A 243,160-nucleotide genomic window follows, 5' to 3' on the forward strand; every position below is an offset into this window, starting at 1 on the left:
GTGTGCACAAGTGGGTGCATGTGTGTATATATCATGTAGCTTATCTAACAGTACACAGGAGGGCAAAACTTGTAAACCAAAGAGACATTCATTGTAAGTACAAGATTTATGAAGAATTGGAATTTTATTTTTGGACAACGAAAGGGTTATTAAGATATACTGCAAAATTGTCAGCAATATGTAAGGGATGTCGAGTGGTAGTTCTCTTAGCAACAGTAGTGCATCAAAGAACAGTGAGTTGACAGAGCTTCTCATAAGAATTGACTCATTTTAAATTTTGTCAGTGTTCTTTGGCGCCAACTCCTATATTTTGTGCATGTCTGTGTATTTATCAGACTGTCTTAAATATGGATAGGAACTGTGATTGCTGTGTTCAGATGCGAGCTGAGCAGGCAGTGTTGCTTCAGTCAAGGAGTTGAAGCTGTTGCCAATGGGCATCACTGTGTGAGACCGGACAGGGAGATCCAAGGAACGTCCAGCATAACCCAGATGTCCACTACTGAGGCAACCCTGGAAACTGCCTGCACTGAGGTTGACCCCTCACCCATGGCCGAGTGGGTGGTCATTCTAAGGTATGACTGGTAGCGAAAGAAATTCTGGCAGACCAGTTGGAGGGCCTCCCTTGTTCATTTGACAAACAGTTTTCAGGTGAAGTCCCTGAGCCAGATTAAGTCGCTTGTCCTGTTCCAGAGGAAGCCACTCAACCTGTAAGGTCTGGGCATTCACAGAGGCTAGGTTTATTAGTAGTTGGGAGCTCCAATGTTAGGTACATAATGTGGCCTTTTAGGTATATGACTGTGAAGAAGGAAAGGGAATCCGGTGTGCACTGTGTGTGCATAACAGGAAAAGTCATTCCAAATGTGGAACTGCAGGTGATGACTCATGTTGGTACTAACGATGTGTGTCACTTGGATCAGAAGAGATTCTCTCTGGTTTCAGGCAGTTAGCTGAAGTAGTAAGGACTGCCACTCTTGCTCGCGAGATGGAGGCAGAGCTCAACATCTGTCGCATCATTGCAGAACCGACTGTGGTGCTTCAGTACAGAGCTGAGTGGAGGGTCTGAATCAGAGGCTCAGATGGTTCTGCAACTGTGTACACTCCTGGAAATTGAAATAAGAACACCGTGAATTCATTGTCCCAGGAAGGGGAAACTTTATTGACACATTCCTGGGGTCAGATACATCACATGATCACACTGACAGAACCACAGGCACATAGACACAGGCAACAGAGCATGCACAATGTCGGCACTAGTACAGTGTATATCCACCTTTCGCAGCAATGCAGGCTGCTATTCTCTCATGGAGACGATCGTAGAGATGCTGGATGTAGTCCTGTGGAACGGCTTGCCATGCCATTTCCACCTGGCGCCTCAGTTGGACCAGTGTTCGTGCTGGACGTGCAGACCGCGTGAGACGACGCTTCATCCAGTCCCAAACATGCTCAATGGGGGACAGATCCGGAGATCTTGCTGGCCAGGGTAGTTGACTTACACCTTCTAGAGCACGTTGGGTGGCACGGGATACATGCGGACGTGCATTGTCTTGTTGGAACAGCAAGTTCCCTTGCCGGTCTAGGAATGGTAGAACGATGGGTTCGATGACGGTTTGGATGTACCGTGCACTATTCAGTGTCCCCTCGACGATCACCAGTGGTGTACGGCCAGTGTAGGAGATCGCTCCCCACACCATGATGCCGGGTGTTGGCCCTGTGTGCCTCGGTCGTATGCAGTCCTGATTGTGGCGCTCACCTGCACGGCGCCAAACACGCATACGACCATCATCGGCACCAAGGCAGAAGCGACTCTCATCGCTGAAGACGACACGTCTCCATTCGTCCCTCCATTCACGCCTGTCGCGACACCACTGGAGGCGGGCTGCACGATGTTGGGGCGTGAGCGGAAGACGGCCTAACGGTGTGCGGGACCGTAGCCCAGCTTCATGGAGACGGTTGCGAATGGTCCTCGCCGATACCCCAGGAGCAACAGTGTCCCTAATTTGCTGGGAAGTGGCGGTGCGGTCCTCTTCGGCACTGCGTAGGATCCTACGGTCTTGGCGTGCATCCGTGCGTGGCTGCGGTCCGGTCCCAGGTCGACGGGCACGTGCACCTTCCGCCGACCACTGGCGACAACATCGATGTACTGTGGAGACTTCACGCCCCACGTGTTGAGCAATTCGGCGGTACGTCCACCCGGCCTCCCGCATGCCCACTATACGCCCTCGCTCAAAGTCCGTCAACTGCACATACGGTTCAAGTCCACGCTGTCGCGGCATGCTACCAGTGTTAAAGACTGCGATGGAGCTCCGTATGCCACGGCAAACTGGCTGACACTGACGGCGGCGGTGCACAAATGCTGCGCAGCTAGCGCCATTCGACGGCCAACACCGCGGTTCCTGGTGTGTCCGCTGTGCCGTGCGTGTGATCATTGCTTGTACAGCCCTCTCGCAGTGTCCGGAGCAAGTATGGTGGGTCTGACACACCGGTGTCAATGTGTTCTTTTTTCCATTTCCAGGAGTGTATAATACCATACGACATAAGCGAATATAAACACAGTAGACTAATTTTCGTGTCAAATGATCACTCACTTCAGATACCGTTCAAATAGTAAAAATGGCAGTATTAACTCTTTGAACAAGACCGTGAACGTGGGCTTTCCATGACAGCTTACTATCCATCTGAACACCTAGAAATTTGAACTGTTCAGTTTCACTAATCATATGCTCAGTCTGTGAAATTAAAACTTCAGGTCTTGTTGAATTGTATGTTAGAAACTGTAAAAACTGAGTCTTATTTTGATTTAGCGTGACTTTATTTTCTACAAGCCATGAACTTAGGTCATGTACTGCACTATTAGAAACCATGCCAATGCTGCACCCTACATACTTTACTATCAAGCTAGTGTCATCAGCAAACAGAAATATTTTAGAGTTACCCACACTACTAGAGGGCATATAATTTATACAAATAAGGAACAGGAATGCCCCCAACACTGATAACTGGGGCAGCCCCCACTTGACTTTACCCCACTCAGACCCCACATCACAACCATTATCAAAATTATGAATAATGACAGTTTGCTGTCTGTTGCTCAAGTAAGAGTGAACCAATTGTGAGCTACTCCCTGTATTCCATAATCGTCCAACGTCTGGAGCGATATTTTGTGATCAACACAATCAGATGCCTTAGTTAAATCAAAAAGTATGCGATGCGTTCGAAATCTTTTATTTAACCCATCCTGTACCTCACAGAGAAAAGAGAATATAGCATTTTTAGTTGTTAAACGACTTCTTAAGCCAAACTGTACGTTTGATAGCAAATCGTGTGATATAAAATGAGCAATTATCCTTACATACACAGCCTTTTCAATAACTTTTGCAAACACTATTGGATAGAAATAAGTCTAAAATTATCTACATCATCCATTTCTCCCTTTTTATAAAGCGGCTTTACTACTGAGTACTTTAATCATTCAGGAAACCGACCATTCCTAAAGGATAAATTACAAATATGGCTAAATACAGAGCTAACATGTGTAGCACAGTACTTTAATATTCTGCTAGACACTCCAGAATATCCATGAGAGGCCTTAGTCTTCAGTGATTTAGTTATTGTCTCAATCTCCCTCTTGTCTGTATCACAGAGGAGTATTTCAGACAACAATCTCAGAAAGGCATTTGTCAAAAAAGTTATATGATTCCCTGTAGAAAATAAAATTTTATTTAATTCACCAGCAATGCTCAGAAATTGATTGTTAAATACTGTGCATAAATCTGATTTATCAGTAACTGAAAAATTTCTATTGCGAACTGACTTTATGTCGTCAACCTTGTGCTGCTGACCATACACTTCCTTCACAACTGACCATATGGTTTTAATTTTATCCTGTGAATTAGTTATTCTATTTGCACACCACATACTCTTTGCCTTCCTAATAACATTTTTAAGCACCTTACAATACTGTTTGTAATGGACTACTGTAGCTTGATTGTGACTACTTCTAACATTTTGATATAATTCCTGCTTTGTTCTACAAGATATCCTTATCCCACTAGTCAGCCACCCGGGCTGTCTATTACTGCTAGTACCCCGTTTAGAACGTTCTAATGGAAAGCAACTCTCAAAGAGCATGGCAAATGTGTTAAGGAAAGCATTATACCCTCCTGGAAATGGAAAAAAGAACACATTGACACCGGTGTGTCAGACCCACCATACTTGCTCCGGACACTGCGAGAGGGCTGTACAAGCAATGATCACACGCACGGCACAGCGGACACACCAGGAACCGCGGTGTTGGCCGTCGAATGGCGCTAGCTGCGCAGCACTTGTGCACCGCCGCCGTCAGTGTCAGCCAGTTTGCCGTGGCATACGGAGCTCCATCGCAGTCTTTAACACTGGTAGCATGCCGCGACAGCGTGGACGTGAACCGTATGTGCAGTTGACGGACTTTGAGCGAGGGCGTATAGTGGGCATGCGGGAGGCCGGGTGGACGTACCGCCGAATTGCTCAACACGTGGGGCGTGAAGTCTCCACAGTACATCGATGTTGTCGCCAGTGGTCGGCGGAAGGTGCACGTGCCCGTCGACCTGGGACCGGACCGCAGCGACGCACGGATGCACGCCAAGACCGTAGGATCCTACGCAGTGCCGTAGGGGACCGCACCGCCACTTCCCAGCAAATTAGGGACACTGTTGCTCCTGGGGTATCGGCGAGGACCATTCGCAACCGTCTCCATGAAGCTGGGCTACGGTCCCGCACACCGTTAGGCCGTCTTCCGCTCACGCCCCAACATCGTGCAGCCCGCCTCCAGTGGTGTCGCGACAGGTGTGAATGGAGGGACGAATGGAGACGTGTCGTCTTCAGCGATGAGAGTCGCTTCTGCCTTGGTGCCAATGATGGTCGTATGCGTGTTTGGCGCCGTGCAGGTGAGCGCCACAATCAGGACTGCATACGACTGAGGCACACAGGGCCAACACCCGGCTTCATGGTGTGGGGAACGATCTCCTACACTGGCCGTACACCACTGGTGATCGTCGAGGGGACACTGAATAGTGCATGGTACATCCAAACTGTCATCGAACCCATCGTTCTACCATTCCTAGACCGGCAAGGGAACTTGCTGTTCCAACAGGACAATGCACGTCCGCATGTATCCCGTGCCACCCAACGTGCTCTAGAAGGTGTAAGTCAACTACCCTGGCCAGCAAGATCTCCGGATCTGTCCCACATTGAGCATGTTTGGGACAGGATGAAGCGTCGTCTCACGTGGACTGCACGTCCAGCACGAACGCTGGTCCAACTGAGGCGCCAGGTGGAAATGGCATGGCAAGCCGTTCCACAGGACTACATCCAGCATCTCTACGATCGTCTCCATGGGAGAATAGCAGCCTGCATTGCTGCGAAAGGTGGATATACACTGTACTAGTGCCGACATTGTGCATGCTCTGTTGCCTGTGTCTATGTGCCTATGGTTCTGTCAGTGTGATCATGTGATGTATCTGACCCCAGGAATGTGTCAATAAAGTTTCCCCTTCCTGGGACAATGAATTCACGGTGTTCTTATTTCAATTTCCAGGAGTGTATTTTGGGATAACTCTTCCCATTCTACCCATTCTAAAGGGCAACGGCCTTGCCGCAGTGGATACACCGGTTCCCGTGAGATCACCGAAGTTAAGCGCTGTCGAGCGTGGCCGGTACTTGTATGGGTGACCATCCAGCCGCCACGCGCTGTTTGCCATTTTTCGGGGTGTACTCAGCCTCGTGATGCCAATTGAGGAGCTACTCGACCGAATAGTAGCGGCTCCGGTCAAAGAAAACCATCATAAGGACTGGGAGAGCGGTGTGCTGGCCACATGCCCCTCCTATCCGCATCCTCGAGTGAGGATGACACGGCGGTCGGATGGTCCCGATGGGCCACTTGTGGCCTGCAGGCGGAGTGCTTTTTGCTTCTCATTCTAAAAGGATATTTTTGACTCAGAAACGGGCGGTTCGGGAAATACTCGGTTAATACTCGGCAGAAATCAAACCTGCTTTTGGATCGGACTTCCTTAACTCTTGTGCAGAAAGATGCGCAGTATACTGCTGCATCCATTTTCAATGAACTACCACTCGAATTCAAAAATCTTAGCAGTAATCCATGCGCTTTCAAATCGAAACTGAAGAGTTTCCTCATGGGCCACTCCTTCTATTCCGTCGAGATGTTCATTGAAAACTTAAGCCTATACTTGTTGTATTGTTCATTCCGTTTACTTAAACTTATGGACTGACTTTTTTCGGGTTCATAACCATTTATTTTTATCTGTCATTACTTTTATGTTGTAATTTCATGTACTGACACGTTCCATGACCTTGGAGATTTGCTCCTCAATTTGGTCCTACGGAACTTGACGTGTAAATAAAATAAAATAAAATAAAATCGTCATAACTTCTGAATGGTTTGCGTTAAGACTATCAAACTGCACTGCTAGCCGCGGGACATGATGGGAATTAGTATGGTTTGGTTTAGCAACGAAGCCCACTTTCATTTGGATGGGTTCGTCAATAAGAAAAATTGGCGCATTTGGGGATTTTAAAAAAATGGTTCAAATGGCTCTAAGCACTATGGGACTTAAAAGGGGATTTTAAAGACAAGGTGTACGGCAATAACCCTAAAATCATTGCTGACCAGAAAACAGCCATTCAGGAGGTCATCGACAGCATCGATGTTCCGAAACTTCACCGGGTCATGCAGAATTTCGCTATTCGTCTGCGCCACATCACCGCCAATGATGGCAAGCATATCGAACACGTCATAACCTAAATCCAAATATCTGTAGTGACGTTTACATGTCGAATAAAGTGCGTGCACGCCGTAGTTTGTAAGTAATTTACATTTTTTTCTCGTAGTTCAATAATTGTCACCCTCTATGTAATTGGCATGGAAGTTAAACCTCACGAAATTTTTTGCTATATCACATATCCCTCTGGCCAAGCGGCCTGCGGTACGTGAAGAAATCAAGTAAATGCTTAAGTGGAACATCATAGAGCCAACAATATCTCCTACTTGCGGTCCATTATTAACTGTAATCAAACCAAACGGAAATATACGCTTAGTTCTGGATGCGCGTGCGATCAAAAAAATCGAGCCAATTCACACGAAACCAGAAATTCTGAAAGAACAATTGCTGAAATTTTTAGGGGTAAAGTACCTATCAATAATGAATTTAAAAAATTAGTTTTGGCAAGTACCATTAAGCAAAGAGTCAAGAAAATATACTGCGTTTATTTTTGGTGGCCGCAGTACCATTGCGTACTACCATTCTGACTTGATGTGAGTTCAGGTGTTTTCATTATTGTTCTAGATTAGTTCTAGGAACAGAATTACTGGAAATGGCAACGTTGTATGTTGATGACATCCTTATAGGCACACAGACATGGGAAGATCACATACGCATTTTAGAAAAGACATTATGTAAATTCGCAAAGCTGGTGTTGCAGCATATCTATAGAGCTCAAAATTTGCGCTATATTAGATTAAGTACTTAGGAAGGCATTAGACCAGATCCTAGTAAACTGGACGAAATTAAGAATTTTCCTTACCCACATGCAAGAAAACAAATAAAATCTTTCCTGGGTTTAGCCTTTTTTTTTTTTTTACACTCTTCGTGCCAAATCAATTACTCAACAGCAAACACTTCCTGGCACTTTTAAAGAAGAATCATGCTTGAGTTTAGACGAAACAATACACATGAGATTTTAACAGAATAAAGGAAGCATTGGTAAACTTAAATAGTTTGTGTCATCCTGATCTTAATGAAGATTTCTGTATTGCAATGATGCAGCATATACAGGGCTTAAATCATGGTCTTTTTCAGGTAACAGGGACTGGAGACACCTAAGAGGTAAAAATTATTGGTTTTGCTAATCGAACGCACGTATTCAGCCACAGAGTTGGCAAATTTGGGAATTATATGGGCTGTGAAAAAATCGAATCATCATATTTTTGAAAGAAATATGAAGGTATAAAGGTATACACTGACCACCGGGCGCTAATCTTTTTAAAGACATGCAAACTCGTACATCCGCTATTATCGCGATGGGCAATAACCTTGCAGAACTACTCGTTCGAAATAAATTAAAGGTGAAGACAACATAACTGCAGACGAATTATCACATCTACCTCAGAGACTGTCCAATGAAACAGACGATTTGGAACATCTGACGCTCCGATCCGTAGAACGCCAGTTTTCATTCTCTTGATAACGACGTCCTCTTGAGTAGTCCCCGCCCAGAGATCCAAATGGGGGACTAATTTACCTCCGGAATGTTTTACCCAAGAGGACGCCATCATCATTTAATCATACAGTAAAGCTGCATGTCCTCGGGAAAAATTACGGCTGTAGTTTCCCCTTGCTTTCAGCCGTTCGCAGTACCACAACAGGAAGGCCGTTTTGGTTAGTGTGACAGGGCCAGATCAGTCAATCATCCAGACTGTTGCCCTTAAACTAGTGAAAAGGCTGCTTCCCCTCTTCAGGAAGCACACGTTTGTCTGGCCTCTCGAGAGATACCCCTCCGTTGAAGTTGCACCTACGGTACCGCTATCTGTATCATTGAGGCACGCAAGCCTTCCCACCAACGGCAAGGTCCATGGTTCATGGGGGGGGGGGGGTTAGGCAAGTAGCAAAAACAAATATAGACGAGTGAATACTGTGGGTGGGTGTGAGAAGTAGTGTGGAATTTAGAGGGCGATATGTTTCGTAAACGCGACGACAACCCACCTGCCAAGTACTGAATCCAAAACAGGCTGTCTACGCAGAAATTCTATCACTCTTCCAATTGACTCCGCGAAGAACGATTGTTATGACGCTTACTCCGAAATGAATCGCCATCACAGAGACCACCATATGGATATAGCTATGATAGTGTCTTATTCTGCAAACAAAGAGAATTGTAAAAGAAACAGACATTGTATGTAAAGCATGGAAAGGACATGGATTATGAGAAAAGACTGTCTCAACAATGACGTCGAATAAATAGTTAACTTAAAAAACGCTAACCTTAGAACGATTTTATGTTTGTCTTGGGGCTTAGCAAACACTGCATATGATGGACAATCTGCAACGACATTAAAACTCATTAAATGGATGACATCAGTATATATATTGTAAATAAAAGCAACATGTATTTTATGTGTAAAAACGAATTGTAAATATTCTACTATCTGTTGTATATTTACCTTGTTATTTCTATATTAAAACGTATGCTTCCTCTTCTATTAATGATCTTGATGTAACAAGCCAAATATTTAACAACATGCGACAAAGTATTAAACCGTTACGTGTGAACTGTGGAAATGTTGGCATACAGCGAGCTACTGTGCGTATCAGAGACTGTTGAAATATGAACGTTGGCTGTGGCGTATTTGCTAATTCTGAAGGACTTTCCATCATTCCATCCACAACTTTGATTCCTATGCTACCATACTTACGTCAGCCTTTTCCAATTTATTATTTTATAACATGCCACACTACTTTGCTTTTATTTTCTGCAAAATACTGTGACTAATAATAAAGTATATATTGAAATGAACTTAATTCTTGTTTTTTTGGGCGTTGTGTATGTAAAATTGCAGATGTTGATGTTCGTTAAATGCTTGATTTATAGCTTGTAACAGATCTTTTAAGGGGAAAGAAAAATTCTGTATGAATTAAATTTGCCAATTAGTGGCAAAGATTTAATTTATGTACCTATGACAGGCGTAAGAGATATCTCAGATAATTTTTATTTCTAAAACAAAAGACAAAAACGTATTATTCTTTTGTTTGGTCTGTTAGAGTTTTGAGAGGAACGTCTTAGCGTAATCTACCAGATGCTGTACAGTTGCTTAGTGGATAAAGTAAGTAATCAAAAGTGTCGGTACTTTATTTAAAATGACAGTATAACGAACCTAACTGCTTATGTCATAAACAATTTGTATTTGTGTAGTAATGTTTCGCAGCAATCAGCGCGAAGATAACTAACGAAGGAAAATGGCCGTTAACTAACATTTTATTAGCGGTCTCGTATTATAATATGTGTCCATTCAGACAAGCAAACTGAATTTTTTAAACATCGAAGTCGGATGTTTCCTTGTCTGACGACCGACCGTAAGTTAACAAAATAACATTTTAATTGCGAGATCCATTATTCTCTCGAGGCTTTGCAAAAATCACTAAGAAGAAAGTCACCATAACAGTCAAGCAAGGTTACATTAATATTAAAGCTGAAATTCTATTTTAGAGACCGCAACTCAAACGTATAATCCGAATATTTATCTCATTCCATGAACAAGTCAACCTTTAGGCTTCTCTTCCATACTTAGTAAATTAAAGGGCTTTTGTAGTGATCAACCTACTTTATTCATTTTAAAATCACTGAAGAATACTCGAGTTTTAAGCAACAGCTACTGAATACAGATCACTACAGAGAGTTGGTCCCATTTCTTGTTGATGAATAGCAGTAGTTGTGGGGGCTTGGAGGTGTTGGAATGTAAGACTTAACTGCATCACTTTGGTTGTCTGTCAACAACATGCAGCTGACTACATAGCTAACTCATTTAAATAGTGGAGTTTTTGTTGGTACTTCGCTACAATTTTGTGGATCTCAAATGTTGGCTACTACACCTTGGAGCAAATAATATGCTGTTAAACCGTAGGCTTCTTATTTTGGGCGGTTTCAGCCCACTGGGGCCTGGAGTGAAAGTGTTTAAGCTAGACTACGTCAGTATAACTGGTGGAAAAAAATAGTGCATCCTTTCAGAGGTTTTCCCAGTTCACCCAAGATTTATTGTTGCAACAGTGCATATGAAGTAGGCTACATGAAATGATTACATTTACAGTTCAATAGCACAAGTGGTTCTGAGGTACCAGGCATGGACCCATGCTGAAACATCCGGTAATTTCCAAGAACGATTGCCTATCGAGGTCGCTGGACCGAAACGATACATATCGAACGAGTGATCGTAAATTGATCATGCAACTCTGGTGGCGGGCGTTATGAGTATGTTTACGATGCTCACTACAGCAACGACAAAGGAAGAGCGTTACAAAAATACTTGCAATTGCAAAGCAGACGTTTTACCTTACTCGTCGTCGGTGTTGTCATTTTCCAGTCCATTACAGTGGTGTGGATGGATAATATGGAAGAGTCGAAACATGTATTCTTCCTGATACTCGTTCGTTTCCCACACTGTCCGCAATGAAATTGTAATAGTATTTCAGCTTTGAAACTGTTCTTACGAAGTTTTAGACACTTCGCAGCGCCACACTCTACACAGTCCCTTCTTCCCTCGTCTGGTAGTACTACATATTCGCGACAAAAAGTCAAACAATTTTCTACGCTGGATAAACATGGAATTAGATTTTTCCATGGGAGAGAACCCGCCAAAGAAACATCAAGAATGCCAGACATCCCACTCACGACATAAATCGTCTGGGTTTCACTAGCAGCTCACAAATAATTCGCGGAGGTATGTCATTCAGAGCACCTACGGGAACAACAGGAAACATAAAAATGACGAAAGCAAATAAATGACCACAACGCGAGCCACAGGAATCGCATGTTCGATTTACGATCGCACGCTCGATGTATATCGTTTCGACCAAGCGACTTCGATAGGCAATCATTCTTGGAAATTACCAAACATCCATACTAGTATGTGCTGTAGCCTCCACAGGTAGCAATGCAGGCGCAGACTTTGGCATCCAGTCGATCATTGAGATAGCGAATACTGTCCTGGGATATGTTTTTCCACACCTGCTTGACCTGTTCGTGTATTCCTGCAAGAGTTGTTGGCTGACAAGCTGCATGAGTCACTTCTCATCCTGTAGTATCCAAAATGGGCTCGATTAAAGTCCGGAGTTCATGCTGGCCAGGGAAGTTGTTGCACATCTTGCAGAGCATTTTGAGTTTCATTGTCAAGCATTATCCTGCTGGAACAACACAGCACTTTCCTGTTGCAAGAACAGTAAAAGAATGAGTCTAACAACATTCTGCACATACCGAGTGCTGGTTAGCGCCCCCTCAAGAAAAACAAAGGTGAATGAGAGTTGTAGCATATCGTACCACAGACTATTAGGATTGAGGTGGGGCCAGTGTCTCTTGGACGAATGCACTCCAAGAGGCAGGGCTCACCAGGTCTATGTCGTACACGCAAATAATCATTACTTGTGTCCAGGCAGAATCTGTTTTCACCGCTGAAGACCACAGCACACCATTCCATCTTCAAACTGATCCTCTGACAGCACCAGTTGGGCTGTGCACGTCGATGCTGTGGCGTTAGCGGCAGTCAGACTAGAGTTGTCCACGCCTGTTTTGCAACAGTTCATATAGGCACATCTGGGCTCACAAGCACTCTTATCTGTGCTGTGGTAGCTGCATAGTCTTCCACTGCTGCCCTTACAAAATGACAATCCAGGAAGACATCTGTGCTGCATGGGCATCCAGAACCTCATCAGTGGGTGTGAGAATGTTGATATGACCATTGATACCAGCGTTGTTGCACAACTGATGCAGCACATCCAAATTGTATGGCAATTCTGGGAAAGGACCATACCACCTCTTAGAAGGCCACAATTTGACCCCTTTCAAACTCGCTCAATTGGCTGAAGAAAGCACGAGCGCCTCTCTGTGATATGGTTGCCTGCTTCGCTCAATTGGCTGAAGAAAGCACGAGCGCCTCTCTGTGATATGGTTGCCTGCTTCGCTCAATTGGCTGAAGAAAGCACGAGCGCCTCTCTGTGATATTGTTGCCTGCTTGCTTCTCACATTTGCACCACACTGAGCCTTCTGGCTATGAGCATTCCCCCTTTTAAAGGGTAGAGACAGATGGCGCTCTGGTAGCTATGCCACTATACAATTTGTTGACAGATGACGTTGAAACCATTATCAGCACATTTACTATCCCTCAGGTGGCATATGCCATCATCAGATCAAAATCGACGTCTTCTTTCCAGGTTTACTAATTTTTTTCTGGCAGGTATTTGATATAATAACAAGTGAAATGGGAAACAGATCTAACATATAAAACATAATTTCGTCTAACTTTAATTTCCTGCTAGGAAAGTGTTCAGTAAGAGCTCTGTATCCTATTTTGAAAAATATACAGCAGATTTAGGTGCCACATATAACAGAAATGTCGATACAGCAGAGGTAGTTAACGAAACATTTGCTTTAAAAATTCCAGTCGAAAGAGCTGATACGGGGCACTAATACACATTTCCTTTCAGATATTTTGAATTTTTTGTTTTCAGTGTGTGGGTTACGAGATGCTTATCCAAACATCGAAATAACTTTGATGTCATTTATGACAATTTTAATGCAGTATCAGCAAATTAAATATACGTACAACAAGACAAAGACTCTGTTTTACTTTCAGTTCTCTTAGAAAATCTGTCAATTTGTAATTTGTTGACTACAGTGATACATTGAATTTGTTGTGCGCGATATTTATCGTCTGTACAGTCACTTGAGCAATATTGTTTCAATAATGCTTCAGGATCACCTCGGCACGGCTCTGGCTATGGGCCCTAGCTGCCTGGCCCCAGACATTGTGTAAACCAGTGGTGAGGAGGGTAAGGAGAGGAGACAGACAGCAGGATTCGCTGTGCTTTGGGGAAAGGGAGCTTTGTGTGAGCTTGTCCGTCCAGCAGGCTCTCCCGAGCTGCCCTTATGCTAAGCTATAGTGAGTGAGGGGCGGAGTGGAGAATGGGAAACTGCTTGGTAACGTCACTGACTGCAGTTTTACAAGCTGAGGATGAGGAAGGAGTATAGGCCTCCTGACGCTGGTCGAATGGCCCACCTGCCAACAGCTCAGGGTAACAGCGTGTCCCTGCAACGGAGCAGTGGAACCTGGGCCTGATTACCTCTGATTCCTGTCACTCATAATACGTCAAAATCATGTCATACTCAAACTGTTTGATATATTCATCAAATAAAACCGCGTCACAAAATTTCTGGTGGGGCCATGCCCCTCTGGCCCATAAGAATGAGTTGCCTCTGAAGGACTTTTTAATACCTGCAGTTTCCTTAGCTGTTTCTATAGACATGGCTACTTTTGAAAATATCGCCTTAAAAGTTACTTTAAAAATGTACAGAATGTAAAGAACTTAGCATCTACATTGATTTTCATATACACCTCATCCCAGATTTGATTAGTCGATTCTCTAGAAAAAAGTATGTACCTTATGTTCTGAGTAGATTCTTTTGTAGGGCTGCAGTTTTTCAGGATTTACCAAGTCTGACTTTAGCTCCATTATCTGACAGTCATGATCCCAAAGGCCAAGGTATCTTACAGATATTTTACAATTTTCTCTGTCAATATCCATAAGTGTGTGATCTGAAAATGATGGTGAAATTTTTTATACCCTCAGGGTAGTGGTTACCATGTGTACCAGACTGAAGAAGCTCAATATGTTTAGGAAGTTATTATTAATTTCACAGTCAACACCTCTGTTAATTTTCATATCTTCCGATATTATTATGTTAAATTTTGAGGACCAAGACTCTTTCCTGCACTTCCGTGAATTTATTAAAGAAAGTGACCATATTATCACTAGAGGAGCGGTACACACATAGAATGTTTATCTTCTGATACACGCTTAGCTTTGCTAGTTCAATGGCTTGCAATTCAAAATGTTTATCTTCACTAATGGTGATCAGATCTTTGCCTATAAATGTACGCCATCTCTGGTATAAATTTAAGATCTCCCACCCTTTAAAGTAGTTGTACAGTAACAACTTGCACATTCGTATGATGCTAGTACGATGAGGTCCGTTCAAAAAATTTCGGAACTTTTTGCACAAAATTTTTCTGCTCTTACCTTTTACTTATTGTGCATAGTCTCCTTCGAAATACTCTCCCCCACAACTGATACATCATTCCCATCGCCATTTCCATTTCTGGAAGCAGTCTCGGTACGCCTCTTGCTAGATCACGGGAAGTGCCGTATGCTAATTTCCTTTTATCTCGTCTATTGTTGCAAATATTCATCCTTTCAATGGGGTTTTCAACTTAAGAAACAAAAAAACTCCACAGGGGCGAGAATTTGAGGGTATGGGGGATGTAGCAGCACAGTTTTGTTCTTTGTACAATAGTTATCCTCCAACAGGGATGAATGGTTGGCTGGTTGCTTGATTTGTGGGTGGGGGTGGGAGGGGGGAGGGGTAGCCATGCCCTTCCAAGGGAACCATCCTGGCATTTACCTGAAGCAGTTCAAGGAAATCACAGAAAATCTAAATCAAGATGGCCAGACACGGTTTGAACCATTGTCCTCTCGAATGTAAGTCCAGTATGCTAATCACTGTGGCACCTCACTTGATAGGTATGAATGTGCGGGTGTGTTACTGTGATGCAAGAGCGACGAATTGTCCCACCACACTTCAGGCCGTTTCCTTCTCACATTTTCTCGCAGGCGTTGCAACATGCCCATATGATACCATCGATCAACAGTTTGTCCCAGTGGCATGAATTCATGATGAACTAGACCTTCAAAGTCAAAGAAATCTATCAGCATTGCGTTGATGTATGACCTGACTTCATTAGCTATTTTGGTCTTGGAGAACCTTTCTCGACCCATTGTGGACCTTGGTTTCTACGCCATAACCGTAGGCCCACATCTCATCACCAGTTATGATTAACTTAAGAAGCATCTCGTTCTCATTTGTGCAATCCAAAAGCTCTTCACAGATTGCAAGGTGAAGGTCTTTCTGGTCTTGACTTATAAGCCATGGGACGAACTTGGCGGCATCATGATGCATTCCAAGATGCTGTGGCAGGATTTCAAGACATGATCCAACTGAAATGCTACATTCTTCTGCAGTCTCTTGGACAGTCAGTCTTCGATTGGCGCACACAATTTCGTTAACGTCAGTAGACATCCAAGGATGTCCTGAGTGAGGGTCATCTGTAACTTCAGTGTGGCCATTTTTAAACCATGTGAACTATTTGAAACACTGAGTGCGGCTTAAGCACTCATCACCATAGGCTTCCTGCATCATTTGGCGTGTCTCTGTAAAGGATTTCTTGAGTTTCACTCAAAATTTTATGCAGACGCATTGCTCCTCTAACTCAGCCATCTCGAAATTCGCAAACTGTGCGCCACAGCACTCTACTCAATAGAGCACTGCACAATAACTAATAGGCACACAACAATGAAACTTACGGCAGTTACACAGTAGACATATGTGTGTGCTTGGGTGCCAACCGCATTTCGCTCCAACACACCCATTGGTCAAAATTACTAATGTTCTGGAATTTTTTGAAGAGAGCTCGTATATGCTGGTATTCATCATCTCTACATCAGTACTCCGTAATACATACTACTATACTGTTCAAAGACTGTAATTCAATTTCAAGCTGGTGTGCCTTATTTTTTGTGGAATAATTATTTTGATGAATAATAGACAACTTGGTGTCCTTGCACCCTAGTGTGGTACATTGTATTCTCTGCATACAAAGTGAATAAATCTCTAAGCTGGTTGAGAAACCCATTATCACTGCTTATACTAAAATAACTCTCTTTTCCTACCCAAGACAACAGGTACTTGACCATGTGTGGCCCTGTACTCTCACTAATCAACTCCAACAGCCTCCCTTTCCCAGTCCTAATGAAGTACAGACCGTGCCTAATGTAGCCCCATTTCCTGACAGTCGCCACCAGCACCAGTGTAATGTCCATCCAGTAAGCAGTCAACAGCACCATCTGCAGCTCTGCACCGACTCACCATACAGCACTGCTTAGATGAGGCCAATCATGTTGATGGAGCAGCTTCATCATGCTGACATTGGTAAAACCCAGTAAGGGAAGCTATCTTACTCTTGTCACTGCGAAAAAACCAAGCTGTTTCCTGCCTCACCCACTATCACTGCCTGATCATCTTTTGTGCAATCTCTGCGCAAAGGCCCTCAATCACCTGATTTAGCCCAGCATTCAGCTTAAAAATGCTGGTGACCTGATACTCCTCCCCTAAATTTTCTTGTAGTTGTGGCCCCATAGCTCTGCTCTGACTGCTACCTAAAAAGGCATTATCTTCTTCTAATCATTTGTGCTGTTCCTATCCTTCCTGCTCACAGGCAGAGTCTGCTGCTGGTCCCCTAATTCTACATCATCTTGAGGCTCCTCTCCCTTCAACTTTGGCAGCTTGAACCCTATTGCTGGTAGGCACAACAAAACTCTCAGATCATGTTCTCCTCCTGTGAGCCCTCCTACCAACTTCCAGTTCCCAACCAAGCCTCTCACCACTGACTTCCCTTGCCTTCACAAGCTTTCTGCTAGCTTGATCCAGGTGTGCTTGAAGAGCACAGATCTTCCTATTCTGTTCCTCTATCAACCTATTTCTGCTGTGTAATTTGCAGTTCCAGGAGAGGGCCTCAGCAACATCCCCAGAATTCTCCCCACCACATTACCCCACAGTGAAACCATTTACTACAGTTCTCACGATGCATCACACTACCTATTTCCTCATGACAGCTCCCAAAATTTCCACCCATGGTCAAATAACATCCATAGGAAAGAAAAAACTTAAATATGTAATACTAAAGGAATATTATGAGATGTTTTAAGTTTATTTCACTATAAAAAGAATATAACCGCCGATAACGTGTTAAGTTCGTTACTAGCATGAGTTCAGTAATGAGACGTATGTAAACAAACATTAGACAGAAGGTGCACTAACAGAAGTTAAAAATAACTTGAGTTATTTCCTAAACCTAAACGAGAGATTGTAACGTATCGTAACATGATAGTTTGAGGACTGACTGAAATCTGGAGATGCAACGGCTTGTATCTGGTTTTCGGCAGAAATCGATCAAGTGACGTCTCTCCATTCAGCTGAACTCGGATATCAGTCACAGAAAGTCGCTTTCCCAGCGAGCTTGCGGTATTCCAGAGGCTATATTGCGTAAATAATTCAAAGGTCGATCCACAGTGTTTGACTGTGGGGCAATTGTTTTGTAATACTACTAGTTTGTTAATTAAAATCATAAAAGAACTGGGCAACCATTTTGCATTCCCGTTCTGTTCTTGTCTTTGACCGATATGGTTCCGTTAAAAGGTGTCTGTATTGTTTTATACTAATAAAACCGGTAATTATTTGAAATACTTAATTCTTCACTAATTACTGATAAAAAATCCTTTCACTAAAAGTCATTATTTACATATTTAATTGACTTTGAGATAAAAGTCTGAAAATATATATGTTAGTATTTGTAATTTGTAATGTGTGGGGAGTTTCCATGGTCGGCAACTGTCGGACCGCTGCCCGTTTCTGGACCGCGAAATTTCAAAAGCTGGATCGCCAAAGTTGAAGGTATATGCATTTTAAGACAGTCAGTCCATGATTCACCTGGCAGCCCTTTGCGGAAAACTTGGTGCCACTCTGTAAGAGGTGATGGATATTAGTCGAGCAAATTATTTAAAAAATATTGTTCTGTAGATAACAATAAGATTGAGCGCCACCCTTATCACTTGCACAGTATTTTACATGTAGTTCCGTGACTGATTTGAGTTCTTAATGGTAAGTAGTTAGATAAAATAAACTGTTTCTATGCTGTGTAGAACAGGAGAGTGCACTGGAGAAGGGGGCCGGTATGGGGCAAGCTGACTGGCGGCCACAGAGTGTTATATTGATCGACATAAAAGCTATGTACACGCGACAGCAACACAAATTTATTTAATGAAATGGGAAATTTTACAAACTGATCTGACCCTGACATCCTATGAAGTCTCTTTTAATCAGAGCAGGCGTATGCATTTTAAGACAGTTTTTGTACTCGTAACTATAACGGAAGCTTAACGCCACTTCATGAAACTTTGACGTGAAATGAAAGTTTTATCTTGCAGGTGGGTGTATACGGTGGCGGCGACGACCTTCTGTGGTCCGTCTGCACGTGCGTGGTGCCGGACGGCGGTATTTTTATAAATAACGAATCTAAATCTAATATAGACATATTTTATCATCACTTCGTCAGCAGTTGCGTTCTCGTGCGGAGCCGTTCTTAATTTGTTTTGTTATTGTCGAGGCTACTAACGTTTTTGCATCGATATGGATCCTAAAGGGGAAAGTTGATAGTGACAGTAGGAAATTTTTGACTGAGTGGACTGAGCAGCGTCATTTACGCTGCCTGGTAGGCCTGGAGTTGGTACAATTTGCCTTTTATGCAACAAAACTGTCGATCTTGTTAAATGTGAGAACAACTCATTAGCAGTTTCATAAAGATTTTCCCCTGGGTAGTGAAACTCCTCAAGAGAAACTCCTGGCTTCTTACAAAAAAGGCATGGCGCTTTCAAATCGCGCTATGAACGGGCAAGAAAAATCAGCCAAAAAACTTATGTTGGAAGTGGTCGGGCACTTTTTGAAGAGAAAAAAGATGTTGCCGCAATTCAAGGTATTCCACTGTCGGAAAGATGCAATATAAGAAGAACGGAAGTTTTGGCTGCTGATTATAAAAGTAATTTGCTCGAAGTTTTGCACAAGACGCCTTGCTACACCCAGGCACTTGATGAATCATGTGGAATAGTTGATGATGAAGTAATGTCTACTTTCGTGCGTTTTTTGGATATTGAAAATAAAGCATTTCGGGAAGAACTACTAGCAAACATTGCTGTTTAAAGACAAGACTCTCGGAGAAGATTTATTCAAGACTTTTGATGGCTTTATGAAAAATCAAACATTAATTATGATAAAATGGTGTCGTTCAATACCACAGCGAAGATCGGCAAAGAAAAGGGACTAGTAAAGAGAATCAAGGCTAATATCGCTTAGCTACTATTCTGTCAGTCCGTAATTCACCAGGCAGCCCTTTGTGGAAAACTTTAGTGCCCTCTGAAGGATGTGATGAACATCTAATCATAGACACTGTAGTATTTTCAAATTTTATACCTCAACTTTGGAATATGCAGCAAGATTTCACAGAGAGAGAGAGAGAGAGAGAGAAAAGTTGACGCGATTCTTAAAATTGCAATTGCCTTTTAAGCTTTTCTGGCAGTGGAATTGACTGATGAGGCTGCGAAGATTTTCCAGCTTTCAAAGCGTTTACTCCAAATAAAGATAAAATACTTGCAGAAAGACGTTTCCTTGCAAACATATGAAACTGCATTTGCTGAAGAATTTTGAAGTAAGTATGTGCCAGAAAACTATGGAAACCGAAAAAAAAAAAAAAAATAGCCATTTACCTAGCTACAATATTTGGCCCCACATATGTTTGAGAAACTTCATTTTCAAAAACTAATTTTTGAAGAACCAATATCGCTCAAGATTAACAGCCATCCACCTTGAAGACACACTACGCATAAGCTTCTCACTGTGTGAACCTGACTTTCAAAAACTGACTGAACACCGTAAATGCAATTTCTACCTCTCCATTTTTATAAATTGTGTTTATCTATTGTATTTTATATTATTTTGTGAATGAAAATTAAAATAAAAATTGGAAATTGATGAGGAATATGAGTTCGTTTTTCGGACCTCGATAAAAATTTCCAAAAGTATCAGTACCCCACCTAAAATCACTTGCTGACCTCTGCTCTAGACGATACAATAGTGAATTATTACCAACTACACTGTGTTCTGTACACACAGTTTTATTTCCACTTAGTACAATACATAGCGTCCGTTCGATATATAAGCAAATATCATACTGATTACGGCTCCAGAAGGGAGCTTATACATAGTCCGTTGATCAGAGTTCGTCCAAAGCTTCTCAGGAAGACCAGTGCCCTGTGGATAGTCTGCTGTCATACGCAAGCTGTCAATGCTACACATGTCACATAATGTTTCAAACAGCAAGCCCTCAAACTATCGTCCTTGGTCCATCATTATCATGAATGGGCAGCCGAATTAAGCAATCCATGTATGCACAAACACCGAAGCTGTGGCTCCCGCCGTCGTGTCGGTCATCATTGTCACCCCAACTCATTGTGTCACATGATCAATGATGGAAAGAATGTAAATTTGTCCTGACAGTTCCAGTAAAGAGCCAATGAGGTCCAAATGAAGTGACAAAACTGTCCCCTGGAAACTGTGAAGTGACCTAGTGACGGCTGCGCATGACGGCCAACTTTGTTTTGTTTACAGGCAGTGCACATGTGTGTCTGTACTCTGCAGTCCCTTTTAAAGTTTGGGTATACAAAGCAATCAGCGACAAGCTTCCTGGATGAGAGAGATTGTGCAAAGACACTGAAACCAAAAGCTTTTGTTTTCAAGTGAGGTATCACAGAGTAGAGCTGCATTTGTCTCTGGTAGGTGACGTTGTACAGCACTCAGACTGGTTGCCAGGCCAGAAGTGAGCACTATAATAGACTGACCCACTGTCTGCTCCTGTGCTATTTGGAGATAGTCCAGTTGACCTGTGAAAGGTAGTCCACCACAATGTTATCTGCTCCCTGTGAGTAGTGGATATCCATAGTAAATTGAGAAATATAGTCCTAGTGTCTAAATTGTCTTGGAGTAAATCAAGTGAACAAATGTTGAATCACTTCCAAGATCAGTTTATGGTCTGTATAAATCACAACTGCTCACCCATCTATATCTTTACTGAAATAGTGGATGGATTTATAGATTGCTAAAAGTTCTCGGTCAAATGTGAAATATTTCATTTGGACTTTAGAGAGCTTTCTGGAGAAAAACCAGAGCAGTTGCACTTGCTTGTCGATGGTTGATTGAAGTATTGCCCCTATTGCTACTTTGCTGGTGTCAGTAGTGATTGTAAGAAGCGCACCCGGCACCAGGTGGGCTAAAGCCACTGCTGAAACCAAGCTGTCGACCAACGTGCGAAAGCCACTTGCATGTCTCTGGTCCATGTGAGATGGCAATGTCTGTGGGTGTTTGGCCCTTTTTAATGCATCAGGGAGGAAGCCTGAACGTCTGCTGCATGTGGGATGTTTCTCCAGTAAAAATTTAAGATGCCGAGATACTACTGAAGGTCATGGAATGTTTGTTGTAGTGGTAGATTTTGTACAAGTGCCTAACAGTCATCTGTCAGACGTATTCCTAAAGTGGAGATGGTGTAGCCTAGAAATATGACTTGTTTCTGGCGAAGCGGTAGTTTGTCATTGTTGATGTCACCCCCTTACATCAAAGGCACTGAGAACTTGTTTGAGATGCCTGTCAAGCGCTTCATTGTCATTGGAGAACACTAATATATCATATATATAGGCGCAGAAATTGGGGAAATCAAAAAGCACACTGTCAATGAAACACTGTCATATTTGCATGAGTTCTGAGTCTGTATGCCGTTACCAACAGCTCGAATAAACCAATAGATGTGATGGTGGCAGTTTTTGAATATCATGTGGGGGCGTGGGAATCTAGTAGTATGATTTCTTGCAACCAGTGATGGGTAACACAGTAGCCCTGCTAGTTTGTGGGTCAAGTCTTGAATGTTCGGTACTGGGTAGGAATCTACCACAGTTTGAGCATTCAGTGTACAATGATCACCACACACATGGACCGATCTGTCTTTCTTTGGAACTACTTTTATTTTCAAGGCCTACGGGCTGTCAGATTGTCGAAGCACACCATAAAACATCATATGGTAGACTGATTCTTTTGCAGTGTTGAGTTTTTGAGGCTCTAGACTACACACCTCTTGTTGTATCGCAGTTTCCAGTATAGTGATAATACTATTGACAGTTCTGTTCTGTATGGCACATGAATACTCTGCTGACAGGACAATGGTGCATTCTGGAGAGGCAGCCAAGGCAAAACTCAAATTATGTACCTGTATTGACTTGTCTGCCCATGTTGGCTGTGGATATGGTTCTGGACCAGCCAACAAGGAGGCTATGGGTCCTAAAAATATGCATGAGCATTGCTGTGTTAATGCATTGATAGTAGTACAGGCCTTGTTGAGATTCTGTGTAAGTGGCTGTAGTCGTAGGTGCAATGAGTGGGTTTCTTCGCACACATCCAGGAACTGTAAGTGGTTAGTAGTCTGCTTGTCCAGTGCAGCAGAGGTCTGTTCCATTAAGTGGCATTGATTTGGGGGATAAACCGGTGGACCATCAGCGGTGCATACCGATGTAGTAGTATCACTAGGTGTGGCCCCCATTATGGTGTGTGTGTGTGTGTGTGTGTGTGTGTGTGTGTGTGTGTGTGTGTGTGTGTGTGTGTGTGTCATAGTGGTACAATGCAGACCATTGCAAGTCAGGGGAAAGTTTGAAGTATTGCAAGAAGTCCACGCTGAGAACTGGTTGTGTAGCATTGGCTACGTAGAAAATCCACATGCATTATACTCCATCAGCAAAAGTCATTGTTCTGGTCATGGTGCCACATACACTTACAGAAATGTCATTGGCAGCCAGAAGGTGCAGAGCTTCCGAGGTGGATCAAGCGAAGGTGAGCTGCTGCAGGCATATATTGGTGTTGGACCTTGTATCAGTCAGGAAGTGATGAAAACGCATCCACCTCCTGTTGGTTTAATCATGGCCAGAAGGCAAGTTGTAGCGTGGCGGATGAGTGCCCCTATTCCTGTCTGCTGGCACAGAAATTGGTATTTTTGTGCCTTATCATCGAATCTTTGAGGGTACCAGCACATAGCATCAGTGTTGTCCATTTCAGCCGTGGTTCTTCATTGCAATGGCTGAATGTTGATTGTGCAGGGGTGGTTCAGACATCATACCGTAGTGGTTGTGAACCGACATTTCAGTGTAGCATGTTGTTGTGGGGTTGTCCATCTGGGCAGCAGTTGTCACAGCACGCGAGGGCGTATATTCTGTTGGCCAGTGTGAATGTGACTTCCATCGGCTGCTGCTTGTGGGGTATTAGTGCTGTCTGAACCATGGTCAGCTACTTTGCAAGCCAGATAGTCCACAACATATGTTTGTTGATGATCTCTATGTCAGTCAAGTACCAGAGGTGGGACCACAGTTGTGACTGAGTACCATTGCTGAGGCATGTTTTGTACAGCTCTTCATGTATTTAATGTTCTAGCAAGTGTGCAAGTCTTCTATGAATTGCTCATTTCACGATCTCATATTTATTAGAGGCTGGTGGTGACAGGACGACATTGTGTGGCCTGCATAGCCAATGAGGTGATCAGTCAAGGTGCAGTTTGTCACATGAAATTGTCTGTACAATGAGGGCACTGTGTTGGTGCATACTTGAAGCACTGATGTAGTGTTAATGGGCCTGTAGAGTACCTATTGTTACAAGTTGCACATCAACTTGCATGCACATTGCATGTTGTGGCTGTGCTGTCTGCCAGATGGCGACTATGGTGGCGGTGACACTGTGATTGTTTGCCAGTAGCTGTTGTTCTGTCTAGATACAGAATGCTGCCTGAGGGACTGCGTGGAAGCTTGAAATGCAGGATAATCACCATGGTTGACTGGTGAAATTATATCATTGAGTTCGGTGCTAGTGGCGGGCACCATCAGAAGGAGGCTAGTTGAGAATGTGGGGGCAGCAGCCCATTGTTGCTGGCATGTGGCCTGCATTGGCAATGTGGTAGTCAAATGAGATGCAGTTTGCCACATGAAATTGTCTATACAGTGAGGACACTGCGTTGATGCATATGTGAAGCACTGATGTAGTGCTACTATTGTCAGATCTATGGAGTGACTATTGTTGCAAGTCATCATCATCAACACACAAGATACACTAGTAATAAGGGGCTGATCAAAATTTTCACTCTGTTCACTATGTTAGTAGTCAGTGTAGTCACTGTCACTTCTCACATCAACGACACTCACAACGGTGTATGTTGAATGTTTGGTGAGATGACACTGTAAGCACGGTGCGGACACGAGCGATCACGATCACGAATCATGTATTCATGACTTGGGGTCACCAATGTGGAGGGTTTACATGGTCTAGTCAATACGATTGTGAATTATTACTAACTGTGCTGCATTCTGTACACACCATTTTATTTCCACTTAGTACAATACATAGCATCAATTTGATACGAAACCACACAGTGTACTAACAACAGCTCCACAAGAGAGCATGTACATCATTCGTCGGCAATATTATTGGTTCAAGTGGCTCTGAGCACTATAGGACTTAACTTCTGAGGTCATCAGTCCCCTAGAACTTAGAACTACTTAAACCTAACTAGCCTAAGGACATCACACACATCCATGCCCGAGGCAGGATTCGAACCTGCGACTGTAGCGATCGCGCGGTTCCAGACTGTAATGCCTAGAACCACTCGGCCACTCCGGCTGGCCAGCAATATTATTGTTCAGAGTCCCCACAAATGTATTCATGATCTTATCTGTAGTGGCTCTTAATTGAGACGGCAAGTACTCATACTTATTTCTGTGATATATCGAGCCTGCAAATTTCTGACATTTTCCAAAGAGTAAATTACACAATAAATTCAAATAAAGTTATTTTTATTCACATCAAGCTGCCAGATACAATAACAGATGTAACACATTTGTTTCTGCTTGCAAATACACAGCTCATTATAAGTTGTCAAATCTTCTCCTGACTGCCAAGAAAAAGAGACACTAGGGAAGACATTTTTAAAAAATACATGAGAATATACACAGTTAGTTGTAAGGATTGAGTTCATTAGGTAAACAAAAATCAAACCTAGGAAATGACTATCGGGTAATCAATGAACAGGCGAACCTAAGGGCTTCTTTCTACAATATAATAACCACTAAATATACTGCTAAAGATTATGTAAAACAGATAGAAAATTACAAAAATACAATAAAAATATGATCAATATTTTTCTGATGAGCACTATTATCATGAATGTCCATCAGCTTCTATAAATACAGGAACAAACAAAACTGACATTAAGCTTTATAAGACCATGCTGTAAATTAAACAAGCATATCATTTTCTCAGTAGAATACAGTTGTGTAGCACTGAGCAGTTCCATTACAATCTGGGGAATGACGCTGGCACTGATGTGGCTCACCACTGCTGATGTTATTGTAGATGGAATCGTACATGCCATAGATGAATTGAGGACCCCGCCTGAGGTGACATGATGTCCCACATGAATGGTGCCTGAGAACTGAGTGCTGCAATATCTTCTTCCATCATAAATAATCTCTGGGCTATCTGAATTACTTCCAACAGAGGAGGATCCAACTTAGTATATGAATCTTCATATCTGAGTAAGGGGTGTGATGCAGTATAACATCCTCGATTAGAGAGTCACAGGAGTTCTGCTCACGCAAACATTCAAAATTATAATTTCCACTTAATCAGTATTGGTTGGTCTGCACAATATTGACTTAGCAACTTTTTTTGCTTCTAAATTTTTAACCTAGCTGCAATAACAGTTTTTTCCATCACAAAACGTTCTTGTAATGAAGAGAATATGTTAAGTAACTCAAGTTCCATTGGATGCAGATCAGGATTCTTCGACATGAACATAGCGATTTTTCCTTTCATGTTGGAAATTTGGCAGGCCATAAAATGTAACAGCAACCATCAGAGATAAGTGTGCAGTTTGTTTGATAAAGGGTGGAAAAACCACAAACCTGAGTGGCACTGAAAACGTTCTGTTGAATTCGTTAATGCTTGCACTGCCAGTAATGTTGCTGCCATTAGCTTTTCATAACACCCTGTTTTCAGGGCCACACCCTTGCCTGATCACAAAATGTTCAAATTCAGATTTGCATGCACCACAGGTCCCATCCTTGTCATCACTTATGTACAGGCAGTCTACACTTATAGTTAATGGAGATTAGCCATGATGTATTCAACAAATGGAGATATGTAACAGGATGCTCACAACAGCAGTGCAAGCTATCTTTAAGTAAGCAAGCCCACTAAAGTCCAGGTCACACAATCTCAGAGTCCAGTCAGCTACCAACAGTGCCTGATAAGTAAACACACATAAATCAAGTTCCACATAAATCAAGTTCATAGTGAAAACCAAACTATTAGACCAACTGACATTGAATCCCACTGTATCAGTACTGCTATTAAGTTACAAGTGGTGCAGATGGACCCTGGGCTGGCTTACATGAAAGATTTGGCATGGCCTCATCAGAGGGTGCTGCTGGTGACAAGTGCAATTTGGGTAGTGGTGCCACATTGGCTGACAGTAATGTTGCACTAGCTACTCAGCTTCCATAGAAATGTCAGCTGGCATCACTAGATGAAGAATTCACCAAATTTACTAGCCAATGACCTTGAATTCATATTTAGTATCTCTTTTCTACTGACTCTGAAAGTTAAATACCAATTTCCTTGCATGAGTTAATTCGTTTCATTCCTTAGAATGTTTCAAATTGTCCTTGCCTTGTTTTTGAAATTTATAATTTTTTGTGCATACTACGAAGTTTTCATTTTTTAGAATTTTACAGTACTCCTTGTAGTGCACTATTAAGTCTTGATTAGAGCTAGTTGTTTGCATTAAATAAAGCTTTCTGTTCTTAGCAGAAGATATTTTGATCCCAGATGTTAGTACCCTTTCTCTGTTTCAACTGTAAATGTCAATGACCTGTTCTAAAGGAATATTGTATTCATAATATCGCAAGAATACATTTAGGAGATAATTAAATTTATCATTTACTGTATGTCCTTGGTAAACTTATTTCCATTTTTCATCCAGTAAATTCTTTCTGAATAGTGTAACTGAGGCAGCATTTACAATTCTATGAAATTTTCCTTGTTCCTTTCTTAGTTAAACTTGACTGAAGCAGCTGCTTCATTGCTGCCATTTGAACATCACGGTCAGATAAACCATTTATGATGTGGCTCACATCAATTTCATTAAAGAAGTTGAACTTAGATATAAATTATCAGCTGCTGTTGCAATTTGTTCTTCAATTCTCATTGGGATTATAATTTTGGGGTCAAACCAAAACTGCAAATCAGTAGTTCTAGGTGCCCTGAATCAGAACTAAGGTGTGCCTGTGATGAAGTCTATACATAAATCACCTACCAGTTATTTCTCTTAAGTCTTGTTAGTCCCCTCTAATTAGTTAATGAAGTTTAAACATATCCTCTTGGAGGTCTTTAGGCTTTCCGAACTGCTACCTTGTATGTTTTCAAATCTATTACTGAAGTACAGCACTCAAGTAGGTGTTTGCTGCAGTATTCACTGAGGTGTATGGCCTGGGCTGTCATTGCGTTGTCTGTGTATATGGCCTCTTGCCCACTCCTCATTTTATCTTACAGTTTGCAAACAAGTAGTAGAAATACAATTTCAAGAAGATAATAAATCAACCACACACTATTCTGATTGCAAATAAGTAAAGTATGGTGTACCATAGTGCCAGGTACTGGGTCCCATCCCATTTTTGATATACAGGGTGATTAAGAAAAACGTTTACAAACTGACATGGCACACTGGGCATACCATAAGGATCAGTAATCACATAGGAACTAGAGATTGCAAGGGCTATAAGGGACTGTAGTTATTTAGTCACATGCTACAAATGGACACCCACTACAGGAGATGGTCAAAGTTTTGTCCAGATGCACTGAGACATGCTTGACATCAATGCTGCATTGAATGGCGCACCTTCTCAAGGATACCTGGTGTACCTCGAAGACATACTACTACTGCAACAATCCTGCCCACTAGGACCTCCAGCAATGTAACAGGTGTTTCATACAAAAGACCCTTCAGATATTCCCACAGGAAAAAGTTGATTGAGGGCAGATTGGGTGAGTGTGGTGGCCATTGTGACCAATCCAGTGGCCGGGAAAGGTTGCCTGCAGATGTGCCCTTACTTGTCCTCTGAAATGCACAGGGGTTCTGTCATGCTGAAATCAAATGTGGCAGCAAACGAATAGGCATTGGCACATGATTCAGCACGTCTGGCAGAACCTCTCGCAGGAATACAAGATATGTCTGACCATCAAGTTGGTCCAGGAGAATGCACGACCTAATTAAAAAAAATATCTCATGATGCCAGCCCACATGTTAAGGGAAAATCTGTGTTGTGAGGCATGTGTATGTGTAGCATGTGGGTTCACATCCACATAAGTATGCAGGTTGTGACTTCATCATACCCTCGAGTGACAACACAGCCTCATAGGTGAAGAGGACACTTGTTGTGAAGCTTCGGTCTGGAGCAGATTTCTGCAGAAACCACCGCACAAATTCCATGGCTTGTTGTTAGTGATAACCAAACAGTGTCATAGCACTATCCACTTTGCAGATGACACAAGCAATTCAGTTAGTGGCAAGACAGCAGAAATGTTACAGACAACACTATCTTATGTAATTGGATAGATAATAAATCTACTCACCAACATGCAGCAGAACACACACATAAAAGACTGTTGTAATTGGCAAGCTTTTGGAGCCAGTGGCTCCTTCTTCAGGCAGAAGGGTTGAAGAGGAAGAAAGAAGGGTGAACAAAAAAGACTGGAAGGTCTAGGAAAAGGGGTAGATTTGGAGAAAGAACACTATCTGACACATTAAGTAGTGTTGTAATCTGGTTCAGCCAAAACAATCTAATAATAAATAAAAGGAAAACAGTAGCATTAATTTTCATAATTTTAAGAGAAACAGTCATGAGGATATAAAAATTCAGATGTCAGACACAGATATTGCACGTGTAGCTAATACAAAATTTCCAAGATAATCTTAGATGGGCTACTCACACTGATAGCATATTTAAGAGACTAAGTACCATGTGTTATTTAATGTGAGTGCTTGAAAACTGTTGTCATAACCACATTTATAATGCTATAATACATTCTGCCCTAAAGTATGGGATCACTTTCTGGGGTAACTTAACCATACTGCCTAAAACTCTTCAGAATGTAAGAAAGAATAGTGAGAACCACGGTTCGAATAAAAAGAAACAAAACATGCAGACTACTGTTTAGAAAGATAGGGATTCTTTTGCTTCCGTGTAGTTACACTTTTGAAAGTGCAATGATTATTAAGAAATATGCAATAACAAATCCTAGTGTCCTCGACAAAAATGAAAATGTGTGTCATCACAACACAAGAGAGAAAACTGACTTTCGCATGCTCTAAATAAAAGTTAATTTGTGCCAAAAAGGAACAATACATCATGGTAACATTGCATCTATAGCCTGAATGAGTTCCTCCAAAATCTTTGAGAGCCTACGAGAGTTAACGTTAAGTATGTACGCGACATTCCTTATCACTTACAAAAATATTGTCTAAATATGACTATCTACGTGTGGGGACTATGAATAATAGTATTACTGACAGATGATGTACACCCTCTCTTCTGGAGCCATAGTCAGTATACGCTGCACTTTCGTATCGAATGGATGCTATGTATTACGCTAAGCGGAAATAAAATGGTGTGCACAGAATGCAGCACAGTTGGTAATAATTCACTATTGTATTACCTAGACTGTGAAAACTCAGCACACTGGTGACCCCAAGTCATGAATATGCGATATATGTTCATGACTATGATCACCCACACCCGTGCCACACTTTCTACAATGTCAAATCTCCAAACATTCGATGCAGACCGGTGCCAGCACCATGAGTGAATGAAGTGACAGTGACTATTGACATAGTGAACCGAGTGAAAATTTTGATCAACCTTAAATTACTAGTGTATTTTGTGTGTTGACAATGACAAATTGCAATGATAGTTACTCTACAGGTCTGACAATGGGAACACTATATCAGTGCTCCACATATGCATCAACACAGTGCTCTCACTGAGTAGAAAATTTCATGTGGCAAACTGGATGTCAACTGACCACAACATCAGCAATGCAGGTCACATACAAACAACAAAGGGCTTCCACCCCTACATTGGCCTCCTTCCAACGGTGACTGCCACTAGCGCCAACTTTTATAGCACAAATTTACCAGTCAACTGTGGCAATTATCCTGCATTTCAAGCTTCCATGGACTTGCTCAGGCAGCATTCTGTACCAAGACAGAACAACAGCAACTAGTAATCAATCACGGTGCCATGCTGACACCGCTACCATAGTTGCCATCCAGCAGACAGTACACAAGCTCTCAGCATACCATGCCCCCTTGATAGACCAAACATTAACCTTGTGCCATTCTTTGCAGATGACATGATGTTATGGTTTGCTATAGCTGAATGCTTATATCCACACCGAGACTTTATGGACAATTCAGAAAAATTTGTTGCTCCACTATGTCACTTAGACGAGCATGCTGAACTAGTGAGTGACATCATCCTGTCACCATCACCCTCCAATAAATGTGAGTTGAGAAATTCTGAGAAGACTCGTGCACCCACCAGAACAACCACCACGTCAAGTGCTGTACGAAGCATGTGTTGATGACGGCACTCCATCACAGCTGTGGTGCCGCATCCAGCACTCAACTGACATAGAGGTAATCAACAATCACATGTTGTGGACTATCTGGCTCGCAAAGTTGCCAACTGCAGTCCAGACAGCACTGATAGCCAATGACCAGTAACCAATGGAAGACAGAGTCCCACTGGCCAAAAGAATATACGCCCTTGTCAGTCGGGACAAGTGCTGCCCAGACAGACTGCCCCACAACAGCACACTACACTGAATGTTGGTTCACCACAATTCACTATGGTACAATGTCTGAATCACTTCTGCACTATCGATGTTCAGCCATCACAACGAACAACTATGGCCGAATTGGACAACACTGATGCTGCATGCTGATACCGCTGTACATGCAGTGATAAGGCACAAAAATACCAATCTCTGTGCTGGCACCCAACCGCAGGCAGCGGGCAGGAATAGGTGCATTTGGCCGCCACACTACAACAACTTGCCTTCTGGCCACTATCAGCCCCACATGAAGTGGATGCATTTTCATCACAGACATCATAGCAACACCAGCTTCCTGGCTGACATAGGTTCTGACATCAGTACACGCCCGCAACACCTTGCCTTTTCATGATCCACTACAAAGCTCTGCACCTCCTGGCTGTCAATGACATTCCTATACATGTGTGCAGCACCACAACCAGAACGTTGACTTTCACTGATGGAGTACAGTGTGTGTGGATTTTCTATGTAGCCGATATTACATAACCAGTTCTCAGTGTGGACTTGTTGTGGCACTTCAAACTTTCCCTTGTCTTGCAATGGTCTGCACTGTACCATCATGACACAAACACCATCATTGGGGCTGCACCTACTGATACTACAACAATGGAATGCACTGGTCCATCTCCCTCCTCAACGCCACTTAATACAACAAACCTTTGCTGCATTGGACAAGCTGACTTCTAACCACTTACAGCTGGATGCATGCGAAGAAAACCACTCATTGCACCTTTAACTTCAGTCACTAACACAGGAGCTCAACATGGCCCATGCAACAATCAATGCATTAAAACAGTATCGCACATGCCAATCTATGGGACCCACAGCCACCTCATCAGCTGTGCCAGAACCACATTCACAGCCAACCTGGTCAGACAACTAGACACAGGTATGAACTCTGCAGTCTGCCTCACCTGCTACCCTGGTCCCCGCCATTGTCCCCTCAATGGTGTACCCATGTACCATACAGAATGGAATGGTGCATAGGACTACGACTACACTGGGACCTGTGGTACGACACAAGGTGCATAGACTAGATCCTCAGAAACTCAAAGCTCCAAAAGAAGCAATTGATCACACGATGTGCATGGTATGCTTCAACAATTTGACAGCCCATGGGTCTTGCAAATAGAGGTGGTTTCGAAGAAAGAAGGACCGGTTCATGTGTGGAGTGATTATCATACACTGAATGTTCTAACTGTGCATGACTCCTACCCAGTACCAACCATTCAAGACTTTACCCGCAAACTGGCAGGACTTAATGAGTTATCTGTCACTGATTGCAAGAAAAAAATACTACCACCCAGGCGATATTAAAAACTGACATCATCACACCTTTAGGTTTATTCAAGATGTCGATAATGCCACACAGGCTCAAAGCCTCTTGCAGACGTGACAGCGTTTCATTGACAGTTCTGACGCTTTATACAACCTGTAGTGTGGTGCGAAATTGTACTACCTGCAAAATTCACACCTCTCTCACACCAGTTGACTTACGTGGTTTGCACAGCCAATCTTCAAAAAACTTCTTCTTCGAAGAATACAGCTGGTTAATGGAATTTATCAGACTCTCTCGCCCTCTCTCTACTCATGAAATAAGTGGATACTCACAGAATACTTTTAGTTTAGTCTTAACATATTTCAACTTCCACAAAGAACAAATTCACCACTTCTCACATAAATATTCGAGTGTTTGCAAGTCAACTGATTTGTCTAGCATTAGACTCAATTAAATACATTTACAATGGCGTAGTTTTTACAACCATATAATTTATGAGCATGTCTTGCTTCTAGCAAGTCCAACACAAGAAGTATAATTAACAATTTTTCAACGGTCCTTCTTCTTTATAGTTACAATAATCAAAAATATAAAGCACCATAAGATACATAAACACTGCTTGTTCTTCCAATACGACTTCCGTGGAGCGAGCGGCAAACACTTGAAAATGCTGTTCGACCGTCGCGTGTACCTTGTGCTCGTGACTCCTTTCCAGCCTGCATACACAAACGTGTTGCACAGTATGGACGTTATCTCACACTTATTTTTAAAATATTGTGTGTTCGAGACGGTAGAAGGGCAAGTGGTTCTAGAATTTACACGGAAATTCTCGAAGCACTACACGGTGTGCTTTTTAATCTCTCCAATTGCTGTATCTCTCCAATCTCTCCAATTGATGTATTATTAGTGCTCTGCAATGAAAATGAAGTGCTTTACAGACACCTCAAACAAGTTCTCAGTGCCTTTGATGAAGAGGGAGTGACATCAACAAGGACAAACTACCGCTTCGCCAGAAACAAGTCACATTTCTAGGCTACACCATCTCCACTTCAGGAATATGTCCGACAGATGACTGGTTGACACTCATACAAAATATTCCACAACCACAAACATTCCATGACCTCCAGCAGTATCTCAGCATAGTAAATTTTTACTGGAGAAACATCCTGCATGCAGTGGATGTTTACGCTCTCCTCCCTGATGCATTGAAAGGACCAAACACCCATGACCATAGCCAGCTCACATGGACCGAAGACATGCAAGAGGCTTTCGCGCAGTCAGTCAACAGTTTGGTTTCAGCGGTGGCTTTAGCCCACCCAGTGCTGGGCATGCCTCTTACAATCACTACCATCGCCCGCTAGGTAGCAATAGGGGTGGTACTCCAACAAATCATCGACTAGCATGTACAACTGCACCAGTTTTTCTCCAAAAAGCTCTCAAATCCCAAACACAGTATTCTGCATTTGACCAAGAACTGTTACCAATCTATGTAGCTGTCCACTATTTCAAAGAAGCTATTGACAGGTGAGCAGTTGTGATTTATATAGACCATAAACTGGTCATGAATGTGATTCAACTTCTGTCGGCATGAGTTACTCTGACAGAATTTAAATACTTTGACTATATTTCTCAATTTACTACAGATGTAGTACTTATGGGAAGTGGACTACCTTTCAAGAGTCAATACCATATCGTTTCAACTGGGCTATCTCCAAATGGCATGGGAACAGACACTGGATCGATCAATTACAGCACTCGCTTCTGTCCTGGTGACCAGTTTCAAGATTAAACATTGTGGGGTACCAGAGACAGATGCAGTTCTACTCTGGGCCACTAGTTACAGCAGCAACCTTTCACAAAGCCATGTGCAGTCTCTCCCATCCAGGAATACAGCCACAATGAAGCTTCATATGGCCAAATGTTGAAAGGGACTGCACAGTATGGACACATGTGTACACTGCCTCTCAACAAAGCAAAGTCGGCCTGTCAAGTGCAACCACCACTAGGCCACAGTTCCGCAACGACAATTTTTTCACATACATTTGGACACTGTTGTCCTTTTGCTGAAATAATTAGGACAAAAATACATCATCTCCGCAATTAATCAGGTGACATGATGGCGGAAGCCATAGCTACGGCGTTTGTGCATACATGGATTGCCAGGTTTGGCTGTCCACTCATGATGATAATGGACCAAGGATGACAGTTTGAGGCCTCTCTGTTTGAAGCATTATGCAGCATGTACAGCATCAACTGCTGGCATGCGACAGTGTACCACCCATAGTGTAATGGTCTTATTGAGAGGTGGCACAGAACAATGAAAGCAGCACTCATGTGTTGCGGTGGTGAATGGGCAGAAGCGCTCCATTGGGTCTTGCTAAGGGTGTGCACCACCAGGCGTCGCTTGCTGAATTGCTATATGGACAGGCATAGTAACTACTGGCCGACCTTTCCACGCCAGCTACAGATGGGAGCCCACAACCATTACTGGAACTAGTACAAGCAGTACAGAGAAGAATTCAGTGCATTGACATCCCATTGCCACAGCCCCACATGGCACCACCTACGTTAATACACAAGGCACTGGCCATGACCCAACTCGTCACACTGTGTGATGAATAGTTTGACATGCACTCATGTGCCCCTACAAGGGCCAATACCAAGTCATCAGCCACAGCAAAAATACCTGCTGAATTGAGATTAATGACAAACTGACAATGCCGGCCATTAATCATTCGAAGTCAGTGTGGGCCCTGGATGACCTCTCCACTGACTCCACACTCCTTTCGCCGTGTTGCCCTTGTTGATGGAATGTGAATGAGTGGTGTCATCCACACAGTGGGTGACAAAAGTACCTCAGCACATCAGAAGAATTCGCAGTTGCGAATAATGACTGCTATAAGCTGTAGAATGGAATGACGACAATGAAACTTTGTGCCGGATCGGTACTCGAACGCAGATTTCCCACTTATCGCGAGCAGTCGCCTTACCATGTGGCTATCCATGCACGACCAACTGCCAGGCCCAAGCTTCCATATTTTGTCAACCATACGTCTACGATCTGTACTCACACACCCACTGTGTGTATTCCCGTACAGATCAGAGACTGTGCTTCAAAGCCATGTTCCCGGTACCAACAGATAAATACGATGTTGCTGTGCCAGTGTTATTCTGATGACAAAGCACTGCGGCAACCACAGTCGTTACTAAATACATCAGATGAATTCACAGTTGCGAATAATGAGTACCATCAGCTGTAGAACGAAATGACAACAATGAAAATCTGTGCTGGACTGGGACTCGAAACTGGATTTCCCACTTATCCTGAGCAGTCGTCTTACCATTTGGCTATCCGTGCACAACTCACGGCCAGACCCAAACTTCCGTATGCCATCAACCATACCTCTGGCACAAATTTTCATTGTCATTCCATTCTACAGTTGATGATAGTCATTATTTGCAACTGCGAATTCATCTGATGTGTTTAGTAAAGGCTGTGGTCACCACAGTGCATTGTCATCAGAATAACAGTGACACAGCAATATCGTATTTATCTGCCGTTACCAGGCATGATACTTTGAAGCACAGCGTCTGATCTCCACGAGAATACACACAGTGGATGTGCAAAGACAGATCGTAGACGTATGGTTTACAAACTTTGGAAGTTTGGGCCTGGCTGTGTGTCAAGCATGCATAGCCAAATGGTATGACAACTGCCTGCGACAACCGGAAATCTGGGTTTGAGTCCAGGTCCGGCACTAATTTTCGTTGTCGTCATTCCATTCTATAGCTGATGGTAGTCATTATTTGCAACTGCAAATTCATATGATGTGTTTGGTAATGGATGTGGTTGCCGCAGTGCATCATCAGAATAACACCGGCACAGCAATATTGAAAGTACCTCAGTGTTTGGCCAACCAAGGCACCTCCTGGAACACCTCAGGGGTTAAAACCTCACATAAGTGGTGACAGTCATTCATCACAATGATAGCACCTCCACCTGTGCTCTACACTGTACAGGGGGCTCTGTGGGGACTTTGAATAATAATATTGCTATTGGACAATATATAAACTCTCTTCTGGAGCCATACCCAGTATGCTCTGTGCTTTTGTATCAAATGGACACTATGTATTGTACTACATGGAAATAAATTGGTGTGTACAGAACACAGTGTATTTGGTAATAATTCACTATTGTACCACCTACACTGTGAAAACTCATCACAAACACTATGTGATCAAAAGTATCTGGACACCGCAAAAACATACGTTTTTCATATTAAGTACATTGTGCTGCCACCTACTGCCAGATACTCCATATCAGCGATGTCAGTAGTCGTTAGAAATAGTGAGAGAGCAGAATGGGGTGCTCCGCGGAACTCATGGACTTCGAACTTAGTCAGGTGATTGGGTGTCACTTGTGTGATACGTCTATATGCAAGATTTCCACACTCCTAAACATCCATAGGTCCAATGTTTCTGATGTGGCAGTGAAGTGGAAATGTGAAGGGACACACATAGCACAAAAGCATACAGGCCGACCTCGTCTGTTGACAGAGAGAGACCGCCGACAGTTGAAGGGGTTCGTAATCTGTAATAGGCAGACATCTATCCAGACCATCACACAGGAATTCCAAATTGCATCAGAATCCACTGCAAGTACTATGACAGTTAGGTGGGAGGTGAGAAAACTTGGATTTCACAGTTGAGCGGCTGCTCATAAGCCACACATTATGCCGGTAAATGCCAAACAACGCCTTGCTTGGTGTAAGGAGTGTAATCATTAGATGATTGAACAGTGAAAAACTGTTGTGTGGAGTGACAAATCATGGTACACAATGTGGCGATCTGATGGCAGGGTGTGGGTGTGGTGATTGCCCGGTGAACATCATCTGCCAGTGTGTGTAGTGCCAACAGTAAAATTCATAGGTAGTGGTGTTATGGTGTAGTTATGTTTTACATGGAGGGGGCTTGAACCCTTTGTTGTTTTGTGTGACACTATCACAGCACAGGCCTACATTTGTGTTTTAAGCACCTTCTTGCTTTCCACTGTTGAAGAGCAATTCAGGGATTGCGATTGCATCTTTCAACACAATTTAGCACCTGTTCATAACGCACAGCCTGTGGCGGAGTGGTTACGTGACAATAACATCCCTGTAATGGACTGGCCTGCACAGAGTCCTGACCTGAATCCTATAGAACACCTTTGGGATGTTTTGGAATGCCGATTTTGTGCCAGGCCTCACCGACCGACATCGATACCTCTCCTCAGTGCAGCATTCCGTGAAGACTGGGCTTCCATTTCCCAAGAAACCTTCCAACACCTGATTGAACATATGCCTGTGAGAGTGGAAGCTGTCATCAAGACTAAGGTTGAGCCAACACCATATTGAATTCCAGCATTACCGATGGAGGCCACAAACTTGGAAGGCATTTTCAGCCAGATGTCTGGATACTTTTGACCACATAGTGTACTTGTATCATGAACAGTCTGTAATTATTAATATTAGTTTGTTCACATTATTATTTGTTATTTTCTAGCCACAATGGTTTAATTATAAGTGAGAACGAAAAAAAATGTATTCATTAACACACAGAAAACATCCTTTAAGCATTACTATATTTTTGCATTCACCATCCAGTATCTCAGGTGCTGTACTGCACGTGTAAGATTTACTGGACCAAATAAATACAAATACAGATATATCTACAGTAATGTGACACTAACTTGTATACATCTAGGTGCACCTGTTCAAACCTCCAGTGACTTCCAGAAGATGATGATTTGCAGTTTGTTTGTTAGTTTCACATTCCATGGATCATTTTGCAGAATCTTATGCTGTGGCGTGACTCATTATACATTCACACTGCAAATTAATTTCTACATAAGGTTACAGGCTGAATATTTCAAAGCTTTTTTTTTTTCTTTGTAAACCAAGATAAAAAACGATATACAGATGTTAATTAGTAGTTCCTACCTAACACATTTTACACATTACGATAACTGGAGGAACTTTCTCAGTTTGTTTTCCAATTTTACTTTGCTGTCTGTCAGACATTGTATATCACTGGGTATGTGGTCAAAAATTTTTGTTGCAGTTTTGTGAACTCCTTTTTGTGCTAAAGACAACCTTAATGTGATGTAATAAATACAGTGGCATTTTTTCTTCTGGTATTCTAATTATGTGCATCACTGTTCCTTTTGAACTGTAGTAGATTATTTGCAACAAACTTCATGAAGCAACAAATATACTGTGAGCGGTAGTCAGAATGCTCTACTCCTTAAACAGATGTCTATCAGATAATCATGGGTGAGCATCACATATTATTCTTACAGCACATTTATGAACAACAAAGCCTTCCTTTATTAAAGATGGGTTACTACAAAACACAAGATGGGTTACTACAAAACACAATTACATATGATATTATTGAATGAAAACATGCAAAATATGTCAGTTTACTGATTTTAAGTGCAAACGTGACTGAACTAAGTTGTTTTAGCAGTTCCAAAATGTGCTTCCCCCCCATGAACCATGGACCTTGCTGTTGGTGGGGAGGCTTGCGTGCCTCAGCGATACAGATGGCCGTACCGTAGGTGCAACCACAACGGAAGGGTACCTGTTGAGAGGCCAGACAAACATGTGGTTTCTGAAGAGGGGCAGCAGCCTTTTCAGTAGCTGCAGGGGCAACAGTCTGGATGATTGACTGATCTGGCCTTGTAACATTAACCAAAACGGCCTTGCTGTGCTGGTACTGCGAACAGCTGAAAGCAAGGGGAAACTACAGCCGTAAATTTTCCCGAGGACATGCAGCTTTACTGTATGATTATATGATGATGGCGTCCTCTCGGGTAAAATATTCCGGAGGTAAAATAGTCCCCCATTCGGATCTCCGGGCGGGGACTACTCAAGAGGATGTCGTTATCAGGAGAAAGAAAACTGGCGTTCTACGGATCGGAGCGTGGAATGTCAGATCCCTTAATCGGGCAGGTAGGTTCGAAAATTTAAAAAGGGAAATGGATAGGTTAAAGTTAGATATAGTGGGAATTAGTGAAGTTCGGTGGCAGGAGGAACAAGACTTTTGGTCAGGTGATTACAGGGTTATAAATACAAAATCAAATAGGGGTAATGCAGGAGTCGCTTTAATAATGAATAAAAAAATAGGAGTGCGGGTTAGCTACTACAAACGGCATAGTGAATGCATTATTGTGGCCAAGATAGACACAAAGCCCATGCCTACTACAGTAGTACAAGTTTATATGCCAACTAGCTCTGCAGATGGATGAAATGAATGACGAGATAAAAGAAATTATTCAGGTAGTGAAGGGAGACGAAAATTTAATAGTCATGGGTGACTGGAATTCGTCAGTAGGAAAAGGGAGAGAAGGAAACATAGTAGGTGATTATGGATTGGGGGGAAGAAATGAAAGAGGAAGCCGCCTTGTAGAATTTTGCACAGAGCATAACTTAATCATAGCTAACACTTGGTTCAAGAATCATAAAAGAAGGTTGTATACCTGGAAGAATCCTGGAGATACTAAAAGGTATCAGATAGATTATATAATGGTAAGACAGAGATTTAGGAACCAGGTTTTAAATTGTAAGACATTTCCAGGGGCAGATGTGGATTCTGACCACAATCTATTGGTTATGAACTGCAGATTGAAACTGAAGAAACTGCAAAAAGGTGGGAATTTAAGGAGATGGGACCTGGATAAACTGAAAGAACCAGAGGTTGTAGAGAGTTTCAGGGAGAGCATAAGGGAACAATTGACAGGAATGGGGGAAAGAAATACAGTAGAAGAAGAATGGGTAGCTCTGAGGGATGAAGTAGTGAAGGCAGCAGAGGATCAAGTAGGTAAAAAGACGAGGGCTAATAGAAATCCTTGGGTAACAGAAGAAATATTGAATTTAATTGATGAAAGGAGAAAATATAAAAATGCAGTAAGTGAAGCAGGCAAACGTCTCAAAAATGAGATCGACAGGAAGTGCAAAATGGCTAAGCAGCGATGGCTAGAGGACAAATGTAAGGATGTAGAAGCTTGTCTCACTAGGGGTAAGATAGATACTGCCTACAGGAAAATTAAAGAGACCTTTGGAGAGAAGAGAACCACTTGTATGAATATCAAGAGCTCAGATGGCAACCCAGTTCTAAGCACAGAAGGGAAGGCAGAAAGGTGGAAGGAGTATATAGAGGGTTTATACAAGAGCGATGTACTTGAGGACAATATTATGGAAATGGAAGAGGATGTAGATGAAGATGAAATGGGAGATAAGATACTGCGTGAAGAGTTTGACAGAGCACTGAAAGACCTGAGTCGAAACAAGGCCCCGGGAGTAGACAACATTCCATTAGAACTACTGATGGCCTTGGGAGAGCCAGTCATGACAAAACTCTACCATCTGGTGAGGAAGATGTATGAGACAGGCGAAATACCCACAGACTTCAAGAAGAATATAATAATTCCAATCCCAAAGAAAGCAGGTGTTGACAGATGTGAAAATTATCGAACTATCAGTTTAATAAGTCACAGCTGCAAAATACTAATGCGAATTCTTTACAGACGAATGGAAAAACTGGTAGAAGTGGACCTCGGGGAAGATCAGTTTGGATTCTGTAGAAATGTTGGAACACGTGAGGCAATACTAACCTTACGACTTATCTTAGAAGAAAGATTAAGAAAAGGCAAACCTACGTTTCTAGCATTTGTAGACTTAGAGAAAGCTTTTGACAACGGTAACTGGAATACTCTCTTTCAAATTCTGAAGGTGGCAGGGGTAAAATACAGGGAGCGAAAGGCTATTTACAATTTGTACAGAAACCAGATGGCAGTTATAAGAGTCGAGGGGCATGAAAGGGAAGCAGTGGTTGGGAAAGGAGTGAGACAGGGTTGTAGCCTCTCCCCGATGTTATTCAATTTGTATATTGAGCAAGCAGTAAAAGAAACAAACGAAAAATTCGGAGTAGGTATTAAAATTCATGGAGAAGAAGTAAAAACTTTGAGGTTCGCCGATGACATTGTAATTCTGTCAGAGACAGCAAAGGACTTGGAAGAGCAGTTGAACGGAATGGACAGTGTCTTGAAAGGAGGATATAAGATGAACATCTACAAAAGCAAAACGAGGATAATGGAATGTAGTCAAATTAAATCGGGTGATGCTGAGGGGATTAGATTAGGAAATGAGACACTTAAAGTAGTAAAGGAGTTTTGCTATTTAGGGAGTAAAATAACTGATGATGGTCGAAGTAGAGAGGATATAAAATGTAGACTGGCAATGGCAAGGAAATCGTTTCTGAAGAAGAGAAATTTGTTAGCATCAAGTATAGATTTAAGTGTCAGGAAGTCGTTTCTGAAAGTATTTGTATGGAGTGTAGCCATGTATGGAAGTGAAACATGGACGATGAATAGTTTGGACAAGAAGAGAATAGAAGCTTTGGAAATGTGGTGCTATAGAAGAATGCTGAAGATTATATGGGTAGATCACATGACTAATGAGGAGGTATTGAATAGGATTGGGGAGAAGAGAAGTTTGTGGCACAACTTGACTAGAAGAAGGGATCGGTTGGTAGGACATGTTTTGAGGCATCAAGGGATCACAAATTTAGCATTGGAGGGCAGCGTGGAGGGTAAAAATCGTAGAGGGAGACCAAGAGATGAATACACTAAGCATATTCAGAAGGATGTAGGTTGCAGTAGGTACTGGGAGATGAAGAAGCTTGCACAGGATAGAGTAGCATGGAGAGCTGCATCAAACCAGTCTCAGGACTGAAGACCACAACAACAACAACAACAACAACAACAACATCACTCAATGGGTAACACAATCTTCACATTTGTGTGAGGAGCATTACCATTGATATGTCTGATGCCACCCTGAAATGCGTAATTAATGTTACGATTCAAACTTTTTCCAGCATCACGAATATGTAGCCACCATCTCCCTACGTGATCATCTAACGAAATACAGGGGTTGGATGGCAAGATTAAAGTTGCAAACCACAATGCTTTACCAAGGAATCAAGTTATATAATAAACTGCCAAAAGGTATAAAAGACAAAGCAATTGTGTAAATTTAAAACATCCTTGAAATATATTTACTGAACAATAGTTTTTACTCATTTAAACAGTTCCTGCAGTAAAAACTATTGGAGGAATATCACATTTCATTTCATTATGTGAATCATGTTCTTTCTGTTTCTTTAATCTTACCTTATTTAATTTGGTGAGAAGTTGTGCACATATGTCTGTATCATGAATTTGTTATGTATACCCTATTTGTTACCATTTCCTATCTTATGTGCCTCAGCTACAAAATAATGCCCAGACATATGTATAATGATGATAGCCACAAAAACAAATTTGTCTACGGCAAGAAAAAAAAAAAAAAAAAAAAAAAAAAAAGAGGGCTGTGGTGCAGTGGCCTTGTAATGTAAGGTGGTTGACCCTGTCACACTTGCCTCTCACATTCAAGTGAGATTTATGTAACGAAACTGGTGTGGCCGTGCGGTTAAAGGCGCTTCAGTCTGGAACCGCGTGACCACTACGGTCGCAGGTTTGAATCCTGCCTCGGGCATGGATGTGTGTGATGTCCTTAGGTTAGTTAGGTTTAATTAGTTCTAAGTTCTAGGCGACTGATGACCTCAGAAGTTAAGTCGCATAGTGCTCAGAGCCATATGTAACGAAACTGTTTTGTAAATAGTTCTTCATTATGGCCCTGTACATTATTTGTTACATAAATTTGACAGCTAATGTATGGTTAACTCCTAGTGGTGTTCTATATCTACATAGATAATTTGCAAGCCATTGTATGGTGCATGGCAAAGGGTACATTATACCACTACTTGTCATTTCCTTTCTTGTTCCACTTGAAAATAGACTAAAGGAAAACAACTACCTATATTCCTCCATATAAGCCCTAATTTCTCTTATCTTCTCTTTACGGGAACTGTATGTTGGTGGCAATAGAATATTTTTGCAGTCAGCTTCAAATGATGGTTCTCTAAACATTCTGAACCGTATTTCTCAAAAAGAATATTGCCTTCCTGATTCTCATTTGAGTTCCTGAAGCATATCTGTAACAAACCTAGCAGACTACCTCTGAATTGCTTTGATGTCTTCCTTTAATCCAACCTGGTGTGGATCGCATACACTTGAGAAGTACTCATGGCTGGGTCACACTAGAGCTTTATATGTGGTCCCCTTTACAGATGACCCATACTTTTCTGTATTCTTCCAGTTCATATCACTTTTCAATGTTAGATATTTAATCAGTGTGACTATGGCAAGCAGCATATTTCAATACTTTATTTGAACATTATGAAATTGTTTTTCCTACTCCTCTGCATTAACTTACATTTTCCTACATTTAGAGCTAACTACCGTTCATAATATCAACTAGAAATTTTGTTTAAGTCCTCTTGTACCCTACAACAGTCACTCAGTGATGAAAAAAATGGTTCAAATGGCTCTGAGCACTATGGGACTTAACATCTGTGGTCATCAGTCCCCTAGAACTTAGAACTACTTAAACCTAACTAACCTATGGACATCACACACATCCATGCCTGAGGCAGGATTCGAACCTGCGACCGTAGCAGTCGCGCAGTTCCAGACTGAAGCGCCTAGACTCAACAATGACACCTTCCCATACACATCATCTGGAGAAAGCCGCAGATGCTGCTCATCCTGTTCGTCAGATCATTTATGTATGTAGAGAATAATAGTGATCCTGTCACATTTCCCTGGGGCACACCTGACAGTATCCTTGTCCTGACGAACACTCACTGTTTGGGTACAGTAGTGGATTCTATTACTTACAAAACCTTTGAGCTACTCCCATATTTGTAACTTATCCTGAATGCTCATACCTTCATGAACAGCCTGCAGTGGGGCACCGTATCAGACGTTTTTTGGAAATATAGAAATATGGAATCCACCTGTTGCCCTTCACCCATGGTTTGTAGGATGTCATACAAGAAAAAGAAAAGCTAAATTTTGCATGACTTTGTTTTCTAAATCCATGCTGATTTGTTGACAATAGCTTTCCTACCTCAAAGAAATTTATTATATTCAAACTGAGAATATGTCAAGAATTCTGTGAATTCATCCTTTTACCTTTCTTATATATAGGAGTCAACTGTGCTTTTTTCCAGTCACTTCGGAGTTTGTGCTGGATGATAGATATGAAATAAATGCAAGCTAAGTGAGAGGCCAATGGTGTTGAATACTCTTTGCGAAAGTGAATTTTGATTCCATCCTGATCTGGTGACATATTTGTTTTCATCTCCAGCGAAGTTAAAAATCACACAATTTACTTTCCACACAGTACAAACAAATGGTAACCTGACAGTAAACACACAGAATAGCAAACTATGCTATTATGTTCTTTGTGTATTTTTTAAATAACTTTTACATTGCTTTTGTTTCAGATATTGTACTGATAGATACACAAGAAGCTGCAGAAGTATATCAATTTATATGTTTATATTATACCTGTATATTCTAGCTACAGCAGTTAGTATTTGTTTGCAAATCTTCAAGCTTGACTTTTTACTCATCAACACGTGCTTGTTTACGTGCAGGAAATTTATTGTATGTATGTATGTAGAACTAAATGAACAAGGGTTTGAAGTATGCTTTAATTAGAATACCCTTTCCGGGTGTAAAAATTTCTGTAAATGACAATCAGTAAAAAAAAAGTGCACCGTAAATTCGAAGGGGGCTGAAATACAAAATGTGTGTAATTCGGGTACCTTCTGCCGTTCAGAAGTTAAAGTAATTCTCAAAACAAATCAGGTTTAGTCCGTAAGAATTCTGTTGGGTGCTCTTCATTGTCATCCACATGCATCCCGAATAACGTACTGTTGCGAGTTAAGCCGAGTCTATAACGCTTCTATGAAGTCTGTGGCTTCCTTACTCAAATGTTCTGCGAGTGTCACAAGTCACCAATCATAATTAATCACTCACTAATTACATCACGCTGTCTGCATCCTTTAAACATGAATCTTGTTCGCGGTAGATCAAATGTGTGTGTGTGTGTGTGTGTGTGTGTGTGTGTGTAGTATTATGGTTGGTGGAAGATACTCCTAAGTTTTATGTCAGCAAATTTGCTCGTTGTCCTAGCTTTCTATTTGGGTTTTAGGATATTACCACTATGTAAATTCTCGTACTTTCATATCCCAGATTTGCCTTCTTCTTGTACGACGGTCTTTTTATTTACTGACAAGTTTTTATACAAGACTGAGTATTACAAAGGTACGTAACTTTATTCTGAAAACAAATCCACACAAAACTAGGTAAATTAAAAACTTTTTTCCGCTGTAACAAGTTTCTTTTCAATATTCGAGTTTCAGAAACTATGCGGCATGCGCACTTACATTGCTACCAATCTCGACATGGAAATGTAACATCACCGCTTGGAAACGAAATTATACAAGGATTTCATCAATCGGTGAATTTTTTTGAGGAATAGCTCTGATCGTCTGTACAAGCACAGTTAAAATTTTTACACTAGCCCGTATTATACGGACAACGAACACTCTTGCTTCTCCCATATTACCTGCTGATAGTCAAATGTCATTAATCGTCAGCTGTGATAGGGGAGCATAGCGATGTCGATCTTTGGTGGGGGTTGTGTCAGTTCGATGATGCAGTTCATTGTTCTCAGAAATAAATGATTTATAACGCCAGAATTTTGAAAACTGTTTTAGGTCATTCAGCGCTTAACGTTTGACATTTTTATGTGATATTTTTAATGAGGGTAAACGAGTTATTAATTTGCCATGATCGGCGAGTGACTTTGTAGATATAGAGGAACGCCAGGAGTTTCATCACAACAACCACGCAGTACTTTAGGTATGGATACTTAACGCGGGCCGCATTGTTTTGTAAAGGCATAGCTGTAAATATAGGGATATACCAAGTTTGTCAGTGGCATTTTCCGTGAAATTAAACCATGTAAAATATGTCTAGCAATTACTATAATTTTCTCATTATTAACGCATTAAATTGCAGTGAAATGTTCGTTCTTTCTTGCTGTATAAGTTTTTAATACGCAGATTACACCTGTGTTTCATCACTGAAATTCTGTAAACTCACAGCTTCACATACTTCGTTTCTCAAGCACTGCAGTGTCTCAGGTTAGGAGTTTAAGATCCTCCTTGGTGAACCTATCCACTCATTTCCCCTTTACCTCTGAGCAGAATTTACATACTGACCACTTCATTGCGACATTTATTTTATGAACATGGTCTTGTCTTTGGCTTCCCATTTCTCAAGTTTCAACTTATACATAGCTATGGCTTTTAGTTGTTAATACCAACCCAAGCGTGTAACAAGCAAGAGTTGCGTTAGTGTATCGTATCCAAAGAATTATCTTCATAATTTCTAATGAGTCTGATTTAAAGTCCTTTATTGTTGCACTGAGACCACTATAGTGCTAGACAATTTTTGCTGTTGTACTCCCACAAATTCTGAAATCAAATGTGACTGGTATGTGTCTCACACACTTTGGCTTGCATACTAAACCTTGAAAATGCAGTTTGCTACCAAATGTGGACTCAAAACTTAAAATTAATTTCTTCAAAGTCTCTTGCATTGGATATTCTGAAATGAAACTGAACAACAGATTCCTGTTTACGTGTGTGTGTGTGTGTGTGTGTGTGTGTGTGTGTGTGTGCAGCAAATATTTGATGTAAAAATGGATGTTTAGTAACTGCAGTGGAATTAAATTTAACTGTGTGTGTGTGTGTGTGTGTGTGTGTGTGTGTGTGTGTGTGTGTGTGTGTGTATCTGGGAATTCATATTCACAGCTTTTCCTGCTTGCTGTTAGGCAATTAACATGTACACATTACCATTATGAAGTTATAGTTCAGTACATATTACATATTAATCTAACTATGAAATCAGTTTAAAATGATTTAAAGCAATTAGATTATATAAGAATGTATGATGTACGATAATGTTTATGGTGCTCCAGAAACTCAGTTGGAACACAGTCAACCAAGTACTGCCTCAACATGTATAAATTTGGTATCTGTCTTGTATAGGTTGGCATATAGTTATATGGCATAGTACCAGTATGATATACTGGTGGTGTCATCTTTTTCTTGTCAGTTGTAACTGGATCTGTCTCCCTTTCCACAAGAGATGGAATACTGTTATTTCCTTTTCTGTTTGTAATTATGGAAGTGTATCGTCTCTTTCCCATGTATTGTGTGTTTCTGGATCCACCTGTCCCCTCACCATTTAATGTGCAACTTGAAATGATATTATGAGCCCTCTAGTATTTATTTATCTATGTACAGCAATTAGAAGTTCCCTTGTTATTTGTCTGAAGTATTAAAAGTTACCAACCTCTTCTCTATGGTCAGTTTCAATATTTTGTTTTATATTTTCATTTTGATATATTTTTTTATACTGGTTCTGTCTTGCTCTTTACTTTTCTGTTTATAACCACTATTTCTTTCCTTATTAATCAATTCCCTAAACTTTCTCCCCTCATCTGTTATTACATCAGTTTGTATCCAGCTACACAGATCTCTGCCTGAAATGATTATATATACTAAGCTGGCAGGTCGACAGACACACAAACGGTACACAAACACACACACAAAATTCAAGCTTTCGCAACAAACTGTTGCCTCATCAGGAAAGAGGGAAGGAGAGGGAAAGACGAAAGGATGTGGGTTTTAAGGGAGAAGGTAAGGAGTCATTCCAATCCCGGGAGCGGAAAGACTTACCTTAGGGGGAAAAAAGGACGGGTATACACTCGCGCGCGCACACACACACACATATCCATCCACACATATACAGGCACAAGCAGACATCTCACAAGCATATATATATATATATATATATATATATATATATATATATATATATATATATATATGTGTGTGTGTATACCTGTCCTTTTTTCCCCCTCAGGTAAGTCTTTCCGCTCCCGGGATTGGAATGACTCCTTACCCTCTCCCTTAAAACCCACATCCTTTCGTCTTTCCCTCTCCTTCCCTCTTTTCCTGATGAGGCAACAGTTTGTTGCAAAAGCTTGAATTTCATGTTTGTGTTTGTGTGTCTATCGACCTGCCAGCACTTTCGTTTGGTAAGTCATCTGTGTTTTTTTATATATAAATAATAGTTCAGGTTGGTAAAACTCTTTAATAGGGAATACTTAAGTTGGATGCAATCCATGTTCACATAAAAGACAATAAATTTTTAGTGCTGTTACAGAACACAGTTGTTTATTACTTTGAATAGTACTGAATGACAGTCAGATATAACATTCATCTAACTATAAACTTTGGTACACAGTTCCGACTAATAATACTGGCTCGCTGCCAGGATCGGAACTGCGATGATACTGCTGACTTGGCTATCAAAGAGTGGGATGATCAGTGGTGTTGTACAGAACATCTTGATGTCATGTTTCATTTGTGGCTCTGTCTGGTGGTGACTGCCTTCAGCGTGTGGTTCCTTCGTGAGGTACCAACTTCTCTCTTCAGACGACACGTTCCTCCCTCCCAAACTTCCAAACCATTGTCGTGTAGTGCTGGGTCAAGTATGTGACGACAGCGGTTGGGGGGCTGGGGGGTAGAGGAGATTGGATGTGGACATAAATGAGGAGATAGGGACTCTAGTGACAGCCATTGGTAGTTCCCTGCCTGCAGACCAGTATCCACCTTGCAAGCGAGTGGGAACACTAGCTGATAAACCGGCCACAGAGTGCTCCCCCCACAATAAGGGATACAGACGCATGGTTGGGAGGACAACATGTGGAACTTAAGGGGCTTCATGATGACTGTCTGGAGGTGGCACCTCCACAGACAATGGCTCAGACGGCTGGACCAGCATTGTATCAGTAGTACAATGTAGATTTCCATTGACACCACTCTATATGGTGTTGACCTCAACAGGCGGAGAATTGGGGATGATTGCTGTTGTGGACTGTAGCGATATCTTGGGTCTGTGGGCAAAAATTCTGCACCAGAATGACTGATATAAGAGGGCGGCAGCTTCTTCTGGTGATGTAGGTGCAGCCTAAAGGAACTTAAAATGATGTAAGTTGAATGACCCACTACTCGTGTGAAGACACCATGCCCCCAATGCTATTTCTTGTGAGAAACTTTGAAGAATTCTTTGTCCAGCAGTTGAAACTGTGTTTGAGGCAGTGGAATGAATTGTTTGTGTGGTGACCATAGAGGATTCAACAGGATACAATGACGACGACTGTGTAATAATTCTGCCGGCCTCAACCTGTCATGTAGCAAGGAGTGGTAGGAGGAAAGAAAAATCTTTAATACTTGCTCCCTTGTGTGGGAGGAATGAAGTTTTGCTACGTGACTTTTGTTTGTTCAAACAAAACGTTCAGCTTCACCATTAGATCGAGGTGAAAAGGAGCAAAAGTTACAGGGTGTATGCTGTAATCATCACAACACTGTTGAAATTTACCTGATGTGAACCAAGGTCCATTGTCTGAGACAAGGACCTTGGGAAGACTTAGCGACAAAAAATTGTGGACAAAGCTGATACAGTACTAGCAGCAGTGGTGGGTGTCATAGGATAATAAATGAAAATTTACTGTACATATTTATAACCTATGACCATGTTTTCTAGAATGGAGCCATGAAATCAGTGTGTCTGTGTTACTGCAGTCCGGACGGATGTGGCTACTGAAAGAAACTTGCAGCAGAGTGGAATGATGCTGCATGCAAGTAGTGTGATAAGAGCTGATTTGCTGAATTTGGGTGTCCATGCCCTGCCAAAGGCAATGTCAGATGAGTAACTACACAACATTGACCTTGGTGCAACAAAAATGAGACTTCCCACTGGAGGGAATGGGGAATCACGACCTGTACATCTTCATTACCTGTATGTAGCAACAGAACACCTGAACACACGTACTTCGTGTGACAATGCAAAAATTAGCGGTACACCTCTGGGTGGGAAATTTTTTTCAAACTATGTGGCCACCACAGAACAGAAATAGGCTTCTGCGTCTGAGGGCTACCAGTCATGTCATAGGTGTCTTTATTGATTAGGGAAACACACTTGTGTCTGATTGAAATTTTATTGTGTTATTAGTGACTTTTAATGGGACAAAATGTTTGTTCTGACTGTGGACTACAGCAGAAGGTTACTGCAAAGCACAAAGGTGAGACGTGATTGTGATGGCTGTGCTGGCTCAGCCAACACAATGTCCACTTGCTAAGAATTACACTATAGCTAAGCACTAGACTGGTGCTGTGACTGGCAGCATTGTAAACAGATGGTCTGGATATGACGTTGCTCACCATACTTCAAACACTGCTTTACGACGACGACAAGCTTTTCTATTATGATTAGAAAAACACTGAGTGCAAGACTTCTTCGCCGTGATGAAAAGTGCATTTTGTGTTACAATGTGACTGAAAGTTTGTACTTTTAATGTGGGCACTGTTTTTATTCTCCTTATTGGCTGGAGACTGAGTGCTTATTGCACAATGAACAAGAGAAATGGATGGAGTCTCAAAATCAATTAAGTTGAATCACAATACTTTGAGACTCCACTATCGACAAAACTGTTTTCAGATCTGTTGTTGTTGTTGTTGTTGTTGTTGTGGTCTTCAGTCCTGAGACTCGTTTGATTCAGCTCTCCACGCTACTCTATCCTGTGCAAGCTTCTTCATCTCCCAGTACGTACTGCAGCCTACATCCCTCTGAATCTGCTTAGTGTATTCATCTCTTGGTCTCCCTCTATGATTTTTACCCTCCACACTGCCCTCCAATACTAAATGGGTGATCCCTTAATGCCGCAGAACATGTCCTACCAACCGATCCCTTCTTCTAGTCAAGTTGTGCCACAAACTCCTCTTCTCCCCAATCCTATTCAGTACCTCCTCATTAGTTATGTGATCTACCCATCTAATCTTCAGCATTCTTCTATAGCACCACATTTCGAAAGCTTCTATTCTCTTCTTGTCCAAACTAGTTATTGTCCATGTTTCACTTCCATAAATATACTTTCAGAAACGACTTCCTCACACTTAAATCTATTCTCGGTGTTAAAAAATTTCTCTTCTTCAGAAACGCTTTCCTTGCCATTGCCAGTCTACTTTTTATATTCTCTCTACTTCGACCATCATCAGTTATTTTGCTCCCCAAATAGCAAAAGTCCTTTACTACTTTAAGTGTCTCATTTCCTAATCTAATTCCCTCAGCATCACCAGACTTAATTCGACTTCGTTCCATTATCCTCGTTTTGCTTTTGTTGATGTTCATCATACATCCTCCTTTCAAGACACTGTCCCCTCCGTTCAACTGCTCTTCCAAGTCCTTTGCTGTCTCTGACAGTATTACAATGTCATCGGCGAACCTCAAAGTTTTTATTTCTTCTCCATGGATTTTAATACCTACTCCGAACTTTTCTTTTGTTTTCTGTCAACGCCTGCTTTCTTTGGGATTGGAATTATTATATTCTTCTTGAAGTCTGAGGTATTTCGCCTGTCTCATACATCTTCCTCACCAGATGGTAGAGTTTTGTCAGGACTGGCTATCCCGAGGCTGTCAGTAGTTCTGATGGAATGTTGTCTACTCCCGGGGCCTTGTTTCGACTTTGGTGTTTCAGTGCTCTGTCAAACTCTTCACGCAGTATCATATCTCCCATTTCATCTTCATCTACATCCTCTTTCATTTCTATAACATTGCCCCCAAGTACATCGCCCTTGTATAGACCCTCTATATACTCCTTCCACCTTTCTGCTTTCCTTTCTTTGCTTAGAACTGGGTTCCCATCTGAGCTCTTGATATTCATACAAGTTGTTCTCTTTTCTCCAAAGGTCTCTTTAATTTTCCTGTAGGCAGTATCTATCTTACCCCTAGTGAGATAAGCCTCTACATCCTTACATTTGTCCTCTAGCCATCGCTGCTTAGCCATTTTGCACTTCCTGTCGATCTCATTTTTGAGACGTTTGTATTCCTTTTTGCCTGCTTCATTTACTGCAATTTTATATTTTCTCCTTGTGTCAATTAAATTCAATATTTCTTCTGTCACCCAAGGATTTCTACTAGCCCTCGTCCTTTTACCTACTTGATCCTCTGCTCCCTTCACGGAAATACGGAAGCGTCCGATCCCGCCCGTCTGCTTTGACCCATGACGTCACAAATATGGCGGAAACAAAATCAAACACACACACTTTCCACAAGAATCCTAATGACACTAACGGGACAAGTGCGGGAAATGGGTATTCTTCCCTCATTCGAAGCTTGTGCTCTATCTCTTAATGATATCGTCACTGACGGGGCGGATCCAAATTTTCCTCAAAAGCACTGACTTTCTGCTGCTGCTCACATTACAGACAACAGTACCACATTTTAATCGCAGTTTTTTTGGGTGGGGGGCAAACTAAATATAAACAAATTTAGACGCCTTACGTAGCTACAACGTGTAAGTGAAGACAGCCATGCATGAATACCCACCCACCTCCCCAGGGGTAGTAACCCCTGCAACCCATAGAAGATAAAGATGCTTCAGTAGCTGATTAGTGTTATTTGTCTTTTTTGAAAAAAATATCTCACGGGATAGAACGAACAGATCAGAAAGATAAATATAATAATCTAAAACAGAAACTGGAGGAAACAGATAATTAAAATAAGTAATAAGTGTTTTTAAATTTAAAAAAAAAAAAATTCTCACGAGATAGAACGAACAGATCAGAAAAGTAAATAAAATAAGATAAAACAGAACTGGAGACAGCCACACTCAAACCAAACTCCGCGCCGTCATGACGTCACACACGACAACACCCGCCTTCACTACTTCATTCCTCAAAGCTACCCATTCTTCTTCTACTGCATTTCTTCCCCCCACTCCTGTCAATTATTCCCTTATGCTCTCCCTGAAACTCTGTACAACCTCTGGTTTAGTCAGTTTATCCAGGTCCCATCTCCTTAAATTCCCACCTTTTTGCAGTTTCTCCAGTTTTAATCTTTTAGATTAGATTAGTTTACTTTCCATAGATCCGTGCTGAGGAGATCCTCGTGGATGTGGAACATGTCAATTTTTTTTTAAAGCTGAAATAACAATACTAATAGTATGAATATATACAATACATCATTTGTTTCTATTAAAAAATTCGTCAGTGGAGTAGAAGGCGTTGGCCACTAGTAAGTCTTTCAGGCTCCTTTTAAACTGATCTTTATTTGTAACTAAATTTTTTATGTTTACTGGCAAATTATTGAAAATGAGTGTTCCTGAGTAGTGGACCCCTTTTTGAACTGAAGTAAGTGCTTTTAAGTCCTTGTGCAGATCATTTTGGTTCCTGGTATTGTATGTATGAACTGAGCTGTTTGTTGGAAAAAGAGATATATTATTTAGGACAAATTTCATTAATGAGTAAATATACTGAGAGGCAGTAGTTAGTATACCCAGTTCTTTGAAGAGGTTTCTACAGGACGTCCGTGAATTTACTCCACAAATAATACGTATTACACACTTTTGGACTCTGAAAACTTTTGTTTGACTTGAAGAGTTACCCCAAAATATTATACCATATGACATTATGGAATGAAAGTAGGCAAAGTATGCAAGCTTTTTCATTTTTATGTCGCCTATGTCTGCTAACACTCGAATTGCAAATACAGATTTGTTAAGGCGTTTCTGCAGTTCTGTGGTGTGCTCTTCCCAACTGAATTTATTATCAAGTTGTAATCCCAGGAATTTAAGACTGTCAACCTCTTCTATCTGCTCTTCTTCATATTTTATGCATATGCTGGGTGGAAACCTCTTACAGGTTCTAAATTGCATATAGTGAGTATTTTCGAAGTTTAATGTCAGTGAGTTGGCTTTAAACCATTTATTAATATCCATGAAAATATCATTAGCAGTTCTTTCTAGAACTACACTTGACATACTATTTATTGCAATACTTGTGTCATCTGCAAACAAAACGAACTCTGCTTCTGGCAGTGTAACTGACGAGAGATCATTAATGTACACAAGAAAAAGCAATGGCCCTAAGATGGATCCTTGTGGGACACCACATGTAATTTCTTCCCATTCTGATGACTTAATTCACTAGTCCCTTTCACTGATACCCTTTGTTTCCTGTTAGTGAGGTATGACTTGTTATGCTCTGTGCAAAATTCTACCGGGCGGCTTCCTCTTTCATTTCTTCCCCCCAATCCATATTCACCTATTCACGTACTATGTTTCCTTCTCTCCCTTTTCCTACTACCGAATTCCAGTCACTCATGACTATTAAATTTTCGTCTCCCGTCACTATCTGAATAATTTCTTTTATTTCATCATACATTTCTGCACAAAATTCACTAGATGATGAACAATGCTGCAGAGCTAGTTGGCATATAGACTTGTACTACTGTCGTAGGCGTGTGCTTCTTGTCTATCTTGGCCACAACAATGCGTTCGCTGTGCTGTTTGTAGTAGCTTACCCGCATTCCTATTGTTTTATTCATTATTAAACCTACTCCTGCGTTACCCCTATTTGATTTTGTATTTATAACCCTGTATTCACCTGACGAGAAGTCTTGTTCCTCCTACCACCGAACTTCACTAATTCCTACTATATCCAACTTTAACCTATCCATTTCCCTTTTTAAATTTTCTAACCTACCTGCCCGATTAAGGGATCTGACATTCCATGCTCCAATCCGTAGAACACCAGTTTTCTTTCTCCTGATAACAACGTCCTTCAGATCTGGATGTGCAATTTTAGGATAGCAGCATGCAGGCGTGTACCTGACTCATTTTGCGTGATTGCATCACATAGTATAACATAACTATAATTTTGTCTGCAAGAACACTTAAATCTGCAATGACTGTTCTGGGTGCTTCTCAAGATGAAAAAATTTAAACCTCAGCTCAGTGACATGAATCCATGTGTCTTACTGTGCGTAAATTTTCCAAAAGAGTTCCTCATGATCAGCATCTGGATGAGAGTCAGGAAACAACTTGAGACACAGCCGATAGGTGTCAGCATCGACAAGGGCAGAAAGAATGCACTACATGCCATACCTTTGATGCTGTATACAGTGAAGTGTGCTTGTGTTGGGGCATGATATCCTGACCAGGCCTCTTCCTTGCAGTTAAACGGCAAAACTTGGGTCTAGCAACTGCCTGTGGTGCTGCTTCTTGCAACATTGTTCATCATCTAGTGAATTTTGTGCAGCATTTGGTCAGTCTGTTGTGCTTGAAACTGATCAACTTTGTTTAGTGAATTCATGTTGGGCTTAGACACCATCAACACTTTATATTAGTAAAACTCTTTAATTGGGAATACTTGGATGAAATCCATGTCCACATGAATGACAGTTATTTCAATATCGTCGTAGAATGCAATGACTGTTTATGACTTTGAATAGTACTGAATGACAGTTAAATGTCACATTCATTTAAGTATAAATTTTGGTATACAGTTCTGACTAATGATGCTAGTTTGCTGCCTGGATCTGAACTGCGATGCTGCTGCTATCAGACTTGGTTATCAAAAAGTGGGGTGAGCTGTGCAGCTCTCTGAGTTAAATAGGTTTCTAGCAGAGGTGGCGTGTGGAACATTGGAACCTCTTGAGGGTATGTCTTTGCTGATTTCTCTGTCATGGATCTGTCTGACAGCGACGACTGTCTTTAGCTTGTGGTTCTGTTGTGAGGTACCAACTGCACTATGGGACCTCATGAACTTCTATTGCCAACGTCAAGCAATAATGATAATTCTGTTGCCCCCATTCTAACTGTCCTGAGTAAATTGATGTTACACATTTTTTCTATTCTCTAATGCAAGCCATGCTGTCTCAATGAACTGTTCTTCCCTTATTGTTTGTGTCGCCACTTTCTTGGTATCCACATGCCATACAACCCTTGTTTGCTGCCTACTAACTTTTAGTGCCTGCCACACCATCTCTCTAACAGTTCGCTTCAGGCAGGGTTAGGTCTCCTGCTATAAATATTATCATGCGTGTGCACCCACCTGCCCGTACACAAGTGTGTGTGTGTGTGTGTGTGTGTGTGTGTGTGTGTGTGTGTCTACTTCCACCAGTTTCAGTAGATTTTCTGCATACATGTATCATACCAAAATTATAATTCCAACCATCCTGACTTCTTAAATTTTGTTCCCCAGATGTCAACTTACTGACTTTCCTCTTTGAATTAGTTCTCCAGACGTGCTTCTCAAGCAATTTCAGAAGGTTACCAAGACAATACAAGCCTCTTCTGTTGAGCTGGATTCCATCCTTACTGATGTCACTTCTTCTAATTCACAGATTTGTTACTGTGAATAGCATATTTAAGTCCCAATGCAAATGTCAAGTTTGTAGTTTATAGCTTTATCAATCGCTCATCCTCGTTCTGTCTCCTTATAATGTGACAGATACATCATTTAGTGTTCTTAAGTTTTTTGCAAATATCTAGCGTTCAGTTCCCAATACCACCATCACCTTTTCTGGGGAGTGTCATTGTATCCAGAAAATACCAATTCTCTCTTCATGTATGTTGCCACACATTTTTCCATTGAGTCTCCATCCACAGGTGCATCTACTTAAAGCCCTACTATAGATTTTGTGCCTAGTGCAGGGTCCCCTCTGGCTCTTAATCTTTAGGCAATATATTCCTCACATCTTACACCATGATATTCTGACTAGAAGTCACTGTCTTTGTTAATTTTTTTTTCTCTTTGCACCCATGATGCAAAATGTATTTACTGCTTTCTAATATATGTAAACCTGGTAGTGAATTGAGAATATTATCTATTGAGATGTACTGTTAGTGCATTACGCTCATACTGTGAGCGTGTTATGCTCAAATGCCTCAAACTCCAAATAGTGTATTGGAAATGGTATTCATTGTTACAAATAGTGCTACCTCGCCGCTTTTGTAGAAAGTGTGTGTAGCCTGAGGTTTCGAGGCAGAATTATTTACTTTCAGCAAATCCAGAAGTATTGTGTTGTAACTAAACGGGTAATTGCAACATTATTTTATAATAATTTCAGTTGAGTTACCTTATGCAATATTTTTGGGGTTCTTGTATTGGCAAAATGCTTCAGTTGTTGCTCTAGCACTAAGATTCGCTTTTTTGTGAGGGCGACGAAAATTAATATTTGTGATGGTTCTGATCAATCTGATATTCAGTTATTATAGATATTTGTATGTGGGTCACTAAATGAAATTAGTTACATGGTTTCATAGTGCACCCTCTATTCAATTCTCAGAAATATTTGAATGGTCTTTCTTGTTTGATATAATCAACATGAAAGTTTACTTTGAAATAGTACAACTTCGTAGGAGGTCATTTCTTCTGCTTCTTGCACATGGAAGTAAAATAGGACGTCAATAACACAATTATCTCAATTTATTTCTCCAGCTATAATTTTGTTGTAGATGTTATAAGGGAGACCCTCCAGGAATAGGGAAAAAATCAAAAACATAAGGTGAAAAGTTTCTACATTTACACCATTCAGTTACTTGTCTTATGCTACTGCTTGCCTCACAGTCACATTATGTAAGTAGTGAATATACACTGATAATGCTCAGTTGCATGTCAGTAGGTATGCTGTAGGAATGGAGGCTTGTAGGAAGCAGTGTCATCTTTCATGTGACGGTAATGATTTGTGATATGTAAATGTAGGTGGTTGTTAAGTTTGTGCACTCATCATATAGGTTATTACTGTGTGTAAGTGTAATCATGCAGTTTGTAACTAAAAAGGTGTATAGTAGAGATTTCTTTCAAATATATAATGCTTCCTTGCAAAGGATTTATAATACTTAGACTGTAAAATATGCATGTAGGCCTTAATAAACAAGAACAGAAATTCATCCTTTCACCCGCATTATGATGTAGTTAACTTTTATAACAAGTGACTGTAAGAGTACTGAGTGCTGGAATTACACTGAAGTGCCAAAGAAACTGGTATAGGCCTGACTATTTAAATACAGAGATATTTAAGCTGGCAGAATATGGTGGTGCGGTCAGCAACACCTTCATAAGACAAGATCAGTTACTGCTACTACAGTGGCTGGTTATCAAGAGTTAAGCGAGTTTGAAAGTGGTGTTACAGTCGATGCATGAGTGATGCGACACAGCATCTCCGAGGTAGCAATGAAGTGGGGATTTTTCCGTATGACCATTTCACAAGTGTACCATGAATATCAGGAATCCAGTAAAACATCAAATCATCTATATCATTGCGGCTGGATAAAGATCCTGCAGAACAGGACCAACGATGACTGGAGAGAATTGTTTAATGTGACAGAAGTGCAACCCTTCCGCAAATTGCTGCAGATTTCAATGCTGGACCATCAACAAGTGTCAGCGTGCGAATCATTCAATGAAACATCACTGATAAGGGCTTTTGGAGCCGAAGGCCCTCTCTTTTACCCTTGATGACTTCACAACACAAAGCTTTATGCCTCGTCTGGGCCCATCAACACCAACATTGGTCTGTTGATGACTGGAAATATGTTTCATAATCGGACAAGTCTCATTTCAAATTGTATCGAGTGGATGGACATGTACAGCTATGGAGACAAACTCATGAATCAAAGGATTCTGAATGTCAGCAGGGGACTGTTCAAGCTGATGGAGCCTCAGTAATCATGTGGGGTGTGTGCAGTGGGAGTGATACAGAACCCCTGACATCTTTAGATAAAACTCTGACAGGTGACGTGTATGTAAGCATCCTGTCTGATCACCTCCATCCATTCATGTCCAGTGTGCATTCCGACGGACTTTGCAATACCAGCAGGACAATGCGACACCTCACACATCCAGAATTTAGCTGTCTTTTCTTACGTCGATTGGCACTGATGTGCAGTCATTTTTTAACTGCTCTATCTTTGTGTTCCATAGTTTTGACTTGCGCGTGTATGACCCCAGTCAGTTTTGCACCCTAACACAAAACAAATATGTCCAGAATTGCTACAGAGTGGCTCAAGGAAAACTCTTCGTAGTTTAAACATTTCCACTGCCCACCAGACTCGTCAGACATGAATGTTATTGAGCAATGTGCTGTTCAGAAGAGATCTCTACCCCCTCGTACTCTTATGGATTTATGGACAGCCCTGCAGGATTCATGGTGTCAGTTCCCTCCAGCACTACTTCAGACATTTGTTGAGTCCATGTTGTGGCACTTCTGCATTCTTGTGGGGGCCGTACACGATGTTAGGCTGGTGTACCAGTTTCCGTGGCTCTTCAGTGTAGTAATTTATTGGTCCAATGCATACTTCACAATGATACAGGATTTCTCAACTTCATACAAGGGAAACACGTGTTGCATACATAGACAAATGTATGATGAGAAGAGGACAGGACATGTGGTCAATGTGGCCTTATTGAATGATCCATCCTGGCATTTGCCTGAAGTGATTAATAGGAAAGCTACAAAAAAACCTAAATCTGGATGGTCAGACTGAACATGAGCCTCCATCGTTTTGAATGTGTATCCATCATCACAGGAAATGCACTACATTATTTTCTATCTTATTTGGTTATACCTAACACACAGTTCTCTTACATTTGTGTTTACTTGAAACAGGCTAGTTTAATTACATAAAAAAGTTCACTGTTTATTTAGACTCTTTTATGTTTTTCACTACCTGCGACAACTATACACTCGCAGGTGACTTTAAAAACATAGCCATGCTGCCAGGCCTTTGTTACATCTCTAGGGTCCATTTTGTTCATCCAAAATTCTTGAGTCAACATCTCTTGATGAGTAAGATGTTGCACTTAGAAAAATATTGTGACATTGATGTTATGTACTAGCAATCTTTTTTTTAATAGTAATGTCGTACTCTGAGTTCTCAATATAATCTTTAATTGTGTATTATGTAACATTTAAGAGATAGGTTTCAATTGCCATTTAATTATATGTATTTTAGTTATAAACATGATCAGGACAGTTACAGTCGAATGTAAATTTTTTAGGACTAAAATAAAGCACTCACCAAATAATAGATGTTTTGAGCCATTGACAGGCACACAAAGAAGAATTAAATCTAGGGTCTAATAGATTTTCTGTTGCCCTAATCCCATGACACACAAAAAAGAATGAAAACTTGGTCTTACAGATTTTCTATTACTCTACTCCCATCTTTGATTTGTATCTACATCTACTTACCTACTTGTCAAGCCACCGTATGATGTATGACTGAGGGTGCCATATACCATGCTAATAATTTCCTTTCCTATTCCACTCACAAATGGAGTGAGGAGAAACAACTGTCTATATACCAAGCCATTCTTCTGAATCTGCTTAGTGTTTCCATCTCTTTGTCTCCCTCTAAGATTTTTACCCTCCACACTTCCCTTCAGTACTAAATTGGTGATCCCTTGATGCCTCAGAACGTGTCCTACCAACTGATCCCTCCTCCTAGTCAAGTTGTGCCACAAATTCCTCTTTTCCCCAATTATATTCAGTACCTCCTCATTAGTTATGTGATCTATCCATCTAATCTTCAGCATTCTTCTGTAGCACCACATTTCCAAAGCTTCTATTCTCTTTTTGTCTAAACTAATTATCGTCCACGTTTCACTTCGATACATGACTACACTCCATACAAATACTTCCAGAAACGACTTTCTGACACTTACATCTATACTCGATGTTAACAAATTTCTCTTCTTCATAAACGCTTTCCTTGCCATTGCCAGTCTTCATTTTATATCCTCTCTACTTCGACCATCATCAGTTATTTTGCTCCCCAAATAGCAAAGCTCATCTACTACTTTAAGTGTCTCGTTTCCTAGTCTAATTCCCTCAGCATCACCTGATTTAATTCGACTACATTCCATTATCCTCGTTTTGCTTTTGTTGATGTTCACCTTACATCCTCCTTTCAAGACACTGTCCATCCCGTTCAGCTGCTCTTCCAGGTCCTCTGCTGTCTCTGACAGAATTGTCTAAGGAGATTTGATTATGCTGTTTTCCTTTAATCCCTTGCCTGTTAATGTGCCTTTTATAGTGTTGTCCCTTTTAGTTGCTGTTTTAACCTTGTGCGTCGCAGTGCATTCATAACCTAGTCTGGGCGCTAATGACCACGCTGTAGCTGTGCGCCCTAAAACCACAAAAAAAGTTGTTGGCAGACCTCAAAGTTTTTATTTCTTCTCTGTGGATTTTAATTCTGACTCCAAATTTTTCTTTTGTTTCCTTTACTGCTTGCTCAAGATTGAATAACATCAGGGATAGGGTACAACTGTCTCACTCCCTTCCCAACCAGTGCTTCCCTTTCATGCCCCCTCGAATCTTACAACTACCATCTGGTTTCAGTACAAGTTGTAAATAGCCTTTCACTCCCTGTATTTTACACCTGCCGTATTCAGAATTTCAAAAGAGTATTCCAGTCAACATTGTCAATAGTTTTCTCTAAGTCTACAAATGCTAGAAATGTAGATTTGCATTTCTGGAACCTATCTTTTAAGGTAAGTGGTAGGGTCAGTACTGCCTCGCATGTTCCAACATTTCTACAGAATCCAAACTGATCTTCCCCGAGGTCGGCTTCTACCAGTTTTTCCATTTGTCTGTAAAGAATCCATGTTAGTATTTTGGAACTGCGATTTATTAAACTGATAGTTTGGTAATTTTCACACCTGTCAACACCTACTTTCTTTGGGATTGGAATTATTATATTCTTCTTGAAGTCTGAGGGTATTTCGCATGTCTCGTATACCTTCTTCACCAATGAAAGAGTTTTGTCATGGCTGGCTCTCCTAAGGGTATCAGTAGTACTAACGGAATAATGTCTACTCCCAGGGCCTTGTTTTGACTTAGGTCTTTCAGTGCTCTGTCAAATTTTTCCTGCAGTATCACATCTCCCATTTCATCTTCATCCACATTCTCTTCGATTTCCGTAATATTTCCCCCAAGTATATCACCCTTGTAGAGCCCCTGTATATACTCCTTCCACCTTTCTGCTTTCCCTTCTTTGCATAGGATTGGTTTTTCCATCTGAGCTCTTGATATTCATACACCTGGTTCTGTTGTCTCCGAATATCTCTCTGATTTTCCTGTAGGCAGTATCTGTCTTACCCTTAGTGCTATATGCTTCTACTTCCTTACAATTGTCCTCTTGCCATCCCTGTTTAGCCATTTTGCACTTCCTGTCGATCTCATTTTTGTGACGTTTGTGTTCCTTTCACCTGCTTCATTTACTAATTTTTGTTTTTTCTCCTTTCATGAATTAAATTCGATCTCTCTTCTCTTACCCAACGATTTCTACTAGCCCTTGTCTTGATCCTCTGCTGCCTACACTATTTCATCTCTCAAACCTACCCATTCTTCTTTCATTGTATTTCTTTCCCCTGCTCTTGTCTGTCGTTCCCTAACGCTCTCTCTGAAACTCTCTACAACCTCTGGTTCTTTCATTTTATCCAGGTCCCATCTCCCTAAATTCCTACCATTTCGCAGTTTCTTTAGTTTTACACAACAGTTCATAACCAATAAATTGTGGTCAAAGTCTTCATCTGCCCCTGGAAATGTCTTACAATTTGAAACCTGGTTCCTAAATCTCTCCCTTACCATTATATAAATCTATCTGAAACCTTCCAGTGTCTCCAGGCCTCTTCAACATATACAACCTTCTTTCATGATTCTTAATCCAAGTGTTAGCTATGCTTAAGTTGTGCTCTGTGCAAAAATTCTTCCAGGTGGTTTTCTCTTTCATTTGTTACTCCCAGTCCATATGCACCTAATACTTTTTCTTCTCTTTGTTTTCCTACTGTTGAATTCCAGTCCCCCATGACTATTAAATTTTCGTGTCCCCTGACTATCTGAATAATTTCTTGTATTGCATCGCACATTTCTTCAATCGCTTCATCTGCGGAACTAGTTGGCATATAAACTTGTACTACTGTGGTAGGTGTGGGCTTTGCGTCCATCTTGGCTTCAGTAATGCAATCACTATGCTGTTCATAGTAGCTTGCCCGGTTCCTACGTTTTTACTCATTATTAGACCAACTCCTGCATTACCCATATTTGATTTTGTATTTATAACCTTGTATTCACCTGTTCCTCCTTCCACCGAACTTCAGTAATTCCCAATATATCTAACTTTAACCTACCCATTTCCCTTTTTAAATTTTCTAACCTACCTGCCTGATTAAGGGATCTGACACTTCACTCTCCGACCCGTAGAACACCAGTTTGGTTTCTCCTGATATACTCATCTGTTAGAGCCCTAATTTCTCTTATCATGTTTTCATGCTTCTTATAAGAAATGTTTGTTGGTGGCAGTAGAATAGTTCTGCACTCAGCTGCAAAAGCTGATTCCCTAAAATTTCTCAACATCTTTTGTGAAAAGAAAATCATCTTACCTCCAGGGGCCTGCATTTGTGTTCCTGAAGCATCTACGTAACACTAGAGTTTTGATTGAACCTACTACTAGTGAATCTAGCTGCACATCTCTGAATTTTTTAAATGTTTCCTTTAATCGTTCCTAGTGGGTATCGCAAATACATTTTTCAAGCATGAATCACAATGGGTCACACAAGTGTTCTGTACATTGTCTCATCTACAGATGAACCACATTTTTCCTAAAATTCTCCCAATATATTGAAGTTCACCATTCCCCTTCCCTACAACCATCCTTACATGTTTTCTACATTTCAAATCACTTTGCAACATTACGCTTAAATGTTTTATCAGTGCGACTGTCAAGTTGCACACTACTAATACTGTATTCAAACACTCCAATATTATTTTTCCTAATCATCTGCATTAACTCACATTATTCTCCATTTAGAACAAGATAGTGTGTTTCTTGTTTATGATGTCCCAGAATACTTGACTTTTATTTATTTTTTTCCTTTTCATCATTTTATCATTAAATGATTTTTTTTCAGGCGGTACTCGCTGGTATATCTTTTATAAACATGATGATAAATTAGAAACATTGTGTTAAAGAACTGAAATCTTTGAGAGACTAAAAGAACTTGCGAATATCTGCAGTTATCCGTTTGATTTCCTTAGCAATGCTGCTGAATGACCACTTTTTGAAATATCTTGTCAAAAATTGATTTGTACAGTGTGCCAAATTTAAAGAATTTTGCAAGTACATTGTTTTCTGTGTACCCTTCATCACAGGTTTAGTTTGACAGTTCTCCCAAAAAATATTTATTTTGGGCTTAGAGGAGATTCTTTTCACAAGCTTGCAGTTTTGTGGGATTTTTAAACCTGCCTAAAGCTTCATCATCTGGCTGTAATGGTCTGAGAGGTGAAGATCTTTTATACATACACTGCTGATATCTGCAGATACACAGCATAACACTAGTGCTGTGTTTTTGGTTACTCCCATAGCAATATTTACCATTGGTGCCATGCCAAAAGTATTAAAAATGTGTAGGAAGTTGCTACTAGCTTCATTCCTAACACTTGTGTTAATGTTCATATCTTCCTCTGTGACTTCCCCTTGTTCTCTCCACTACATTCTCACTGTAAAAACGTTTACTACACTCCTCACTTTCCTACATCTCCCAGGATTGTCAAATCACAGCAAAAGAATTGGTACACTAGACCTTACATCATTTTAATAAAGGCCTTTTTCATTGCTCTGTTTGTGGAAAAGGATAATGAAAAAGGACGCCTAACTTTCTGCAGGGAAAATTTTCATGTTTGCGAAAGTTATTGATTTTTATACATATGTTATAACAATGTTTGGTGCCTAATTTCTCATGATGGACGTGTGTGTAAATATCTGGATCTTTAAGCAGGAAAAATATCATCTCCACACAGAAACAATAGGCATTTATTGTATTAGGAACTCTATTCTTAACTGTTCTAATGTGGGTCTGAAAGTCTAAATTTTTACAGATAATGTGTTAAATGTGACTAAATCAAGTGTGGATCCTGAAGCTATATCTCCTTAGTCTGCTCATATTATTTGTGCACTATTTTTATTGCTTGATTTTTTTATTTTATTTATTTATTTTTTGTGTGCAAATTCTTCGTTTCTGCTGTATTACTACAGAAGAATATCCCATGAAATCATCTGCATTAACTCACATTATTCTCCATTTAGAACAAGATAATATGTTTCTTGTTTATGATGTCCCAGAATACTTGACTTTTATTTATTTTTTTCCTTTTCATCATTTTATCATTAAATGATTTTTTTCAGGCGGTACTCTCTGGTGTATCTTTTATAAACATGATGATAAATTAGAAACATTGTGTTAAAGAACTGAAATCTTTGAGAGACTAAAAGAACTTGCGAATATCTGCAGTTATACAGAATACAAAATGGTAGTGTGAAAAGTATGCAAGCAATTTGGTCTGTAGGTGTGAGTATAAAATAAAGTGTAATTAGTGTCTCAGTTTTATAACATTGTGTACTGCAACTGACACGGTAGGAGCATCACAGCTAGCCTTAAACAAATAAAAATCAGTTTTTAAATGAGCAACCTTGAAGAGAGCTGCTGACCTTGCCAAGAATGTTGCTTGTAGCAGAGCTGCAAGACTAGTCAAGCAACTTACTGTTGGAGATCTCCTGCATAAATTGGCATTATTTCTCCCAACTGATTGATTGTGAATGTAGCCAGCAGAGGAACAGTCTTCCAGTAGTCAGTCTTGAATTGTAAAAAAAGCAAGTAACAAATTTGCTTTTAAATATTAACTAATGTTGTCAAGGGTAGTAAACCTACTTTGATTTTAGCTAACTTATTTGCTGTTTTCACCTTTTTTTAAATTTTTGGGGCAAAGATCTTGTGAAACTTGTATGTTAACAATATATTTCACAGGATTTTTAGCTAATTTTATCTTCTTTTTGCGTTGTTTCTGGAACAAAGGGAAAGGACTTCACTGTCTGCAGTTGTAAGACCAATGCGTCACCATAAATCAGTATTTTATGTTAAAGATAAATATATCAAATCTTAATAGGCACAAAGCGAGTAGTCTCATTATTGCTGTGCTAATTACCTAGTGAGCTGTTGCAGTTTGCGCTTACACGCTGGTAGAAATGTCTCTTTGTAATATTTAATCTACTAAAATCTCTATGTACTTCTAAGTTAACATTACATAAAAAATATCTTCTTGTTCATACTAAAAATGTTTTTACTTGCCATTCAGGGCTCAAAACCTCCACAGTTAATTAATATATGACCAGTGAATAATGACAAATGCATTAGTGTTTGTTGTTTGATAATGCCTTTTATGCAAGACGTTATATTCCTCAATGAGCTAATGGTTAAACATTTAAAGCTTCTTGCATGTTCATTCCTCTTGAGGTCTCATTTTTGCCTGACGCTACTACCAAACATGAGTTGTCTAATGTCTCTTTATAAGTGTGATCCGCTATGAAGGAAATTAATGCTGCTGCCTAAAAAATGGTGACAGTAATGTGGTATTTCATGGCTTGCAATTATGTTTGTGTTGTTGTACAACAAATTGTTTTGAGGTTTTCTCCATATCTAATTTATTTCATCATTTGCAAAATTAATATTTTATGTTGTAGCTTATTTGACCCATTACATTTTGCTCTTTTCTTTAATCATTATCAGATTCCATGACTTACTATTCCTGCGAATCTTCTATAATCACATTTGACTATCTAGTCTATGGCAAGCAAAAATACATCAGACAGCTCCTCTATAAGATGCAACATACATTCCCTATCTACTGATTAATTGTGTGGAATTAGCTCCCTCTGTAACTTGTGCAAATGTCAAGACTGTGGATAGACCAGCCTAAGTTAATTGTGTTTATTTACATCTGATGATATTTAAACATATTTGGTACTGCTGCCTTAAAAAACTCAGTAGAGTGGATGTGAGGAGATGACACTGCTGCCTTAAAAAACTCAGTAGAGTGGATGCAAGGATATGAAATGTGGAGGAGGGTAGATAGTGGGAAGGGCAGGTTGTTGACGGCTGGAAAGGAGAGGCCCTAGTGCACAGGATAGGGTTGTGGCACTAGTGACTGCACCACGGCAGAGGCAAGGGGAGTTTCGTGTGACACACTGACACAGAGCAGTGGCCTCAGGGGCAGGGATACAACAGAGGAGGGTGACTGTGTAACATACGTGAACACAGGGGTGGAGATGAGTGTGGGATGGGCTACTAGAGATTGTGGCAAGGGGGATTGTGAGATATATTGTAAGGACAATTTTTGTTTATGTAGTTGAAAGAGGCTGACATTGGATTGGCAGCAGGGGAAAGGGGGGGGGGGGGCGCAAGATTGAGATGTCAGGGTTGTGTAGAAACCATTGAAGTGTAGTTGGGGTGAGAGGCTAAGGTAGAATTGAGCACACACAAATGCGTGGTAGGACCTTTACTTCAATATGTCCTCCACCAGTGACAAGTAATATCACATCGAGATTTGAATCCCTCCCATACACACATAAGCATGTCCTTTTGTCATTGATGTTACGGTAGTACAGATCCAGTGCAACTCTTCTAGGTTTCTTTGGTAGTGTTGGTGCATAAATGTTGTCCTTAATGAAAACCTTCAGGAAGAAGTCACAGGGAGTCAAATCCAGAAACTATGGAGGCCAGATGAGATCTGCTAGTCATCAGCTGTTTGATGACCATTCCAATGACTTGGTAGAGTTTCGTTCAGTTATTCACGCACTTGGCGACTCCAGTGAGGGGGTGCCTCATCTTGTTGTAAAACGTTGTTCTCATTCAGGCTCAGAAACAACCAATTTTGAACATAGTAAGATACTGCTGATCATTTAGTGTTTGCATCATAGAGAAACTGACCATAAAGAGATGAGTGGGATAGCACAAAAAACACATTGACTTTGGCTGAATCTTGTTTAGTGTTTGCTTGTTGGTTTTGTAGGCTCCATATTTGAACATTCTGTTTGTTTACTTTCCTACTAATCAGGAAAGTCACTTCACTGAAGATGATGCGTTGTGGGGAAGTATCGTTATTGTCAGTAGCACTCTGAAGCTCATCAGGAAATGTCACATGTTTGTGTTCGTCGTCATTATGTTGAGCCTATAACAGCTGTAATTTGTGTGGCTTCATAGCCAACTGACATCTCAAAACATGAAGAATTGTTGGTGTAGTCAGTTGTAACTCTCAACTGGCATGATGAGATGACTTTGTAAGACAGTGTAGGAAAGCAGTTTGAATTCATGTGACAATTATCCTCAGAAACATTAGGGCAGCCAGGACTTGTTCCTTTAAATGCACATCTTGTGCATACAAATTGTTGATGCTATCTCTGAATATTCCATCCATTCAGAGGATCCGTTTGATACCTCAATCTTGAACCTCTTTGCACTGTAACCATAGAATTAAACTTTGCAAATTCAGTAGCACAAACTCATTTCTGCTTTGGAATAGCCTTTTTGCAACATGTGATGGTAACCAAGCAAGCAGAAGAAAACTGACATGTATATAAACTAAACGATGTATTCGTTCCTCCAGTAACCTAGCTGTGGTGCAGCTATCAACATTTTTGACGACATGATACTTTGTAATATGTATATTCTTTTTGAAACATCCTGTGTATAAGACCCTATTTTCTGTTCTAACTCCCTCTACATCTGTAGCCTGAAAGCACTGAAGTGCATGGGAGAGGGATACCTCCCATCTTACTAGATTTAGAATTTTTCCCTTTTCTGTTCAAGTATGGAGAGCAGAAATAATGATTTTAAATGGCTCTATACATGCCAATCTTCTCCTCACAATCCATACAAGAGTGATACAAAGGGGTTGTAATATTCCTAGAGCCATTATTTGAAGTCTATTCTTGAAAGTTCGTAACTAGGTTTACTCAGAATAATTTACATCTATCTTTTGGTATCTACCAGTTCAGTCTTTAGCATTGCTGTCACACTCTCCCATGGACCAAACAAATCTGGACCATTTCTGCTGCCCTTATCTGTACACATTCAATATCCTCTGGTAGCCCTGTTTGGCATGACTCCCACACACTTCAGCATATCCTGGGATGGTTCACACAAGTGATTTGTAAGCAATTGCCTTTGTAGACTGGTTTCATCTTCCTAGGATTCTGCCAATAAACTGAAGTCTACCACCTGCTTTGCCCACAACTGCACCTATGCGATCATTCCATTTCATATCGCTACAAAGGTATTTGTATTAGTTGATCAGTTACAACTGCGACTCATTAACATTATAGTCACAAGATATGATGTTTCCTCATTTTGTGAAGTGCGTAAGTTTATGAACATGTAAACCGAGTTGCCAATCTGTGCATCACTGTGAAATCTTAAGATGATGTGACTCAATATTCGTGGAGCTTCTATCAGACAATTCTTCATTATAGATAACTGCATCATCAGTGGAAAGCCTAAGGTTGCTATTAATATTGTCCACATGGTCATTAATATGAAACATGAACAACAAGGGTCCCAACACACTTCTGTGGGCACACCCAAAGTGACTTCACCTGTCAGTGACTCTGCACACAAGGTAACTTGCTGCATCCTTCTTACTGAAAAGTCCTCAACCCAGTCACAAATCTTCCTTGACCTCATTTGATAGAACTTTTGATAAAAAGTATAGATGAAGAGCTGAGTCAAATGCTTTTTGGAAATGGAGAAATAATGGATATATCTAACTGCTGCGATCCACAGATTTCAGTATGTTGTGTGAGAAAAGTGCAAGTTCAGTTCCATATGTTCGATGTTTTCAAAATCCATGCTGGTTGACATTGACATCATTCTGTTAAAGATACCTAATTATATTTGAGCTCATTGTATTCTCTAAGATTGTGCAACAAATCAGTGTCAATGATGTTGGATGGTAATTCTGTGGTCTTTCGTGACGTGCTTTTTCCAATGACTGGGAGAATGGTCTTTTGTTTGAGAGATCTACTATAGTTTACAGGTAAAAGATGGACTAACTCGGCCTCAAATCGAGTGTAGGCTCTGACATGGATTCCATCAGGTCCTGGAGCTTTGTTCAATTTTAACAGTTTCAGTTGTTTCTCAACCCCACTGTCACTGACACCTGTATCACTCATCTTTTCATTGGTACGAAGATTAATTAGGGCAGCTCTCCTGCGTTTACCTTTGTAAAGGAACATTTGAACATTGAGTTAAGCATCTCTGCTTTCGCTTTGCTACCCTCAATTTCAGTTCCTGTCTCATTTACGAGTGCATCAATGCTAACTTTAATGCCTGTACATATGAGCAGAATTTGAGTTTTAAGAAAGATCATTTGACAATAGAGCTCCTCCGTAGCTGGAAATTAAAACAAATGTAAATATTACAAAGGATTCATGTATGGAGACTACATATAGATGAGTGGACTATTTTTCAACATAATCCTCATGGTAGTTGTTATATTTAGCTTAATGGGTACATCTACAACTTCTGCACCCATACTCTGCAAACCGCACGAAGTGCATGGCAAAGGGCACGTCCCATTGTACCAGTTATTAAGGTTTCTTCCTGTTCCTTTCACAAATGGAGCATGGGAAGAATGATTGTTTGAATGTCTCCATGTGTGCTGTAATTTTTATAATATTATTCTCACGACCCGTATGTGAGTGATACATAGGGGGTTGCAATATAGTCCTAGACTCATAATTTAAAGCCAGTTCTTGAAACTTTGCTAGTAGACATTCAGGACAGTTTAAGCCTATCTTCGAGTCCATCATTTCAATTTTTTCAGCATCACTGTAACACACTTTCACAGTTCGAACAAACTTGTAAACATTCGTGCTGCCCTTCTATGTAAACATTCAATATCCCCTGTTAGTCCTATTTGATAGGGACCCTATGTACTTGAGCAATATTGTAAAATGTGTCACTAAAGTGCTTTGTAAGCAATCTCCTTTGTATACTGATTGCAATTCCCCAGTATTCTAATAAACTGAAGTTTACCACCTGCTTTACCCACAACTGAACCTATGTGATCATTTCATTTCATATTCCTACAAAGTATTACACCCAGGAATTAATATGAGGTGGTTGTGACTCCAACTGTGACTCATTGATATTGTAGTCATAGGAAATTACATTTTTCATTTTCTGAAGTGCACTATTTTACGTTTCTGAACATCACCAAGGCAAGAATGTCTGTGAAGTTTGGTCCCTTCCCCCCCCCCCCCCCCCCCCCCTCTTTTAAACCAACCAACCAACCAAACAACCAAGAATGTCTGCCATCTGTCTGTCAAAGCAAGTTGTTATGGTAGTGTGTAGTGTCTCACTCAAGGAAGCCACAAGAGTTTATGCCACCAGGTACAATTTGTGTCATTGCATATTGAGAGAAATTGCAAAGTCTTTGCATAGCCTTTCAAGATAAACCAATACACTGGTTGTTGTTTCATAAAATAGTTCAGCAATAGTTCAGTTCAGCAGCGCTTTGTGATATGCAGGCCATTGCTAATAACCATTGACAGTATCTTTGGAGGAAGGTGTTATATCAGAGGAATATGAACTAAAGAAAATACTATACAATTGAGTAGAGAATGTGTAAGACACACAAAGCACCTCAGAAAATTGTTTTCTTTTTGTTACAGTGACAAAAATTTGAGGTGTCAAACAGTTTGCTGCGGTAATGTGGATCACGTTCTTCATTTTCATTTCCTTTCTGTTATTTTCATGGATGCTAAAATCTTATGACAGTATCCTGGCCTAAACTTGCACATGAACTGTGCCACTTTTTATAGATCAGGAAAGGTTTTTTGCTCTGATGAAGGACGTAACTGTGAAAAATTCAAAATGTTAAGATAAATTCTGCACATCAGCCTGCGTTGCCCTCTGATGATTATGGTACATGAATGGGCAAAACAAAAAAAAAAAAAAGTCTTATTTTTTTTCCATTGACATACATTATTAGTTCTTTCAGTTTTCTTTGGAAAGAATTATTGAGCTTTTTTATCTTAGCTTGATAATAACCAAAAGTAGTACTTTCAGATAATCGTAAACAAACTGGACATTGAAAGAATGTTACATTTCTACTGGCTTTCTGTAGACACCTTGAATCTGTCTTCCATATCAACTATTAACTGCTATTTGCATTGTGTTGCATATTGTAGTTGTTCATATTTATTGATGTATCTGCTAGGAATATTGAATATCTACATTAGTGAAATGATGATGGCAACCTCACAGGTAAAATAGCCCCTCATTTGGGTCGCTGGGTGGCCACTACTCATGATTAGGAAAAACAAAACTGGCAGTCTGTGGATGGGAGTGTGGAATGTTAAATCTCTTAATTGGACTGGTAACTTAGAAAATTTAAAAAGGGACTTGGATAGATGAAGTTAGATAAAGTGGGGTTAGTGAAATTCAGTGAGAGGATGAATGGGACTTTTGATCAAGTGGGTACATTGTTAAAATCACAAAATGAAATGGAGGCCATGTAAGACGAGGTCTAAAAATGTGTAAGAAAATAGTAATATGGGTAATGTTCTATATGCGCCATAATGAACACATTACCGTAGCCAAAATAAACAAACAAGCAACAGCCACCACAGTAGTACTGGGGTATATGCCAACTAGCTCCACAGGAAATGCAGAGATTGAAAGAATATGTGGTGAGATAAAAGAAATTATTCGGCTAATTAAGGCGGAGGAAAATTTGTGACTGATGACTGAAGAAGAGGAGTAAGGAGGGAAGGGGGAAGTAGAAAGAGGGAGAGAAGGAAAAATAGGAGAACATGGACTGGGGGAAGGAAATGAGAGCAAGCCTAGTGGTAGAATTTTGCACAGAGTGTAATTTAATCATCGCTAACACTTGGTTTAAGAATCGCGAAAGAAGGGAGAGCATGTGGGAGGGACTGAGGGACCTGGAGACATCAGGTTTAAGATTGATTACATAATGGAAAAAGAGCTTTTGTAACCATTAAGCTGTAACATATTTCCAGGAGCAGATATGGGCCCTGAACATAATTTATTGGTCATGAACTGTAGATTAAAACTGAAGAATTTGGAAAAAGGTAGGAAATTAAGGTGATGGGTCCTGGATAACTTCAAAGAACCAAAGGTTGTCAAGAGTTTCAAAAGTAGCATTAGGAGACATTTGACTGAAACTGGGAAAGGAATACAGAAGGCGGCAAATGGGTAACTTTGACAAATGAAATAGTAAAGGCAGCAGAGGATCAAATAGGAAAAAGAAAGACAAGGCCTAGTAAAGATCTTTCAATATCACAGAAGACACTGAACTTAATTGATGAAATGAGAAAATATAAAATTGCAAGAAATGGAGCTGGTCAAAGGGAGTACATATGCATTAAAAATGAGATTGACAGAAAGTGCAAAGTGGCCAAACAGGAATGGCTAGAGGACAAATGTTAAGACTATAGAAGCATGTATAACTAGTGTGAAGATATACTGCATACTGGAAAATTAGAGGCCTTTGGAGAAATGAGAAGCAGCAGTATTATTAAGAGCTCAGATGGAAAGCTGATACTAAGCAAAGAAGGGAAAGGTGAAGGAATATATAAAGGCATTATTAGAGAAAGAGAAGAGAAAGATAAAATTCTCTTGTAACTGCTGAACTCCTTGTGAGAGCCAACCAGGTGGAACAAATCCACCTTGTGTGCAAGGTATGAGGCAGGGAAAATACTCTGACTTCAGAAGTAACTAATAACTTCAAATACAAAGGAATTAAGTGCCAAAAAGTTTGAAGATTACTGAACTAACAGTTTAATCATTACACAGAGGAAATGCTGTAACAAATAGCTCGGAAAAGACTGTGCAGAAGGGTCTTGGTGCTTGCTTCCTATTTGAGCTATCAACATTGGGTAAAAAGTTTTTGGTTTATTGTGGACCAGTGGCCATTTGTATAGCCATTTGAATATTGCTCTTACTGTAGTTATGTTACAAAGGAAAATCCAGGACGGAACATTGTCTCTCTGCAACTCAGCTTCTCTGCTGTGGTAAGTAGCAAAATTCATAATATTGTAGTTTTAATCAGTATATTATCATGGTTTGGATGATGAACCAGAGCTGTTGCTCAAGCAACATTAATTAAGCTGAAGTTAATGCTCAGTTAATGCCACCATTTGGAGTTTATGTGCAAAAACATGCAAAAAATATGTTCTTCTGGGAGGTTAGTGAAGTGCACCACTTGCATACATTAAACTTGTATGATGATGTATGGAAAGGTCTAGTTGAGAATTACAAATTAATTATTAATAAAGGACACTCACCAAAAGGCACAAGCACTGCATCATCAATAGGTAAATAAACAAAAGGTTGGCCAGCTATCAGAATGCACTTCCTTTTACAAGCTTTTAGGAAAAACATACCCACAAACACACACAGACACACACTCACCCATGTACAATAGCTTGGAAAAGGCTGTGCACAGGGGTCTTGGTGCTTGGTTCCTATTTGAGCACAATTTAGGGAGACATACGCCTATCTCCCTACATTGTGCTCAGTCGACTGCCAGCTCTTTCCAATGAGTGTAATGGGGTGAGGTAAGGGTGTGGGGCAGGGTGAGGTGGTGTGAGGAATGGAGAAAGGTGGGAGGCAGGGAGGGGGTTACGGGAAGTGTGTAGTGGCTCTTTGGAGAGTGGGGAGCTGTCTGTGGGCTAGCTAGGATTGTAGGTAGAGGAGGCAGGTGGCAGATGGCTGGGCACGTGATTTCGTAGACTAGGGCCTAAGATAGCACACAGCTACCTGTTTTGAGGACACAAACTGGGTAGGGGTACTAGGGCAGGGGACTGTACACACACACGCACACTCTTTTGTGGGGGTTGGGGAGATGGTGAGTTACCTTAGGTTAAGACCAAGGAGGTCACAGGAAAGGAGGATAAGGCGTAAGTATAGCTCCCATCTGTGCAACTCAGAAAAATTGGTGGTGGTGGGGAGGATCCAGATGGCATGGGTTGTGAAGCAGCTATTGAAATTTCACATGTTGTGCACTGCTGCATATTCTGCCCCTGTATAGTCCACTTTGTTTTTGGCAACAGTTTCATGGTGGCCATTCATTCTAGTTGACAGCTTGTTGGTTGTCATACCAGTGCAAAACACTATGCAGTGGTTGCAGCAGAGCAGATAATTAACATGGCTGATTGCACAGGTGGCCCGGCCTATGATTGGGATAAGATAAGCTTGTGAACAGGACTGGAGTAGCTGGTGCTGGGTGAGTGGACTGGCCTTTCCGCAGGGTATGACACCTGTCGCAGGGGATTGGGGGTGGGAATGGCATAGGGATGGACTATGCTGTTGTGGAGGTTGGGTGGGTGACTAAGCGTCACTTTGGGATGCTTCGGAAATATCTTGAGTAGGATGTCCCTCAATCCAGGGCATGATGATTTTTACCAAAGTCCTGACGAAGGATGTGGTTCAGGTGTTCCGGGGTGGTATTGGGTGACAAGGGGGCCGCTTCTTTGTGGTTGGTACTTGGAATGCTTGTGAGGATATGGCATGGGAAATATGTTTGTAAATTAGGTCTGGAGAGTATTGCCTGTCTGCGAAGGCCTTTGTGAGGTGAGGGAGTTCTTGTCACTACAGATGTGTCTACCGCTGGCCAGACTGCATGGGAGGGATTTTTTGGTGTGGAAGCTGTCAAAGTGCAGGTGCTATTGGTGAGTTTGATGTGGACCGAGGTGTGTAGGAAGCCATGTGAGAGGAGGAGATCGACATCTAGGAAGGTGGCACAATGGGTAGAGGAGGACTGGGTGAAGTGGATGGGAGAGAAGGTATTGAGGTTGTGGGCGAATGAGGATAAGGTGTCCTGGCCTTGGGTCCAGATTATAAGGATGTCATCAGTAAACATGAACCAGACCAGGGATTTGGGAAGCTAGCAATGTTTGCTCTATGTGGCCCATGAAGAGGTTGGCATAGGAGGATCTGGGTGCCCATGGTTGTGCCAAGTATTTGCTGGTTCAGGTTTATTGATGATATCTTTATGATTTGGACCCTAGGCCAGGACACCTTATCCTCATTCCTCCACAACCTCAGTACCCTCTCTCCCATCCACTTCACCCAGTCCTTTTCCACCCATCATGCCACCTTTCTAGAGATTGGCCCCCTCCTGTCAGATACCTCCATCCAAGTCTCGGTCCACATCAAACCCACAAAAAACAAGGTGGACCACCCAATGCAGCAGAGCACAACATGAGAGATTTCAATGCCCATCTAATTGTGTGTGTGTGTGTGTGTGTGTGTGTGTGTGTGTGTGTGGGAGGGCGGGGGGAATTTGTGTTCTCCCAGCAGCTAGTTGTCTGCTGTTATCTCATGCTGTAGTCTATGAAATCACGTGCACAGCTATCTGCCACATGCCCCCTCTACCTGCACCGCCACCTAGCTCACGGGTGGCCCCCCACTCTCCAGAGTTACTAGACGCTTTCCCCCAACCCCCTCCCTGCCTCCTGCCTCTCTCCATGCCTCACCCCACCCCACCCCAAATTATGCATTATTTGGAGGTTGTCAATGATCAGTATGTGTAAAAGAACTACTGTTAATGAGATAGTAATATAAAAACACAATACCTTGTACCATACTAAGTGAATGAAAATGGAAGGTATAAGAGTTTATCACTTTGCAAAGCTGTGCATAAGTCATATCTACAAAAATTTTACAGGAAATTTTGGACTCAAGAAATCTTTCATATCAGTGGATGCCATATTGATAGAACATTTGAACAAAATATGGTTGATACTGTTTAGTCTTATTTAAATGAAATTACATAGTTTCCCTGCTGTTTCACATTATATAAAATGTTGTTGATACCAGAGATGAAAGGGCTGTTGAAACTGTTTTGCAAGAAGTGAAAATGCGCTTGAGAAACCGAAAGTGGTTTCATTACTAAGTAGACTGCATAGTGCCAGCAACAGGCCTATTAGCAAAATTCTTTTATCGTAGCTTTTTAGGCTTGGGTCACACAAATGGCATCATAACTGGTTTTGACTTTCAAGGAAGTCATCACAAGATGATTTGACTGTGATATGCAGTAACTTATCATACTGCAACTCCAACAATTGTATAATCTGCAATGAAAGTCACAGCTATGGTTTTCTTAGATTTTAAGGTATACTCACATGCTGTCTCAACAAAGGTAGAACCATCACCATAGAGTACTCTGCTTCACTAGCATACTAAATAAACTTACTGATTGTGATTCAAGCTATACATCCACATAATAAAGCACACTCATGCATATCTTGCATCATTGCTGCAAAACTGCATATTCTCCGAAACTGCTGCATTTGGCTTAAAAGAATCTGTCTTCATTCTTAAGAACTGAAAAAAAAACCACAGTTGATGGAGTTAAAGCTGTGGCATACATTTTTCCATGCAGTTAGTTAAATTTTGTTTTGCCGGGTATATAAAAAAGTTGTAAAGTCATTGAACTCAACATATTGATTTTAAAAGGTGGCTATTTCGGAAAAATAAAGTGTTTTGGTCACCAGTCCCCGGCTGGATTGTTATATCCAACTGCTACTTGCCTCCCTGATACAATGTCTTCATCACAAAGTAGCACTTACACACATCCTAAATTGTGGGATATGTTTGAATAGATGACACCTCCTCAGTTGTGGGATATTTTTGAATAGATGCATTTGTATACAGTTTTTACTGCCTACAGAACTTTCAAGTAAATTTTACATTATTGCCTGATGTTTTAACCCATGTTCTAGCATCCTGTCTGATTTTTCAATTACTGTTTCAAAGCACTCTCTCCTTTTTTATCATTCCAGTTACTTTTCTGCACTCGTCTGTACTGTCATATGTCAAATGCTTTGGTTCTGTATGTCATAAGCTTTGGTTCTCTTCTTGTCTGGTTTCCCACTGTTCATGTTTCATTTCCATACAAAGCTGCTTTCCGGACATTATTCTGAAAAAGTTATTCCTCAAATTGAGGCCTGTGTTTGCTATTGCGAGGTGCTGGGGAAGATGTTCATCTTATTTCATAGAAATCTGTATCAAGACAAGCACACACTATCCCCCACCCCAACCCTTTGGACTGCCACTTTTGCTATCATGCATTTGACAATAATTAATGCTATAAGAAACTATTTGGGCCTGTAAGTGCACAGTCCAAGAGTCGACATGTGCATTAATTTTTTGTAATGATAATTTGATTAATTCTTCTTCTTCATGTGCCGTCTCCTCTAAGAAGGTTGGCTGTCATCATGGCAATTTCTGATCTTGATTTGGCCGATCTAAGGAGTTCTGACGTTGAACAGTTGTACCAATTTTTTAGATTGTCAATCCAGGATGTCCGTCTTCTACCCCTCGTTCTCTTCCCACAAATTTTCCCTTCTAGTATTATTCGCAATATTTTGTAATTTACTCCCCTAATAACATGGCCTAAATATTGTAGCTTCCTTACTTTAATAGTTTTAATTAATTCTTTTTCCTTTCCCATTCTTCTTAGGACATCTTGATTAGTAATCCTCGACACCCAACTAATTCTAAGTATTCTTCTATATGCCCACAGTTCAAAAGCTTCTAAACTGTTCATGTCCTTCTTTTTCAATGTCCACGCTTCCATTCCGTATAATAATTTTGAGAATACATAGCATCTTAGCAACCTCATTTTTGTGTTTAAACAAATGTCTCTCGAACAGAATGCATTTTTCATCTTATTAAAGATACTTCTGGCCTGTCCTATTCTCGATTTAATTTCTTCTGAGCTTTCAATCTCCTCATTTACAATTGTTCCGAGATATTTAAATTTACGTACTTGATCGACTCTTTCCCTATTGCTTGTAAGATTTTCTTGTTGGTGTGTTTTAGATATCACCATGAACTTAGTCTTGCTTACGTTAAGAGTCAAGCCAAATTCTTCACTTTTTTCTGCGACTTTGTCAAGAAGTAATTGTAGATCTTTGAGGTTTCCAGCTAGTAGTTGATTAATTAATACCACCCAAAAATGTAGGATACAGGGAGAGGATATTAAACATGTTTCCTTAATCCTTGAAATCATAAGCATAGTGGATATCACTATGAGATTCATTATCCCAGGACACAGAGATAATTCAGTATAGAATGTAATGATTCTGTAATATGATTGATTGATAAAAGAAGGTATCGGAGAATGAACTGTTGGAAATTTCAAAAGGGGCGTACTAAGTAAATACAGTTCCCTACATCCTATTGTAAGCAGGATGAAATTTCAAATGGACTAAAAACTTGACTATGCTCTGGAGCAGTGATTAAGATTATTCATCTATAAATTCACACCTGCAAATAATCCCTGTTGTGGCCACAGTGCAATGATGAATGAAACAGAGTGTCAGGAGGAATAAAAAAAAAGTTTTTACTTTGCTGGTGCTTTGAATTCAGCTCGTGGGTAGACACCTATCAGCACTGGGTTGCTCCGCAGGCTGCAAACAGGATTGCCGACCTCCGTTACAAGCTTTTACAATGGATAATTTCTCAACCAGTCATGGATTCAGAAAATAACTTATTCTGACTACAATTTCATATGGGGTCTGCAAAACGCTGTCCAGGCTACCATAACGGTAATCACTCGTATGTCAACTAAGAATTTGGTCATCCACTCTTCAGTGAAACACTCTCTCTGGTGGGCCAGAAGAGATGCCACGACCTCTCTCTCTCTCTCTGATGGTCCAGATGAGACTCCCCATACTGATACAAAGGCTACCACAGACTGTTCCGCAGGGGTTGCCTATATCAGCACCACAATAATGTCAGTGACTGACTGCCTTCCAGGAACCCTCTGGCCCAACCATATGTAATTCTCACAAGTGCTCCACTCCCCACAGAGCAGCCACACTCACCAACAGCCAATGTAATCAGAGCAAATCAAGTTACAGCACTCAGTACCTGATCACATGTTATGCCATAAACTTAATCGGCCCACTCCACTTTGAATATTTCAAGTGAGTGATAAAAATGGTGACAAAAAAATGGAAGAGGACAAGCCAACAAGGGCTTTTCACTACCAGTAACTTCTTTGCCTGTGCCAGGCTGCTTTTCTTATGCTCATCATATTGTGTATTATTTTGCTTCTGAGGTAGAATAATTTCTTCACTTTATCTACTATATGGTCCCCAGTTTTGGTTTTACGGTTACTGCTAATTTCACTAGTGCTTCTTATCAGTACTTTCATCTTTCTTTGGTTTTGGTCTTACAAATTGACAGGCTGTGCTCATCAGACTTCATTCTGTTAAATAGGTCTTGCAGTTCATCCTTAAGATTCACTGAGAATAGCACTGTCATAAACGAATATTATTGTTTTATGTTTTCCCATCAATATGTAGCCCACTTGTAAACCTTTCTTTTATTTTTGTCAATTCCTCTTTGATGCACAGTTTGAACAGATGGGGGAGAAACACAGCATCATTGCCTTAAAACGTTTTTAATATGAGCCCCTCTTTCTTCTTTTTCTATTCTTATAGATCCCTCTTGGGTGTTGTACATTTTGTATAGTATTGTTCTGTATAGTGCAAACATTTTTTTCCTGAGAATTTTGGTCTTGCGCCGTTTCATGTTGTCAGATGATTTTTATAAGCCAACAAACCCTATATGAAAGTTTCTTGGTTTTTATTTATATATCTTACATTTTTGTGTTTTGCCTTGTCAGGTTGAAAACATTTCGAATGTCCCTTGTATTTGCACATCTATCATAACTATTCAAGCATTTCACATATTTTAAAAGAATGTTCCTTTAGACGGAGTACATACCAACTGTTTTTATAATTTTCATTTAAGTTTATATCTTTATGCGGATTGTCCTTTATGATACTATAAATTAAGTTCTGACAGGTGAAAAAGAGATTCTAGCCTGTTCGTATTTTTATGCTATTGTGAAAGCCCTCTCTCTCTCTCTCTCTCTCTCTCTCTCTCTCTCTCTCTCTGTGTGTGTGTGTGTGTGTGTGTGTGTGTGTGTGTGTGTGTGTTACATCAATGAAACATAATGGGTTTAGATTTCAAGGTGTTCACATGGAGAACAGATAGATTGAAATAAGTGCATTGGAAACACTAGACCACAAAAAAGTCACTTCAGTTTGCTTTCAGTACAGCTTACTTTGTATTTATGACCATTCCCAAAATGTCAAAAATGTTGTAGTATACGATCAAAAACTGAATAATGTATCAATAAAGTAGCTTCACTGAAGTTTAAATGCTAATTATGTGAAATGTTAATTTGGAGAATTTTCATTTAATTTCAGTTGCACTTGAGAAGTAACATAAGCAGTCCATCTTCAGTGATGGATAGTTGTTAAAGTAACCTACATAATCAGTTTGGCGTAGCTGCATTTCTGGGATAAATATTCTGACCATTCACACACATGACTTTATTCAAAGGGTCTTTGGAATGTGGTGAATGGTGGCTTCGGAAACAGGTTATCGGCTTAGAAGACAACTTATTTCCTTTTGTGTGAACATCAAGAATGTTATGGTGGGATTATTTGAAAATATTGCAGCTGTTTTTAGTGTACATGGTGTGATAGGATGTGTCGTGTTGATGTTTCTGTGAACGTCTTTTTTTATAATATAAAACAGTAATTTACTTCTAAATGGCGGCGGGCTCTTTGTGGCCCAGGCGAACGCTCAGTCGCTAACGGCTCACTTCGACGAGTTCTGTGACCTGTTCTGCCAATCGCTGTTCCATATTATCCTCGTCTCTGAAACTTGGTTGAAACCAAACATTTCTTCCGACGCTATCCGAATCACTGGTTACTCTCTCCTAAGGGCAGATCGTGAAACACGACGTGGGGGTGGTGTGGGTGCCTATGTTCGCTCTGATCTGAGACTTATACTATGCACATCGGATGCAAAGGGCGAAGGAGAAGCAGAGTTCTTGTTTTTCGAAATAAATACATCAAATCAGAAACTGCTAATTAGAGTAATCTATAAACCTCCAAACGTCGGTGCTATGTCCTCCTTTCAGCCTGCCCTGTCCTTGCTCGTGACACTGTATGAACCCATAATCATTATGGGTGACACAAACATCGACTTACAGTTAAAATCTCCCTCTGCAGAAAAACTAAGGAGACTGTTCCACTCCAATGATATGAGTTTAACACTGCTGGACCCAACTCATCACACGCCACACAGCCATACACTCATAGATATAATAGCAACAAAGCGACCAGATAAAATAATTCGCGCCAATCAGACCTCTGCTCCGGGACACTCTGCTCATGACGTGATATTCTTAAATTACTCAGTGCATACTACCAAAGAAAAATCTCACCTGGTAACCTACAGAAACCTAAAAAATGTTAACCATGACGCTCTTCAAAAGGATTGCTCAGACATCCCTTGGCATGATATAAGCAATGAACCGACTTTAGACGGAAAAATTCAGGAATTATGTCGCAAAATTATTGCACTGTATGATAAACATGCTCCTCAACGCACTGTCAAGGTAAAGAGAGCTCCCACTCCGTGGCTCACCACTGCATTATGCCAGTTAATGAATAAACGTGATGCTGCACATAGGGCCTTCAAGCGTAACCCAACACCCGAGGCGTACGAAGCTTATAGGAAACTCCGAAATAGAACCAAGCAAAGCGTGAGGAATGTCAAAATCAGACGTGCCCGCTCTGTCGTATGCGGCGTATCAAAACCTGCTGCACTGTGGAAAAAGCTGCGCAGTTTCGGTATAGGGAAGCGAAGATCTGACGCCGTTTATCAAGCGTCTGCAGAAGAATTAAACGATTTCTTCTCAACAGCTGTAAACTGCCACGCAGCGACAAATTACCAGCCCCAAGATATCAATCTCTCGAGAGACAAGTTTTTCCTAAAACATGTCACTACAGGCACAGTACACAAGGCAATTATGAGAATCTCTTCAAAGGCAGTAGGAAATGATGGAGTGAGCATTGGCATGATTAAGAACGCCGTAGACACTATTACTCCAGTTATCACAGACATCTTCAACCTGTCTCTTGTCAGTAGTACATATCCTACTGAGTGGAAGCAAAGTTTAATTCAACCTATACCCAAGACTGACAACCCTAAGTCGCCAGGTGACTACAGGCCGATCAGCATACTACCTGCAATATCTAAAGCCCTAGAATACATCGTCCATCAACAGCTGACGGATTACCTCAAAACTCATAACATCCACGACAAATATCAGTCAGGCTTTCGAAAGCACCATAGTACAGCAACTGCATTAATCAAAGTAACTGATGACATTAAACATGCTATGGACAGACGTGAAGCTACCATCTTAACACTGCTTGACTTTAGCAAGGCTTTTGATACAGTTGACTTTGATATATTACTAATTAAAATGAAGCAGCTGAATTTCTCAAACAGCGCAATACACTGGTTCGACAGCTACCTCAAAAACAGAAGTCAACAAGTCATTTTTGGGTCGGAAAAGTCATCATGGAAAAACGTGCGCTCTGGAGTTCCCCAAGGCTCCGTCCTTGGTCCATTACTCTTCTCACTGTACATTAATGATATTTCTTCAGTGATTCACTCCTGCAACTACCATCTATATGCCGACAACATCAAACTGTACATAAGTGCAAGCCCCAAGAACATTGCTGACACAGTAGCGAGTATGAACGCAGATCTTTGCTCTGTTTCTCGTTGGGCACAGAACCTAGGTCTGAAACTAAACCCCAAGAAATCCCAGGTCATACTTGTATCTCATCCAAAGTTAATCAGCCGGTACTTTTGCGAAACAGTCCCTCAAATACTCCTCAGTGGCACCCAACTACCTTACCAAAAAACAGTAAAAGACCTTGGAATAATCTTGGATGAACACCCAAACTGGGAAGAACAAACAGTCACAGCTTGCCGGAAATCGCTCTCCTCCCTACATGCAATTCAAAAATTTAGAAAAATATTTCCAACCCATGTTAAACAAAAATTAGTCCAAACACTAGTCTTGCCTAATCTTTACTACTGTGATGTAGTTCAACACGGCACAAATAGTGAAAATTCAAGATGCCTCGAGCTAGTGATGAATGCTTGCGTTAGATACGTATGCAATATACGGTTGTATGATCATATCAGTCCTTCATACTCCCAGCTAGGTTGGATACGCCCACATAAGGCACGCGATCTCCACACGATGTGCTTACTTCATCGATTTCTTAGCCACTGGTGCCCCCAATACTTATCTTCTCACATTAAACACCTATCATCATTCCACAACCGCAATACCAGATCGGATACGTCTAGCATCTTGGCTGTACCTTTACATAACACAAAATCTTTCTCCGTGTCATTCTCCATCTCAGCCATATGACTATGGAACGCGCTCCCCTGTGATCTGCGTCTTATCCAGAACCACTAAACATTCAAGAGGGAACTCAAGACTTGCATATTAGGGACGGTATAGCCACCATTGTTGTGCCCCTCTCATCTCTTTCTTTCTCCTCTCCATCATAGCTTCGAATTTTACCATTCTATTTCTCTTCCTCTAACCTATCTACCTCTTCTATATCTCTTTCACCCCATTCTATCGTCTTATGTCTCTGCTTGATGAGAATAACTCACAAGCTGCAAGAATATAACGAGAAAATTCCCAACTAGCAATAGGGCTGACATTCATAAAAGAAAAGTATGTTTACTTTCATATACATAGTCATTACTATTATTATTATTCTTGATTGTTATAATTATTTTTTGATTGTTATAATTATCATTGTACTACTTTTATAATCTCTATTTTTTGTCTTTAACATTAATACTGTATAACATTTTATATGTCCGTAATGTTCTGTAGAAACTGAAATTTGTTGAATCTGAGTATGCCTGGTTAGGTGTAAGAGAGGGCCTGAAGGCCCTAATCTTGCCAGGTAAATAAATGCATAAATAAATGAAACCCACAGTTTAAAAGCTAATGGTGCAGATAAATTGTTCCTTTTTGAAACGAAGGACTTTTTTTGGTTAGAATTGCAGGCAGAATGGGAGGGTTACTACATGTGTTCATGGAATTCTGCAGGATACGTATGCAGTTGCCTGTTAAATCAGAAAAATGATGACAACCATCAACGATTTGTAAGAATATGAAATGGCGCAGTCACATAGCCTCAGCTGTAGGTATAAAACATATTAGACTCTCACTCATTGTTAGTATACTAGTGAAATAAAACCACTGTACATAGCAGACTACTTAAAATCACTCATATAGTCCATCCTAGAATATAGCTGAAGCGTCCATGTAGGACTAAAGGAGGGTGTGGATATTAAACGTACAGAAAGAAGGGCAGAATGAATGGTCACAGGTTTGTTTCACACATATGAGGTGTCACAGGGATGCTAAAAAAACTTAACTGTCATATACAAACAACTGTAAGTTTGTGTTCTTATGTAGCGAATGCAGTGCAAGGAAACAAACTGCTGTGTGCAATGCGCATCCTGAATGTTTTTAAGAAACTCGTAGTATTGTAAAACGTCGTGCTTTGGTTTTATTTATTTCTATTAATTTAATAAAATTAATTAGAGGAGGCTAGAATTGAAGCGTGTGGTAAAATGGGACACAGAGGTGTCCTCTTTTGTTAACTCTTCTAATTTTTAAAATTTTTATTTACTGATTTACTTGTTTGTATTTTTCCAGGTGATTGGTGGGATGATACCTCATGCAGGACCATGTTGACACCTCTCCACCCATTGTTAGTATTGTAATAATTGTTCATAACATATCGTAATAGAATGTGTCACTAATAACAGGTTGTCTGTACTGTAAAAGTTTTATGCCAGTTGTATTTCACAAATTCGAAGAAAGTTGTTGAAGAGACAGAAGTATAGTGAGATAGTGAGAAGTCAATGGTTGTAACATTAACCGACTTTTATGTCGGTGCTTGGCAGAACATGTTGATAATATTAAAAAGGGAAACTTGCTAATTTTCGTGCTGAACATTAGGAAGTGTTTTGCTATTTAATGTCAATGATTATATTTATTTATAATAAAACACACAATAAAGGAGTTTTCATACACAGCTAAGAGTTTTGACATTCATGATCCCTTATCAACTGGCTGCGTTTATTTAAATCATCATTTGGCAATAATTGCATATAGAAGTTGTAGTCATAAAATGAAGTAATTTGGACCAAAAGTCCTTGTCTTATTTGAAAATTGCTAACTTGAGCTCCACTGTTGTATCCCATCATGCTAATGCTTGTATACCAGAGTGCCTCCTCTTCAGCTGTGTCTCTGATGGTGTCCAGTTATCATACTAGCTGGATGTTGTCAATGTTATTATTTCTGTGCTAAGTAGTCTGTTAATGTCATTTACAAGTTTTTGGGTCATCTTTACTTCTGGCCAGTACAGTCATGTTGTATCCATTGCGTACTGTTACCTCTATACTTCTATACCTATTCTTAATATTTCTATCATTTTCTAAACACTGCATGTACACACTTGAGCAAAAGTTGTGATGAGCTGCAGTTCTTGTGTAATAAACTATTTTTAGTGCCCTTTGACTTGTGTTATCATGCTGCCTTGTTTTTGGCAAATATTAAATACTTACATGTCCTTGTACGCCTCTCTTCCGCTTACAAAGTTGAAGATCTAATGTCACAAATGAGCGACTGGTGTAGTGACTAATGTTATTTCTCCTATTTCTTCTATCATATAAAACTCAACAGGATCATCCTACAAGTGTCAAAAGATATTGAAGACTCATGACATTGTCATTTTTAAAAGTGGTTACATTTGTGGAGTGATCTTACATTTGCATAATATTCATGGTGAATAAAAGTTTGTCTACCATTCTGTAATTCCCTTACAGTTGTCATGTTTAAAAGTTGACTCCAATTATGTACACAAAGTAAGTATTGCTAGATTTTATTGTAATATCTTCCGTGATACAGTGGTTCTCTGTAATACTGCTTGTAAAGAGCATCAGCTCCATTATATATGGATTACATTGGAAAATGATTCTTAATAGTACAATCAGCAAAGAACTTGGTCTCATCATGTTGGTAAGAAGAATGTCAGAAAAATGGCTCCACTGGCTTGTTTCCAGCTCTGAATGACAGTCTTTTACAGATTTGTGGTTTTTATTGTCATTACTTTATTTATGGTTATTATTTTATAATAACAAGTGAAACAAATCCGCAGTAGGTTCCCTGTAATGCTGTGACATGTTGCAGCTTAAGAGTTGTACATTGTACCTAATTCTCACAGAATTTATTTGTACGCTTTGTTGAATGATAGGAGAGCTGGAATGATGTGGGGGCTGATTCTGTTTAACAGTTGCAGTTAGTTTTAACATAACAAAATCACCACAGAATCCTAAAGGATGAAAACTGGCTTTCACAGTGTTGCATAGCTGAAAACATTATACCAAGAAGCTGTATATTGTTTATTTTTTCCTGTTGTGGTGGTCACTGTGGAACATCAGAAAGTTCTTTCTCTATGTTCCATACTGGCTTAGTATCAAAGTACTCACAACTTCCCAGAGATAAGCTTGCACCATATCTCATCTGATATACACAGTATTTGTTAGAGAGCTGATAAAAGTTTGAGGCGCAATTCTTGGGAGTGTAATCAGTTGTTTATTGAGTAAATAACCTCTTTCTCATAGCACTTCAGACATTGTCGTTATGTGGTCTCATACAGTTTTGAATCCTTTGCAATTGATGGACCATCAAATTTCAGTTTATAACAAAGACAGTAAGTGTTCACCCACTTTGTTTGAATCATATAGAGGTTTACTAAACTTTGAGACATCTATAATAGCACATTCCCTAAAGAGACAAATAACTATTGCTAGAAACTTACAGGAAAAATGAATGATACTTCCAGTATTGGTGACACTTGAGATATTTTTACACTGTCTAAATTAAATTTCATTCAGAGTTTATAAAGCTAAAATAAAATAAATTACAAGTTGTAGAGCAGGCTTTCGTTCAAACTTCTGTCCTTGCGTAGAGAGAGTTTACCTTGTGCAGTAAAAATTAAACGCCATGCAGTCTCTGTGACACACATACAGATATTTTGCATTTTAGGTGTTGCTGTTGCTGTTGTTGTTATTGTTATTTTCTTTGTCATTGTCTTTAGTCTTCAAGCTTGCTTGCTAGTGCTCTATCCTGTGCAAGCTTCTTTATCTTTGCATAACAACTGAGACCCATATCCATTGAATCAGCTTGCTGTTAGTTTCATTTTCTATGGATCATTTGCATGGTAAATCATAATGCTGTGGAACAAGTCATTTTATGTTCACATTATAAATTACTTTGTAAATATGGTTAACGCGTATCATTTACTATTACACTAATAATTTACTATTACACTAATAGAAATTCTTCTATGGAATTGAAGGAATTGTCAAGCAGAAACATTTTCTTTTTTTTTTTTTCACCTGGATAAGTGTTTAAAAAAGTTTGATTGCAGGAGTGTGCACCCCTTTTTTGGGCTAAAGACAACCTTATGTTGCGTGATGTGTCAAACCTTGGTCTTTCTCAAAATTTTTTAACCTCCATGCTTCTCTCCATTAAGTAACCATCTTTTTTAAAGTTTTATGTCTTCTAAGAAGGAATTGTTACTTTTCAAGACATGAATGTAGTGTAAGATCATGGAATATCTTTTATTTGATAAATGTCCTTGCTTAAGTTTGTGTGTACAGTCTAGAAAATGAATACATAGTTCCAGCTTTCCTAAGGAGTGCAATAGAATTGCAAAGATGTTCCCCATTATGCAAGTTGAGATTGTAACGTACCAAGGTATATTTTTTTTCCCCCTGTCATTGACTGATGAATAAACTGAAATTATCGTTCCTGGAAAAGGCAAGTTGGAATTTGTGATCAGTTCAGGAGAAATTTAAAATTAAAAGATGTGTCAAGAAAAGAATTTCCATGTCACTAAAATTCTTCTTGGCAATGATAGAGGAATTTTTCACATCCTTGACAGAAAAAATGGAGCAGGATAATGTGTTGAAACATAACAGGTTCACATTAATTTTACTTATGACATAGACTTGACAATTAATGAAGGAACTTAGTACACCGAATTTGATATCAGGTTTTAAAACCAATTGAAATAAGACTAAAATAATATACAGGGTGAGTCAGGAGGAAAGATACATGCTTTGAGACATGATAGTATTAGTGATTCTGAGCAAAAAACTTCATATGGACATGTGCCTTATTGTGAATGCTTTCCGAGATAGAACACATTCAATATCATTTCTGTACGTTTTTTCTTTAATAACACGAAAATAATTCCAATCCCAAAGAAAGCAGGCGTTGACAGATGTGAAAATTACCGAACTATCAGTTTAATAAGTCACAGCTGCAAAATACTAACGCGAATTCTTTACTGACAAATGGAAAAACTGGTAGAAGCCGACCTCGGGGAAGATCAGTTTGGATTCCTTAGAAATGTGGGAACACGTGAGGCAATACTGACCCTATGACTTATTTTAGAAGCTAGATTAAGAAAAGGCAAACCTATGTTTCTAGCATTTATAGCCTTAGAGAAAGCTTTTGACAATGTTGACTGGAATACTCTCTTTCAAATTCTGGAGGGGGCAGGGGTAAAATTACAGGGAGCGAAAGGCTATTTACAATTTGTACAGAAACCAGATGGCAGTTATAAGAGTCGAGGGACATGAAAGGGAAGCAGTGGTTGGGAAGGGAGTGAGACAGGGTTGTAGTCTCTCCCCGATGTTATTCAATCTCTATATTGAGCAAGCAGTAAAGGAAACCAAAGAAAAATTCGGAGTAGGTATTAAAATCCTTGGAGAAGAAATAAAAACTTTGAGGTTCGCCGATGACATTGTAATTCTGTCAGAGACAGCAAAGGACTTGGAAGAGCAGTTGAACGGAATGGACAGTGTCTTGAAAGGAGGATATAAGATGAACATCAACAAAAACAAAATGAGGATAATGGAATGTAGTCGAACTAAGTCGGGTGATGCTGAGGGAATTAGATTGGGAAATGAGACACCTAAAGTAGTAAAGGAGTTTTGCTATTTGGGGAGCAAAATAACTGATGATGATCGAAGTAGAGAGAATATAAAAAGTAGACTGGCAATGGCAAGGAAAGCGTTTCTGAAGAAGAGCAATTTTTTAACATCGAGTATTGATTTAAGTGTCAGGAAGTCGTTTCTGAAAGTATTTGTATGGAGTGTAGCCATGTATGGAAGTGAAACATGGACGATGAATAGTTTGGACAAGAAGAGAATAGAAGCTTTGGAAATGTGGTGCTACAGAAGAATGCTGAAGATTATATGGGTAGATCACATGACTAATGAGGAGGTATTGAATAGGATTGGGGAGAAGAGAAGTTTGTGGCACAACTTGACTAGAAGAAGGGATCGGTTGGTAGGACATGTTTTGAGGCATCAAGGGATCACAAATTTAGCATTGGAGGGCAGCGTGGAGGGTAAAAATCGTAGAGGGAGACCAAGAGATGAATACACTAAGCATATTCAGAAGGATGTAGGCTGCAGTACGTACTGGGAGATGAAGAAGCTTGCACAGGATAGAGTAGCATGGGGAGCTGCATCAAACCAGTCTCAGGACTGAAGACCACAACAACAACAACAACAACAACAACAACAACACGAAAACTGCACACTCCAACAAAAACTGTGTTAGTACACAATTCAACTAAATTAAATTTGCTACAAAAAAGGGCCCTATTTATTTTTTTGTCTAGGACTAACAGTTTCCTGTGCAAAGAGATCACGAGAATATTGAAACTATCACGTGACTTGCATGTGCTGTAGCTTAGGTACTTTTTTAGACCAGTTTGAGGAAGTTTTCTGACTTTATAGACCTCAAGCATACTGTATCAAAATGTTCATCTCAGCTTTCTCTATATTACTGTGGTACGTTGTAAACTATGACAATGAATAATACAGAAAATAAATAGAAATGTACATTAAAAGTGTTCTATCTCAGAAACAATTTGGAATAGGGCATATGTCCACATAAAGTTCTTTTGTTCAGAATCAGTAATGCTATCACCTGTCAAAACACGTACCTTTCCTCCTGACTTGCCCTGTATAAAGTCTGGTTCCTCCAACCACCACAAACCAACCAATCACCTTGTATAAAAACATATTTAAAAAATGTACACATTAATGTAAAACCATTTGATAAGGTTTGTTTGTATTTACATCAGTTGTACATGGCCGAATGGACAGGAAAAGCAATAAACAAAGGAGTAAAAATAATATAGAAGCTTTGTCTGGACTTCTCATAATTTCTTCGTAGTTTGATACCTTATTACCTGCACCAGTTGTTCTGTTATGTTCTTTGTTTCCCTCTTTCGTTTTTCCACTAGAATCTTCCTTTCTTCCCAAGATCGTTGCCTTCAAGGACTCATTTAAGGCAACTATTAAGACTTACAATTTTTCTGAAGAATGAAGAGTTTCTACAGATCGCTTTGAGGGCATTCTTATGTTTACTTTTACTGGTAAAATAAATGTGGTCTTTATGTCTGAAAAGGAAGGTCTAAAATTAGTTTGTTACCAGTCTTGACTCCTCGTGGTTATACATAAAGATCAAATACGAAAAACATTAAAACCTGGAAATCATTCCTTGAACAGTAGAGATATGTATGTTGGGGAGTAAAAATACAGCAAACACACATATTGATCAGAGAGTGGCAGATTGTAGTAGAATATGTTGGTATGTCAACAATGAAAATGAAATGAGGGTTGACATTACATGAATGGTAGATGGTAGATGTCCCTAGGGAGTAATCTCCCAGATTCAGAGAAATAAGAACACACACTGGCAATGATCAAATAGAAGGTGGGTAGATGATCTTAAAAAAAAAAAAAAAAAAAAAAATAATGCAGAAGCAACATGAATACCCACTGCTGAGACTGCAATGCGTGGAAAAATCTGGAGAAGTCTCTTTCCAGCATTGGACATCAAATGGCTGATGATGACAGTTACACTAGTTTAACATTCAAATCACAAGTGAATATGATTTATGATTATTTCTCTTAATCTTACATTTGATCTATGTATGGCAAAAAATCAGATGCAGCATCTTTTGAAGCACTTTGGATTTATGATCAAATATCCATGCACCTTTATGAGCAAGTTGTGCTCTTACAAGTGAGAGTCATTTGACAGTACTTCACTATACTAATGCCTCATGACACATACTGCATAAGATTTCAAGTAGAAATGAGCATTTTTTCAGATGCTTACCCATGGAAAGATGATGCTCCTGTAATAATACATGTTTCAACATTGCTAATATATTGCTAAGCAACTATCCTGGATCCCGTTTCCTGGTGACAGCCTTTGTCAGAAAAAGAAACACACACACACACACACACACACACACACACAGAGAGAGAGAGAGAGAGAGAGAGAGAGAGAGAGAGAGAGAGGGGGGGGGGGGCAAGGGAGAGGGATGTGCGGGTTGCCTAGTGAATGGCTGTGGAATTACTGACAGAGTTTAAAAATTTTAAATACTGTCATAATATACTCATTAAGTGGTATATTCTTATATTAGAAGTTTAACACAATAAAACAAGTATTACAATTAGAAATGGTGTATTTGTCTTGAAGAAGCATGACTGATGGCACACATATATACGTGGACTTCATTCATCAATTTTTTGAGAGTGGGAGCACTTAGCCACTTCCAGTGAACTGTACACATAGCCTTGAACTTTTACAAAACTTTTTTCTCTGGTACCCCAGACAAAATGATGAAAGGGACTAAGTTTGTTTACTAAATTTTCTCTGTCCCAGTAAACCTTCAGAATCTGGTATCAAATTTTATTACTTCTTCACTGCCGATTATTTGCAACACAGTTCGCACACACTATTCACATATATCACTGAATGTAACAGCAAAATTATTTCATTGTAGGGCAGAGAGTTTGGGAGATATGACATCATAGAGATGCTTAAAGAACTTGCTTTTGCTTAAAGTAGAGTGCAAACTTCCCAGACTATATTCGTGCAGTGTTTCGTAATGAGTGCACTTAGTGACTTCCAACAAACTTGCAGCATAATTTCAAAGCTTTTCTAAACTTTTTCTTGTTTGTTCATTGTTAAATATTTAACTGATTAAACAATGGAATGTCCAGGTGGGAATATCAACAGTGTAAGGAAAAGATAGATTGCTACTTATGTAAAGATGACACACCAAGTTGGGGACAGGCACACATATTCACAAATAAGCTTTCGGCCACAGCCTTTACTAGAAAAAGAGAGAAAAACACACACACGCGCACACACACACGCGCGCACATGCGCGCGCGCGCACACACACACACACACACACACACACACACACACCTCCCTTTCATGTCACTGTCTCTTGTAACTGGAGTGTGGATTCTATAAGTTGTGCATAGCCTTTCACTCCCTGTGTTTTAACTTTGAAACCTTCTTTCTTTTTTGTGGCCTAATCCTGTATCTTCACAGGGTTGGCATGCTAATCTCGATTTGGCTCTGTTATTGGTACAGAATGGGCTGATAACCCATCCTGAATCCACCTGTGCACCCTTCCCTTTAATAAGGTAACACACTTAAAACTCAGCATGGTAACCATCCTGTTGGGGGGGGGGGGGGGGGTGTTCATCAAGTACCTGCACAGTGATAGCCCCCTTACTATACGAGGATACTACTGTTGATGCCTGAGCTGAAAATTCCCCGTGTATGCCAAAGAGTATGTGTCTGTTGTGACGGGCACAGGGATTCAAGAAATGGATTACTAGCCAGGTGGCCATTGCTGAGACTAGGTGGTGCCTGTGGGGGAGCCAGTGTTCAGAGTGGGTGGCAACATAGGGGATGAGCTGTAAATGAAGCGGATCACGTTATCTTCCTCTGCTGGCCATACGGCCCCAGCAGTCTCTGCGAGAGGACAGTCCTCTTTCAATGCAGAAAGATATGATCCTAAAATGTTCCCTTCCCTGGCTAGGCCATGGGAGGAATGTAGGGCTAAGTGGCAAACAGAGCAGTACTCCCTGCGATACTTGGTTTGTACAAGGACTGATGGTGATTGCTTCTTGGCCACAAAGCCCATATTCTGTGTGGAGAATGTAGAAGACAAGTTTGGGAAGTGCCAACCATCTGTAAAATGAAAATTGGGTCAATTTTGATCAAAACAGCATCCCCTGCCTAGTCATGGGCATTGGTTGTAACAAGGTAGGTGACATGCGTGACTGTCACTCCTCATAATAGTCTAAATTTGGATCAGGGTGTTATTTTCCTCAGAGACTTGTTCTTACAATCTGGTGATGTGCTATGTGCCAACTTGGAGCAATGAGGTGCACACTTTGCATTTCGTGTACATATGGGGACAAAGGACAATAGGGTTGCTACTGGTGCCTGCATCTTGGGCTTTGAGGGTGATTCATTGTCCGAAAAGGTCAAGGTGATGGTACACTGACACAATGTGAAACCCAATGTCCCCCCCAACTTCCCCCCCCCCCCCCTCCTCCTCCCCCAATGCAGTGCTTCCAGTGTCTGAAATTCAGGCACACATCTTTGCATTGCAACACTAGCCCCATATATCAAAACTTGATGAGTGCTGCATTTGAATGCTCCTTGTGCTCCTCCCCCCATCCATGTCAGCTGTGGAAAGTGCATTTCTCCCTCCCTGCTCACCAGAGATCACTGTTTTCCAGAGATATGTATATAATAGAGGGAAACATTCCACATGGGAAACATATATCTAAAAACAAAGATGATGTGACTTACCAAACGAAAGCACTGGCAGGTTGATACACACACAAACAAACACAAACGTACACACAAAATTCAAGCTTTCTCAAACAACTCAGGAGATGGGAACTTGCCCTTCAGTATATCCTCTCTTCTCGTTACCCGCCAGGCCTCAACAACCGCTAATTTAAAGTTGCCACCGTTCATACCTCACCTGACATTCAACACCATCTTTGCCTCTGTACTTCCGCCTCGACTGACCTCTTTGCCTTTACAAATGTCTGCTTGTGTCTCTATATGTGCGGATGGATATGTGTGTATGTGCGAGTGTATACCTGTCCTTTTTTTTCCCCCTAAGGTAAGTCTTTCCGCTCCCGGGATTGGAATGACTCCTTACCATCTCCCCTAAAACCCTATCCTTTCGTCTTTCCCTCTCCTTCCCTCTTTCCTGATGAGGCAACAGTTTGTTGCGAAAGCTTGAATTTTGTGTGTGTGTTTGTGTTTGTTTGTGTGTCTATCGACCTGCCAGCGCTTTCGTTTGGTAAGTCACATCATCTTTGTTTTTATATATATATATATATATATATATATATATATATATATATATATATATATATATAGTAGAGGGAAACATTCCACGTAGGAAAAATATATCTAAAAACAAAGATGATGTGACTTACCAAATGAAAGTCCTGGCAGGTCGACAGACACACAAACATCCAAACACAAAATTCAAGCTTTCGCAACCAACTGTTGCCTCATCAGGAAAGAGGGAAGGAGAGGGAAAGACGAAAGGATGTGGGTTTTAAGGGAGAGGGTAAGGAGTCATTCCAATCCCGGGAGCGGAAAGACTTACCTTAGGGGGAAAAAAGGACGGGTATACACTCGCGCACACACACACACATATCCATCCACACATATACAGACACAAGCAGACATATTTAAAGACAAAGAGTTTGGGCAGGAATGTCAGTCGAGGCGGAAGTGCAGAGGCAAAGATGTTGTTGAATGACAGGTGAGGTATGAGTGGCGGCAACTTGAAATTAGCGGAGATTGAGGCCTGGTGGGTGACGGGAAGAGAGGATATATAGAAGAGCAAGTTCCCATCTCCGGAGTTCGGATAGGTTGGTGTTGGTGGGAAGTATCCAGATAACCCGGACGGTGTAACACTGTGCCAAGATGTGCTGGCCGTGCACCAAGGCATGTTTAGCCACAGGGTGATCCTCATTACCAACAAACACTGTCTGCCTGTGTCCATTCATGCGAATGGACAGTTTGTTGCTGGTCATTCCCACATAGAATGCATCACAGTGTAGGCAGGTCAGTTGGTAAATCACGTGGGTGCTTTCACACGTGTCTCTGCCTTTGATCGTGTACACCTTCCGGGTTACAGGACTGGAGTAGGTGGTGGTGGGAGGGTGCATGGGACAGGCTTTTCACCGGGGGCGGTTACAAGGATAGGAGCCAGAGGGTAGGGAAGGTGGTTTGGGGATTTCATAGGGATGAACTAACAGGTTACGAAGGTTAGGTGGATGGCGGAAAGACACTCTTGGTGGAGTGGGGAGGATTTCATGAAGGATGGATCTCATTTCAGGGCAGGATTTAAGGAAGTCGTATCCCTGCTGGAGAGCCACATTCAGAGCCTGGTCCAGTCCCAGAAAGTATCCTGTCACAAGTGGGGCACTTTTGTGGTTCTTCTGTGGGGCATTCTGGGTTCGAGGGGATGAGGAAGTGGCTCTGGTTATTTGCTTCTGTACCAGGTCGGGAGGGTAGTTACGGGATGCGAAAGCTGTCCCATTCCTGATGTCCAGGGGGAGCTGCAAGGAATCCTCAGAACCTTAGGCCCCCTACAAAACCTTTCACCTGACTCCATCAACCTCCTGACCACACCGACACCCCGCACCCGTACCTTCTACCTTCTTCCCAAAATTCATAAACCCAACCATCCCGCCCGCCCCATTGTAGCTGGTTACCAAGCCTCCACAGAGCGTATCTCTGCCTACGTAGATCAACACCTTCAACCCATTACATGCAGTCTCCCATCCTTCATCAAAGACTTTCTCGAACGCCTGGAATCCTTACCCAATCTGTTACTCCCGAAAACCATCCTTGTAACCATTGATGCCACTTCCTTATACCCTAATATTCCGCACGTCCAGGGCCTCGCTGTGATGGAGCACTTCCTTTCACGCCGATCACCTGCCACCCTACCTAAAACCTCTTTCCTCATTACCTTAGCCAGCTTCATCCTGACCCACAACTTCTTCACTTTCGAAGGCCAGACAATTAAAGGGAACAGCCATGGGTACCAGGATGGCCCCCTCGTACGCCAACCTATTCATGGGTCGCTTAGAGGAAGCCTTCTTGGTTACCCAGGCCTGCCAACCCAATGTTTGGTACAGATTTATTGATGACATCTTCATGATCTGAACTCACAGTGAAGAAGAACTCCAGAATTTCCTCTCCAACCTCAACTCCTTTGGTTCCATCAGATTCACCTGGTCCTACTCCAAATCTCATGCCACTTTTCTTGACGTTGACCTCCATCTGTCCAATGGCCAGCTTCACACGTCCGTCCACATCAAACCCACCAACAAGCAACAGTACCTGCATTATGACAGCTGCCACCCATTCCACATCAAACGGTCCCTTCCCTACAGCCTAGGTCTTCGTGGCAAACGAATCTGCTCCAGTCCGGAATCCCTGAACCATTACACCAACAACCTGACAACAGCTTTCGCATCCCGTAACTACCCTCCCGACCTGGTACAGAAGCAAATAACCAGAGCCACTTCCTCATCCCCTCGAACCCAGAATGCCCCACAGAAGAACCACAAAAGTGCCCCACTTGTGACAGGATACTTTCTGGGACTGGACCAGACTCTGAATGTGGCTCTCCAGCAGGGATACGAATTCCTCAAATCCTGCCCTGAAATGAGATCCATCCTTCATGAAATCCTCCCCACTCCACCATGAGTGTCTTTCCGCCATCCACCTAACTTTCGTAACCTGTTAGTTCATCCCTATGAAATCCCCAAACCACCTTCCCTACCCTCTGGCTCCTATCCTTGTAACCGCCCCCGGTGTAAAACCTGTCCCATGCACCCTCCCACCACCACCTACTCCAGTCCTGTAACCTGGAAGGTGTACACGATCCAAGGCAGAGCCACGTGTGAAAGCACCCACGTGATTTACCAACTGACCTGCCTACACTGGGATGCATTCTATGTGGGAATGACCAGAAACAAACTGTCCATTCGCATGAATGGACACAGGCAGACAGTGTTTGTTGGTAATGAGGATCACCCTGTGGCTAAACATGCCTTGGTGCACGGCCAGCACATCTTGGCACAGTGTTACACCGTCCGGGTTATCTGGATACTTCCCACCAACACCAACCTATCCGAACTCCGGAGATGGGAACTTACTCTTCAATATATCCTCTCTTCCCGTCACCCACCAGGCCTCAATCTCCGCTAATTTCAAGTTGCCGCCACTCATAACTGTCATTCAACAACATCTTTGCCTCTGCACTTCCGCCTCGATTGACATCTCTGCCCAAACTCTTTGTCTTTAAATATGTCTGCTTGTGTCTGTATATGTGTGGATGGATATGTGTGTGTGTGTGCGCGAGTGTATACCCGTCCTTTTTTTCCCCCTAAGGTAAGTCTTTCCGCTCCCGGGATTGGAATGACTCCTTACCCTCTCTTAAAACCCACATCCTTTCGTCTTTCCATCTCCTTCCCTCTTTCCTGATGAGGCAACAGTTGGTTGCGAAAGCTTGAATTTTGTGTGTGTGTTTGTGTTTGTTTGTGTGTCTATCGACCTGCCAGCGCTTTCGTTCGGTAAGTCACATCATCTTTGTTTTTAGATATATTTTTCCCATGTGGAATGTTTCCCTTCTTCCAAGGTTTCCTCTGATCTACAGTTAGACACCAGCCAGTGACTGGAGTCGTCACAGGCTGCTGATCGCAGGGCATCGCTATCATCATCATCATCATCATCTTTACGTGAAACTGATTCAGTGAAGCCCTCACCATCATTGAAATCCTAGAGGGAGAGAAAGACAAGAAAAAGTCCAAGGAGGACAACATTCCATTGGCCACTATGCCATTGATCCTGCCCTTTTCACTCCTGTCGCTGAGGCAGAGATTCCGGCAGCACCCGAGGCCCCGATTTGCATCACACATCAGAACCCGGAACATATGTATGTTTATGCCATAACCCCTCAGCCAGTGGCAGCAGAAGACCCTAAGGCATAACCTGCCCCCTTGGTACCTTCACGACCTTACTGTACATTGACAACATTATTCTCCAGTGGAATTGTAGCAGTTTTTTCCACCACCTGGTGAGCTATGTCATTTTTAAACCGTTCCCCTGTCTTCTGCATTGCCTTTCAGGAGACTTGGTTTGCAGCAACTCTGACTCCAGCCCTTCATGGATACGGGTGCTACTATAAGAATTGTGCTACCTATGACAGGGTAGACACATACGTGCTAGACAGTCTGTATAGCGAATAAGTGCCTATTGATACTCCTTTGGAGGCTGTGGCTGTTTGAGTAAGGGTATTAGTGGATATTACCATCTTCAAGGTTTACCTCCTTCCCAATGGTGAAGTGTCTCAGAACGTATTGTGTGCATTGGTTTCTCAGTTGTTCCCACCTTTCCTAATCTTGGATGAGTTCAATTCCCATAACCCTTTGTGGTGTGGGACCAAGGAATACTGGCAGTGGTAAAGGCCCTGAAAATTTAGTGGCATAACTTGACCCTTGTCACACACTTCAGTGTGGGTCATGGAAATTTCTCAGCTATTGACCTTTCCATTTGCAGCCCTTGTCTTCTCCCATCCATCCACCGGAGGGTCCACAGTGACCTTTGTGGTAAAGACCATTTCTCCTGAAGTTCCTGTCCCTCCCTCAGCATCACTGCCCTGGACATCTGCCCAGGTGGACCCTCAACGGTGTTGACTGGGGTGCTTTAGCCTCTGCTGTGTACCTTGGCTCCTCGCTGCATGTAGATATTGATCGGGCAGTCGTGAATACAACTACAGCCATTCTTTCAGCAGCTGATTTAGCAATCCCCTGTTCCTTGGACCTGCCACGACAGAAGACAGTACTGTGGTGGTCATCAGAAATAAGAGAGGCCATTAGAGATCACAGGCAGGTTCTCCAATGCCACAAGCAGCACCCACCAACGGAGCACTTAATTGCCTTTAAGCAGTTCCATGCCCAGGTCCACCACCCTATATAAAGAAGAGAATGCCTTCGCAGGTTTTGGCTAAGGTCCGACATCTCTGTTGATACCAGACATCTGCAGTTGTACCTAGTATTACTGTGAATTGTACTGTCTATGCTGACCCATATGCTGTCACCGAACATTTTGTTCTGCCCTATGCTCACTTTTCAGCATCTGAGAATTTTCAACCTGCCTTTCATGTTCTAAAACGGCAGGTGAAGTGAAAATAATTTTCTTTTACTACACACCACCTGGAGCCATATAATGCTCCATTCAGTGAGTGGGAATTCATCAGTGTCCTAGTCCACTGGTCTGGTAGAGCCCCAGGGCTGAACACATCCATAACCAAATCAAGCACCTCCTGGTGAATTGTCAGTGTCATATTGTTGCATCTTTAACTGCATCTGGAATGAGGGTGAGTTTTCATTGCAATAGCTTGATTATGGAAGTCTGGCATATGGTTCGGCATTGCCTTCAGCATTGCAGATACTGGATCCGATAGACCACTGTGAGATTCAATTTGCGACAGGAGCCTTTCGAACTAGCCTTTTGAACAGCTCACTCGTGGAGGCTGGGATCCTTCCATTGTTGATCAGACACCAATGACAGCTTATCAATTATGCTTCTTCTGTTTCAACTCCCCTAAACATCCAAACTACTGTCTCCTCTTTCCAAACATGGTAATCCACCTCCGCAAAGGCAGCCCAGATCAAGGATTATGATTGCAATCGCATCCAGTCTATCCTCTCTGAAGTTGAGTCATTTCCTCTTTCACCTCTTCTCTGGACCCACTCCTGCACACCTTTCTGGTGCATCCCTCGGCTACAGCTTTCTCTTGACCTATCACGAGGTGTGAAAGACTGTTCATCCTAAGACCCTCGTCAGCAATTTTTCTCCAACCTTGGTGCATCCCGGTGTTCAGAAGTAGTCTACACTGATGGCTCAATGATTGCTGGTCTTGTAGGCTTTGCGTATACTCACATGGGACATATTGAACTGTGATCCTTGCTGAATGGCTGTAGTGTTTTCACTGAGGAGTTGGTAACCGTTTCTCATGCTCATGAGTGTATCTGTTCCTGTACTGGTGGGATCCTTTCTCATCTGCAGCGACTCCTTGATCAGTTTGCAAGCTCTCAACCCGTGCTACCCTCGCCATCCCTTGGTCATTGCCATCTAGGATTCCCTGTATGCCTTGAACAGTGTGGATGCTCAGTGACCTTTGTCTGGACACCGGGCCACATCAGGATCCCGGGGAATGAACTCGCTGATAGTCTGGTGAAACTGACTAGCAGTAAACCAACTCTTAAGATCGTTATTGTGGAAACGGACCTCTGTTCAGTATTACGCCAAGTTTTAGGTGCCTGGCCAATGGAGTGGCTCACTCTGACTGACCAAAAAAGCTACAGGTGATTAAGGAGATCACAAATCTGTGGAGGTCCTCCATGCAAGGACTCTACTGTCCTTTGCTGGCTCTGCATCGGCCATACTTGGCTGACTTCGGTTATCTCCTCCATAGGGAGGACCCACCCCATTGTCGTTGCGGCTCCCATTTGATGGGGTCAACATTTTACTGGACTGTCCCAATGTAGCTGCCCTGCGGCGGACTCGTAATCTCCCTAACTCGCTACCCCTGGTATTAGGAGATGATGCCTCAGTGGCTGTCTTGGTCTCACATTTCATTCGTGAAGTGGGCTTTCACCACTCTTAATTTAAGGGAGGGCTGCTGAACCTTATCAGCCCATTTAGGAGTTGGTGGAACACTGTTGCCTCCTCTGCCCAGACTGGAGTGCAGCTGTCGGGGCTTGTTGGTCGATGCTGATCCTCACCCTTCCTGCTCCTTTACTCTTCTTCCCCCCTCTTGCGTGGTCTGTTAGACTTGTTCATCTTTTATCTGTCTGTGCTTCTCTTGCCTTGCTTGTGTTGCTAGTCTCCCAAGGCAATTTCTGAGTGGAGTGCCTCTGGGAAGTGGTGGGGGCTGGGGGATGTATTTGCCCTCATGGCACTCTGCTTTCAGGGGCACCCAGCTGCTCTGTAGAATGAGCATCTTGCCTGCCTCTCTTCCTCTGAAATGATGACCTAATAGTCTGGTCTGTTCAATCATCCAACCAACCTGCTCTTACCCCTATTGTGCAACTACCCCAGCTCTGTGCATCTACCCCAGCTCATGATTGCAAAAGATAGGGTGTGCTTTTATTTATTTTTGTGTTGTATCAGATTACTGGGGGTAAAAACTGACTACACTGTGAGAGGCATAATACATATCATAAAACCTTTTGTAGCTCAGATTGTAGCATACACAATACGTTGATGTCAAAGGGAGTTTGATGTGTCTAGAATGGCCATCAGTATCTTATTTTCATACCCTCTCTTTTTTTAATGGGACTCCAAGGTCATTTATAGCAGGTACTATTCACATTTTGTGTGCTTGCAAATCCTTTGAGAATTATTTTAGGCTATGTTAGGATGTAAAATATGTATGAGGTACTCATAGGATGTGATGGGAAGTACTGTATTAGAATTTGAAAGAAATGTGTTCACTTCATTTCACATTTATGTGAAATATTTAATATGCCTTAATTAATGGACATAATTGTGGGAAGAAAAAGTGAAATACAAATATGAAACACAGATAACTTTAGAGGTGGTATACAGGTACATGTTTATTCCTAATGAAAAGGATAATAAGGAAAACTAATTAACGTAACAAGATAGAACTTGGCATTAGTTTAGTTCCATGGGCCAGTAGCCTGTTGCTGCAATGGTACAGAATGGGCCGATTTATTGGCTGTTTAACATAATTCATGTTGTAATGTGGCTTCTTGCTGAACAGTTATGGGTTAGTTTACTTAACAGTAAAAACGAAAGAGAAAAGCTTCGCCCAGAGTTAGATTTTCAGTAGTTTTCCTAAATCACTTTGTGGAAATGCTAGGATGATTCCTTTGGCAAGAGCTCTGCAATTTCCTTCCCCATCCATTCCCAATTTGAGCTTGTGGTCCATCTCCAGTGACAAAATTGGCAATGTGAATTTAAGGCCTAATTTTCTTCGCTTTTCCCCTGCCTAAATTACTTTCTCCATTCTAAGGCCTCCACCACCACCACTCACTTGCCTTTTGTAACAGTATTACTCAGAAATCCAATACCTGTGGAAAACAGAGATGTTCTTTCTCATTTATTCTTTTTGTTCACAGACTACCTCCGTTTTGAACGTATTGATCCAGTCATCCATTATATATGAGCAATATAAGTTTGACATGACCAGTGGTGTCAATATGTACTCTTTTCCTATTACCTACACAGTTAAGTTTCTTAATGGTGGAACTGTTCATTCCTACCACCCATTACACTCACAGTTTTAATACCATAAACATTGGTGTCAAACAGTTATCTCTGGTATTTCAGAAACTTTCTTTACCACTTATGACAAGTTTTTTATCTTTGAAGATAGAGGCATGGAGCAATTCTGAAAGTGAGTGTTCCAATTTCTGTGTCCTCCATGGACAGTATGTGTTAACCTTGGATTCTTAAGTTTCTGTAACTGGTTCTTGTTGTATGTCATGCATTTCTTTCTCTTCAGAGAGGTTTATATTTGTCTGTCCTGTCAGCCGCTTACTAGCAGGTGTTGTTCTTGTTGTGGTCTTCAGTCCAGAGACTGGTTTGATGCAGGTGTATTGTGTGCATATTCTGCCTCTCCTTCCTAGATGTCAGAAACACATCCCCTAGCCTCCTTCCCATTCTCCATCCTCTTTCTCCCCTTGCCTCCTCCCCATTCTCCATCCTCTTTTTCCCCTTGCCTACTCCAACCAAACTATCACTCCAGTTGAGCTGCAGTGCTGGCACAGTGTTGTCAACTGGGACATGGTAGCCATACAGATGTGCATGTGTGTACTGTAGCCTGATTGTGGATTCATATAAAAGATAGAAAAAAAGTTCATAGTCTTACGTGTTTATCAATGACTCGGAGCACCCACTGTTCCGAGAGTTATTACCTGTACTTCTTAAATTGTTTGTTTTTGAGAAATGAGTCTTAAAAATACTTGCTACATCTGAGTCCTCTTATCATGTCCTTAGGTACTGTGTGGAAATGGAGTTCAAACTGCAGCATGGATAGCCTGCAAGTGTCCCAGAGCCAGCCACAGCCACAGTCCCAGCAGGGGGGCAGGGCGACGACTACCAGCAGCCGGAGTGCGTCGCCCTCTCTAGCCCGGGTCCTGCAGCAGCAACATGCATCCATTGGGTGAGTGTTTTGTAGTAAATGTTTAATGTATGTGCTCTTCCATTGTTCAGAGACTCTTCTAAACAATGAATGATTTTTTTGTCATTTAAATTTACAACTCAATCCTTCCCTTAGCTTCACTGGAGGACTCAGTATGTTGGTTTTCCATCTTGTATTTGTGGCTCTCTCTATTATTCTTAAATATAAAGAACAAATTATGTTAAAATGTAAGTACTTTAAAGTTACTTCTAATATTATCAATAATCAAACTGGTGGGTCACTCTCATCCTGGTATCAACTTGTGTAGATCACAACTCTTTCTTTTTTTTCACATATTTCTTCTGTTTTTATCTGCAGATGAAATCTAATAAATTTTGTTTGAGGTGCTCATCTGTTTCTGGAAATGTATTTAAGTTTTATCCTCTGCCCTCCTGTCCCCCCCCCCCACCCACCCCCACCCTTGCGTCTCCCCCCCCCCCCCCCAATCATGTGGCCCGTCATTCCGGAACACAATTTTTGTAATTCTTCTATATTCAAATAAGTTCTCAACTCACAACAACAGATAATAAACAAAATTTTTCAGACAACCTGTTCATATATAACCTTTTGGTGCTTGACCAAAATGATAAGTTTGTACTTAACTTGAGATAGCATAGTACAGAGTCTCTGTAACAACAATACCCCCCCCCCACCCCCGACCATAGTCATCAGTCCCCCCCCCCCTCCCTCCCTCTTTCTTCCTTGGAAACTACTGCACCCCCAAAGCGCAACTGAACTGCAAAGTGCAAGTGGCCTCTCTCTCACTGGATGGTCCAAATTCACACCTGTTGTCACTTTCTGTGCTGTGCCCACATTTTTCTTTCTAATATCTGCACACCAATTCCAACAGATCAGGGCATAGTAGATTCTCTTTACACTACTACTAATCAAAGTCACATTTTTTCTCACGTACATTTTCCATCCCTCTAGTAAAAGGAAAGTGAGGTGTGTTGCTGTGCTTTATAGCAACAAGTACCACTACAGATACCCCCAATAAGATGAAAAATGTTGTGCGGTATAACTTGCATAGCTAAAGAGAGTGAGGCTTATGTTGAAAGCAATTCATAAATTAATTTCACTTTTTTATTAAGGTCTCATGTGGCCTAAATTCAATGCATTTCTTTCAATGTCAAATTGATGCATACAATCGCCATCAATTTTCCTACATTAGTCACCATGGCTTAAAGATCCATTTGGTTACTTTAATAACATGGCTTCTTTAGTTACCATAACATGTTAAATTTAGCTTGCCATTTAACTTATTTAAATGGTTGAGTTTCTGCCTTAGATCCACCTGACCTCGTTTATAAGTTCCTTTTTCCATAGATAAATTTACCCTCTCGTTCCTATAAACTCGATTCATGTCCTTCCTGCTATGGATTCAACTGACCTCAGGCATAGGTTCCCTTTTTCCTAGGTAAACCTACCCTTTCATCCTCCTCTCTCAACAGATCTGGACACATTCCACCTTCATGCTCACAGTCAGATGCATAGTCTCTGACAATACAGCTTTTACCATTTCTAATATTGAAGATTTCTCCACAGTGTAGGGATCTTACCCAAAATCTATAAATATTTGTTTCTTACTTCCTTCTTTTCTCTTATCACTCCTATTTCTCAATCTAACAGAATTAGTTAACTGTATAGATAAAAAAGGGTTATTCCATGTCAAATCACCCAGAAATTGTAGGAAATGACACCCATCATCATGCAACTACTTGAAATTTTGGGTAGTGGAAGTTTACCTAGGTATATTCACATTTCCAAAATGTAAATGTTGCAGGTCAATTACTGTTGTACTTATGATAAAAAGAAGTTGTATAGATTCAGAAATTCAGGCTTTCATAGACGAGCTCTTTTATATATGATAATGCAGGCTTTCTCAGTGAATCTCGATGATAAAATCTTCTTGAGTTAACAGCCGAGTCAATGTGTTGTTCTCCAGCAACGTTTCAGCAAGTTTCTTACTTGCCATCTTCGACCCAAGAAGATTTTATCATGGAGCTCCTTTATAATTTAAAAATGCATTAGTTCCTACAATTTTTGCAGTGGAAGCTTGAATTTTTTTTTTTTTTGTTAAAGAGGAAGGTTTATATTTTTATAGTCGTGCTTCTTTTAGTGAATATCCATCATCTACATCTCAGAAAAAATTGTAAATATTTGCCTTTACAAATGTCTGCTTAGTCTGTGCGGATGGATATGTGTGTGTGTGCGAGTGTATACCTGTCCTTTTTTCCCCCTAAGGTAAGTCTTTCCGCTCCCGGGATTGGAATGACTTCTTACCCTTTCCCTTAAAATCCACATCCTTTCGTCTTTCCCTCTTTCCTGATGAGGCAACAGTTTGTTGTGAAAGCTTGAATTTTGTGTGTTTGTTTGTGTGTCTGTCGACCTGCCAGCGCTTTCGTTTGGAGATGATGCGACTTACCAAACGAAAGCGCTGGCACGTCGATAGACACACAAAATTCAAGCCTTCGCAACAAACTGTTGCCTCATCAGGAAAGAGGGAAGGAGAGGGAAAGACGAAAGGATGTGGGTTTTAAGGGAGAGGGTAAGGAGTCATTCCAATCCCGGGAGCGGAAAGACTTACCTTAGGGGGAAAAAAGGACAGGTATACACTCGCGCGCACACACACACATATCCATCCACACATATACAGACACAAGCAGACATATTGAAAGACAAAGAGTTTGGGCAGAGATGTCAGTCGAGGCGGAAGTGAAGAGGCAAAGATGATGTTGAATGACAGGTGAGGTATGAGTGGCGGCACCTTGAAATTAGCGGAGATTGAGGCCTGGTGGGTAACGGGAAGAGAGGATATATAGAAGAGCAAGTTCCCATCTCCGGAGTTCGGATAGGTTGGTGTTGGTGGGAAGTATCCAGATAACCTGGACGGTGTAACACTGTGCCAAGATGTGCTGGCCATGCACCAAGGCATGTTTAGCCACAGGGTGATCCTCATTACCAACAAACACTGTCTGCCTGTGTCCATTCATGCGAATGGACAGTTTGTTTCTGGTCATTCCCACATAGAATGCATCACAGTGTAGGCAGGTCAGTTGGTAAACCACGTGGGTGCTTTCACACGTGTCTCTGCCTTTGATCGTGTACACCTTCCGGGTTACAGGACTGGAGTAGGTGGTGGTGGGAGGGTGCATGGGACAGGCTTTTCACTGGGGGCGGTTACAAGGATAGGAGCCAGAGGGTAGGGAAGGTGGTTTGGGGATTTCATAGGGATGAACTAACAGGTTACGAAAGTTAGGTGGATGGCGGAAAGACACTCATGGTGGAGTGGGGAGGATTTCATGAAGGATGGATCTCATTTCAGGGCAGGATTTGAGGAATTCGTATCCCTGCTGGAGAGCCACATTCAGAGTCTGGTCCAGTCCCAGAAAGTATCCTGTCACAAGTGGGGCACTTTTGTGGTTCTTCTGTGGGGCATTCTGGGTTCGAGGGGATGAGGAAGTGGCTCTGGTTATTTGCTTCTGTACCAGGTCGGGAGGGTAGTTACGGGATGCGAAAGCTGTTGTCAGGTTGTTGGTGTAATGGTTCAGGGATTCCGGACTGGAGCAGATTCGTTTGCCACGAAGACCTAGGCTGTAGGGAAGGGACCGTTTGATGTGGAATGGGTGGCAGCTGTCATAATGCAGGTACTGTTGCTTGTTGGTGGGTTTGATGTGGACGGACGTGTGAAGCTGGCCATTGGACAGATGGAGGTCAACGTCAAGAAAAGTGGCATGAGATTTGGAGTAGGACCAGGTGAATCTGATGGAACCAAAGGAGTTGAGGTTGGAGAGGAAATTCTGGAGTTCTTCTTCACTGTGAGTTCAGATCATGAAGATGTCATCAATAAATCTGTACCAAACTTTGGGTTGGCAGGCCTGGGTAACCAAGAAGGCTTCCTCTAAGCGACCCATGAATAGGTTGGCGTACGAGGGGGCCATCCTGGTACCCATGGCTGTTCCCTTTAATTGTCTGGCCTTCGAAAGTGAAGAAGTTGTGGGTCAGGATGAAGCTGGCTAAGGTAATGAGGAAAGAGGTTTTAGGTAGGGTGGCAGGTGATCGGTGCGAAAGGAAGTGCTCCATCGCAGCGAGGCCCTGGACGTGCGGAATATTTGTGTATAAGGAAGTGGCATCAGTGGTTACAAGGATGGTTTCCGGGGGTAACAGATTGGGTAAGGATTCCAGGCGTTCGAGAAAGTGGTTGGTGTCTTTGATGAAGGATGGGAGACTGCATGTAATGGGTTGAAGGTGTTGATCTACGTAGGCAGAGATACGAGAGCGGATCAAATATAAACAGTATTTTATTTTTTATTTAAATTCATTTATTGAGAAACTCAAAACAATTATAATTTATTTTTCCACATAGTCTCCTCTTTTGGAAATGCATTTGTCCCAGTGTATGGGCAGCTTTTTGATGCCCTCATCATAAAAAGAACTGGGTTGTGTCACCAGCCAGTTGCCCACGAAGTCTTCCACACTCTTGTCATCAAATTGTCATCCTCGTAGAGCTTCTTTAAGCGGACTGAATAAATGGAAATCGCAGGACTGTAAGGAGGATGATAAAGTGTAATCCAGTGCATTTCCTGTAGCTTGGAGACAGAGCTGCACTCCCTATGGGGTTGCGCATTGTCTTGGAGGTGGATGACCTGTTGAATCGATTGGTCTCGTCTTTTGCGGCGATATGCAACTCTCGCCTTGTTCAACAGTTCGCAGTAGTAAGCTGCATTCCTCCGCCACCCCTTACTGGCTTGTTTGGATTCTGGAATGTGATGGTGAACTCATGTTTCGTCATAGGTGATGAGCCAACTCAGAAATACATCACCTTCTTCCACAAACGATGATGTAAGCCTCTGACAGACCTCCAAATGTCTCAACTTCAGATTTTCGGTCAAAAGTTTAGTGACCCATCTGGAACACACTTTACTGAACTGTAGATCATTTGCGATGATTACTTGGCAGTTCCCATAACTGATTCCAACTTTTTGTGCAATTTCTGATACTCACGACCGTTGATCGTCATCAATAATGTCTTTAACTGCAATAATGTTTTTGTCTGTAATGCTGGTCTGAGGAGGGCGATTGTGTTGCTGATGCCCCACACGTTCTTGTTCTTCCTTGAACTTTTTATGCCAGGCAAACACACGCGTCCTTGATAATGTTTTATCACCAAACTCTGCAGGCAATCTTTGGCAAATTTCTGCCACTGTAACTCCTTCATGAGCAAGAAATTTGATATTATGTATTGTGGAATGGAGGGGTGCACCTGTTGCTCAGACACCATGAGTGTTACTGACGAAACGGTGGGAAATATCTAACAGCACACTCTCATCACTTCTATAGGTCCCGCCTAAGCATAGCAGAAGTGTGTGGCCAGTCCTACCAACTGTTGATGTTCCGGATCAAAAATCCCTTTATATTTGATCCACCTCATATTACAGAATGCTTCAGATGCTCCTTCATCCCATGTCCATTTTGTTCTTTGTTTCAGTAATTACCACAACTTATGATCGTTCATGGGTTGGCCTTGTATATAGTGATGATAGAATCCATCCAAGCCCAGAAATAGGCATGATTGTTTTACATTTCATGGTTCTGGACAGCCTTTGATGGTCTCTCTTGTTTTGAGATCTAGTCTTATTCCCTTCACCCCTCCTAAATGTCATAGAAATTTCTGCTCTTCCTTCTGAAATGTGGTTTTCCTAAGTTGATTGCGATACCCTTTTCCTGATTTTGGTTAATAATACATAGTGTTCTTCCCACATCCTAGATACTATTAATAGATTGTCTACATAAACACTTAATTCTTGTAGCAGTTCTTTACCTAGTACCTCATTTAGTCCACTTATGAATGCTGATACTGAAATATTTAACCCAAAGGGTAACACTTTGAATTGATAAGACATTCCATCAAAAAGGAACACAGTATATTTTCGTGTATTTTCATATAATTCAACCTGCCAATACCTGGCATTCAAATTAAATGATCTAAATTATCTTCCTTGTTCAGATTTTGTTAACAAATTATCAACAGATACAGGTCTGTCTCTGTATGTTTGTTTAAAGTCTGTGCATCTAACACCAATTGCACTACTCCTGTTGGTTTCTTTACTACAACTAAAGGATTGTTATATGCACTTCAGTTTCTATCACCTTGTTTTCTACCATTTTCTATATTTCCTCAAGTACTGCTGGTCTTAAACTTAGGGTACTCGGTAAGGTTTTCAAAGAATTGAATTCTTGTTTTTGATCTTAAATCGACAAGCATAATAGCCAATCACTCGTAGTTCTTCAGAAAATTCAGTGTCATATTACATTAAGATTGCATACAAATCGTGTTATTGCTCTTCAGTTAATAGGTTAGATTCTTGAGATTTAATCTCCATTTGTTGTTGACACCCTTCCAGATTTTTCGTTTCTTCTTAATCATTCAGTAACTGAATAGTGTTAGTTAATAACTTATTTATTTTAAGCTGAGTAATATGATTTAGAGCCTTCCTTGGTCCAGTATAACACTTAATCATCAAAGTCAAGTTTTACTTTACATTTTAGTAATCAATCTAGCCTAACAATATCTGCAAATTCACTAATAATATAGTTTGCATAAATTCAACATCACATGTCTCTAAAGGCATCAGACTTTTCTCGTTAATTTTCTTGCCTTTACTACCCGCTAATCCTACGATATATACTCCTGTCGCTGGTATGGGACATTTATTCTTATTTCTAAGAGTTTGCAGGTATTTTTGGGAAATTAATTAAATTTTGCTTGCCAAGCCTTTTCCCCTGAGTATTTGTTTTAATTACTCTTCCTCGTCTGTATTATCTTGTTGTAATAGCTATTCTCTTGTAAGTATCACATGAGTGAATGCAGTTAAATTTTCAGTGTATGGGCCTACGATAGTTTTGTTACATCCTAGATCTTGGCCCAAGTGCCAGGATGTTGCCTATTTTCTGGTACTGTTGTTGGATAATTTTTTGTATTTGTATTTTGTTCGACATAGCATGCACTATGTTTTACTACAGTGTCAGTGCTGCTTGGGGCACTGGTTACAAAAACTTGTGAATTAGTCTTTTCGCTATTATTTATCTTTCTATTGTGAGCATTATTTGGTCTCCTATTTATGAACAAAAATATTCAAATTTTCTGCATGATTAAAATTACCTCTTTCTTTATTCACATTATCCAAACCTTCTGCAAATGTCAGTAATTTTTCTGTGTTAGACGGCCTGCTACATAATATGTATTTACCTGCCAAATACGGCAATCTCATTACCAGCGCTCTGAACCGAATGTTTGTCATCTGGTGGGTTACCTAAATACTTAAACTGAGTTAGATACCACTCAATATACTTCTTATATGTACCCCATGAACTACTATATTACTTAGTATCTGATAACTCTAGTGTCAGTTTTTCTTGTGAAATTTTGAACCAATATTTTCTCTTAAATTTTTTCTGAGTATCTTCCCATGATTTAAATTCCTCTGAATGAGCTGTCTAATTATGGGGGTTGGAACTTTCCTGTGTAGAACCCGTTGCCAGAGATGTGAAAGGCGTAGTATACTGTTAACAGAGCCTGTTCTGTTGATGGTGCAAATGGAGTGGTCTACTGCCTGTAGAATCTCTGGAACAGTTCTGAAGCGAATGCCGTGAAGTGATTCCTTTTGGAATCAAATCAAAGTCACAAGGAGTTAAGTTCGGGGAGTATGGTGGATGGTGCAGTACTTCCCAGTTCCATCGACCGAACAGAGCAGCCACAGCTTGCGCTGTATGCGCCTGCGCATTGTCATGCCAAATGATGGGTGGGTTGCACAGAAAGTGTTGCCGCTTCTTTCACAAAGCTGGTCGCAGTTGATGCTCCACAAACGAACAGTAATACTGTGCATTGAAGGTCTGCCGTGGAGGAACATAATGCATTGGATAACACCATCACAGTCGTACATGAGAATCACAGTAAGTTTAAACCGCTCCATTCGCACCATTAACAGAGCAGGCTCTGCTAACGGCATAGTAAACCTTCCACATCGCTGGCAACGGGTTCTACACAATGCTGGCGACTACTTTGAAGGACAGTAACAGGTGCAAACATGTAACTCTTTTGTATCGGTTGTGAATAAATAATTGCCACTATTTAAGTTCCAACCCTTCTATATTATAATGCTCAACTATTTTTGTTTCGAACTCCATTGGTAAATTAGCTTAGGTGTCCTCTAATGTGGATATCTTCTATATTTTTGTGGCTAAATCGTCTTAATTTTTTTATTATTTTGAGATTGTCCGTGTAGTTTATCTGCTTAACTTTTTTTGTTTTGAAATAGTTCATTCACTGAATTGCTCCATTTTATGAGACATCTCATCTAGTTTATTTGCTTGTTCATCTATTTTTCTTTTATAATGCTTTGAGTTTATCTAGAATTTTTTCTAAGACCATACTGCCCATACTTCTGGTTGTGATAGGCATGTAATCTAAATTACTGTACAACTTAAAGCTTGTGTCACACTAAAAACCTTTGTTGTTTATCAATGTATCTACACTATCACCCAATGCTGTTCAACGTCGTTCAGTCAGTTATTTGAGATTAAATAACTACACACAAATTCTAGATGGTACACTGTACAGTTCAACTAATTTGTCACACCAGCTGCTGAAGTGCCCTGCTGATACTGCTGTGTGCGTAGTGCAGTCTCGGAAAGTCACTATACACAGCACACTACTGTAATCAGCTGCACTGTCACAAACTGTGAAGCGATGGGGTGTTGCCATTGGAAGCCAACACAGCACTCGTTGTTGTTGAAACCACTCGCTAAAAATCTGCTCTGTAGTTGGCTTATCTTCTCATGATTTGTGTGTCAAGAATGTACTCCAACACGAGAATGATATTCATTGTTGGTCTGATTGCTATGGCCAACTGGCATTCCTTGTATTGAAGATTGCATAAATATAAATTAAACTCGCAATCCATTTAGTTTGAATAATGTTACTGTAGTTTGTACTGCTACTTGTATTGATGGCTTGTTTACTTCTGTTGCCCTAGGCAGTGATGTACAGCTTTCCATTTTTCGTGATATTTTAGTTTTAATTTCTTGTTATAGCTATCTCATCCATATCCTTCACTGAGGGCACCACTTGAGGTGTTTTTCTTGTTGTGTGTTGATTTTAAATGATCAGTATATTGCAAGATGCCAAGTCTTTACTTGATTGCAGAGGGATGAGTGCTATAAGAGAGCTACTACATTTAAACAGCTCACTAAGAAATCACAAAACACAGTTACCGTAATTCTTCTATATTCAAATAAGTTCTCAACTAATAATTAACCAAGCTTTCCAGACGTATTCATATATGATGCTTCAGTGCTTGACTAAACCATAAGTTTGAACTTGAGATAGCATAGCATAGATCTGTACAACAACATTCATTTTTCTTTAGTGCTCGATCATTTGTCATCAGGCCTCTTTCTTCTTTGTAGTCCACAGCAGCCCCAAAGCACAAGTGGCCCCTCGCTGGCCAGTCCAAATTGCACATCCGTTGTCACTTTCTGTGCTGTGCCCCCATTTCTCTTTCTCATATTTGCACATAATTCTAACAAACTTATGCTACTACTAATTAAAGTCATGTTTTTTTCACACACATTTTTCATTTCACTAGTAAAAGGAAAGTGAGGTGTGTTGCTATGCTTTATAGCAACATGTGTGGCTGCAGGACTTAGGTGTATCTTGGCTATGATAATTTACTCACTATTTCGTTCATAGGTCAACCCATTCATATTTTCTGTATTCTGTACTTGATTTTGTATAGATAATGCTGTGTTCACATGATTGGAAATCCTTTTCTTCCTGTCCTTCCAGAGAAGTGACAGAGTTGGCACAGTGACTAAGCAGAACTCATATTCAGCAGGATGGCAGGGCATATCCCTATCCAGAGTTGGGTTCCTCAGGATTTCTTTGAGTTGCTTTATGTGACAATAATTTGGGCCTTTAAAAGGGCAAAGTTGATTTTATTTCATATCACTTCCCAAACCAAGCTTGTTTCAAATGACGTCTTTCGTGACCCCATTCTTCTTTGCCTGAGAAATGAGTTGAGATATTCAGTGAAAATTATTTCAGTATTCATGAAGAAACCTTCTATAGTGTTAGTCTTTCAACTGTTATGCACCGTATCATACAATAAATTTTTTCTAATCTCTGAGGAGAACTGATTAACACCACTTCCTGTTGATACATTCCCTGTTGGATTTTGTCGTGGGAATTTCTAGCTGTTTGTTTATAGACTCTGAGAAAAAAGCTATCAGGCAATATGTCAACAAGTAACCATGAAAACGTCAACAATTCTGTATACTTTCTTGTATTTCTACACATTTTACTTGTAGTAACTTTCGTTTCCTCTCCCACACCTCGTCCCACAACAGCTGTAAAGGTTTCTGCACTTGGACAGTGGAAATACGTCTACTAAAATATTGCAGTTGTGCTTTGCCTTCTGTACTCATTCACTGATGAGAAATTTCACTAGTGTGGTACACATACTATGGGGGTGGTCCATTGATCGTGAGCGGGCCAAATATCTCACGAAATAAGCGTCAAACGGAAAACTACAAAGAACGAAACTTGTCTAGCTTGAAGGGGGAAACCAGATGGCGCTATGGTTGGCCTGCTAGATGGCGCTGCCATAGGTCAAATGGATACTAACTGCATTTTTAAAAATAGGAACCTTCATTTTTTATTACATATTCGTGTAGTTCGTAAAGAAATATGAATGTTTTAGTTGGACCACTTTTTCCGCTTTGTGATAGATGGCGCTGTAATAGTCACAAACCTATGGCTCACAATTTTAGACGAACAGTTGGTAACAGGTAGGTTTTTTAAATTAAAATACAGAACGTAGGTACGTTTGAACATTTTATTTCGGTTGTTCCAGTGTGATACATGCACCTTTTTGAACTTATCATTTCTGAGAAATACCTGTAAATACCACATTAATGCAATAAATGCTCAAACTGACGTCCGTCAACCTCAATGCGTTTGGCAATACATATAACGACATTCCTCTCAACAGCGAGTAGTCTTCCGTAATGTTCGCACATCCATTGACAATGCGCTGACGCATGTTTTCAGGCATTGTCGGTGGATCATGATAGCAAATATCCTTCAACTTTCCCCACAGAAAGAAATCTGGGGACATCAGATCCGGTGAACGTGCAGGCCATGGTATGGTGCTTCGACGACCAATCCACCTGTCATGAAATATGCTATTCAATACTGCTTCAACCGCATGCGAGCTATGTGCCGGACATCCATCATGTTGGAAGTACATCACCATTCTGTTATGCAGTGAAACATCTTGTAGTAACATTGGTCGAACATTAAGTAGGATATCAGCATACATTGCACCATTTCGATTGCCATCGATAAAATGGGGGCCAATTGTCCTTCCTCCCATAATGCTGCACCATGCATTAACCCGCCAAGGTTGCTGATGATGTTCCACTTGTCGCAGCCATCGTGGATTTTCCGTTGCCCAGTAGTGCATATTATGCCGGTTTACGCTACTGCTGTTGGTGAATGACACTTAATCACTAAATAGAACGCGTGCAAAAAAACTGTCATCGTCCCGTAATTTCTCTTGTACCCAGTTGCAGAATTGTACATGACGTTCAAAGTGGTCGCCATGCAATTCCTGGTGCATAGAAATATCGTACGGGTGCAATCGATGTTGATGCAGCATTCTCAACACTGACGTTTTTGAGATTCCCGATTCTTGCGCAATTTGTCTGCTACTGATATGCGGATTAGCCATGACAGCAGAAAAAACACCTACTTGGGCATCATCAGTTTTTGGGTGTCTTGGTTGACGTTTCACATGTGGCTGAACACTCTGTTTCCTTAAATAACGTACCTATCCGGCGAACGGTCCGGACACTTGGACGATGTTGTCCAGGGTACCGAGCAGCATTCATAGCACACGCCCGTTGGCTATTTTGATCACAATAGCCATACATCAACATGATATCTACATTTTCCACAATTGGTAAACAGTCCATTTTAACACTGGTAATGTATCACAAAGCAAATACCATCCGCACTGGCGGAATGTTTCGTGATAGCGCGTACTTATACGTTTGTGACTATTGTAGCGCCATCTATCACAAAGCGAAAAAAGTGGTCCAACTAAAACATTCATATTTCTTTACATACTACACAAATATGTAATAAAAAAAATGCAGTTGATATCCATTTGACCTATGACAGCACCATCTTGTGAACCAACCATAGCACCATCTGGTTTCCCCCTTCAAGCTAGACTAGTTTCGTTCTTTGTAGTTTCTTCGTTTGACGCTTATTTCGTGAGATATTTGGCCCAATCACTATCAATGGACCACCCTGTATAATTCCCAAGCAACATTGTGATAGATAATATGGGAGTATACAGCTTTATTCACTATGTGTAGTTATTATTTTTATTATTATTATTATTATTATTATTATTATTAGTAGTAGTAGTAGTGGCAGCACTACAATTTTTTGAAGCTGTTTTATTCTCATGTTGTCTACAGCAGTGACAGTGGCAGAGATGTGACAATGAGCAGCTCAATTAAAGGCAGGCGCCGCTCGCCAGTGGCTGCGAGTGGTACTGGCAGTGGAAGCACTCGCCGTGGAGGTTCTGACGGGGGTATGCCTGCTGCTGCAGCTGCAGTGGGTGCAAGCACCAGCCCACAACCTTTTGCAGTTACATCTGATGATACGTCAGCTGCCCTGACACCATCTCATCACCATGATGAGGAGACGGTCAGTAACATGATGTCTGCTTTTTATTAACATCTTAAAGTAAAATTTATAGTTTTTCAGATTATTTATCAAAGAAAACTCTGCAACATTAAGACAAAAAATAATTGATCAATTGATATGTATCTGTCTCTGAAGACACATTGGTGTAAACACTGATGTTACCTTACAGGCACAGTATCTTCTGTCAGCCAAAAAATACTCATGTTTTGTCAGCATTTACTTTCTCTCTTTTAAAAGATAAGATAGGAATTACACCTGCAGTAATGTTTTAGTATTTATATTGCAATATGGCAGTCGGTGATGTATCCATGCCTCATTTCTATGGGAATTCACATGGTGTACAGACGAATGGAAAAACTGGTGGAAGCCGATCTCAGGGAAGATCATTTTGGATTCGTAGAAATATTGGAACACGTGAGGCAATACTGGCCTTACGACTTATCTTAGAAGAAAGGTTAAGGAAAGGCAAACCTACGTTTATAGCATTTGTACACTTAGAGAAAGCTTTTGACAATGTTGACTAGAATACTCTCTTTCAAATTCTAAAATGGCAGGGGTAAAATACAGGGAGCAAAAGGCTATTTACAATTTGTGCAGAAACCAGAAGCCAGTTATAAGAGTCGAGGGGTATGAAAGGGAAGCAGTGGCTGGGAGGGGAATGAGACAGGGTTGTAGCCTATCCCCGATGTTCCCGATGTTATTCAATCTGTATATTGAGCAAGCAATAAAGGAAACAAATGAAAAGTTTGCAGTAGGTATTAAAATCCATGGAGAAGAAGTAAAAACTTTGAGGTTCGCCGATGACTTTGTGATTCTGTCGGTGACAGCAAAGGACTTGGAAGAGCAGTTGAATGGAATGGACAGTGTCTTGAAAGGAGGATATAAGATGAATATCAACAAAAGCAAAATGAAGATAATGGAATGTAGTCGAATTAAGTCAGGTGATGCTGAGGGAATTAGATTAGGAAATGAGACACTTAAAGTAGTAGATGAGTTTTGCTATTTGGGGAGCAAAATAACTGATGATGGCCGAAGTAGAGAAGATATAAAATGTAGACTGCCAATGACAAGGAAAGCGTTTCTGAAGAAGGGAAATTTGTTAACATCAAGTATAGATTTATGTGTCAGGAAGTCGTTTCTGAAAGTATTTGTATGGAGTGTAGCCATGTATGGAAGTGAAACATGGACAATAAATAGTTAGGACAAGAAGAGATTAGAAGCTTTCGAAATGTGGTGCTACAGAAGAATGCTGAAGATTAGATGGGTAGATCACATAACTTATGAGGAGGTTTTGAACAGAATTGGGGAGAAGAGGAGTTCGTGGCACAACTTGATAAGAAGAAGGGACAGGTTGGTAGGACATGTTCTGAGTCATCAAGGGATCACAAATTTAGCATTGGAGGGCAGCGTGGTGGGTAAAAATCGTAGAGGGAGACCAAGAGATGAATACACTAAGCAGATTCAGAAGGATGTAGGTTGCAGTAGGTACTGGGAGATGAAGAAACTTGCACAGGATAGGGTAGCATGGAGAGCTGCATCAAACCTGTCTCATGACTGAAGACAGCAGCAACAACAACAACAACAACAACAACAACAAAAGAGGTTTTTAATGATATGATTGGACAAAGTGCAAAATTCTCTCTTCTACTTACTGTCTCTTGCTGTTCCAAACTTTGTAAGATATAGTGCAGGACAGGCTTCTCTGATACAAAACGTGTGATAAGACTGGCTTCTATTGCAGATGATTTTATAAGTTAATTATTTTGTTAGTGAAGAGGTGTTTTGTTGTCTGTCAGGCTGAAGAGAGAACAGGAGCATTGATGAATAAATTCTCCCAGAATGATTATTGCCTATTGGTGATTGTGATTTTAAAAATAATTTTTATCTTTGAATATTTTATTTAAAATGAAGTAGAATGAAATGTTTTAACCTTGAATCTGAATAACTTGACCAGTACAGGAATACAAAGTGATTTGTTGCTGTTATGAAAAACACCAAGCAGTCCAAGTACATGTTGATCTTTTTTTTTTCTATTATACCCATTGGAACTTCCAGAAAAACTTCCTTGGTATTTCAAAGTTTGGAATTCCTTATGCAGAGCCTATGTCTGTTGTTTGTAATCGACCATTCGAAAATCATAAGTTCATCATATTTGCAGTTACTGCATATTTTATAAATGGGTTAAAAAGTCTTAACAACAATAAAATATTTATTTGCCGTGGTTAGCAATTTTGGTCATAATGTGACCATCTTCAGACCATTTATACCACAACGACCGATGGTGACAGTGAATGGAGTAGAAATCATGACCCCATGAATTTTGACTAAGCAGTTGACATTCGTGGAGTCATAACACCAGCTCTGTTCATCCCACCGCCTACCATCATGGTATAAATTGTCTGAAGATGGTAGCATTCTGACCAAAACTGTGGTAACAATTGCAAATTAATATTTTATTGTGGTCAAGACTGTTTTAATCTATTTTTTAAGTATTTTAGCTGCTACAGATGGAGAAAACGAAGGATTTGCCACAAGCCAGATAGATTTTTTTTCATAAGAAATGTTCTAAAAATTGCTAGTTACTGTATATCTACTCCATAACAGTTTTATATTTTGCCTTTATTACAAATATATTGCTGTTGTTTTTCAGTTTTACTGTGTTCAAGTCCTTCCTTCACTATGTTTTCTCATATAAGTCAGTATCTTTTCTTTTGAACTACCTCAAAGTTTAGGCACAGCAAGGTGACACATTGATTAATACATTGGACTTGGATTTAGGATGACAGTAGTTCAAATTTCCATCAGCCCTTCCAGATTTAGGATTTCCATGGTTTCCTTAAAATTACTTAAGATAAATGGTGGATAGTTGGTTTTTAAAAGGTCCCAATCGATTTTCTTGCTTATAATTTAACAGTCCTCATTTTTGCTTAATCTCGAATTACATAACTGACAGGACATTAAACCTTCACGTACCCCATAGTCCAACCTGTTGATGAGAACTTCTCAACCTGCATGACTGAGGATCTTACTTGAGATCAGTCGCTTGCCTCTATTAAGTTCAAATTTGATGCTTGTTGTCTTCTGCTGCAGTGTCTGAAACTACTACTCTCTGTGCTCATTCTTGACCTTTTGACCTTCTCCCAGTGTGCTTCCTATAGATTTTTGATTAAGAATACATGCATCCAAATCAATGGTCTGTTGTCTACATCTCATTTAATGTAGATTGTGACACATACTTTCAGTCAACTAAGCTTTGCTGCCCTTTATAACAGTTTTATTTTTTCTGTTTTGTACACTTCATATCTCACCAGCTTTTTATCCTGTGCAACTGGACATATGTGAGCATTGCTTCCTTGGCTGTAGGATGTTTCAGTATAAATTTCTGGATGTGTGACCATGTCATAATGACAAAAGTTTCAATCTTTCGAGTTTAGAAGGTAAATGTTAAACTAAGTGTCATATTCCAAATCCTGTCACAATTTGTAGAGGAACTGGCTAGGGAAAAATACAGTGTCAGGTGGACATATAGCCAATATTACAACTCTAACAAAGTCAGGGATGCTAAAATACACAGAAAATACCATCAGCTGTATATAGTTGTAGCAAATAAGATCAGATGCCAATGCAGATTATTCTGTGTTGATGAGGCAGGCTGATGTCTTAATATGAATATCACATATGGTGTAGATAACAGACAAAGTCATTAGTGACGGAACAGAAAGTGCTTCAGGAATACATAGTTTTGGGAAGTTTATGCACTAAGAGCTAGATCAGAAAGGCAATTGGAATGGTCAAAAAGGCAATTGGAATGATCAAGCACTCAGTTAACATGATCTGCAATAATGGTTGTGAGCTACCATCTCCATGGTTGCCAGAATTAGCCTACCTGTCTTTAGATAAGCCTTCCATGGCCGCCACATCAGGCAAGGTTGAATTCATCACACTTGAAAGAGCATAACACACCAATATTTCTCAGTTGTGACCAGGTATAGCAAAAACCATGGACCTTGCTGTTTGGTGTGGAGGCTTGCGTGCCTCAGCAATATGGATAACAGTACCGTAGGTGCAACCACAATGGAGGGGTATCTGTTGAGATGCCAGACAAATGTGTGGTTACTGAACAGGGGCAGCAGCCTTTTCAGTAGTTGCAGGGGCAACAGTCTGGATGATTCACTGATCTGGCCTTGTAACATCAATCAAAACGGCCTTGCTGTGCTGGTACTGTGAACAGCTGAAAGCAAGGGGAAACCACAGTTGCAATGTTTTCCAAGAGCATGCACCTTAACTGCGTGGTTAAATGATAATGGCATCCTCTTGGGTAAAATATTCTGGAGGTGAAATAATTCCCCATTTGGATCTCTGGGCAGGGACTACTCAGGAGGATGTCTTTATCAGGAGAAACAAAACTGGTGTTCTACAGATTGGAGTGTGGAATGTCAGATCCCTTAATCGGGCAGGTAGGTTATAAAATTTAAAAATGGAAATGGATAGGTTAAAGTTAGTTATAGTGGGGATTAGTGAAGTTCGGTGGCAGGAGAAACAAGACTTCTGGGCAGGTGAATACAGGGTTATAAATACAAAATCAAATATGGGTAATGAAGGAGTAGGTTTACTAATGAATTAAAATAGGAACACGGATAAACTACTCTGAACAGCATAGTAAATGCATTATTGTAGCCAAGATAGACAAGAAGCCCACACCTTCCACAGTAAAAACGCAAACTCCTTCCACATGCCCTGGCGGACCTAGTGGTATCGACTGGCCACCGTGTCATCCTCAGCCCACATGTGTCACCTGATGTGGATTTGTAGAGGAATGTGGTCAGCACACTGCTCTCCTGGCTGTATGCCAGTTTCCAAGACTGGAGCCACTATTTCTCAATCAAGTAACGCCTCGGTTTGCCTCACAAGGACTGAGTGCACCCCGCTTGCCAACAGCACTCGGCAGACCAGAGGGTCACCCATCCAAGTGCTAGCCCAGCCTGACAGTGCTTAACTTTGGTGATCTTTTGCCAAAGTGGCCAGGCCATTGGCTACACCTACCACAGTAGTACAAGTTTATACACTAGCTAGCTCTGCAGATGATAAAGAGATTGAAGAAATGTAATATGTGATAAAAGAAATTATTCAGATAGTTAAGGGAGACGAAAATTCAATAGTCATGGGGGACTGGAATTCAATAGTAGGAAAACGAAGAGAAGAAAAAGTAGTTGATGAATATGGACTGGTGTTAAGGAATGAAAGAGGAAGCCGCCTGGTAGAATTTTGCACAGAGCGTAACTTAATCATAGCTAACACTTGCTTTAAGAATAATGAAAGAAGGTTGTACACATGTAAGAGGCCTGGCGATACTGGAAGGTTTCAGATAGATTATTTAATGATAGGGCAGAGATTTCGGAACTAGGTTTTAAATTGTAAGATTTCCAGGGGGCAGATGTGGACATTGACCACAATTTATTGGTTATGAACTGTTGATTGACGAGAATAGGGAAAAGAAATACAGTAGAACAAGAAATGGGTAGCTTTGATCGATGAAATAGTGAAGGCAGCAGAGGATCAAGTTGGTAAAAAGATGAGGGTTAGTAGAAATCCTTGGGTAACAGAAGAGATATTGAATTTAATTGATGAAAAGAGAAAATATAAAAATGCAAAGCAGACAAAAAGGAATACAAACATCTCAAAAATGAGATCAACAGGAAGTGCAAAATGGTTAAGCAGTGATGGCTAGAGGACAAATCTAGGGATGTAGAAGCAGATAACACTAGTGGTAGGATACTGTATTTACTCAAATCTAAGCCGCACTCGAATCTAAAGCCGCACCTGAAAAATAAGACTCGAAATCAAGGGAAAAAAAAATTTCCTGAATCTAAGCCGCACCTGAAATTTGAGACTCGAAATTCAAGGGGAGAGGAGAAAATTAGGCCGCACCTCCAAATCGAAACAAAGTTGGTCCATTGTAATATGATACACAATTTAGGTCAAATGAATGACGATACAGCTATAGTAGTTTGGTTCGAGTTGTAAGCTTAGCAGTTACGCTTTACCAGGTAGCCACTGCTATGCGTCAGGCGCTCCATCCGTATTTATACGGGTACCCTTCCTTTTTCGTGTGCTTCGTCTGGTTTGAATTGATTGCTTATTTTTCTTTGATCTGATAAGAGCCATTCTCTTTGTTATAGGTGTTTATGTCACTCTAAAATGAAACTGCATTATTTTAATGTTGTTTGTCACATTCCGATAATGAGTGTTTACAACCTGTCGCCACTCGCGGCATGGCTTGCTCTTGTGCGCGCTACCGCCGCTTATAATAAAAAAAAAAAAAAAAAAGGAGAGAAATTGTCTCACTAGCGAAACAATGGCAAGAGACTGCTATTTGTTGTTACTTACACTGCTGCTTTATTTGAAAAAGATCAACAAGGAGCAAATAATAGACTGTGTATGACAGAAGATGCTCGCAACGAGAGTTTAGCGAAAATTTTTCTCCGTTTGAAAATCTTTGCAGACGCCTCTTTGGTACATTACATTCTGTACAGAAATTAGTCATCTTAGATTTAAAAATCTAGTCAATTGCTGTGCTTCATTTCTGACTGTGTCACTATTAGGCATAAGAATAACACGAATATAAACATGACAGGATATGTTCATTCTTCCGCGTTTGCTGTTGTCTCACTCTAGTTTCGTAGTTTATTAGGCAGACAGGATTTAAATGAGATAGCTGCAAACATGAAAGAATACATGGCAAAATGTTTATATTTGTTTTATTCTTATGGTGAAGAGAATACTGCATGTGATTCCCAATTCATGAAAGTTCCTATCAGCAACCATCTCTACTCATAGGTAGGTAGGGAAAAATCAGAATGTAGAGTTGGCCATATTGACAAACATACCAAACAGTCTTGCCAGTCGGATTTTCATAGTACTTTGAAATGCTGCTGCATTCGAAGATGAACAATACGGAATTTGTATTTATTTCGTTGGATAATGTATGAAAATGCAGTGGGCGAAACTCGGGGCAGAGAAAAAGCTCGTCTTCCACCCTTTTTTTAAATTTATTTACTGACGCAGAGGTTTTGGCGCCAGTATTTATCTTTTTGCCTGCAAAGTATGCCTGTGTGGCGCTACATATATTCGACGGCAGAAGTTAGATGTGGCGGCACCTACCAAAATCTTTCAGAATTTCTGCTTACTTTGCACTCGATTCTAAGCTGCAGGCGGTTTTTTGGATTACAAAAATCGAAAAAAAAGTGCGGCTTAGATTCAAGTAAATACGATAGATTCTGCCTACAGGAAAATTAAAGGGATCTTTGGAGAAAAGAACATGAATATCAAGAATATGAATATCAAGTGCACAGATGGAAAACCAATCCTATGCAAAGAAGGGAAAGCAGATAGGTGGAAGGAGTAAATAGAGAGTTTATACAAGGGTGATGTACTTGAGGGCAGTATTATGGAAATGGAAAAGGACGTAGATGAAATAGGAGATATGATACTGCGTGAAGAATTTGACAGAGTGCTGAAGTACCTAAGTCAAAACAAGGCCCTGGGAGTAGACATTATAACAAAATACTGATAGCCTTGGGAGAGGTAGCCATGAAAAAACTCTTTCATCTGGTGAGCAAGATATGAGACAGGTGATATACTCTCAGACTTCTAGAAGAATATAATAATTCCAATCCCAAAGAAAGAAGGTGTTGACAGGTGTGAAAATTACCGAACTATCAGTTTAATAAGTCACAGTTCCAAAATACTAACATGAATTCTTTATGGATGAATGGAAAAACTAATAGAAGCTGACCTTGGGAGACCCTACCACTTATCTTAGGAGATGGGCTAAAGAAAGGTTAACCAGCATTTATAGGATTTGTAGACTTAGAGAAAGCTATTGACAATGTTGACTGGAATACTGTCTTCCAAATTCTGAATGTGGCAAGGGTAAAATACAGGGAGCCGAAGGCTATTTAAAACTTGTACAGAAACCAGATGGAAGTTATAAGAGTCGAGGGGCATGAAAGGGAAGCAGTGGTTGGGAAGAGAGTGAGACAAGGTTGTAGCCTATCCCCGATGTTATTCAATCTATACATTGAGCAAGCAGTAAAGGAAACAAAAGAAAAATTTGGCGTACGAATTAAAATCCTCAGAGAAGAAATAAAAACTTTGAGGTTTGCCGACAACATTGTAATTCTGTTGGAGACAGCAAAGGACCTGGAAGAGCAGCTGAACGGGATGGACAGTGTCTTGAAAGGAGGATGTAAGATGAACATCAACAAAAGCAAAACGAGGATAATGGGATGTAGTCTAATTAAATCAGGTGATGCTGAGGGAGTCAGATTAGGAAATGAGGCACCTAAAGTAGTAGATGAGTTTTGCTGTTTGGGAAGCAAAATAACTGATATTGGTCGAAGTACAGAGGATATAAAATGTAGACTGGCAATGGCAAGGAAAGCATTTCTGAAGAACAGAAATTTGTTAACATTGTATATAGATTTGAGTGTTCGGAAGTCTTTTCTGAAGGTATATGTATGGAAATGAAACAAGGATGATAAACATGTAGACGAGAAGAGAATAGAAGCTTTCTAAACGTGGTGCTACAGAAGAAGATGGATAGATCATGTAACTAATGAGTAGGTACTGAATAGAATTAGGGAAAAGAGGAATTTGTGGCACAACTTGACTGGAAGATGGGATCAGTTGGTAGGAAATGTTCTGAGACATCAAGGGATTACCAATTTGGTATTGGAGGGAAGCATGGAGAGTAAAAATCATGGAGAGAGATGAATACAGTAAGCAGATTCTGAAGGATATAGGTTGCAGTAGTTATTCGGGGATGAAGAGGCTCGCACAGGATAGAGAAGCGGGGAGAGCTGCATCAAACCAGTCTCTGGACTGAAGACTGCAACAACAACAAAAATAACAACATAGCAGGAGCATTTCCATTTATTTTTATAGTATTAGCCAATTAAATCTCTTAAAAACTCTTTCTCCCCTGACAAAATTACTTTAGTAGCTTCCATGTCGTGGTGATGATTGTCATGGAGAGACAGTAATTACATTTATAACTGTACTGTAACTAGAACAGACGTCTTGATGGTGGTAACCTACAATAGCGGACAAAGCATTGAAACATAGGATACTGTAAGTGGTGACAATGCATAGGGTTGTTGAAAGCTTCGCAAATTTCACATGTTGGCTAGTATGGTTTTAAGGACAAAATAATTAATTTTGAGACACACCCTTAGACACAATTCTTAATAAACAACTGCCTCAGTTTGAAAACAGTCATAATATTTTATTCATGTTCAATTTAAAATTGAAGTCCAAAATAAAAACTTGATGAAAAATCAAAATTATTTGTCTACCTGGCAGTGATAAGTGGTAAAATGAAGACTTTGCTCATAATTGTTTGATAAGTACAATGAGGCTTTAGAAAATTAGAGGAAAGTTGCAGAGATTCCAAAGATGTGGACGGAATCGAAACTTTCCAAAGATCAGAAATGTAAGAGTGAATAACGCAAATGCTCAACAAGATATGCACTATTAATAATTTGAAAAGGAAATAAGACAAAAGAGAAAAGAGAATACAAATGTCAGTAAAACTTTTGCCTCTTAAGACAATTGACAATTGAGGGCAACAGTCAAAATGTCTGGAAAAGTAATTTCCTGTTTCTAAATCTTTGAAACTCGAGAAAGAAGTATTAAACAAAAAAGAAATAAGATTACTACAAACCAATGTGTAATTTGTAAGTTGTGAAATTAATTTACTTTACTTATTTGTTGTGCATATAACAAGCAGAGTTTGTACATTGCCATAGTTTTAGTTCACATATCTATTGACATACAAGATTGCAGTAACTATACTTCTCCTATCAGTAAAACAAAAATTCATACATTACTATATAGATCAGAAATTATTGGTTTCCTGTTAGGAAAACAAGGTTATGTCTGTATAGACTAACAGTTTTACATTGAGTCCATACACCTGAAAATAGTATTCACTTAAATTTTTTTAGAATGAAATTGTCATCAATTGCAAATATATTCTTATTATGCTTTACTGGCTCTGACAAATTAATTTGCCATCTTCAGAAGCCTACAAAATTAGGAATATTATAAGTCTTTAGCCCTTGGCTATAAATTTATGTGAAGTATAAGCAATGTATTACAGAAACTTACTTAGTACTGGTTTAGCAGATGTCAGTATCTTCTTCGTAGATTCATAGTTCAATGATATGTCCAGAAATTTACATATTGTATGTGATTATAGTAAACTCAGACTGACACCTTACGGTGACTGAATCACAACTATGTACATGTCAAGCTATTATGCTAGCAGCAAGGAACATATATAAAATGGTATAAAAGTATAACCCAGGTGTATAAAGAAGTTATATATAATACATTTGGGGAAAAAACATGGCACATAGTTCTAGTATATAAAGGGAATGGGCAAATTTTCACATTTTGTAGGAGATGATATGCGGTCAAAACAGTGTCGGTTTTTTTTAATCAAGTTGATCAGTCAACGAATATTTTGAATTTAGGTGGGAATGTTTATATATTTCAAATTGTTGTAAAAGGTCAATTTTGTAGCGCTTGTCACATATCTGCAAAATTTTAGTTTTAAGCAAGGATTTAGGAGAAAAAGTGTTTTTCTCTATTTTGAGATGTTCTACAAAAGTTAACGTATATGAAATCTTACTGTCTTTGTTGAGAAAGTGCCCACAGAAGTGGGTCTTAAATGCCCTACCTGCTAGTACTATATGAAAACATGAACATGTTTACATTGTGTTTTATATATTCCAGTTGTGAGAAATTTGTCAGTTGGAGGTTCCTCATTGTGTATAAAGAGCAACTTGTGATGTTATTGGTGGTAAAGGACACAGTGGTGTCATATTTTTTAAATAAATTATGTATACAGTACAAAATGTCACCTAGAAATGGGCTAGTAATGCATTTCTTAATGGTAAGGCCATTTTATTGAGTGTGGAGGAATTTATATTCTTGTTGGTTTTATTATTATAAAGTTTTTGTACAGGGACTGCTTGATGCCCATTTTTGACTGCTATATACCTTTAAGTTACTAAGTTGTGTAATAGTAGCAGAAGGGGTTAGAAGCACCTCAATAATACTGTCAGTCATAGTGTGAAAGAATGCCAATTGTGCTTAAAGGGGCAGCAAGAAGAGGCATGAATGATGATATCTGTTGTGGTGAGTTTCCTGTAAATAACAAAGTTAATTTTACCATTATACTAAACACGGTTTCAGGTCCAGAAAACTCAGTTCATCAAGTTGATTTTGTATTTCATATGTAAATTTAATTTTAGGGTAGAAGCAGTTCAATGACCCACGAAGTGATTTGACATTCTTCACATCTCCCTGTAATACAGTGACAGTATCACAAACATATCATCTGTAGAAATAAATGCTATTGGTTAGAGTGGGATGGGAATTTAAAAAAATGTCAAGTAGAAATCTAGCAAGGCAATTCTCAATAGCAAGGCCTTCATCTTGGTGATATAGCTGACCATTGAAACTGAAGCAGTTATATAGCATTATGCTTCTGTGAAGGACATGGGCTAAACCAATAATATGTAATATGACTGGGGCAGGGGGGTGGGGGGATTTTTGTTATTTTGCATTTTTATTGAACTCTACATTCACAGTCCTTTTTCTCTTTCAAAGTATTATCCATATGCATTAATGATGCACTTGTTCCAACACTTTTGCCACCGCTGAAAACAGTTCTGGAACTCTTGCTGCAGAATGCTTTTCAATGCTGTTAGTGTGTTTTCTTTGATGTCATTCACATCACTGAATATCTTTCCTTTCAGTGTTTGCTTCATCTGGGGAGGGGAGGGGGGGGGGGAGGCAGAGCCAGATCAGGTGAGTAGGGTGGGTGTGGGCTGAAGCATTGTTGTGGTGGAGCAACCAGCTCCCATTTCTCCAATGGTCTGGCTGTATTCATCACATAGCTGTTTGTCCCAGAGAAACGAACTCCTTGTGGACAATTTCATTGACATCAAATGACAAATAAACATTGTTTTCACACTATATCACACTTGACATTCTTTCTTGAGCCATGGGAATGTTTGAGTTTTCCACTGACTGAATGCTTGGTTTGACTCTGGATCGTAGCCATAGCACCAACTCTCATCCCGAGTCACAGTTCTTTTAAGAAAATTTGGATTGTTCTGCACTTCAGTCTTCAGGTTGTGGCAAACATTCACATGTTTTTCTCTTTGGTCATCTGTGAGCAAGCGAGGAACAAATTTTGCAGACACCTTTCTCATGTGTAAATCTTTGGTTAAAATTCGCTAGACCATGCTCCACGACCCTTTAGTTTCCTCTGAGATTTGGTCAATGGTCCCTGGATGGTCATCATCAATTGGATGTTTGATTGTGGCAGTGTTTCCATCATTTCTTCCTGTCGAAGGACAACCAGGGTGTGATGTGTCTTCAGTTGACACGTTGCCAGGTTAGAAGTAAGAAATCCACTCGTAGACTTGCAATTTTCCTAAAGCTTCATCAGTAAAGGCGTGCTGAAGCATCCCAGTAGTCTCAGCTGCAGTTCTCCACAACAGAAAACAAAATTTCACACAGACTCTTTGCTCCTTCTTGTTGACCATGTCATTAATCGCCGAAAAGTTGAAATAGGAACACAAACTAAGAACACCACAAACTAACTACTTAATTCTGACTAAAACCACCTAGCAACAGAATGCGTAACTACGAAGTGTGCATGTGCAACAGTTAAATTCCAGTTATTTTTGGGCCGCCTCTTGTATACTTCTTATACTTCATATAAATGAAGAACCAAGGTCTAAAGATTTATAACATCCCTAATTTTGTAGGCTTCTGAAGATGACAAATTAATTTGTTGAAACTGGTAAAGCGTAATACATTTGCAACTGGCGACTGAATTTTATTCTAAAATATATACAGCTCAGTTATTCTAAAAGATATACGGCTTCCAGCTGCTAGATTTATGAGTACATGCATAATTTTCCTCACGTTGAAAGTTATGCATTCGCATCCTATGTTACTCATTCTCCTTCAAATCCTCTATTCCCCAAGTTTTTATTTTCTCTGCATAGCTGAGTCTACACCTTCTCTAAAAGTTGGAGTTCCTTGTTGTTATTTTCTTTTTTTTATGTTAACATTTTTAATATTTTGCTTATCATATCTTATTTCATTACTCTGTTTTCCTTCCTTTTATTCAAAAAATTTGACATTTAATAATTACATTGCTTTTTTGACTGGTTATGTGCAATCGCTAAACATTCATATTGTTTAATATCATTTTCATTCAGCTGTTGTTTATAGATAGAAATAAAAATGATTAAAATGATGAATCACCCAAAATTATGCATGTGTATAAAAAAATACCTTTCTCAAAAATAACTATTGAAGTTTAAGCTTATGGAACACAGTCCATTTCCAAAGTTAGAGTAGAAGGAAGGAAGTCTTGGAGGATGTGACAGAGGATAGGATAATGTCAATCAGGATGTGTTGCTAAAGGTGATGAACTTTCTACAAAGAGCAAATGGACACAACAAAGGAGGAAGATTGGAAAAAAAGTAGTGACATTATTTCCTGGAGCCACCATAAACATAAATGTTATTGCTGTATTTGTTAGTGTTGCACATTTTTGACTATGTTGATAGAAGTCAGGAGTGGGAAAATAGAGATGTGTGCAGTGGTGTTACTAGCACTTCTTTTCCTGCTATTAAAGTTGAGAAGTGATGATATTGAAAATGCATTTGATATTCTAATGTGCCAGTGTATAATCTTACAGGAGCTGTACCATCCCTCTACATCAATGTTATCCAATGGTTCATCAGAACATGTAACAGCAGCACTGTCAGGTGATGAAGTTGATGGGCATAGTATGTCTGATCTCTCAAGAACAAGAGCTGCCATTGAACACATGCAGTCCAAGATTGGTCGGACAAAGGAAATGATTCGTGATGAACAAACAACGCGAGATGGTTTGTACCTATACAGTCTTAATTAACAACTACTTTTAAGGAGTAGATAGTATAACATGCTGATACAGACACACTTAGTAAACATAGGTTGAAGAGTTTGTCTTAAACTTCCTTTACCATTTTATAATTTGTATTACTCTGCCTCTTAGGGCTAGAATGTATAGGCATTTATACATTTGTTTGTCTTACAGACAATGTAAATGAATATTTGAAACTAGCTGCCAATGCTGATAAGCACCAGCTACCAAGAATCAAGGCAGTCTTTGAGAAGAAGAATCAGAAATCAGCTCAGTCCATTTCACAACTGCAGAAAAAGTTGGAAAGTTATAATAAAAGACTTCGAGAACTAGAGACACATGGTCTTTCCAGCTCTCATAGGCAGCCACGGGAGGTGCTGCGTGACATGGGGCAGGGACTGAAGTAAGTTTGTCAACAGTGTCTCAATATAACGTAGACTAACATAAATTCTGTAAAAAAATTCAGGGAGGAATAGAGTCAGTCTCTCTCTCTCTCTCTCTCTCTCTCTCTCTCTCTCTCTCTCTCTCTCTGTGTGTGTGTGTGTGTGTGTGTGTGTGTGTGTGTGTGTTCCTTACAATGCTACAGCCTGATTGATCTGCCTGTATATTGAGAAATTGCGATTGCCTGGGGCAGAAGAGAGTGGGAGAATCAGCTTAACGGTTTCTCTCTCCATTCATTGATCGTGTTGCCCAGCTCATTTGATATAATCAATTCCAGCTGCATTCATTCATTTATTTATATTGCAGTTAACAAGTCTGCAAAGATCTCAGACTTTTTTTTAAAAAAAATAGGAAGTGTTTTGCAGTAGTGTGCAGTCATTTTCTAGACTACAACCAATGGGTCAAAATCAATTCAGGTAAATCCATGTGCATTTATACTCCCCTCCCAAGATAAGTTTGTCATAACAGGGTGTTAGCTAACAGGGTGGAGGTGGTTTAAGAGACAAGTGTTAGCAACGATAGAAGTGTGGAGGATTATGGCATCAAAGAATGTGCTGTAGGACAATTCCCATCTATTTAACTTGGGTAAGCTGATGTTGAGGAGAGAATTTAGGTTTCACAGGATGTGAAGCAGTCCTTGAAGTTGAGCATGTTGTGCTCTCTATTGTGCTCTGCCACAGAGTGGCCAACATTGTTCTTGGTCACAGTCTATTAGTGGCCATTCATTAATATGGCCCCATGTAAAATGCTGTGCAAAAGTTACAGCCATGTTGGTATGTGATGTCATTGCTTTCATTGGTAGCTTGTTGTCTGATACAGTAGGATATGTGTACGACAGGACTGGAATAGGATGTGCTAGATGGATGTATCAGACATGTCTTGCACTTGGGTATTCCACAGGGTTACAACCCATGTGACAACCTGTTAGGAGTAAGTGTGGTATAAGGAGGGAGCAGTCCCAGCTGTCAACCACCCTTTGTGCTCTCCCTCGCTCCATCTTACAAAGCCTTAGCCTGTCACCCCAGTCGGGCTGTAGCCGAGGGCAATGTAGTTGGCTGGGAAAATGTAACAGTGAGTGTGTATATGTGTATTGTTACTTACCAGTAAAGGAAGTTTTTATCCAAAACCTAGATATATTTTCAATCTTGTTTTTGTAGTTCTCAACTGCTCCGCAGTTTTCTGAATGGTGAGTGGCTACTCCCTGCTGTTTCTTGAATAATGTTTTCTTTCTTTTGGTTTCCATTTCCTTCTTCTCTTTTCCCTTTTCTTCTCCATTTCATTTGCCAAGTCAAAAAAAGTTATTAAGTACTGCAGATTGAGGAAAATGAAGTGATAAGTACTCAACAGAAGTACCTGAATACACAGTATGAGTTTCCTTCTTGTGTGTGTGTGTGTGTGTGTGTGTGTGTGTGTGTGTGTGTGTGTGTGTGTTTTAAAGCAGATATCTCTCCTATGCTTCTGACTCCCCAATTTAAACTAAAACGTTAGTCAGTTTTTGTACTTCTTCAACTGAGATACGGTGTCACTTTTTCTTGAGCAGTTCTTGTACAAGGGTGTTGTCATGCATTTCATCTCTACTTCTTGTGCAATTTGCAGATCTTCTATTCTTACTTCACAAATTCTGCCAAAGTTAGTATCATAGCAATCACGAACAATATTCATTCTATACTCTCTTAATTATTATACTCCATGGCTTGTTTAACAACATTAAAATCTATTCCATGCTCTGACATCCTGTCACCACCTACAACTGTCAGCTAACAAAGTTGTGGAATCACTTTGCCATCAACAATGTATTTAGATTCGCCAATTTCAGCTTCCAATGATACTTGTTTCCTGGTGGGCGTATTCGGTACTTCCATAGCTCCTAAAATTTTATACCTGCTTCCTGGTAATTCAGGAGTATCTGCAGCTCTCTTAAAAAGTAGCCCATAAAAACTTCTTGCCATTACAGACACCTGTCTTCCAGAATTCGAGAATTCTTCTCCACCCTTCTTTGCTCTAATGATAATACTGATAACTTCCTTCTTTGCTGTTCTAGCTTCTTTATAAAGTAATTCTTCTTGCTCCTCACTCGGACCTCTGGCTTGATCATGATAACTTGCTTCTACTTGAGCATCACCTCCTTGTTTATATGGTTTGTAGAAAATAATGACACTTTCTGCCAAGCTCTGAATCTGATCCTATTCCAAGCTATTAATCATTCCCCCACATATCATTCATTTCTTGTCTCTGTTCGTTTGGTGGCCTTTGTTCATAAAATTGCTCTTGTGCCAGATTTCATCTGCTATCATTATTATTCTAATGATTAATGGCAAATCTCATATAAAGATGTGAAACAAATACTAACAAAGAGATAGAGGGGCTGGCCAGTACTTACCTCAGCTCAGTACAGCCGATAGATACACAAAACAGAACAGAAAATTTACGTTCCTAGATTTCGGAACTTTGTTCCTTCATCAGGGAGGAGAGAGGGGAAAGAAAGACAAGAGGGGAAAGAAAGGGAAGAAGGGAAAGTGGATTCAGTTACAGCCCAAGTTATGAAACAACAGGGAAAGGAAAACAGGGAGGAGTAACTGAATCCACTTTCCCCTCTTCCCTTTCTTTCCCCTCTTCCCTTTCTTTCCCCTCTTCCCCATCTTTCCCCTCTTCCCCATCTTTCCCCTCTTCCCCATCTTTCCCCTCTTCCCCATCTTTCCCCTCTTCCCCACCTTTCCCCTCTTCCCCCACCTTTCCCCTCTTCCCCCACCTTTCCCCTCTTCCCCCACCTTTCCCCTCTTCCCCCACCTTTCCCCTCTTCCCCCACCTTTCCCCTCTTCCCCCACCTTTCCCCTCTTCCCCCACCTTTCCCCTCTTCCCCCACCTTTCCCCTCTTCCCCCACCTTTCCCCTCTTCCCCCACCTTTCCCCTCTTCCCCCACCTTTCCCCTCTTCCCCCACCTTTCCCCTCTTCCCCCACCTTTGCCCCTCTTCCCCCACCTTTGCCCCTCTTCCCCCTTATTTGCCCCTCTTCCCCCTGATGAAGGAACAAAGTTCCGAAATCTAGGAACGTAAATTTTCTGTTCTGTTTTGTGTATCTATCGGCTGTACTGAGCTGAGGTAAGTACTGGCCAGCCCCTCTATCATTATTATTCTCCTGCCTACGTCTTTGATGAAATTCACTGTCTCTGTAACCATAGAATCTTTCTTGAAATTGTTGTCAGTGACTACATTGTTGTCTCTAGTTCTGCTTATGCACCTGTTTGTAATAATCTCACTCAACTCTGTAATGATTTCACTCAGATCTGTACTGTAATAGTAGTAGTAGTAATAATAATAATAAGTTATTATTATTATTATTATTATTATTTTAGATTATTCCCATTTAAGAGAGCGTTTGAACTTGAATTCCTTTATGATGATTGTTTATGTTTTTTCTGAGCCCAAATTTTCTTCATGTGTTCACTGTGTTGTTTCTTTCGCTCCGCTGTCCATTTGCATCCTGGTCTCTTCTGTGTTGTGGTGTCAAATTTATGTTTTTTGATGATGTTCCTGAATTCAGTTCTATTTTCTGCATTGTTTACTGTTATGTGTGCTTGTCTGAGGTCGTCTTCAACTTCTTTTATCCATTTTGTTTTTCCCCTGCCTGAGTTGATAACTTTAAGAATTGGCTTTGAAATTCTGTTTTTATTCATCCTGTGTATATGTCCATAGAACTGGATTCTTCTTTTCCTTATTGTATCCGTAATCTTGTCTGTGTATTTATATAATTCTGATGTTGATCTATTCATCCAGATTCCTTGCTCTTGTATCGGGCCAAAAATTTTCCTTAGGATTTGCCTTTCTTGTTTCTCTATTTCTTTGATTTTAGTTTGCCCACCTATTTGTGTTGTTTCAGATGCATACAGTGCCTCCGGAAGTACGACAGTGTTGTAGTGCCTCAATTTTGCGTGAATGGATATGGACTTTTTGTTATAATAGTTCCACGTGAGTTTCTATGCTTTCTGTAGTTTTTTTTATTCTTTCCTCATTGGTCTTTAGGTTGGTCCCTGATGGCTGGATGATTTCTCCCAGGTACTTAAAATGTGGTACTTGTACGATTTTCCCATGGGTTGTCACAATAGTCAATTTGTCTTGTGGCACTCTTTCTATGTACTGGGTTTTCTCATATGAGATTTGCAGGCCAGTTCTTTGTGCAATTTCGTGTAACTTCTCTATGGCGTTAGTGGCTTCTTTTCTATTATTTGTGAGGATTGCAAGGTCATCCGCAAAAGCTAAACACTTCACATTGAATCTGTTATCTTTTCTAATGCCAATTTGGATTCCTTTGACTTCTTTTTCCCATGTCCTGATAATTTTTTCAAGAATGATATTAAAGAGTAATGGTGAAAGTTCGTCACCCGGTCGCACTCCAGTTTGGATTTCAAATGGTTCAGAGGTATCCCCCATAAATTTAACCTTGGAGACTGTGTCAGTTAATGTCTGCCGAATGATTGCTCTTGTCTTTCTGTCAGTGCTGAATTCTTCCAGTGTCTTGCAGAGTGCTACTCTGTCTATTGAGTCGTAGGCCTTTTTAAAATCTACAAAAGTGACCACTGTGTTTCGGGTGTCTCTCATCTGGAGAATCATTTTCAGATTCCAGATCTGCTGTATGCATGATCATCCCTTGCGAAAACCAGCCTGGTATTCTCCTATTTGTGGGTCAGCTTGTTCTTCTAATCTATTCATGAGAACTTTGATAGGATTCTATATGTGACCGGTACGAGTGAGATACCCCTGTAATTATTTGGTTCAGTTTTGTCCCCTTTTTTGTGGAGTGGATGGATGAGTGCGCATTTCCATTCAGAAGGGATCTGTTCTGTTTCCCAAATGTTTAATATGATTTTGTGAATTTTTCCTGTTAATCTTTCATCATTTAGTTTCCATAGTTCTGCAATAATTCCATCTTCTCCAGGGGCTCTATTGTTTTTCAGTGTCTTGATAATTTCTACTATTTCATTGATGGTTGGCGGTTTAGCATCAGGATTTGGTGTAGATGTCTGGTAGTGAATATCCTCTGTAGGTCTTTCGCAATTGAGAAGTTTGTTGAAATAGTCTGCGAGGATTTGGCACTTATTCTTCGTGTTAGTTTCTAGTGAACCATCCGGTTTCTTGAAGCAAAGATTGGGTGGCTGGTATCCTGCAATATGTTCTTTAAACGTCTTATAAAAATTCCTGGTGTTGCCCTTCTTAAAGTCTTGTTCTATCTCATCTAGTCGCCATTTGTCATAATTTCTTTTTTCCCTCCAGATAATTTTCGATGTTTGTTTTCGGATTACTAGAAATTGTTGCCATTTTTCTGATGTTTTGTGACTATTGAAGTTTTTCCAGGCATTGGTCCTTTCTTCTATTGCTTGGTCACATATTATATTCCACCACCTGTGTTTTCTCCTCCCACAAGTTCTGTCCAGTTCATGGTGTTTGTCTGACTAATTTCCTGTAAGATGTTTTCCTTGTTGAGTTTTATGTATTCGGGGTCTGGTCTCAGCACTTTGTTTAGTTTTGCCTTTTTTCTATTGGGTTGTAATCTGGTCTTTATCTGTAGAAAATGGTGGTCTGAGTCAAAAAATCCTCTTCTCGTTTTCACATTCAGAATTTCTGCTCTGTTACTCTTGGAGATGGCCACATGGTCTATCTGGAATTCACCCAACATTGTGTTGGGCGACTTCCAAGTATACAGTTTCTTGTTGGGTTTTTTGAATTGTGTTGACATGATTACGAGGCCGAAATTTTCGCAAAAGCTTATCAATCTTTCCCCATTCTTGTTAGTTCTCTTGTGAGCAGACTATTCCTTTCCCTGTTGCTTCATAACTTGGGTTGTGAGTAACTGAATCCACTTTCCCTTCTTCCCTTTCTTTCCCCTCTTCCCTTTCTTTCCCCTCTCTCCTCCCTGATGAAGGAACAAAGTTCCGAAATCTAGGAATGTAAATTTTCTGTTCTGTTTTGTGTATCTATCGGCTGTACTGAGCTGAGGTAAGTACTGGCCAGCCCCTCTATCATTATTATTCTCCTGCCTACGTCTTTGATGAAATTCACTGTCTCTGTAACCATAAAATCTTTCTTGAAATTGTTGTCAGTGATTACATTGTTGTATCTAGTTCTGCTTATGCACATGTTTGTAATAATCTCACTCAAATCTGTAATGATTTCACTCAGATCTGTACTGTAATAGTAATAGTAGTAGTAATAATAAATTATTATTATTACTGCTGTGAGGCTCTGAAAGTTCAGTATCTCCTTTGTGTGTCATCACTTTCTGTTTGATGTAAAAATTGTCTCACCCAATCAACTTTATTGATAAGGGCTCTCGTAACTGTCTTCATACTCCGGATTGTAGATGTCTCGTGACCCCATTTTATATCAATTATTGATAAAATTATTTAATTGGATAGATAAAAAATGTACTCACCAAGCGGTAGCAGAAAATACTGTTGTGATTGGCAAGCTTTCAAATCAGGGCTCCTTCTTCAGGCAGAAGGGTTGAAGGTGAAGGAAAAGGACTGGTGAGGTCTGGGAAAAGGGGTAGAGTTTGGGAAAGTCACCCAGAAGTGCAGGTCAGGGGAGACTTACCGTACGGCATGAGAAGGAAAGACTGATTGTTGGTCACTGCATTGGATAAGATTTGAAAACCTGAGAGCTTTGGGGTGGAAGACTGCCATTTGCTGTTTTAATTTCCTATATCTTTCATTGTCTTTTGCATCTATTTTTCACTGCACCCTCCCACCCCTGTTATGTACAATGCACTTAGCTTGTCACTCTTATTAACTCGTGCACGATGTTTTACTAGTAATCTCTTTCTTGCGTATTACTCTGTCTTCCACCTTGAAGCTCTCAGGTTTTCAAATCTCATCTGATGCAGTCTCCAACAGTCAGTCTTTCCTTCTCATCTCGTATGGTAAGTCTCCCTTGACTGATGGTTTTGGGTGACTTTCCTAAAATCTACCCCTTTTCCTAGACTCTCCATCCTTTTCCTTCACACTTCTTTCTTCCCCTTCAACACTTCTGCCTGAAGGAGGAGCCACTGGCTCCAAAAGCATGCCAGTCACAACAGTCTTTTATGTGTGTATTCTGCCACCGATTAGCGAGTAGATTTCTTATCTATCTAGTTAAATAATTGTATGACGTCAGCTATAGATGATAAGTACCATTTTTTGCCTTATTCCTTTTCCAAGGATTCTGTTACTGTTGCATCTGCCTCTAGCTAGTATTTCTTATCATACTGCAGACTGATAATGCTATTCTGTGTACACATTGACAAACACTTCACAAAAAATGCAGTTTCATTGTAGGGTACGTCTTGCTTTTTCATCTTGTTACATTCCCCAGTTGTATGCATCTCCGTGCATGCAAGTAACACCATACAAAACCATGTCTGCCTCTGTCCATGCTGGCGGCAACACACTTCTAAAGCTCCTAATAAATGTACATTTCATTTGGAGTTGAATCTGTTAGCAATATTCTGTAGGAAGTGCATTTGTCTTCACGTTGTGTCACGCTGTTGGTGTGCAACCAATATGTATGGTCAAATATGCAGCCTCAGTTCTTAGCCCAGTCACAAGGGCATCGTGTAGCATGTTATACTTGCTGAAGGTTACACACTTAGTGCCTTTTTTTCACCAGCTCGTTAACCTGTGTAACATATGCTGTTAGCTCATCTTGCTTTAAGGCCACTTCCTGGACTTTGAAATCTGGACTTGTGATCTTTGTACACTGAATGTGTAAATATTTTCCACTGCAAAAATGTGTTGCTGATCTCACTGTTGGTGTTATTTACCTCGAAGGCCCTCTCTTTGTATTTCGCATTCTACTCGTCCTTGAAATTTGTGTGGTTTTGTTCAATGTTACTGACAGCAATATTTTGGCTCTCTGATACATCTTTTCTCAGCTTATTAACTACTACTTGCTGATGCTAAATTATAATCTCCCTTTCTTTTTTAAACTTCTTTGAAGTACTTGCCTGCAATTTGCATTTCTTTCATAAATTTCTTTTAACTGTTCATAGTATGTTCTTGACCTTTTTTTCTTTTTTCTTTTCTTTTTGCAAGACTGTCTTCACTCTGTAAACATACATACATCATACTAGGGAAATCTCCTACCATGGGGTTGTCCATTTTCACTTCCTGTTGCTTAATTTTTGATATTGGTGTGAATGGATGTTGCGTCACTACTTCTAGTGTACTTTTCATACCAAAATTAATTTGTGTATAACCATATTCTGAATAAACTGAATCTACAGACGTTTCTTTCTTTGAGGTGACTTTAATTAATTCATCGCTTTCAATATTAGTCATCTTATCTTTGTTATCCATCTTGTATTTGCTACAACACGGCACACAAAGGAATCCTAGCTCAGCACAGCATAACACTCAGTCTCTCATAATACTGATTGTAAATAAATGCAGCACACTAATTACACTGTATGTCATGCTTCACAGCAATGGAATACCATGAAATACTGTGCCCTTTGCACAGGAATTGGGCGACACTTATTCTGTCTGGCCTCGGTGATGTTCTTGTTACTGGTGCATGAAAATATCCAATGCAAAGAGTAAAACCAAAACAGTCTGGGATGTCATTAAATAGGAACCAAGGAGACATAAAAAGGCATAATAATTTACTGATAAGAGAGTGGGATAAAATAATTGATCCACACCACTCAACAAAGTATGTGAATGACAATTTTCATAGGCCTAACACCTGTAAATGATTGCGCTCTAATTACAATGTTCTACTACCAACAACAAAACATGAAGTCAGTAAAATGGTACAAAAAATTAAAAAAAAATTATAGGCTTAGACGAAGTACCAACATGTGTGCTGAAACAATGCATACAGAGTATAAGAGTTCTGCTCAAGAAATGTAATACAAAATGTAGAGACAACTTGTGACCCCGTTATGCTGCTGTCATCATTCTCAAAAACAATAGAATCAACTTTGAAAGACAGGTTAATTAATTACTTGAATAAATAAAACCTAAGTGAATCTTAGTTTGGCTTCCGAAATGATAGCTGTAGGACAATTCACAAAATGAGTACTTGATGCTCTTGACAAGGATGAGTGTGCTGCAGGCATTTTATTAGATCTTTCTAAGGCTTGTGATACTGGTGTGCTTCTGGGTTTTCTGCCAAGTTGTTGTTTCAGTTTCACTTTAAATAATGCTCTGACTCCAACACTCAATTTATTAAAATCTCACCCACTAACACCTCCACCAAAGTTAGAAGACACAGTGAGAATTTTGTTTTATAGAATCAGTGAGAGCTCCAAAAAAATAAGAGCATCAGATGGCCTAGTGGGCATCAGAAATAGAATTTGGCTACAAATAACAGTGTGAGACCAACTGTTGTTCACAATGTGACTGGAGTCCAGGCAGTGAGAATATATAACGGCAAAACTTACAGCATCTGAAGAAGGCAGCTGGGTCAGTTATTGAAATATTGTGCATAAAATGAAAACAACAACTTCTCAGGAGAATACCTGGAAGCGCACCATTAATCAGTTGTGACAAGAAAACTTGAGGGGTCACATAGCTTTTGATACTGTTGACTATAAGCTTCCGCTAAATAAACTAGAATCATTAGGAAGTCAGAGTATCATATTGGGACCAATACTTTTCCTGATGCAGATAAGTGACTTTTCCAATAGCATTAGCTAGGGCCGGGCAGATGGTACTCGCGTCTGAACAGAATAGTGTGTTCCCAATGCACCATAGTGCCCAATATACTCTCAGGTGTGTTTGATGAACACTCATGTGACATTTGACTCATGCAGAATGATTGCAAAGGGTAAGCAAAAAACTGCAAACTAGCCACAATTTTTTGTCCTGGTTAACTTTGACAGTTTCATGAAACACAGGTGGAATAGCATTAAATTGTGTCACTGCACAAATTCCTGTTGTATTTCAACAAATTGATTATAAAGAGTTCTTACACAGTTACTAGTATGTACGAATAATAAACATCTTGCTGATTTTTAAGTAAGGATAGCAAGGTGAAAATGTTGTCCCCAAACAGATCTTACTTGACTGAAGCCTGTACAATGTTTCATTTGTGTATAAGAGATCATAATGATTTAGCAAGTGGAATGCAAATGTGAATTTCAAACTGTGTTTATTTATTAGAATAACGAGTAAAAGTGCTACCAGATTTTAATCAGTATGCAAATTTAAAAAAAAAAATATTGTGGTAAACTGACTGTAATTGATATCGCAAGAATAAATTACAGCAGAAAGACCCAACTTGTGAGAGAGCTCTGTGTGGCAAACACATAAAAATATTATTGAAATATATTCAGCTTGAGTGCATTACTAATTTACTTTTTCTTTTGTATACTTTAAGTAAGTTTTCACTGGATACTAAATCCATGTACGTTTTTTGAATGAACATGTTCAAACATTTTTTCAGTATGGGTATCAGAATTACACTAAAATGATATACAGTTATTTTACAGAACATTTTTGATATACATTATTGATGAATGTTTTTCCACAAAGAATCTTCATGTTGCTTATTCTGAGGGGAGGCCCCTTATGCGCTCCATACTGCATTGGAAACTCTCTGCTGTACTTGCCATGATGCAAAGGCATTTGCTGTTGAACTCCAACCACTACATGCTGCCCAAGGCATACTTCATACGAATAATGAAACAACACAAACATACATTTGTGCTGAGACTTATTATACATATAAAAAATACATATTGCCAAGCTATATTGTTTAAAGTGCGTAATCTTGAACGTAACACCATTAAACTATACATTCACTCATTTAAAGACAATAAGGGTACAGAAAACTTCACACCTGTGGCTATTGAGGAAAAAATGCCGAATTTAAGTATGAAAAGTTCTGTACCCTCACACTTGGAGGTAGTATCATTAGAGGTCACTAAATCACAGGATGAGCAAAAGATCAAGAATTGGACAGAATCATGATTGCAGTCTTTTATTTACTTATTTATTATTATTAGTTGCCATTGTTTCATGTGACCTGCACTCTAGAAGGTATTTCAATCCTTTTTTCACAGTTATTTTTATTATAAAATCCATAATGCATTAAAAATGCTAAGAGAGGTCATGGTATAGTACCAAAAAAAGTCGCTAGATCACTGGTCGATCGAAAGATTGAGCAGAATGTGAGATTTCTGAAGCTGTGATTTAAACTGGTTGAGCACTTAATTGTGCTTAAGCTCAGCACTAGTGTCACTTGTGCCAAAAAATTCTGTTTGCAGATGACAGCACCATTGTAGTCACTGAGAAAATAAGTTAACTCCTTGCACAATTTCTTAGCATCAGTAACATGACATGGAACATTAAGAAAACAAATGCCATGAATTTCAGTTCGAAAAGGGAAAATGATGCTATAGACAGCATAGCAGACACAATTTGTAGGACTGAATATTGATTCATGTTTGAAGTGGTGTGAACTCTCAAAGATACTAGCAGACATAATGTCATCAGCTTGTTATGCCCTTAGTCTTGTCATCAGTGTGCAGCAGTCTGCATCTTTGTGTTACACACTGTTCACTCTGTTATTAACTGTGGACTTCTTTTCTGGGGAACAAAATATTAGCAACAATGTGCAGACCGAAAAAAAGCATCACAAGGATAATAACCAAAAGTTATTGTTAAGAAAACCAAGGTTCTTGCAAGGATCTGTTCGAGACACTGGAAACTTTGACTGTGCTTTGTGAGTACATTTACCAATCGATAATTGCAGCTCAAACATGTCTCTTCATCATCATGGAACAAAACCTAGACTGAACGTATATTTAGCACTAAAGAGTAAAGATAACTCAAAACAGCATTTTTTACCAAGGACTAATGCTATACAGTAAATTACCGAAGGATATTGAAGAGATTACTAAAATGAACTTACTTTAAAAACCTGTTAAAAAGTACTTGTTAAACAAGACTTTCTGTACAGTGAAGGAGTACTTAATAACACAAAGTAGCGTTCAGTAAAAATGTAAGCCAAGTAAAATAATAATAATAATAATAATAATAATAAAATAATAATGTTTCATTTCACACAACACTTTCACACTATGTTGCTACTCTTTCTATTTCTTTTTTCTTTCACTGAAAACCTGACTCCCGAAGCTGCGCAAAGTATAATACTAACTCCTTAACCTCTTTCTGACCCTAACATCTCACTCATTTTAGATGGATGCTGACTCAGTTCTCCAGGCTAGCAAATATGAAGTTGTGATACACAAAGTGGAAACCAAACATTGTCATTATGGTCCCCAATGTCAGCTGATAGTGTGTGTTGTGTTAAATTCTGAAGCAAATATGTGTATAGTGTATGCAGTGACCAGTAGTGAGGAATGAATGAACAGTATAGCACTAACTAACCTTTTACATTATTAAAATAGCTTCATTGCAAAACAGTATTGTACAATAGGGAGGATGGAGGTCCCAGGTTTCATGTGGCCAGCTTGATTTTGGTTTACTATGCTTTGCTTAAATTACTTCAGGCATCTGTTGGCTTGGTTGCTACTACATGGCCAGGGCCAACTACCCGTCCTCATCAAACTGGACCTGTATGCATATGAATGCCTGTTTGTATGAATTATGTAATTTTTATCCTTAAATTGTAATACCAAGACATGTCCTTATCAAAGTGATGTACAGGTAAAACTGCTGTTTTTGTTTGTTGCTTGCTTGCTCTCTGTTGTTTGGTAACACCCCTGCTCAATGTTCACTTTTATTTCAATATAAAAAAATTATGAATGGAGTCACACAGTGTCACAGGTAGAACTCCTTTTTTACTTCTTTAAATAATTAAAAGCTTCACTCGAGTTTATGGCAATCGGATGTGTGAAAAGGGTTTTTTACATAAGTACACAGGTAGCTATTAAACTGAACCATGCTTGCTTCAGCCTATATGTGAATGGAACTATACAGGGTGGAGAATAAATGTCACAAAATGTTAACCCTAGAGAGCTGATGCCAGTAGGAACCAAAATTACTACTGTTGTGTTGCTTGAAAATGCACTATTTTTAAACTATAGAAACTTGGTGCCACGCGCTCCGATTGGCTGTACATCAGTTGACGGGCAACACTATGGTTGTCGGTTCACACATACAAACGTCCCTTGCCCCGTAACTGCCCCATCGTCATATGCACATGTTTTATAGGTCTTGCTGTTTGTCCCACCTCAAGTCAGAGGCATTAGTACATAAGCTTCACTTCGGGGCACACACACATCACCTGCGATTTAGTGATAAAGTAAGCATGGTGGCACATTATTCGTTTCAAGAACGACGAGATGTGGTTTGTGTTTATGGACTAACCGATAGTAATGGGCATGAAGCTCGGCGGTTTTATGAGGAAAGGTATCCAGCAAGACACCACCCACACCCGCAAATGTTTACAGCAATTCACCGGCAACTAGGCGAAACAGGCTCATTAGTGGGATATCATGGTGAGGCTGGAAGACCTCGAACATGCTGCATTTGAAGAGATTGTTCTCAAGCGCTTAGAGGGAGCACCTACAACAAGTACTCGAGCAGTTAGACACAACATGGACGTCACTCATCGATTAGTCTGGGAAGTTTTGAGGGATTTCGGCCTGCATCCATTTAGTTTCCTCCCTGTCTGTGGCGGGTTATGAACACGGGCTAGGGTTTTGCTGGTGGTTTCTGTGACATGTTGAGTGAGATCTTGACTTCCTCGCCATTATGTTGTTTACCGATGAGTGCACCGTTTGTCGGGACGGCCTTTACAACACTCGAAATGTTCATTACTGGGCAAGGGGAAATCCTCGCATCATGTGCATTCACGGACACCAGGAACGATTTTTGCTCAACATTTGGGCAGACGTTGTGGGTGACCATCTGATTGGGCTGGTCCGTCTACTTCCTCGACCTACTGGGTCAAATTACCTTCACTTTTTGCAAGAAACTCTACTCGGCCTGCTGGAAGATGTTCCTCTGGACATACGCTATGCATGTGGTCGCAGCATGATGGGGCACCCGCACATAAGTTGTGCTGTGCGCATATATTTAAATGAACTCTTCAGCAGCTGGGTAATTGGCAGAGTTACTCGAAGGACGTGGCCCCTGCGATCACCAGACCTCATGCCACCAGAATTTTTCCTGTGGGGATTCTTCAAGGTTCTTGTCCACCAACCCAGACATGAACCACCTAAAAATGAAGAGGAATTAATGGATCGCATTCAACATGCTGCCAGTTACATTAGGGCAATGCCAAAAATCTTTGAAAGAGTTCAGCAAAACACCATTTGATGTTATGAAGCTTGTGTCGTGTCAGAGGATTGCCAGTTCGAGCAACTGCTTTAAGTAAACAATGTCCTAGCTACAGAAAAGGCCCTTTTCAAGGCAGACCCAACTATCCAGGGTTAAAATTTCGTGACACAATTTTTCTCCACCCTGTATTTAAGTATCAGAACTGATGTCACTGAAATTAAACAGTTTGTTTTCTCACTTGTAAAAAGTTTATGGCTCCTCATTAACTTCTCTCAATCGAACATCAATAACTCTGCTTAGCAACAGAAGTTAGTTTCTTTCAACTAACTCATGTCACAAGTATTTCAGATGTTTGTGTACTTCCCCTTAAATTGTTCAAAACTACTTCTGATCTTCTACTTTGGTACACATTCACCTAAGAAATTAGTCTGCTACCAATGGCTACCCTACATTTATCAACCTGCAATCTTCAGACTGATCAAAACTCAAAACTGTACACTTTGTTGCTTCACAAGGTTACTCCTCTTGAATATTCAGTCACAAATGTGACTCAAGATACTTTCCATAGTCACTTTTGTACTTGGTTTGCTTCAAAATTAAACTTTTGTCTGCACTTGTGGGCCACTGCTCAGTCATCACCCTTGGTCTCTAGCCACTGACTGACTCACTCCAACAGCTCCAAAGCACATGCAATCTGCCTGGTATTCCCCAGCCCTTACTGTGAAACTTCCAGAACCTTGTGTAATGTCAACGATATCATTACCACCATAAATGAGCTGCTGATATTGGTCTTTAGGAAAGGCATTGATAATAGCACCATTATAGTATAACTTGTCCTGTGCATCAGTGGGTCATCAGTTTGGTTTGGGGAGGGAAGTGCGGGGAAAAAAAACTGTAGAGTGAGACCAAATTTTGACAGTAGTAAGCAGGTTCAAATAAATGTGTGCTGCAGTAGTTGTGCAGAGATGAAGAGACTTGCAAGGGATAGACAAGCGCGGATAGCTGCATCAGTCCAGTCTTCGGACTGAAGACCACAACAGCTACTAAAGAGCTGATGAATCCAAGCAAATTCAGTGATTTTCTCAGTTATGATGAATTTACTTTTTATTATTTTTTATTAATTTCTTTTTACTGGCATGTGTTTCATAGTCATAAATAAGAGTAACCAGCACCTCCACAAACCATGGACCTTCCTTGGGTAGGGTGGCTTGCATGCCACAGCAATATGGATGGTTGTATGAGAACTGTGACCACAGCAGAGAGGTATCTACGGAGAGGCCATCTAACATATTGTTCCTAAAGAGGAACAGAAACCTTTCCAGTAGTTGTGAGATCAACAGTCTGGGTGATTATCTGACCTGACAGTAGTGTTAGCCAATATGGCTTTTGTATTCATTCCTGAAATTTCTGGCAAACTGCAGAGGTTTGTAACTTCCTGTCATGGCTGTTTCAACTCGGGCTTGTGGCCATGTTCATTTGCTTCTGTTTCTTCCACCAAATTAGAAAATCTTCAGCCAAATGTAGGAACTGCAAGAATGAATTGAAAGTGGAAAAATGGGTGCCAAGAAATGAATAATTGTGACAGCTATAATGAGGGGGAACAATACATCACCATTTCATAACAGTATAGTAAGCTTTTGTTAAAATTTGTGATTTTGTTGTTTGTCATTGTTCTGCCTTTTATTGTATTTGCTTGAAGTGTTCTGTGTTTGTGTGAATATATCCAACCCCTCATTTTTTTTAAGATGAGGAATAAAACAATAAATAAATAAGGGATTAGTTGGATATTTTGTCATGATGTCACATTGTTTGCTTTCAGAAATGTTGGTGGCAACATTCGTGATGGTATCACAGGGTTTTCAGGGTGAGCATTAGCAAACTTAGTAAATGGAGACTAGGCAGTTCTAACAATTTCTGTTAGCTCTCTTTTGAATGTTGGTGTTGCTTGGTTTAGTTATTTGCATGTTAGTGTTGGTTTGCAGCATAACGTAGCAGCATTTGTTTGGTGTAAACAGAAATTAAAAAGCTTGCTGTCAGTAAGACTGATAAATTCTATAATACATGTGTACTCAAATTGTTAGATATCTATAACGTAGGTTAAGTGGCAGACAATCATAATTAACACAATCACTTATAGCTATCAGCCACAGCCATTGTCAGTAAAAGACACACACTCCGTTCCCGTAACTATCCTGGCCTCACCCTACGGCAACATACTGTTCCCACACCCTCCAGCCAACAGTTTCCACCCCCTGTGTTCTATCATCTCCCCTCCATTTTCATCATCTCCCACCCTGTTTCATTGCAGCCTTCTACCAGTGCATCTGCCCATCTTTCCCCGCTCCTCTCCGTTTTTACTTCTTTTTTTCCCCCACCTCCCTGCCCCACAACCTCCTGATGCTTTATCTGTTAACATTCTAGGGTCTGCACTTTTCAGCAGACAGCAATCGTCTCTGTCTCCTCCATACGCTTCCATCCCCTTCCCCTCCAGATTGCTGCGTGCATCCTACATGATGCATTCTGGCTCGAGATGATGGAGTTGGTCGTCATGTGTGCATGAGATGTGCTTGCTTGGTTGCTCACGTGCGTGCGTGTGTGTTTTTTACTGATAAAGGCTGTGACTAAAAGTTGTATGTGAGTGTTTTGCAATTGTGACTGTCTGCAACTTGACATGTCTCTTTTACGGTAAGTAGCAATCTGTATTTTCCTACATTGTTGATATTCCTACCTGAAGTTTCCATTGTTTGATGTAACATAGGTTATTTCTGTAGTAATTGCAAAATCTAAAAGTTGCTTCTCTTAGTTTCATTGACTTGTAACATTTAAAGTAATAAGCAGTGTGCATAGAGGCTTTATCATTCTAATACAGCTGGATATCAGTCTCATTTCCAACAAGGTGAGCAGAGGCAGAACACCCACAAAAAAGGTTATAATTAGGCAAGCTATCGGAGCCAGTGGTGCCTTTTTCAGGCAGAATGGTTGCAGGGAAAGGAAGTGGGTGAAGGAAAAGGATTGGAGAGGTCTAGGAAAATTGGTAATTTTTTGGAAAAGTCACCAGAACCACGGGTTTGGGGAGCCTGACCAGACGGGACAAGAAGGAAAGAGTGGTAGTTGGGGACTGCACTGAATGAGATTTGGAAACCTGTGAGCTTAAAGGTGGAAGTCAGGGTGATATTCAAGACAGAGATTACTGCTAAAACATCATGTATGAGTTAATAAGAGTGAAAAGCTTACGTGCATTCTTCATAACAGAGGTGGGAGGGAAATGATGAAAAGTAGACAGGTAAGAAAATGAAAGATGTAGGAAACTAAAATGGAGTGTAGAAAGGAGTAGTTGCTTTGAAGAAATGCTGAGATGGTAGAAATTAGTGTAAATTAAGGCGAGTGGGTGACGAGAACCAAGGACATGTTGTAGTGCTAGTTCCCACCTGAGGAGTTCTGAGAAACTTGTGTCTGTGGGAAGAATCGAGATGGTGCTTGTGGTGAAACAGGCATCGAGGTCACAACTGTCATGTTGTAGAGCACGCTCTGCCACAGGATATTGTTTGTTGCCAGTGTTCACCCTCTGCCTGTGCCCATTCATTCTAACCGATAATTTGGTGGTAGTCGTACCGATGTAAAAGGCCGAACAGTATTGACATAACAGCAAGTATATGATGTGTCATTTCATAAGTGGCTCTCCCTTTGATAGTACATGTTTTGCCCGTTACAGGGCTGGTATAGGTGGTGGTAGGAGGGTGCATAGGCAAAGTCTTCCAGCAGGCATGGTTACAGGAGTAGGAACAACAGGGTAGGGAGATGGGTGCAGAAGGGGGAAAGGGTCTTATAAGAATATTGTGGAGATTAGGAGGATGATGAAAAACTATTCCAGGTGTGGTGGGCAAAATCTCAGACAGAATTTATCTCATTTCAGAGCATGATTTTAGGAAGTCATGGCCTTGTCAAAGCAGCTGATTAATATATTCCAGACCAGCAGAATACTGAGTGACTAGTGGCGTGCTCCGAAGTTGTTATTTGGAGAGATCAGCAGTACAAGGACTGGATGTGAGGGTCTGGGAAATCTGATTTTGACTACGCTTGTGGGAGAATTACTTCCAGTGAAGGCTAAGGTGAGAATGGTGGTGTATTCCTGTAAAGAGTTTGCATCTGAGCAAATACATTTGCCCCACAAACCCTCCTACCACCAACTATACCGGCCCTTCAAATGGCAAAACATTTTCTATCAAAGGGAGAGCCACCTGTTAAAATGACATGTCATGTTCCAGCTGTTATGTAAACTCTGATCAGCCCTTTATATTGGCATGACTACCACCAAATTATCAGTTAGTGAGAATGAGCATGGGCAGAGATTGTATACTGGCAATACACAATATCCTGTTGCAGAGCATGCACTATATGACAATCATGACCTCGGTGAATGTTTCACACATATGCCATCTGGATTCTTCCCCCAGACACCAGTTTCTCAGAATTCCACATGTGGGAACTAGCACTACAACATGTCCTTTGTTTTCGTCACCCACCTGTCCTTAACTTACATTAACTTCTTCAGTCTCAGCATTTCTTCTCAGCAACTACTCCTTTCTTCACTCTGTTTTAGTTTTCTACATCTTTCATTTTCTTACCTGTCTATTTTTCGCTGATGCCCTTCCATCTCTGTCACATAGAATGCACTCAGCTTTTCACTCCTATTAACTTGTACATTATGTTTTAGCAGTAATCTATGTGTAGCATATTAACCTGTCTGCCACCTTTAAGCTCCCAGGTTTTCAAATCTTGTCCAGTACAGTTCCCAACAATCAGTCCTTCCTTCTCATCCTGTCCAATGTCTCCCCTGACTCACGGTTCTGGGTGACTTTTCCGAAATCTGCCCCTTTTCCTAAACCTGTCCAGTCCTTTTCCTTCTCCTCTCTTCCTTCCCCTCAACCCTTCTGCCTGATAAAGGAACCACAGGCTCTGAAAGGTTGCCTAATTATAACCTTTTATGTACGTGTTCTGCCACCGTTTGGTGAGAACATTTTTTTTATCCGTCCAGTTACATTATATTGCCAAAAATAGATTGTTTTCTTTATTATATGAGCATCTATTGTAACATTCATGCAAGGTATGATGGCATGCTGAAAAGTAATGCCTTCAAAATTTATTTATTTATTTTTCTTAACATAACTTTGTTGGTGTGTGAGAAGTAGTGTGCTGTAATAGTTTCAAATCCAAAGAGTTCGTCCAAATGTGAAACACCCTCTCCTTCAGCATGACAGTGCCAGATCACACACAAGTGCTGTGACATTTGTAACAATCCAAAGTCATGGGTTCGTTGTCTGCAGTTATCCTCAATACAGTCCCAACAGGGTCCCATACAATTTTCATTTGTCTCCAACACTTGAATAACTCCTCCGAGGACTTCACTTTGACAGTGATGAAGCAGTACAACCGGACGTGAGGTTGTGGCCATGTGAACAGTCAAAGTTCCTACAATGACGATATCAACAAACTTCTCTCTCGTGTGGCGAAATGTGTTCTTTGCCACGGTGACTGTATTGAGAAGTGAATATATAGACATGAAGAGTAAAAATGTAGAATATTAAAAATGTTTGTTTTATTTAAAAAGCTTTAAGTGTTTTAACATAAAAATTCAGAGGCATTACTTTTCAGCTTGCCCTCATGTTTGTCACTTTCTATTGTGAGCTCTTCGTGTTTAGCACCTGGTTGCACAAAACTTTTCTTAGCTACCACCTTTCAATAAAGCCAAATGTGAAAAGTTCTGAGGCTGGCAACAAAGATGGTTTCTTATTAGGTAAGAAATACTTGTTGTTTGATGTAATGCTGTCTTTGATCATGGCATTTTGTCCTACATTTATCCAATAAGAAGATTCCAGAGTACAGCTGTGAAAGATTTGAAAAATATAAATCTATGGCCACCATGACCTCTTGTGGTGTCATATATGCACAATTGTGCAGACAACGTACACGAGTACAATAATGATGATGATACGTGCTTTGGGAAGCAGTGGTTGATTGCATAATTTGAAACAGTGTTATGCAATTGTAAGAAGTAAGATAACGGAACTTTAAACAGCTTGTCAACTTGACGATGCGCAGCAAACTGCAGAGTCGGCCCAAAAATTTGTAGATGCGATATTCATAAACTAACTCATACCATCACTCAGTAAGGAATTTGTTTTCAACTCCGACCAATCCTGATTTGAAGAGCAAATGCATAGGAAAGCTGACTGTTAATCAGGATCGTAGGCTGGAAAGTTATTTATTGTGCTGTGAGTAGTTGGAGGTGCTCTGCCCCCTACGATTCTTTCTCATGTACATGATCTAGCAAGGGCAGTAGGGAATGTTTACATTGCAGCAAGCAATAGTGGGAAAACGGGTGCAAGAGAATGACTACTATAGTATGAGCACTGCTTTTGACCAATATCTAGTCAAAATAACATGCTGTTGCTCGACTCTCGGACTGCCTGTAAAAATCATACTACTTTAAAAATCTTAAAAATCACACTCCTAAAATTATCCCTCCTGAAAAGTGTGTTATGTTGCAGTTCACATCACCTGGAACCACGGGACAAATTCAGTCTCTGAATGTTTGTATTTTTCCATGCATATAAAACACATAATCACACTATTTGCAGCTACACCTTAAAGAATAACCAGTTTCATGATAAGCTTAACGACAGACTGTTACCTATTAGATTGATGTCATCACAGTCTATCAATTCTCATCACCCACTACCCCGGCATGATTGTATAGGCATTCTTTAAGAGTGGATATGTAGCTGAAAGTCTTGCAAGCTTTGTAACTCACAAGTTCACCATTGATCTTGATGGTGTGTGTGTTTGTGATTACTGTGGCACACCATTTTTCATTTGGTGTTCATGGTGCAAGTGAATGGTTTGTTTTGAATGTTGACGATGTCCATTTTGTGAAGTGTAATGCATACATCCCATAGGTGATCTCTGCTCTTCCTGGACCCTCATCATCTGTCACCATCCTGATGCACATGGTGAGTCATTAGCAGCTAATGTTTTTTTCTATCATTGTTAACCCAACACTACCCTTACTAAAGACTGAACTTGTGACCCCACACTCAAGAGGTTCCTTGTAAGTCATTTCTCTATGACGTCCTTTCTTCTTGCAGTGCTAGTCTAGCACATCCAGAAGATAATCCGTGAAGTGTGGAAAGCAGAAGAGAAGTGCTGCTGCAACTGTAGTTATGAAGGCAGGTTGGCACAACCAACAAGAGCTTCATTCACAAAAGGTGTGGGTCCATGTTCATGCCCTATTCCAGCACACTGTTTTGTCAGGAAGTCTCACAATGATACAGGTTCTGCTGAAGAGTAAAAGACTCCAAATAAATTTGTTCTCTTGTTTGTACGTGGCTAGTCTTCCACAAATGCAACTCCTTCTTAGAGAAAACTGTCTCACAGTTGTTTTCAGTGGAAACATATAATAATCTTTCTTCGGATAAGCCTGTAACGTCTGCAATTTCATATGCCTTCAATTGCAGATTCACAACTAATAAATAGTTCACTTTCTTAATGTTTCCATTTATGGCTGTAGTTTTGAGAGTCCTTCATGCGGGATATCTTTGACAGAAGTACAAAGAAAGTTAAATTCAGTAAACTATTTCTTAACAGTTAAAACCTTCACCAATCTTTGATGAATTTCCTTTGGTGCTATAATTGTACACAACAGATAGTTTTATGACAGCGTGACATTCCAGTTTGTCCATTTGAATAAAATGCTTGCACAATGGAGTGGCTTGTGTGCCTGAATGAAACCGATAGCCGTGCACTAGATGCAACAACTTTGAAGGTATATCTGTGGAGAAGCCAAACTAATGTATGGATCCTGAAGAGGGGCAGCAGATTTTTCAGGAGCTGTGGGGAGTAATGGTTAGCAAGATAGACTGGTGTTGTGTTGTAACATTATTTTGATGCTATCAACAGATGAAAAGAAGGGGCAACTATAGCCATTACATATTCTGAGAACATACAGCTCTACTGTATGTTGTAATTCCAGAGGTACAGTAGTCACCCATTTGGATGTCCAGGCTGGGACTACTGAGGATGAAGATATGATAAGTTGACATTCTACAGGTTGGAGCATGAAATGAGAGAGCTCTTAATTGAGATGATGGGTTAGAGAATTTAAAAAGAGAAATAACTGGATTGAAGTTAGATATATTTGGAATTAGTGAAGAGTTATGGTAGGAATAGCAAGAGTTTCTCAGATGAGTGCATGGTTTTCAACACATGATCTCATAAGAGCAATGAAGGAATAAATCTAGTAATGAACAAGAAGTGCCAACTTCTGGATAGCTGTGACCAATTCCTTTCCTTAGTCTTATCCATTTTAGCCCCACATGAATAATATAGGTGTTAACTATACATTAATTTCTAACATCCTTCCTGCTCCTTGTTTTGTGTGTGTGTGTGTGTGTGTGTGTGTGTGTGTAAACAGACATGATGATCTCAAATATCATGAGTGTTTACTAAACCTCTATAGTTTATAGCTTAAAGGTGAACACAGATTAGTAACGACCACACCTGAGTATAGGTCAAGCTGAGATTTTCATAGCACATGTATCTGTCAAAATGAACTTCCTTTGTATGGGAGTAATGTAAGAACATCTCCCAACCTGCCCCTTGACTGGTGCTGCTTTCTGTTGTCAGTTTCTTGAATTATTTCGAAAGAAACATTAGCAAACATAACAGATTCTGTTGTGAATGGCTGGACCAATATGATCACAGTGACGTAATTTTGTGCATGTGAAACCTTACATATTGTAAGGTTTCACAGTTAGCTGCTACAAATAAATCATGTTTGTTGAGTGAGCAAGAAATTCTGGAAGTTTGAGAGGAAGAAATTGCTCAATAACCCACCTTTTACTTTTTCATGGGAGGATAATTATATTTGCCATCATCATTACTTTATAATTTGTAATCTATCAAAGAACAAAAGTAAATACAGATAATAAGTCTTGAAGAATGACCATTTTTTAGTATGTTTTACTCTTGAAGATACATCAGTAACAGCTTAAATAGCCAATTTTCTAGGCCCAATATTCTTATAAGTGTCTGGTCTCCAAAGTTTTAATATTGTTCATACATATTTTTAATAATGTCTGAAGAAACAGACATTGGTGGTGATCTTGCTGCTGTAATAAATTTATGAAATATATATGCAGTTGCGGAATCTTTCTGACATTAGACGCATTAGGTATGAAGATGTTACCTATTGGTGACTCGTGAAAATTTGTGCTAGACAGGGACTTTCGGATTTCCCACTTGTTACAAGTGGTCGCCTTAACCACTTTGGTGCCTGACCACCCAGCTAGGAACAACCGAAACTTTTGTGTGTCCTGTCCAACACAAATTTTCATGCATCACCAGTAGGTAATATCTTAAACGTAATGCAGCTAATGTCAGAAAGATTGTGCAACTGTGAATAAACTTCTCGGGTCATATATTGATACTCTCCCCAGTTTAGCTTTTATAAATACCTATTCATTAACATTACGCATCTCACAGTTTGCAGTTGAAAATACCTGTATTATAGCTGTTGTAAATATGCATGACCTTGCCAAACATGTCCAGACAAGTGTGTTGTAATATTTAGAGAATAACTGAATGCTTTTGAGTACTGTATTACATGGCTAATAGATTTGTGTCCATTTTTCATGTAATTAAAGTTATGTAAATATTGAGATCTTAACAGAAGATTCACATGCCCCTTGTGTTATTTTCTGTAGATATTATAATATAACTTATCAAGTATTGTGCTGGATAGATGGAAACATTCCATGTGGGAAAAATATATGTTAAAACAAAGATGATGTGACTTACCAAACGAAAGCTCTGGCAGGACGATAGACACACAAACAAGCACAAACATACACACAAAATTCTAGCTTTCGCAACCAATGGTTGCTTCGTCAGGAAAGAGGGAAGGAGAGGGAAAGACGAAAGGATGTGGGTTTTAAGGGAGAGGGTAAGGAGTCATTCCAATCCCGGGAGCGGAAAGACTTACCTTAGGGGGGAAAAAAGGACGGGTATACACTCGCGCGCGCGCACATATCCATCCACACATGTACAGACACAAGCAGACATATTCAAAGACAAAGAGTTTGGACAGAGATGTCAGTCGAGGCAGAAGTGCAGAGGCAAAGATGTTGTTGAATGACAGGTGAGGTATGAGTGGCGGCAACTTGAAATTAGCGGAGATTGAGGCCTGGTGGGTAACGGGAAGAGAGGATATATTGAAGAGCAAGTTCCCATCTCCGGAGTTCGGATAGGTTGGTGTTAGTGGGAAGTATCCAGATAACCCGTACGGTGTAACACTGTGCCAAGATGTGCTGGCCGTGCACCAAGGCATGTTTAGCCACAGGGTGATCCTCATTACCAACAAACACTGTCTGCCTGTGTCCATTCATGCGAATGGACAGTTTGTTGCTGGTCATTCCCACATAGAATGCGTCACAGTGTAGGCAGGTCAGTTGGTAAATCACGTGGGTGCTTTCACACGTGGCTCTGCCTTTGATCGTGTACACCTTCCGGGTTACAGGACTGGAGTAGGTGGTGGTGGGAGGGTGCATGGGACAGGTTTTACACCGGGGGCAGTTACAAGGGTAGGAGCCAGAGGGTAGGGAAGGTGGTATGGGGATTTCATAGGGATGAACTAACAGGTTACAAAGGTTAGGTGGACGGCGGAAAGACACTCTTGGTGGAGTGGGGAGAATTTCATGATGGATGGATCTCATTTCAGGGCAGGATTTGAGGAAGTCGTATCCCTGCTGGAGAGCCACATTCAGAGTCTGGTCCAGTTCCGGAAAGTATCCTGTCACAAGTGGGGCACTTTTGTGGTTCTTCTGTGGGAGGTTCTGGGTTTGAGGGGATGAGGAAGTGGCTCTGGTTATTTGCTTCTGTACCAGGTCGGGAGGGTAGTTGCGGGATGAGAAAACTGTTGTCAGGTTGTTGGTGTAATGGTTCAGAGATTCCGGACTGGAGCAGATTCGTTTGCCACGAAGACCTAGACTGTAGGGAAGGGACTGTTTGATGTGGAATGGGTGGCAGCTGTCATAATGGAGGTACTGTTGCTTGTTGGTGGGTTTGATGTGGATGGACGTGTGAAGCTGGCCATTGGAGCACTTCCTTTCACGCCCATCACCTGCCACCCTACCTAAAACCTCCTGACCCACAATGTACCTCGTCTCCTACCTTCCAAACTTTACAGAAGCTCTCCTGCGACCCTTGCAGAACTAGCACTCCTGAAAGAAAGGATATTGCAGAGACATGGTTTAGCCACAGCCTGGGAGATATTTCCATAATGAGATTTTCACTCTGCAGTGGAGTGTGCGCTGATATGAAACTTCCTGATGGATTAAAACTGTGTGCCGTATCGAGACTCGAACTTCTGTCAAGTTTTGAAGGTAGGAGACGAGGTACTGGCAGAAGTAAAGCTGTGAGGACAGGGCGTGAGTCGTGCTTGGGTAGCTCAATTGGTAGAGCACTTGCCCGCGAAAGGCAAAGGTCCTGAGTTCGAGTCTCGGCCCGGCACACAGTTTTAATCTGCCAGGAAGTTTCAACATGAGGATGTATCTGTTACGACAACACCCCTTAAGAGTTTGAACAGAATACAGGGTTCAGTTTTTCTCTGGGACATAATGCTGCTGATGGATGAGGAATTAAATTTAAATTTGGAGAACTGAGGGTTATACTGTGTATGTTGTGTATCTTGAGGCCTGCCAGACAACAAAGTTAACACTGGAGTGTTATTATCCCCACTTTTGAGGATGATTCACGTTCTGTGAAATTCAAAATTATGGGCTACCATTGTGATGTTTCCACCCCAGTGTAGACTTTTAAATGCGATTGTTGCAGGCATTTTCCTTCCCATTGTATGAAAAACCCAGTTTGTCAAGACTATGGTTAGGCACTTCATCAACACTTGCCTTTCTGTGTCAGTTGTGGAAGATATGCCCTTCCTGATTCTCAAATTGTGATAACATAATTAACGAACATTAAATCCAGAAATTTAAGATCTGTGGTTGACTCTCATCTTTTGAAGCTTAGAAAAAATGAGATCTTTTATATGCCATTCCAGTGCTATCATCTTTTTCCACTACTGTGTCTAGGTCATAAACAGTACCTGAAGTATTGACTCCTTCGATTCCAATGACATTGGCCTCTGCTAGTTGCACAAGGTCCCGGTGCTGCCTGTTCCTCTTTGATTCCAAACCCCATAGTGGATAAGCCCTCACAAGAGTCCTGACCCTCTAATGAATTTTACAATAAAGAGAAGAAATCTTCAGAGACGCCTATGCCGATGAGCCTGCAGGTGCCAAAACTCCTCACACCGCTGGTCTTGGAACCTATATTTGTCGATGTGATTCCCCCCCATCTGGTGATCTGCCCTCCTGTTTTGCAATCTCCGTTGATTTTCAAGAAATGCATTTCATTGATCATCATTCCCTAACCTTTCAAAGTCAATGTGCCTCCTGTCAGATCCATACTGGTCTGATGATATCAATGAGTTGGACTGGTTCTTAGTATCTCCAAGAGAGAGTTTTTTATTCTCAGATCTAATGCATTAAACTCCCATCTCCTCTGCCAGCCATGTTGATCATCCCTCTTTAGCTCTTTTTATTTCTACCTCACCCAGTTTCACTTTCTTAGGAATGCCCCTTCATATAGCACTCTGATGAAGACAGGACTTCAAGAATTCCCTATCCTTGGTACTAGCTGGAAAAAAAAAACCACCTGATTTTTGTGCTTTGTTTAAGGTACTGGGTTCCATTCCCATCTTAACACATTTACTGTAATGAACTGGGGTAAAAACAGTTATGGGAGAGTGATCCCCCGCCCCCTCACCCCCCCCCCCCCCTCCCTCCCAGCCACCGCATGGTGCCAGAAGATCAGTTTGTCAGTGTAACTTACGATGGCGGCAGGGTCGCTTGTTGAAATATTATACCCATTGAACACGGAGACCCGGCAATAAACCTGTGCACTGTTATGCAAACAGCCATGTGTCTGGTGGGTGAAAACAAGCATTTTGTTCACCAAGCTTCCCATTTGTTTTTTCTTTATATATGTCAGTATGTGTACTACATTGACTGATTTGTTGATCTAAATGTGTATTTCACGAGGGCTTTTCTCTAGTTTTTACAACAAGTTTTGCAATGTTCCTTGATTATATTGTATACCCCTTCTTCCCATTGGCTACTGATCTCAACCTTTACTGTCTGCACCTTTATCAACAGTTCAGACAGTTTTTCTTCAGAATTAAACAATTACATGTGATATTCATTTTGCCTCTACACTGGGTTTTGTTTTTATTGTGCCAGTTTTATTTATTGGTTGTAAATAATACTAATTTTAGTAGCTGTCTACAACAGCATTTTCTGAAGAACTGTTACAGCACCCTTTTGCATTATTGTTTTTATTCAATTTTTGTTTTGTTTAAGTTGTATTACCTTCACTGGATACATGTTCGTGGAACTTCAGAAGTTTCTCTGTCAACTTCTATTGTCTGAGAGTGCTTTTCCTGCTCCCTGTTTTGTCTTTCCTGTTAATATGCTTTTGAGTGATGTAAGACAGACAGTAATTTTCCAAAACATTGAACTTCGTGGTAGCTCTATTGTTTGTACTGAAGTTACTCTGTGACATAGTAGAGAGAACTTGGACATACTTCAAACATTGCTGCACTGTGTGTTTGTTGTGTCTAATGGAGACAGCCTTGCAAAGGAACTGGAACACCTATAATCTGTGTTCAAAAATAATGGATATTCTCCACATGGGATCACTTTAAGGAGGAAGAAACTTGACCAACCTCAAGATGAAGAGCAGGAGTGGTGGTTCAAGGCCAGGGTGCACCTCCCACATGTCGGCAATATTTCTTCAAAATTAAGCAGAATCTTAAGGAAACTTGCCAAAGCAATCTTCCACTCAACCACAAAGACTCCTGCTCTTTTTGGTTCAGCAAATGACAGTCTGTGTTAGCAGAGGGCTGGAATCCACAGAATTCAGTGCCGGTGTTGCAAAGCCTACATTGGTCAAACATCATGCACAGTGCACAGAAGGTGCATTGAACATGATCATCACTCTCTCCTTTCACAGCCCAGTAAGTCAGCAATAGCTGACCATTGTATCTGTACAGGGCATTCTCTGGATTATTCTGCCATGGAAATTTTGGGCTTGATGAGATCCTTTTGGGATTAAATTATAAAAAATCCATGGAAATAAGTTTGGCAGAAGATTTTATTAATTGTGATGATGGGTTTCAACTTGATAAGGCATAGGACCTGGCGATTTCTTCAGCATCTTCTGAAAGAAAACATGACTACTGACATGCCTAGTGACAGTTAATTTTTATTATTGCAACATCTGAATTTTAATGCCAAGAGCCCACATTCTGACAGAGAGCACACATGTTGTATCACCATTACACATGTGCCTGTGTGCCATAGATGGAGCAGTATTTGAAGAAACTCAACTTAGGTCACTCATATAGCAGCTGCCTTTGCACATGAATCTCTGTACCAATTTTTGGTATAAAGTTAACGATGTGAATTAGCACTGTCCAGTGCAAACACAGACCAGCTGAGTGGTTGTGCTGCAACCCCAAAACTTCATGGAAAATTGTCTCCAAGTCCGTATCACCTGTGTTAGGTAACAGCAACAGTGAAAATGATGTTTACAACAACCACATTTTAAAATACAAATATTGACTGACACTGGCCCAAAGGTAGAAAACGAAGCAAAGAAAGATGCCAGAGCCATATAACCTCTTAGAGTCCTGAAGGTTGGTACAAAGCCTGATTTTATTGAAACTGATATTTCCAAGCAATAAGGACACAAATAAGTCAAAAATACAGAGAAAAAATTTATTTTCATTTTTACATGTATTTTTCAGATGGTATCATATGTGATACCTGTGGTCTATGTTAATACAAAGTAATATTATGAGTGTTACAAAAAAATTATTCTTAACATATAAAATAATCCTATTTTTGTGTGAGAAATGTGACATAAATTCAAATTCACTTATTGTGAAAAAGAGCAAAACAATTTCTTTCAGATGTAAAGCACAGAAACATTTGACATGTGCTGCATCATACAAACGTTAGACCTCTACAACCCTCTAATCTGCATTTTGATCTATTTTTGTGTATTTTGTTCATCATTTGAGGCATGTGCTTAGCATTTGATACCCTGAATGGCAAAGATGGTAAAGCTTTTGGTGCTCTTGCCCGTTTTGCTGGTGGACCTTCATGATCACCACCCTCATCATCATCATCATCATCATCAAGTTTGAAAACTTGATATTGCATGATGTCTTTTCTCATAAATTTATGACTTGGCGTTGCTTGCCTATATTCTAGCCAAGCTGCTGCAACAGCAAAATCTATGAGGTGGTGGATCACGCGTACTGTCAGTGTATATTAGTGACCCATATGGCAAGGAATCTGATAGCTTTAGAATAACATGCACTCCAGTATTAAGGTTGTCAGGTACTGGAATTTTTCCAGACGTGATAACTTTGCAAATGCATTTCTTAGTCTCTCAAGGAGTGGTTGTATCTTCCAATAACTGTCACTTCGTTTGGTTTCCTCTATTACAGCAATGTCATTAACCAGTTTCAGATTATTTATTATCAGGTAAAACCTGTCCCTGCTAATTGTATGTGTAATCATTGGATAACGTGTTCGCCGTTCCCAACACATTCTCAATCTAGGGAACCCCAGTAATGCAATCAGAATACTTCTCATTGGGTATTTTCCCACTACCCTATACAGGAGATCCACACCATCCGTATATTTGTTATATTTGATAACTGCATTTGGCCTAGGAATTTGGACATAAACCTTAACTTTCTTTGATGAAAGTTGGACAATGGGATGAACACCAAAAGCAGAAGATGCAACATAAATAGATTTATTGTCAAACCATTTCATTGCAGCTATTTTTTCATCACTCCTTACAACCTGATCAAAAGAACCTCTGCCCTCCCTTTTCAAATCGAAATTTCTCTCTTGAAATTTACAGCTTTTGGAAGATGATTAGCCATTATAGTCCCAGTTGCTAAGATTGGCCCATTAGTTAGGAGACTATCTAGTAAGGGGACAGATGTTAAGTACCTGTCAGTGTATATTAGTGACCCATATGGCAAGGAATCTGATAGCTTTAGAACAACATGCACTCCAGTATTACGGTTGTCAGGTACTGGAATTTTTCCAGACGTGATAACTTTACCCTTTCCTTGGTATAGTAAAAAGTCAAGTGGTATACCGTTGGATGTAGCTAGCACAACGTTCAAGCCAACTGGGTGAGGTTTACCCCTACATACTGTCTTGTTCTTACTTAGGTCTGTAAACTGTATCATCTGCTCATCTATACATGTATAAGTTGGTCAGGGATGATTTCAAAATGCATTTCTTAGTCTCTCAAGGAGTGGTTGTATCTTCCAATAACTGTCACTTCGTTTGGTTTCCTCTATTACAGCAATGTCATTAACCAGTTTCAGATTATTTATTATCAGGTAAAACCTGTCCCTGCTAATTGTATGTGTAATCATTGGATAACGTGTTCGCCGTTCCCAACACATTCTCAATCTAGGGAACCCCAGTAATGCAATCAGAATACTAACCTCCCCAAAACTTTCTTAATTCTGCTCCACTATAATCCATTGACTTTCCTGTTAGTGTAACATGACATAAATTTATATAATAAGCCATATCATCAAACAATGTTTGGTCAATATATTGCATGAAATATTCAAATGGCGACTTCACAGTTGGAATTTCAGGTGCTGCAAATTCTGATACTTCAGGATTAAAGCTAGAAATTATAGTAAAATAACATAAATCTTTCCAAACTATTCGTTAAATGTGCCTTACAAATTTGTATTTAGCAACTACTTACTCTGTCGTGTGTCTCCATTTTGCATCTCTGTGTTGGATCTCACTCAAAGGTATCCCATCGTCATCTGATTCTGATGACTCATCAGCTGCTGGAGTTCGTGATCTGACAGCTATGTCAAGTTCATCTTCATCTCCAGACAGCTCAAATTCATAAATATTTGGATCTTCCACTGCCAAAAGTTCCGCTATTTCTTCATCAGTTAGCCCTACAGCAGGGAAAAATGAGGTACCCAGTATATTTACATGTAAGGGAAACACGTAATGTAACACAGGATGATGACAGCAAACTGAAGAACATTTAGCAAAAAATGAAGAAACAAACACACGTACCTCTATAACGAAGTAAACAATGACAGGAGATTTATAGTAATAATCCTGAGGTATCAGGGATGATACTTGCAATTAAGTAGAACATTTTGTTCATGAAGAGTAGTTTCTCAGTAGAGATATTTATTTACGGGATAAATGAACTATTTGCGAATATAAATGTGCTTCTAAATGTGTGAAATTGCAAAAGATAAGAATATTTAATTTTTTAAATTCCCGATGTGGTGCATGCCATCGTAACATTCACTTTCCAGCTGCTGCTGCCACCTGTTGGTGGCGTGAAGAAGTTTAAACAAATGACAAATGGAATGCACTGAATGTATACTGTGTGATACCGGCAGGCTGTCTCGCTAAAGCGGTTGAAAAACGTGTAAAAAAAAATTTAGATTAGAGGTATCACATATGATACCTATGGAAACTAGAGGATAATTAATAATTTGAAACATTCCAGTTTTATGCAGTGGGCAGGGGGGCGGGGGCAGAAATTGTTGATGTGAGGTCCACATGATTAATCATAATATTGTCAGAGCGTGATAAAAGAAATGAAATATTTTTGAGAAGATAGTGGTAAGTAAAATACATTATGAAGTGGTAACACACACTTATTTTGATCACATTGTCAGTACAGATTATAGCAGAGAAACCCTATATTGCTATGTCATGGCTAGCATAGCTGTCCCTCTCCCCACTTCCATCCCAAGCAGCATTGGCATATAGGAGGGGACATCTGTTCTATGCTAGAAACGCTGTATGCCTTATCTTAACATCTTGCCAAGAAACGTCTGAGAATGAGTGATGGGTTAGTTTGAGGTAGATGGAGAGGCTGGAAAGAGGAGGGAGATAAAGTTGGCTGATGTAAGTAAAGAGTTACACACTTGCATAATTCAGTGGAATGGCACTTTGGTCAGGGAGCCACATTGTGAAAATTGTAATGCAGCTTTGGATATTCACTGTGTTGTGCTGACCAAAATGCAAATTTAGTGAAGTGGATTATTTTAAAAAATTTCGACTGTGTCCACTCTTTCAAGTGGACAACTGAATGGTTCCATTGCCCACACAGAATGCTACACAGTAGCTGTAGCAAATGTGGTAGGTGCTCTCTCAGTATTTCTATTCTTAAGAGGATAATACAGCCCTGTTGCTGGACTGATATAGGAAATTACGAGGGTTGGAACTTAAATAGTGGCAACTGTTTATTCACAACTGATACAAAAGAGTTACATGTTTGCACCTGTTACTGTCCTTCAAAGTAGTAACCAACATTGTGTAGAACCAATTGCCAGTGATGTGGAAGCCGTAGTATACCGTTAGCAGAGCCTGTTCTGTTGATGGTGCGAATGGAGCAGTCTAAAGTTATGGTGATATCCTAACGCATTACATTCCTGCACGGCAGACCATCAATGCACAGTATGAATGTTCATTTTTGGAGCATCACCTGCGACCAGCTTTGTGAAAGAGGCAGCGACACTTTCTGCGCAACCCACCCATCATTTTGCACGCCAGTGTGTGGGCGCATACAGTGCAAGCTGTGGCTGCTCTGTTCAGTCGATGGGTCTGGGAAGTACTGTACCATCCACCATACTCCCCGCACTTAACTCCTTGTGACTTTGATTTGATTCCAAAGAGAAGCAATCACTTCGTGGCATTTGCTTCAGAACTGTGTCAGAGATTCGACAGGCAGTAGACCGCTCCATTTGCACCATCAACAGAACAGCCTCTGCTAACGGTATACAATGCCTTCCACATCACTGGCAACAGGTTCCACACAATGCTGGTGGCTACTTTGAAGGACAGTAATAGGTGCAAACATGTAACACTTTTGCATTGGTTGTGAATAAATAGTTTCCACTATTTAAGTTCCAACCCTCGTGTCAGGATGTGAGAGATGGATCTTATACTTGTCATTGACAGAGGTATGGCATAGAGAATGAGGAGTCAGATTGGTGGCAGGGTTGGTATAAAGAAGGACTAAGGTATTGTGCAGCTTCAGTGACAGATGCCATTTAAAGTGTAATGAGAGGGTTTCCTGCAGTGGGGGATTCATTTTGGGGCACTGTGAAAGTTGGACAACTAAAATTCCTGTACCACATAACCTGAACATTTGCCCCATTACAGAACACCATCTTGTAATTGAATGGGTCATTCACACACCTATCATGACTTTGGCTTATTTAATTTACTGCTGTGCTGAATTAAAAAAAGTCTACTGATATGAACTCATGTAGGAACTTCCTGTAGGCAACTGTGTCTGCAAGATACAGTGGCAGCCCCGGTGTTTTATGGTTTTATATGTGGTTTGATCACACAACAAAGTCTTTCATTCAAAACTTCATTGTCATTTATTTAATCTGATGAAAATATTTAGTAAGTAAATGCTCTACCCATGCGATTTCACCAAGTCCCACATTTTAAAGACATGTGTTTTGATGTTACTGTGGATGATTATTAAATGTTATGAAATTCACCTCGAAGTTTCTGTAGTTTCATTGATATTGTGCCCCTGACATTAATGCATTAATGAAGTTGGAGGAAGTTTTACCATGAAAAACATACACAATTCTCATTGTAGCCTTCCCCCCCCCCCTCCCCCTCCCTCCCCCCCTCCCCCCGCCCCACCTGCCCCACGTGTTCAGTGGTGTGAGGAAGAGAGAAATAATGGTGCACCTTCTCAGATTGGTGCTCCATTTATCTTTAGCAGAAAGACAAGAGTAATATAAAATTTCGCAAATCCATTAATCAAGGGTGTAGTCAAGTGACACACTTAACATTTGGAGACTGTATTCACTAATTTCTGTTTTCATCCCATGACAACTGATTAATTTAAATTTAATTGATTGTCATGAAGCAGTCTTGGATGATGAACAGTAGAAGGTTTCATTATATTCTTGTCACTATTTTGTTAGTGATGTAACTGATGCATGCAATTCATCTCTCATTGTAGAAAGTTATTTTCTATTTCGTCTAACAGTTTTTCACTGCAAGCCTAAAGATGTGTACAAAAAATTATCTTCTGTTGCAGAACTGTAATGTCGAAACCAAGAGAATTTGCACATCTTATTAAAAACAAATTTGGAAGTGCGGATAATATTAACCAGCTAGCACGTAAGTGACAATTGTCTTCATAGTTTACATTAACATAAACAGGTGTACTACTTTTTATATTCATACAGTTCTTTGCAGACGTGTCATTTATTTTATACTTGAACTAGATTCTGCAATTGGTGCATGAGGGACTTAATGTAGGCTTCCTTTCCTTAAATATTAAATTAATTAAATATTTTTTTCTTTTGCATAAATGTCAGCTTTTGAACTGCTTACAAATAAAAAATACACACAGTTAGTCAAGGCAGGGTTAATCTTGTTGCCAGTTTATGGTAACAAGTAACATGTTACAACTTTATTTTCCCCTACTGCAACATAATACCTTTTTCATGGGTATTTTTGAACTTTATCATAAATACATAATTGGTCATTATAGTGATTCCTATAATTTTATCAACATAATGCATCATACTAGAAAATTTCTTTGATATGTTCAAAGCTACTGTTGGAGGCTGATTTTATAAGAATGGAAGTATAAAACAAGCCATGCAGTTACAAACCAGTACTCAATATAGCCATAATAATTGTGATATGAGAATAAATAAAGAACAATTCCATAGCAGTCTTAAGAACCGTGACTCAATTTTCACTTTCGTTTCCCTCTTATGTTTTACTCCTTTGTATCTTCTGATGAAGTGTTATTGTCTTTTACTGACATACAGTCTGTTCCACAAGAAAGTGTATGCCATTATCTGTATAAAATAAAAGAAACTATTATAAATATAAATTTACATGAAAATACATGTTATTGCTAATTTTTTCAATTAATTAATAGTTAATCCAGTCACTGCCAATATCCCCCCTGCATGTCTGGGGGTTAGAATAGGCTCGAGGTATCCCTGCCTGTTGCAAGACACGACTAAAAGGAGTCTCTCACTTTTCAGCCCCATAGGTTTAGGTCCCATTTTATGGTTTGACCAGCCACTTTCCAGATCCTACAGAAGTGCGGACCATATGGGGAAGGACGCCTTACGTGGTGCAAGAGTTATCCATAGTGTCCTTAGATTCGATCTCCTGAACCTCTTGTCATGGCTTTGCATCTCCACCTGCAATTCAACTATTTGGGCGAGGACACTTTCCGGCTTATGTCATCTTTCGCTCCCATGACTTAGATTTCTCTGCGCCCAATATCCAGCATGGTAGCCAGCCGTTGTGGTGGGGCCGTAATGTACGCATGTACAGGGATCGCACTGCTGATGCCTGAACTGTAAACTCCCCACATATGCCAAGGAGTAGATGCCTGTCTTCCTGGGACACCAGGACTCCTGGCAATGGCCATAATGCCAGGTGGCCAATTCCAGGTGTAACTTGTTTGTGACCAGCTGGGTGATATTCCTGTTTCCATCACTCCCCACCAGTTCTGCACTTGCAGATGAGGTGAAGATCTCAGCATCCCCTGAGGACCTGGATCTCACTGATGCCTCATCCACAATAGGAATGGATACAAATACTCACTCAGTGGCAGCAGGTGACCCTGCCTCCCTTGCGTGCTTCATGCCTTCCCAGCCTAATGATCACGTCATCCTCCAGTGGAATTGCTGCGGTTTTTTCCACCACCTGGCTGAGCTATGACAACTGTTAAGCTTTACACGTGCTTTCTGCATTGCCCTCCAGGAAACCTAGTACCTGGCAATGCGGACCTGTGCCCTTCATGGCTATATAGGAGATCACAAGAACTGTAGCGACTATAATAGTGTGTCAGGTGGAGTTTGTGTCTATGTCCTGAACTCAGGATGCAGTGAACCTGTGCCCTTTCAAACCCCTCTTGAAGCTGTGGCTGTCAGGATAAGGTTGACGCAGGAAATAACTGTCTGCAACGTATATCTTCCTCCAGACGGTGCAGTACCCCTGAACACATTGGCTGCACTGATTCATCAACTCCCGAAATCTGTCTTACTTTTGGGAGATTTTAACACCCACAATGTCTTGTGGAGTGGCACTGTGCTTACTGGCCGAGGTAGAGATGTCGAAACTTCCCTGTCTCAACTTCACCTCTGCCTCTTAAATACTGGGGCCCCCACATATTTCAGTGTGGTTCATGGCACTTACTCGGCCATTGATTTATCCCTCTGCATCGCATAAATTCTTCCATCTGTCCACTGGAGAGCCCACGTTGACTTGTGTGGTAGTGACCACTTTCCCATCTTCTGTCACTCCCCGAGCGCCTTTCCCCCGGACGTCTACCAAGACTGGGACGCTTTCACTTCTGCTGTCACCATTGAATCTCCCCCACATGGTACCATTGATGTGGTAATTGAGCAGGTCACTAGAATGATCGTTTGTGCAGCGGAAAACATGATCCCTTGATTTTTGGGTGCCCCCAGCGAAAGTCAGTACCTTGGTGATCGCCAGAAATCGCTGATCCCATTAAAGTGTGTCGGTGAGCTCTACGGCGACATAAATGGCACCCTTCCCGAGTACACCTAATAGCTTACGGCTCCGTTCTCATGTTCACCAGCTTATAAAAAGACGGAAACAGGAGTGTTGGAAGCAGTATGTCTCGACCATTGGGTGCCATACGTCACCTTCCCAAGTCTGGATGAAGATCACACGTGTTTGTGGGTACCAGACCTCCAGACCCAAACAGGTGTTACTGGCATTAACATCAATGGCTTGTTATCTACCGATGCAAACACAATTGCTGAACACTTGGCTGAGCACTATACATCTACATCTACTTGACTACTCTGCAATTCACATTTAAGTGCTTGGCAGAGGGTTCATTGAACCACAATCATACTATCTCTCTACCATTCCACTCCCGAACAAGGCGCAAGAAAAACTAACACCTAAACCTTTCTGTTCGAGCTCTGATTTCTCTTATTTTATTTTGATGATCATTCCTACCTATGTAGGTTGGGCTCAACAAAATATTTTCGCATTCGGAAGAGAAAGTTGGTGACTGAAATTTCGTAAATAGATCTCGCCACGACGAAAAAAGTCTTTGCTTTAATGACTTCCATCCCAATTCGCATATCATATCTGCCACACTCTCTCCCCTATTTCGTGATAATACAAAACGAGCTGCCCTTTTTTGTACCCTTTCGATGTCCTCCGTCAATCCCACCTGGTAAGGATCCCACACCGCGCAGCAATATTCTAACAGAGGACGAACGAGTGTAGTGTAAGCTGTCTCTTTAGTGGACTTGTTGCATCTTCTAAGTGTCCTGCCAATGAAACGTAACCTTTGTTTCGCCTTCCCCACAATATTATCTATGTGGTCTTTCCAACTGAAGTTGTTCGTAATTTTAACACCCAGGTACTTAGTTGAATTGACAGCCTTGAGAATTGTATTATTTATCGAGTAATCGAATTCCAGCAGATTTCTTTTGGAACTCATGTGAATCACCTCACACTTTTCGTTATTTATCGTCAACTGCCACCTGCCACACCATACAGCTTAGTTTTGAGTTTTTATTCGAGCAGGGGCCTTTTATCACTCAATCTGAGGGTTTGTCTCTATTGTGTGTTGAGTCAGGCCTTGGACCTACAGTTTTAGATTGAGGTTTTTAGTGTGTCTCTTGGTGATTGGCTATTCCTTTTTTTTTTGTTTTCATGGTTGCCAACTACTGTACAACTCTGTGTGCTTTTAATTCCTTTTTTTTCCTGGTCTTTGTCTATGTCTTTCTTGTTCTGTGCTGTCCCTTGTTATCTCCGTTGCTTGCTTTTATTCCTTGTGGCTGTTTCGTGGTCATGGGAAAAGGGACCAATGACCTTTTGAAGTCTGGTCCCTTCCATCCCACAAACAAACCAAGCAACCAACCAGATCTACCATGTCTTATCTCTCCAGTCACCCACCACCTCCCAAAGTCCCACTGTCCAGTCAGAGAGGAGCCTTCCCCTCATGACTCAGTAGCACCCTGGACTGAAGCAAATGACTCACATTCCCCACCAGGGTTTCGACTACCTCTCGCAATAAGGAATGTCCTACCCACTACCCTTCCCACCCCCTCCCACATTGGTATTCCGTCGCCCACCAAACATACCACAATATACTCGTCCATCTTTACAAAACCCTTGCTCCCAGACCCTTACCTCGTGGCTTGTATCTATGTAATATACCTAGATGTAAGGCCTGTCCCATCATATATCCTCCCACCACCACCTACTCCAGTTTGGTCACAGTCACCACATATCCCATCAAAGGCAGGGCTACCTGTGAAACGTCATTTGATGTACAAGCTAAGCTGCCCCACTGTGCTGCATTCTATGTGGGCATGACAACCAATACAAGCTGTCTGTCTGCATGAGTGGCCACCAACAAACTGTGACTAAGAAACAGCTGGGCCACCCCATTCCCGAGCACGCCACCCAACACAATATTCTTCACTTCAGTGACTGCTTTACACAGCCTATGCCTTCTGGGTCCTTCCCCTCAACACCAGCTTTTCTGAATTGCACAGGTGGGAACTTGCACTACAATATATCCTACGTTCCTGTAACCCTCCTCGCCTCTTTAGTCATTGTCCTTACCCACCCAGTCCACCAATACACACACAGTCTTTTTACCTCTCTTCTAATGTCTACTAATCTCCCCCCCCCCCCTCCCCCTCCTCAACCTCCCCACCTCTGCCCTCTGTCTAACCTCCCGACTACACTTAGCTGCCCTACCCCGTCTCCAACTTACCTTTGTATGCTCCCGCAAGTGGCACTTTACTGTTCCTCATGCCTAACCTGCTATTCCTCCCGCTCCCCACCCCCAGCCTCCTCATCACCCCCACCACCTAGTTGTGTCTCCCATAAAGTGTGGGAGTATGGGAAGTGTTTGGTGATATGAACTGGGAGAGGAAAGATTCAATGTTGAGATTTGATTGGTTTTGTTAGGAGCTATTGGTGGCAAAAATTGTTCCATTGTAGAGCTATATTTTCCACACAGCATTTTATGTGGACATGACCACCAACTGGCTGCCTTCCCAAATGAATCGCTACTGTCAATCTGTGGCCAAGAGATGAGGTAACCATTCAATGGCACAATGTGCTGCTGACTGCAGTGTGCTGGATTTCAATGGCTGCTTCACAATCCATGCAATCTGGAGCCTTCCACCCAACACCAGCTTCTCTGAATTATGTAGTTGGGAATGGTCCTGTCATTACATCCTATGATTGTGAAATCCTCCTGGCTTCAATATCTGCTGATCCCTACTCCAAAACTCGCTTACACTCATCATGCACCCATATGCTCTCTTCCCCCAAATGCCTACTTCTCAAACTCCCTCACACAAACTACAACCACCATGTCACCTTGCACAGTTTACAACTCTCTCTGCCTGCAGTAAAATGAATCCACTGGTGCTGTGCCGCATCCTAGCTTTGCTGCATCCTATCCTGCACACATGCTGCCTCTCCCTCACAGTCATCAACCACCCTTACCCAACCTTCCATCCCGCTCATCACTTTCTTTTTCATGTCACCTACTTCACTGCCACAACCCAGTCGAGCTGCAGTGCTAGCACAGTGCAGCCAGCATGGACAAACAATGTAGCCACATAGGTGTACGTATGTGCTTATATGTATGTGTGTACTCTCTAGCTCTGAAAAATGATTTGTCCGCATGTTAGTTGTCAGTCTCAATTATATACTTTTTGATAACTCAGTTCATAAATTATTTAGTGAGTTGTTATTCTTACTCTTTAAACTAAAAGTTTGGTAGTGAAATAATAAAAACCACCACCACCACCACCACCACATCATAGTAATCGGTATCAACATCCATTGCTGAACAGAGGTTTCCTCTATAACACTCCACATATTACATTCTTCATCAGTATGTATCCATTTCGGTCCTATATTTGTTTTTCTGACGTCATTACTCAACACCATTGTTGTTAGACTTCGTAGGTAAACATTTTTATTTTAGATGAAATCAAATAATTTATTGTTATCACGTTTTATATATGCTGCTTCGTATACAGACTGGTAAAATATTGTGCATTAAGTAATACGTGAAATGAATGAAGCCAAAGAGTGTGAAGTGCAAACCAGGCCAGGAAGCTGCTCTATGTTTATGAATATCTTTACACATGTCACATGTGGCACTCCTGTGCTCTCCACAGTTATTTAATCACCTTGTAGACTGTATTTTCTAGATGACCATAAAAGAAAAAGTGTACACCTGAAAAGCATTGCCTCTTCCACCCACCAATTTGAAAATAAATTGTCCTTTCATATCTTACTATTGGAGGATTTTTTATAGGTAGGGTGTATATGACTGACATCTGTACAAAAGTACATTTACTATAGCAAAACTGAAATATTTATTAAGAAAGGCTATAATTATCTTCTTTCAAAGTTTCTTCAACAAAGAAACAAGAATTAAACAGGGGTTATTCAGCTATGCTACACTACACATCCAAACTTGGCTGTCATCAACAGCACAATTGATGAAGTAAGTACAGATTTTCCATTGGCCAGTAATGCATATTTCACAAATTTATGTTCCCACGATATATGAACACAGTTTATCAGTGAACAATATTTTCTGCGCAAAATTATCTTGCAGGAGAAACAGTATGCATGATGACAAAAATTACTGCTAAGTATCTCTTGACTTGGTGAAAGATGGAATGAGTATGAAGAATATGCAAAATAATTTTTAATAGCTAGGAGACATGATTGGCTGATAGTACTTACTTCGAGAATGTGAAATTCCAGGTACTGTTGATAGGTAGTAGGGAAAAACTATGCCTGGCTTTCAGAACGTATGTATTACTTCTGTGTGGATGAAAAAGGGATTTGTTGAAAAAGAAGAGCAGGTCATACAGACTTCATGTTGAGAAGGGATCTATATAATGAAATGCTACAATTGGAACACACTGAAGCGCCAATGAAACTGGTATAGGTATGCATATTAAATAGAGGGATATGTAAACAGGCAGAACACAGCTCTGTGATTGGCAACACCTATATAAGACAAGTGTCTAACGCAGTTGTTAGATCAGTTACTGCTGCTACAATGGCAGGTTATCAAGATTTAAATGAGTTTGAACGTTGTGTTATAGTCAGCACGCGAGTAATGAGACACATCATCTCAGAGGTAGCAATGAAGTGGGGATTTTCATGTACGACCATTTCACGAGTGTACCGTGAATATCAGGAATCCAGTAAAACATCATATCTCAAACATCACTGTGGCTGGAAAAAGATCCTGCAAGAATGGGACCAACAAAGACTGAAGAGAATAGTTCAACATGACAGAAGTGCCACCCTTCTGCAGATTGCTGCAGATTTCAATGTTGGGCCTTCAACAAGTGTCAGCGAGTGAACCATTCAACGAAATGATGTCGATATGGGGTTTCGAAGCCGAAAGCTGACTAATGTACCCTTGATGACTGCACAAAAAAAAGCTTTACGCCTCACCTTGACCTGTCAAAACTGACATCGGACTGTTGATGACTGAAACAGTTTGCGTGGTTGGAAAAGTCTCGTTCCAAATTGTATCGAGCGGATAGACGTGTACGGTTATGGAGACATCTAAATCCATGAACCCTGCATGTCACCAGGGGACTGTTAAAGCTGGTGGAGACACTATAATGGTGTGGGGTGTTTGCAGTTCAAATGATTACGGGACCACTGATATGTCTAGATAAGATTCTGACAGATGACATCCATTCATATCCGTTTTGCATTCCAATGGACTTGGGCAAGTCTAACAAGACAATGTGACACACCACACGTCCAGAATTGCTACAGAGTCGCTCCAGGAATAATCTTCTGAGTTTAAACACTACTGCTGGTCACCAAATTCCCCATACATGAACATTATTGAGCATATCTGGGATGCCTTGCAACATGCTGTTCAGAAGAGATCTCCACCCCTTCATACTCTTGTGGATTTATGGGCAGCCCTGCAGGATTCATGGTGTCGATTCCCTCCAGCACTACTTCAGACATTAGTAGAGTCCATGGCACTTTGTGTTGTAGCACTTATGCATGCGGGAACCCTACATGATATTGGGCAGGTGTACCAGTCTCTTTGTATAGGGATGCGCGCGCGCGCCCACACACACACACACACACACACACACACACACACACACACACACACACACACACACACGTTTGCACTTCAAGCAACCAGTGACGAAAGGAAAAGAAAGGTTCAGGAGTGTATTAAAATTCAGAATGAAAGGCTGTCAGTGATAAGAATCACTGATGACATTGCTATCATTTGTGAAAATGAAGACGACTTGCAGAAGACTTGCAGGGCTTGTTGAATGGAGTGAATAGTCTAATGACCACACGCTAAATTGAGAGTAAACCACAGAAAGATCAACGTAATGAGGAATATAAGAGATGAGATTAATGATAAACATATCAGCAAAACTGCGAATATGAAGTAGACAAAGTGAAGGAATTATGATACCTTGGAAGCAAAATAATGTATGGCAGACAAAGCGAGGACTACATCAAAACTGATTAGCACTGGCAAAGAGGGTGTTCCTGGCCAAAAGACATCTACTAGTATAAAACATTAGCTTTAATTTGAGAAAGAAAATTCTTAGAGTGTAACTTTGAGCTCAACATTGTATGGAAGTGAATCGTGGACTGTGGGTTAGCTAGAAGAGAAGAGAACCAAAGTATTTGGGATGTGGTGCTATAGAAGGATGTTGAAAATTGGTGGACTGATATGAAGTGAGGAGGTTCTCCATAGAATTGGTGAGGAGAGGAATATGGGGAAACATTAACAAGAATATGTGCCAGTTGGTTGGGCATGTGTCAAGACACAAAAGGAGTAACTTCCTTGGTACCTGAGGAAGTGTAGAGGGTAAAAACTGTAAGGGAAAGGAGAGATTGGAATATATCCAACAAATACCTGAGGACATTGAATGCAGGTGCCACTCTGAGGTGAAGGGGTTGGCACAGGGGAGGAGTTTGTGGCAGGCCGCATCAAATCACTCAGAAGACTAACCAAAAATAAAATAAAATAAATACTGTTCATTAAGTTATTTATTCTACTTATGTAATCTTCAGCAGTCTTCTGTATCGTTACACTTCAAAAGCTTCTAACCTTTTCTTGTCTGAAATATTTATCATCCACATTTCACTTCGATACATTGCTGCACTCCAGCAAATACCTTCAGCGAAGACCTCATAACTCTTTAAAGTTAGCTTTTGGCCAACAAAGGTGTTTGTCAGAAATAAACACACACACACACACACACACACACACACACACACACACACAAAATGCAACTCTCACACACATGACCACCGTTTCTGGCAGCTGGAGCCAGACTAAGAGCCTCAGTTTATTGTGGGAGAGGCAACAAGGCGGGGGGGGGGGGGGGGGTATAGCAGGTTAGGGGTGAGGAACGGTAAAGTGGTGCTGGGAGCATGCAGGGACAAGGTGGAAAGCAAGGCAGCTAGGTGCAGTCGCGAGGTTAGGTGGATGGAGGGTGGGAGCAGAAAAGAAGTAAAAAGACTGGGTGCATCAATGGATTGAGAGCTGTGTAATGATAGGGGAGCTATATGGGTAAGGACAATGATTAACCAAGATTGAGACCAGGAGGGTTACAAGAACATAGGATATATTGCAGGGAAAGTTCCCACTTACCATATTCAGAAAAGCTGGTGTTGGTGGGAAGGATCCAGATGGCACTGGCTGTGGAAGCAATCATTGAAATGAAGGACATTGTGTTAGGCGGCATGTCAGCAACAGAGTGGTTTAGTTGTTTCTTGGCTACTGTTTGTCGGTGACCATTCATTCAGACAGACAGCTTGTTGGTTATCCTGCCCACAGTAGAATGCAGCAGAGTGGTTACAGCTTAACTTGTAGATCACATGATTGGTTTCACAGATAGCCTTGCCTTTGATGAGATAGGTGATGTTTGTGACCAGACTGGAGTATGGGTGGTGGGAGGCTGTATGGGACAGTACTGGGATTCATCCTGGATTTTCCATTGTTTAAATTTAAATTAGATGTTGACATCTTTAATGCTTCTACTGCAGCTGCCAGTCTCCATTTTATTACTTTTAGGGTCTCATTTCTTAATCAAATTACTTCAGCATTGCCTGCTTTAATTATTATGTATTCCATTACCCTTGTTTTACTTTTTGTGATGTTTACCTTACAACCTTTTTCCAAATTATCTATTCCGTTCAGCTGATCTTCCAAGTCCTTTGCCACCTCTGACAATGTTTTTATTACTTCACTTCACTTTACAAATTTCTCTTTGATTTCTTTTACTGCTTACTCAGTATTCAAATGGAATAACATGCAGGATAGGCTACAACTGCATGTCACCTTTCTCAACTACTGCTTGCCTGTCGTCCTTTGACTCTTGTAACAGTAGCCTGGGTTCTGCAGAAGCTGTAGGTAACCTTTCAGCATGCCGTATTTTATCCCTGCTACCTTCGCAATTTTAAAGAGTGTGTTCCATTCAGTATTATTTAAATTTACAAGTACTGCAAGTTTGAGTTTTTACCTTTCGTCAGTTTATCATCTAAGACGTGTTGAAGCGCATACATTCTCCCAGTTACTATTCAACCATTCCACATTATATGGTAGGCTCTCAACACAAATTCTTACTACCCACAACACCTAAAAGGAAACAGCTGACACAATCACGGAACCACTCGCACTCAAAGGTTGTTCAAAGTTGTTTCTCGCTAAACTGTAGGTTTTATCTTGCTGTATTGTATTTGTTATGGAACAAACAGTTAATAATTCCAACCACAGAAAATGTTTTCATTCATGGGAGGGCTTTTCCAGTCATCTTAGGAGTTCCTATGGCATTGCATATATTTCCAGAATGAGATTTTCACTCTGCAGCAGAGTGTGCGCTGATATGAAACTTCCTGGCAGATTAAAACTGTGTGCCCGACCGAGACTCAAGTCTCGGTCGGGCACACAGTTTTAATCTGCCAGGAAGTTTCATTGCATATATTCATTTTCCCTACTGTGCCATTCGGTTTAATCGATGTATGTTGCGTGAAACAAATTATCTGACATATGATTCTACAGATTTAAATGCAAATGTTTGCTGGAAGACCCAGTTTAATCCAAGCATTAGTTGGACTAATGCTTGTACATCCCTGAGTTAGATTGAACATAATTATAACGACACACATTCCAATCTGCATGATTACTTATAACACACTGATAATAGTGGCACTGTCAGTTGAAATCTAGATCTGCAATGCAATAAAAAGACAGATGACATTACAACCAGTGCTGATCCTCTTTCTGTCCTGGCTTACATCACAGTTGTGGGGGCAATTGTTCCCATGGAATTGAACATGATGAAGTTTCTACTTTGGTATCAAGTGTATGACCTTCATGAATTTTTTTTAAACAGTCATACATTTCTCGGAAGACAAAAATGATAGAATTGTAATAAAAAACACAGATTTCCCACAAAACAAAAACATGATTCATCCATATGCTCTGTTTGTTCCTATTAATTCTCGCCTAGCTATTAGCGAGTTTTGCAGATGTTGCTGTAACTCTTGCACTGTCATGGTATTCCACTTTCCTTTGCATACGGTTAGGATTAACTGTCTGACTATTGGAATAGCTTTCAAAAAATAGGTGTAGTTTTCAGTTGAGATTTCATGTGTTACCAATTTAAAAGGCTCCAGTGCACTTACACAGTCATTCAAAATTCACCAGTCATCAGCTGTGAGGTTCTGAATACCTGAATACACAGATGATAAACAGGCTGCAATGCATTCCTTTTCCTCCAGTAGGCATTGTAGCATATGAAACATACTGTTCCGTCTGGGTTTTGTTTCCTGAATTAATTTGTATACAGGTTTTTCATTAGATCCTTCATCTTAAGGAGTTTTTCATTAACATAGCTAATTGTTTTAAAATAACTGGCCTTTTCCCTCATAACGTGGAGCTCACTGTTGCTGTTCAAAGAACTTTTCACAGCAAAGTTGACGGTGTGTACTAAACAGGAAATCTATTGCATATATATATATGCTGTCACTGTGAATAATCTGTGTGTTTAATAATATCATGTTATTGGCATTGTCAGTTGTGATGCTTACATTTTTGTTTTTGGTGTACCATTTTGGAATCACATTATCTAATGCTTGACTAATATTTAGCACTATCTGTTTTTCTGGGAAACAGAATGTCTCAAGAGCTAAAGCTTTCAGGTGTCAGTCACTGTTAACGAAGTGACCCGTTACAGCCATATGTGCCTCACAGTTCAGTGAGACCCAAATATTGGTCAGTAAAGAAACACAGGTAGAATATTTCATTTCCAAGTGTCTAGCCTCTTGTTCTGTATGGCTATTTCCTTAGGTCATGTAGCACATTTTTTGGTATTGAGTATTTTGGGTCCAGCAGTGCAACAAAACATTGAAAACCAGTGTCCTGTATTACAGAGAGAAGTTTAAAATCATCTGTTATCATGGCCTCTGGTGCTATATCTAGATCCTGTTGTCATTTGGTCCCCCCTTTGAAGTGAAACAAAAGATGTAGAGCACTGCTCCAGCAAGGAGATAAATTTTGCTCAAAAACTAGTCCAATAAAATTACATATCGTACCGCACTGAAGCGTCGAAAGTTGTGATTTTGGAGTTGCTTGTTATCAGTCTGGTTTAAAAATCCAACTTCAGCAGTTGCTGCAGGCACTGTCCAACCTTTCATGTGGAGTTCCCTTGTTATGTGATTTGGATGAATAATGTACATACCTGCGTATTTTGTCTGACTCACATTATTAGAAGAATGAGCATCTTTACCCATGGACATTGGTGTTCATTTGCTCGGTAAATTGTGAAATTTAAGATGTCTGGTCATGCCTGTTGTAGTTTTTGAAATGTTACAGAGCTTTTTAGAACAAACGTTGCCATAAATATTATCTCCATCCTATGTAAAATAATAGTGGCTCCACGACTTTAGTTTTTGTGTAGCCTTACTTATTTGTCCCACAACTTTATTCAAACGAAACCTGAGACATTCGAGTCATGAGCACAGCGAGCTGCGAGTGTGTTTGTGTAGTATCAGCATTCACTTCAAATAACAACCCTGGCACTTGTTGTCAGCACAACAACATGCACTGCTGTGCCATTTCTCATTAGATTCTTAAAAATTGCTTGAGAAGTAGAAGCTCAAGGAACTCTGTGTGCTGAAGTCACCATTCCATCCTTACTCTGAGGATTGAAGGTATTGCAATAATGAATTTCGCAGTATACTGTCCAGTTGAGGGAGGAAATTGATGTATCTAAAAGGGCAGTCATAGAAACAAGATAGTAAAATATCTGTATAAGGTAGGTACCGGTGACTGAAACCTCGGATAACAATACAAACTTTAATTTATCAACAAAAGAAGGAAATACAAAAAGTTCATGGAAAGAAGGGAATAAAGTAATATAACTCACTTAGGAATTAAATCAATAGGAAACACAGGGGAAGCTAAAGAAAAAAAATAGCTTCAAGAAAAATGTGAACAAATTGCAAAGGAAGTGGTTGTCGGAAGGTTAAATTTAGCGTAAAGAAAGGCCAGATAACTTTCAGAGAAGTTAAAAGCATAAATGGCTACACTGAATACAAATGGAATTCCACTGTTAAATGGAGAGGAGAGGTTGTAGAGGTGAAAAAGAGTATATTAAAGGCCTCTATGATGGGGAGAGGAATCACCTATTGACATGAGAGAAGAAAAATTGAATGTCAATTTGAAAGACATAAAGGTTGACAGAGCTTTGTAGAACTTACTATTAAACAAAACAGAAGGGATAGACAGATATCAATGATAAGACTCATTGATGACATTGCCATCTTCAGTGAAATGGGAGAAGAATTACATGATGTGTTGAGTGAAATGAACAGTCTAATGAGCAAATGCTATAGATTGAGAGTAAACTGAAGAAATACAGAAGTAAGGAGGAGCAGCAGAAATGAGATTAGCAATAAACTTAACATGAGAATTGGGGCACGGAAGTACCTCTTTGCCTGTTGTCTTAGAAGCAAAATAATAGGCAAGATGTACTGCAAGAATCTTAGAAGCAGACTAGTATAGGCAAAGAACATTCTTTGCTAAAAGAAGCCTAAAAGTATCAAACATTGGCCTGTATTTGAGGAATAAATTTCTGAAAATATATGATCGTGAATAATGGACTGTGTAAAAACCAGAGAAAAAGAATGGAAGCATTTAAGATGTGGTGTTACAGAAAAATGGTGAAAAATGAGTGGACTGATCAGATAAGAAATGAGGAGGTTCTCTGCTTAGTCATGGAGGATGATATTTGTGGAAAACAGTAACAAGGAGAAGGAACAGGGTGATAGGACATATGCAGATACATCAGGGAGTAGTTTCCATGGTACTATCAGCAGTCATAGAAGCCAAAAATTGTAATGTAAGACAAAGATAGGAATATATATATAAAGGAAATTTTGCGTGTTTATTTACAATAAAAGGAAAACCTTCTTTGGCTATTAATCACAGTGACAGAAAAAAATTATACTTTACAGAGAATGTGAGCTCACAGTCAGCAAATATTCATGTGTACCTGGAAGAATCCTGGAGATACTAAAAGGTATCAGATAGATTATATAATGGTAAGACAGAGATTTAGGAACCAGGTTTTAAATTGTAAGACATTTCCAGGGGCAGATGTGTATTCTGACCACAATCTATTGGTTATGAACTGCAGATTGAAACTGAAGAAACTGCAAAAAGGTGGGAATTTAAGGAGATGGGACCTGGATAAACTGATTAAACCAGAGGTTTACAGAGTTTCAGGGAGAGCATAAGGGAACAATTGACAGGAATGGGGGAAAGAAATACAGTAGAAGAAGAATGGGTAGCTCTGAGGGATGAAGTAGTGAAGGCAGCAGAGGATCAAGTAGGTAAAAAGACGAGGGCTAATAGAAATCCTTGGGTAACAGAAGAAATATTGAATTTAATTGATGAAAGGAGAAAATATAAAAATGCAGTAAATGAAGCAGGCAAAAAGGAATACAAACGACTCAAAAATGAAATCGACAGGAAGTGCAAAATGGCTAAGCAGGGATGGCTAGAGGACAAATGTAAGGATGTAGAGGCTTGTCTCACTAGGGGTAAGATAGATACTGCCTACAGGAAAATTAAAGAGACCTTTGGAGAGAAGAGAACCACTTGTATGAATATCAAGAGCTCAGATGGCAACCCAGTTCTAAGCAAAGAAGGGAAGGCAGAAAGGTGGAAGGAGTATATAGAGGGTTTATACAAGGGCGAAGTACTTGAGGACAATATTATGGAAATGGAAGAGGATGTAGATGAAGACAAAATGGGAGATAAGATACTGCGTGAAGAGTTTGACAGAGCACTGAAAGACCTGAGTCAAAACAAGGCCCCGGGAGTAGACAACATTCCATTAGAACTACTGATGGCCTTGGGAGAGCCAGTCATGACAAAACTCTACCATCTGGTGAGGAAGATGTATGAGACAGGCGAAATACCCTCAGACTTCAAGAAGAATAGAATAATTCCAATCCCAAAAAAAGCAGGTGTTGACAGATGTGAAAATTACCGAACTATCAGTTTAATAAGTCACAGTTGCAAAATACTAACGCGAATTCTTTACAGACGAATGGAAAAACTGGTAGAAGCGGACCTCAGGGAAGATCAGTTTGGATTCCGTAGAAATGTTGGAACACGTGAGGCAATACTAACCTTACGACTTATCTTAGAAGAAAGATTAAGAAAAGGCAAACCTACGTTTCTAGCATTTGTAGACTTAGAGAAAGCTTTTGACAATGTTAACTGGAATACTCTCTTTCAAATTCTGAAGGTGGCAGGGGTAAAATACAGGGAGCGAAAGGTTATTTACCATTTGTACAGAAACCAGATGACAGTTGTAAGAGTCGAGGGGCATGAAATGGAAGCAGTGGTTGGGAAAGGAGTGAGACAGGGTTGTAGCCTATCCCCGATGTTATTCAATCTGTATATTGAGCAAGCAGTAAAGGAAACAAAAGAAAAATTCGGAGTAGGCATTAAAATTCATGGAGAAGAAGTAAAAACTTTGACAGAATTACAATGTCATCGGCGAACCTCAGAGACAGCAAAGGACTTGGAAGAGCTGTTGAACGGAATGGACAGTGTCTTGAAAGGAGGATATAAGATGAACATCAACAAAAGCAAAACGAGGATAATGGAATGTAGTCAAATGAAATCGGGTGATGCTGAGGGGATTAGATTAGGAAATGAGACACTTAAAGTAGTAAAGGAGTTTTGCTATTTAGGGAGTAAAATAACTGATGATGGTCGAAGTAGAGAGGATATAAAATGTAGACTGGCAATGGCAAGGAAATCGTTTCTGAAGAAGAGAAATTTGTTAACATCGAGTATAAATTTAAGTGTCAGGAAGTCGTTTCTGAAAGTATTTGTATGGAGTGTAGCCATGTATGGAAGTGAAACATGGACGATAACTAGTGTGGACAAGAAGAGAATAGAAGCTTTCGAAATGTGGTGCTAGAGAAGAATGCTGAAGATAAGGTGGGTAGATCACGTAACTAATGAGGAGGTATTGAATAGGATTGGGGAGAAGAGAAGTTTGTGGCACAACTTGACTAGAAGAAGGGATCGGTTGGTAGGACATGTTGTGAGGCATCAAGGGATTACAAATTTGGCATTGGAGGGCAGCTTGGAGGGTAAAAATCATAGAGGGAGACCAAGAGATGAATACGCTAAGCAGATTCAGAAGGATGTAGGTTGCAGTAGGTACTGGGAGATGAAGAAGCTTGCACAGGATAGAGTAGCATGGAGAGCTGCATCAAACCAGTCTCAGGACTGAAGACCACCACCACCACAACAACAACAACAACAACAACAATTCCATAATTTCATGAGGTACGGGGAAGAAGTACAGTGATATGTGTTCTAATATCTGATACCCCCATCAGAATGCAAAACAATTTCATTGGCACAATAGAGCTGTTTTTCATACATTTTGTACATTGTACAGGAAAAGTAATCTGTACTGTCATGAATAAAAACACATAAGAGAACTCAGTGCCTCAGTAGCAAATGGGTGAAGTAATAAAGCAATAAGAATGAAACAGTTTATATTAGTAGTGGTTGAAAGGGGAAGATTATTTTAATGACATGCATATTCATTTGAAGCAAGGATGTGGAATAAGTCAAAGAATGTACAAATGTAAATTACATAAAATATTTAACAAGGGAAAGTGCAGTTAATTTAAAGAGTTGTAGGGAAAATAAAAACATCAAACCAGAACAAAACAGAAGCAAAGTGGGACAAAAGAAGACATACAAGTATGAGCACATGTTGTAAGTAAAACAGTAAATAAAACAAAATATTGAAAATATGCACATAAAAAGTTTTATCAAGTAAATGCATCTTTATTTTGTTTTTAAGTAATGCATTGTTTGTAAGTAGATTTCTGATGTTATTCAGCAATGAATTAAATTTTTTAATACTGGAATGCTTCACACCTTTCTGTACCAAAGTTTTAGGTTTTTGAAAACCATTATCATGCGTCTTATATTGTGATCACAATACATCTTACGTCGTCATCGGGAGATACAAAACTGGCATTCTGCAGATTGGAGAGTGGAATGTTAGAGCACTTAATCAGGTAGGTAGGTAGGTTAGAAAATTTAGAAAGGGAAAGGGCTAGCTCAAGGTTACATATAGTGAGAGCTAGTGAATTTTGGTGGTGGGAGGAACAGGTGAATACGGGGTTATAGCCACAAAATCAAATACGGGTGATGCAGGGGTGGGTTTAATAATTAATAAGAAAATAGGAATGTGGTAAGCTACTATGAACAGCACAGTGAATGCATTATCATAGGCAAGGTAGACATAAAGCCCAAACCTAACACAGAAGTACACGTTTACAGGCTAACTAGCTCCACAGGTGATGAAGAGATTGAAGAAATGTATGATGAGATAAAATAAATTATTCAGGTAGTTAAAGGAGGTGAAAATTTAATTGTAATGGGAGAATGGAACTCAATATTAGGAAAAGGAAGACAAAGATAAATAGTAGGTGAATATGTACTCGGAGAAAGGAATGAAAGAGAAAGTGGCCTAGTAGAATTTAGCACAGACCGAATTGTAAACAAGGTTGTATATGTGGAAGAGGCCTGGAGACTACAGAAGCTTTCAGATTGATTATGTAACAGTAAGACAGAGTATTAGGAAGCAGATTTTAAATTTTGACATTTCCATGGCAGATTGGCACTCTGACCACAATTTATTGGTTATAGACTGTAGATTGAAACTGAAGAAATTGGAAAAAGATGGGAAATTAAGGAGGTGGGACCTGGATAAGTTGAAATAACCAGAGGTTGTTGAGATTTTCAGAGGAAGTGTTATGGATCTATTTACTAGGACAGTAGAAAGGAATTCAGCAGAAGACAAATGGGTAGCTTGAATAGATGAAATAGTGAAGGCAGCAGAGGAACAGGTAGGTAATAATATAAGGCGTAGTAGAAATCATTGGATAACACAAGAGATATTGAATTTAATTGATGAGAAGAGAAAATATAAAGCTATATCAAATGAAGCAAGTGAAAGAGAATAAAAATATTTAAAATATGAGATTGACAGGAAGTGCAAAATTGCAAAGCAAGGCTGGATGGAGGACAAATGTAAGGATTTAGAAGCACATTTCACAAGGGGGTAGGTAGATACCGTGTACAGGAAAACAAAGAGGCCTTTGGAGAAAAGGGAAGCAGCTGTATCAATATCAAAAGCTCAGATGGGAAACTGGTACTAACAAAAGAAGGGCAAGCTGAAAGGTGGAAGGAGTATATAGAGGATCTATCCAAGGGAGATAAACTAGAAGGCAAGGTTTTAGAAAGAGTAGAGGGACACAAAAGGGAAGCAGTGGTTGAGAATGAAGTGAGACAGTGTTGTAACCTATCGTTGTTGTTCAATCTGTATACCGAGCAAGCAGTAATGGAAACAAAAATTTGGAGTAAGAATAAAAGTCCAGGAAAAAGAAATAAAAACTCTATGAGGTTTGCTGATGACATTGTAATTCTGTCAGATACAACAAAGGACTTGGAATAGCAGTTGAATGGAATGAGTAGTGTCTTGAAAGGATGATATAGGATGAACATCAAAAAAATCAAATTGAAGATTATAGAATGTAGTCAAATTAAATCAGGTGATGATGAGGGAATTACATTAGGAAATGGGACACTTAAAGCAGTAGATGAGTTTTGCTATTTGGGCAGCAAAATAACTGATGATGGTTGAAGTAGAGAGGATATAAAATGTAGACTGGCAATGGCAGAGAAAGTGTTGCTGAAGAAGAAGACTTTGTTAACATCAAGTATGTAGATTTAAGGCTCAGGAAGTCTTTTTCTGAAAGTGTTTGTATGGAGTGTAGCCATGTATAGAAGTGAAACATGGATGATAAACGGTTTAGACAGAAAGAGAATAGAAAATTTTGAAATGTGGTGCTATAGAAAGATGCTGAAGATTAGATGGGTAGATCATATGAATAATGAGGTGGTACTGAATAGAATTAGGGAGAAAAGAAATTTGTGGCACAACCTGACTAGAAGAAGGGGTTGTTTCGTAGGACACATTCTGAGACATCAAAGGATCACCAATTTAGTAATGGAGGGAAGCATGTAGGGTACAAATGGTCAAGGGAGACCAAGAGACGAATGCAGTAAGTAGCTTTGGAATGATATAGATTGCAATAGTTATTTGGAGATGAAGAGGCTGGCATAGGGTAGAGTAGCGTAGATAGCTGCATTAAACCAGTCTTAGGACTGAGACCACCATCACAACAACAATACATCTTATTATTTCATAGTGCTTCAGCTTATAGTGCAACAAATACGAGAGTGCATCAAATGAAAACCTTAAATATTTTTTTAAAAATATTATTTACTGTGCAGAAGTGGTACAAAGCTGTATAGCTTTTCAACATAATCTCCTCAACGCTCAATGCAAGTCCTCCAGCACTTACAAAGAGCATAAATTCCTTTAGAAAAAAATTCTTTTGATAGTCCGCACAACCACTTGTGTACCGCGTGGCGTACCTCTTTATCAGAACAGAACTTCTTTCCTCCCATTGCATCTTTGAGTATTCCAGGCATATGGAAATCACTTGGGGAAGGTCTGGTGAGTATGGTGGATGAGGAAGACACGCAAAATGCAGGTCTGTAATTGTTGCAACTGTTCTACGGGCAGTGTGGGTCCTTGCATTGTCATGTTGCAAAAGGACACCTGCTGCTGACAGCAATCCACGTCTCTTTGATTTGATTGCAGGCCGCAGATAATTTTTTAGGAGATCTGTGTGTGATGCACTGGTGACAGTGGTCCCTCTAAACATGTAATGCTCCAAAATGATGCCTTTTTCTTCCCAAAAGAGTGTCAGCATAACCTTCCCTGCTGATCGTTCTGCTCGAAACTTCTTTGGGTTTGGTGATGAGGAATGCTTGCTTGCTCTCTTCGTTTCTGGTTGGTGGAAGTGAACCCAGGTTTCGTCCCCAGTAATGATTCTTGTAAGGAAGCAATCACCTTCTCGTTCAAAGCGCCGAAGAAGTGCTTCACAAGCATCAACTCGTCATTCTCTCATTTCAGGAGTCAGCTGCTGTGACACCCATCTTTCAGACACCTTGTGAAACTGGAGCACATCATGCACAATGTGGTGTGCTGACTCACGTCTAATCTGTAAACATGCTGCAATGTCATTCAGTGTCATTTGGCAGTTTTCCTTCACTATGGCTTCAACTGCTGCAATGTTCTGTGGAGTCGCAACTTGTTGTGCCTTGACGAGGAGCATCTTCCATTGAAGTCACACCATTTGCGAACTTCCTACTCCATTTGTAGACTTGCTGCTGTGACAAACATGCATCACCGTACTGAACCTTCATTCGTCGATGAATTTCAATAGGTTTCACACCTTCACTACACAAAAACCGAATAACAGAATGTTGTTCTTCCCTGGTGCAAGTCGCAAGTGGGGCGGCCGTCTTTATACTGATACTGCGATGGTATGTGTGCATCTGCACTATGCTGCCACCTACAGGCCATGTGTGCATCTGCACTATGCTGCCACCTACAGGCCATTCTGCACGCTGTTTGTAGCACACTTACCAACTTACAGGATAACGGCGCGAAATTTAAATTTTCCATTACAAATTTAAGGTTTTCATTTGACTCGCTCTCGTATATTTTGGAGCTGTAGTTAGTGTCACAAGCTTCTTAAAATGATTACATCAGAGATTTCTGGGGAACTCTACGTATAACTCAGATGAGAGAGAGAGGGAGTGGGGGGGGGGGGGGCTTGTGTGTAATGGTTTTGCCTACATATTATAGTTATCAGTATTCTAAAAATATCTTTCTTCCTTCCCCATTTGTATCCTCTCTGCAAAGAAAAATAATACCTGCCCTTGCATATCTATTTTCAATTGCAGCTGAGAATCCAGACAGCTTCTTTATTCGAAGCACAACATGGTACAATGTTTCTGCCATTGCTAGACACCCATTTCACTGAAATATGCTATATATAAAATCAAACAATTCAGTAAATGCTCAGGTGCAGTCTCTGTGGGAAGGGATGATTACATTTATGGAGGTTGCCTTGCTGTAATCGTGTCAAGACTGAATATGAAACAAGTCTTACATTTATGAAAGTAATAACTTTCTTAATGTCAATCAGTACATTGAACTGATCAGAAAGATTTCATTGTATCAGTCTGAATATTTGTGTGCATACAGGAAATGGTGACGGGAGCTCAGTGGAGGATGAGAAAGCACACCATGGGAGTGCAACTCTACCTGGTGGATGCAGTTTAACATCCACACATGCCTCATCATTGCGGTTTCCGTCAGATGAAAATTCAGAGTGCAGCTCTGTGACCAGTGAGAGCTTACCTGCAGGAGGTGGCCACCAGTTGCCACAGTCTCCTCCTCCCCATCAGCCTGCAGCACACCACACTCCTCAGGTTTCATTTTCTAATCTGGAATCTATCCTACAAGAGCTACATGAGCGTGGCGAAGACTGTGAGCGGCTTCGTGAAGAGCTGGAAACATTGAAGGTATTTTTGTCATCATTTTTCTCTCTCCACTAACCACAAATTGCTTTTTGGCTACTGAATTCCTGTAAGAATAGTTATTCTTTCAGGCTTTCTGTTATAATTGCTTGTAAGCACTAAAAGAAACTCAGTTGCATCGCAATGATGGAAAACGCATGAAATAATAAATTATTTATCAGAAAAAAAAATTAGATGTAGCTTAAATTTATGAAAGAAGTCTTATTATACAACAGCTCTGCTGTAATTTCTGCACCGCATTTTGTTTGTGTGTGACCACCAGTTTTCCAACCAAATTGATGGCCACTACCAAACTATGGTAAAGAGCAGAGTTGACCACCATTGACAGTGCAGGTTTCTCAGCACAACATATTCTGTTTCAATGGCTGCTTCACAACCTGTGCTATCTGGATTCTGGATCAGGGTGGATGACACGCCATGAAGCGTACTACGTCATCTCTTGCTGGTGGTCCAACACCAGCACTCTCTAAGCAGTCAAGGTCTAACTTCAATGTGAAGAAATATGATACCAAATAGTTCCCCTCCCTGGCCATGCCATGGGAAGAAGGCAAGGCTAAGGATAAGGATGGCAGCGAACCTTATTTGCCCCGGTACCTCATATATATGAGCTGATGGGGAATCTTAATGGGAGCATTTAGAGGACAAGTTTGGGGAGGTGGAGAGATTGTCCAAAATGCGATCCAGGTCAGTCTTGATAAAAACAGCATCCTCTGCCCAGTCAGAGGCATTACTCACCTTTGACAATCTGGGGGATGTTTCTGTTTCCATCACACCCCATAAGAGCTTAAAAATGGTCCAGGGTATTACACTACTGGACATTAAAATTCGTACACCAAGAAGAAATGCAGATGAAAAACAGGTATTCATTGGACAAATATACTAGAACTGACATGATTACATTTTCACACAATTTGAGTGCATAGATCCTGAGAAATCAGTACCCAGAACAACCAACTCTGGCCGTAATAACGGCTTTGATACGCCTGGGCACTGGGTCAAACAGAGCTTGGATGGTGTGTACAGGTACAGCTGCCCATGCAGCTTCAACACGATACCACAGTTCATCAAGAGTACTGACTGGCGTATTGTGACGAGCCAGTTGCTTGGCCACCATTGACCAGACGTTTTCAATTGGTGAGAGATCTGGAGAATTTGCTGGCCAGGGCAGCAGTCGAACATTTTCTGTATCCAGAAAGGCCCGTACAGGACCTGCAACATGCGGTCGTGCATTATCCTGCTGAAATGTAGGGTTTTGCAGGGATTGAATGAAGGGTAGAGCCACAGGTCGTAACACATCTGAAATGTAACGTCCACTGTTCAAAGTGCTGTCAATGCGAACAAGAGGTGACCGAGACGTGTAACCAATGCCACCCCATACCATCACGCCGGGTGATACGCAAGTATGGCGATGACGAATACACGCTTCCAATGTGCGCTCACCGCGACGTCGCCAAACTCGGATGCGACCATCATGATGCTGTAAAAAGAACCTGGATTCATCCGAAAAAATGACGTTTTGCCATTCGTGCACCCAGGTTCGTCGTTGAGTACCCATCGCAGGTGCTCCTGTCTGTACCATGCAGCATCAAGGGTAACCGCAGCCATGGTCTCCGAGCTGATAGTCCATGCTGCTGCAAACGTCGTGCAGATGGTTGTTGTCTTGCAAACGTCCCCATCTGTTGACTCATGGATCGAGACGTGGCTGCACAATCTGTTACTGCCATGTGGATAAGATGCCTGCCATCTTGACTACTAGTAATACAAGGCCGTTGGGATCCAGCAGGTCATTCCGTATTACCCTCCTGAACCCGCCGAATCCATATTCTGCTAACAGTCATTGGATCTCGACCCACGCGAGCAGCAATGTCATGATACGATAAACCACAATCGCAATAGCCTACAATCCGACCTTTATCAAAGTCGGAAACGTGATGGTACGCATTTCTCCTCCTTACACGAGGCATCACAACATTTCACCAGGCAAAGACAGTCAACTGCTGTTTGTGTATGAGAAATCGTTTGGAAACTTTCCTGATGTCATGACATTGTAGGTGTTGCCACTGGCGCCAACCTTGTGTGAATGCTCTGAAAAGCTAATCATTTGTATATCACAGTATCTTCTTCCTGTCTGTTAAATTTCACATCTGTAGCATGTCATCTTCGTGGTGTAGCAATTTTAATGGCCTGTAGTGTATATTCCACAGGGATATTCTTGTGCAGTCTGATGATGAGCAGTGCGCCAATTTGGAGCGGCGAGGTGTTCAATTCGTCTGGCGTGTTCAATTCGTCTGGCGTGTTCAATTCGTCTGGCGTGTTCAATTCGTCTGGCGTGTTCAATTCGTCTGGCGTGTTCAATTCGTCTGGCGTGTTCAATTCGTCTGGCGTGTTCAATTCGTCTGGCGTGTTCAATTCGTCTGGCGTGTTCAATTCGTCTGGCGTGTTCAATTCGTCTGGCATGTTCAATTCGTCTGGCGTGTTCAATTCGTCTGGCGTGTTCATTGGAGTCTGGGATAATCAGTTTGCCACCAGTGATTTCATTTTGGTGATACATTGCTTGAGAAGGTCAAGGTGATGGTCTACCGCTGTGACATCAAGCCCTATATCCCTCCCCCGATGCGGTGCTTTAAGTGCTGGAAGTTCGGCCATACGTCTTCCCGCTGTACTTCCAGCCTCACACGTTGAGATTGAAGGTGCCCATCACATCCCAATACTCCATGTGCCTCGCCTCCCATCTGTGTCAACTGCGCGGAGCATCGTTCACCTTGCTCGCCAGACTGCAGGATTTTACAGAAAGAGAGGAAAATTATGGAATAAAAGACCCTGGACTGACTGACCTACACTGAGGCTAAGAGGAAATTTGAGAGGCTACATCCTGTGCCTATGACATCATCTTATGCCACCACTACCTGAACAATAATAGCCATATCACTACCGCCAATTCCCGTCGGCTCTCAGAGCTGTAAGACTCCACCTGCCTCCTTGATGGTGGTAGGCCTATCCCTGTTGCTCCTGCACCACCTACTTTGGGAGCAACCCCCCCCCCCCCCCCCCCCAATCATCAGTGACATCGGTCCCCACTTCTCAGCTGGAAAAGTGTAAGTCTTCTTTGTCTCCTTTCGCTAGGAAGTGGTCCCTTGGGTCACTCCCTTCCCAGGTTCATACCAGTAGTAAAGCAGACACTTGCCAGTGGTTGTAGCATCTACATGTAGTTGGTCATAGTGCTTCACAGTCCTCCTCAGTCCCCGAGACTGAATCAGTGAAGCCCTCCCACCCAGAAAAACCTAAGGAGCAGCGAGAGAAACCAAAAAACAAAAAGACCCCATGCACACCATCGCTACCTACAAGCTCTGCGTCTGAGGGTTAAGTGGAGATTCTGGTGTCTGCTGAGGACCTAGATATCACTGGGTCCTCAGACACAATGGATATTGATCGCATAGATACTCAGTCAGTGGCAGCATGTGACCCTGAGGCGTAACCTGCCTCCGTGAGTGTTTCATGCCTTCCCTGCCTCACAATAACATAATCCTCCAGTAGAATTGCGGTGTCCCCCCCCCCCCCCGCCTCCACCTAGCTGAACTGTTAAGCTTTACACCTGCTTTCTGCATTGCCCTTCAGGAAACCTGGTTCCTGGCAATGCAAAGCCCTGCCCTTCACAGCTGTAAGGGATATTACAAGAACCATAGTGAATATAATAGTATCAGGTGGAGTTTGTGTCTGTCCTGAACTCAGTATGTAGTAAACCTGTGCCCCTTCAAACTCGTCTTGAAGCTGTGGCTGTAGGGATCAGGACGACACAGGAAATAACTGTCTGCAACGTATATCTTCCTCCAGATGAAGCAGTAGCCCTGAACATATTGGCTGCCCTGATTCATCAACTCCCTAAACCTTTCCTACTTTTGCAGATTTTAACACCCATAACCCCCTGTGGTTTGGTACCATGCTTACTGGCAGAGGTAGAGATGTCAAAAATTTACTGTCTCAGTTTGACCTCTGCCTCCTAAATGCTGGGGCCACCACACACTTAAGTGTCACTCATGGTACTTACTCAGCTATTTATTTATCACTCTGCAGCCCAGGACTTCTCCCATCTGTCAACCGGAGATCCCACATTGACTTGTGTGGTAGTGACCACTTCCCCATCTTCCTGTCACTCTCCTGGCATCATGCCCATGGACACCTGCCCAGATGGGCTTCAAGAAAGGCAGACTGGAATCTTTAACCTCTGCCGTCATAGTTTAATCTCCCCCACATGGTAACATCGATGTGATGGTTGAGTGAGTCGCCAGGACAATCATTTCTGCAGTGGAAAATGCAATCCTTTGTTCGTTAGGGTGCCCCCGGCGAAAGACAGTACCTTGGTGGTCGCCGGAAATTGCTGAGGCCATTAAAGATCGTAGGCGGGCTCTACAGTGACACAAGTGGCACCCTTCCATGGAGCATCTAATAGCTTTTAAACGGCGACGTGCCCGCATTCGCCAGCTTATAAAAAGACGGGAAGAGAACGCTGGGACCGGTACATCTCAAGCATTGGGTGGCATACATCACCTTCCCAAGTCTGGACGAAGATCAGCCATGTTTTTGGGTATTAGACCCCAACAGGTGTCCCTGGTGTTAACATAAATGGCATGTTATCTACCGATGCAAACACGATTGCTGAGCACTATGCTCGAGCCTCTACATCGGAGAATTATCCCCCGGCCTTAAGCACTCTCAAACAGTGGATGGAAGGGGAAGGTCCTTTGTTCACTACACACCACAGTTAACCCTCTCCCATCCAACTACAAGTGACATTTCCTCATCATCTTCAACCGGATCTGGAGCGATGGCGTCTTTCCATTGGAATGGCAGGAGAGCACCATCATTCCAGTGCTCAAACCCAGTAAAAACACGCTTGATGTGGATAGCTATCAACCCATCAGCCTCACCAACGTTCTTTGTAAGCTGCTAGAACATACGGTGAGCTGGTGGTTGTGTTGGCTCCTGGAGTCACATGGCCTACAGACTCCATCTCTGAGCGGTTTCCACCAGGGTCACTCTACCACTGATAATCTTGTGTCCCTCGAGTTCGCCATCCGCACAGCCTTTATCAGATCCAGCACCTGGTTGCCATCTTTTTTGCCCTATGAAAAGCTTACATGTTCTGGCAACATCATATCCTTGACTCATTATATGAGTGGGGTCTCCGGGACCCACTCCCAATTTTTATCCAAAATTTCCTGTCGCTCTGTACTTTCCGTGTCAAAGTTGGTGCCTCCCATAGGCGCCCCCCCCCCCCCCCCCCCCCACATCCAGGAGAATAGGGTCCCGCAGGACTCCATATTGACTGTATCTCTATTTTTAATGGCCATTAATGGTCTAGCAGCAGCTGTAGGGCCATCGGTATCACCTTCTCTGTATGCAGACAACTTCTGCATTTCGCGCTGCTCCTCTAGTACTGGTGTTGCAGAGCGGCACCTACAGGGAGCCATCCACAAGGCACAGTCATGGGCTCTAGCTCACGGCTTCCAGGTTTCAGCCGCAAAGTTGTGTGTCATGCACTTCTGTCAGCGTCATACTGTTCATCCTGAACCAGAACTTTACCTTAATGATGATCCACTCACTGTAGTGGAGACATATTGATTCTTAGGACTGGTTTTCGAAGCAGAATTGACTTGGCTCCCTCATATTCATCAGCTTAAGTGGAAGTGCTGGCATCACCTCAATGCGCTCTGCTGTCTGAGCAACACCAATTTCGGTGCAGATCGCTCTACGCTGCTGCAGCTCTACAGAGCCTTTGTTCAATTTACTATGGGAGTCTGATTTATGGTTCGGCGGTGCCCTCAGTGTTGGGTTTACTCAACCCAGTGCACCACTGTGGCGTTTGACTAGTGACGGGAGCTTTTAGGACAAATCCAGTGACCAGTGTCCTGGTGGAGGCCACAGGCATTGAACTTGCTGACAGGCTAGCCAAACATGGAAACCGCTTACGGAGATCAGCATTCCTGTAACTGACCTGCGTTCCTTATTACGCTGCAAGGTTTTTTGGGTTTGGGAGATGGAATGGCATAACAGTATGCACAGCAAACTGCATGCTATTGAGGAGACTATGAATGTGTGGAAGTCCTCCACGAGTGCCTCTCACAGGGACTATATGGTTCTCTGCCGGCTCCGTGTTGGCCACTCTTGGGTCTCCCACGGCTGTCTCCTGTGCCTTGAAGTCCCACCTCAGTGTCGGTGTGACGCCCGGTTGACAGTGGCCCATATTCTGTTGCGCTGTCCTACTTATGGCTGCTGTGCGACAAAATCTTCGGTTACCGGACTCGTTGCCATTAATTTTAGCTGACAGCGTCTCATCGGCTGATCTAGTTTTATGCTTTGTTCGTGAGGGTGGGTTTTATTATTCTCTTTAAGTTTTAGTGCATATCCTTTGTCCCTCTGTGTCCTCCACCCTAGTGCTTTTAGGCTGGAGGTTTTAATGTGTTTCAGAGTGGCTGGCTTCTCCTTTTTATTCTCATGGTCAGCCAGCCATGGTAATCTGCTTTCTTGTTTTAATTTCTTCTACCTGTTTTTTGCATCTCTTTGTGGTTTTCTTGTCCTCTTTTTGTTCCTTGTAGTGTTTGTTGCCTTTCTGTTGTGCTTGTGGTTTTTCCTTACTTTCGGTATTGTGCTGTATGAGGTGTGATTGGAAAGTTTTAAGAATGGATCAGCTACTGCTTACTGGTTTGGCGGGTAGGTACACGGAGGTTAGGGAGTGTGTCATTGCCTTGTCCTTGAATGCCCTCTTGACAGGAAATTGCATTTCCTATTCAGTTCGTTGTGACAGCTGGTTGAGTGCGGGTCTGTTAGGGCTTGTTGCCAGATTCTGTCTGAGTGAAAATGGACGTAAAAATGGAGCAACAAGTTTATTTGAAATTTTGTTTTAAAACCAAGAAATCAGCTTCTGAGACTTAAGAACTATTGAAAACAGCTTTTGGAGATAATTGTATGAGCCAGTCAAATGTTTTTGTCTGGTTCAACAGATTTCAAAATGGCCATGAATCATTTGAAGATGAACCACAGTCCGCCCATCCTTCCACCTCCAAAACAAATGAAAATCTTGTGAAAGTTCACGACTTACTGCACTCTGATCGTTGACTTACAATTAGATGAACTTAATTTAAGTTTCTATGCTGTTAAGTCAATTTTAACTGAAGATCTGAACACGCTTAGAGTGTCCCTAAAATTCATTCCAAAAGTGTTCTCAAGTGACCAGAGACAATACTGACTTGAAGTGTGCCAAGAACTGATTAATCAGGCTAAAAATGACCCAGATTTGTTAAACAGGGTAATTACATGTGACGAATTGTGTATATATGGATATGATCCTGAAACTGAAGTGCAGTGTTCGCAGTGGAACACCCCAGATACACCATGACTGAAAAAAGCACGGCAAAGTTGGTCGATGGTGAAGACAATGTTGGTGATTTTTTTTTTTTTTTTTTTTTTTTTTTTTTTTTTTTTTTTTTTTTTTTTTCAATTCTACTGGTATTGTGCATCATGAATTAACAAGGAATACTACAAATGTGTCCTTGAGTGTTTGCGTGAAAAGGTGCTGAAGAAAAGACCTGCATTATAGAAAGACAGGAGTTGGGTGCTAAGCCGTGACAATGCTCAGGCTCATTGTGTCTTCTCCATTGTTGAATTTTTGACCAAATTCAAAATTCCTGTGCTTCCATAGCTACCATATTCACCTGATTTGGCCCCTGCGGACTTCTACCTGTTTCCTAAACTGAAATTTTCGCTGAAAGGGAAACAATTTGACTTGATTGAAGACATCCAGGCAAATACAGAGAGCGTTCTGAACCACTTCAGGAAAAAAATTTCCAGAATGTTTCCAAAAGTGGAAACACCATTGGTGTCAGTGTGTTTAGTCAGAAGGGGACTATTTTGAAAGAGATGCATCACAGTAGCGTGTAAGTACCACCATTATACAATTACAAGCCCATTCTTAAAACTTTCCAATCACACCTTGTACATCTCATTTGTTTTATTCTTTCCATTGTGGGACTGTTTTAACAGGAACAAGGGACTGATGACAAAGCAGTTTGGTCCCTTTAATGCAGTTGTTTGACCAGCGTTCATATATAACATTATAAGATCATGCCACCTATGCTAGGATGAGTAAAAATAGTTTTGTCTCTAAACCTTGAGAGTTATTTGACAGAATTGAGTGAGTGGAAGGTGATGCAAATTCATTGTGTTGGCACTCATCGATTGCTGTACACTTGTTTGCCAGCTATGCTAGGACTCGAACTACTTGCAAAATGCAACATTTCTTTCCTCAATGCCTACAGCAGTCACTGCAGCAGGAGGTGAGTTTCCTGAGCCAGGCATTGACAGAGGAACGCTTCCGCAGTGAGCGTCTGGAGGAGCAAGTCAACGACCTCACTGAGCTGCACCAGAATGAAGTGGAGAACCTGAAACAGGCGCTGGCTGACATGGAGGAGAAGGTGCAATACCAGAGTGAAGAACGACTCCGTGACATCCACGACATGCTAGACAGCTGCCAAACAAAGGTAGGTTGATGTGCTGATGATGGCCATTGTATGTTCTGCTATTAGACTACCGTATTTACTTGAATCTAAGCTGCACTTTTTTTCCGGTTTTTGTAATCCAAAAAACCGCCTGCGGCTTAGAATCGAGTGCAAGGCAAGCGGAAGTTCTGAAAAATGTTGGTAGGTGCCACCACAACTAACTTCTGCCGTCGAATATATGTAGCGCTACACAGGCAATCAGGCATGCTTTGTGGGCACAAAGATAAATACTGGCGCCAAAACCTCTGCGTCAGTAAATAAATTTTGACCACTGCATTTTCATACATTATCCAACGAATTAAATACAAATTCCGTATTGTTCATCTTCGAATGTAGCAGAATTTCAATGTACTACGAAAATCCGACTGGCAAGACTGGGATGTTTGTCAATATGGCCAACTCTACGTTCTGAATTTTTTCCTACCTGTGGGAAGAGATGGTTGCTAATAGGAACCTGATGAAATGTGAATCACATGCAGTATTCTCTTCACCATAAGAATAATACGAATGTAAACATTATGTCATGTATTCTTTTGTGTTTGCTGCTATCTCATTTAAATCCTGTCTGCTTAATAAACTACGAAACCAGAGTGAGACAACAGTAAACGCGGAAGAATATACGTATCGTGTCATGTTTATGTTCGTATTATTCTTATGCCTAATAGTGATACAGTCAGAAATGAAGCACGGCAACTGACTAGATTTTTAAATCTAACATGACTAATTTCTGTGCAGAATTTGATGTACTAAAGAAGCGGCCGCAAGGATTTTCAAACGGAGAAAAATTTTCGCCTTAACTCTCATTCAGAACATGTTCTATCATACGCAGTCTATTATATGGTTCTTGTTGATCATTATCAAAGAAAGCAGCAGTGTAAGTAACAACAAATAGCAGTCTCTTGCCATTGTTTCACTAATGAGACGATTCCTCTCTCTCTCTCTCTCTCTCTCTCTCTCTCTCTCTCTCTCCCTCCCTCCCTCCCTCTCTCCCCCTCTCTTTTTTTTAAAAAAATGGTAAGCGGCGGTAGCGCGCACAAAGGCAAGGCTTGCCGCGATCGGCGACAGGCCGTAAACACGCACTATCAGAATGCGACAAACAATGCATGACACAGTACAGTAATGCATTTTCAGCTTAGAGTGATGTAAACACCTATAACAAAGAAAATGGCACTCATCAGATCAAAGCAAAATAAGCAATCGATTCAAACTAGATGAAGCACGTGAAAAAGGAAGGGTACCCTTACAGATACGGACGGAGCGCCTGACGCATAGCAATGGCTACCTGGTAAAGCTTAACTGCTAAGCTTACGACTCGAACCAAACTACTGTAGCTGTATCGTCATTCATTCGACCTAAATTGTGTCTCATATTACAATGGACCAACTTTGTTTCGATTAGGAGGTGCGGCCTAAACCTTTTCTCTCCCCTTGAATTTCGAGTCTCAAATTTCGGGTGCGGCTTAGATTCGGGAAATTTATTTTTCCTTTATTTCGAGTCTCATTTTTCAGGTGTGGCTTGCATTCGAGTGCGGCTTAGATTCGAGTAAATACGGTATGCTGACTCCACATTGGAACAGGTTTGTGTGCCTGATTTTATATATTATTTATTTTTCTGTTAATGAGATATCTTCTTCTGGAATTCAGAAAATTTTTAGTTCTTGAAAGGCCAGTGTAACTTAAGAAAATTCAATCATTTTTCTATTACATACTGTATAACATAAATTACAATTGGTGAAACACAGAGGTGTGTGGTTATTGTGTGAAGTACAAACTCGCTGAAGTGTCCATGCTATTACTGTCAACTGAAGACCTCACTGTAGAGGATCACTCTTAGTTTTCTAAGGTCGGTTCAAGGTTCCACGCCCAACTCAGTTTTAGGCCACTATCTTTGTTGGTTACACCACCTTGAACCCTAATTTCAATGGCCTCTTTGATCTTACAGCCCAGAAGGAGGAAGACCGCTTAAGTATTTTGGTGTTGTAATAGTATGGTCAGCTACAGCTGGTTTAATTCAGTGTGGCATATACATTCACAAAACCTCTGCCCAGTGTTTGTTTTGCACCACTGGCAGATTATTTGTTTGACCTATAGTTTTTTTAAGGCCTAGCCTTTACTGGATGTAGTAGTGTAAAGGTTTTAGGTGTGGATGAAATATACTTTTAACATTATGTTGCTCCAAGATTCTGTCGACTTTTCTTGAGGTATTGCAGACAAACAGGATGCATTCTAGTGATTGATGCTCTTCTTTTCCTTCCAGCAGTTTTGTAGGTGCAGCCTGTCTAAATGCATACTTTATCTGGTTGTTCCTATATTCATTTCTTCAAAATGTCATCTACAGATACCTCAGCTCCGTTGGAAGGCTGTCTTGGTCACAGATGGATTGTGACCTCTGACCAAGTGTGCATAAAAGCCTACACACTGAGAATTGTGGTAACTGCTGGAGGCATGTAGGTAAAGATCAGTGTGTGTAGTTTCACTCCAACATACAGTTTACCATGGAGGTGGAACAGCATGGTCCCCTCCCATTCCTTGATGTCCTGGTGAAATAAAAACCAGGTAGCAAGCTGAGACATGGTGTGCTCATAAAACCTACACATACTTATCTGTATCTACATGCCATCAAAATTAGGATTCAAGATGGTCTAATCAACAAAGATAGAGGTCCACGACTGGGTCGTGCATGGAACTGTGCACTGACCTTAGAAATGAAAAGTATACACAGTGAAGTCAGCACCTGACAGTGATATGGCAGACACTGGAGGCCAGAGTTTGTAAACGGACACAAGAACTTTATTGTGTATATTTTTGTGTGAATATTTGGGACTGTTCTTGTCAGTAACTTTACATGTAACAGGTATAGAACTAATATTAAACTAACATCAGTATGAACTATCTCCTCAGCTGATGGACAATTTACTGTAAGTGGAAGGTGTAGCTTTGTGATCAGGAATCGTGTTTTACAAGGTTATATGATCTGTTGTTAGTATTTAAAATGAATAAGGCACAAAAAGGAAGTTTTTTGAAATGCCACATGACATGATTCAAGTTGGCAGAAGGGAAATTAACTTTGACTGTGTTGTGTGTGCATTGTTCTGTGACAAACATAAAAAATCCCATTTAGAATCTAATGATCTACACTATTTATAAATTAAAAGCTAGAGGGCTGTTTACTATTCTTAACAAAGCAAATACTTCTTTTCCAGGAAATTAATTACCGAATATTTAAATTTTGCTAATTCTTAGTTGATGTGCAAGATAAAAGCAATCATCCTAGATAATTGCAACGTCAAGGACTGTAAGGTTGTTATGGTCAAAAAAAGATTATTATTACCACCAATCTCAGCAGTACCTTCTGTGGCCGTGGCATATGACATAGGCATCCAAAACACTCTCCTGTTGCTAAATCACAATGGATACCATTGCTCTTGATACACATTATATGGGTGCAATATGATTAGCGATGTAACAACTATACTGTGTGCAAGAAATTAAAAATAGAAATATGCTGTGGTGCCTATACAGTGGCAACAACTCAAGAAGAGCAAGAGAATGAATTCCTCTCTGTAGAGTTCACAAATAATTGAGCTGATGCTGAGGTGAATGGACTGCAGTTGTCACCTTTTTACTTGGTCATTCAATGTATTCTGTCCTTCCAGGATGTGTCATGAAAAACTAATCTTTGTAGCTTTGTGAGGTCATTATGAAAGTTTTTGGCCTCACAATTAAACACCCTGTTTTCTTCCTCCTCTCCTCCTCCTCCTCGTCTCTCTCTCTCTCTCTCTCTCTCTCTCTCTCTCTCTCTCTATACATTTAGCAATTTTACATAGAACCAGAATTTTCTCTAGTTCTTCAGGAGTTTTTTTTTTACTAATGTGTGATGGTAGCGGCTGTATGCTTTGCACAGAGCTTTTTCTGTTTTTTCTTTTCTTTGTAAGTTATCTTTGCACAGAGATCTTTGCGTAGTTGCATGACTTTAATCATCTTTTGTCTGTGTTCTCTTTTGAACTGAAAATACAATAATATCTGTTTTCTCAGAATTTTTATTTTTTAATTAAACCACAGTGGGCCTTTTGTGCCCTTAATTCACTTACACAGCACTTACTTCTCCAGTACACAATTTACAACCACTTTAAATTTTGTCGATAATTCCTGTATGTGCATTCATATTGGAAGTGAAAGATATCTGTTTCATTGTCAAAGTAGCATGCTAACAGTGCTTATCTGCTCTTTCCAATACAAAGATTCTCCTAGTCTTCTTGATGTATTTATTAACCTTAATAGCCATTGTGACTATATTGTGATTGCTAATCCCTCTCTCTTTATCGATGAGGTCAATAAGATCAGGCCTGTTTGAAGCTACAATTTCTAAAATATTTCTGTTGCATGTGCATTGTCGCAGTAATTGGTAAATACAATGTTGGAGAAAGCATTCAGAACTTCTTTGAATAATAAATTAGCAAGCTGTCAAGTCAGTCAGACATATGATGCATGTATGCATGCCTATTAGCTACCACTCACTGGTTAGCCATCACATATAAACATCTCCCACAGTTAATCCTTTGTGTATTGTATTAAATCTTTCTCCTGTTCCAAGGGAGCAGCTATTTCATGTGACTTGCATTGTCTATTGTCCAATTCTGAGTTGTACAGTTTCTTGTTTTTTGTTTGTTTTTTTCCCCCATTTATGTTTGCAGCTTTTTTATAGGAAGTGCAGTCACCTTTGAATTCAGTTCCTCATTTCTCAATTGTTTGAACAAAGTAAGTTTCTCTATAACCATCATCAACTTTTGATGAATTTCTATTGACAAATAACTATCTAAAATAAATAATTTTTTATGACTACTAGTAGTAATCCAGTTTATCCAGTTGAATGAAAGACATTACATAGCAGTTTTAAGAATCTAGATAAGCACAGCTGTCGCACAGATAAAGCTGACAATTTATGTTGGTGCATACCATGTATTAACATTTCATTGTCAAAATTTCATTTACTTTTAACATAGCACGTCCTGTGATAATATTCTGGAACAGTCATTGTATTGGGGCATGGGACTTTGTGTAAGTGAGCATTGTGTATGTTGCAAGCTGTGGAAAAACAAATGGTAAAGATGTGTGGTGACTGGTATCGATTGTTGATGCAAGTGCTAGACTGGACCATAATAGTGCCCTCGTTTCCATATTACAACTACTGGTGGAGATCTCTCTTTTAAAAACAGAACCAGGTGGCTGTTATGGCCAAAAAACTTACTGTATGAATAAGAACTGCAACTGCAGCTGGTGCCAAACTAGGAGAAATGTACTAAAATATTTTACAGATTCTTTGAAGAAATCTTTGTACCATAACAACTTCTTTTTTAAAATAAATAAATGCATGTTGCTTGTTGATACACACTAATATTTGACCTTAGCCAAACACCAGTATAAGATTATCTCTCTCTAACATATTTTCCTACAGATCTCAAAGATGGAACACCAGCAGCAGCAGCAACAGCAATATGTGACGCTCGAAGGACTGGACAACTCAAATGCTCGGGCACTTGCAGTGAAGCTTATCAATGTACTGCTGACTGTCTTACAGGTCATTCTCCTTCTGGTTGCAACAGCTGCTGGCATTGTCATGCCATTTTTGCGCACACGGTGTGTAATCAGTAATGGCATTATACAGACGTCTGATAAACTTAAGTTTAAGCTAAAAATGTAGAACTTGAAAGGAGAGAGATCATATTACAATTCAGAGAAGTTTTTGGTGATAAAGTTACAGAACTTTTTGTGTTCTACAGTTTTTCTCTGCATAGAAATAAGAGGAAGTGACACATCTGAGTTTGTTCCCTTAATTAATATGCTGGAGCCATCAGCGAGCATCACAATTTCTAAACTGTCCATTAGAGGCATTTGAAGATTATTTATGTATGTTAAGAACAGAAGCAGACTTGGTACCTTCCTTAGTGGAGTGTTATATGTTACATTCCTCCATTCAGGGTTTAATGAGACTGCCTATGATCTGAGAAAGATGACCCCTCATTTAAATTCTTTGAATAAATAAATACATACACTTTATTTAAATTAATTGTGCTTGGGAAACTTATCACTCGTAACAATATATTCAGTTATAATTTGTCATTTTCCTTCATAGAATATTTGTAGTGCCCAATGTATTGCCACAAATCGTAGAAGGATAACAGAAAGAATATCAGATTTATTACTGAATGTCTTATTTTGAATATGGAATGAAGTTGATAAAAAGCCTAAATAGGAATAACTGGTCCCATATCTGAATAAAACTGTTTCAAATTTAGATGTATGTCATTAGCTAGCATTAAGAAATTTTCTTCCAGCATTACCAACTTAGGTAAAATGTACTTTTTTGTGCCATAGATCCATAGTGACAAGAATCCTAAGGATGTAGAGCACATGATAACAGTAATACATATCACACATTTATGAGAAAAGAGAGATAATAATGTTGCTTACACATTAAATAAAACACTGTGTTGAATTCCTTGGGAATCCAGGTGGTTAACAAGTTAAAATGGAATCAACACGCAGATGCACTAACCAGGAAGCGTAGTGCAGCACACACTGCCTGTGCAAGTATATTTCATTGTGGTGACCTAAAGATAAGTGTGTTAGTTCATTTTGCATATTTTTGGTCTGTTGTTTTATGGAATTATGTTCTGAAAGAAAGCGTCTAAAGCAATGAAGTATTTATTCAATATAAATGGGAAGTAAGAATATTAAATAGTTTAAAATATAAAAAATTATTTTTGACTGTGCGCTCAGCAGCCATTTATGCAAATATATGAAGTGTAACAGTCAGCCAACTGGTTGCAAACAACTTTTTTTAAAAACATATTGACCGGTTTTGATAGCTCTAAGACTACCTTTATCAGAATGGTAAAAGTGACATGAACTCACATGAAAACTTTTAAATTTTCGGCAACAGTGCTATTGTCAAAAGACATGGGTTTGTTCCATGACTCAAGAATATAGGTCATAAAAAAAAGACAGTCAGTTCTCAGAGTGATACAATCATAGTTGCAAGTGGCGGTACAAGTTAACTGCTGTAGCTGGCTAAGACCGGCACATACACAGTGCAAGAGGCATCAGACTAAACAACCATTTTATTAGATAACCATATTAAATAACCATATATCTTGCAGAGGTTTCCTTAAGGATCATGGAATTCTTACTAAAATTCATCCTTCCTTTATAGTTATGAAATGGAAAGAAATAGTGCATGAATATTCTGCTTTAGTACAGTCTAATTGCAGTCAGGAATATCTTATTATCCCTCATAATTATCATATGATTACAGTGCTCAGATTTATGCAAAACATTACCAAATGGCTATGAGAAATGTCTTAATAGTGATGTAATACATAGTCACTTGAAATCAAAAATCAGAGCTTGAAATTGTGTGAGATAAGTTGAAGAAGACAACATGCAGTTCTGCAGGTAGTGTAAAATAGTTCTAATCAATTCATTTTTGTAGCCTATGAGAACACTTAGTCTGTATTATAATTAGTCTGTCTTCTCTATCTATGCATCCTCTTCAGACGAGTAATTGTAAATGTACATTGGTCTCCACACGTTAGAAAGTTCATTATATACTAGCATAGCAATCAAAGTGCTGTCCCAAACTACCACGTACAAATTGGCGTCACTGCAAGTCACACACAGTTGTCTCAGAGAGTAGGATCTCTCTCTCTCTCTCTCTCTCTCTCTCTCTCTCTCTCTCTCTCGTCACACACACACACACACACACACACACACACACACACACACACACACACAGTTCATGAAGTGACTAGCTGAATCCTCCAACCTGTATCCGGCAGAGTGGCTGTTTGAGCTGGGCATGGTTGGGCAAACAACTCGCATGTGAGCAGTCTGGGAACTGGGCTGTAGACTAAGAAAAGTGCCTACAGGCAGGGATGGGAAAATGCCTTACTAACATGACAGTATGAGACACTGACGTGGTGCAGGAGGGTTGCCCAACAGGAAGCCTACCCACCTTTGCCCACAAATACTAGCTTCTTCCTGTCTTCATATCTACTACAACTTACATCTATTCGAGAATGCTTACTGTAGTCAAGCCTTCATCTCCCTATATACAGTTTTCACCCACACACTTACTTTTACCAAATTGACTTACTTGAGGATTCCGGAAGTGTCCCATCAACTAATCCCTTCATGTAGTGAAGATGTGCCATAAATTTCTTTCCTATTTGATTCTGTACCTCTTCATTAGTTGTCTGGTGTAGTCTTAAACATTCTTCCTTAGTGATACATTTCAAAATGCTTCTGTTCTCTTTTTGCTTGAACTGTTTATCAGCTCTATTTCACTACCTTAAAAAGTGACTCAAAGACAAATGCCTTCAGAAAAGACTTCCAGGCACTTATATATCTCTTTTACATAAGCTCCTTTCTTGTTGTTGGCAATCTGCATTACATATGCTCTTCACATTGTATCATCAATTATTTTGCTACCCAAATAGCAAAAATCATCACTGCTTTTCATATCTAAATGTTGCTTGATTCAATTCTACCATATTCATTTTTACTGATGTTCATCTTATAACCTCTTTCAAACATGTGATCCATTCCATTCACCTGATGACCAGGTCTTTTAGGACTCGTAGACACTACAATTATCATCGCTGCAAATAATGTATTGCTGCTCAGTGTTATTACACACATTATTGAAGTACTGATGTTTTACCAAACTCCAACACTGTTTATTTTAGTTAAAAGTAAGTTGTTAGTTTTCTTTGTGATGTGTCCTGTGCTTAAGATTTGGCAAGTGTCAGCACATCCATAATACATCTTTTGAATTATTATTAACAATGGAAGAACTAAAGGTAACGTCTCCTTTATAGTTGTCCCAGGACTGCAGTGTTTCCTGTTTTTGTTTGGAAACTCTGAGGAAGAACATTGTCCAAGAGCTTAGAGATGATTTCAGTTTTGTTTTCGTGCATATGTCACTCCTCAGTAATACAATGAATGGTAACATCACTTCTCCTATTGCTTTGTTTCCTCACAATTTTGCAGTATCTTTTGAGTTGTCATTACTTTGTGATTATACCTCAATTTAAAGAAACCAGTGTACAAGGTCTGTTCAAAAAATTCTGGTACTTTGTCCATAAAATTTTTCTGTGCTAACCTTCTGCTTATTGTGCATGGTACCCTTTGAAATACTCTTCTCCCCAGTTGATAAAGTGCTCCCATCGCTGTTTCGATGTCCGGAAGCAGTCTTCGTATGCCTCTTGCTGGATGATGCAAAGTGCCGTTTGTGAATTTTCTTTTATCTTTTCTGTTGTTGCAAGGCTTCATCCTTTCAATGGTGTTTTCAATTTTTGAATTAAAAAAAAGTCCGCTGCAGCCATGTCTGGAGGGTACGATGAATGAGGCAGCACAGTGATTTCAGTTTTTGTGCAATAGTCTTGCACCAACGGGGATGAATGTGCAGGTGTGTTATCGAGATGCAAGAGCCATGAATTGTCTCGCCACATTTCAGGCCCATTTCCTTCTCAATTTTTCTTGCAGGTGTTGCAATATATCCCAGTAGTACCATTGATTAATAGTTTGTCCCTGTCGCACGAATTCATGATGAACTAATCCTGCAAAGTCAAAGAAAACCATCAGCAAGGCTTTGACACTTGACCTGAGCTGACGAGCTGCTTTTGGTCTTGGAGAATGTTTCCCAACCCATTGTGAAGATCGAATCTTGGAACATCATAACTGTAGACCCACGACTCATCACCAGTTATGATTCTCTTAAGGACTCTCTCATTCTGATTTACACGACCCAAAAGCTCTTCGCAGATTGCGAGGCAAAGGTCTTTGTGGTCTTGACTCACGAGCCATGGGACGAACTTGGTAGCAACACTATGTATTCCTAGATGATGTGTCATGATTTCATGACATGATCCATCTGAGATGTCCAAATTCGTCTGCAATCTCTTGGACAGTCAGTCTTCAATTGGCATGCACAATTTTGTTGACTTTCCTGACATGGGCATCCTCTGTAGATGTCGAAGGATGTCCTGAACAAGGGTCTTCTTTAACTTCAGTCCTACCATTTTTAAACTGTGTGAACTATTCATAACACTGAGTACGGCTTCAGCACTCATCACTGTAGGCTTCCTGCATCATTTGGTGGTCTCTGTCAGGGTTTTCTTTGAGTTTCATTCAAAATTTAATGCAGACATGTTACACTTCTAAATCTGCCACCTCGAAATTTGCAAACTGTGTGACACAATGCTTTACTCAATACAGTACTGACCATTAACTAAAAGACATAAAACAATGAAACTTCTGGCAGTTACACATTAAACACAGGTGTGTGCTGGGATGCCAAACGCATTTCGCTCCAGCACACCATCGGTGTGAAATTATGCATGTTCCAGAAATTTTTGATGAAACCACCTATTGGTATGATAAAAGGGTGCTTGTTATTTGAATGATGATGATCTGTGACAGGAACAATTCGTGTATTGATTATATTGTGTTAAAAGCTATTTTCTGGTAGTTTTTTTGAAAAAAGTCCTGTTGCTGATATATACAACATTGATGACAAAATCAATGTTCTTGTTACTTCCATACAAAGTATTTTTTGTGCTCCAGAACAAGACAAATGGGGTTGATATTTCTTTTCTCTGTTCTTTCAGTTTACGCATCCTGACAACAATTATTTTAGTTGGTGGAGTGGTGTTCGTACTGAAGCAGTGGCCAGAACTAAGGGATGTCGGTAGCCATCTGATACGTCACTGGAAAGAAGCTTTGTCTGTGAAATAGGAGATTTAAAGTAAGTGCAGTTTCAATTAATGGCAGTATATGATTACATTTATAGCACCAATGAATATGACAACCAATGAAATATACACTTACGAGTGAAAACATTATTACCAACTGCTTAATAGCATGTTGATCATCTGCAAAATGCAGTATTCAGTCTGACATGGATTTAACAAATTGTTGGTAGGTTTCCAAAGGTATGTTGCACTGAATGTCTACACAGAGATCGTGCAATTGCTGTAAATTACAGACCAATGGTTTGTTGGTGCAGAGCTGGTGCCCAAAAGTAAATGTGTTCCGTTGGGTTCAGATCAGCTAAGTTATGCAGCCAAGACATCAGCATGTTCACTATCGCGCTCCTCAAGCTGCTGGAGCATGCTTCCAGTGGCGTGATGTGGACCATTATCCAGCTGGAAGGTGCTGTCATCAGTGGTGTGAATATGAAGTATAAAGGGATTCAGGTGGTTCACAGTGTCCACAGCTGTCTTGGTGTGTTCAGTTACTACTTCAGGCCCTATGGAAGCTCAAGTATATATCCTTCATAGCATAATATTGTCTCCACGATCTTGGGTTGTTGGCACGGTGAATGTTTCGAGCAGCTGTTCACATGGATGACGATGTATCTGGTCATGACCATTGATCGGGTGTAACATGAAACTTACTTGACCCAACCAGGCATCATGTTTCCTGCTGTACAAAGTGGGCAAGTGCCCAGCCTTGTTCTACGGTGATGGGTGAATGTTCAACACATTGTCAGTAACTCATGGTTTCACTATCCTTCAGCCACTTTCCATAGATGCTTATGAACAGTAGCTCATGAACAGTAGCTCATGAACAGATGACCAGCTTTTTTTGTTTCACAGATCTCATTCCCAAGACACTGGGCCATCACAGTGTGTCAGTGGATTTTCTGATTTGTGGTCCATATCATTGCAAAAATGATTCCTCATTAATCTCTGCTCCTGATTCCTCATTCGTCTCTGCTCCACTTATATACATTACTTACCACATCATGCGCCTGCAACGAAACTGCCAGTCCAGTCGGCAGGTGTTTACGAAAGGGGAGTACGTAAGGAAAGGTCTGAATTTATGAGTGTTTAGTATGTTGTGTGAAGGTAATCAGTAGCATATAAAAAACTGAAGAGTTTTGACAATTTGTTCTCTATAATTTCCTTCTGCTGCATTTTTGTAGATCTTAAATTTTTTTAGTTTTCACTTGTTCAGTGGACTGTTTCAACACATACCACAGTATATAGCTTGAAAGAAATGACAAAATTGTCAAATTATCAGGAAAACTTCAAAATGGACAGGTTTTTAACATTACTGTTTTAATTTTACAATTTTAAAAAAATTGTAAATGCTTTTTTAATAGACAAAACATTATCAACCCAAAGAAGCTGTTTGGGTTGGACCATTGAATGACCTGTTGGCCCAGTGTCCGTAAGAGAACCTTATTGATTAGTACTGTCCACCATCCTGCCACCTTCCTCCACCTCAACCTGAGCTGCTCTTGAAAACAGATACCTGCACATTGTATTGTGGTCCTATTGCTACACCTTGGACTCAGTACTTCTGCATCTATACACCAGTAAAGAACTTCATTTTAAATGGGTGGAGTATTAGAAACTGCACATTGAGTGCGTCAAAGAAATGATTTACAACTACATTTGAACAGTGCCAAGAAAACACATCTGTACTCCCAGAACATGATCAAATTAAAAGACAAAATGTATGCGTGGGAATTCCACAAATTCATGGCTGAAGCATACTTCACTATTTGTTGTTGTTGTGGTCTCCAGTCCTGAGACTGGTTTGATGCAGCTCTCCATGCTACTCTATCCTGTGCAAGCTTCTTCATCTCCCAGTACCTACTGCAACCTACATCCTTCTGAATCTGTTTAGTGTATTAATCTCTTGCTCTCCCTCTACGATTTTTACCCTCCACGCTGCCCTCCAATGCTAAATTTGTGATCCCTTGATGCCTCAAAACATGTCCTACCAACCGATCCCTTCTTCTAGTCAAGTTGTGCCACAAACTTCTCTTCTCCCCAATCCTATTCAATACCTCCTCATTAGTTATGTGATCTACCCACCTTATCATCAGCATTCTTCTCTAGCACCACATTTCGAAAGCTTCTATTCTCTTCTTGTCCAAACTGGTTATCGTCCATGTTTCACTTCCATACATGGCTACACTCCATACAAATACTTTCAGAAACGACTTCCTGACACTTAAATCTATACACGATGTTAACAAATTTCTTCAGAAACGATTTCCTTGCCATTGCCAGTCTACATTTTATATCCTCTCTACTTTGACCATCATCAGTTATTTTGCTCCCTAAATAGCAAAACTCCTTTACTACTTTAAGTGTCTCATTTCCTAATCTAATCCCCTCAGCATCACCCGATTTCATTTGACTACATTCCATTATCCTCGTTTTGCTTTTGTTGATGTTCATCTTATATCTTCCTTTCAAGACACTGTCCATTCCGTTCAACTGCTCTTCCAAGTCCTTTGCTGTCTCTGACAGAATTACAATGTCATCGGCGAACCTCAAAGTTTTTACTTCTTCTCAATGAATTTTAATACCTACTCCGAATTTTTCTTTTGTTTCCTTTACTGCTTGCTCAATATACAGATTGAATAACATCGGGGATAGGCTACAACCCTGTCTCACTCCTTTCCCAACCACTGCTTCCCTTTCATGCCCCTCGATTCTTATAACTGCCATCTGGTTTCCGTACAAATTGTAAATAGCCTTTCTCTCCCTGTATTTTACCCCTGCCACCTTCAGAATTTGAAAGAGAGTATTCCAGTTAACGTTGTCAAAAGCTTTCTCTAAGTCTACAAATGCTAGAAACGTAGGTTTGCCTTTTCTTAATCTTTCTTCTAAGATAAGTCGTAAGGTTAGTATTGCCTCACGTGTTCCAACATTTCTACGGAATCCAAACTGATCTTCCCCGAGGTCCACTTTTACCAGTTTTTCCATTCGTCTGTAAAGAATTCGCGTTAGTATTTTGCAGCTGTGACTTATTAAACTGATAGTTCGGTAATTTTCACATCTGTCAACACCTGCTTTTTTTGGGATTGGAATTATTATATTCTTCTTGAAGTCTGTGGGTATTTCGCCTGTCTCATGCATCTTGCTCACCAGATGGTAGAGTTTTGTCATGACTGGCTCTCCCAAGGCCATCAGTAGTTCTAATGGAATGTTGTCTACTCCCGGGGCCTTGTTTTGACTCAGGTCTTTCAGTGCTCTGTCAAACTCTTCACGCAGTATCTTATCTCCCATTTCATCTTCATCTACATCCTCTTCCATTTCCATAATATTGTCCTCAAGTACATCGCCCTTGTATAAACCCTCTATATACTCCTTCCACCTTTCTATCTTCCCTTCTTTGCTTAGAACTGGGTTGCCATCTGAGCTCTTGATATTCATACAAGTGGTTCTCTTCTCTCCAAAGGTCTCTTTAATTTTCCTGTAGGCAGTATCTATCTTACCCCTAGTGAGACAAGCCTCTACATCCTTACATTTGTCCTCTAGCCATCCCTGCTTAGCCATTTTGCACTTCCTGTCGATCTCATTTTTGAGACGTTTGTATTCCTTTTTGCCTGCTTCATTTACAGCATTTTTATATTTTCTCTTTTCATCAATTAAATTCAATATTTCTTCTGTTACCCAAGGATTTCTATTAGCCCTCGTCTTTTTACCTACTTGATCCTCTGCTGCCTTCACTACTTCATCCCTCAGAGTTACCCATTCTTCTTCTACTGTATTTCTTTCCCCCATTCCTGTCAATTGTTCCCTTATGCTCTCCCTGAAACTCTGTAAACCTCTGGTTTAATCAGTTTATCCAGGTCCCATCTCCTTAAATTCCCACCTTTTTGCAGTTTCTTCAGTTTCAATCTGCATATCATAACCAATAGATTGTGGTCAGAATACACATCTGCCCCTGGAAATGTCTTACAAATTAAAACCTGGTTCCTAAATCTCTGTCTTACCATTATATAATCTATATGATATCTTTTAGTATCTCCAGGATTCTTCCAGGTATACAACCTTCTTTTATGATTCTTGAACCAAGTGTTAGCTATGATTAAGTTATGCTCTGTGCAGAATTCTACAAGGTGGCTTCCTCTTTCATTTCTTCCCCCCAATCCATATTCACCTACTATGTTTCCTTCTCTCCCTTTTCCTACTGACGAATTCCAGTCACCCATGACTATTAAATTTTCGTCTTCCTTCACTACCTGAATAATTTCTTTTATCTCGTCATACATTTCATCAATTTCTTCATCATGTGCGGAGCTAGTTGGCATATAAACTTGTACTACTGTAGTAGGCATGGGCTTTGTGTCTATCTTGGCCACAATAATGCGTTCACTATGCTGTTTGTAGTAGCTAACCCGCACTCCTATTTTTTTATTCATTATTAAACCTACTCCTGCATTACCCCTATTTGATTTTGTATGTATAACCCTGTAATCACCTGACCAAAAGTCTTGTTCCTCCTGCCACCGAACTTCACTAATTCCCACTATATCTAACTTTAACCTATTTAAATTTTCTAACCTACCTGCCCGATTAAGGGATCTTACATTCCACGATCCGATCTGTAGAACGCCAGTTTTCTTTCTCCCAATAACAACGTCCTCCTGAGTAGTCCCCGCCCGGAGATGCGAATGGGGGACTATTTTACCTCCGGAATATTTTACCCAAGAGGACGCCATCATCATTTAATCATACAGTAAAGCTGCATGTCCTCGGGAAAAATTACGGCTGTGTTTTCCCCTTGCTTTCAGCCGTTCGCAGTACCAGCACAGCAAGGTCTTTTTGGTTAGTGTTACAAGGCCAGATCAGTCAATCATCCATACTGTTGCCCCTGCAACTACTGAAAAGGCTGCTTGTCCCTCTTCAGGAACCACATGTTTGTCTGGCCTCTCAACAAATACCCCTCCATTGTGGTTGCACCTACGGTACGGCCATCTGTATCGCTGAGGCACGCAAGCCTCTCCACCAACGGCAAGGTCCATGGTTCATGGGGGGACGTCACTATTTGTCATACTGAAAAATTGTGATGGGACATCTGTTCAGGCACGACTGTAAAGCAGGTCCTAATAACAGTGATGAAAAATTATGGAAGGCTGACTGATGGTCATGATGTACGTGGACCATGTACAAAGGCACTGTAGATGCAATACCTTAGTAGTGGTTTAATATATTATTATTGGTTATTTGATTAAAAATATTCTTTATTTATTTATTACAAGGTGTACAACTTTGCTTCCGCCATTTTCTCCCCAACGTTTGAGGCTTTAATGGAACAAATTGGTTACACATGTGTCATTCAAAGTATTTTCCACCGCTTGCCACTACTTTCTCCCATCTTTTGGGCAGTTTATGAATCCCGCGTCGAAAAAATTGTTTATCTTTTGAAACGATCCACGAATCGATCCAATTTGTGACTTCTTCATGAGATCAGAGGTGTTGGTCAGCCAGGCCATGTGCCCTTGATCTAAACAGGTGATAGTCAGAGGGAGCAATGTCTGGAGAGTGCGGCGGGTGGGGTACGACATCCCATTTTAATGTTTCCAAGTACATTTTGACCTCTCTTGCAACTTGGGGTCGAGCGTTGTCATGCTGCAAAATCACTTTATTGTGCCTCTCACTGTATTGTGACCATTTGTCTTTTAATGCTCTGCTCAAATGCATTAATTGCGTTCGATAACGAGCACCTGTGATTGTTTCACTTGGTTGTAACAGCTCACCGTACATGACGCCGAGCTGGTCCCACCAAATGCAGAAAATGATCTTGGAGCCATGAATATTCGATTTGGCCACTGACGTGGAAGCATGGTTGGGATGTCCCCATGATTTTTTGCGTTTAGGATTTTTGTAATGAACCCATTTTTCGTCCCCAGTAACAATGTGATGAAGAAATCCCTTCTGTTTTTGCTGCTGAAGCAACTGTTCACAAACACACAAATGTCGTTCAACGTCTCTTGGTTTCACCTCACACGGGACCAAAGTTCCTTCTTTCTGAATCATACCCATAGCCTTGAGACGTTTTGAAATGGCCACTAATCGTGCCAATTCTTCTTGAGTCTTCACTCAACAATGTCTCTAATTCTGCATCTTTGAAAACATTCTCTCTTCCATCACTATGCCGGTCTACGACTATAAAATCACCGTTCTTGAAGCGTTGAAACAACTCATGATACGTTCTTTCACTAATAGCATCCTTACCATATGTACTTGAGAGCATTCGATGAGACTCAGCCGCTGTTTTCTTCATATTGAAACAAAACAGTAACACCTCCCGCAAATGACGAGAGTTAGGCTCGTAAACTGACATTTTCAATCAAGAACAACTTCATGTTGCAGACACAAATCGACTAATGTTTGAATGAAGTTATGTTGACCAAGGTCCAAGCTAACTGCCTGACATCTGTGATCTGTTTCTTTTGACCACTACTTACCGTTGTCCTACCTATCGGCAAATGGCGGAAGCATATTCTTTATGCGTGCTTTTATTTTAATTATTGGTTTTAGTTGGTTTAGCTTAATTCCTCATTTCCTTTTATCTTTCCTCTCCTGAAAACCTGGGAAATATAAATATTTCATTTCAAACACTTCTGGAGAACAATAGATGTATTCTGCAGCGGTAATCTCGCAGAAATTCCTCGTCGTTATCTGCTGCGCCTGAAATCTCTAAAGCCTTTACTCACCAGGAAGATCGTTCGGCACAACTGTGTGCTATGTTGTTTTATGAGTCTGGAAGATAGGTCCAAAGATTTAGTAAGTTAAAATTTATTAATTTGGAGGTAATTTCTCAACGAATTCTGACTGTGGAAAATGCAGGTTCACACTATCATTCCAAACTTCACCTCCGAGCGATCTACATCTTGTAATATCTGTACCATGATAATTAACTAATTATGGTATGGAGATATATGTGCCTTGAATACTTGATGTTATTTACTGGATTTTATTTCGTTCAAAAAACTATTTGAACATTCACTATATACCGTAATGGCGTGTCTCAACAATACACACCCTCCCCTCTTCTCACACATCCGATCTCTCCATTTCCTTCTCAAAGAGTCCCTAAAACAAATCTTTCGTTCCTTAAGACACAGAGATGCGTTCATAGCGTGGAACATCTGATTCTTGCAGTCAATATATGTCGTTCACCACAATATCAATTCATCACATCCAAATTAGAGTTTTGGACACATTGGTACACCATAGTGGGTATTCATTACCGAAGTACCAAAACAATCATGCCATGATTTACTGCACTTGTCCACAAAATATGTCTTCTCTAGAACAACAATTGGTCTCACAATTATTTTTCTTTTATCCAGTGGCACCAACAAAGGGAACTTCATCTTAATACTGATGACTGAAATGCCGGCAGAGGCATTGTGGTTAAGCAGAAAATAAAACATCTGTGACTATAATGAAAGACATTATATCAGAGTCTGTTGGTGTTGATAGTTCTATCTTCACTGCTGAAAATGCAGATGTCATGGTATTTGTGACAGCATTAGCCTCTTATATCTATTTCCAGAAGAGTGGGAGGGTTAACTTTCCCAGTGAGCTGCACTTTTCAACATACTTCATCTCATGCACCAAATGCTTAAATAAGTTGTTACCTGAACGCTCCTTTTATGTACAATGAATGTTGCCTACTGAATATTCAGTCACTGTTAAGTATTATGAATCAGGGTCTGACTAGTCTGTACCCTGAACCTGTGTGCCTTCTTCCTCCAACTTAATTCAGAATTTGCCTCAAGGCTGCAGATAAAGCTGTTCTCATTCACGCCACCACATTAATAAGAAGTGAGATTCAATTCACCTTCTTTTATCATCTTCAGAATTACAACTCGGTACATGATAAATGGGGACAACCACTAACTCGCATACTGCCTCTCTTTACTACATACATAACAGATCTGATATTCAACTCGTTAATTAACAATTACAATACATTTATTATCTTTAACATCCCATGTTCTTAGATTTCATGGAAAGCTTTCTTCCACACCACTTCATAGTTTTGTCTTCACTGCTGAAAATGCAGATATCATGGTATTTGTGACAGCATTAGCCTCTTCTCAGAATATCTATTTCCAGAAGAGAAAAGATGTCTTGACCGCACATTCATCTTTAATTATTATGCAAGCGTTACATAATTACACACAATAGCTTCACTATCACTTCCAGTTTTTCACTGCGGTAAGTGTTTCTTTGTTGTTGGTTTTATCATTAACACACATTTCATTACACATTATCACAAAAATCTCTGTCTTGGAGAAGATAAATATTATCTATAATTCTAGAATCAACCATCAGAACACTCTGAGATTACATTGCATCCTCAGAAACAGGTAAATTACTTAACTTAAATAATTCTTTTTAATCAGTCTATAGGAAATGCTCTCTTATTCAGGGTCTCTATCCTTATGCAAATAATAATACTCTACAACATTTCTCAACACTGCCCTTCCAGGGGTCGAGTACTGTTTCCTCTAAATTCATAGCCTCGCTAACTTTTTTTTTTTTACCTCTCTTGCCATAAAGTAGTTGGGGTCCACCCTTCCTTGAGTCCACCCAAAACTCGTATAAGTTCCCTTCTCTGTGGTAACTTTTCCATAAACTCCCATCAAGTGCAAAACACAGCTTCTTCACTATTATTTTGAGTGCTCCACTACTTCTTCCTGCTGATTTACTTTTTCCTCTCTGTACATCCCCCACCAGACTCTTACAGACTCCTGATTTTATCAGGACAGTTGTCCTGCCTGATGGTTCTTCCTGTCGCTACTCTCCTCCAAAACCATTTACTCTACATCTTAGCTTGTCACTCTTGTCTTTGGATTATTCTGGGGGGGGGGGGGGGGGAGGAGAACTATTTTGTTCGTATGATATTTACCCACATCTGCTTGAGATCATGTGCATGATTGTACACTGTGTGTGTGTGTGTGTGTGTGTGTGTGTGTGTGTGTGTGTGTGTGTGCACGTGTGTGTGCGCGGGCGGGCGGGCGGGCAGGCGCGCGCCTCCGTGCGCACTGTTCCTTGTCCAGGTCACTGAGGTAAACTTTATAATCTCTCCACAATGAATATTTCTGTTGACATGGCAACTAGGAAGGGTCTCAATGATGGAGACATAGGAATATGGCAAGAAGGAAATCAGACTTGGTTCTCAAGTTGAGAAGTAAGAAAGTGAAAAAATTAGAATCAGTGTGTTGGACCTGAAGAAGGAAGGAAGATAGACAGTATCTCTTCCCCCCACCCCCACCCCACCTACCCCAGGACACCCTCCTTGCCAGGTTCATCATCAGGACACTGGAGGCCGGAAAGTGGTCGATGTGCCCTACAGAATAATATCCTGATTTCACCCGAGCAGGCCCCAACTCTGCTGAGGAATGCGTATACAGAATAAAAAATAGTGCTGTGTTAATTGTGTGTGTGTGTGTGGGGGGGGGTCCTTCTCTGCCTCTATCACGCCTTAGTGCGCTTGAAATTGGACTATGGAAGCATAGTTTATTCCTCTGCTCAGCTGTCTATCCTTCGGCGTCACGACTCTGTCCGCCACCGTGGATTACGTTTAGCGTCTAGAGCTTTTTACACCAGCCCTATGGAAAGCCTTTATGCTGAGACTGCTGAACCTCCGCTGTCCAATCAGCGAGCTGTCCTTCTGAGTCATTATGCTAGCCATTTATCTTCCACACCTGCTAATCCGGCCCATGACATTTTTTCGACGCCCCCTTGGAAAAGAGAACCACTTGTATGAATGTCAAGAGCTCTGATGGAAACCCAGTTCTAAGCAATGAAGGAAAAGCAGAAAGGTGGAAGGAGTATATAGAGGGTCTATACAAGGGCGACATACTTGAGGACAATATTATGGAAATGGAAGAGAATGTAGATGAAGACGAAATGGGAGATACAATACTGCGTGAAGGGTTTGACAGAGCACTGAAAGACCTGAGTCCAAACAAGGCCCCGGGAGTAGACAACATTCCTTTAGAACTACTGACGGCCTTGGGAGAGCCAGTCCTGATAAAACTCTACCATCTGGTGAGCAACATGTATGAGACAGGCGAAATACCCTCAGACTTCAAGAATATAATAATTTCAATCCCAAAAAAAGCAGGTGTTGACAGATGTGAAAATTACCAAACAATCAGTTTAATTAGCCACAGCTGCAAAATACTAACATGAATTCTTTACAGACGAATGGAAAAACTAGTAGAAGCCAACCTTGGGGAAGATTAGTTAGGATTCCGTAGAAATATTGGAACATGTGAGACAATACTGACCTTACAGCTTATCTTAGAAGAAAAATTAAGGAAAGGCAAACCTACGTTTCTAGCATTTGTAGACTTAGAGAAAGCTTTTGACAATGTTAACTGGAATACTCTTTCAAATTCTTAAGTTGGCAGGGGTAAAATACAGGGAGAGAAAGGCTATTTACAATTTGTACAGAAACCAGATGGCAGTTATAAGAATCGAGGGGCATGAAAGGGAAGCAGTGGTTGGGAAGGGAGTGAGACAGGGTTGTAGCCTCCCCCCGATGTTATTCAATCTGTATATTGAGCAAGCAGTAAAGGAAACAAAAGAAAAATTCGGAGTAGGTATTAAAATCCATGGAGAAGAAATAAAAACTTTGAGGTTCGCTGATGACATTGTAATTCTGTCAGAGACAGCAAAGGACTTGGAAGAGCAGTTGAACGGAATGGACAGTGTCTTGAAAGGAGGATATAAGATGAACATCAACAAAAGCAAAACGAGGATAATGGAATGTAGTCAAATTAAATCGGGTGATGCTGAGGGAATTAGATTAGGAAATGAGACACTTAAAGTAGTAAAAGAGTTTTGCTATTTGGGGAGAAAAATAACTGATGATGGTCAAAGTAGAGAGGATATAAAATGTAGACTGGCAATGGCAAGGAAAGCGTTTCTGAGGAAGAGAAATTTGTTAACATTGAGTATAGATTTAAGTGTCAGGAAGTCGTTTCTGAAAGTATTTGTATGGAGTGTAGCCATGTATGGAAGTGAAACATGGACGATAAATAGTTTGGACAAGAAGAGAATAGAAGCTTTCGAAATGTGGCGCTACAGAAGAATGCTGAAGATTAGATGGGTAGATCACGTAACTAATGAGGAGGTATTGAATAGGATTGGGGAGAAGAGAAGTTTGTGGCACAACTTGACTAGAAGAAGGGATCGGTTGGTAGGACATGTTTTGAGGCATCAAGGGATCACAAATTTAGCATTGGAGGGCAGCATGGAGGGTAAAAATCGTAGACGGAGACCAAGAGATGAATGCATTAAGCAGATTCAGAAGGATGTAGGTTGCAGTAAGTACTGGGAGATGAAGAAGCTTGCTCAGGATAGAGTAGCGTGGAGAGCTGCAACAAACCTGTCTCAGGACTGAAGACTACAACAACAACAACAACAACAACAACTTGGATTTAGGCTATGCAGGCCGCCCTTCCTCTCTACTACTACAGGAGTCCGCTTCTGTCAACTGGTACGTTCTCTTCCCTCCCACTTTCCTAAAACTTGCTTGACAACTTGGGGTACTGCACTGCCTTGGCTCCGGCCCCGCACCTGCCTGCTCCGTGACCTTTGTCAGTTTCCCAAGGATGGTACCCCTTCTCTTGTTTATCATCAGGCATTTGCTGCTCTATGTGCACAAATGGAGAATGCCACATTTATTTACACTGATGGCTCAAAAACATCATTTTGTGTTGGGAGTGGCTATATTGTTGGCGACACCCCTAATCGATTTCGGCTTCCCGACCAGTGTTCGGTTTTTATTGCGGAGCTTGACGCTCTTCTCCAGGCTGTCCAATACATCCATCGCCATTAGTGGATAGAGTATATTATATGCTCAGATTCGCTCAGCTCTCTCCTCAGTCTCCAAGCTCTCTACCCTGTCCACCCTCTGGTCCACCGGATTCAGGACCGCCTCCACTTGCTCCACATTGGGGGGGGGGGGGGGTGTCTGTGGTGTTCCTCTGCATCCCAGGACATATTGGTATCCGTGGAAACGAGGCGGCCGATATAGGGGCCAAGGCTGCAGTCTCTTCTTCAGCCTGTTGTTCGCACGGTTCCCTTCAGCCGATCTACAATGTGTTTCATGTCGTCATGTTACTCTTCTATGGCATGCACATTGGTCGACACTTTCCAATAATATATTGCGGGACGTGAAAGCCCTTCCCTGTGCTTGGACCTCTTCCTCCCGAACTCGTCGTTGTAGGGAGGAGGTAATTTTAACTAGACTCCGGATAGGGCACTGTCTTTTTAGCCATCAACATCTTTTAAGTGACGATCCTCCTCCCCTTTGTTCCCACTGCTCTCAACTGTGGACGGTGAGACACCTTTTACTTGAGTGCCCCTATTTTACTCTGTTATGCGCCCGTCTACAGCTGTCGCCTGATATATCTTCCCTTTTAGCAGATGACACGCGATCAGCCGATCGCTTTCTTGAGTTTATTAGTGTCAGTGAGATGATGCCAGTCATTTGAAGCTCTTTTTGGGGACAAACAACCCCCCTTCTCTAGTGGTTTTTTAAGCTTTGCTTCTGTTTTTAGTTTTCACACTTTTTTTTGAGTTTTGCTCCCATTGCTGCTGGTTTCCTGTTTGGTTTTTTTTTTACCATTTCCTAAGTCACAGACTGGATGCTAATGACCGTAGCAGTTTTGCACCCTAAAACCATAACAAACAAAAAAAAGTCATTATTGTGAAATCTATGGTATTATTTAGGACTTACATAAGCAGATTGAAGTGATGAATGAAAATTTGTACCAATGCTTGAATTCAAACCCAGGTCCCCTGCTCACTAGGCGGATGCGCGAACCAGTAAGCACAACTGCGCAGACTATCATAGCACATCTCCCTCCTCAGTACACCATGCCAAGGTGGCATGGTGCTTAGCACATCTTCCTAGTGAGCAGGAGACCCGGGTTTGAATCTTGGCATTGAACAGATATTCGTTTGTTGCTCCAGTCTGCATATATACATCATAGGTGTTTGAGGTCTTAAAAGGTTTCTGGGGCCATATGCATCTATATGACCTGGAGGTTTACTATAGTTGCAAACGATTCTGATATTGCTAGTCACCAGCCACATAATGAGTCATAAGTTTTAGATTACATGTTAGTCCTATATGATGTAAATATAAATGAGAAGACAGCAGAGAACAGGCTGAATTGAAATTCATAATTTGAAGCATTGAGATCAGCATTAATCTGGTAAGTAGAAACTGAGATTGTCCTGTCAGAACATGTACCCTGGGATCAATAACACTGTGTGTAACTGCTCACAGCCTACAAAGTATCTTCAGGTCTACTCTTCATGGAGCTTGAGTAGATGTCAGTTTCCACTCAACAAATCAAGCCATCTGTTGAGAAAGTAAATTAAAGATAATACCACACTGGAAAAGCATGAGTGGGTGAGAAGCCGTTACATGAACAATGAAAGACAATCACTTTATAGTGGAGGTACTGAATGTTTTACTGTACAGGCACATAATTAAGAACTGGGCTGTCATAGTTTGGCATGTGAACTTTCACTCCGCTTCATTAAACTATTAGAAAGTGATATGGGAAAAGGAATAGAGGGGTAAAAATTCAAAATGAAATAATATTACACTGAAATCTTGTGGTGATTGGTACAGGAGAAGTTAAATGCACTGCCACAATTTTGGAGGCCACCAGCCGAAACAAAGTGGCATGTTTTCCAACACCACAGAACGACGTCACATTTCAAGGAGAATTTAATTGAAAGCAGCTAGAGCTGCTGAAGTCTACACTTGCAAACAACAACTCCAGCCTTTAGATATTTAGTCATTCTGTTAAGAGTTCTAATATTATAAAAATGAAGACAAGTCATAACATGTCTGGAAAACTCATCATCTTTCTCCATAACACCGAAGCTTGGATAGTACGTAGTTCATTATTTCTCTGATACTGACTGTTTTTGACTGCAACTGTGACATTCTTTTATTTGAATGACCTCTCTGTCTTACAGTTACTTGTTTCACTTTAGGTAACTTGTTTACTGCATAAGTGTACCATTTTATTGACTAGAAAGAATGAAAAATCATTCAGCTTTACCAGTAAAAACTATTGGTTTTTATCGTTAACTTATGCAGTTTTTTCTATTTTTAATAGTGTTTTCCTCCCTTCCAGACCAGCAGCACCTCACTTGCTGCTTTTCGCCCTCACTGGTGCTACGATGGAGGATTGTCGATGTTTGCATCTGGACAGTCAGAGGAATAGTACTGCATTGCATCACACTATGCTTGCTTAGTTTGAAGAGTCTGGCTGTTTGTGTGACTGAGTGTACATACTATATTTTTGTGTGTCATTATGTAAAGATATGCACATTTTTAAGAATTTTTAATTATTCTTTAGTGTGTGTGTGTGTGTGTGTGTGTGTGTGTGTGTGTGTGTGTGAACCATTGAAATTGATCTCCTATAATTTTCTATAGTATTTGCAGTGGAAGCTGAATTGTTTTCATGTGGTCACTTGGCAGTCAGCAAAAGTGAACATTCAGATAAATGAAGAGTATTAAAAGCAGTCTTTCAGTTTAAAGCAATGTGATAAATAATACAATGGCTTTCTCTGTATAAGTGAATCTCGTTAAATAAGTTTAACACTTTATGCAGTAAAAATTACACAAAGCACATTCTGTTGCTATTGCTACACCTTCAGTGAATGAAGTTTTAAAAGCTTAAAAGGTATTTAAGTAGTGAAACCAGATTGATTGTAAAACGTGTTCAATTATTTAAATATTTATCTGTGTATTTTTTATTTAGTTATTATACTCTACTTAGAAAATATATGATTCTTGATAGTGTGTGTGTGTGTGTGTGTGTGTGTGTGTGTGTGTGTGTGTGCGCGCGCGTGCGTGCGTGCGTGCGCGCGCATGTGTGTGCGTGCGTGCGTGCGAGAGAGAGAGAGAGAGAGAGAGAGAGAGAGAGAGAGATGAGAGAGAGAGTTGTGTGTGTTTGGTGTGTGAGAATATTTTAGAACTTTATTGCACATACTATTTAAATGTCTTGTCTTAAATTTGGTGGAACCCTTCTGCCCCACCCCTCCAGCTCCCTTGGGCCTCTGTAGGCATTTGGAATTGCTTCAGTAGCATCACTGGCTGTGAATTTTCTGTGACTTGTATTTTGGTGGCCCTTGCACATAACTAGTTTGGAAGACATATGATATATCTGTATCATGGCATAAAGTGTTAAGTGTTTAATATATTATACTCCCTGTTTGCTTTGTTGTGTAAAGGAATAGTTGTCTATCAAACATGTGCTATCTCAGATTTTCAGACTTCATCCAACACTGTATTTTTGTTAAGATATTGGTACTTGTAACATCAACTGGCTGACTTCAATTTTTGTGTTTCTTTTATAATAGTGTTGAGAGATTCTGTTACTTCTGAGTTATGGATAAAAGAATGAATCATTGCCAGTAAGTGCTTGAAAATTCTGGAATTGATACACTATAATTCAAACATAAATATATTTTCATTGAAGTGGAATCAGGATACAGCTTATGGCAGCACATTAAGAGAGAAATTTTTTAATTTGGGGAACTGATCCATCTCTTCCTGTTAAATTAAGAAAAGGAAGGAAAAATGTGCAAAATGAAAAATGACTGCATTAGCATCATGCTAAACTATTTTCCTTTCTTATTTCTCCTTATTAGCTGAGATTTTTAAAGTATGATCCATCTCTTCCTGTTAAATTAAGAAAAGGAAGGAAAAATGTGCAAAATGAAAAATGACTGCATTAGCATCATGCTAAACTATTTTCCTTTCTTATTTCTCCTTATTAGCTGAGATTTTTAAAGTATGCTATACACGTCCATGTTATGATTTTAGTTTTTGATGATTACTGATATTTTGTAAAAGTCAATGTTTGTTAATCTTTAAATAATTTCTTGTTTTATGGGCCCTGTTGCCCACAAATAAACCGTTATTTGTATTATTTGTCTGGCTAGGCATGTCTTATGCTTCTCTAAAAAGGCACTGTTTTCATTTATACATTTGGAAAATTGTTAAGGATTAATAAAGACCACTACAGTGCAGGTAGTTAACAAACAATATGGTATACCTAACTAAATAAGTCTACAGATTTTCTGAACTTAGAGGTGATCAAAATTGGAAAGTTATGACAGTATTATTTTGTTCATCTCAGTTTCCATTGAAACATGTATGGTTTACATAAAGTGTATTTTGTATTGTAGTAATTTAGATGCACATATTAATGAAACTGTATGTCCCCACTTTATTTAAAAGCATTTAACCATGTATATCAACATTATACATTTCTACCAAAGAATAAGTCATGAAAGCAAGTTGCTCAAAAAAGTTTTAGACTAACGCACATTTTAAACATTTTATTAAGGGTAGAATACAGGCATTTTAATACCCCTACCCCATGGAGCTTGGTGCTGAATAAACAGACAAATCACAGATGCCTCATAAAATATACCGGTTTGATTGACTACGCTCTCTGTTGGCACGGTGAGGAGCAACTCTCGCTCTGGTATCTTCAACAAATTTCCATGAAATTGTTTTCTGTGAATTAAGTTGTAGTGTTGAGTTGTTTAGCTGGTGTACGGGCAGTAGCAAAGCAGGAATTGTACTTTTATGTCACAAATAAATCAAGAATAACAGGGTAAGTTATGTGGATGATGGAGAAGAGATCTCCTAAGTATGGATTGATTTTTAGGTTTGTAGTCTTTAAGACCAATTACCTGTCCTTAGCACATCCAGTATTTTTCATAACATTGAGAAATTGCTTCAGAAATACTCACCTAATAAATTTCCTTAAATTGTATTGACAAAAACAGTATCAAGTTTGCTTCTGAAAAATGCAGAGAGAAATGCAGCTGTATGACTTAAAAGCATAAAGCAAGATAAAAATATATTAACGGCTTTGGAACTCCATGGCATACATTGAATTCTAAATGGAAAAATTGAATGAAGAGACCTAATCTTGATTCATTAATGTAAATAAACAACGTAACTGCATCAGTCTCTCACAGGCAGTCTGCCAGAACTAAACTGAAAGAGGAAAAAAGGTACATGAATACCAGTTTCTGTAAATGCAGTGCAAAATACATGCATTGTGTGACTATTCAGTTATCACTGATATAAATATTTTATCCGTCTGTTTCATAATGTTTCAGGATTTTGATACTGTATTTAAAATGTATATATTTGGCTAGCAAATGTTGCTCATGACATTTTATGAAATTGTGTGTTGGCAGGTGGGGAAAATAAAAGAGTTCCTCTTATCAGTCTGATTTCTTACGTATGATAGAACGAAAGAACAAGACCATTTACCACCCCTCCCTTCCCCAGTATTTTTGTGTTTGATTAAAGTTTGTCTGTGTTTGTACAAGTACACTGTAGTTTGGTACGCTACTAAACTTCGTCCAATTTCAGAACATATTTCAGTAACACTTTTATGTCACCAACCACATTTGGTTGGTTTTATTAACTGAAAAGTTTAGATATTAGTTTGAATAACCAGTATATTTTTCAAATCTTTAATTTTGTGGTCTTTCTGCTATCAAAGCCTCTCAAATTACTTTAGAAGGTTTCAGAAATATTTGATACTGTGAGTGTGTTGGGGAAAACTAAATGATTTATTGCAGCTTAGTTTTCAGAAGAAAAGATAATAGTAGTAATATAGGTTCCAGATTGGGGTAATTGATTCAAACAGATAATTAAAATTTCAGTTTGATTATGTAATTTCTTCATGCAACATGTCTGTAAAAAAAAGAAAAGAAAAAAATTTAGCTTTATTGGTTGTGCATTTCAGAGCACTAGATCAGTAGTACAGTATTACCTGCTTATGCCATCTTAAGTTACAGACTTCATCAAATTTCATTTTAACTGCTCTGTTGTTTATTGTAATTGTGTTTTTACTATTATCATTGTTGTTATTGTTTTGTGGCATTATTCCTGTTATTTTGTGCAACATGTCATACAGACCTTAGGCAAACTTCCTCCCACACAGTCTTCATAATACTAGCATGCTTCCCAGTGAATATGTGTGTGTGTGTGTGTGTGTGTGTGTGTGTGTTTTCCAATTTTTCTCAACTAAAAGTATTTAGAGCCTCACTTTAAAAAGAAAACTTTCCAGTCTGCTGTTAATTTCAATTATTCACATAAAACTAAGAGATTTACCTTAATTTTTATGAGGATTACAATACAGAATCTGATGTATTTTTGCATCTTATCTTCATACAGTGGATATATTATGCAATTAATTAAATTACAGTGGTGCATTAAATGGTTTATGTTAGAATTATAGACTTTTCAGGCTGGTATTGTGCTGTGTGCAGTGTCCAGTGTGAAATTGAACTAATTTCAGTTACACAAGGAGGCATGTTGGAACATTTACTATAATTGTAGTCATCATAATGTCAACTGTGTCAGTGTGCATAAGGAAATGCCTGTCTTTAACTTCATTCATATTTCTTCTACAGTTCATTTTGATATGCAGTCCAAAAGCATCATATTGTGATCCCTTTCAACAGGCAAAGATTTAGTTATATATTGATACATTATTTCAAATTAAAAAAAAAAAAAATTAAAATCACTTGACAATTTTAAATACCAGTGAAACATAATTTCATATGTAGTTTTGCCTTTTTTCTTAATCTTGTCAAGATATTTTGGCCACTCTATACTGCAGTATGATGTATTGGAAAAATAAGAATTTCCACCTGATAAATGTTCTGACAAATATAAATGTTGTTATTTTTTCCTTTTTTTGTATTATACTATCATTAAATGACGTATTTCTTTACTCATGGAATTGATGCCTTAAAATCACGTTTCAACACTTGCTACTGTGTAGCAGTTATTTATTTACTGGAACTGCTAGTTTTAAATTTATATAAACTAAATGTTATACAACACTTTTCTTATTTGTTAGTGTGTAAAACTGTATAAATGTGCTTTCAATATCAACAGAAATTGTAAAATGTCAGAAGAAAAAACATGGGCCATAGTGATGGGGTGCACTTCATGAGCACCCTTTAATACTTGTTTCTGATCCATGCTACAATTTCACATTAGTATCTGTAGACAGATACTTTTTCCCCCTCTCGCTAAATATTGTTCTGCTCTCTGCCTCCTCACGCAGCCCTGCTCCGCCCCCCCCCCCCCCCCCAAATCTTTCAGTCCACCTTCCCTTTTGTTCCCTTCCCTTGATGTGTTTGATAATTTTGTTCTTTCTAGGTGTAAGACAAGTCATTTTATATTTTTCTTATTTTATTTATAAACCCATTTTTATGTGTTTGTAAGTAAGAATAATTTAGAAGTCAGTGTTGCAAGATGCAATTTCTAACACATATGCATCATTTCTTTTCGGAATTATAACTTGGTTACAGATTTATTGTATTCACTGTCAACGGAACACAAAAATCAGTTTTAGTTGTAGAAAAAGGCACCTATACTGATGCTACAGCCCAGAAAAATTTTTTATGCCTTCTAATTTATTGTGACAAATTGAAAATAGAAAAATAAAATGCTAATGCACCTTGTACGGCAAACATGCTTTTATATATTTTTATATTCAGGGGCTGTACTGTGGCTAAACACAAAATGTTGTAAGATTGGGTGATGTGTTATATAATATCTCAAGACCTACATTGTGGATATGTATAAAACTGAAACCTGTAGGAAAAAATAACATTGTCATTATTATTTATGTGTACAGTTTGTCATCAATTTTTAACACCGAAATAACTGCAAGGTTCCAGAATGATTTTAATGGTAAGATTTACTAGCAGTTGTGTATCGCCTGTATAGTATGGTGAAGCACACCCAGTAATCACTCAAAGTGGTGGATACCCCAACGAATCCCACTACTGTGAATAACACAACTTTCAGTGTATGCAGTTATGACATGTAGCTCAAACACCTATCCATGGCAGACATCACTGTACCACACTACAGTGAAGCACTCACGTCTCGGCCACAAAATAACAGATTCAATGTTTATAACTCAAATCTGATACGTTGAAAAGAATAAAGATGTACAACGAAAATCATAAAAGAAGGTAATAGTGCCAAGCAGTCAGTTCCAAAACACTTCTTAGTCTTTTGGAAACTGAGGGCATAACATTGTTCGGTGTGAAAGACTACTCAGGTGGAGACATCAAGCATGGCAAATTCGCTCAAGGTTTTCAAGTAGATTAGGACTGGGTGGTGCACCACCAGAACCTTTGCGTTCTATCTCCTTTTGTATCTCCTGCACTGTTCTAATGAAAGCAGTACAGTAGTCTGCTTCATGTGATCTAGCTACTTATATCTATATCAGGGTGCTTAAAAAGTCATGATGTAACTGAATTGAGGTTTTTGGATTTTTCATTCAAATAAAAAAAAAAAAAAATGTAAAGAAAGAAAGAAAGAAAGAGATAGCTAATGGAATTGACATACTCTGTGTTTGTTGAGTCCCTGTTATAATTAAAATGTTAATAATATTAGAAATTTGCCACACACTCGTTCACTTGTTGATATCTGGTAAGACGTGCTGGGCGCTAATCTCTCTGATGGTATATCGTTGATTAGCAGGAAGAGATGAAATATTAACTCCACTGCATGTTGTCACAGCTCTCAGCTTAGACTTCGTCTCGTGCTGAGTGCTGACAGAAGATTATAACAGAATTTGTTTTTCCTAAAACCTAAACCTAAGCAAAAGAGATTATATATGGGGCAGTCAAATGAAAATGAGACAGATGGAAAAAAGTAAGTTAACTGTTTATTATTTCAAAAGTAACTGCTATAACTGTTGCTACATTTACCCCACTGTGAAACAAGATGTTCAGTGCATTTACGGAAAAATGTTTGCAGTTGCTTATGGAATCTGATTGTACCCAGATATGCACCTCTTCTTATGAAGCAAATTGATGGCCACAGATGTCTCTTTTTTAGGGCTGCACATATATGTTAATTGCATGGGGATAGATTGGGACTGTTTGGAGGATTTGTAGGGTTTTCTGTGTGAAACGTCTACAGCATAGTCGAAACAACCTTGGCAGCATGTGGGCAGGCATTACCATGCATCAAGTTGAAGCCATCTGTCTACATTCCTGTGTGTTTGGACTTGATATTGTGCTTCAGTTTTTACAAAGAATTCCACACACCACTCTGGTATTAATTGTGGTGCCGTGTTCCAGAAAGTCAATGAGCAGTGGACCCTTGAAGTTAAAGAAAAAGGTCATCGTGACTTTCCCAGGGCTGACAGGCATTTTTTCAGGGGGGGGGGGGGGGGGGGTAAATGCATATGCTTCCATTTTTGGCTCTGATGTTGACTCTCCAGCTCAAAATGATGACACCACATTTCATCTCACATGGCAGTACAGGATAGGAAATGATATTCTTCATTGTGATATTGTTCTAGATGCTGTAGTGATGTCAGTATTCTGTTTAACTGCTGCTCCTATGTCAAGCTGTGAGGAACCCACTGTGCACAGATTTTCCTGATCTTCAGATGCACTGTCACAATGGCGTGAGTGGTACCGTGACAGATGCCCAATATGAGCTGAATGCCTACCACCGTGCCCCGTCAGTCATTTCTGATTGCAGCTTCCCCCACAAAAGTGCAGAAGGGTTAATGACATGAGGAGACTGTCCTGGCCAGTAGCTGTCTTTCAGTGATGATGTCCGACCTTTTTGAAATAGTTTATTCCCCACAAATACAAGTACACAGGACTTATTGTGTTTGCCATGTGCAGCAGTGTAGTTCTAGAAAGATCTGCTAATGATATTTTCATGGATATTAATAAATGGTTTAAAGCTAACTCACTGACATTAAACTTCGAAAATACTCACTATATGCAATTCAGAACCTGTAAGAGGTTTCCACCCAGCATATGCATAAAATACGAAGAAGAGCAGATAGAAGAGGTTGACAGTCTTAAATTCCTGGGATTACAACTTGATAATAAATTCAGTTGGGAAGAGCACACCACAGAACTGCAGAAACGCCTTAACAAATCTGTATTTGCAATTCGAGTGTTAGCAGACATAGGCGACATAAAAATGAAAAAGCTTGCATACTTTGCCTACTTTCATTCCATAATGTCATATGGTATAATATTTTGGGGTAACTCTTCAAGTCAAACAAAAGTTTTCAGAGTCCAAAAGTGTGTAATACGTATTATTTGTGGAGTAAATTCACGGACGTCCTGTAGAAACCTCTTCAAAGAACTGGGTATACTAACTACTGCCTCTCAGTATATTTACTCATTAATGAAATTTGTCCTAAATAATATATCTCTTTTTCCAACAAACAGCTCAGTTCATACATACAATACCAGGAACAAAAATGATCTGCACAAGGACTTAAAAGCACTTACTTTAGTTCAAAAAGGGGTCCACTACTCAGGAACACTCATCTTCAATAATTTGCAAGTAAACATAAAAAATTCAGTTACAAATAAAGATCAGATTAAAAGGAGCCTGAAAGACTTACTAGTGGCCAACTCCTTCTACTCCATTGACAAATTTTTTAATAGAAACAAATGATGTATTGTATATATTCATACTATTAGTATTGTTATTTCAGCTTAAAAAAATTGACATGTTCCACATCCACGAGGATCTCCTCAGCACGGATCTATTGAACGAAAACTAATCTAATCTAATCTAAAAGCAGATTTTCAAGCATAAAGTTCACTTCCTGAGACTCCTTCTACAGTCAAAAGCCATGCTACACCACACTATTACTCTTTTTGGCCTCCGCAGTGAAGTTGGATGAGCACACAACTTGCTGGTCTTACATTGAGCACGTCAGTTAATGTTCACACCGTTCCTTCCTAATTCTCAATAGAAATACCTGTGTTACCAACATCTGTGCCACGCTTGTTACATAGTCTGTCTCATTTTCATTTGACTCCCCTTATACAAAGAGAGTGGAAACATTATAGAGATTGGTATTCTGTGTAAAGAATTGTGTATTTGACATAACTAAAGTTCGCATCATGTAGGAAGGTGGCCCAATTTTCAGCCGTTCTGCGCATCCCTCTCCACTAGCCACTGGCAGCCAATAATATTCATTCTCTTTCTGAGCAGCTAGCAGCAAGTTACAGCTATAGAGCGAGAATCACGATTCCACATGCTGCCCTGTTGCCGTACTTCGCAACAACTGAATTATTCATTCAACTGTCAATTTTTTTTCTTTCTTTTTTTTCTTTTCTTGCAGCAGTATAGTTGTGAATGTGTATCTATAAATGTTTAAATGTGATTTAATAATCAGCCAGATGACGGCAATAAATGTGATGTGCTTCACAAGCAGACGAGGGGGATTATTTACTGCAGTTGTAACTTTTTCAAACATGGATTTGAAAGCAGGTCTCCTCCTATTGACATTTGAAGATAAAGGAATGGACTCCATAACCATGCGGTATTGGCAAGAGAACTGTAAAGAGAAGTGTAAACGAAAGTGTCAGAGCTTTAGGAACCGTAGGAAACGTTTGTTTCATGTCACATGGAAAGGATTGAAATCGCAAGGAACCTGTAACACAAATGGATGCTTTCAGCAACGATGTTTTAAAGTGCTCCATGTGAATGGTGAATGCTAGACATAACAAAAATGTGTTATAGTTATGCAGCAGAAAATTGGCTTTGATGGTAAGTGCTTCATCAATTTAAAGAATCTTAAGATGTTGGTTCCAGATATGTTAAGGAGGAGGTAGCTCAACAGTGTATTACCTTGATAAAACATGGGTCAATTAGAATCATTCCAGGAAGATCTGCTTGCAAATAAGTGATGCTACTGATTAGATTAGATTAGATTAGATTAGATTTACTTTCATTCCAATTGATCCGTAGTGAGGAGGTCCTCCAGGATGTGGAACATGTCAGAAAAACAACAATACATGACAAATATTTACAATTAAAACAAATAAGCTAATGTACCATTCCACAGGTCCCAAGTGGAATGATCGTCATTTTTTAATGAACACTAAGAGTAATTTTACAAATACTAATGCACTGAATTTAAAATAAAAAAGTTTTTTATTTATTTATAAGGTAATACAACTACTGTAATACTTATTTACAATGACCACATTACTGCACTGAAATGGTGCAGAAGTTAGATTATACTAACACACACACACACACACACACACACACACACACACAAAAATTTTCAATGAACACATTACTGCACTGAAATTGTGCAGAAGTTATGTTGTACTTATATACAAATCAGTTGGTTTTACTAAGAAATTCATCAATGGAGTAGAAGGAGTTGGCCACCAATAAATCCTTTAGGCTTCTCTTAAACTGAATTTCATTGGTTGTTAAGATTTTTATGGCTGCTGGCAAGTTATTGAAAATGTGTGTTCCTGAATAATGCACACCTTTTTGTACAAGACTAAGTGACTTTAAATCCTTGTGAAGATTATTCTTATTTCTAGTATTGATTCCATGAATTGAGCTGTTGGTTTGAAAAAGTGATATATTTTTAATGACAAATTTCATTAAGGAATAAATATATTGGGAAGCAGTAGTTAGTATCCCTAGTTCCCTAAACAGGCTTCTGCAGGATGTTCTTGAGTTCACACCACATATAACTCTCACTGCACGTTTTTGTGCCCGGAAAACTTTAGCTTGGCTTGATGAATTACCCCAAAAAATAATCCCATATGACATTATGGAATGAAAGTAAGCATAGTATGCCAGCTTTTTCATTTTTATATCCCCTATGTCTGACAAAATTCGCATTGCAAACAGAGATTTGTTAAGACGCTTCAGCAGTTCTGTGGTGTGCTCCTCCCAGTTGAATTTATTATCAAGCTGTAATCCCAAGAATTTAACACTGTCCACTTCTTCTATCTTCTTGTCATCGTATGTTAGACATGTACTCTTGGGACACCCCTTACAAGTTCTGAACTGCATGTAGTGTGTTTTTTCAAAGTTTAGTGACAAAGAATTGGCTAGGAACCAATGATTAATGTCCACAAATATTTTATTGGCTGATCTTTCTAAGACTACATTTGACTTGCTATTTATTGCAATGTTTGTGTCATCGGCAAACAAAACAAACTTGGCATCTGGTAATGTTACTGATGAAAGGTCATTGATATACACAAGAAATAGTAAGGGCCCCAAAATGGAACCTTGTGGGACCCCACATGTAATTAGTTCCCAGTTGGATGAGGCCTGATAGTTTTAAAGTTCTCATAGGAATAGGTTCTCGGGCAATTATTCTGTATGCTGACTCCTCTTTTGGTTCTGAAAATATACTTGTATTTATGTGTAAGAAAAACAACAGTGACTATAATTTGGAAATGAACGCTGCCAGTTTCATGGCATGATTCACAGTTCTCATCACACCTTGCTTCAAAGTCGGTCATTGCGAATTATAATTCAACTGTTACAGAAATAACACCAGAAAAGTGAATATTTTTCCCTGGTGTAAAAATAAAAATATTAAGCACAGTATCAACCAGACTCTTCCCGAACTCCTGCGACTCATTAATTTATACAAGTTATGTGACAAAATGTACAAACTTGACTTCCTTGTACATAAATGGGGTCTCACAGTTTTGCATTTAATCATGTGTCACTGTCAGTGTAGTCCCATGGAAATAATTTGGGCAAAGGGTTAAGACTACGTGGGAGAAAAAAAATAAAACATTCAAGATAACATACACTGAATCATTTGTGCATGAGGCAATAGAAGACATGCCACCTGTAGCGTGGGCACAGTCTGTGCGGCATGCTGAAAAGCTTCAGAAAGAAGAATTTGACAGAGAAGTGATGATGGACATGGACATAAACTATGAACCTATCATCATAAATTTACAATGAGATTGTTTGGAAACAGTCTCAAATAGAAATGACGATGGTATTATGGTGTAGACTTTGGAACAAAATAATATTATTTCTTAGTTTTAAAGACTTGTGGTTTAAGCAATGTGTTTGTCAACATATCAGTTCCATATATAGTAATGAGAACTTCCTAGCCTTTTTGATTAGGACTTTGTATCCTTTGAATTATGCAGACTAATGTTCAAGATATTGCCAAAGGTGAAGTTAAGCTTCTACCAACTTGTTGTATGCTCTAATAACACAGGAGAATGCAGCTGGATAAATTCGTCAGAAGTCTGATATTTTCACACATAAACCCCGGTCATATTCAGGCACGAACTGAATAATGTCCTTAAATGACAGTAACTGTTACTTCTCGAAATATCAGTGATTTTCAATGTTATCGGTCAACATTCCCTGGAGTTACTTGCAGGTGATGGTTAAATCTTTGCTTGTTCAATGTATTATAAATGCAGTCTCTCACTATAATGTCAAAAGAGTTAGTTTACACTCATAACGCTCATTAAGAGCGAAAAATATGACAACTTACTGACCACTTGTACGATAGTCTTTTACATTCATCTTTTCTATTACTAGTTCTTTTTTACTTGCAGTGATTACACTTAACTATAGTCAAACACAGATACATGGTTACCTTACACTTTTTTTAAAAATTCTATTGAGTAGAAGCAGTTGTCAAGCAAACAATGGTTTTGGTTTGTGCTTGAAGTTAATTTTGTTGTGCAGTAAGTTTTTACATATAATACAGTTCAAATTGCAATAAATGATGATAAATTATTGCAATCAGTTTCAATGATATTGTTGTTAGACAATTGTCCTTTTAAGAAAAATAATACTTCATGTTTTCACAAAGCTGTGTCAGCTATTCTTGCCTCCCGCTGTCATGCAGAGTAAATCCGTGGAGCAGTGAACACAACATCGTCAAGATATTACTTAATATTTCTCTCACGATGATTGATCGAAATTGGTTTTAATATTTAGTATTCCCTCGTAGATTTGAACATAAACTACGATGTATTGTAGGCAAACGAGCAAGACTGTTGTCCGCAGCAATGTGGACTTTGTTTGCCCGCTCTTTGCTGCTGCGCATGTGCAGTTCTCATGCCCCCCACGCCTCATTGCTGCTCCACCTTTCTGCTTGGAAGCACCGTCCTACATGATGCGGGCTTTAATTATTTCTTCCTGAACTATATAGTTATTACAAACTTGTTTCTCCTTTCATGCATGGTACACTTGGGGAGAACATCACAGTAGGCTATGGGTTGTCAACTTTTGGTGGGAAGACATTTTGTAAAAAATGTTTTCACAACACTTTGGTTCTAAAAGCGAGATTATATGGTTTCATCAGTATACACTCTTTCACTTGACGCCATGCAGATTTAGTTAATAGTTCCATCCTTGAAGAAGAACAGGTAAGAAATGCTAGCCTTGCCCAGAGTGGACCCACTTGAAAGTGCATTTACAGGTCTTTATTCTAGCCTCTCAGTTACTGAGCTACTATGGAAAGTATTGTATGTAAGGAACCACAAATGCAGTTCCCCCGCTGGCAGTGGTCTGTGATGACACGCTCAGTTGGCCAGCTACAGCTCCACCTGGAGATGGAGGCCTGGGGGTGTAGTCTGACATGACACCCCCAGTGTCTTGTACATCCTCAGATTACTCGTGGTGTGTGATAGGAGCTTATATAGCCTTCTCGGGCTCTGAGTTTTCATTGCTTTCTTCAATGAGTTTTCCTACCTTTGATAATCTGCTCTTAGTGGAGGAAGTCTTTTACAGCCCTTGCAGTACTTCATTTTCCAAAATGGGGACACAGTGGTCTCTCAAATTTCCAGGGGGAGTACTGGGATAGAATGAAGACAGAATCTGTTTTGTGCAGCTTGTATTTCTTTACATGGGATCTCAAAAACAAAAAGTTCCAGATTATGTGTGAGGCTATTTGCTTACAATTTTTTGTTATGACACAAGGGGGCAAAATTAGCTAATAACTGGATCATGAAATAAAGTGGCTATCCACGAATCTGTTTTATTTCAAGAAATTCACAGCAGTTGACCCATATACACAAAAAACTATTCATTCTTGACAGGATGTGAAGTCGTGATTTTCCTTCCTCCCACCCTCCCATCCTTCCTTCCTTTTGTAATGTTCATTTCTGGAAGTGTTTTGAACTGTCTGTGATCATTGCAATATTGTTCCGGTGTACCACCATGTGCAACCTTACAGATTCCCAACAAGAGCAAACTGTGGAAGACTTCTTAGTTAGTTCATCAGTGACAACAGTGGCAGTTTCACTAAGTGTATCTAGTGTTGTGGTTATGTAAGAGAGTTTGTAGGGAAACTTTACAGCTGAGGCAGACAGCATTGTATTAAACAAGGTTGTTTCTACTCATAGGAAGATCACTGACCTAAAAGTGAACCCTGAGCTTAATACTGTAAGGGTCAGACTTCCTTGGTAACTTGGCACACAGTCATTGTGCATTCTAGTGTCGACAGTATGTGGTACCACAGCCCACGCAGAGTCTCTGAAGGGAGAGGTGGAGTGAGAAGGGAAAAGTGGAACAGCAAGATGAGAAAACCACTCCTACGCTTTCCATGCATTCTTTGCTATATGTACTAAGATCGAGATGTAGGCCAGCATAGAGTAGAAAGGAGAATGCACTGTCTCTATACTGTCGTCTCACAACAGTGAGTGCCAACTGTGTCTCACTCGTTTACTAGTGTGGTTCCCTGCAGCAAGCACTAATGACTGCTATGCAATAAACTCATATCTTGTGAAATGAGGGACTTTAGGGCTATTTGTACACCTAAAATGAAAGAGATCCTGTTAATCTTATTGGATAGGAAGACTCATTGTTTAACGAGAGCAGAATAGCTGTGTTGATGTCAGAGGGAGGAAGTTATTTTTTTTTTTATTTACACAGCAAGTTCTGTAGGACCGAATTGAGGAGCAAATATCCAAGGTCATGGAATGTGTCAGTACATGAAATTACAACATAAAAGTATTAACAGATAAAAATAAAATGTTTATGAACCTGAAAAAGTCAGTCCATAAGTTTAAGTAAACGTAGTCAACAATACAACAAGAATCAGCTTAATTTTTCAAGGAACTCCTCGATAGAATAGTAGGAGTGACCCATGAGGATTCTCTTTAGTTTCAATTTGAAAGCACGTGGATTACTGCTAAGATTTTTGAATTTGAGTGGTAGCTTATTGAAAATGGATGCAGCAGTGTGCTGCACACCTTCCTGCACAAGAGTTAAGGAAGTCCGATCCAAAAGCAGGTTTGATTTCTGCCGAGTATTAACTGAGTGAAAGCTGCTTATTCTTGGGAATAAGCTAATATTGTTAACAAGAAATGACAGTAAGGAATATGTGTATTGAGAAACCAGTGTCAAAATACCCAGACTCGTGAACAGGGGTAGACCAGAGGTTTGTGAACTAACACCACGTATTGCCCGAACCTCTTGTTTCTCAGCCAAAAATATCCTTTTAGAATGGGAAGAGTTACCCCAAAATATAATACCATACGACATAAGCGAATGAAAATAAGCAAAGTAGACTAATTTTAATGTCGAACAATCACTCACTCCAGATACCGTTCGTATAGTAAAAATTGCAGCATTAAGTCTTTGAACAAGATCCTTAATGTGGGCTTTCCACAACAGTCTACTATCTGTCTGAACACCTAGAAATTTGAACTGCACAGTTTCACCAATTGTATGCCCATTCTGTGAACTCAAAACGTCAGGTTTTGTTGAATTGTGTGTTAGAAACTGTAAAAACTTACTGTGATTTAGTGTTAGTTTATTTTCTAGGAGCCATGAAGTTATGTCATGAACTGCACTATTTGGAACCGAGCCAATGTTGCACACAACATCCTTTACTACCAAGCTAGTGTCATCAGGAAACAAATATTTTAGAGGTACTCGTAATACTATAGGGCATATCATTTATATAAATAATGAACTAGAACTGGCCCCAACACTGATTCCTGGGGCACCCCCCACTTGACTGTACCCCACATAACAGCCATTTTCAACACGGTGAGTAATGAAATTTTGCTGTCAGTTGCTAAAGTAAGAGGTGAACCAATTGTGAGCTACTCCCTGTATTCCATAATGGTTCAACTTCGGGAGCAGTATTTTGTGATCAACACAATCAAATGCCTTAGTTAAATCAAAAAATATTCCTATAATTTGAAACCTTTCGTTTAACCAATCCAGTGCATCACAGAGAAAAGGGAATATAGCATTTTCAGTTGTTAAATCCAAATTGTACATTTGATAGCAAATCATGTGATATAAAATGATCAATTATCCTTACATACACAGCCTTTTCAATAACTTTAGCAAACACTGATGGCATAGAAATAGATCTAAAATTATCTACATTATCCCTTTCTCCGTTTTTATAAAGCGGCTTTACTACCGAGTACTTTAATCATTCAGAAAACTGACTATTCCTAAAGGAAAAATTATAAATATCGCTAAATACAGGGCTGACATGTGCAGCACAGTACTTTAATATTCTGCTAGGCACTCCATCATATCCATGAGAGTCCTTAGTCTTAAGTGATTTAATTATTGTCTCAATCTCCCCATTGTCTGTGTCACAGAGCAGTATTTCAGACATCAGTCTCTGAAAGGCATTTGCCAAGAAAGTTATATGATTCCTTGCAGAAACTAAATTTTCCTTTAATTCACCAGCAATGCTCAGAAAATGATTGTTAAATAATGTACATATATCTGATTTATCAGTAACAGAAATATTTTTACTACAAACTTAATTTACGTCGTCGACCTTGTGCTGTTGACCAGACACTTCCTTCACAACTGACCGTATGGTTTTAATTTTGTCATGTGAATTAGCTATTCTATTTGCATACCACATACTCTTTGCCTTCCTAATATTTTTAAGCACCTTACAGTACTGTTTGTAATGGGCTACTGCAGCTTGATTGTGACTACTTCTAACATTTTGATATAATTCCTGCTTTGTTCTAAATGATATTCTTATCCCACCCAGGCTGCCTACTACTGCTAGTACCCAATTTAGAACATTCTAATGGAAAGCAACTCTCAAAGAGCATGAGAAATGTGTTAAGGAAAGCATTATATTTATCATCTATGTTATCGGCACTATAAACATCCTGCCATTCTTTTTCCTTGAAAAGGTTTAAAAAACTCTCTATTGCTGTTGGATTAAGTTTCCTACATAGTTTGTAGCTGTATGTGACATTTGTTTGACTACTTAAGCCTTTTTGTACATCATTGTCTGAAAGCCCATTCACCCTTTTACTAACAGAATGCCCATCTAGTAATGAAGTATTGTCTGTAGCTGTGCTACTGTTCCCCAGCACCCTAGATGGAAAAAACAGTCTGCATCAGATCATATGAATTTAGGAGATCTACCAACATCCTTTTTCTTGCACCATCATATACAAAATTTATGTTGAAGTCACCACGTACAACTACTTCCTAAAAAGTGAATCAAGAACCGTCTACAGCTTGAACAGAAATGCTCTGAAATCAGAGTTAGGGGACCTATAAACAACAACAAATAGACGTTTAGTTTCACTAAATTCAACTGCCCCTGCACAACATTCAAATATCTATTCAGTGCAGTGCCGTGATACGATACTGTTTTTTACGTACATAGCTACTCCCCCACCCCGCAAGGAACTCCTTGGAAAACAGCCAGCTAATCTGTATCCTGGTAAAGGAAGCCTCTGAATTGGCAAATTATTTAAGTGGTGTTCTGCCATACCAATAATTTCAGAGTCAACATCTATAAGCACCGAGCGAGGTGGCGCAGTGCTTAGCACACTGGACTCGCATTCGGGAGGACAACGGTTCAATCCCGTCTCCAGCCATCCTGATTTAGGTTTTCCGTGATTTCCCTAAATTGTTTCAGGCAAATGCCGGGATGGTTCCTTTGAAAGGGCACGGCCGATTTCCTTCCCAATCTCCTTCTCTACTTGGAAACATGACAGCCTCTGAAGGTGAGCCCTTAGCTATAGGGACTTCCTTTAAGCAGGTAAACCTATCAGCTGACTTCACTCTAAAAAAGGTGCTGCTCTAACACCAACTACTATAGGAATTTTTCCTTGAGTGATCCCACCACCACCCACTACTCTGTCACCTGTAAGCTTTGCTAGCCTCCCCTTCGCGTACCTATTGAGGTGTAGGCCATGCCTAGTGAAACCCGATCTACTGATAGACCCAACTGGCACCACTGAGATGTTACACATGTCCTTTGCCATCAGTGTCCTTTCCAGCCCCATGTTAAAGCGCCTGACAGCCGCATTAAGATGAGGCCGATCATGACGCTGAAACAGTTGCACGAAATGCACATTAGTGCCACCAGTTTGAGTAGCTATCTTCATTATTTGTGATGACCAAGTAGAATGTTTTGCAATGTCAGCAGCTAAGTTGGTAAATCACATGGCTGCTTGCATAGGTAGCCCTGAATGTGATGGAATAGGAAATGCATTTGCAGGGCTGGAGTATGTCTAAGGGTCGACTTTTCAGCTAACAGTAGTGAGGCTGAGCTAATACTGTGAGCCACAGACTCTTTACTGTGTCTACATTAGAGCTGCAAGTTCAAAGATATCGTGCTGCAAGACAAGTTTTTATTCCGAATTGGGATCTCCATGTCCCAGTGTCAGCTAGGCTGGACTCAAAAGAACTAAGTTCTGCAAGAGCCTGCCCCCTCTCTTTTGGAAGCGAATGAAAGATTAGTAAAAAAAAAAATGAAAAATTATGAGAACAAATGGTAAGTGGTGGGCTGCAATGAGACCAATGGCAGGTAGCATGTGGGCTGTGGTCTCTGCATCCCTGATCTAGATCTGTTACAGGGATATGAGGATGGAGCTTACCTCAGTATTTGAGTCATTACTCATAAAAAGGTCACACGGTTTGGCTTATACATGAGCTGTCAAATAACACAATGGATCAGGTACACATTTCCCTTTCAAAGCAACAAATCTTCTTCATAAAATTGTGTTTTTGCAGCAATCTCCATGGGAGGCAGAAGATCACTTTGACAATGTGTTTCTCACAGGTTTGCCCTCTCCTCAAGGAAAGAGCAGCCTTGTAAGTCAGGAACACAGCTGACTCAAAAGTGGCACTCTTGTCTTCCTGATCATGTCCTTGCATCTTTGGTTTCATGTGCAACACCTTGTAAATCTGTTACTGGGAATATCCAGTTACTTGGAAGACCTTCTTTGGGTATTCTGGTTCACGCAGCAAGGATTCATTCTCTGGGACATTGCATCCCCTATACACCAAAGTTTCATAGTCATCACTGATTTATGATGTTTCCTGTCTATTTCCTTAAACTGAATCTACAGGTAACAATGGACAGCTTCTTCAACAGCACTGGTGAAGGCTAGTATTGGCAAAATAGTTTCATCCAAATCTATACCTGCAAAGATATAGCAGTCCTGACAACAAAATTCTGTTGCAGAGGCAGGCTTAGTCAGCTTAGCCATCTGTCTAGCTGTGTCTTATATGATGAGCTCAGTCAGATTTGTCTCCTATTGTACCATCAGTCCAGTTCCATGTATAATGAAGTAAAATTTCCCCTGCCTCATAATGTAAATGACACAACACAGTCCTACTTTAGACAAGTAAACCAGTTCTGTGGCACTGACTCACATCTTATTTCCCACAGTGATAGAGCATCCATCATGTAATCAACCTCGAAGCTCATTCCAACCGTGGCCGGAAAATATTTGGCTAAAATATCAGTTGTGCAGAAGGAAAAAGTACTGCTACCCGAAATATAATGGATTACTCATTATATCATGAAAAACTGATAAATCACAGTGATCGTCTTTTCTCATACCACTGATATTTTCATAACTTATTTTTTTCTTTACAAATTTCTTTTAATTAGTACAGTGACTGTTACCCAGAAAACTGTTTTCTTCCCTTTAAAAAGTGTCTACCAGTTTTTCAATGCTAGGTTTAAACACACAAATGTCTCAAGTCATAAATCAATGAGCAAAATTTGATTACCTTGAAAAATATAGAACTGTGGAAACTCCGAGCTGGAAATCACAATAAGAAAAAGGATAGACTGCTGCTTCCCATAAAGATTATGGGTTGAGTTGAAGATTGGCACAATGAAAAGACGTTACAATTTAGCTTTTGGCCAAAGCCACCTTTAGAAAAGAACACGCACACAAGTGCGCGGAAGCACACCTCATGCACACATGACTGCCGTCTACAGCAGCTCGGACCACAACGCAACTGTCATATGAAACAAAAGCAGCAATCTGGAGGCATCAGGAAAGGGCAAGGGATACCACAGTGCAGGTGGGTGGAGAGAGGAGCACTGTCTGACAGAGCATGCAGGGACTAGATAGAGGCATGAAGACTGCAAGGCACAGTATCAGGGGGTGGGGTGGGGTGAGGTGAGGTGAGGTGAGGTGAGGTGGTGGTGGTGGTGGTGGGTAGAGTGGAAAAGTAGAGGAGCAGGGAAGGGGGAAAGGGGAGGGCACGTCAGCAAAGGGTGGCACACAAAGAGGTTGAAGGAATGTGAATAGGAATGGGGTGATAGGACAGAGGGGTGGAAACTATTGGATTGAGTGTATGAGGACAGTACATTACTGTAGGTTGAGGTTGAGATTATTTCGGGAGCAGAGAATGTATTATAAGAATAACTTCGATCTGCATAGTTCAGAAAAACTGGTGGTGGAGCTTTTCTGAACTGTGCAGATAGGAGTTACGACACATTCTCTGCACCTGAAATAATCCCGGTCTGAACCTACAGTAACCTACTCCCCCCATACTGTCCACCCAATAGTTTCCACCCCTCTCTCCTGTCACCTCCTCTCTATTCGTGCACCTCACCCTGTTTGTGTGCTACCCTCTATCAATGCACCTGCCTTCTTTTCCTTTCCTGCTCCCCTCCATTTCTACTCTACAACCCCGCCCCCCCCCACCTTGCCCCACCATCAACCTGCCTCGCATCTCCCTGACACTGCCCTTGGGGGTCTTCACCCTCCGTCTAGTTCCTGCACCTGGCAGTCTTCATGCCTCCATCTAGTTCCTGCATGCTCTGCCAGACAGTGCTCATCCCTCTGCCCATTTGTATCCCTTCCCCTTCCCTGCTGCCTCCAAATTGCTACTTTCATTCCATGTGACAGTTGCATTCTGGTCTGAGCTGCCAGAGATAGCAGTTGTGTGTGCATACAGTGTGCTTCCTTGTGTGAATGAATGTGTGTGTGTTTTCTTTTCTGAAAAAGGTTTTGGCCAGAAGCTAAATCATAACAGTATTTTCATTGTGGGTGTTTGGAACTCAGTGTGCCTTCTTTACGGTGAGTTGCAATCTGTCCTTTTCCTTATATTGTTGAAAAATATAGAACTTTTTCAACATCGTTAAGGAAATGCTGTGTCTCTGAAAAAGAGTTGTGACATGTCGGTGTTCTTCTTGTCTCATTTTGTGACATCGAACACGAACTGTAAGCTCTATTTATTCAGAAAGTAACAACAAATCATTTGAAAATTTCCTTTATTGTT

At 40.2% G+C, this 243,160-nt stretch overlaps 1 protein-coding gene across 7 annotated transcripts; it reads left to right on the forward strand.

Annotated features, from left to right (window-relative positions):
• The first annotated feature begins 46,353 nt into the window (after positions 1-46,353).
• On the forward strand, positions 46,354-227,494 carry LOC126259291 (transmembrane and coiled-coil domains protein 2). 7 transcript variants are annotated; one of them, XM_049955951.1, is made up of 13 exons: positions 46,354-46,589; positions 86,094-86,148; positions 104,433-104,598; positions 117,166-117,397; positions 131,190-131,382; positions 131,574-131,802; positions 147,884-147,928; positions 166,339-166,421; positions 188,063-188,382; positions 196,710-196,931; positions 202,404-202,585; positions 207,619-207,755; positions 221,952-227,494. In XM_049955951.1, exons 3-12 carry the CDS (start codon positions 104,465-104,467, stop codon positions 207,743-207,745), a joined length of 1,767 nt encoding a protein of 588 aa, XP_049811908.1. In that variant the 5' UTR covers positions 46,354-46,589; positions 86,094-86,148; positions 104,433-104,464; the 3' UTR covers positions 207,746-207,755; positions 221,952-227,494. The 7 variants fall into 7 exon arrangements, with proteins under 7 accessions (XP_049811908.1, XP_049811909.1, XP_049811903.1 ...); XM_049955952.1 differs by lacking the exon at positions 86,094-86,148; XM_049955946.1 differs by lacking the exons at positions 46,354-46,589; positions 86,094-86,148 and adding an exon at positions 88,035-88,155 and having other exon boundaries at positions 221,934-227,494.
• The last annotated feature ends 15,666 nt before the right edge of the window (positions 227,495-243,160 follow it).

This window comes from Schistocerca nitens, chromosome 5 (assembly GCF_023898315.1).
Source record: "Schistocerca nitens isolate TAMUIC-IGC-003100 chromosome 5, iqSchNite1.1, whole genome shotgun sequence".
NCBI classification, from domain to species: Eukaryota; Metazoa; Arthropoda; class Insecta; order Orthoptera; family Acrididae; genus Schistocerca; species Schistocerca nitens.

What these genes read in the sequence shown, in the direction of transcription:
- LOC126259291 (XM_049955946.1), top strand. Translation starts at nt 88,086, where the DNA reads ATGTGGTCTCATACAGTTTTGAATCCTTTGCAATTGATGGACCATCAA. An exon ending in CAGCAACATGCATCCATTGG is followed by an intron (nt 104,599 to 117,165) that starts GTGAGTGTTTTG and finishes TGTTGTCTACAG; the next exon opens with CAGTGACAGTGGCAGAGATG. An exon ending in ATGCCATTTTTGCGCACACG is followed by an intron (nt 202,586 to 207,618) that starts GTGTGTAATCAG and finishes CTGTTCTTTCAG; the next exon opens with TTTACGCATCCTGACAACAA.